The 267,177-nt window shown below is 32.2% G+C and overlaps 36 protein-coding genes, 1 long non-coding RNA gene, 4 other non-coding genes and 3 pseudogenes across 58 annotated transcripts; 22 read left to right on the top strand and 22 right to left on the bottom strand.

Moving 5' to 3' along the window:
• The first annotated feature begins 7,780 nt into the window (after nucleotides 1-7,780).
• LOC108328473 (CASP-like protein 1E1) lies at nucleotides 7,781-9,099 on the top strand. Its single transcript, XM_017562342.2, has 2 exons — nucleotides 7,781-8,163; nucleotides 8,527-9,099. The coding sequence occupies exons 1-2, from the start codon at nucleotides 7,787-7,789 to the stop codon at nucleotides 8,879-8,881; spliced, it is 732 nt and encodes a 243-aa protein (XP_017417831.1). The 5' UTR covers nucleotides 7,781-7,786; the 3' UTR covers nucleotides 8,882-9,099.
• A 6,419-nt stretch (nucleotides 9,100-15,518) lies between these two features.
• LOC108329425 (zinc finger protein CONSTANS-LIKE 13) lies at nucleotides 15,519-20,261 on the bottom strand. 3 transcript variants are annotated; one of them, XM_052873913.1, is made up of 5 exons: nucleotides 19,562-20,261; nucleotides 18,846-18,983; nucleotides 17,606-17,865; nucleotides 16,922-17,022; nucleotides 15,519-15,916 (listed from the first exon to the last, which is right to left on the bottom strand). In XM_052873913.1, the coding sequence occupies exons 1-4, from the start codon at nucleotides 20,099-20,101 to the stop codon at nucleotides 16,926-16,928; spliced, it is 1,035 nt and encodes a 344-aa protein (XP_052729873.1). In that variant the 5' UTR covers nucleotides 20,102-20,261; the 3' UTR covers nucleotides 15,519-15,916; nucleotides 16,922-16,925. The 3 variants fall into 3 exon arrangements, with proteins under 3 accessions (XP_052729873.1, XP_052729872.1, XP_017419106.1); XM_052873912.1 differs by having other exon boundaries at nucleotides 15,519-15,896; nucleotides 16,923-17,022; nucleotides 19,562-20,260; XM_017563617.2 differs by lacking the exon at nucleotides 15,519-15,916 and having other exon boundaries at nucleotides 16,588-17,022; nucleotides 19,562-20,260.
• Nucleotides 20,262-26,276: 6,015 nt separating this feature from the next.
• LOC108328845 (membrane-anchored ubiquitin-fold protein 3) lies at nucleotides 26,277-26,924 on the bottom strand. The gene is made up of 3 exons (XM_017562732.2): nucleotides 26,795-26,924; nucleotides 26,540-26,710; nucleotides 26,277-26,432 (listed from the first exon to the last, which is right to left on the bottom strand). Exons 1-3 carry the CDS (start codon nucleotides 26,922-26,924, stop codon nucleotides 26,377-26,379), a joined length of 357 nt encoding a protein of 118 aa, XP_017418221.2. The 3' UTR covers nucleotides 26,277-26,376.
• Nucleotides 26,925-31,649: 4,725 nt separating this feature from the next.
• LOC108328292 (glutaredoxin-C13) lies at nucleotides 31,650-32,425 on the bottom strand. Of its 2 annotated transcripts, none has more exons than XM_017562137.2 (2): nucleotides 32,272-32,425; nucleotides 31,650-32,186 (listed from the first exon to the last, which is right to left on the bottom strand). In XM_017562137.2, the coding sequence occupies exon 2, from the start codon at nucleotides 32,127-32,129 to the stop codon at nucleotides 31,827-31,829; it is 303 nt and encodes a 100-aa protein (XP_017417626.1). In that variant the 5' UTR covers nucleotides 32,130-32,186; nucleotides 32,272-32,425; the 3' UTR covers nucleotides 31,650-31,826. The 2 variants fall into 2 exon arrangements, with proteins under 2 accessions (XP_017417626.1, XP_017417627.1); XM_017562138.2 differs by having other exon boundaries at nucleotides 31,650-32,180; nucleotides 32,272-32,408.
• Nucleotides 32,426-34,099: 1,674 nt separating this feature from the next.
• Nucleotides 34,100-35,158, bottom strand: LOC108328627 (glutaredoxin-C11). Its single transcript, XM_017562514.2, has one exon. The coding sequence runs from the start codon at nucleotides 34,750-34,752 to the stop codon at nucleotides 34,444-34,446; it is 309 nt and encodes a 102-aa protein (XP_017418003.1). The 5' UTR covers nucleotides 34,753-35,158; the 3' UTR covers nucleotides 34,100-34,443.
• A 5,370-nt stretch (nucleotides 35,159-40,528) lies between these two features.
• Nucleotides 40,529-43,874, top strand: LOC108329789 (OVARIAN TUMOR DOMAIN-containing deubiquitinating enzyme 5). The gene is made up of 3 exons (XM_017564173.2): nucleotides 40,529-40,667; nucleotides 41,540-41,656; nucleotides 42,798-43,874. The coding sequence occupies exons 2-3, from the start codon at nucleotides 41,550-41,552 to the stop codon at nucleotides 43,663-43,665; spliced, it is 975 nt and encodes a 324-aa protein (XP_017419662.1). The 5' UTR covers nucleotides 40,529-40,667; nucleotides 41,540-41,549; the 3' UTR covers nucleotides 43,666-43,874.
• A 2,631-nt stretch (nucleotides 43,875-46,505) lies between these two features.
• Nucleotides 46,506-47,127, top strand: LOC108328807 (monothiol glutaredoxin-S6). Its single transcript, XM_017562696.2, has one exon. The coding sequence runs from the start codon at nucleotides 46,593-46,595 to the stop codon at nucleotides 46,899-46,901; it is 309 nt and encodes a 102-aa protein (XP_017418185.1). The 5' UTR covers nucleotides 46,506-46,592; the 3' UTR covers nucleotides 46,902-47,127.
• A 4,174-nt stretch (nucleotides 47,128-51,301) lies between these two features.
• On the top strand, nucleotides 51,302-52,203 carry LOC108328711 (monothiol glutaredoxin-S6). Its single transcript, XM_017562608.2, has one exon. It carries the CDS (start codon nucleotides 51,625-51,627, stop codon nucleotides 51,928-51,930), a length of 306 nt encoding a protein of 101 aa, XP_017418097.1. The 5' UTR covers nucleotides 51,302-51,624; the 3' UTR covers nucleotides 51,931-52,203.
• A 2,962-nt stretch (nucleotides 52,204-55,165) lies between these two features.
• LOC108328613 (uncharacterized) lies at nucleotides 55,166-55,801 on the bottom strand. The gene is made up of 2 exons (XM_017562495.2): nucleotides 55,644-55,801; nucleotides 55,166-55,504 (listed from the first exon to the last, which is right to left on the bottom strand). The coding sequence occupies exons 1-2, from the start codon at nucleotides 55,703-55,705 to the stop codon at nucleotides 55,312-55,314; spliced, it is 255 nt and encodes an 84-aa protein (XP_017417984.1). The 5' UTR covers nucleotides 55,706-55,801; the 3' UTR covers nucleotides 55,166-55,311.
• A 2,452-nt stretch (nucleotides 55,802-58,253) lies between these two features.
• LOC108327945 (BTB/POZ domain-containing protein At1g03010) lies at nucleotides 58,254-61,948 on the bottom strand. 2 transcript variants are annotated; one of them, XM_017561683.2, is made up of 4 exons: nucleotides 61,641-61,948; nucleotides 60,620-60,686; nucleotides 58,984-60,183; nucleotides 58,254-58,880 (listed from the first exon to the last, which is right to left on the bottom strand). In XM_017561683.2, the coding sequence occupies exons 1-4, from the start codon at nucleotides 61,730-61,732 to the stop codon at nucleotides 58,353-58,355; spliced, it is 1,887 nt and encodes a 628-aa protein (XP_017417172.1). In that variant the 5' UTR covers nucleotides 61,733-61,948; the 3' UTR covers nucleotides 58,254-58,352. The 2 variants fall into 2 exon arrangements, with proteins under 2 accessions (XP_017417172.1, XP_052729870.1); XM_052873910.1 differs by lacking the exon at nucleotides 61,641-61,948 and adding an exon at nucleotides 60,781-60,978 and having other exon boundaries at nucleotides 58,984-60,089.
• A 9,470-nt stretch (nucleotides 61,949-71,418) lies between these two features.
• LOC108326970 (peptide chain release factor APG3, chloroplastic) lies at nucleotides 71,419-76,734 on the top strand. Its single transcript, XM_017560610.2, has 15 exons — nucleotides 71,419-71,630; nucleotides 71,711-71,767; nucleotides 71,840-71,920; nucleotides 72,010-72,067; nucleotides 72,161-72,264; nucleotides 72,796-72,847; nucleotides 73,261-73,310; nucleotides 73,524-73,589; nucleotides 73,668-73,832; nucleotides 74,282-74,354; nucleotides 74,463-74,595; nucleotides 74,906-74,963; nucleotides 75,102-75,149; nucleotides 75,535-75,618; nucleotides 76,408-76,734. Exons 1-15 carry the CDS (start codon nucleotides 71,457-71,459, stop codon nucleotides 76,477-76,479), a joined length of 1,275 nt encoding a protein of 424 aa, XP_017416099.1. The 5' UTR covers nucleotides 71,419-71,456; the 3' UTR covers nucleotides 76,480-76,734.
• A 1,030-nt stretch (nucleotides 76,735-77,764) lies between these two features.
• LOC108329196 (uncharacterized) lies at nucleotides 77,765-84,299 on the top strand. 2 transcript variants are annotated; one of them, XR_008247363.1, is made up of 16 exons: nucleotides 77,765-78,169; nucleotides 78,253-78,325; nucleotides 78,433-78,454; nucleotides 78,548-78,626; nucleotides 78,757-78,789; nucleotides 78,997-79,145; nucleotides 79,324-79,480; nucleotides 79,899-80,139; nucleotides 80,300-80,541; nucleotides 81,968-82,231; nucleotides 82,321-82,431; nucleotides 82,734-82,958; nucleotides 83,043-83,246; nucleotides 83,396-83,572; nucleotides 83,651-83,959; nucleotides 84,148-84,299. XR_008247363.1 is itself a non-coding variant. In XM_017563292.2 (15 exons), the coding sequence occupies exons 1-15, from the start codon at nucleotides 77,840-77,842 to the stop codon at nucleotides 83,855-83,857; spliced, it is 2,514 nt and encodes an 837-aa protein (XP_017418781.2). In that variant the 5' UTR covers nucleotides 77,765-77,839; the 3' UTR covers nucleotides 83,858-84,299. The 2 variants fall into 2 exon arrangements, 1 of the variants encoding a protein (XP_017418781.2); XM_017563292.2 differs by having other exon boundaries at nucleotides 83,651-84,299.
• A 2,812-nt stretch (nucleotides 84,300-87,111) lies between these two features.
• On the bottom strand, nucleotides 87,112-89,032 carry LOC108327787 (60S ribosomal protein L19-1). The gene is made up of 5 exons (XM_017561493.2): nucleotides 88,870-89,032; nucleotides 88,380-88,502; nucleotides 87,596-87,909; nucleotides 87,409-87,464; nucleotides 87,112-87,320 (listed from the first exon to the last, which is right to left on the bottom strand). Exons 1-5 carry the CDS (start codon nucleotides 88,979-88,981, stop codon nucleotides 87,296-87,298), a joined length of 630 nt encoding a protein of 209 aa, XP_017416982.1. The 5' UTR covers nucleotides 88,982-89,032; the 3' UTR covers nucleotides 87,112-87,295.
• Nucleotides 89,033-89,573: 541 nt separating this feature from the next.
• Nucleotides 89,574-96,434, top strand: LOC108329455 (peroxisome biogenesis protein 6). Of its 3 annotated transcripts, XM_017563661.2 has the most exons (16): nucleotides 89,576-89,918; nucleotides 89,991-90,632; nucleotides 90,714-90,957; nucleotides 91,145-91,280; nucleotides 91,592-91,775; nucleotides 92,178-92,369; nucleotides 93,010-93,294; nucleotides 93,462-93,533; nucleotides 94,584-94,670; nucleotides 94,777-94,899; nucleotides 95,042-95,152; nucleotides 95,238-95,276; nucleotides 95,366-95,487; nucleotides 95,572-95,716; nucleotides 95,950-96,030; nucleotides 96,159-96,434. In XM_017563661.2, the coding sequence occupies exons 1-16, from the start codon at nucleotides 89,688-89,690 to the stop codon at nucleotides 96,246-96,248; spliced, it is 2,784 nt and encodes a 927-aa protein (XP_017419150.2). In that variant the 5' UTR covers nucleotides 89,576-89,687; the 3' UTR covers nucleotides 96,249-96,434. The 3 variants fall into 3 exon arrangements, 2 of the variants coding, with proteins under 2 accessions (XP_017419151.2, XP_017419150.2); XR_008247362.1 differs by lacking the exons at nucleotides 95,950-96,030; nucleotides 96,159-96,434 and having other exon boundaries at nucleotides 89,574-89,918; nucleotides 95,382-95,487; nucleotides 95,572-95,712; XM_017563662.2 differs by lacking the exons at nucleotides 95,572-95,716; nucleotides 95,950-96,030; nucleotides 96,159-96,434 and having other exon boundaries at nucleotides 89,574-89,918; nucleotides 95,382-95,540.
• A 6,047-nt stretch (nucleotides 96,435-102,481) lies between these two features.
• Nucleotides 102,482-104,286, top strand: LOC128195380 (uncharacterized). Its single transcript, XM_052872660.1, has 4 exons — nucleotides 102,482-103,009; nucleotides 103,093-103,316; nucleotides 103,412-103,669; nucleotides 103,857-104,286. The coding sequence occupies exons 1-4, from the start codon at nucleotides 102,482-102,484 to the stop codon at nucleotides 104,284-104,286; spliced, it is 1,440 nt and encodes a 479-aa protein (XP_052728620.1).
• A 3,837-nt stretch (nucleotides 104,287-108,123) lies between these two features.
• Nucleotides 108,124-120,267, top strand: LOC108328921 (cysteine-tryptophan domain-containing zinc finger protein 3). 3 transcript variants are annotated; one of them, XM_052873909.1, is made up of 14 exons: nucleotides 108,124-108,738; nucleotides 109,588-109,660; nucleotides 109,751-109,881; nucleotides 110,033-110,434; nucleotides 110,528-111,855; nucleotides 112,314-112,705; nucleotides 112,821-114,670; nucleotides 114,753-114,913; nucleotides 115,155-115,315; nucleotides 116,075-116,139; nucleotides 117,261-118,064; nucleotides 118,169-118,321; nucleotides 118,427-118,511; nucleotides 119,933-120,267. In XM_052873909.1, the coding sequence occupies exons 1-11, from the start codon at nucleotides 108,559-108,561 to the stop codon at nucleotides 117,453-117,455; spliced, it is 4,938 nt and encodes a 1,645-aa protein (XP_052729869.1). In that variant the 5' UTR covers nucleotides 108,124-108,558; the 3' UTR covers nucleotides 117,456-118,064; nucleotides 118,169-118,321; nucleotides 118,427-118,511; nucleotides 119,933-120,267. The 3 variants fall into 3 exon arrangements, with proteins under 3 accessions (XP_052729869.1, XP_017418316.2, XP_017418315.2); XM_017562826.2 differs by having other exon boundaries at nucleotides 108,129-108,738; nucleotides 116,075-116,238; XM_017562827.2 differs by lacking the exons at nucleotides 118,169-118,321; nucleotides 118,427-118,511; nucleotides 119,933-120,267 and having other exon boundaries at nucleotides 108,125-108,738; nucleotides 116,075-116,265; nucleotides 117,261-117,398.
• LOC108327640 (uncharacterized) lies at nucleotides 117,890-118,274 on the bottom strand (annotated as a pseudogene).
• Nucleotides 120,268-123,188: 2,921 nt separating the features above from the next.
• On the top strand, nucleotides 123,189-131,691 carry LOC108329097 (homeobox protein LUMINIDEPENDENS). The gene is made up of 13 exons (XM_017563125.2): nucleotides 123,189-123,604; nucleotides 123,885-123,912; nucleotides 124,019-124,149; nucleotides 124,434-124,777; nucleotides 124,867-124,960; nucleotides 125,051-125,144; nucleotides 125,828-125,954; nucleotides 126,033-126,084; nucleotides 126,167-126,210; nucleotides 126,366-126,454; nucleotides 126,963-127,388; nucleotides 129,484-130,031; nucleotides 130,507-131,691. The coding sequence occupies exons 1-13, from the start codon at nucleotides 123,431-123,433 to the stop codon at nucleotides 131,425-131,427; spliced, it is 3,072 nt and encodes a 1,023-aa protein (XP_017418614.1). The 5' UTR covers nucleotides 123,189-123,430; the 3' UTR covers nucleotides 131,428-131,691.
• Nucleotides 131,692-134,090: 2,399 nt separating this feature from the next.
• LOC128195698 (small nucleolar RNA Z155) lies at nucleotides 134,091-134,166 on the bottom strand. The gene has a single exon (XR_008247494.1). It is a non-coding gene; the product is annotated as a small nucleolar RNA Z155 (small nucleolar RNA).
• Nucleotides 134,167-134,301: 135 nt separating this feature from the next.
• Nucleotides 134,302-134,399, bottom strand: LOC128195696 (small nucleolar RNA R41). The gene has a single exon (XR_008247492.1). It is a non-coding gene; the product is annotated as a small nucleolar RNA R41 (small nucleolar RNA).
• Nucleotides 134,400-135,175: 776 nt separating this feature from the next.
• Nucleotides 135,176-137,952, bottom strand: LOC108329240 (zinc finger protein GAI-ASSOCIATED FACTOR 1). Its single transcript, XM_017563366.2, has 3 exons — nucleotides 137,386-137,952; nucleotides 136,573-137,036; nucleotides 135,176-136,254 (listed from the first exon to the last, which is right to left on the bottom strand). The coding sequence occupies exons 1-3, from the start codon at nucleotides 137,593-137,595 to the stop codon at nucleotides 135,270-135,272; spliced, it is 1,659 nt and encodes a 552-aa protein (XP_017418855.2). The 5' UTR covers nucleotides 137,596-137,952; the 3' UTR covers nucleotides 135,176-135,269.
• A 3,778-nt stretch (nucleotides 137,953-141,730) lies between these two features.
• On the bottom strand, nucleotides 141,731-147,363 carry LOC108329239 (uncharacterized). The gene is made up of 4 exons (XM_017563364.2): nucleotides 147,216-147,363; nucleotides 146,996-147,115; nucleotides 145,390-146,160; nucleotides 141,731-144,011 (listed from the first exon to the last, which is right to left on the bottom strand). Exons 3-4 carry the CDS (start codon nucleotides 146,158-146,160, stop codon nucleotides 141,885-141,887), a joined length of 2,898 nt encoding a protein of 965 aa, XP_017418853.1. The 5' UTR covers nucleotides 146,996-147,115; nucleotides 147,216-147,363; the 3' UTR covers nucleotides 141,731-141,884.
• Nucleotides 147,364-150,406: 3,043 nt separating this feature from the next.
• On the bottom strand, nucleotides 150,407-153,709 carry LOC108346865 (wee1-like protein kinase). The gene is made up of 10 exons (XM_017585920.2): nucleotides 153,392-153,709; nucleotides 153,250-153,310; nucleotides 153,101-153,164; nucleotides 152,552-152,818; nucleotides 152,343-152,410; nucleotides 152,127-152,236; nucleotides 152,009-152,049; nucleotides 151,766-151,914; nucleotides 151,182-151,535; nucleotides 150,407-150,726 (listed from the first exon to the last, which is right to left on the bottom strand). Exons 1-10 carry the CDS (start codon nucleotides 153,661-153,663, stop codon nucleotides 150,634-150,636), a joined length of 1,479 nt encoding a protein of 492 aa, XP_017441409.1. The 5' UTR covers nucleotides 153,664-153,709; the 3' UTR covers nucleotides 150,407-150,633.
• Nucleotides 153,710-159,233: 5,524 nt separating this feature from the next.
• On the bottom strand, nucleotides 159,234-160,907 carry LOC108327094 (uncharacterized). 2 transcript variants are annotated; one of them, XM_017560808.2, is made up of 6 exons: nucleotides 160,812-160,907; nucleotides 160,604-160,718; nucleotides 160,313-160,482; nucleotides 159,934-160,213; nucleotides 159,651-159,820; nucleotides 159,234-159,545 (listed from the first exon to the last, which is right to left on the bottom strand). In XM_017560808.2, the coding sequence occupies exons 1-6, from the start codon at nucleotides 160,858-160,860 to the stop codon at nucleotides 159,385-159,387; spliced, it is 945 nt and encodes a 314-aa protein (XP_017416297.1). In that variant the 5' UTR covers nucleotides 160,861-160,907; the 3' UTR covers nucleotides 159,234-159,384. The 2 variants fall into 2 exon arrangements, with proteins under 2 accessions (XP_017416297.1, XP_017416298.1); XM_017560809.2 differs by having other exon boundaries at nucleotides 159,934-160,207.
• A 1,662-nt stretch (nucleotides 160,908-162,569) lies between these two features.
• Nucleotides 162,570-162,641, top strand: TRNAD-GUC (transfer RNA aspartic acid (anticodon GUC)). Its single transcript has one exon. It is a non-coding gene; the product is annotated as a tRNA-Asp (tRNA).
• A 178-nt stretch (nucleotides 162,642-162,819) lies between these two features.
• LOC108329794 (autophagy-related protein 18a) lies at nucleotides 162,820-166,457 on the top strand. Its single transcript, XM_017564183.2, has 4 exons — nucleotides 162,820-163,808; nucleotides 164,195-164,408; nucleotides 165,665-165,791; nucleotides 166,192-166,457. The coding sequence occupies exons 1-4, from the start codon at nucleotides 162,975-162,977 to the stop codon at nucleotides 166,286-166,288; spliced, it is 1,272 nt and encodes a 423-aa protein (XP_017419672.2). The 5' UTR covers nucleotides 162,820-162,974; the 3' UTR covers nucleotides 166,289-166,457.
• Nucleotides 166,458-167,635: 1,178 nt separating this feature from the next.
• LOC108318858 (pentatricopeptide repeat-containing protein At5g43790) lies at nucleotides 167,636-169,677 on the bottom strand. Its single transcript, XM_017556228.2, has one exon. It carries the CDS (start codon nucleotides 169,145-169,147, stop codon nucleotides 167,756-167,758), a length of 1,392 nt encoding a protein of 463 aa, XP_017411717.1. The 5' UTR covers nucleotides 169,148-169,677; the 3' UTR covers nucleotides 167,636-167,755.
• Nucleotides 169,678-172,415: 2,738 nt separating this feature from the next.
• Nucleotides 172,416-172,486, bottom strand: TRNAG-CCC (transfer RNA glycine (anticodon CCC)). Its single transcript has one exon. It is a non-coding gene; the product is annotated as a tRNA-Gly (tRNA).
• A 55-nt stretch (nucleotides 172,487-172,541) lies between these two features.
• LOC108328281 (dephospho-CoA kinase) lies at nucleotides 172,542-173,606 on the top strand. 2 transcript variants are annotated; one of them, XM_017562117.2, is made up of 3 exons: nucleotides 172,542-172,700; nucleotides 172,775-172,904; nucleotides 172,988-173,606. In XM_017562117.2, exons 1-3 carry the CDS (start codon nucleotides 172,593-172,595, stop codon nucleotides 173,464-173,466), a joined length of 717 nt encoding a protein of 238 aa, XP_017417606.1. In that variant the 5' UTR covers nucleotides 172,542-172,592; the 3' UTR covers nucleotides 173,467-173,606. The 2 variants fall into 2 exon arrangements, with proteins under 2 accessions (XP_017417606.1, XP_017417607.1); XM_017562118.2 differs by having other exon boundaries at nucleotides 172,775-172,920; nucleotides 173,007-173,606.
• A 604-nt stretch (nucleotides 173,607-174,210) lies between these two features.
• On the top strand, nucleotides 174,211-176,356 carry LOC128195638 (uncharacterized). Of its 2 annotated transcripts, none has more exons than XR_008247361.1 (2): nucleotides 174,211-175,777; nucleotides 176,023-176,356. It is a non-coding gene; the product is annotated as an uncharacterized LOC128195638 (long non-coding RNA). The 2 variants fall into 2 exon arrangements; XR_008247360.1 differs by having other exon boundaries at nucleotides 176,000-176,356.
• Nucleotides 176,357-178,595: 2,239 nt separating this feature from the next.
• On the top strand, nucleotides 178,596-180,172 carry LOC108328166 (heavy metal-associated isoprenylated plant protein 36). Its single transcript, XM_017561985.2, has 3 exons — nucleotides 178,596-178,760; nucleotides 178,880-178,955; nucleotides 179,123-180,172. The coding sequence occupies exons 1-3, from the start codon at nucleotides 178,707-178,709 to the stop codon at nucleotides 179,893-179,895; spliced, it is 903 nt and encodes a 300-aa protein (XP_017417474.1). The 5' UTR covers nucleotides 178,596-178,706; the 3' UTR covers nucleotides 179,896-180,172.
• Nucleotides 180,173-187,424: 7,252 nt separating this feature from the next.
• On the bottom strand, nucleotides 187,425-189,918 carry LOC128195379 (uncharacterized; annotated as a pseudogene).
• Nucleotides 189,919-195,923: 6,005 nt separating this feature from the next.
• On the top strand, nucleotides 195,924-199,910 carry LOC108329772 (ankyrin repeat-containing protein At5g02620). 3 transcript variants are annotated; one of them, XM_052873907.1, is made up of 4 exons: nucleotides 195,924-196,361; nucleotides 196,606-197,197; nucleotides 197,668-198,077; nucleotides 198,991-199,910. In XM_052873907.1, the coding sequence occupies exons 2-4, from the start codon at nucleotides 196,849-196,851 to the stop codon at nucleotides 199,876-199,878; spliced, it is 1,647 nt and encodes a 548-aa protein (XP_052729867.1). In that variant the 5' UTR covers nucleotides 195,924-196,361; nucleotides 196,606-196,848; the 3' UTR covers nucleotides 199,879-199,910. The 3 variants fall into 3 exon arrangements, with proteins under 3 accessions (XP_052729867.1, XP_017419629.1, XP_052729868.1); XM_017564140.2 differs by having other exon boundaries at nucleotides 196,601-197,197; XM_052873908.1 differs by lacking the exon at nucleotides 195,924-196,361 and adding an exon at nucleotides 196,394-196,526 and having other exon boundaries at nucleotides 196,601-197,197.
• Nucleotides 199,911-205,168: 5,258 nt separating this feature from the next.
• Nucleotides 205,169-207,647, top strand: LOC108326834 (bifunctional protein FolD 2). The gene is made up of 5 exons (XM_017560413.2): nucleotides 205,169-205,347; nucleotides 205,457-205,640; nucleotides 205,762-205,919; nucleotides 206,580-206,792; nucleotides 207,263-207,647. Exons 1-5 carry the CDS (start codon nucleotides 205,255-205,257, stop codon nucleotides 207,497-207,499), a joined length of 885 nt encoding a protein of 294 aa, XP_017415902.1. The 5' UTR covers nucleotides 205,169-205,254; the 3' UTR covers nucleotides 207,500-207,647.
• Nucleotides 207,648-210,247: 2,600 nt separating this feature from the next.
• On the top strand, nucleotides 210,248-213,969 carry LOC108327857 (protein LOW PSII ACCUMULATION 1, chloroplastic). Of its 2 annotated transcripts, XM_017561580.2 has the most exons (9): nucleotides 210,251-210,491; nucleotides 210,609-210,712; nucleotides 211,141-211,276; nucleotides 211,641-211,872; nucleotides 212,053-212,210; nucleotides 212,726-212,914; nucleotides 213,012-213,112; nucleotides 213,306-213,402; nucleotides 213,570-213,969. In XM_017561580.2, the coding sequence occupies exons 1-9, from the start codon at nucleotides 210,270-210,272 to the stop codon at nucleotides 213,642-213,644; spliced, it is 1,314 nt and encodes a 437-aa protein (XP_017417069.1). In that variant the 5' UTR covers nucleotides 210,251-210,269; the 3' UTR covers nucleotides 213,645-213,969. The 2 variants fall into 2 exon arrangements, 1 of the variants encoding a protein (XP_017417069.1); XR_001832064.2 differs by lacking the exon at nucleotides 213,570-213,969 and having other exon boundaries at nucleotides 210,248-210,491; nucleotides 213,016-213,112.
• A 1,650-nt stretch (nucleotides 213,970-215,619) lies between these two features.
• On the top strand, nucleotides 215,620-216,243 carry LOC108327085 (rapid alkalinization factor). Its single transcript, XM_017560797.2, has one exon. It carries the CDS (start codon nucleotides 215,620-215,622, stop codon nucleotides 215,962-215,964), a length of 345 nt encoding a protein of 114 aa, XP_017416286.1. The 3' UTR covers nucleotides 215,965-216,243.
• Nucleotides 216,244-216,937: 694 nt separating this feature from the next.
• LOC108327086 (heat shock factor-binding protein) lies at nucleotides 216,938-218,791 on the bottom strand. 2 transcript variants are annotated; one of them, XM_017560798.2, is made up of 5 exons: nucleotides 218,596-218,791; nucleotides 218,284-218,337; nucleotides 218,001-218,024; nucleotides 217,839-217,914; nucleotides 216,938-217,339 (listed from the first exon to the last, which is right to left on the bottom strand). In XM_017560798.2, exons 1-5 carry the CDS (start codon nucleotides 218,596-218,598, stop codon nucleotides 217,182-217,184), a joined length of 315 nt encoding a protein of 104 aa, XP_017416287.1. In that variant the 5' UTR covers nucleotides 218,599-218,791; the 3' UTR covers nucleotides 216,938-217,181. The 2 variants fall into 2 exon arrangements, with proteins under 2 accessions (XP_017416287.1, XP_017416288.1); XM_017560799.2 differs by having other exon boundaries at nucleotides 216,938-217,336; nucleotides 217,872-217,914; nucleotides 218,596-218,752.
• A 2,235-nt stretch (nucleotides 218,792-221,026) lies between these two features.
• Nucleotides 221,027-226,153, bottom strand: LOC108329708 (dol-P-Man:Man(5)GlcNAc(2)-PP-Dol alpha-1,3-mannosyltransferase). The gene is made up of 12 exons (XM_017564053.2): nucleotides 225,914-226,153; nucleotides 225,661-225,833; nucleotides 225,503-225,571; nucleotides 225,270-225,427; nucleotides 225,121-225,187; nucleotides 224,961-225,014; nucleotides 224,630-224,718; nucleotides 223,358-223,474; nucleotides 222,343-222,482; nucleotides 222,180-222,258; nucleotides 221,582-221,638; nucleotides 221,027-221,499 (listed from the first exon to the last, which is right to left on the bottom strand). The coding sequence occupies exons 1-12, from the start codon at nucleotides 226,092-226,094 to the stop codon at nucleotides 221,331-221,333; spliced, it is 1,353 nt and encodes a 450-aa protein (XP_017419542.1). The 5' UTR covers nucleotides 226,095-226,153; the 3' UTR covers nucleotides 221,027-221,330.
• A 2,188-nt stretch (nucleotides 226,154-228,341) lies between these two features.
• On the top strand, nucleotides 228,342-229,127 carry LOC108328491 (translocator protein homolog). The gene has a single exon (XM_017562365.2). The coding sequence runs from the start codon at nucleotides 228,407-228,409 to the stop codon at nucleotides 228,974-228,976; it is 570 nt and encodes a 189-aa protein (XP_017417854.1). The 5' UTR covers nucleotides 228,342-228,406; the 3' UTR covers nucleotides 228,977-229,127.
• Nucleotides 229,128-232,147: 3,020 nt separating this feature from the next.
• On the bottom strand, nucleotides 232,148-233,675 carry LOC108328563 (xyloglucan 6-xylosyltransferase 2-like; annotated as a pseudogene).
• Nucleotides 233,676-236,317: 2,642 nt separating this feature from the next.
• LOC108327846 (thiamine pyrophosphokinase 2) lies at nucleotides 236,318-240,378 on the top strand. The gene is made up of 6 exons (XM_017561571.2): nucleotides 236,318-236,826; nucleotides 236,913-237,009; nucleotides 238,091-238,163; nucleotides 239,166-239,267; nucleotides 239,512-239,761; nucleotides 240,019-240,378. The coding sequence occupies exons 1-6, from the start codon at nucleotides 236,688-236,690 to the stop codon at nucleotides 240,135-240,137; spliced, it is 780 nt and encodes a 259-aa protein (XP_017417060.1). The 5' UTR covers nucleotides 236,318-236,687; the 3' UTR covers nucleotides 240,138-240,378.
• Nucleotides 240,379-241,471: 1,093 nt separating this feature from the next.
• Nucleotides 241,472-244,880, top strand: LOC108327892 (probable U6 snRNA-associated Sm-like protein LSm4). The gene is made up of 7 exons (XM_052873906.1): nucleotides 241,472-241,631; nucleotides 241,837-241,878; nucleotides 242,038-242,136; nucleotides 242,221-242,298; nucleotides 243,066-243,105; nucleotides 243,955-244,122; nucleotides 244,500-244,880. The coding sequence occupies exons 1-7, from the start codon at nucleotides 241,629-241,631 to the stop codon at nucleotides 244,514-244,516; spliced, it is 447 nt and encodes a 148-aa protein (XP_052729866.1). The 5' UTR covers nucleotides 241,472-241,628; the 3' UTR covers nucleotides 244,517-244,880.
• A 1,399-nt stretch (nucleotides 244,881-246,279) lies between these two features.
• Nucleotides 246,280-250,807, bottom strand: LOC108327758 (WD repeat-containing protein GTS1). The gene is made up of 8 exons (XM_017561457.2): nucleotides 250,587-250,807; nucleotides 250,252-250,459; nucleotides 250,055-250,150; nucleotides 249,895-249,969; nucleotides 248,722-248,832; nucleotides 248,191-248,282; nucleotides 247,778-247,862; nucleotides 246,280-246,919 (listed from the first exon to the last, which is right to left on the bottom strand). The coding sequence occupies exons 1-8, from the start codon at nucleotides 250,715-250,717 to the stop codon at nucleotides 246,557-246,559; spliced, it is 1,161 nt and encodes a 386-aa protein (XP_017416946.1). The 5' UTR covers nucleotides 250,718-250,807; the 3' UTR covers nucleotides 246,280-246,556.
• Nucleotides 250,808-251,905: 1,098 nt separating this feature from the next.
• LOC108326971 (uncharacterized protein OsI_027940) lies at nucleotides 251,906-254,680 on the bottom strand. Of its 2 annotated transcripts, XM_017560611.2 has the most exons (7): nucleotides 254,525-254,679; nucleotides 253,660-253,846; nucleotides 253,279-253,438; nucleotides 253,154-253,185; nucleotides 253,024-253,071; nucleotides 252,899-252,947; nucleotides 251,906-252,229 (listed from the first exon to the last, which is right to left on the bottom strand). In XM_017560611.2, the coding sequence occupies exons 1-7, from the start codon at nucleotides 254,527-254,529 to the stop codon at nucleotides 252,150-252,152; spliced, it is 561 nt and encodes a 186-aa protein (XP_017416100.1). In that variant the 5' UTR covers nucleotides 254,530-254,679; the 3' UTR covers nucleotides 251,906-252,149. The 2 variants fall into 2 exon arrangements, with proteins under 2 accessions (XP_017416100.1, XP_052729865.1); XM_052873905.1 differs by lacking the exon at nucleotides 253,024-253,071 and having other exon boundaries at nucleotides 254,525-254,680.
• Nucleotides 254,681-267,177: the final 12,497 nt, after the last annotated feature.

Raw genomic sequence — 267,177 nt, 5'->3', positions numbered from 1 at the left:
TATGCACTTCCAATTTTTTCAAAAATTTATTTTTAACTTTAATAAATACCTTATTTTACTTTTTTTCTTTTTATCTAAATTAAAAATGTTTCATTCTGCATACTTTATTTTATCCTGTATTTTCAACTTTTTCAAAAATTTATTTTTAATCTTAGTAAATATTTTTTTTCTTTTTAAAGTGATTCTACATTTCTTTAGCTTTACACATTTTTAACAAAATTTTAAAAAATATCTTTTATTTATAATTTAATAACTATTTAATTTAATTTCAAAATTTAATACTTTTTCATATTTTAATAATTATTAAAATATAATTTGTATTATTATAATAATTATATTACAAAAATTAAAATTAAAATAAAAGTAAAAAAATTAAAAATAATTATATAAAATCTGATTTAATATATATAATAATATATTAAATTATATTAAAATATTAAATTAATAAAAAAGGATTTCAAAATTTTTAAATTTCTTAATTGTTATATTTTTATTTTTATTTTTTTAATATTACTGTATAATAATATAAATTATATTTTAATAATTATTTAAATATAAAATATATTAAATAATATTAAAATTTTAAATTAAATTAAATAATTAATAAAATATAAATAAAAAACAAATTTTTGAAAAAACTTTCGTGTCGGAATCCGATAACATAGTTATCGGATACCAATATCCGCTGACTTTTTTAAAATTTTATTTTCTATTTAAAATTTAATAATAATTTAATTTTTTATATAATAATTATATTATAAAAATTAAAATAAAAGTAACAAAAATAAAAATAATTACATGAAATCTGATCTAATATATAAATTTATATTAAATTATATTAAAATAATAAAATACAATTTCGAAAATTTTAAATTTCTTAATTATTATTTATTTTTATTTTTATGTTTTTTAACATTATTACTATAATAATATAAATTATATTTTAATAGTTATTTAAATATAAAATATATTAAATAACATTAATTTTTTAAAAATATAAATTAATTTTTAAAATGAAATAATGATAAATATATACTCAACTGATAATGATAAATATAAATAAAATTGCATTCAAACGATAATGATAAATATAAATAAATCTTTAAAATGAAATAATAACATTTATAACGTGATTCTATAAAAAGATCAAAGTTGTAAAAAATTTCATAGTTTCAAAATAAAATCCTAGTTTTTTTTGGATTCAGTTTTTATTCTTAATTCTTATATATTTTTAACTTCAATGTCAACTTATTATGTTCAAAAGATATTTTCTTAATTTAATTTATATTATTTATATATATTTTTTAAATACAGTATTTTTATTAATAAAAATATTGAATTATCTTTTAGGGTTAAATATGTTTTTATTCCCTCAAATATCAAGCCATTTTGTTTTTCGTTCCTATTTCAAACTTTGTACGTTTTGATCCCTCTCTCTTTGGGGAAACCATAATTTTTTATCTTCCAAATAAACAGTGTTAAAAATCAGGTGAGGTGGATAACGTTTGGCCACGCTGGAAACTTTGAAACTCTCTCTACAACATTTAATATTTTTTAATGTAAAGTCAGTGGTCACACACTTTGAAACTCTCTCTCTATCATCGACGACTTTTGTTACCGCTAGGAAGCCATTGAAGTTTCCCTTCCTTTTCTTCTAATCATTAGGGTTTCTTTCTTCTTTTTCAATCTCTGCAACGTTCATCAGGAACGATAAAGGCACCATCACTGTCCACTCCAACCAGATTCGCCGCGGGTGACATATGGAGCCATCGGGATGTCGTCAACGCCAGCGTCTCCTTCTTCGATCGGTCCGCACCGGCTGTCGCAACTTCAAGCTTCAATCCCAAAACACAAAACAGAATATATAAGCTTCAGGCTGATTATGTGTTAGGTGAAAATCCTACGAAGATGAGCTATCTTTGTGGGCTATGGAACTCAACCCCAATTACGTACATCACAGGATCTTTTGTTCCTGCTAATGGTAAACTGATTGCAAGGATGGATTCAAGTGGTTTCACTCACCTTACCCCAATCCTAATGTAGCATTTGGAGCACTAGAGTTGGCGGTCCTTTCCTTAATGAAACATACAATGATTTCAGAAACAACTCTATGCAAACTGAACCAAGAACGTACAACAGTGCCCTCTTTGTTGCTCTCTTATCTGGTTTGGTTGCGACTTCCACTGTACCACTCTCCTTCTATAACTAGTATCATTCAAATTTGTTGTGCCATATGTAAATAACCCCTTTCTGTATTACCTTCTTAGATAGCAATAATTTTTTAGTAAACCCTTCCAACAATTTTGCTTTATTTGGCATCAACACTGTTCCAAAAAACTTTTACTTGAGTGAGATTTTTTTTTCAATTTTATTTGTAAATACTGCTCACCCAAAATACAAAATAGAATTGCTTTTGTAAACTAAATTAAAAGAAAAACAAAATTCAAGTAAGATGTTTATAAAAATTGTATTTATAAACACTACTTATCCAAATACATAATTTCTTAAAAGGATTAATTTAGAAAAAAAAAGGTTGGAAGACAAAAAAAATTGGAGTTTAAATCTCAGTAACCAATGCCATTGTTAGCCAAATTCAAAGGAACCGTGGCCACAGGCATGTAAAATGATGGGTAATCTGCTTAATAGATCATATTAGAGTGGAAAAGAATAATACCAAATGCCCCAGAAGAATTGTAGGAATAACAAACGTAAGAAGTACAGCTTCTAGCTTGCCATAGCAGAGTCCTGTTTAAAGAACACAGGATTACTTTCAAGAATCAAGAGAATGCTTCTTTTTCAATTTGATATGTAATGAGGAAAGATAAGTTAGATGACGCATTACCTTCCTTGAAGACAAGTCGCCGGCGATACCCCGAGTTAGTGGAGGTGTGTTGACGTTCGTGTGTGACCACTGACTTTGCATTAAAAAATATTAAATGTTGTAGAGAGAGAGTTTCAAAGTTTCCAGCGTGGCCAAACGTTATCCACCTCACCTGATTTTTAACGTCGTTTATTTTGGAGGATCAAAAATTATGGTTTCCCTAAGGAGAGGGATCAAAACGTACAAAGTTTGAAATAGGGACGAAAAACAAAATCGCTTGATAGTTGAGAGACTAAAAACATATTTAACCCTATTTTTTATTTAGGTTTAATCCTTTTTGACATCCCTATTTGTGTAGGAATGTCTCAGATAGGTCATCGTTTTGTAAAGTGTATCAAAATAGTCCTTAATTTTGAAAATTGAGATCAATTGAGTCCTTCCCGTTAAGTTGGCTGGACGGCGTTAAAAAAATTGATGAGTGGGATGCTGAGGTGTCCTTTAATTACGAGGTGGCATGGCATCAAAAGAGTCTTATTGACTGATTCATAACGTGACCAGTGAAGACCTGCCACATGTCAACCCCTTTCCCACCCAAAATTAGGGTTTCAGATAGGGGAAAGGAGGAAACCCAGAAACCCTAGCCGTCAGCCACCTTGAAGCCACCACCGTCAACCTTCAAATCGCCGCTATCCACCATCGCAGAAACGGGAATCGTATCAGCCACCAGAATCGCGATTCCTTCGTCCTCCACCACCAAGCGTGATTCGATCTCCTTCCTCGCAAGCTTCGTCGCAACCTCCCCCAAACCAGAGATGCAAGCCTCTCTGAATCGCGCCTTTTTTTTCGCATCTCGCAGCTGCTTCGCCAAACCTTAGCGCCACAAAACCGTCGTGAAGACGCTGCCATGATCACAACCACTAACCTTCATCACCCTCGCACCTGTCAGAGAAAACACGCAGAAACCCAATCACAAAGAAAATCAAAATCGCGCAGCTGTTCGAAAGCCATGGCGCGAATCATCTTCTCCTTCGTTCATCTCCACCTGTAACCACAATCAGACCTACAAACAAACCCAGAAACAGAAGAGAGCCATCTCCATTCGGATTGGGAGTTTGATTTCGGCGTTTAGGGTTCGAAGGATTTTTCAGATCGGATTGGGTTTTTGGATATGGAGGTCTGAGATGATGATTGGGAAAATGAATGGTGGCACGGTGATGATGACTTGTGGCTGGCGGTGCGGTGGCACGATGTTGTTTGCGGTGGTCCGGGGTTGTGCGGCGGTGATGTTGCCGACGACGCTAGGGAGAAGAGGGTAAGGAGACGCCAGGTCAACAACAACACTGTGCCACGTCAGTCATCTCAATAACCACGCATCAATTTCTTTAACGCCGTCCAGCCAACTTAACGGAAAGGTCTGAATTGATCTCAATTTTCAAAATTAAGGACCATTTTGATACACTTTAGAAAACGAGGACTATATGAGACATTCCTACACAAATAGGGATGTCGAAAAGGATTAAACCTTTTATTTACTATAAAATAAGTGTTTTATGAAACGGACGATCTTTAATTAGACAGTTGTAACATGGTTTTTTTTATTTCTTCGTATAGTTTTTGGATTAGTAATAGAAGTTTCACATATATATATATACACACTTGTTTAAGAAGAGAAAAACTTCATAGCTCTAGTTATTCCTTTCTTTTCTATTATTTATTCTTTTCATTTTTTTTTATTATGGTAAGAGTTATGATCATTAGACTTTTGGTATGATCATTCTTAATTTTCAACAGAGTAAATTTTATGAAAATGTTTGACATGAAGGTAAAAATTTATCCATGAATGTTCTAAGTTCAGACATCAAAGATCTATAAGACGTTTGAATATTATTTTTCAGACGTTATATCTTAGTAAATTCATTAAAAATTTGGAGGGGAAGGTGAAAATTTATTCATTTATCTTTTCGCGAAACCTTCTTTTCTGCTCAAACCCTTTTTGGATGAATTTTTCGGTGACCAACACATGTAATCTTTCTTTTATTTTACACAAATGCATGTTGATTAACTATTTTAGGTATAATTTTCTTTTGCTTTGACCCATTGGTTTCATGTACAAGTACTCTTTGAAGCATAGGCGTGTTCTCCTTTCTCCTTCACTAGTAGCAACAATTTATTCTGACGACGAACTCACCTTCAATATTAGTTTCGTTTTGGAATTTTGATGAACTTTCGTTTTTCATTTTTTATGGGCTATCAATGGGTTGAACTTGTTGGTATTGTTGATATTGGTACTGTTGAACTTGTTTGTTGTTCATACACCGTATACATCCAAACTTAGAATAAAATTGAGAGTATATTCAAAAGAACTCCAAATAACTTGAAAATTTGGTCAAAGCACCAAAAAATCATGAGAAGCCCCATAAAATATTTTAGATCAAAGTTCAAAGTCTAAGTATGTGAAATATTTTTACAAAGTTTGAAAAAAAAAAGGAAAAACAAAATAAATTGTCGAAAAATAAAAAAATAGTTTTTTTTAAATATAAAAGGAATAGCCAGTATTTAGACCTTTGAAATTTTTTTACTTTAAATCGATATATAATAATGTCAAATCTGCCAACTAGAGCAAAAGTTATTATCATTTAAAGATCACAAGTAAATAGTCAGAAGTATACATTGTTCATTATAACATCATTTACTATTATTGTAATATCACTGTAACATACATAGTAAGAATTGACCGGATGACAACTCTTTCTTCATTCTATGTACATACAAATTTGTGTTAGCCACATTCTCATGGTTTTTTTTAGATTTTTACTTTGATAGCTTTAGTTTATAGTTTTGATTAGTTCATATAGATTTAAAAACGTGTTAGGGATATATGAAATTCTAAAACTAGACTAAGTTAACTAGTATTCTTTTTAGGTTTGATAAAATTGTAAAAATAATTTATTTATTAAAAAAAAATAAAGGAGAGATGTCTGAAAGTACAATTTTGGACTCATTTCATGTTGAAAAATGTTAATTTTCACAATCAATTATCATATGAAAATGTCAATTTACAACGTTAATAAACGTCTCAAATGCAACTTTTTTTAAGTCAATCAACGTCTTTTTTTTTTCTTCCGACATCAATTAACTTTTTTTTCTTCCAACTTTAATCAATGTCTTGTTATGATATCAGTCTTTTGACGGACATTAAAACTCAAAAATAATAAACATTAAAACTCTTTTTTTACTCATGATAGTTTGGACAACTATGAGAGTATGTATTTGATAATAGTTTGATAAGTCATGAATTAGATAGCGGTAGGTAGGATAGTATTTTCATTTCTTTAGTCTATATATATATATATATATATATATATATATATATATATATATATGTGTGTGTGGATTTGTTCTTTCTTTCCATTATGAAGAAGAGAAAAAAACTATATAGCTCTTGTTATTGGTTTCTATTCTATTATTTCTTCTTTTGATTTCTTTTATTAAGGATTTTTTTAAAGTAGACGTATTTGAATAACAGATACGCCTGATATATATTTTGCCTTATGATATAGAATAGACAATTACATACACGTTTCGAGATTAATTATACATATATGTTAAAAGGAAATGTCTTTTTTAACAACTCTTTTTTAACAACTCTTTTTTAACACTTCTTTTTTAACAATTTTTTTGACAACATAGACGTGGTGGTTTATGATGGGTTGGTTTCAAATATTTTTCTGAAAACAAATTCAAACAGACCAATAAAGCAATGACATGTGGCCCATTGTCAAAAAATTGTTAAAATTTGTTGTTAAAATATCAGGATCCATGCTAAAAAATGTCTATAGTCACGTAAAGAAAAATATAAATGTGAAGGGTATTACACTATAATTAAAAGAAAATGATAAAAACAGGAAAAAAAACATTGATAAGATATTTGTGTGGGTGCCCTCATTTACAAGGAAAATAAGTCATGGATACTTGAAAATTTTTATATTTAAAACATATAAAAGAGAGAGAAAATATAAATACAACAACGACATAATAGGATAAAAACAAAGATAAAATCACAGAGAAAGCAACATATTATTCATCCAGTTATAAATTAGACAATTATAAAAATTGTTTTAAAAACACAATTTGTGGTAATTATTTTTGTAGAGATTTGAATATCCTTTTCAACATTTTTTTAAATATTATCCTGCTGATCTGCAATAATCATAACCTTTTGTTAGGATTTAGGTTTAATTGTTTCCTTTGTCCTCAGTTTGGTTGAATTGTGTCAAATTCATCCTCATTTTTAAAAAAGTTTCATTGTCGTCCTCACGTGGTGTAAAAGTTTCATTGTCGTCCTCACGTGGTGTAAAAGTGTCAATTGAATCCAAACATAGAAAAAATTTGTGTCAAAGTAGTCATTTTTCCTATATCTCTGTGTCTTCCTTTCATATAATCAAGTACAGATATTCATTTTACCTTATCCAATTTAAGGCTTTTCATAGCTCCAGAGAAGTGACATATGAAAGGAAGACAGAGAGATATAGGAAAAATGACTACTTTGACACAAATTTTTTCTATGTTTGGATTCAATTGACACTTTTATACCACGTCAGGACGACAATGAAACCTTTTTAAAAATGAGGATGAATTTGACACAATTCAACCAAACTGGGGACAAAGGAAGCAATTAAACCTTAGATTTAAAAGTAATAGATAACAAGAACAAAGACAAAATCTAAATCTTATCATGAATCGAAAACACACATTTGAATCTATCAGCATCTATCAAAGAAAGAAGACGTTTTGACATAAATTTTGACAGGAACATTAGAGATGCAATGGTTAGCATCAAGTTAAAGAAAAAGGTTATGAATGAATGAAAGAAACTAGAGCATTAATGTTATGACTCTCCAAGTAAACAACATATGAGTATAGTTGATGACATTAAATAGGGAGAGCCAGTACCAGCTGCTTTCAATGCATCTCCAACCTCCCCACCTTTCTCATTCATACATCGTCTCCTTATTAATATTATATCTCATAACATTCCTACAACACAAATCTTCTTCCTTTAAATTACACATTCTTACACCATTTTGCTTTTTCACAGCACCACCAGATCCAGCTATGAGCAGCCACACCAAGACCAACCTCGATGGAGTGCACTCTGATGTCAAGGTGGTCGAAAGGCCAACCAAAGAAAGATCCCACGATCTGTTCCTGCGCTTTCTTGGCCTCTCACTCACTCTTGTTGCAACCATCCTTGTTGGTGTAGACAATCAGACCAAAGTCATCTCCTACGCTGAAATGAAATTCAGAGCCACTGCTAAGTGGGAATATATATCTGCTATGGTGTAAGCTTCCCTTTTTATATGTATACCATCAACCCACTAGTTAGCTAGTTTTGATCATTTCTCTCTCTCTAAATCTAGTTAGAGATTTTGTGATTCTTGAAAGAAACACTAGTTTAGATTTTATGTGTATATACTGCTTGATCAGTAAAGAAGTGGGTACATGTTTAGATTTTAGTCAAGAGAAAACAAAATCTGAAAACAACAACTACCTTCTTTCCTTTTCATTTATACTTTGGAATGCAGAAATATGCATCAGAACTGTTCTCCAATGTGTCATGTATATATAGCTTGGATATATAGTAACTGGTTTTTTGTTTCCACTGTGATCCGAGAATATATTAATAACTGGAATGTCTGGAACAGGTTTTTTGTGGTGTCAAACGCAATAGCATGCTCATATGCAGCTGCATCATTGGTGATAACAGTGATGGCAAGAAGCAGTGGAACAAAAAAAAGCGATTTGACAGATTTGGTGATAACAGCTTTAGACCTTGTGTTGATGGCACTTTTGTTCTCAGCCAATGGTGCAGCTTGTGCAGTGGGAATCATAGCGCAGAAGGGTAACAAGCACTTGCAATGGATGAAAGTGTGCGATGTCTTTGATGCTTATTGTCGCCACATGACAGCTGCATTGGTCCTCTCCATTATTGGGTCCACCGTGTTTCTCTTACTGGTGCTGCATTCTGTTCTCAAACTCCATTACAGATCAAGAAGCTAGACATTATTCACCTTTTATATATATATATTTGTAGTGTCAATTTGTTAGCCAAGGATTTTCTTGAGTGAATCTGTTTTTGGCTTAGAGCTTGAACTTCAAAATATAGGTGCAATATTTAATTTATGATGGGTCTGGTAGTAGTTAAATTGAATTTGGTTCGTGTGTTTGTAGTGAATACATTTTAGCAGATGGTAGGTCGATTTATTTAAGAGCAGTAACAGTAAATATAGGTAGCTACTACTTTGCTTATCAATGCATGACAAAGCCATTTCACTTTGAAAAGTTAGGTAAATGCAGTAACGTGTAGCTACTCAAGATCAATATGCAACCTTCTTCACCTTCCTTCTTCAACCAAAATTAATATTTCTTATGAATAATAAAGAAGGAAATATATTTATATTTAAATAGTATACAGTTAAATATTTTCTGTTCAATCTTCATCTTTTATGGAAGTTCATTTTATACTGATATATTTACAAAAAACAATTATATAAATACAGAATTATTTGACTCCTTCATTCCATAACTCAACTAAACTGTTGTAAAACATCAATTATTTAAATTAAAAAGAAATTAACATAAATAGTCAAATGAATATAAAATTATAATTTCATAATTAGATAAAAAATATTATAATTTTAAACAAAACTCTATGATAAATTTTGGATTAATATAATTTAATCGAATTACTGAAAGGACATGTGTCTTGGTGTCCAGAACTAAAAGAACGAGATGATACACTAACTATGATTTTTTTCGTTTATATGTTATAACTTTTATAAACAACATTTAAAGTGACAGGATTCATTATTTTAGGGAGTATTATTTCTTACAAACCTATTTAAATAAAAAATAAATTTGGCATTCACCCCAAACATTTTTAAATCTTTTTGATAAAATATATAAATTTAATTGTGAATTTTTCTTATCTTTTAAAACAGACTAAGACAAAAATTAAAAATATCCAAGATAATTACTAGAACTACAAAATATATCAACAGATATTAATTTTAGTATCTTAAAATATATAGAAAAAATTAATATATTGAAAGATTCTAACACTATAATTTTAAAAAAAAAATCTAAACTTGTTCATGAATAGAAAATAGGGTAAAAATTTATTTAATCATGCTTGTCCATGACTTAAGTGTTGGATTATATTTATGATAACTATAGTTTTTGTACAAATTGAGTGAAAGTTTAGGTGTAATATCAACTATCAATATTTAATATTTTAAAAAAAATGAAGTATCAATAGTTTTGTATCTAATATTGAGCTGACATGATAAAATAAAATAGAAAGGAAGATATTGTAGTCAAATGCATAGGTTATTATTACTGGAATTCCCATAAAGAAGGGTCTTATTGAGTGAGGGCACATGGCACAATCAATATGACAGTATAATACTAAGAAATTGTCTGAAACATTATTGATTTACATGCTTTCCAAAAGTAGCCTCTATTCACTGTCTTTGGCAGGGTAGGGGTTCACCTATAATTTATAATTTATTTCACTAAATTTAAAAAATAAAAAAATAGAATAGTATGGTAAAAAGATATTCTCCTTGTTTACAATTTTTTTTAATAAATCAATTTATGTAAAGCATTTGAGTTTGAGTCCCTAATTTTTCATTTTAGTTTTTGTCATCTTATATTCTTATTTACCATTTCGGTATTTTAAAACATCTTATAAAATGTTATTTACATTACAAATGAATATATATTAGTTGAACTTATTGACAGAATATATAAATTTTAAAAAGAACAAGTAGGATTTATATAAGTTTAAATATTCTCATCATTATTTTTTAATTAAATATTTATATTCATAATTAAATAACTGATCATATTAATATTTATTTAAATATTTAAAAAAGTGAAATTATAAATTATGATTTAGTGAAAATTTTAAAATAAAAAAGTACAATTTTCCAATGCTATATAATACTAAAAATTATGATTATATAAATTTAAAATACAATACCGTATAAATAGTACGTCTCCTCTTTAATCTAGACTAATAAATAAAATAGATAATAATATTTATATAAATATCACTTTAATGGGTACATTATTTGTACATAACCAAATATTATACCAACTAAGTATTATGATAATTAGATACAATATCAATAAAATAATTGATATATGTATATAGAAATAATAATTTAAATAGACTATATCAATAATATTATCAAGACATGTCAATTAATTATATTATTTAAATATAATTTGTTAATCAATAATATTAATAAAGTATTTATTCTTTCATATATATTTCTTATTATGTTTTTTTATGTTCTTGTTGAGTTGAACAGGTGAACTTCTTTTTCTTTTTTGTTCTATATTGGTAATCAACAACATGTCATCATCTCAGAAAATTTTTACTCATTTCCGGTAAGAATATAAAATAAAAGTTCATATAATTTTTTATATAAAAAAGGATTTATCAAATTTAATTTTTAATTTGATTAAATTATTTTTTTATATTTAAAATAACAAAGTTAAAATCACATTAACCTAATTTTAGTATGAACTCTTTTAAATAAATAAAAATGATAAATAACATATTTCAAATTATTGATTATTTAATAAAAAAATAAACTATAAATTATTACCTATTTATATATTAGAAGTGTGTGATTTTTGACTTTTTTTTTTCTTTTAACGTAGTTTTCTATATTAGAGTTCATTATTAAAATTAATCACTACAACTACACAAATTGATAACTATGAACATGTTCTATATCAGAACATTGATTAGTTAATTTTGTTTTATATTAGAAGATGATAGAAATAACTACTGATTGGAATGAACTTAATTTTTTTTTAAATATGACCGTTGATCAAAGTGTTGATTTATGTCAAGGAATGATCTTTTGTAAGAATATAAATTAATATTTGTTATTGAATATCCTTTTAATATTCATATTCATCTTTTATATATTTATATATATATATATATAATGAAATGAATAAAATTTATAATCATGTATCATTTATTTATAATTTAAATTATATGTTATTATTTTCATTTCATTAATTTCTCTTTTATTTGTTATTTGTATAGAAATTTGTTACGATTGTGGACATGCATGCTCAAAATGTCTTCTTAAAAGAGAATGTAATAGTAGATTTTATTATATTTTGTACATATGATTTTTAAAATATTTTTATTTTTGTAAATTCTATGACGAGTGATATTATAACATAGGATGTATAGATTTAACAACATAATATGTATATAGTTGTTTTAGATAAACATAGTGTTACAATGAGTAGTAGAGCTGTCAATTTGATCCATGACTCCAGGGTTAGTTCTAACTCACTCTTGAAAAAAACCCCTCTTAAGAAGCCCTTCAAATTGGGGCCAAAAAAAAGCCCCAGCCCCCAAAGCCCCCTCTCAAGGGGGTTAGGGTCAGGGTTAAGGTGGATTTAGTCTCACTAAAAAAAATTTGGAAACTAAACTTCAATATTCTCATATTAACTATTAAAAGTACTAAATTTTATATTCATGTAATTGATTTCTTATTTCAAATTATCAAATAAAACTAATTAATTATAGTATAATAGAATATTTAATATTCAAAATAACCACTTTTTTAAATAATTAAAAACAATTGCAAACCACACACTTAATTTTATACAACTAAATAGTATTACAAATTTTTTTTACTAAAATATTATAAAAATGCTTTATTTTGTTGTCAATTTTAATACAATTATGTCTTATATTGCAGACACCAATTATTAAAAAATTATATATAATTAGTAATATCAAAATAACCCCAAAGAGAAATAATAACATATTAAATTGATTTAATATTTTCACCGCTTTTACGGTTCTTAAAAAGAATCACTGTTTTGTTTTCTCGACTTCTAAAATATCACTCAATCTGTTTTTAATTATTTAAAATTAAAAATAATTCAAAAATTTATTATCTAAAATTTTTGGATCAAAAATAGTATTAATATTTTATGTGTAAATTAAACTTATGTTTTATTTTGTTTTTTTCTCTTTGATAATATTTTCTCAAAATCACCATAAGATATATTATAAAAAGAAAGTTAATTTCTTAAAAATTTATAAAAAAAATGAAAATTTTAAATAGACCTAAAGTACTAAAGAATGACAAATGTTATAGTGTTTCAATTCTTTGACTAACACATTAAATAATTTATTTTTAACTTTCAATTAGAACACATAACATAAATGTATGTTTATGTTTATCTTTATGACATTTAAAATGTAAACATTTTGAGTAAGTAGTACGACGAGATTGAATCCTATGGACGAAGACAACTGCAGCCTGCACAAGGTTTATGAGTTTTTTCTTTTTACTTATTATTTATGTTATGAGCATGATTTGTCAGGTATAAAATGAAAAAGAAAATCATTTATATTTAATTTCTTTTTCAATAGCTTTCTGAGAAAATAAAGAAGTCTTATTTTTTTCAAATTAAGAGCTTCAATTAGAGAAAATCTTCTCTTAAATTTCAATTTGGATAATTATAGATAGAAAGTTAATTTCTAATTTATAACCTAAAAAAAGCGAAATTAAATATTTATATTTCAAATTTATAAAATGATCCTCTAATTATATACTTAGAGAATCTAACTCAATAAATATTATCATTTTGCTTTTGTTTCTTGATTCTAGAACTCTCGTCCTATAAAAATTTTAATTTATTTTTTATAGTAATTATTTTTGTAAGAGTTAATTATATTTTATTTTGTATTTAAAATGAACATTTTTTTTAAAAGAAAGGCCCATGAGTTGGCCCTGACCCACAGGACTTTTGAAGATATTTTGGTCCTGTGGACTTTTTCTACGAGAGGCTTTTTGGCCTTATGAATTTTTCTGATCCCAACCCACGTGGGTTAGGACCAAACCATGTAAGGAGACCAAGTTGACAAGTCTAATGAGTAGTATCAAATACAGTTTATTCGATAAGAAAATAGAGAATTGTGAACATAACCATTTTAGACCGAAAAAAGTTGGTGAAAAGCAAACATAAAAACAGAGCAAGAAAAACACTATCATAGCCTCGTGTTAGTGCACAATTTTCAGATTACTGATTGTTAATAGAAATAAATGGTCTTAACAATGTCTCCACCCACCAAAGGTATCCACAAGAATAAAGCTTCTGAATTCCATTCTATTTTTCTCTGTTGATTTTATGGTTCTCCTATAAAAAAAATTGAGAATTTTATTCTAGACAAATTAACCGTTGCCATTTTATTTTTAATATTTGGTGGAATTTAATGAGGTCCATTTACGTTGGTTTTAATTTTATTGTTGTGAACATTATTTTTCTTTTTTTATATGAAAACAATTACTGATAACAATAGTTTTTTCATAAATCATATAAATTTTAGGATAATGATACTTGAGAACATTTTTTTATAACATTTTAACATCATCAATGTGTCATTATGTGATTAATTTGTGTTTATGATTATTATTATTGATTGTGGAGTAATTTTAGACGAATCATAGAAAGACACATAGATGATATTAAAACGTAGATGATGTTAAAATATTGTTAAAAAAATGTTAAAATATCATTATCCTAAATTTTATAGTTCTTATTAATAAGTACTTTTCTCTGTAACATCTTTCTAAATAACAACACCTTCAACAAAAAGAGAATCTTCTTTTAGAACTCAAGAACCGCCATTAATTCAGAAGAAAAAAAGAACATTCATTTTACATGATTACGTAATTGAGTAATGAAACTCATTCTTTTGTTAAAAAAAAAGGCTAACTTTTTAAAATTTAAATGCGATTTAAATTTGGTATTACTGGTAAAGTTGAAGAATCTAATTTCAACGCCCATATGAAGCACTGATCCTATGTTTCCTTTAACTGAAATAAAAAAACAAGGAAAAGAAAAATCCTTTTGCTTTCTTTTTCATGTCAATGGGAAATATGTAAGGTGGCTCCATTAGTGAATGTGATTTTTTAGGTGAAAAGAAAGCATTGCGATATTCGAGAAGCGTCAGAAAGAGACTTAACTGGCTGCTAATTCTGTATGATATTTCATAGAGGAAGAAGACATGTTATATATGCAGAAGTTGCCAAGGGGACCAAAGCGTGCGGGGACCACCACGACGATTCACAGTTCATGCATGAATACAATCATAACTCAACCAATCCATCTGCAACTAATGTCTGCCTTATAGCTTATGCATATTTATCAGCATTATTTATGTTCTTTAATATTATTTCTGATTTTTACACTGGCTAACTTCGGAATTTTGATTAATCGAGACCCTTGTTCCAAGACACATTCTACAATTACCTGTTTGTTAGTGCGTACAAATTGTTTGGTAGCAGTTAGTATCAGCTCCTGAGACAACTTGGTATTCCTTTTTTCTTTGTTATGCTTAGCTAGCTAGTTCAAAGATTTAAAACCAATATAGCACATTAGTATAACCTCTTTCTTCAATGATGCTCAAGCTTCGGACTTTCCTTTCACCTCTTTTAGGAATAAACATAAAAGTATCAAGATGGATTAGATGTGAGATGACCATATCAGTGAAAACATAACAAGATTTCTTTTGTCAAAGGAAATGAAAAACAAACAAACAATTGATCGTCCAAGAATTAGCATTCCGGCATATGTTCCAAGGTATTATTCAATGATGTGTAGTATTCACGCAATTTTATTTATTTTATTTTGGTATATACACCTCACACTTTCGTAAATATCTGAGAAATGTCAACAATTAACATTCTACATCCTATATCATTATAGCATTCATAGAGTTAGAAAAGTGCTAGAAACACACCTCTACAAGGACAAAGAATGCGTCAGACAATGTGTTTTTAGCATTTCTCTAATGAGTAACAAGGAAAAACATTTGTACAAGCTTACATTTTGCTGGAACGTTAACATCATCCAAGCTACCGTGTTTCTAAAACCACAGAAGAATGCGTTAGCCCGCAAAAATAACTCCTTCTCCATGTATCTTTTCTGCTCCATATATACTTCAAATGCTAAAGATATCCGTCCAACACGATATCAATGCTTTAAGCAGACATGATATGGAAATGAAGAGACGATAGTACATTATCAGATTTATAAGATGAGATCAAAACATGCAATTTTTTTTTAAATTGCGAGGTTCCTTGAAGACAAGAACCGCATTGCATTCAATCAAATTGCCAATGGACTAAATTATGACTGAAAGTTGCATACATAACCTGGCAATATGCATGAAGAAAGAACAGATTATATCGCTTACCTAGATTATTAGAGCTAAATGCTGTTCAGCAACACATACTTCAGTATTTACCAGACAATTAGTCTGATAAATTAGACAGTTTGTGTCCTTTGCATGTGCACTTAACACTTCTATTTGCACATTTTTTTCTAAATCAGTACTTGTCAGTACTTATTGTTCTAGAACTACTTGAAAGCACATTCCGTTAAGAGAAATTTAAAAGTTTGGGAAACACTTGCAGACTGGGCTGAGTTCAGATACAGTAACATATTCCCCTTGGCAAAACAAGGAACAATGAAATTGCAGACGATACAAGGTGTTCTTGTCACAAATCCTTAGGTAGCACTTTGTCAGCTGTGTTATACCTCAGCTTTCACATTCTCAGAATATCCAAACATTAAGAAAAGTATAACTTGCTTTCACTTGCTCCCATGGAATGTTCAACACCCTTCATACCAATTTAAGGAGTCCGCAATTTACCTTAAATTTTTTCATCAATTATTTAATAATCAACATGACAAAAATCGAAGTCCACAAGAGACTCTCCAAACACGATTCAAGGCCAAAGACCCCAGTGAATTAGATTTTGGTTTACAGCAGACTGCACCTATTCGTCTACCTCAGGTGCAATCATTATGGTGCAAAGGGAATAGTAAAAAGACTAGTGCCAACTATATTGCAAGAAAATGTCTGCATATAATATCCTAGCTCTGGATCCAAGGATGCATCACTTGCAACATACAAGAGACGTGTTACATAATGTATGTGATTTGAGCTGGGAATTATAGTTATGGTGTATACCAGCCTACCATTTTAATGTTCCCGCTCCATCTTAGCAAATCGACCCTTGACTCTCACCCTGCTTTCTGCACGAACTTTTCGTGATTCATATCTTATGTGCTTGTCATATCTGTTGTTTTCCATAAAAAGTATGTCAATTTAATAATCTAAGATTTCACAAATTCATAAACCAATCAACAAGATCATAACTCACAAATGCTAGCAGTTCACAATTCATATTAATCAACAAGCCAACAACCATTTTATATAGCAAGGAGATTACAAGGCCTAGTTAATTACAGAAACACAGTACACTTCACTGTAAATGACGATAACAAAACAAATAATATGAACACTATTCCAGAAAAGTCTGAGCTGAACTCTTTCAGTTAATAAATCAACGTATTGGTGGAAATGGTCAGATAATAATGACTCATTCTTGATATCTCTCAAAGCTATATCCAACAATTATACTTGTGTCCACTGTTATAAAAGATTTGTCTAAGGATTTAAGGCGTGTATTGTGCAAAAATGGAAATGAAAATAACTTATAAAAACATATAACAATGCATGTTAGGGGTAAAAAGTTGGGAGAAGGTCTAGTGAGAATTTAACATGAGAAATTGGGCAGCTCAGCAAGCATTACAAATTAAGATATAAATACCTCTAACGTACACACACAGAGCAAGCAAAAGATGCTGTACTAGTAATACCTTCTTGTTTTCTTCTTCTGTTTATACCGTAACAATGCAGAATCTCTTTCTTGGCTAGTTAACTCACATGCACCAGCTTTGGGAGTAGTTGGTAGGGTTTCAGAGTTAAGAGAAATAGATGGATTCCCTCCCTTGTCGCCAAAGGTGTGAGTTTCCCCCACAGAAGTGGATTGTTTAACTGGAACTTCTTCAGTATAAGTTCTCAATGATGGGTCAGGAGGAACAACTTGATACATAGGCTCACTCATTTCTCTATGCCACTGAAATACATAGTCAATATGGCAGCACAATGATTTTTCCAGTTAAATAATTTCAGGAGGTATGCCATACACCATGCACAATTAAGAAGGCATCGTTGAATGGTTTAAAAGAGCAACCTAACAACCTAGCTTGCCCATAAGAGAAGAGACCAAGGCCAGGCACAGGAAATAAGAAAGCAAGATATATGTTGCTGGCGATAGATTTTGCAAGATTTATCAGAACAGCAAATCGGAATTCAAAATTAAAAGAATGCTAGTAATTTCTGTAGGGGAAACAGAGCTCAATTTCAAAATAAGTAAAAACGTATTATGTGAGATTTTTTGCAGTCAAAGTCAAAATTTAAGTGTTTTCAGAGTATGATTCATGACCCATCATTACATCACATGCAACCTAACTACCCGAAAAGTCATATTTCGGTATTATTCTCATTTTACAAGAGCAAAATACTCGTACCAGATCCAGTCAAATGTTTGACTAAATCAAGCCATCAGTCATGTTCCCATCCAAGAAATCTTACAAGAAGTTGGAGAATCCGCTAATGAAACCCTTTCAGCAATAATTCATCTAGATTTCATTCAGTATAACTACTATTTTCATCGGATCAACTGTATTCTCTTGTAACAAGGACTATTAGTGCCAATATCGTACTACCCCCCAAGGTTAATCTTGCATGAAAATTTTATGCGAATTGAACACTCACAACAATCACAGTTAACTTCCTATTTAACAAATTCAAATATATGCTCCACAAAATTCTCATATATAAATTCAATATGAAAAATAAAAAAGGTTAAAACAAGCAAACCTTATCTAGAAACACAAAAGCCCATCCCTTGTACATAAACATACATACAGGCATAACACGGTTTGAAAAAACAAATGACCCGTCATGAGGTATCAGCACCAGCATTCACTAGAAAACACAAGTACAAAACAAGTGAAGTAAAAGCTTTATCTCATGATAAGGATAGATATCAACCTCCACGTCACTTTCAAAAGCCGAGGACAGGTTTTCTGGTTGCACATATTGTTCAAGATCCAATGGCTCAGACCTGGCCAATTCCCGAAGCTGACTAAGAATCTCTTCTCTGTGTCGCCCACAAGCAGCCTTACGATTCTGAATCAATACAAATACCCTGAACAAGTCAAAAATTGTAGCAATAGACACAGTTTTTCAATGTCTACTTTGACATCCGAATCATGCACTCTCCCATAAGACAAGCACAACTAAATTAAAAAAAAAAAAAAGTTGTTAACATTTTTCACTCTTCCACCAACCAATCCCAAGTTCATAAAACAAGATCCTACCATCTTTCGAAACAAATACATTTTTCACTCTCCACTGCATTTTCTTTTTTCCAGCACCCAAACAAGGGAACAAAAGATCTCACATTTACGTGTAATAAGTCCAAAATGTTGAATAGGTAAGTTTTAAATCCAAATTCTTAGACGACATCAGACAATATGTTGATAATATCTGTCGAGTCTATTGTGTGTTGGACTAGAAGAAACTATTCACCCTCTAAACTGAAACTCTAAAATGGTAGTAGTATCTATTATTGAGTTTTCCATTATTAGGCAATTATCAAACTAGCAGCAGATCTTCAGTCCTGTGAACTTGACGAGATCGAAACTCTAAGAAAAAGTCGCTCTTTTTACAGCAATTATGCCTCCATAATTCATACATGTAAGTACCTTAGGCAGGGGAGGAACTTCCATGGCCTGAAAGCTATGAGAAGAAGCGGAAGAAGAAATCAAATCATCAAGCGTAACAACAGAAGGCGCATCCCAAACAAACAAATCCGAAAACCCTTCAATTTCACACCCGAGGAACCCATCGGCGGCACTTCCCTGAGGCGAAGAAAGCAGCGATTTTTTGCTGAGATCTCCAAACCCCACAACGGATAAAAGTTCGGAGACCGAAGGGCAACCGGTGAAGCCTTCGAGGGGCCTCCGTTGGTGAAGGGAATCGGAGAGCGACGGGTTGTGCTTCTCCCAGTCGCAGTTCTGGCAGAAAACAGAGGTGTCGGTGGAACAGAGTATGGTAGCAGGGGAATCATCGCATGCGTCGCAGAGCAGCGTCCGCGTGTGCTTCGAGAAGAGCTGGTTGGTAGAGTGAACCTCGCGGTCGCACGAGAAGCAGAGCTTGGCTGAATCGGCTCTGCAGTAGAGAACCGCCATGGAGTGACCACAGTAGTCACAGGGTCGCGCTGGCTTCGGCGCTTCAGCGGTCATGGCTACGATGCTGATGAGTTTTGTGAGTGAGGGTTTAGCGAAGAATTTGGGATTAGGTGTTGGAAGATTTGAGAAAAGAGAAACCTTTGTAGAATGGTTGAATGGATGGATGGATATTCATTGTTGGTTTTCTTGGAGATCAAGAACTACTTGATAATTCACTTTTTTTTTTTTTGAAGAAAAATTGTCCTTTTGAAATTGGATGGAATGAAATTCTGTGATTGTGACTAAACTCGAAATTAAATAATAATCATTTAATTAAGCAGGTTACTCAGTCATACTCATTGTTGAACTATATTACTTTTGTTTGATTTGTAGTGATTATTAGAATAATTAATTGCCAGTTTCCATGTAAAGAGGCTGATTGTTAATTTATTAATTGAAAATTGATTTGATAGAGATACTTTGCCAAAGAGAGTGGGACCCATACGAATTAATTTCTCAATACTTCTAGCACGGACGGTCATGATTAACAAAAAGTGTTTATATAAAAATAAAACCAAAAGATCTTTTTTCTTGTTCATCACAGATTCTTTTTATTGTCCGTTAATAATTGTTATTAACATAATCTTGTGATTGAAAGTTGGATTTTGACTAATAACAGTTGTTAAAGAACATACCAAGTCAAAGTAGTAAAAAAAAAAAACTGATTTCTCCGAAAGATTCTTGGATGCGAAACCTCACATCTGTGCAAAATAAAAATTATGATCATTAGTCATAATATTTGTTTTGGTTATACGATCGAAGTTATAAGTTTTTTTAAGTTTTATGATTCAATTATTTGTCAGCATTAGAGCTTGTCTTCACTTTTTTTTGGTTGAAAAGTTATCTATAAAGAATACTTTCATGTTAAAATTATTAAATATTCGGATCAACTCAACAATAAATATAATTAATCTATCTTTTAAATAAAATTTATATTTATAAATTTTAAAATAAACTTTAAATTAGCACACGATCCAGTTAATAATAATTATATTTTAACTTAAATTAATTATTATTAATCTTAATTATTATCTTAATTATTATTTAAAGATGATTGTTTGGTTTATATTGTTTGACTGACTGCTATAAGTTACTTATTGTACATTCCTAATTATATGAACCCTCTAGTCTAAGTTGATCGAAAAATCATAAAATAGAACATTTTTAATGAATACTTACCTTAAAAATCATAAAATAAAACCATTATATATCTAATTTTAGGTTTACTTACCTTGTATACTTTCTCACAATTTTTAAAAAGTGAAACGAATTAATTAGGTTAAAGAGCTACTCTCGTATTAGATTTCACTTCTAAAAATTATATTCATAATATATATATGTATATTATAAATTATCAAATTTTGGAAAAGATTCATTGATGTGACATATAACTACCATAATGTTTTTCTTTTCATGGTTTCTTTTTTCAAAACCCATCTTCTTAGAATTTTAACCTGAACAAACTCATTTTAAAAACAATAAATTACTTTTCAAAAAATTTAGGAATTTCTAGAGATTTCAGATCTATCATAAATTGGTGTCGGGTTATCAAGTTCAGATAGTTTTTTCGTGGAACATAGGTAAAGGTTGATATGTAATTTATAAAATTATTTTACAGTAAGTCCTTTTTAAATATTTTTTAAGAATATATTTATTCAAACAATATAAAAAATATTTGCAATTGAATAATTATTTAGAATATAATTTTATATTCTTTATTTAGCCTTGTGGTGTTAAATTTGTTATTCCGGAGATTAGTTTTATGTAAACTTATTTTTAAAAGACTAATAACTTTTGATGTAATTTTATTTATATTATAATTTAAGATTAATTTTCTGTTCTAAGCTTATTTTTTAAAATAAACTTGTTAAAATTAAAAAAAAAATATTTTTATGGGTATTTCTTAATAAAGTACCAGGAAAGTAATGAGATAAATTTCTTTGACAGGTAATTTTTTACGAAAGACGAGTTAAACTACTATGTTTGCTAATTTATTTGATAGATCATCTAGTTTAGGAAAAGCATGTAAAAATATAAGAGAATTGAGTATTGTTTATGAAAAATACAAAAAAGAAAAGTGTACTGGTGACCGATCGGCTAAGGAGAATTCAAAGCCAAAACAGGCAACCGACCGACTGTGAAATAAACACTAATCAACAAAGATAAATATCATTAATGGCCAATTAATATGTTTAACGCCTATATTAAATACGAATATACACTATTTATGAGTAATTGATAGGATATTCCACAAGAATATGGTATTAATGGACAGTTAACCGGTATATTAGCAAGTATTATTGGATCTATTGCCATATAAAATATGAATTAAGGAGTTTGATTGCTATAAGCCCTATAAATATAGGGTTAATGTCCAGGTAAAGACATCTTAATCTATTATAATAAAATATAAACCTCTTTATGAAACATATCTGACTTGAGCGTCGGAGTGTCTTGTGCAGGTCGACCACCCATCGGAGTGGATTAAATTTTCGGAGAGCATTGGACAATAAAAAAAGAGCAGAGCAAAGAAGGACGACCGACCATCGGACAAATTCAACCGAAACATTTTGGCGCCCACCGTAGGGCCGAGCGGCATCTCCCTGAAGCCACGAAGAACCAGACGTGCGCTCGGTCTCGACATCACTACTTCGGATCGGCACCAGGTTTTGCAACAAGAGTAAAAAAATTCCTAAAAGTTCTCAAAACAAAAGACATGTCTTTTATTAATGTCATGTTTAAATTCAATTTCATTTGATTTAGATTCTTGTTCTTGTCTTATGCTTTCATTATGGAATAAATTAAGCCTAGCAATGCATGCTCAGTCAGTGGTTGCTAACTTTGTTAAATTTCACTTTCCACGACGAAGTCTCTCAGGAAGAGTTTGAAGACAAAGACCGAGCGGTAAATCCCACTCGGCCGAGAGGTAAACTCCTCTCGTTGAAATTAAAGACCAAGGAGGTAAATCCCTCTTGGCCGAGAGGTAAATCCCTCTCGTTAAGATTGAAGACAAAGACCGAGCGGTAAATCTCACTCGGTCGAGAGGTAAACTCCTCTCGTTGAAATTAAAGACCAAGAGGTAAATCCCTCTCGTCAAGATTGAAGACAAAGACCGAGCAGTAAATCTCACTCGGCCGAGAGGTAAACTCCTATCGTTGAAGTTAAAGACCAAGAGGTAAATCCCTCTTGGCCGAGAGGTAAATCCCTCTTGTCAAGATTGAAGACAAAGACCGAGCGGTAAATCCCACTCGGCCGAAAGGTAAACTCCTCTCGTTGAAGTTAAAGACCAAGAGGTAAATCCCTCTTGACCGAGAGGTAAATCCCTCTCGTCAAGATTGAAGACAAAGATCGAGTGGTAAATCCCAATCGGCCGAGAGGTAAACTCTTCTCGTTGAAATTAAAGACCAAGAGGTAAATCCCTCTTGGCCGAGAGGTAAATCTCTCTCGTCAAAGCTGAAGTCAAAGACCGAGAGGAAAATCCCTCTCAATTGAGCGGTTTACACTCTCGTCAACCAGGGAGCTCTGATAAAAATGACTAAGTGTCAACTATGCAGCCAGTCAGCTATATAGTACAAATGACAAAGATTCAATACGTGAAACCGTTCGGCCCAAATAAGATACAACAACCTCCCTCAAACTCATAAGTCCTATAGTTAACCTCGGCTAAAGCCGCACGATTAACTCGGACTTGGGGGGCTTAATGTACTATACCTGGTGACCGATCGGCTAAGGAGAATCCGGAGCCAAAACAGGCAATCGACCGGTTGTGAGACAAACATTAATCAGGAAAGGTAAATATCATTAATGGCCAATTAATACGTTTAATGGCTATATTAAATGCGAATATACGCTATTTATGAGTGATTGAGTTGCACAAAATATGGTATTAATGGATAGTTAGCAGGTATATTAGCGAGTATTAATGGATTTATTGCCATATCAAATATGAATTAATGAGTTTGATTGCTATAAGCCCTATAAATATAGGGTTAATCTATATTTATAGGGCTCTTTATGAAATATAGACCTCTTCATGAAACATATCTAACTTGAGTGTCAGAGTGTCTTGTGCAGGTCAACCACCCATCGGAATGGATTACGTTTTCGAAGAGCATTTGACAATAAAAAAAAAGTAGAACAAAGAAGGACGACCGACCCTCGAACAAATTCAACCGAAACAAAAAGTAAATATTTATTTAAAAATTAGAGCGAAACAATATATCTTATTAAAGGGAGACAAGTGCCTCTTTTAAAAACAAAATAAGTGAGTGTCATTTAACAATAAATCAATAAAGCTAAATGTAATATTCTTAATAGAACAACATAAAAGATTAAAAGAAAAATAAAAAATATTTTTAGATTTCATTCTAAAATATTATGTATTCAAACCTGAAATAAAATTGTATGTGGTTTTATAAGTTATAATGCTATTTCTTTCATGATTTAGTGGAGTTCTTTTTATTTGATGAGGAGGTCGGGGAGACACAAATACTAATAAGATATGAGCCCAATCATTCAAGGGATTGACATCATTTTAATCAAAATTTTAAGGCAATGAGTTAATATCTGTTTCACCTTTATATATTGTTATACTTTCTCATTTTTATCTAATGTGAGACTTTGAATTAGGATTCCCAACACTTTGTTATTTTGTTTTCATTGTATATTAACAAGCTAATATTTAAAGGATAAAATAAATTTAGACACTACTTTAAAAGTAAAAGAAATAATTCAATTTAAGTTATTTAAATTGTATTAAACTTAACTTGATAATAAAATTGATTAGACAATGAAAAAAAAAAATAACAATAATTTGTAATTTTGTTCACAGAGTTAATTTAATTAGCTCTACAAATATTAATCAATTTTAGTTGAAACTGTATTAATATAACAACTTTACTTTAGAACATTTTAGACCAAAGTTGGTATCCTAATACAATTTTTACTAAAAGTAAACTAAAGTTATGTAATTCATAACTTCAATTTAAAATGTACTAAAATTACACGACTTCAATTTAAAAAAAAAAAACTTGTATGAAAATTGTATCATTTTAACACGACTTTCTTTAATCAAATTATGTCAATGTAACTTTAAAAATGCCTCAATAAAAAAGTTATTCATGTTTAGTAAATTTGAGTGAGTTTTAAAAAGATTACAAAATCACCTACAAGTGATCCATTAGATAAAAAAAGTTGTTCACTTTCTATTAGGTTAAACTAGTTCAAAACTAAAAAAAATCAATGTAAAAGAACTACTTGAACCACATTTTATTTCAAATATTTTAAAATGAATGAAAAATAATTATCTCAAATAATTTTAAAATATTTTATTAGTTTATTTATTATACTAACGTAAAATATAGTTATTTATATTAATTGATTAATTTTAAATCTTTAACTTTTACGGTTTCATGCTATATCAATTTTTTTATCTTTTATCCCGAGTGTATACATGCTATCGTTAATTAATATTATTATATTTTATTGAAATTTAAATCTAAATATTAGTATATATTTAATTTAAATTTTAAAGTATATTTTGGATATTAAAAATGTTATGGTTTAAAGTTAAAGAAATTCCAAGTCAATGTTTCAGTGAGTCTTTTTAGATTACAGTTATCCTAATATATTTATAGAGATCCAATAACATAGCTTTTTTAATTCTAGCTTTATATGAGGTAACTCATCTTAATTGAACCATAGGTACTATAAACCAACAACTAAACAAATAGAATTTGAAGTATTTTACTTTGTTATATGTTTTCGTATTTAGCGTGTGATTTCCATATTCATCGTGATTTTGGAATAGCAATTCATTTATCAACAATAGTCCCATTATTTTGACACTCCAAATAAACCACCATTAATGTTTAACACCCCATACAACTTAGTTATCTATCAAATTGAAGCACAAATCATAATATTCTATAATGTAAATATATAAAGTTGCTTTTGGAGAGAGATACCTTTTGTTTTCATCAACTTAGTCCAAACATACGGAAAATGATTAATGTATTAATAATGTAAAATTTGTAATATGCATATTCATGGAATAGTATTGAGCACCTTAATTTGGACTCATACAACACTTTTATAGTAGTTGTTGAGGTTACACTTTTACAATGCTAATATTTGATTCCACCATAAATGAACTGAACATTAAAATAAGCAAACAACAAGGATTTGACAAAGCCATGCATGTGTTGTAAATAAAGATAACCACAAAGATATTGGACACCAATCATCACAAGAATTGTAAACAGGAACTCTAACTTTATCTTGATGGGAAACTAAACAATAGTGCATGAACATGAATTTGTCTTTTGTTTCTCCTCATGGTTCTTTTCTGCAAGGTAATCACAAGGAAAAACACATACTTATGAATAGAAAACAAACATTATCTTTATCAATAACTCATATACTTATGAATCTATATGTCTATATTGAACAAACCTGTTTTCTTTTTAGTCGTTCGAGGTTGTACTACAACATGCATGTTAACAAAACCTCCAGGGATGTCACTGAATGTTATTCTGGAATCAGCCAGAGTTTTGTTGTTTTCCAAAATTTTACCGGCATGTATGAGTTTTAGGTCACTTACTACCTTTGGTGTAATTGTTTTACCTGTAGACATTTGAACCATTTTTATGTTAATATTCTAAGTCATCAAATCATTGTTAAATATGTTTTGTATATAAAATGAGAAACCTTGAGGCCACTCAGCAATTAGCTTTTGCTTGAGGGTAGCAATGGTTGTTGATGATGAATAGAAATTTTGTGCTATATCAGTTCCATCATATATGCGAAATTTAAGCTCAATATTTTCCCCTTCAGCCATCACAATAACCTGTGTTCACCTCTGTCACTCTTGCTTTTTTTTTTTTACCTACAATTCATTCACAAGGACACAATTTAATTTAATTCTCATTCTTCACATGAAAATTTGTCGTTATATTTAACATCGTAAGGAAAAGAAATTGAAGTCTTGGAAGGAAAGACAAGTATGATAAGCTTTTAGTGACCAAAAAATTGAAATTCTAAAACATAAACACAAAATGAAATTGAAACCAACCTGTGAACTTTGATGAAAAATTTCTTCTTATAGCAAGTTTGCGAAAATTGCACGTGAGCCAGAGTATCAATAAAACCAAGTGAAAACGTCATACGATCCAATTAATTCTCCAAACAACCTATACGAGGCATGCATCTGTATCCATATAGGAAATTTTAAGGTCAAAAAGAAAGAAAGAGATGAAATTCAAAAGAAAGAAAGAGATGAAATTCATATAGATCGCTCATGATTCACGTCAAATTTCATAAGCAAGTGATTCATACATACATAATTGTTTAATTTCCTAAAATTTGGGCCAAGTGCGACATTATATGATAATTAACATAAATTAAACCCTAAGGTGAGGGACATATAAAAATCGAATATGAACATGAAACTAACTCAATTTCGATGTAGTTTGGGTTTCTTGAAATTACAATTCGGAGAAAAGAAGAAGAAAAAGAGAGTTTAAAGAATTGACGATACCAGATCAAGAAACCATCATTGAAAGATGAGTGACAAGTGATAGTGTATTTAAAAGGGAGAGAGATTTGTCATTTGGTTTTGTTTCTTTAGTATATGTTTTTCTGAGTCTTTCTTGGATTAGATATTTATGTCGTGTGTTTAAAAAATATTTAACAATTCCTAAATAATTATCGGAGAAATCACGAAAGAAAGGTGGTCTATTTTTATTTTGTACGACCAAATCTATAGATACATTGCTTATGCACCACATTTGTTTTGCCCCGTCAACCTATTGAAGTGTTTGTTTTGCATAACTTGAGTTTAATCAGTTTTATAAAATTATCAAGGTGCAATACCTCTAAAGAAAATCAATTATGATGGTTTAAAATAAAGATTAATTACACTTTTTGGTTCTCTAAATTGTTTGAAAAATTCAAAAAGATATGTAATTTTAGTACAATTAAGTTTTATAGTTTTTAAAAATTAATCAATTAGGTTATTTATGTTAAATTGTCATTAATATAGTCTCCATCTCACATGTTCGTTTGTAGTATTTTCAATATTTATTTATTTGTTTTGTTTTAAAAAATGTTAGGTTATTATTGTGTTAAGTAATAATAGTAGTGTCATTTGTTTTTATAGTATCACGTATTAATGATAATGTCATATATCATTGTTTTGTATTCAATATAGTCTCTATATTTGTAATTTTTAGCTTTTGTATTTATAATTTTGACTCCATTTAGTTTTAATCTTTTAAAAAATTAGTAATTAATATTAATTATAACTTATATATACATCTTAAATAATTTTTAAAATTTAAACATCAAATCATTTTACCTAAATATTTGAATTAATGTTATTTTATATATTTTTACTTTCAATAAAATATCAGTATTTATAACATATTAAGTTTAACTTTGTAATTATATTTTTCACATTAAATTTATAAATAAGCAAGGAAAAATACAAATTTTAAAATTATTTCAAATATTAAAATTTAAAAATTATACTTTAAAAATTATAGATTTTTTTTTTAAAATTTTCAAACAAATTAAAAAAAAATGTAATTAAACCATAAAATAATAAAGAAACACGTGATAGTTATTGAACTAACTGTGCATATTCCAAAGACAATCGTGGATAATTAATGAGTTGAATATAACAATGTATTCAGTCAATCTTCGTACAACCACAATTACTCTACTAAATTAGCCATGTATGAATGAAAGATTACACTAGGTCAAGTTACTGACATTTGTGCAATTTATTTAATCTAACGTTAATCAATATTACTATCCCAATACTTCTTCCTCCTTTGTGATTCTTGTATTAGAATTCACCTAATGCTGCTTTTTTTCTTCTTTATTTTATGTTTATTATTAATATTGTTGCTTGATAATTTAAGCATAAAAGCACAATTGTACTATTGAAAAACCCATGGACGGACTAAGCCATCAACATACCAACCATAAGTCATTCACTTAGTTTTGGATTTATGTTGAGTCAAACCACTTAATATCAAAATGATCGCAACAAAGAAATTTCTTCCGAAGTTACCATGTTTTGTTCATTAAAATGCATGCTATGAAAAAGGATGCTCACTAAGGTTGTTGAAACAATCGTTGAGGTAACTTCGTACCTCTAAATCGTGTAACATTTTAAATTAGGACATGATAAAGGAAAACATATGGTTTTGTCACATGATTTCTGCTATAACAGGTTAGTAATAGATATAGAAATATCAATGAAAAAAAGAATTCTTTATCTTCGCCGTTTGGGCTTTATGATGCTTATCTTAAACCAAGCGAGAAGATCTTTGTTTATGTTCTATAATAACACAATCATTGTCCAATAAAAGTAAATGGTTGTGGATTGTTGTTTTGTTATTATGAAAGTAGTGGGCTTGCCAAATGTACTGTGTTGTCTACGCATTCGATTCATGCCTTGTTGAGGCTGTGTATACATTTGTAGTATGGTTTAGCTCTTTAAGGAACTACTTTACAGTCATCATTGCATTGGAATATGCCATCAGAATATAATGCTTAAAATTTATTAGCATGTATTTTATTTTCTTTATCTAGAAAAAATTCCAATTTCAACATATAAGGCACATTATAAGTAGTAGAGGTTATGGAAAGAACGCTTTTATTAGGAATAGAAGAATGAAATTGATGTATCTTTTACTTAAAACCTTTGAACATGGAGCTGACTGATCTAGAGACCAAATTGATGTCAAAGACAAAGTTCATGATTTATTCAACTGAATTTCTAAAATGATTTTTAACTGTCATAATTTAGTGAAGAATGGTAGATATGGGGATCTCGTAAAACTGGCACAGCATGGGACCAGAACAAAACATTCCCAGGTTTTCCTCCATAACTCCAAAAATTTCAATCAGTTAACTTAACTTTATATTCAAAACCTTAAAACAAGGAGTTTATGTTGTTGAATTTTCTCATATTTATTTAGAATTTATATTCACACTTGAATTCTCACTAATCTTCATGTTGGTATATCTTCTTTGAACATTTCAAACCATATATTCACTTGTACCATTGTTCATCCTGGAAAGACCATCACCGAGTAAATACAATAGCACAACTATCACAATCTGACAGTCAATCTTAATTCACGTGTAGTTGGGAAATTCAATATTACAAGACATGGTTAGGAAAGTTGATTTGATTCCTATTTCTTAAAAGCAGAAATTTTATTTACTTTTAGTCTGGTATAATTTGTATTCAGTTTAATATTCTGAATGTTGTGATAATTAAAGCTTTTGTGTTATATTTATACTTGTGTTACTTCTTCAATTCAACTCAGGAACTAGATATCTTTGATAATATATTTGGAACTGATAAGCTTAAGTTTCCTCAACAAGATACTAAGCTACGTTTTTATGCCTACGGAAGGACTTATTTTTTGCATAAATGCAGGATTAACTTCACAGCACTACCTCTTGCTGTGACTTTGGTTCAAGTTTTGGTAACTATGCAGGATCAAGCATAGAGTATGGTTTCCCATAATTCAATATTGAGTGATGATTGTGGGGGGAAAAGAAGGGAATAAAAATAAACACAGGATAAATAAAAGGTGAGGAATGTAATACCTTTCTTTATTGTGGGATAAAGTTGAAGAATCCATAGCACTATATCAGAAAAAGACGAGAATTTCCCTGTTAACTTTTAATTTTGTGGACAACGCCAAGAGATGGAAAAGTTAATGCCAGCACAATATTTTTCCTTTTTCTACATGTTGCTTCAATATTCTATTCCCCCCCCCCCCCCCCCCCCCCCCCTCAAAAACAACTTTCAAAGTTTCAAATGTTTCTTTACTTGAGTGTAACAGTTATAACACTCTGATGGTAAAAGTTTTTTATGTTTAACAGATCAGAAATCAATTTTATTTTGACTAAAGTAGACATCATATAAGGTAACAAAGTTACTATATTTGATAATTTGTAATTGGATGGCATTATGGCTGTTTATATTATTTATTCTTCTTCACTATAGAATACATGAAGTTAAGTATCATGAGAAGGATGGGCAAAATATGACAGGAAGATTGAGTTTGACCTATGTAGTGGTTGGGCAGACTGAGACAGGCAAAACCATAATGGGTTCTTTGGCTGTTAGTGTTTGGTCAATTAGCATGCAGCTTACATATCTTTCAGAGAATATTTTCTTCCTAAGATGCAGAAGGAAACACTCACTACATATTCAAAGCAAGTGACTGCAGATACTTTTCATTTTACTAGGATGACTTGAAGTTGAAGGTTATTGAATATTACTGGTGGTTGTTTGAAACAAATTGGAGAAAGAGGCACAAAAACAGGAGAGAGGAAGGTGGTCAAGCCTTTTAGATGCATTAAGGAAGAAACTTTAAGGGTATGTTCTTTACTAAACTATTGTACTGATACCCCTTGTTAACTGGTGAGATTATTAGCCTTGATTAACCCAAAATTTACCTTTTTTTTATGGGAAACAGTGCGTGGTGGAGAGTAGGGACTGTCAAAATCTTAATCAGATAGCTGGGACTGTAAGTATATAAATCAAACTTCATTAAGAATATTTATGTGATTACTTTATGGTTAATCAAATGCTAGGAACCACTTGAGACATAAAACACTAGAATATCATCAATACTATGCTCACTACTCTAATGATTCAAGCCAGCTTATTCTTCCAGCAGGTATCAGGAACTGTGTTTTGTGATTCTTTTCAAGACAAAGGCTGGCCTTTCAGCATTGGAGTGAGTGAACCTCTTAGGTGGAGGGACATGATTTCATTAGTGGATCCAATTAGCTTCCCTGCGATGAACACAGCTGGGACTGGAGCATTGCAGCCTAGCTTTAACAAAGCTTTCTCTATTTCTCTGCCTTCAGGGTCATGATCAATCTCATAAACCAGAGGATTCGCCCTGAGTTCTTGAAACAGAATGTTGACTGCATAGCAGAGGCAACAAGAGCTCTTCGTGAAAATCACCACACCATTTTCAGAGGTCAACCTCTTCACCTTGTCCATCCTGATACAATGATCAAGCACCTGGTCTTCTAAATATATATGTACAGAATTCTGTTCCTGACACAGCAAAAAAAGACATCATGTTACACAGGAAACAAATAAAAAAGGTCTAATTTTGAAGAGGTGTCATTAGATTGATTACCTTAGACTTATCAGAACTCCCAAACCATCAGACCGAATCCAAACTGAATTCGATCCAGTGGCTATATTGGGTTGGAAGTCTAAGGAGGAGATTTGGGGAATAGAAAATTATATGAAGCTTGAGGTTATTTGAAATGAGCTGATACACTAGACTATTTATAGGGACAGCTTAGGGACCGCTTTGTTTGATCAAGAGCAAAGCACGTTCTAAAGAGGTTGTGCTTTTTAGATACCCAACTTATTGTGTGATCTTATTCGGTTGTGCAAGTTGGAAGACATATTACACGTATATGCTTCAATCGGTATACTAGCTATGAGACCAAATTATATAGTACCAAGATTTTCATCAAGAAAAACAAATGAAAACAGTATCTTCCTGTCACTATGTTGATGCAATAATGCAATTTGCCTATGTCAAACGTACGTGTGTTGCTTATTACCCTTTTGCTAAACTATTAAAGAGTTTATGAACGTTAAAACGGTTCTCTCTTGTAAATAAAAGTGGAAATAAATACACTGAAGGGTGGTCAATTTATTTCTGATTCTCACAATCAACAGCTTTGAATCCTTATGCCAAAAGAATGAGAGACTTAAATGACTTTTTCGGTGGCTGCAAGATTCTTTGTGTTGCACCCACTAACTTGTGTGCGATTCTCTCTGACACTAGAGGTTCAATTTTGGGAGTTGGGAGACTCTACGTAGATGCAGCACTAACATAGTGTCTCACGTGTGTCGATGAACACACGAATGTAATGCATTGAAAACATACAAAATCAGAGAAAAAAAAACAGTTCCTTTTTTGAGAAGAATTACCAACCATTCAATCCACAAAAGAATCTATGCATCATAACTGAACAACCATCCAATTTCTTATCCGTGTGTCCGAGGCACAGTTTTGGTTTGATGAATGAGTTAGCTAAATGAAAAAACTGAGAAATAAGAACACAGGTAATTTATGATTGCGCATGTTGCTTGAATGTCACGTCGTGCTCCTACAGATAAATTATTTTAGAAATTAAATGATGCCCTTTTACGTATAGTCTTCACACGCATGAAAATCATAAAGGAAAAATACTATATGTTGCGTTGTGGATAGGGAGGAATAATAAAGGAGACACAAAAAGTGCTTGCATTACCTTTTTGTCTCGAGGGTATGAAGGCTCGCCATGCACGTTCCTTGCTTCAAACTTTTGAATATCTCTTCAACCAAACCAAAAAACCAACATATCACTGAGTGATGTTTCAACTTTATCATTGTCCCTCGCACCTGGTGCCCAAATTCAGCGGTCATGAATCAACTCCTACTTATGTCTCAACACTTGGAATAATATACTCACATCGGTTACATAAGTCACACTAAATTACTGTTCCCTTTTATTCAAGATTTAACTGTTACTTATGTTACTATTCTTTTCATCTTTCTCTCATGCTCTATTTCACAAAATTACAGATCATACAATTTATCTTTTTTCTAATTTTCTGTTATGGGCATGTTATTTTTTACAATATCTTATCATACCTTCTTTTAAGTTTCTCTCTTTTTTTCCACTAAACTAAAAATTATACAATTCTTATCAGATCTTTCTGTTATCTTTTTCTCAGTTAGTGTCAATGATATCCTTTTGTATACAAGTTTTTCGTATCAAACACTTGGAATAACAGCCATGAGATGAGGGTGTGTTCCGAATTCCTTTTGTCACCAGACTTTGATGGAATACTTTGTTTTTCATAAAAAATATAACAGTCTGCGGATTTCATTATTCCACAGCAAATTTGTCCACCATGGATTAAATTGATGACTAATTAATATGTATGCGAGAGGAACATTTTAAGGTGAAATTAGATGAATGTGTAATTGAATTGAAACACCCTTTTTCTTTCACAAGGCATTTCAAATTGAAAGTGAATCACAGAAACATTACAGTTTGCATAAACCATGTTTAGTCACTTTCACCCGCATGAAGTTTCATACTACTTTAGTAGGCATAGATTTTGTTAGCCTTTTACAAAATACCAAAAGAAAAGAAAACTATTTTTTTACAGACTTTTTTATGGTACAATTTAAAGAGGACACTGAAGAAAAAGCAGGAGTGTCCCCGAGTAAACAGTGTCTGGAAATAGCATATCCGAGTTCCTTCTACACTACTCCTTAATAAGGAACTCCTTGGTGTGGCTAAAACCAGATGGCCTTTGCATCCATGAGCAATTGTTTGAGAGAGCCATCAACATGGAGGGATATGATATCTTTGGAAGACCCCACAAATTTTCCACCTATGAACACTGCTGGGACTGAAGGATTGCAACCCATACCCCTCAAAGCCCACTCCATTTCCCTCCCATAGGAATCATTGTCAAGCTCATGAACTGCTGGGCTTGCTCCAAGCTCATAGAAAAGTTGCTTGATGCTGTGACACATGCAGCATGAACTCTTGGTGAATATAACAGCAGCCTTCTTTGATGCCAAGTCGTTAACTCTATCCATTGCAAGGAGATGAACGATCCAATATAAGAACTAGGGAGAATAGTATATATGAAACTAAAAAGTATTGAAAGATAGATGAGTGTGGGAACTAATCAAGCTAGTGTAGCAAAGGCTTTGTTGTTGTACCCTGATGAAGCTTGAGATTTAATCACCTCTTATTTATAGTAGCTGGTGAGGATAGTGGATTGAATTGTATAAGCTAGAAAAGCATAGAAGCAAATTAATTATAGTTAAATTGGATAGGAAAGAGAAAGAGAGAAAGTTCCTTCAGATATTTGTTTGGATAAGGGAGGTGCCCCTGATCATTTGGGCGATGGTGACGCTGCCAGTGCCATGAACAACTTGCATTTAGCATCAAACTGTAAACGATAATTCAAATATCTAGAGTGGCTAACCGTACGAGCAATCAATAATGCAGGAATAAGAACAATGTATAGTTTATAAAAGCCTAAAAACTCTACACCCAGCCTTCAGCATCAAACACATTATTCTAATGTTAATAATATATGAACAAAACCAATGCTGCGTTGTCACAAAATCTACCAAAAGAATGGAATCAAATAGAATTAGTAATATGCAAAGTCAGAACCCAGAAGAGGAAACCAATTCCAACTGTCATCTGCATGGTTTAAGTTAGCCATAGGCATATGATATGTTTGTGTGTATCTGTATTTATTTATTAAGGTATATAAAAACATTGAAAGGGTGTAAGACAAGAAGAAAAAGTAAAATGGTCATGTTCATGATTAAGTTTTACGTTTTACTTTAACCAAATACTATGTTTATGATGTAGTGTTTGTTAATTATATCTCTTGGACACTTACCAAGTTCTGCAAGATAAGAGTTTATCCAATTGGTTTGGACTTTTTCAGTTAGGTCCTTGGCATCAGAATCATGCAATGCAGAAACAGTGTAATGTTATTTGTATTTGGCCCTTGAGCATGGGAAGGGATTCTTGACAAATGTGGATATATTTTGATATTTGATTTCTTCAATATGATTCGATTTCCCTTTGTATAAATTACGTGGCTTCGAGCAATCATGTTAACTTTGGGAAAATCCAAAGAATTTTAGATTCTTGCACATCAAAATTTTAGTATCAAGTAGCGAAGGAGAGAGAGAATGTCAACTTGGAAGTAAGAATTGGTAGAAGGATAAGGTATAATTTCAGTGTCATGGCTTAGAGTGAAGTGGCTTCAAGATTGCTCTCAATTTATATATCTTATGCTCGGTAGTTAGGTAACTATAATATAAAACCGCCCAAATCGGTTATCCTATATTCTTTAACTGTTTCAACAGTTTCTTATGCAAAACACTGAATTATTCTATTTCTGGCACTATTCACTGAAAGATATTTACAAAAATTATACTCAATTTTCATGTATTTTTCAAAATTTACATTGCTTCTATTACCTAAAAACACATCAATTACACCATAAATATTTCTAAGGTTTGACAAAAAAAAACTTTATATTTGTACTTTTTTTTTATATTAATAATTAATTAATTAACTAAAACTATTTTAAATGTGTTTTTTAAATAATTGTGAAAGCGATATTTGACGGTTTTTATATAGTAATAAGTGAATTGGAATTGAATTAATAAATTTTTTTCTTGCAAATTGTGGTAAATGTCTCAATCGATTCTTGTAGCTCAAGATTTATGTAGAAGCCTCTACACTATATGAGCTATTACGCAAAAGATTGTGATAGAAACCCAAATAAAGTGAACTTGTGTAAAAATAATTAACAAATAAGGAGCATATATTCTTAACTTTTAATTGATTGATCACAATTTATTTCAAATTAATTTAATAATCAGCTGTGCACTTGACTAGATCATTTCCGATAAAGAAGAATATGGTTTTAAGGAGAAAATAAATCTTTTTATTCATATCTTTCACAATAATAAATATATATAACAAAATGAATTATGAGATAGAAAAAACTCAAAAACGGTTTTTTTATATATATAAATTATATTTTAGATTCTTTGTTAGTAATTTAAAAGAAGAAAACATTTAACAATTGGGGAAGAAATGTTTAGCGAGGAAATAAATAACATAATAAAAAATATTATTAAAAGAGTAAAGAGTAATTTTTAAAATCGTATAATTTGCAGTATAGAAGTATATTTAATAAATATCACGTGTAGAGAACTAGGTGTCTGCAAATACAATTTATGATGGGTTTAATAATTACTCAAACATAATCTAGTTATAATTTACCCTATCTACTACCTGGGTTGAGGCTATATTAGCTTCGATTAAGTTTTAATTTTTTTAATTTATTATTTGTTATGTGAAAATTTCGGAAAATTGAATGTGATGGCTAAAAATATTGTTAAAATATAAAAAACTTAAAGTTTAAAAATATTGAGAAATAAGTTGTGTAAGATTTCCTTTTTTTTTTAATTTATTCTACATGTGATATGTTATATGATTATACAAAATTAACTAAACTATAAACCTTAAATATTAAAGTAATTAAAATTGTTAGTATAAAAATGTGAAAAAATATTAAATAGTAGTGATGTCACTTTACACATAAAGTACAAATGCAAATATATTTAAAAACAAATATTCAATATTATAATGCAAGTACGGAGTTTGAAACTTAAATTTAATATTATATGATGAGTTGGTTTTTCTTATAGAAACTTAAATTTAATTTAAATAAGCAAAGTCTTAATTTAAATGGATACTTGGAACTACTTTTTTTTTTCTTGTACCAACTTGAAATTCAATTAAAGGGTGAATGGTTATAATATATACACACGTTTTTTTATTTGAAAACCAAAATAATTAAATATATTAGTGCAAAACCCTTTGGTTCTTAGAACACATATAATAGACTTAGATTTAATTCTTTGTATATTTTATTTTGTGTGCAAATGATGCTAGTATTCATGACGAGAGTTTAAAGATAGGAAACATTTTTGGGAATTGAAATTCCTTTCCTCTTGGAAGAGAGATATGATAAACACTTTTTTGTTTACTTGAATGGATTTTGAGAAGAGTGATTGAATGAATTTGTGAGGATTTGAAAGTAAATTATTTTTTGTTGTTTATTTGAGTGGATTTGAAGGTAAGTAAGAGTAGATTTGGAAGTAAAGTTTAATGTAGGATTTGATTGATGTGACAAATTAAAAAAATTTACTTTCAAACCCAATTTCACTTACCTTCAAATCCACTCCAATAAACAACAAAAAAAATTATCTTCAAATCCATTTAATTACTTTTTTCCAAATTCATTCAACTGAACAAAGTGTAAATATAAATTTTCATTTACTCTAATTGTTGGAAAATATACAATGTGTATATTTCATTTAAAGGTTAAACATTAAAGAAGAAATTAATGAACCAGTTATTTTTACTTTTATTTTTTGGATTATATCAAAAGGAATATATATTCCCTTCTTCTTTGATTGCTACCGAAAGGCTTTTCCAACTTTATAACTTTCATTTTATGCGTCAATTATGAAAGTAATATTATTCTAAAAATAATCGTTATATATAGAACATTGATGCCAATGTCTCTTATAGCACTATTTTAGTCTTTTATAAGATAATTATAACTAAAATTACCATAGTAAATAATATTTAATATGACAATTGTTTGATAGTTATTAAAAAATATAAAAATTATGCATTATATTTGTAATAATAATAATGGTAGTAGATACAAAGAGCAATACTAATAGCGTGTGGTAGTTGTATTTTCGGTAAAAGACATTTTTATATAGGGTGAGAAAAATTAAATATTGTAAAACATTGTTAGAAGTATGATTATGATTAGAGACAAAACTTAATATAAGGGTAGGATGGTCTATGTTTCGAACCTCGTCGTAAAATCTACAATTTCCAAAGTTTTTTTTTAAAGACACAAAAGTAAGCGTTGTTGGTGATTAAGAAATATACATTTGTTTTACATCATTTGTTTACGCTTCCAAAGTCTCTTTTAGGAGTCAAAAGTCAGCGTTGTTAGTAATTAAGAAAGATATATTTGTTCTACATTCTTTATTTACATATAATGTAAAGACAGTGATATAATACACATGTATAAAATATTACGATGCACTATAATAATTTTGTATGAAAGTTATATATTAAAATTGTGATTAATTTGATTATATTACTTTGGCCTTCAAAATCATTAATTATTATCCATCACTGTTATAAGAAAAGTTATATATTGAAAATGATAAAAGATGAGTTATGTATAGATAAATAAAAACTACTTTTTCAACATTGTTTAGTTTTAATTTAGTTCTAATCCAGGTAGACAGAGCATTAGTTCTAATCCAAGTAGACTGAGGTAAAAGAAGTTTTCGAAAAACTAAAAGTTTTTCAGTTAAAAAGTTTATAAGATCAAAACGTCTAAAAATAATTTTATGAATCAAGGACGAACAATAATTCTCTTTATAAACATGAAAATTATTATTATTTTTTAAATATATATTAGACTTTCGGTTTAAGTCTTATTTTAAATTTTAATAACTATTTCCTAATTTTTAATTAAATCGATATTCTTCATTTTCATATTCACCTTCAACTTAAGTTAGAATTTGGTCAATTTCAACATTTAAGTGAATTGATTAATAATAATTTTTGACTCAAATTAATTTATCTTAACTTTCGATTTAAATTAATTAATCTTAAATTTCGATTGAGTTAATCTATTTTAACCTTCATCATAAGTCGACTTATCTCAATTTTTAGTATAAAACATTTTATATTAACTATATTAACCTTTAGTCTAAACACAATTTAATTATTAAATTATCTCGACTTTTTGATCTAAAACAACTCATTTTTATAACCATCTATTTTAAATTTAATCTAAAATGATTTATCTTAACTTAACTTATGACTACTCTCGTATTAATTAATATTCGACTAATTTTTAATTAAAATTTAAAATATTATTTTTAAGAGTTAATTAAATTTTTTTCCAGTGAATAGAAATCGTGACCCGAGAGGTTGAGACTTTCTCTCTCTGATCTAGATACCATATACCATGATGGACTAAAATGACAGCACTGTTTACTAGTTTTTTATGCCGAATTCTGAGTAAAATGAAACTAGAAAAAAAGGAGGGAGCGAACAAAGTGTTACTGTCTCATCTTCCCCTGAAAACTTTAAAAAATTAGTAATTCTTTTTACAAGCCCGGAATAAAAACACTAATATAATATGAAATGGATTTTAGGACATAGAACTTATAAAACGATAATTTTTACACTAAGTAAAAATTCAAGTTTCTATTTAAGATAAAAGTACAATGGTGTACTTCTAATATTTTTAAATTCATACAATTGCAACTTTTGAACGTCTATACTGATAAAAGTTGTTTTCACTGTTACCCACTTCCGTATCTATCATGATTTCTCCCGCTGCACTAAATATTTTGCAATTGAAAATACTAAAAACACATATAATATTTGACTATCATATGTTTGAATGGACATAGATAACTTACAAGGAGTAGAGGTAATCTCAATTTTCTAATATTATTTAATGTTATTTATTTTTTAAATAATATTAAAAATGAGATTAAAAATCGGTATTATTAATGAATAAAAAAATGTGTAATTACTTTATATTATTTATTTATATGTAAAATAAAAATGTTGCACTAAAATAAATTTTTCCACACTATCTTATAAATCGACTGAGATTTATAAATATATTATTTTATCTACAAAATTATTTATCAATGTGTCACTATTTAAGAAATTAAGAAAAGGAAGTAAAACAAAAACATAATATCTTATATATCCAAAGATGGGCCATGCTAACCCTAAAATGTCTAGGTGAGGCAAAATGGACCAAGCCCACAATCTTCGCTTCTGGTTTGTGTTGTGTTTGCATTTGTGAGACACAAACATCATCGTCTCCGCCGTAGGCGCTAGCTAGGTAAGCATCTTCTCTTCCAACCCATTTCTCTTCCACTCCTGCACTCAATAACTCTTTTTTTTTTCATTATTTTAATTATTAATATTATTACTGTTATCAACCCATGCCACTCATAATTTTCGCTACATTTTTTCTCATATCAGTTAGCAAATTTACACAGTACCCCCTAAATGTTTGCAAAGGCTGCCATGAACTACCCTTTTTTCAAAATTTTATTGAAGCTCTAATCTTTTTCGAAGTGCGGATGTATCTAAAGAAACTATTGGGTTTAATTGCATTTTTTAGTTATAGTAGCCTTGAATGTGAAACTCAATTTTTCCTTTTTTTTTTTTTGGATTGGTCTTTGAGATTGATTGTGATTCATTAATCGGATGTAGCTCTGCTTCAATCCAGGAATTGTAAAATTCTTTTGATTGAGGTGGATTTCTCCAAGAGTGGTCGCGCCATTTGTAGTTGGAAATCCTGATTGTGTGTTCACAGATTTTGTTTTTCGAGGAAGAAACTCCCTTACCCTTTATTGTTATGAAGTTTGATTCATGAAAATCAGAAGTCTTGTAATAAACAATTTTGGGTTGGTATTTGGTGTCTAAACTCGTTTAAGGCTGTGGTAACAATGCATGCATTACTATTTTAACTAATTAACTCATATCTACTTTGAGTTGTTAATAAATGATTTGTTTTTTAGTTTTGGAAATTGTTGTTGCGGCTTAATAACTTGCACTGAAAGATCCATGTTTGCATTAGGGTTTTCGAGATCTCATTGGTGTCATTGTATATCCTTGTTATTTTATTTCTAACTAATGATTATTGGCTTGGTTATGATTTCTTATCACTGTAAAATGTTTCTACTTTTTTTTTTTTTTTAATTTTAGGGCTGCTCCAATGGAGGATACCCAAGAAATTAAGGAGCAGGCTCATGAAGAAGTGATTTCAGACAAAACATCTGAGACGAAGCCGGAGACTCGTGATGAAATTCTCTCCCGTCATAGGTGATTCACTCTTCATAAGATCAACATCTTCAGCTCTCACCTTTTTTGTGAATGTATTTAGTCTTAGTTGCTCTCTTACTCAGAGATTGACTCTAAAGCTCAACATAGATGGGTTTTACTCATTCTGGAATCTGAATTACTCAGTCATTCCATATTATTCCTGTTCCTCTTCGCAAGATAAAAGGAGTTTTATCATGTCATGGTATTCGAAATCAGTCAACTTGAAGAATTGCACGATTCTTCATCCCTGCCATGCCTGGGTGAGTTTGTCCATGCTCAGAATTGCAAACGAGCATGATTAGTGGACTCACCATGCAGGACATGAGAATTGTGACTGACATCACTGGCATGGCATTTCCCTTTTAGAAAACGTTCCTTTGCATGTTTCTTAACCCTCAACCCTAGAATACCATACCTATGAAAATGTATTTCTATAATAACATTCAAGGTGTGCTTCGTTGATTTGGAGTTTACTGTGGTACTTTGTCTCTGTTCTGAGCCAATGCTTAGAGATTTCCCAAGTTACTTGTGTTACCATTTTATACTGACTGAACTATTTGAAACATCTTCCAATGTTACTTTAGTGCAAAATGCTAAAAAAGGTTTATCTTTTATATAACATAAAAGAAAACAAAGTGGTCAAAAGTTTTAATCAGGTTCTTTAGAGTTTCAAGTAGTTCGAAGTTCTTTTTTTCCTTTTCTTTGGAGACATAAATAAAAGAACAAGGGTCACTTCATTCACTCAGGTTAGCATTTGGCTTCTCGAAAACTTGTGTCAATTGTCACTTTCCACTGGCGAAAGCTCGTGAAGTAAATAAAATAGTTATTTGGTTAAAGACTTTATGGTGTATTAGTTGAGAAAGTGCTTGAAATTGAAACTAACGTATCTGCATGGCTATACTCAGTTTGAATCACTACTGCTAGTTATATTTGCTTTGCATGGTTGAAAGCAGCTACTTTATAATGAATGTCACACTTAAGTATGGTTTGTTTTCCAAGTTCTTGAGTTATTATTTTTCATTTAATTCCTATTTATTATTAATTCATGTTTCAATATAGCAACTTGAATCGTTTTACTTGTTGGGTTCTTTTGGGTTCTCGTGCAATGTGAATTCTTCCCTAATTACTTGCTTATTTTCAGGAAAGAGATATCACAGCTGCAGAAAAAGGAAGTTGAGATGAAAAAGGCTGCAGCTAGAGGTAGCAAGGCTGAGCAGAAAGCTAAGAAGAAGCAAGTGGAGGAAGAGGTTTCTCAACTTTCTACTAAGCTGAAGGAGAATCATGCCATGGAATTGGCTGCATTAGGCTATAGCAGCGGTAATGGGAATGAAAACAGCAATTTGGACACTTTGGTTAAGGCCATTGCTGGAGTATCTGTTGCTAGTCAACCTGAACATACAAAAGTCAGCAAGGCCAAACAGAGGCGAGACAAAAGAGCTCAACAAGAAGCAGAAAGGGAACAGAGAATCCAAGCAGAGCAGACTGACATTGTAAGCGATCGAATGATTGAAAACGAGAAGTTGGAAAGGAAGTTGAAGCCTCTAGGTTTGACTGTTTGTGAAATAAAGCCTGATGGGCACTGCCTCTATAGAGCTGTTGAAGATCAGCTGGCTGTCCTCTCTGGTGGTACATCACTTTATACATACCAAGAACTTCGGGAAATGGTGGCTGCTTACATGAGAAAGCATACATCTGATTTCCTTCCATTTTTCCTGTCAGAGAATTTAATTGAGGATGATTCTAATGAATCACTTGCTGAGAAGTTTGAAAATTACTGTAAAGAAGTGGAGTCCACAGCTATATGGGGAGGGCAACTAGAGCTTGGTGCCTTGACTCACTGCTTGAAGAAGCATATTATGATATTTTCAGGATCCTTCCCCGATGTGGAGATGGGCAAAGAGTATAAATCTGATGGTGGCACTGGCTTGTCTAATTCGAGTATCATGCTTTCTTATCATAAGCATGCTTTTGGGCTAGGAGAGCATTATAATTCTGTGGTCCCAACATGATCAAATGGGGCATATAATATAATCATACGGATGCTTGTTTATCATGTTGCCTTGTATCATTTTTCTTTACAGTCAGGCATTTGGCTTTAGGTCTCTTGAAACCCTAGTTGTGATTTTGAAATGGCTATAACTGTACATTTCACAACTGTAATTCATATTTTCTGGACGATTATTTATGTTGATGATCATGTAAATGATCTGCGGCATCTACTTAATTTTGAGCGTTTTAGTAACATTTTCAGGTGTTACGAGATTTGAATAACATGGTGAACTTGTCTGAACTGGCACTTTTGTGTTGAATGAATTCACCTAGGAGCGGGGCTAGTAATAAGTAATAATGAGAGAAATTTAGAAACTTGAATTTTTTTACATAATCTTCATTGCGGGTTTGAAATCAAATTTGTATTATATAACAGATTTTATTCAATAACAGTGTTAAATCCGTTGTGTATATTATGTTATCGTCTCTGTTAGTGCTGAGTGGCTGATCGACTAGCATAGATTTGTGTATTGAACTGAGTCAAAATTGTAAATCAATCATATTTAATGTTGTTGGGTTTTCTTTACTCTGGAGAAGCTTTGGTAATGTTTGAGAGATGAGAGATAAAGAATGTGATATAAAAGGAAACATGAAGAGTTTAAAACTGTTTACCACTGAATGAATGAATTGAACATGATTTTGAGTATAATTAATTAACTAATGTTATGAAGAATTAACTGTTAATTCTCATTAATTTGAAACATAAATCTAATCAAATTACACGATTTGGAACGGAATTTCCTTCTCTGTGATCAAAACTGTTGAAAGGAATTTCGCCTTCTCTGTGATTGGAACTGAAGAATTAGATTAGAAGTTGGTACTATAGTAAAATTGCCGAAGTGGCAAAAGAATTAAAAAAAAACATTGATGTGTCAACACTGTAATGGAAGCATATATTGTTATTAATAGGTGTATATAAGAAACAAATCTTCAGAGCATTAAGTGAAATATTATCTAGACCGAAGTTTACCACGTGAAAGAAAATAAAACGCAGATTGTACACAGATAAAGATTCCACTTACAGAATCCTATGAAGTTGACATGCACATTGTACCGTTGTTATCAATACAAATTTTGATTTTACCAATCATAGATAGTTTTGGATTGCCATATAGAACTAATCACCATATTTATAATATGTTGAAACAATTAACCAAAGGAATATAAGCTCTTGGCATATAGGAAAGGATTGAAGTTGAAGCATACACATCATGGTTAGAAGTGGAGAGAGATAATATCTGAGTTCCTTAATCTGTAATCCATGACTCTGTATGCTGAAAACCGACTTCGTCCACAACTATTATATTCTTATTCCTTTTATATCTTTGTCTCTTGATCAACCACTTTTGCCATATATTCTTCTTCTCAAACCATCCACATCTAGACTCACAATAAAATATGGTTGAGGTACAAAGGATATATTTGAGTAGAGGTGTCAGGTTTGAGTTGCGGGAATAACCCATCAAAAATCAACAAAAATTATGTCTATATTCATGGAGAAAATCATGCATATGAGCCTTCTTTCTGGTTTCTCGATTAATAAATTAAATGGACCAACGGAATATCATTTGATGTTTGTGACTCCTCAAGCATTAGTGATCTTTGTTTGTTCCTCCCATTTCAAGAAGCAAGATTTTCATATACAAGTACAAGTTTTTAAGTCAGGGATCATCTTATGTAACAGTATCATGCCAACAAACTAGATGATAGACTTTTCAAAAACCACGATGATGATAATGATAAAAAGTGGATTTTGTCTAATACAATGTAAATTTTGTATTTAATTATATTCTATAAATTGACTTTATGATGTTAGACTTCCAATAACACACTGAAATGAGACAAGAAATTCATCTAAAAAACACTTACAAACTTAAATGACCAACAGTTTTTAACCATAGTTATTTTTAAAGTAAGGTAGGATTGTTGATAATGCAAGTTGGTTATCACCTAAACGAGTATAATCACAGCTGCATTGCTTGTTCCTGAGTCATAAACACAAATGCCAGGAAATTATATGCTTTTTGTTTAAACACACAAATTTCAGTGTAATCAAGGAGATGGCAGAAACAAAAACTTACCAAATGTGTGGACTTGAAAACATTAATTTAGGCCTTCTGCATATTTAATTCTGATACTTCTTTAAATTTGAATAAATGCTATATAATATAACTGCTAATGATGTGCAATTTGCATAGTGCATGGTTATATATACGACCGACATAAACATCTTGTACGGTAGTGCTGATTTCCTCGTTAATAGAAGTTGCGCATCTTGCGCTTTTAACCATTTAATTGTATTCCTAATCATTTCCAAAACCTTTAAAATTTTCTGAACTGAAAGGGTCATGAATCTTGCAATGAAAAAAGTTGCTCATACTGTTTTCTTCCATCCTTAGGCTTATAGCAGATGCTCCAAAATGAACAGACAAATACAACAAGATGAAATTGAGTTTTGTTCAGTTTTTCTATAAATAATGATGGTAACATGATCACTCATTCACGTTGCAGAATAAATAGTAGACAAAATTTAAAAATTAAAAAAAAAAGATATGCTTCATGCACGATCAAGCATGAATCTTATTCTCGAAGAAAGTTCTGGATTCATTAGATTGACCTTAACAGCTAGCTAGCCAACTTGTTATCTACAACACATGCAGTACAGTGCTAAAGGACAGTTATGGAGAATCCTCCGAATTCTCTTCTACACGATCTTATTCTTCTTATATGAAGCGACAAAAACAACACTGCCCACCACTACATTCAATTAGCTTATAAATAACCCTTCAATGAACCACATTCTCACGATTGGTTCTTCTCATTATATGCTTCCTTTTCTCTCTCTTTTCTATACATTGCATTGTGTTGAGTTTCAGTTTTTTGAAGCATGGAAATAATCACAAGCTTAGTAGCTGAAAAGCCTGTGGTGATATTCAGCAAGAGCACTTGTTGCTTGAGCCATTCCATGACATCACTGATACGTAACTTTGGGGCAAACCCTACTGTTCATGAGCTGGATGAGATGGCGAATGGCCAGCAGATTGAAAGTGCATTGCTTCAAATGGGGTGCCAACCAAGTGTTCCTGCTGTGTTCATAGGAAAACGATTCATTGGTGGCTCTAAGAAAATCATGAGCCTGCATCTCAGCAATGAACTCATACCACTGCTCAAGAATGCTGGTGCTATATGGATTTGATTTCACGAGACCAAAGTGCCCAAGATCAATGGTTAATTACGTTTTAGAGCTGAATAAAATGGTTTTGTAGTCATGATTATGTACGTGGTAATTACGTTGCTTTACTGTAGTATATATTATATACTATCAGCCCTAAACGTTCACTTGTTTCCATTTCTTAGCTTTTCTTGATATGAATACGAACGATGAAAAATGAGTAAATATATGATTATCTTCCTTATTAACATACTGTTCCTCCCATTGTACTTTTTGTTAACAGACAACACAAGAATAAAGAAGATAAATGAAGTAATTTTGTTTTTCTGCATAATCGTACGGACTATATATAGTTATACTATACTGTCATAAAAAATCATGTGTATCCTCTACAATTACAGCAGTGAACAAGATAATTTAGAAAAAAAATCATAAAGTTTTCAATAAGAAAAATAGTATAATTATGCGAGAGTTTAGATTAGGTAAATATTTGAAGAGACGTTATTATAACTCAAAGAAATGTTAAAAAGCTTGCATTAATTAATGGGAAAATGAATATCATGAAGATAAGAAAACTTAAATTGGATATTGTTTCTGGATTAGAGAATATTACCTTTGAGCGGCTTTAGGTCCCACGTTGAGAATCAAAGCATTTAAAACTTATTCTAAACTCATGAACACAACTTGTATGAGGTAGGTTTGATTTCACAGTATATATATCTGAGTCAGATTTTGCTAATTTAGGAGATTTTTGCTATCACTGGTGCAATGGAGTCATAAAGCTTGAATCAACATATCTTAACTCTTTATTTTAATTTATTTACACTATACTATATCTCTATAGAGGGAGGGTGAGAGTAGAGTCCAAGCATATATTTATATGTTCTTTTCTTATAAGGTTTTCAAAACATAAATTCATGGCTATGGATTCGTTACTGTTGCTTAATGAATAATGTCAGAGAACAAAATCTTAAAAGTGGTTGTTTAAGCTCAGCACTTGTAAAATTTTGTAATAATGTAATAATAAAAATAGTATCCCAATAAGAAAGCAAAATATAATTAAAATAAGCATTCTAAATAATTCAAAGATAAATTCCAGTTTTAATTTCTCTACTAATGTAAAATTAAAATTCATTTTTTTCTACAACTTTGATATATTTTAATTCTTAAACTTTAAAAATAATTAATATAATTTTTTAAATGTCAAATACATCTCATATTGATTACACTATTTAACACGTTTTTGTTTCAGTGTAAATTAGGAAATGCATTGACACTTCAAACAAATTTAACATAAAAAGATTACGTTCAGAAAGTTCACTATCAATATATATCAAAGATTGAAATATTGACGGATTTTAATTTTGTGTGAAAATTTAAAAATTAAAAACATATTTAATCTTAATTCAAATATTGATGGAATAAATCATGCAACTGATTAACAACTTTGATTTTGTCATTCCTTCTGTTTGATCTCACTGAATCATATGGAACATTACGAAGAAGGCAATGTGTGAAAACATGATCAGTCTTGTTTTTGTTTCTCCCATAAACACTAGGAAGAAGCATGGACAGAATATGGTATTGAAGAGAAAAGATAAGTCCCATGATTTGACAGATATGTGGTTTGTGTTCTGTCGAGATTTGAGATGCAGATAAGTATAGTCTGAGTACTTGAAAACAAAGCAAGTGACCCTTCGAGTTCCCCTTGAGCCATTTATTGAAAACCATGCAGCATACATAGTTGACGCTACACAATTCGAAACAAGAAGAAACCAAAGCAAGAGCTATTTCTACGACTTGCAGGCACGTGGAAAATTCTGTTGCTAAAAGATTATAGGAATAATAATAATCTCTATATACCAAAGTCTTACTTTCATTCTTATCTGCCCATCATAAAGTTTCAACAAAAGTAAGATCCCCATTCATGCAAACCTCAATCGATATCACATTCACCCTTCTTACGTCTTTTTTATTTTCTGCAATCAAATTACCAAGGAATCATCACTCTTCTTTCTATCCTAATATTTCCAACCCCTTCACACTGTTCCTCAAATAATGACAACATTTGCTGACATCTGTACATGACCTCCTAAGTTTCACGCATTACTATGGTAAAAAATCACACAACAACGTTATTAGGGTTTCATTGCTTTTCTAATGTTATTTTCGAATGGAGTAATTCTTATAATCTGTAATGATTATGAACAACAAATCTCCCACTATTCTCTTTATTGATGCAATTATCTTTATTAGTGTTTGAAGTATAAATTTCATCACAGTACATAATGATAATTATAATTAATGTTTCAAACGTGATTATAAAGTATAATATATACAATATTGATTAAAGATGTTGTGATAACATGCGTTAGTGTAAGGGACTGATAATTTAACAGTGCTATATTGCTTAAAAGTTATATTGATGTTTCTTTCTTTAATCTTTCATGAAATCTGTTAAAAATAAAATCATATAAAACTTCACTCATCCTTTAAATTAGTGTTCTCACTTACAATCAACTCAAACGAACATTTCAAATCCTTATACATCCGTCTTTACATACACATCTACGTGAATAGTAATATCTACGAAATCGAACACAGACTAAAACATATAATACTTGATCTAACAATGTCGACACATTTGAGTTGACTAAGATTTGATGCAGCACTAAAAATAGTAAGGTGCTAAATTAAAAAGACTATGTGGTAAGAATAAGGAGGGTGTCGAAATGTTACAAGAATTTAATTGAATAAAATATTTAGAAGATTGCTTTTTGTGCATAGGATTAGAGAACATCTTCTTAGTATATTCCTTCACCCTTTTATGGCATTACAAATTGCAAAAAGGGAAAATTCGGTGCGTTTTCTTTTCTCCAATTCCTGTAGGGTTGTAGAGTTTCATGAAATCAAAAGCCAGCCAGAGCCATCTACAGTCCCCAAAATAAATAAATAAAACTTATTTCTCTCCCAATCTTTCAAGTTTCAACTCAGCTTTCGGTTTTGGTGCGAATCTTGTGAAAACATAACAAGTTGCTACTTGTCGATTGGATAAACTCCACTCCTCTGTCATGTCAAAAGCAGAGGAAGGTAGTCAAATTATGATATATACTTATGTTAACTTTTTAACGTCTTACTTATTAACTAAATTCCATGTCCAGGTACCTCTCGCATTTAACATACCCTTGAACTTGGGTTGGATACATCCTCTGTTCCTGGCTCTGTTTTTCTGCTTCAAACAATTTTTTTCTAAGACTCACCGTCTTTACAGCATGAGTTGTTTATATAAAAGATCTTATATCTTATTTAACATAAAACTGTAAGTTTTTGTGTCTTATTTTTCTTATATATCACTCAATTTTCTCATTTTTATTTAATGTAAGACAAGCTTTTAAACTCTAACTTTTCTTCCTCTCATGCTTTCAAACATGTCTACCACAGAAGCAAGTGCATCAGAACATGCAGGGTTTCGTCTAACTTCTTTGATGATTATGATTTGACAAAATTTTATACATGATAGAAATTTCTACATATTTAGATATTAATTTGATTCGTATTAATTTGATTGTCATGATCTTGGGAGTTTTCACCAATAATAGAAACTGAACCTCATTTTTTATCTAGATTGACCTCACAGTAAATGATTTTTTTTCTCACTCTGGAACAGCAATTTTGGAATCAGTATTTAAAATTTGATGACAAATGTGTCTGATAATGGTTAGAGTTGATTTGAATGAACTTTTCTGTATCTTATTCAGATCTGTATGTTGTGATAAATATACCTTATATTAATAAAGTTTATTAAAAATTAAGATGTCTTATTAAAAAAGTTTATCAAAAATTTAGATATCTTATTGTGATATGAAAGACGGGTGATTTTAAATAAATATTTATGACAAATAAAAAAATTAATTAAGAAATATGTATTAGAATCTTTTTCATTTAACCTCCTTATGTTCTGAACATGTATAATTCTTCAATCAAGCACTAATTTAATTAAAAGGTTTTCGTAAGTCAAAAGTTAATTTAAACTAGGCCTTTATATTTCCCCTCCTGCATAGATATCTAATGATCGTGAAATTGGATGAACCAGAATGGGGTAAAAAGGAATAGAATAGAATAAAGTTATCATTTTCCCATTGTTTAAAATAATATATCATATGCAGGAGAATAATATTTTCAGGACACCTACATACTAATAAAATTTGAGAAAGGGAAACAGATAGAAACTAAAGAAATATAGGTATAGTTATACAGTGTGATAAGAAGAGAGAGAAAAGATTAAAGTGTTAATTGTTTGATCTTATAACAATATGTGTATTTTATAATGAAAAAAGAGAGGTCATGAGACTTCTGATAATAAAAAATGAGTTAATCAACTAGTAATTTCTGAACCTGGGAAATTATCATGTACATTTGCCAACATGTCATTGCCCCATTATTTCACTTTATGCATAATAATATCTCTGTATTCTTTCTCATCAATTCAAATGCAATTCACTTCTGCTGCATTAACTGTGCAGGTTTTGGGAATCCATTTATGACGCCCACAACTTTAATGTTTTTTATTCTTTTATGAGATAGGTGTTTATTCTTCCCTATATGAAACTATCCTCCCAGAATAAGCCAGGTATAAATAGACCACTTAATCTCGAGTTTTAGCAGCAGGTAAACCAAACAAACTCACACAGTCACTTAGCAGTCACTCTAGAAATCCTCCAACCAAAATTCCAATTGCAGCACGGCAATGGACTTGAAACCATTGATTGCAGCCAAGCCAGTGGTGATCTTCAGCAAGAGCAATTGTTGCATGAGCCACACAGTACAGGCTCTGATACGCAGCTTTGGTGCCAACCATGCAGTTATTGAGGTTGACAAAATGGCATGTGGCCAACAACTAGAGAGTGCACTGCTCCAGCTAGGTTGCCGCCCCAGTGTGCCTGCAGTGTTCATAGGACAAGAATTCATAGGTGGTGCTGATGAAGTATTCAAACTAAATGTTCAGAACAAGCTTGCCCAATTGCTGTTCGAGGCTAAAGCCATATTTCTCTGAAGTTGCAAACTCGAGCACCCCGTCTGATCAAATAAGAGGTTCTAATTAGTTTTTTCTAAGCTATGAGAACTAGCTCTGTGAGGCAGTTTAGTATAGAGAATCTTCTAGTTCTGGCCATACTCTTGTATTCTCAATTTTTCCTTTGTGTTCTTTTGTAGAGCAGAGCAGCACTACTCTTCTTTTGTATATTATTGCAGACCAAGGCTTTAAACACACATGGTTTGGCCATTTCATCGTGTAATTCTCACCCGTTAAAAATCTCATTTTCAGTTCTGTGGACAGAGGTTTCTTAAGAGAGATTAGTAAAAAAAAAATGTTAGATGTAATATTATGTCAAATTCAGAGATGCTATCTGTGAAATATGAGAGATTTATAACGGAAACATCACAAATAGCAGTAATCGGGTAATGATATGTGGAATATCAGAAACAGTCGGTTGATTCCCTTCATTATTTTTCTATTTCTCCTTTCTTATAACAGCTTTGATTTTCTCCTAATGTATGAGACATCATGAAATTTTCACACATCATTGTTCAAGGCTACTCAAACAAACTTTAACATTACTATATAGATTAAGGATGTAACATTTATCGGCAGTTCGATTAAAGTATTCTTTGAGTGTGAATAAACAGAGAAGTGTACAGTTGTTTGAGTTACATGAATTAAGAACTAAACAAATGTTCACACTCCTTTCACGCAATCAAATCACAGCATCTCTTAATTCGACAAGGGATATAATGTTGAAAACAACAATAAAAACCAGTTAAAGATTATTAAAAACACTATATTTGTGCTTAAATTGTTCAATTGGAAACTTCATCATCAAACTTCTTAAATCGGAATACTTTTAACAATCTTCCCATAACTTCACATTAGGTATGTTAGCTTTGGAAGAAGTTAAATTACGAAGTTTATATAAAGCTTAACTGTAAAAGTTGATTTTAATGTATGGAAGAAATGTAATTCATATTATTCATAATTTTTATATAGCGCTTAAGAAAAAGAAAATATCTAAACTAACATTACAGGAAGAAAGATTAATGAGCAGTTTATACACAGATGTCATAGAGGAGACGATATAGCCACAACTTTTTAGAAATACATATTCCATGTTTATGCATAGGATATCCTTAAAAATGAGAGACAGGTGAGAGATAAATAATAATAAAAAAATGCATGTCAATTTTGAAGCAGAAGCTGTTGTCGAGGAATCCAGAGTCCCCACTGCGATGCCAAGAACTGGCCTTGCACTGGTTTTGTGTTCTATACTAGTTCTCGAACCGCATATGCCAAGGTCCTTTTTATTTTGTTTTACGCCGGTTGGTATATGCCAACAAATAATTTAACTTCAAAAATTATGCTCCCTAAAGTATCTTTGTGGTTGTTTATATGTAGAATGTAACCTTGTTTTGGTATACATGCATATTGTTCATTAAGCAGAAATAGATTAGACATGTACATGTACACTATAAACTAGTTTTATGTGAGTAAATTAATAGGATACATATACCATTTAAAGGCTAAAATCGAGTTTTTATTTTTGCATTTGTGTGCTTTTATTACAAAATATATTATGTATGAAAGGAAAAAACAAGTGGCCAAAGGAAAATACTAAAAATTGAGTGCTTTAGCTTGATTTGATTGAGTAGCATCCAATTGTGGAAAAGCAATTTATTTATTGCATGTCTGTTTTTAAAACTTGAAGAATATATTCTTCTCTCACTACAATGCAATAACTGGTGTAGATGCTTTTGTAGAAGGTATTTTAACACTCAAATTGGAAAAAATTAGAGGATCTAGAAAACTCAGTAATGCACCTATTATTGTAGTACTACCGATTTTTAGCATCATAGACAACAACACGAACAATATATTTTAAAACACATTTGTTACAAAAAAAAAAAAAAATAACTGCGACAACTTTGATTTTAGGAAAACTCAAACTTTCACCAATAATAAAATGTGTTAAGAAATGGTTCGAGATATGTACTCTTGAACAAGTCCACTCCGTGTTATAGGCATTCTAGAGGACAAAAGACACTAGTTATGTTAGAATAAAAAAAAATGTTAAATAAAGATGTGCTAAATAGTGTCAGAGTATTTTCCCCGAGAGTTACTAAAGAAAAACCAGAAAAATATTGGGGTTCAAAAGAAGTGTTCTTCACAATGCCAGTGTATGGTTTCTTTAGCTGACAAAACCACCGAAAGCTTGCGCATGCATGTTTCAAAAGTGGGCTAGGGAAAATCCATATGATAAACAAGATAACACAAGATAATAGATTTTCTAAAAAGTTTGCCTTCTTTAAGCAATTTTAGTGCCCTTTTGACGTGTTTTATGACACCGTTTCTTATCAGAGGTTTGACTGGTTAGTGCCCTATCAGCTAAGTGGAACTTCTTTCCAGTCAAATGTAAAAAACGTAAACACTCATTTTGACAAAAAAATCAAACCCAAGTAAGGTTCAAGGCCTAAACATGATTGACGCGTAGCTCCTTCCGTGTAAAAGGTGAGTACTTATCAATTCGGTAAAAAGGGAGGTGAGTGTTAGTTAGAGTACAGAGAAAAGCATGAGGGCCAAAAACATAAACAAACAAAACTTTCTCTCGTTTTCTTGCATCTTATCTTTATCCTTAACAAATAGTAAATGCAATTCAGAAACTGGGCAACCAATAAATGAATTTGCAAAAGATAGGGATCACCAGAAAAAGGGATATTGAGACATAACTTACTTGTATTTAGTTTCTCTGGAAGCAACGGACAGCACACTTTAAAAAAGAAACAAAATAATTCCAGTCATTAATAAGAAAACCAACTGTTAATACTTCATTCTTGTCCAACATAATAGAAAATCAATTATTGATCTCCCCATCAGCTACTGTTTCTTACTTTACACTTGCTCATTGCAGATGAATCAAATCCAGCTTATTTATTTATTTCTCTATTATTCAAGAAACATAGCTTTCATAACTAACTAAAGTACCTCAAAATATACACATTTTTAATCTTCATAGAAGAGATTATGTAAAAAAAGTGACACGAAAAGACAATGCTGACACCCAACGAGCAGATTGTCAAAAGGCAAGATAAATCATTTTCTTCGCCTGCGCAGATGAAATGGAATCACTTGCAAAGTTGCAATGTGTAGCATCTCCAACAACAAAATAATGCAAGTCAATCCACACTCCACATCATCATATCATCGTAAACATAATGATTAAAAGAATATTATCGTAAACATAATTAACTATCATACCAAAGTTCAGATATTATTAAATAATTTCGTACAGATTTATAACCAAGTAACCAGCATTTACATCATCAAAGATCTCAACAAAGATCACATATCTGAACAAAAATAGCCACCAAGGGAATTAAATTTACTTCACTTGTGAATGTAATTTTTCAAAATGTGATTATTGTCTTCGAGGATTGCATTCCTTCGCCAATTGATCACTGCTTTTGAAACGGTGGAATTAGCCTTGCGAATTTCGTCAGCAGAAAACTTGTGCTCTATGATTCCCAAGGGTCCAGGCTGCAGCACCTTAATAACAGTTTCCATTTCTTGTTCAACTTGTCTGTCACAAACACAAAGGAATAAATCGACGTTAATGGAGAGGAACCCTAATAACTTTTTTAAGGGAAAAAAATGCAAAGTGATGATATTTTATATCACTAGAAAGCGAGGAATAACGGAGAAGAAGATGGGTTAGTTACCGTATTAGCGCCGAAAAGGGCAACGAGCTTCGAAACCCTGCCATGGACAACTTCACAGTCATCGTTCACACTGCACCAGATGACGGTGCAGGATCCAAATGGAAGACCGTTTAGATTGGTACGGCTATCGACTTTGCACAGAAAGGCCGGACACCGATTGGGCTTCCAAAGCTCAATATGATGGCCCAATAGGATATGGGCTTATCCGTTAAAAGAAGAAGGGTGTTTCATCCTACACCTTCATCTCATCTGCCCTTTCAAAAATTATATTTTTAATCTTTTAACACAGTACCTATAATTTTTTCAAAACTTGCGTTTTTAACTTTAATAAATATTTTTCCATTTTTTTTCTCTCTTATTAAAAACACTCTTCACAACTTTAATAATAATTTAATTTAATTTAAAATTTTAATATTATTAATATAATTTTCTGTTTTAATAATTATTAAAATATAATTTATATTATAATAATAGTTATATTAAAACATAATAATAATAAATTTGATTTAATATATTCAAATATATTAAAATAAATTAAATAATTATTAAATTTTAAATAAAAACTAAATTTTAAAAACTTGTTTAAAATCCGAAAAATAGGTTAACACTTTTACTTTTTATTTAAAATTTAATAAATATTGAATTTAAATAAAAATTATAATATTATTTATTATATTTATATTTTAATAATTATTAAAATATGATTTATATTTTTACAATAGTTTTATTAAAAAATTAAAATAATAATAATTAAAATAAGAATAATAATAATAAAAATAAAAATAATATTAAAATCAAATTAAATACATTTAAATATATTAAGTTAAATTAAAATATTAAACTAAAATTAATAATTATTAAAGTTTAAAAAAATCAAATTTAAAAAATTTTGTTAATTGGATATAGACATCCGTTATCTTACGGATATCCATGTTTTTAAAATTTTATTTTTTATTTAAATTTTAATAATTATTTAGTTTAATTTAATATTTTAATATAATTTTAATGTATTTAAATATTTTATTTAATATAATTTAATTTTATATTTGATTGTTTTTTAAATTTTGTTTTTATTTAAATTTTAATAATTATTTAATTTAATTTAATATTTTAATATAATTTAAATATATTATTTAATATATTTTTATTTTTATTATTATTTTTTTATTTTAATTATTCTATTTTTATATTTTTAATATAACTATTATTATAATATAAATTACGTTTTAATAATTATTAAAATATAAAATTATATTAAATAATTTTTGAATTTTAAGTTTAATTATTATTAAGATTGTGTGAAAAAGTTAGAGGTACAAATAAGAATAAGGATGAGATATCAAAAGATTAAAAATGTAATTTTTTGATGTACTAAGATGTGAAATATTAAAAATGTAGGATGAAACATATAATAAAAAAAAGGATAATGCTTCCTACCCATCATATTTCATTTTCCATCCCATCAAAACATTTCAGGAAAGGTTTTTCATAAAAAGAGGAGGTGATAGATTTTTAAAAGAAAAAAATTAAAACAGTTTAGGTTCAAACTTTTCATTAATTTTCGTATTTATTTGAAAATCTGAATTAAATTATCAAATTTTAAATTCAATTTAATTATTTTCGATACATTATTCATATATGCGTTAAGGAATAAAGAGATTTTACCATGTAAGAGAAATAGTAGACTTGACAGTAAATGTCAAAAAATTATAATTTATTTTTTATTTGTATTTTATCTTAATTTAATTTTAATTTCTTTTTAAATTAAAATAATTTCATTGCTTTTTAAATTGGGATCAAAATTAACTTCTATATAAAGATTATAATTATTATAACAATATTTTATTAAAATTAATATTTTTATTAAATATTTAACAATATTAAATTTATTTAAATTTATATTTTATATTAAATTTTATTCAATGTTTTTAAAAATATTTTTATATCAATAATTTCTATACAAATATTAGAGTTAGTTTAAAAATAAGAATATTATAAATTTAAATATAAAATTTTAAAATAGTTTTATAACAATTTAAAATAAATATTTTTTAAATTTCAAAACAAAATTTATTACAAACAAATTTATCATAATATTTTATTAATCATTATTTTAATTATTATTATTATTATTATTATTACTATTATTCTAAATAAATGTTACATAAGTTTTATTATTTTTCATATATAACAAAATATATTCTTATAAATATTCAACAACTCTTTTTTAAAAACTGGTCAAAACTCTAGTAATTATTACAGTTTACATGTTTTTCATTCTAGCCAATTATACGGACAGTAAAATGAATCTTCTTTTGTCTGTTTCGTGCATTTTACTCTCCTTTCTCTTTTCTCATCCCTCTGTGCATCCTAATAATTATGGTATCCTATGCCATCACACTTACATTACATTATTAATCCTTTACTCATTACAAATTCTTTAGCCTGCTAATTACCACCGAAAGAAATTTGATGTCAGAGAAACATTTCTGTCCTCAGAAAGAGTTTTTATACTAAAATTCTGATATTGAGTTTCTCAGAAGTGTAATGAAAGTACTGAACACAGTTGATAGTCAGCAACATAACTGAAAAAACTGTTGACTGGAAAAATAGACAGAAGCACGCTATGCATCACGCATTAGTAGAATGTTTTTAAGAATACTGTACATGAATTATGGCATATATGGTATATTACGTGTTTGAATAAAGTCATGAAACAGAGTGGCGTCTTCGCTTTGGAAAAGGGAAGCGAGTTTCTGAACAAGCCTTGCCACCAATTGGCTTAATGCTATTTATCCTGAACAGAGCATTGAGCTTACTGAGCTTTCTGGTGAATGATTTGAACAACTTGTTGGCAGGGTGAGACTTAACAAGCTCCTGCTTCATAGACACGTGGTCTTTCTCCAAGTCAGTGAGCCTCATTCTCATTCTTGCTACTTCAAGCTTCAGTTCTCTGTTCTCTCTTCTCACTGATGCATAGTTATCTCTCGGGGAAATGGCTCCACTCCCTGCACCGCTTCCTGAACGGTGAGGAAACTGACCGAAGAAGAATTGGTTGTGCCCTCCATTCATGGCGTTGCGAAGCCTCATTTGCTCGAAGTAAAGCACTTGAACCACCATCTGCACTGGTAGCCTTTCATTCTGTGCTGCATGGCTGCATGCTTCTTGAGACAGTTTCTGACAATCAATGGTTTTGCATAACCGGTATCTCTCAGAGTCCTTCATGTTTGGATGAACCTACATCATAACGAAACAAAATTGGTTATCACAACCAACAATAACATATTGCATAAATTTAAGTCTTTTTTGAAAGGTTAAACATGATGGGAAATATTTTCACCTTGAGGAAGATGTCAACTGCTCTATAGAGTCCATCACTTGCAACACGTGCATGATCTGGAAGTAGTTCTGCAAGTGCTGTGAATTTTGAGGGCGACAAGTTTGAGTCTAGAGCTACTTCAGCGAGATAACTGTCCAGCAATTTCGATACCTTTATAATTGAGCTTTGTTTTGGAGATCCAGGGCTGTCGTAATCATACACCATTTGGCTTTCATCAATGTAGTTATCACTGTCTTCTCCATCCTCTTGGTCCATGTTTAGATAAATAGAAAAGATCCTCAGAATTGAGTCAGTGTCATACATGGTGTTGTGGGTGTTTTGAGGTGAGTTTGTTGGGATTAAGATGTCTTCGAGAATTGCCTGGTCTAGTTGAAGACTAATTCGCCTCTCCAGATCAGATTTGCAATGAGTTGATGCAGGTGCTGCTATTGCAGCTTTCAACAAACTTGAGAGGAATCCCATTGGAACAGGGCTTTTCCTTGAGTGAGTTGGGAGTAAGCCGACTATGGTTTCAACGACGACCCTTTGTTTCTTTTGCAATTCCATGTCATGAAGACTTCCTTTCACCACTTGGGGATCTCTAACACCAATCCCCTGAAGTGAACCGTGTGCATAGTTCATCAATATCTTGCTGATCATGTCCTGTTTCAGTCCCTTTGACTTCACAACAGATACAACTCGTTGGAAGAACTCAAGACTAAGAACATTGAAAGACTTCCCCCACCAATCTGCGGGTGTTTCTGGCTCCATGGTTGGTGTGGTTTTGGAAGGGAAATTGTGATCGAGTTTTAGTAAACCAGATGTAAGCTGCTCTTTGCACGCGTTGTTTGCAATTGCATTGATTAGCTTATTGACTAGGTTTATTTCCTCTGACATTGGAAGAAGGGCCTCACAACTGTGAAGAACATACACTGTGCTTGATATGTTAGGTAGCACTGTGTCCCTAAGGTATGCTTCAACTCTGGATTCTAAGTTTTTTTCAGCAAATTCTTCTGTCATTTCAAGAAAATGAGCCGTGCAACGTAGCAAGGCAATATTTGAGAGAGTGAACTCAACATTGATTCCATAGCAAAATTTGGCAGCTAGCTCAAATGCCTCTGCTCCACCTGGCACATTTGGGAGACTTACGCGTAAAATTTTTGAATCTTTTGCTTCTAACAGCAGCTTCCGAATTCTTCCACTCCGAGAAACAAGAGGAAACTAGTGCAAAAATTGGTACACTCAGTACACGGTGGAAACGGAAAATCCTTTATTCTTCTCTTTCTCATGGTACAGCAAAATGATACTTTTCTTATTTTTCTTTCTTTTTCTGTTTTTAGACTGAGTCATACAGAGAGACAATGAAGAAACCATACCATATCAGCCCAACAAAACCATGTAGCATTATGTTCATGGTTCTGTTACCACTTACCAGTCATTAGTGCACTGGACTAAGGTTGGGCATGATGCTTACAATGCATGCATTGAAAATATTCAAGCATAAGATTGGTTATATATATTTGATAGCAAAATAAAAACAAAAGTAATAATCAACTCAGAAAATTGACAAATATTCATGAACTCTTAAGATGCTGAACCAAAGAAGACCATGAAGAATACTAAACCTCTTATCAGAATGGCAGGTAGTTTTCTTTACCTTGTGAAGTGCGAAGGCTGATGCTCCTACTTCGATGGTGAGATCACTGGAAACGTCAGATATTGGCCTGCAAAAATCAAATCTGGCTGAATCACTACATAACATAAAACCTGAAAAATCCAACATTAAGCAAAAACTACAGCTGCAGGCATACACATTACCAAAGTTAAATTATCCTCCACTAGAATGTTTGTTTGAAATTTCATATAACAATTGGAACTCAAGCCATGTGCTCTGTACAACCGAAGAGACAACTTAATCTTCCAGTGTCAAAGTTTTAGGCGTGAATGGCCCCAACTCAATAAATACAGAATTTGTGCAAGACTATAAATAGACACACCACTGCAGACACAGCATGTTTACAAGAGTTTAAAGTCAAATTGATATTTAAGAGTAAAATGGTTGTCACTGTAGTGGAACCCATGAATGCAAATCATTGAACATCTAAGATAAGAAGTAGAAAATAAATTTTGGAGCGACGGGGTTGTGATGTTAACACCTGTCCTGATCTATGTGCAGCCAAAAGGGTTTTCATTTTTCCATAGTCGGTGAGCTCCAATTACATCATCTTAGGGCCTAAAGATAATAAAAGCACGAGAATAATTGACAGACAAAATTAATTGTCGTTCACATTGCTGACAGCAGATGAGATCTGAATATTCACCATGCAGCGCCATACCGCTGTCAGGTGGGTGAAACACTACATCATGGTCAATGTTACATCTTTATCTGCCAATGTTTTAACCCATAACACCATATCCAAGAAGTGTTGTTTTCTACCATAAATTTGGATACCCGTGACTGTGTTAGATAAGAAAAATTTAGAAGGTTGAAACCTACATCAGCTACTTTTTCCATCTGTGCCTACTTTCATAGTTGAACTCGAAACCACTTACCAAGAACATGTAAGTATGAAATGAAAGAGACACTCAATTATGCAGAAGGCCCTCATTGATGAATCTAAATGCTAGACCATGTATGGTTGCAATCAACACTAATGCAGCATGAATTAAAAGATTACCATTCGGTGGCATGTCTTATGCTTGAGCTTGGACGAAAGGTCCTTTTTCCTGAAATGCTAGGCTTCAATTCGGCAACAGTTACCACTCCCATGAGGGATACTCTTCAAACAGTGATGTGACTGTGTTGTGGACGTAAACGTCTACAAGAGCATATCAGATGAATCGAAAGAAAGGAAGTGAAAGTGTGTGCGTAGACAGAGTCTTTGTTGAGCCAGGACCACTTGATGAGGCTCTTAATTTCATCTTGTGTGAGCAGAAAGTTGAAGTGAAGTGTAAGTCACATGAAGCCATGCAGGCCTAAGGGATGGAGAATATGACTTGGAAACATACTTTATAATCTTAAATGAAGGTAAACGCAGTCTGCTTGCACTTTTCGGTGAAAGGCATAAGTGGTCTTCGCTTTTCTTTTGGAAAATACATTTTTTATAATGGTTAAGAAGTTGAATTATAATTCAACTCTACACATCTAAGATTAAGATTGCATAATTTATATATTTTAAATTAATCTCATAGTTAAGGTAAGACTTCCAACACACCTTACTCAGTATATAAAATTGATTTATAAAATAGGTTTACATTCATTTATATATTTTAAATTGAATTTATCAATAATTTTTTTATATTTATTTTATATTATCTTTTCTTACTTTTTCTTGAAAAAATATAAAAATTTAATTGTCTATGATATTTTACTCTCATACTATACATCAAACGAATGAAAAAAATATGTCATTATAACATGGTTTTTGGCTTTTGAAAAGTGGCATGCTTTTATGAATCGTCATGATGACATAGTAGCTAAAGATATTCACGTAAAGAATTGCATAGAATAAGCAAGTATATTATGTGTAAAGCTTGCTAAAGTTGGATTAAAAAGGACGAGTGGGATTGCATGTTATAATGCGTTGCGGGTAGTAGCTAACTATACTACACTATTCAATCTAATGTAATCTTTAACACACTTCTTTTAATATATTTTTATTTTCATTTAAATTTTTTTTAAAACTAGAAAGTAACAAATGAAACTCGTGAAATAAGAACGAAATCTACACAAATTCTATCCGTGTTTTAAGGTTTTACGTAAAAGAATTAGAAATTATTTTTTATCTTATATGATTTTATTTATTGTTTGTTTGTTCTTCGCAATAAACAATTAACTAAATAATAACAAAACGGTAATTAATATTGTCTTACCGATAACTAAATAAAAACAAAAAGGAATGAGAATATATAACTTTGAATCAATTAAATTAATAAAAAAAAAGACATTAAAAATATGTTCTTAAAACATCTATAATTGTTTTTTTTCGAAATGTAATACTACTGTATTAACAAACTAACTATTAATTTATAAGAAATTAACAAAAATTATTAAGTATATGAGAATTCGTAGAAGAAAATTCATTTATCAAAAGTCCGTTATATTTATATTAACTGCGAGGCAAAGGAATAGTGATTTTGACGGGAAAAGACGTGTATGATTGGAGATAGCTTAGTAAATGCATTAAAAATTGCAGATGGTACTAAAAAATAAAATGGCCATATTAAAATATTTATTATATCATCAATGAAAAATTATTTAATGCATTAAAAATATTGAAGTTATTTAAGGTTTATTGTCGAATATGTTAAAAAAATATGAAAAGAACAGTTATTGGAAAGTTCCTTGAATAAACCTATATGAGCTTACAATTAGTGAACGCGACAACTGTTGGATGAATCATGATCTTAGATGCGTACATCTGGTGGTCATCATGAAACCATCCATTTCTTTTGTCCAATGTCTGAATACAGTCCATCTGGTAATCAGCAGAACAAAATAATATATTAAATTTAAGATATTTTATTAATTTGTTTTGTAATATTAGAGCACAGTTTCCTCCATTTTACGGAAACTATTTCAGGTGTTACATGAATGACACGGGTGGCAAAGGCTGACTCTTTTGTCCATGAAAACGGATTGTGTTGAATTCGTCTCTCATTTCAAAATGGGTTGAATTTTACGATCAGTATTTGAACTAATAAATATACTATTATTTGCTCATTTATTATTTTAAATATTAATTAAATGATTTTTGTAAAAAATAAAAATCACAATAACAAATATGACATTAAAATATTCAACATCAAAAGATATATATTTTATTTTCACTAATATCAAATATAATTTTAATTATATAAATATCAAATATATATATATATATATATATATATATATATATATATATATATATATATATATATATATATATATATATGTGTGTATGTATATATACCTTCAAAATCTCATGTTTTTTTCCCATTTTAGTTCTTAAAAAAGAGTTAATTCATCGTGTACTATATTTATAGGCTTCTCGTTTTTTAAGTATTTTAAGTTTTTATGTAGCTCCAATAGGGAATGAGAGAAAAAATAAAATAGTAGTAATGTTTAAAAATACTAAATTAAATACATTTAAAGAGACTGTGCATAAAAAAATAGAAGAAAAATGAAGACTAACAAAGGAATCACATTTAAAGAAAACTACGATCAATAAATATTTTTTTAAGCTAATAAATTAAATATTTTGATCTTTTTATAAAAATAATCTTTTTCTTGCTCCCCTAAAAAATAAATAAAAGTTAGTATAAAGTTATTCATACTCAATAAACTCTTGAAAAAATCCATCAGTTAGCTAACTTTATTTTGAATAATTTCGTAAAAGTATAAACAATTTAAAGATGGTGTTATTACAATTTTATGTTTCATACTGAATATGATAGTATATAAAGAAAAAAAAATCTCCAAAATTATTGTTTTTATCGTTTTGAATTTAAAATGGTATCAATTTTTTATATTAATTTAATTTATATCTCATCGTTGATTAATAGTTTTAGTAATTTTTTCTCGAAAAAGTCAACAAAATTGCAAGTGACCTTTATTAAAAGAGAGTAAACATTTTCATTAATATGTAGTTTTCTTATCAGTGTTACTATCTTTAGGATATGATTAGGAATCTATGAAGTGGTTAGCCACTACATTTTTTTCTGTTTGGTCAAATGAATTAAAAACAAAGTGTATTTTATAAAATAAAAATATTATTTCAAAAAGTTATATATTATAATTAAATTATTTGAATGACATAAATATATAATAATATCACGACTTAAATTATTAATACTTGTTGTAATTATTAATTATAATAAATAATTTAATATATTAAAATAATAATTATTTTAATTTATTTTATTAGAGATATTAACTAATCAATTCAAACTTAAAAAATATTTATATTTTGAGTTTTTAATATACATATACATACTTATATATATATATATATATATATATATATATATATATATATATATATATATATATATATATATATATATATATATATATATATATATATATATATATATATATATATATATATATATATATATATGACAAATTTTAAAAATATAAAATTAATATAAAAATAGCAGACTAGCCTACCGATTTATCTTTTGATAAGATGGGTTGAATTTTCAATTCATTTTTTTATGACAAATGAACGTGTCTTATCCTGTTTTTGGCCAACTAATAATGAGACATATACTAAATTAAGGAAGTTTAATTCATTTTGCCACCTTTAATAAAATAACAGTAACAATTAAAGTAAAGCTACGCTCAATTTCTATTTTATAATGTGATAATTCTCTCTTGTTTAATTGATAAAATAGTTTAGAAAAAATAATGAAATGTAACATAAGTGAAAAGAGACTAAACTATTATTAAACTTAAGTCAAATTTATGTAAGAAATTGAAGATTTTAAATCTAAAATTTTAAAATAATAAATTTATTTCCGATGAGAATTAATTTGTTTTAAAGAGTGAAAAATGAAGTTAATTAAACAAAAGAAAATGAATAGAAATTAGAAAAAACTTTTAATATGTATTTTAATTAATGAAATTTAAAACTATAATGTTTTGAATATGAAATTGAGAATAATTATTAAACACTTGTACTTTTTTCTTTATTAGTTTTTGTTATCTTGATTATATTTAGTTTAGTTATTCTATGTTTACAATATTTATATTTTAAATCGCAAGATGTAAAATATACTTCGACACTCAGATAAGTAATATAATAGATAGAAAGTTATATTAAAATATTAAATTTGTAATAAATATAATCACTTACTTTTTTAATTTATATTTATATTTATAAATTTTAATATATATTTATAATTAAAAAAAGTGTAATCACATTATAATATCTGTACTATACATGGGTAGTCGATCGTCCTATGAAAGGACCATTTACACCAACCGGTAATTCAATGATTGTGAGCCAAGTAAGATGGATGTCGTTAATGACCAATTAATACACTTGTTGACCATATCAGTGGAAAATATATGGTATTTATGGACAGTTAGCAGGTATATTATTAAATATTAATGGTTTGATTGTCGTATCAAATATGAATATACGACATTATTGTCATATCCAATATGAATTAATGAGCTTGATTGTCATAAGCCCTATAAATATAAATATAAAGTTAATGTTCAGGTAAAGACATCTTAATCTATTGCGATAAAATATAGACCTCTCTATGAAACATATCTGACTTGAGCGTCAGAGTGTCTTTTGCAAGTCAACAACTCATCAAAGTGGATTGCATTCTCGAAGAGGATTGAAGATCAAAAGAGAGCAGAGCAAGGAATGACGACCGACCCTCAGACCAATTCAACCGAAACATTTTGGCGCCCACCGTGGGACCGAGCGACATCCCCATGACACTACGAGGAACCAGACGTGTAGACGTGCGCTCGGCCTCGACATTGCTACTTCAGATCAATACCAGGTTTTGCAACAAGAGTACAAAATTCCATAATAATTTCTAAAGACATGTCTTTTGTTTTGAGAACTTTCACGAATGTTCAACCCTACATCCAACCTTGTCAGGTTCCAATACTTTTTATTATAATTTATAAATTATAATTTTTATTTTGTTTTACTCATATTTTTGGGAGTAAAAATATCCTCCAGAGGAAGATTCAGTCATACGTTCAACCTTATTAGGTTCTAGTGACTTTTCATTATAATTTATAAATTATAATAAAGGTTCAGTCCTACTTCAATATCCTGCACATGAAGGTTCAGTCCTACGTTCAACCTTGACATGTTCCACTTTTCATTATAATTTATAAATTATAATATATTTGTTTAACTCATATTTTTGGGAGTAAAAATATCCTCCACAGTAAGATTCAGTCATACGTTCAACAGGTTCTAGTGACTTTTCATTATAATTTATAAATTATAATATGTTTGTTTAACTCATATTTTTGTGAGTAAAAATATCCTGCACAGGAAGGTTTAGTCCTACGTTCAACCTTGACAGGTTCCACGTTTTATTATAATTTATAAATTATAATATATTTGTTTAACTCATATTTTTGTGAGTAAAAATATTCTGCACAGGAAGGTTCAGTCCTACGTTCAACCTTGACAGGTTTCACTTTTGATTATAATTTATAAATTATAATATATTTGTTTAACTCATATTTTTGTGGTTCCACTTTTCATTATAATTTATAAATTATAATATATTTGTTTAACTCATATTTTTGTGAGTAAAAATATCCTGCAAAGGAAGATTCAGTCCTACGTTCAACCTTATCAGGTTCTAGTGACTTTTTATAATATATTGAAGTGTTTACTTAACACATATTTTTGTGAGTAAAAATATCATGTGGAGGAAGGTCCAGACTTACGTTCAACCATGGTCTTCTGGTGACCAGCTCACTAGCAATCATGGGCGGCCAAGTGACAAGCTCACTTGTGTCTTCTAGTGATCTACTCACTAGCAATCCCGAGCGGCCATACGAAGACATTCAACTATGGTCTTCTAGTAACCAGCTCACTAGCAATCCTAGGCGGCTAAGTGATTAGCTCACTTGTGTCTTCTAGTGATCTACTCACTAGTAATCCCAGACGGCTATACGAAGACATTCAACTATGGTCTTCTAGTAACCAGCTCACTAGCAATCCTGAGCAGCCAAGTGATCAGCTCACTTGTGTCTTTTAGTGATCTTCTCACTAGCAATGTCGGGCGACCATACGAAGACATTCAACTATGGTCTTCTAGTGACCAGCTCATTAGCAATCTTGGGCGCCCAAGTGATCAGCTCACTTATGTCTTCTAGTGATCTACTCACTAGCAATCTCAGGCGGTCATACGAAGACATTCAACTATGGTCTTCTAGTGACCAGCTCACTAGCAATCCTGGGCGACCAAGTGATCAACTCACTTGTGTCTTCTAGCGATCTACTCACTAGCAATCCCAGGCGGCCATACGAAGACATTCAACTATGGTCTTCTAGTGACCAGCTCATTAGCAATCCTAGGCGGTCAAGTGATCAGCTCACTTGTGTCTCCTAGTGATCTACTCACTAGCAATCCCGGGCGGTCATACGAAGACATTCAACTATGGTCTTCTAGTGACCAGCTCAAACCGCTCCTACCATGACTCGACTACAAAAAGTTAAGCCCTTTCGCACTTGCAAATAGCTGCTCGGGGCTTGGGGGCCTTAATGTACTATACATGGGTAGTCGACCGTCCTAGGAGAGGACCATCTACACCAACTGGTAATTCAATGATTGTGAGCCAGGTAAGATAGATGTTGTTAATGACCAATTAATACACTTGTTGACCATATCAGTGAAAAATGTACGGTATTTATGGGCAATTAACAAGTATATTATTAAATATTAATGGTTTGATTGTCGTATCAAATATGAATATACGACACTATTGCAATATTCAATATGAATTAATGAGCTTGATTGTCATAAGCCTTATAAATATAGGGTTAATGTTCAAGTAAAGACATCTTAATCTATTACAATAAAATATAGACTTCTTTATGAAAAATATCTAACTTGAGCGTTGAAGTGTCTTTTGCAGATCAACAATTCATCAAAACGGATTACATTCTCGAAAAAGATTGAAGATCAAAAAAGAACATAATAAAAAATGACGACCGACCTACATCAATTCAACCGAAAGAATACCTGATGTATAAGAAATATCAGTAAATTTGATTAGAAATTATTATTAAAGTTGCATATAAGATCGTTCAGCCCTTTTATTGCCTTACCGGGTCGTACGAGTATATTGTACATGTAATTTTACGTTTAAAATTAAAATAAACATTTCAAATAATATCCTTGTGTGAGAGACCATACCATAAACATTTTTTGGTGCAAATCCTGGCCTTCACTTCCTCCTATATCACCGTATCCAACCTAAAAGAAAGAGAGTTGGTGAGATTGATCTGATTGATAGGAAGTTGGAGCTGGATGATAAAGAGAGACATAAGTGGAAAAAGTGATAAAAAACAAAAATATATTTTGACAGAGTGGGTTGAAAGAGGGGTGTGCATGATTAGACATCAGTGCAGTGTGGAAAGAAGATGAAGACATTATGATGTGAAGCAGCAGCATTGGACCCCACCCTTTTAATCAACACTTCTCAGGACTGGGGGCACACTCTTCACATTCCATATATGCAGGTTACCTTCTACCGTTCACCTTTTCCTTCCATTATTAGTTCACGCGGTCAACAATACATTTAGGATAGTAAAAGAAATCTGCGGTATGTAAAATCCACGTTGAGTAGTTATTATTTGTATATATTTATTATCCGTTAATAACAGATAAAGATATTTTAATATTTATTTTTAAATGGATTGGAAGTATATTACTTATTCCTTGCCTTAAAAAAATAAATAAAAAAAATTTATATAATTTTAATTAAATTAAATTAAAAATTAAATTAAATTAAATTTTATTAAAATAAATTAAATTAAAATTAAATTTTAATTTATATTTAATTTATATTATATTATATATTTTTATAATTTTGTTTTAAAAATGTATAAATATTTTTTATTTTTTTTGCGAATATTTATAGGTATTCATAATGCGAATATTCATAGATATTCATAAATTTTAAAATATTCACAAATATTTTTTAAACGGATACTTGTAAGAGTAACCGATAAAGTTTTATCATATAAGTAGAGTTGTAGATATCTATACCCGACCTGACCTATTTTCATCCTAAATAATAAAAAAAAAGGTAGTAATCAACCTTCCAAAACACAAAACTCAGGATAAAATATCACTGTTATGTTTTTTAAAATTTTTTATTTTTACTTTTAAATGTATACCCTTCATAATTGATGTTATTGATAATAAAAAATAAGATAAAAAACTGTAAATTCTAAATATCACTTATGTTATTTTTATTTTTCTTCTTGTGTTTTTTTTATTTAAAACACCTCTATGTAATGTTATTTGAAATATAAACTCAAATAGAAAACAAATTTAAAGTAAAATCTAAATAGAACTACGTAGCAAAATATTAGTATGAATAGAATAATTTTTTTCTAAAATCAAATATAAACAAGTCGACATCATTATGTAAATCATTATTGTAATATAAGCATGCGCAACGGGACTAATTAAACATTCAACTAATTTACCAAATCGGATCCTCCATCAATTATTTATTTAATCATGAATCTCAATGTCATCATTCTCAAAAAGGATAACGTTTGAATTAGAATAATAAATATTAGTTAATACATGTTTCTTTACGATTTTTTTTTCAATCTCATTATTTTAATAATGAGAATCATAGCAACAAAATCAGTAAAACATCATCAACTTATATATCTTATATTCAAAAGTATTAGTGATTTTTTAATAATAACGATTTCACTACAAAACTACCTTTTTTAGTCATTTCAAAGGCAAAGTTAAAGTCAATATATAAAAACACTATCATTAGAAACTTAGCATTTAATTGAAAAGGGAAGGAAGAAACATAATAACGAAACATTATTCCGTAAAAAAAGCAAACCATACAAAAACTAATGTAACCTAATAATTAGTAACAAACAAGTTAACCAAAGTTTGGGGTTTAAACATCCCAAAATAGGATTAATTGCATAAAAAGAAACTACAAATCCATATAGTATAATATGCCAACATCTATTTAAATTCATCGAGATGCTTCTAATGTCCTTTTAATTTGAGACATATTTAAAAACATTATTAAACTTGTCGGTAGGAGATGGGATTTTGTTCAAAGTGAGTTTATGTCTTTGACTGAACCCTTGATGAAATAATAATCACTTATGTTTTTCAGTCTGCATACAAGGTATAGTTACTTGTCCTGTTTCAATAACTATTTTTCTTGTAATAGCCTCACAAAAAAATGTTTATGTTTTATTTATTTCCTTTTTCAAAGTTTATATATATTTGTATACAAAGTATAAGATGATAGAAAAGAATAATCTAAATAAAGATAGAATAATATCAAATGTTTATGTTTTATTTATTTCCTTTTTCAAAGTTTATATATATTTGATTCTTTGAGAATATAAGGAAGTTATATTTTGAAATTTTGTAAGAAAAAAATTATAAATATATACATATATTTGTATATGTGTAAAAATGTTATTGAAATGTTTAGTACTACGTAACTCTTAACAAACGGATGTTACACTTATATACACAAAAACTAGTGTAGTTGTTTATATAGTCATATAAATCTCTTATTTTTTTCTTACAAGAAAGGTGTAAGGTAGGAAAAAAGGGTTGTCATTATGAAATTTGTGTTACTCGCACACAGATTTGTTCTGGCAATATAACAAATGTTAAGCCCAATACATTTTAGGCCTAATAAATCTGATTACAGAGCCCAACAAAAAGAACCCAACAGAATCAGTGCCTCATCTCATCCAAACACCAACGCCAACAACCACTCTGTATTAATGTACGCGCCGTTCCCTTCTCTATCCAGTCACTCTGTGGCCATGAATAGCTTAACGGCGAGTTTCACAGCTCGAATATGCGTCACGCGCCGCGACCTACTCCAAATGCGACGCCGTTCCACATTCAGCCGCGTCGCCACCAAACTCACACATCCAAGAATCGTTTGCATGGCGGTAAGTCACTAAAATAATTGAAATGCAACAACTTGCCGAATCGACTATGTATTTTTTTTCTTATTACCGTTGAACTGCAGGAACCTTATCTGATAACGAAGTTGGATTCTGCGGAGAAAACCTGGAAAGAATTATCGGTATGTATGACACTACGCGCTATTATGCTTCCATTTTCTGTGATGGATTTGGTGTCATAGATGAAATTTCAGGTCAAGCTTGCTGATCCAGACATCGTGTCTGATCCAAAGGAGTATCAGAAGCTAGCACAATCAGTGGCAGAGCTTGACGAGGTGCTACAATTTATATTACTATTTACTCATTTGCATGGAAATTAAACCTTACGTGTTGACGAAACTGTGTAATGTTATTTGTGGTGCAGGTTGTGTCCGTCTACAGGCAATTTAAGGACTGTGAGAAGCTTCTAGAAGAAACCAAAGGTTTTCTGAACTTTTCTCTCTTTGGTTAGGTACTTGAAGTTGAAGGTCGAATGATATCGATTTTTGTTTTCTTTATGAACTATTGTCGTTTAGCTTTAGCGAAGGATGCTGGAAATGATGAGGATATGGTGGAGATGATATCTTATGAAATCGACTCGTTGTCCAAGCAACTCGCTAAGCTTGAGGACCAGCTTAAGGTTTGTTTTTAACATTGTAATTGCATTGCAAGCTGCAACTTTTTTCAAGTCATATTCTGTCTTGCTTTTGACTTGTATTTTAATGTCCAAAATCTGAATTACTAAATTCTAAGTCTGTTTTATATGTTCTTTCGTGAAATTTTCTTCTAGTAATGTATTGGCTTGGGAATGCAGCATTTTCACGTGAAAGTTTGTTTTTGTTTGCTTCTTCTAGTTCAATTCCAATGCGGTAACAATCATCAATCCAAAACGTTGAATCAGTTGAAATTTCAAAACAATGAGAGGAATTGTGACTTGCTTTCATAACTCCCATAATATGTAGTCTCTTTTGTTACTGGATATGGTGACTCATGAGTTTTCATTCCTTGATTTTGAAAACATTGCTAGGAATCTCCTCTTAATATTTCTCATTATCTGTAACCACTTTTGCCGTTGGCTATCTTGAGTTTTTGAACCTCTCTTCCTACTTCTATATTTTCCCCCCATTTTTTGTATTTTGAAACTTCTTAATTTTGTCCTACATAATGATAGATGCTACTGCTTCCCAGTGATCCTCTGGATGCTAGAAACATAATGATTGAAGGTACATACTCTCTTTCTTTATATTGTCGTAGCGCAATGATTTTACTTTATGGCTTAGTTGAGTGTTTCATGCATCATGGGAGAGACTTGTGCCATAGGACGTAAAGTTAATTTATAATCTTTCTGAGTGATTTTTGCATTTTAATAATAGGAAACATAGAAATATTATTAAGAAATTTATTAACTGGATTAATAGAATTACTTTTGCTATTGTTTTTCAATTTTTCTATGCGAGGAGTGTTATTCGTTTATTTAATTTATATGCATAACATAGTGCCTAATTTGGCTTCTCCCATCATGTACACTGTAGTTGCACTCCACAATTCTGGATAGCGAAGCTTAACATATCAATACATTGTTTCTTCATGTACTTTTCTAGCTTTAAGGATTTTTTATCTTCATTCACTTCTGCAGTACGAGCAGGCACTGGTGGTGACGAGGCTGGAATTTGGGCTGGTGATCTTGTAGGTACATGGTTACGTTTGTCCTTTCCGAGTTTAATCCATGTGGAATGCTTAAAGTGCTCACACATGTAACAAATGACAAATCTATTATTGGACAATTTCTGAATTGTTTAACTGTCACTGCTACTTTTTTATTATCGTGGTTCAAACAAGGAACCATTAACGTGAAGTTCAATTATAAGCATATTCTGATGGTGTTTTGTGTTGAATCAGGTCCGAATGTATGAAAGATATAGCGAAAGGAATTCTTGGAAGTATTCTCTGGTCTCAAGCTCTGCGGTATTCCTCGTAAAAACTCAAACAGAAACACTTTCTCATTGCTTATGCAATTTGTATAATTTTTTTGCGATCTTTTAGGCAGAAAAAGGAGGATACAAAACTTACGTAATGGAGATAAAAGGAAATCGTGTTTACAGTAAATTGAAATATGAATCTGGCGTCCACCGAGTTCAACGTGTTCCTCTAACAGAAGCACAGGGCCGGGTACATACTTCTACTGCAACAGTGGCTATCATGCCAGAGGTGGAGTACATATTTATGGCTTTTAGCAATAAATTATTCATGATCCCAACGTATAGGTTTGAAAGCAATCTAAACATTTTCTAAAGTCTTTTGCACGTGGACTATTTCTAATTTGACATTTTATTCCAAAAGTTACTACTTCTGTATAGCAGTCTATCTTAATCATACAAGTATCGAGATTAAGTCTAAAGTGTGTGTGTGTGTGTGTGTATAGTTATAGATATAGAGATAGATATAGTGTTGTCTGAATTTGTTATCTATATTGTTGAAAGTAGCTTAAATTTTGTAAATATAGGATGATGCTGTACAGAATTTTTTTTCTCTAAATTCTTACGTTCTTTAATCAGTTTAATTTTTAGCATTATAATTCAGTAAGTATATGCATGCCTTCTCTTTGTTTAAGATTTAAAAACAATATCTATATCTATTGACCTGGAATATTTACTTAGGCTGATGAAGTTGAAGTCGTAATTGACCCCAAAGATATTGAACTGACGACTGCACGTTCTGGGGGCGCTGGAGGTAAATATCTAGGACCATGAGACCTTTTTAGTCAAGTAATCAATCTTTATATTCCTGGGAGCAAGAAATAAAGTCCTCCATGAAATCTCATGCAAAGATATGTTGCAGGTCAGAATGTAAACAAGGTTGAAACAGCCATTGATCTCTTCCATAAACCAACGGGAATCCGCATCTTTTGTACTGAAGAAAGAACACAGCTTAAAAACAAGAATCGTGCATTTCAGTTGCTCCGAGCAAAACTGTAAGCATCGACATTGTCATTAGCTTTTTGGTTTCTTGCCAACGTCAGAAGTCTGGTTTTAGAATAGAGTCGTGTTTATCTCTGAGATGTCTTCCACCTTTATTCCCCTTTTCCTCTTATATACATGTTCACATGATAAAATATCTCAATCTTTCTGTTCAATTATTCTTGAGGAACTAAAGGATATTATTATCAAGAAGCCAAAAACTGACCAAATACTCGAGTTGACTAGTGTAATTTTTTTAAGTGTTCTCTTTAGCCTATTTGTTTTAGTATGTTACATGTAAAATGATACAATACTCTTTAACAGATATGAGATCAAGGTAAGGGAACAACAAGAGTCATTACGAAACCAAAGGAAATCACAGGTATGCTCCTTCTTGTGCTGATATTTGAAATACTAGTGGGATATTGATTGAATTAAATTTTATATGGTGTACTTGCTATACGGGTGAGCAAACTGTTGTTGAGTTAAAATTTCTTTGCCTCGCCATCTCCAATTACAGGTCGGTACAGGTGCACGAGCAGAAAAAATTCGGACATACAATTATAAGGTACTGTCTAAATATATTTTAACATAGCTACACTCACTTATTAGTCTCTCCAATCCCCTTCCGAAATTTAATGAATTTCTATTCTTTATAATTTTATTCATGGAAAATTTTCCCTTTATAAATTATTAGTTGAACAATGCTGATACTTTTTCTTAGAAAAATAGAAGACACGTGAGAAACGAGACATAATAAACAATAAGTTATTTTGAAGATCTTTGATAATCATATTCATTGAGTGAAGTGAATAAGATTCAGCGAACTAGAATGATGCAGTTCTTGACATAATAGAGGTAGAATATAGCTGTGTTGTTAAATTTTCATTTTTTTCTTTAGGAAACTAAGGTTGCTTAGTGCCAATTTTTGACACTTAAATTTTTCCTATCAGGACAACAGGGTTACTGACCACAGATTGAAGACAAACTACGAGCTCACCTCTTTTCTTGATGGTGACATAGAAGATGCTGTTCAGGTATATTACCTAACACATGGATTGGACTTTTGCTTGTGTTTCCCAGTGTGGCTGTGTGTAGAAAATATGCTTAGAAAGTGGTGTATGTAGGGCACATGTGCACTTTGTTGAGGTGGCTTATACTTAAGGCACCAGGGGCGATATAGGAACACATTTCTTATTAATGGTTAAAATTCATTTGAAACTACGAGAGGATAACTCATTAAATAAAAAGTAGGACCCATAAAATTGTGTAATTTTCGATAGATTTCAACTAATAGTAGAAATTGTATTCAAAAGAGTGTGACAGACCGAGAGTATGTTATTAGTATTCCTCCTCTTGGTATGATTAGATTACGCAGGTTTGTATTAAGATGAAAATGGGTCTGGTAATCAAGAACTTGCAACAAGAAAATTTGAAGGGCTTCAGAGACCCCCCAAAATCATTGAAACTCTTGGATTGCAACGACATTGATTCTCTGACCGAAATTCAGTCACATTAACCAAAAAATAACTTGTTTAGACCTTAAAACACTGCAAGGGAATGGAAACTGCAGCAAAAAAAGGCAGGCAACTCACCCATGGCCTGCACTCTGCTTGGACGTTTGAAAGAATAAAATACAGTGAAAACATAATTGACAAACCGTAAAGAAGGATAAACAGTAGACTGACAAAAAGTTGCACTTTTACTACATTAAAAGGGTATACCACGCTACGCACTTTGCCATTTATGAGTTAATATGATTTAGTGAATAAAATTACTTCGCATATATCAGAGCCCTGCTTTCTTTAAACCCTTTCTTGTTGCAGTCTTGCGCTACAATGGAGCAAAAGGAACTTCTGGAAGAACTTGCTGAATCTGTAGGAGCTACGGCTGGCTGATAATCTTGCCCAAGTTATTTGAAATTTTTTGCTGTAGTACTTTTCACAATGGACGATCTATCGTATTGTTGTTCCCCTGAATGTGTCCATCATCCTAAGTTGGAGCATACGTATCAAATTGATTCAATGTGCAGTGAATAGGGAGCACTTTTTCATGTAACATTTAATTATATATAGGTTTTTACGGACATTTAATCCTATAGTTATGAGTAAAGATCTGTTTCATAATGTAAAATGGTGCAGTTAATTCTTGCATTTTGTTTTTCCTTCTCTCACGTACGATTGAAACTTGGAAGTAGCCAAGATATATATATATATATATATATATATATATATATATATATATATATATATATATATATATATATATATATATATATATATTAATGTTGAAGCAGCCTTGAAAAGCAACACGGTTTTTTAGGGTTCCATTTCTGATAAAAAAATAAAAGAGTAATATTAATTTCTGACCAGAGCTTAGTGCCTATCTAAGTTTTACGACAGCCTTTTTGGCTAATCACTACTTGGAAATCATTAGTTTCGAATAATATGTTTCTTTTTATTGTTAGGGGAAAATGAAGAACTTATTTCAGGATAGGAAACACTGCGATTTAAGAAAGCGAAAAATGATCAAAACTAGGACAAGAGAATTAAAAGTGAGGTTTTTCTGGATTATAGAAAAGAAAGTGAAACATAAATGACAAATTTGCAAATGATAAATATAATAATTTAAAAAATTATGAAATGATATATTTATTACATAATAAATCATTTTTAATAATTATTATTTTACTATATCATATTATCTACAATTAACTACGTTATATATATATATATATATATATATATATATATATATATATATATATATATATATATATATATATATATATTGTAGTTTGTCTGTGTAGAAAAAAATATTTTATTTGTATTTCTCTGTTTTTCTTTCTTATTCTATTGGAGAATCAAAATAAATAATCGACGATTCTCTTTCCTTCCACTTATGCTATCATCACTAAAAACAAACACGAGAATGAACCATCAATCAGGAAAACAAACACATCTTAAATATTCAAGAGCATTAGGATTACACATAAGATATTAATTTTTATAAGACAGCGTATTAAAGTCAAATTTTAATTCTACTTTGTTGACGTTGTATTTTTTATATCAATGTTTAATTCTTATAAACTAAAATACTACTCTATTTACAGTAACCAACAATGTAATAATAATATGCAGTCCAAATAATAATTTCTTAAGTTTATGACCGCGAAGCATGTGGACCAAAAAAACCAGGTCCAAGTGTTGATGAGGGAAGAGCTACACATAGCAACTCACCTCCCAGTCCCTCTACGATATGCAATTTCCATTCCCCAGGGAGGCAAATACTACTACTCTTGTGTTCTTTCGTTCATTCGGACATAGCATTCATTCTCACTCACTCCCAACAATCCTTTCTATGCTTCACCGCATCACCCATTCCTCTTCTCCCTCTCTTCTCCTCCTACCACGTCTTCTCTCTCACCAACCCTTCCCTTCTTCAAATTTCAAATTCCCTTTCCCACTCTCACCAAAACGTCTCACTCTCAACCTCATCCCCATGGCTTCCTCTCATTCCCTCCACAACCACATAAACCGACTCGCTTCCGAACAGAGTCCTTACCTTCTCCAACACGCGCACAACCCTGTAACTTTTCACCCTTCTCCTCTCCTTTCCACTATTATATAATTACAATTATTTACTTATTTATCTGTAATTCCCCGTTCAAGGTTGATTGGTATCCGTGGGGTGAAGAAGCCTTCGCCGAAGCGCGCAGGCGCGACGTGCCTATCTTCTTATCTAGTAATTCTCTCCCTTTCTCTATTCCGTTTTTCCTTTTGCCGATTTCGTTTGCGTAATTGACTGCGAAGCTTTGCCCGTGCTGTTCTTGACGGCGATTCTGTTCGAAGTTGGCTACAGCACTTGTCACTGGTATGTACGCGCGCGTGTTTGTGTGTGACTCACGATTCCTGTTCTTTATCTCATCTTTGAACGTTTTCGGAATCTGAAGTGTTTATTTGTAAGGTGTCACGTTATGGAGGTCGAGTCTTTCGAAGACGCAGCGGTTGCAAAGTTGTTGAACGATTGGTTTGTTAGCATTAAGGTCGTTTAATTTTTCCTTTTATTTTACTTTGAATTTTAGTTTCTCGAAAGGTTCTCTCCGTTTTCACTCTATGTTGCTTCACAGGTTGTTATGTTTTGTTCTGTCTTTCTTTAATGTCTTAATACTGCAGGTTGATCGAGAGGAACGACCAGATGTTGATAAGGTATAGAATATCGATACTTAGCTTTTCATTTAATTTATATATTTGGAAGCATGGCAGTTAAGAGCACCTACCATGATATTATATCCAAAATGGTGTTTAAGAACTTCTAAAATTCCTTTGGAATTTGAATGGTTGAGACGCTGATGGAGAGAAGTTGAGGTTTCACCAGGTAACAAGGTTTACTAAAGGATTTTCTTTTGTCTTTAGGTATACATGACGTATGTACAGGCTTTGTACGGTGGAGGAGGTTGGCCTCTGAGTGTGTTTCTTTCCCCCGACTTGAAGCCTTTAATGGGTGGAACTTACTTCCCCCCTGATGATAAGTACGGGCGACCTGGATTTAAGACTATACTAAGGTGAGAGACATTGCAAGTGTTAACTAGAATTTTCAACCTGCTTGGGCACTTCTCTGAGTAAATTTGACGGATGGCATTAAAAAATGTTTGAGTATAAAACTTCAGGTCAATTGTTTAAATTTGTATTCTGGTTTTTGAGGCTCGTATTTATATACTCTTTTCTGTTACCTTTCTCCAGAAAAGTAAAACAGGCTTGGGATAGTAAGAGGGATATGCTGATTAAGAGTGGAGCATTTGCAATTGAACAGCTTTCTGAGGCAATGTCTGCTAGTGCAGATACTGATAAACTGCCCGATGAGGTTCCGGCTGATGCATTACGTCTGTGCTCAGAGCAGGTGAGGCTTTGAGCATATGCTTTTGTCTACCATTTCAATTTTATCTGGAAACCTTCCCCTCCATTTCTTAGACATGTCTAAAGGGGAGAAAAGGAAAACGGGAAAAGAAAATAGAGCTTTCTTATACACAGTATTGTTGTCATCTGTGCTATTTCTGTATGAAAATGGAGAAATTATTAAAAACATGGCAATCTTCTTTTCTCACTCACAAAGAATGAATTTTGAGGCTGATAGCAGACAGAATAGTAAGTTTTTTATATTGTAATGACGTAGATCAAAGATATTCTTCTCTGTTTTTTTAATACTGTGAGAATGATATTATATCTGCATGCATTTGTTGGATGTTTTGTTTTAAATCCTTAATTTATGCTGAGTGTTTCAAATGTTAAATATCATTCAATCTACTGTTTCTTTGTAGCTCTCTGGGTCCTATGATCCAAAGTTTGGTGGGTTTGGATCTGCACCGAAGTTTCCTAGACCAGTTGAGATAAACTTGATGCTTTATCACTCCAAAAAGTTGGAGGAGACAGGAAAATTGGATGGGGCTAATGGAAGTCAGAAAATGGTTTTCTTTAGCTTGCAATGCATGGCAAAAGGCGGGATTCATGATCATATTGGAGGTGGCTTTCACAGATACAGCGTGGATGAGTGCTGGCACGGTAAGTTTACCTTGGACTTTGAGTAAATATTGTACATGTATATATGAGCTATTCCTGTACAATTTGATTGGGTCATTTTAATTAGGATGTGCTGTTATATCCAATGCCCCTTGATTTGAAATCTTATGATTATATTGTTGATCTGTTCATATCTTTGCAGTTCCACATTTTGAGAAGATGCTATATGATCAAGGGCAGCTTGCTAATGTTTATCTAGATGCGTTTTCTATCACTAAAGATAACTTCTATTCATATATATCACGGGGTATCCTTGACTATTTAAAGAGAGATATGATTGGTCCAGAGGGTGAAATCTTTTCAGCAGAGGATGCTGACAGTGCAGAGACTGAAGGAGCTGCAAGAAAAAAGGAAGGAGCCTTTTACATATGGGAAAGAAAAGAGGTCTTTCATTCATGTCCTGTTTGACTTTCCTTATATTTCTTTAGGAATAATTACATTGTAGGTTCCTGAAAATATACAAGTCTTTATTTTGGTACCCAAAAATAAATCGGTTCAATCAATTCATTAAAAACTTTATATATTTTAATTGGGTCCAATTAGGTTAGGAACCAGAATCGAGTATGCAGAAAACTGATTGTATTAATCACTAATTAAATCCATGTGAAGGAGAAGTAATAGACAGAAGGAGAGGAATGTGCTCCTCAGAAGAAAATGTTTGTTCAATATCATGTTTAAAGAGTAATAACCGTAGCCGACTATCTTCTCACCACTCATCCCTATGTCCCCTTCCTATCTTGGAATCTATATTATGCATAACTAGTTCTGTCAAATTGACAAACACTAAACTTTGTGCCCCACTTTTTGCTTCTCATAAACCTTCCAAATCATGGCGCCCTCTTTTGGTCCAAATCCAGCATCTGGCCTTTCAAAACCATTCAGACTATCTGTGCTCGGCTGACATAAAAGGACTTGACATGGCCTTCAAGTTGCCGACAGGACGCAATAACCCACTGATATGACAGTAAGATGAAAATCTTTAAGGAGTCAATTTAAACAATTTATTTATGTTGTGGGAATTAGTAATTGTATTTTTCCAGAGCAAAATGTGTTCATCATCACTGATAATTTGCTCAGATAAACGGATTTCATCCTTCTCTAACTACTACTCGAATTCATCCCTCTCGGTAAGTGAAGCTCCCTCCACCAGCCACCCGCCACCCGCCACTCTCACATACTTAAGAAAGCTTCTTTCTTTTATGACATTTTCTAAAGAAACTTACTCAGAAAAACTACAGTCATAACGACATCCTTTATTTCTAGTTTTCCCTATCAAGTTGAAGAAGATTTGCCCCAAGTCGTTAGTGTTTTCTTCATCATAATAAGGAAAAGGATCAGAACTTTCATTGTTTATGAAACATCATGCACAGCTGGTAGTTCAATCGTGTGGGTTAATAACTGTATTTTTCAATATTAAAATGTGTTAATCTTTATTAAGGACATTCTAACTACAAAAGTCGTTCAGGAAATATTTGCTTAAACTCGTTAGTTACGATATTCCTTTAAATTTTGTCATATATTTAATATCTTTTTTTTTAGTGGTTCTCCTTGATATTTATTGCACACTCTGGGGATAATGTTTTCTTTATTGTTTTTTATTCTTATAGATTTCTATATTGTCCATCCAAATAAAAATAGAATATTTCTAGTTGAGAATAATTAGGTATCAGATATCAGTGTCCCGATTTCCTCGTGTAATTGTCGATCCTATCTACTGGTCCGTGACATTTTGTAGTCAAATTGTTGTAATTAATGATTGGTTGGTGTATTATTTTTGGAGGTGACTTCCGACTTGGTTTGTTGTATCTAGGTTCAAGACATACTTGGAGAGCATGCTGCTCTTTTTGAGGAGCACTATTACATAAAGCAATCGGGTAACTGTGACCTGTCTGAGATGAGTGATCCTCACAATGAATTCAAAGAAAAGAATGTCCTAATTGAGAGAAAGGAACCTTCAGGACTGGCATCAAAATATGGCATGTCAGTTGAGACATATCAAGAAATTCTGGGAGAATGTAGGCGTAAGTTGTTTGAAGCAAGGTCAAGGCGTCCAAAGCCACATTTGGATGACAAGGTATTTCCCTTGAATAATTTAGGATTCACCTATTATGATATATACTTCAACGAGTTTATGTGAACTCTCAAGGGTTCCTATGCTCTTAGGTTATTGTATCTTGGAATGGATTGGCAGTCTCTTCTTTTGCCAGGTCTTCTAAGATTCTCAAGGGCGAAGCGGAAGGGTCCAAATTCTACTTTCCTGTTGTTGGCACTGAAGTAAGTTTCCCTCGTACTAATATAGCATTGATGATGAATGGCTACCAATATTTAAAAAGATGAGAAAGTCCTACTTTATATTATGGTGTCTGTGGAAGATATCTGTAAATTATCATACAGATATATAATTTTAAACTGTGGATCACAATTAAGGCTTTGGATAATGAGTAGTTTCTGAGTTAGAGGACATTGATTGTTTAAGTTATGAAGGAATAGTGGGTAAAGTTGTTGGAGGAACACAGCCAACTTGATTTTTCCTTTTGTCTTTAACTTTCTCCTCCTTTTGTTTATGTATATTTCAGCCAAAGGAGTACTTGAAAATTGCAGAAAAAGCAGCATTTTTTATTAGGAAGCATCTTTATGATGTGGAGACTCGCAGGCTATACCATAGTTTCAGACGTTCTCCATCTAAAGCTCCTGGTTTCTTGGATGACTATGCTTTTCTGATTTCAGGATTGCTGGATCTGTATGAGTTTGGTGGTGGAATTAGCTGGCTTCTATGGGCCATTGAATTGCAGGAAACCCAGGTAATATTGATTGTCTGGACACCATAGAAATTGTATTTCTTGTATACCAGGCATTGAATTGCTAATGATAGTTGTTGCTTGTAGGATGCTTTGTTTCTTGATAAGGCTGGAGGTGGATATTTCAATAATACAGGAGAAGATTCTTCAGTTCTCCTCCGTGTGAAGGAAGATCATGATGGGGCAGAACCATCTGGAAACTCGGTTTCTGCCATAAACCTTATAAGATTGGCTTCCATGGTTTCTGGAAGTAAGGCTGAGAATTATAAGCGAAATGCAGAACATCTATTGGTGCGTAACACCCTTCCGCCCTTTTCCTCCTAAAAATCGCTTCTTCTCATATATGTGCTAACAGTGGTGGGATGGGATTATTTGAGGTCTGTTTCTAGATCACTGGGTCAGTTGCAACTGACCAGAATTCTCTTGAAATGGCAATGCAGGCAGTTTTTGAGAAAAGATTGAAAGATATGGCTATGGCAGTGCCTCTAATGTGTTGTGCAGCAGACATGTTGCGTGTACCTTCTAGGAAACAAGTTGTCGTGGTTGGTGGAAGGACGTCTGAAGAATTTGAAAACATGCTTGCCGCAGCTCATGCATTATATGACCCCAACAGAACAGTAAGTACAGTTACTCCTTATATCTTTACATCTCATTCTGATTGTCGTCAATAACATTAGTGCTTGTGTTCATCACAGGTTATTCATATAGACCCCAGTAACAAAGAAGAGATGGAATTTTGGGAAGTAAATAACAACAATGTCTCTCTAATGGCAAAAAATAACTATGACGTCAACAAGGTTGTAGCTCTTGTTTGCCAAAACTTCACCTGTAGTCCCCCCTTGACTGATCCTTCTTCACTTGAAGCTTTACTCTCCAAAAAACCTTCCTCTTTGTTCACATAAACTAGTGGTTGTGATTTGGGTAAGCTCGTCAGTGAAAGCTCCCTCTTGGATCCCCTTGTCATATACAGAACTAGTTGGTTCTGACTTCTCTGTCAAATAAAGGTAGGTAACATTCTCCGTTGAGTTCAGGGATTGATGCATGCTTGGTTGCAACCCTTTTCGTTTGCCTGTGTTAAGGGGCCTCAAATTTGACATGGAATGATGGAAGTTTGTATATGTATATAAGGGTTGAAATAATTATCAAAAGCTGGGGTCTGTCAGTATATATTTACTTTTTTCTTCTCATACAGGCACAATAAAGTCACAGTGCTACGGCTAAATCCTTCATGTCTTCTTGTTCGTGTCATGTCATACAAAAACCTTTCCGATCTGAGTGTACATAGTGATGTGACACTTCTTGTTAGTAACACCATATAATGACAAGAATTTAGCTTTGAAATAAGGCATAATCTTGTGGATTGAAGTTTTGAAATATATTAAATTTGAATTGATTTTATTTTAAATCCTTTAGTTTTGTAACATTTATAATTTATATTAAGTTTTCTTTTGTTTGGACAATATTTTAAATATGTTCAAATATAAAAAATTATTACTTCAAATATTTTAAAAATGTTCAGATATAAAAAATAGCTTATATTAGAGATTGAAAATAATGACAATCAATTTTAATTTTAAAGAAATCTTTGCTGCTATATCAGCTCCAGTCTTGAATTTAATAAAGGAAAGAGAATGAAGAATTTTTGAATTTTAATTTTATAAAGTAAGTTTTGAAATTGTCTAATTTTAAACAATTAAATTACTTTTATAATTATCAGTACATGTTATTTTTTATATAAAAACTAATAAAATTATTATTTTATTATTATAAAAATAAATATAAATAATTTTATAATTTTTTTGTATATAATTTGTATTTATTTTCTTAGATTTTTATATAAATAGTTATTTTAGTTTAAAAATAATTAAATTAATAAATTTAAATAAAAGTTAGTTAAATTAAAAATATCACTTAAGAATAAAATTAGTAAAATAATTATTTTAGTTTAAAAAATATTTACATAAATAATAAAATTGGAAAAAAATGTATGAGATAATCTCTTATATAATTTTTCAATTTTCTTAAAATTCTGTCTAAAAAACTTATTTTATTATGAAGTTTTTCAATCTCTTTAAAAAATAATTATTCTCTAAAATTTGTTCTTCTAAACAAAGTAAAAACTTATTACTCTTTACCAATTTTTTTTTCCTAAACGGTTATCTATTCAAAGAATGATTTGAAAATAAGGAATCAAAGTTAATTTTGAAATATAATATAAAAGTAGTATTCATATTTTGAATTATTCTTTTGAAGCATTTATAATAAAATCTAGGTTTAATAGGTTCGGAGATCCCTATATTTGCGGGTTCGTTTCAATTGGGTCCTCTAATTTTAGAAGTGATCAATTAGGTCCCTTATTGTGAAAAATTGAATCAATTAAGGCCTCGCCGTTAGTTTCATACTAACACCGTTAAAGGGGGTGACACGTGTCAGTTCATGATTTTTTTGAATTATATTTTTATTATTTTTTTTTATTTTTTTTTTATTTTTTATTTTTTTAAAAGTAAAATTTTTAAATGCCACGTGTCAAACGGATAGTGTGCCACGTGGCAATGGCAGTGTGACATGGCACTGACAGTGCCACGTGTCATTGTCAGGCCACGTGTCATTGCATTAGTCTCAATTTGGTCCCTGTATTTTTATTATGTTGCAATTTGATCCCTATATTTTTATTTTGTCTCAATTTAGTCTTAATTTTCAAAATTAAACAATTTTTTCCCTCCTCAAATTCAAATAAAATTTAAATTGTATATAAATCTTAACAAATATTTTTATGAAAATTGATATTTTTAATAAATATTTTTAACAAGATTAAGATTAAGTTTAATTATATTTATATTTACTTATAGGTATATTTTTAATGAAAATTCACACCAGTATGTTATGTCACTGTTTTATTAAACCCTTATAGGTATATTTAAATAACATAATTAACATTTATATGATTAAGTAAATATAAATATAATTAAACTTAATCTTAATCTTGTTAAAAATATTTATTAAAAATATCAATTTTCATAAAAATATTTGTTAAGATTTATATACAATTTAAATTTTGTTTGAATTTGAGGAGGGAAAAAATTGTTTAATTTTTAAAATTAAGACTAAATTGAGACAAAATACAAATATAGGGATCAAATTGCAATATAATAAAAATACAGGGACCAAATTGAGACTAATACAATGACACGTGGCCTGACAATGACACGTGGCACTGTCAGTGCCATGTCACACTGCCATTGCCACGTGGCACACTATCCGTTTGACACGTGGCATTTAAAAATTTTACTTTTAAAAAAATAAAAATAAAAATAAAAATTAAAAATAAAAATAATAAAAATATAATTCAAAAATTCAAAAAAATCATGAACTGACACGTGTCACCCCTTTAACGGTGTTAGTATGAAACTAACGGCGAGGCCTTAATTGATTCAATTTTACACAATAAGGGACCTAATTGATCACTTCTAAAATTAGAGGACCCAATTGAAACGAACCCGCAAATATAGGGACCTCCGAACCTATTAAACCTAAAATCTATTATTATTACGAAATTATCTTTACAAAACAATTAAAAATCTATATGGAAAAGCATTTTTTAAATGAAAAAGTTGACACTTAGCAATCACATACTATAATGTCCAAGTGTATATATCAACTTATTATTTATAATTTCAAAGTGAGTAACAAGTGCTGTATTATTTGCAGGCATGAAGCTCAAGCTTAGAATTTGAACCTTATTTGAGGATATATCATTCTTTCTTTTTGTTATATGACTATTCTGTTGCCTATTGTAATATTCATACTAATTTTGTAACCTTGGATATATCACCCAAGAAATTTATATTATATTTTCGAGGCAACTTATATTGCATACTATAGGCAAGTCCTTCAAGAAAATATATTTTTATTAGTCATTTTACATGTAATACCTTAAATTGGAGTAGTAGTTCATCGCAAAACTTCTTTGTTAATAAACATTAACAATAAAAAAAATCAGAACACTTGTATGTAAATATAATTGTTATTTTAGTAGTTAGTTTTATATAAAATAATTGATTAAAACATTCAAGCACATCCTAATTTCTCTGTGGTTTGAAGTTTTTTTAAGCACAAAATAGCAGTTATGACGCGAGTAGAAGAATAACACAAGTACTTCAAAAAACTAGTGAATCTTAATACGTAAAACAGTAAAAACTGACAAAACATATAGTTTAAAGTATACAAGATAAAATGTTCTCGTACAAACAAAACTTACAAAAAAAAGTTTAGAAACATACTCCTCGTAACTATTTTTGCAGAGAAAATTTCGGGTACAGTCAAAGATTCATCAAAAATACTCACTTCTTGGATTTCTTTGGCGCTCTGCATAAAAGATATACAAGTAAGCCAAAGTTCATCAAGAACCAAAAACTACATATATAGCATAATAAGCAAAAACAGTAAGACTCACTGGGCAGGTTGGGGTGCTGGGGCACTGGGTGCTGTAGATGCCTTATCAACGGGACCCTAAACATTTAACAATGAAAATTTGTCAAAATCTTCATTTCCAACTTCAGTGAACACGCTCATGGTGCAGCAAATCGCCGATTTTAATAAAAAAAACACAAGTACATATATTCCAAGACACTGAAACTCACTTGGGCTAAGCGCTCCTCCCTCCGTGCAATTTTCCGTTCCCTGCTAGCCTTGTTCTTTGCACGCTTAGCCTCAAACTGATCAGACAAGGTCTTCTCTCTGGCCTTCTCAGCCTTAGACTTGTGAATGCTCTCCATCAAAACCCTCTTGTTTTTGAAAACATTACCTTTGACCTTCATGTACATATCATGGTACATGTGTTTGTCAATTTTCTTTGACTCCCTGTACTTGCGAAGCAACCGTCTGAGCACACGCATCCTTCTCATCCAGAGTATCTTTGTGGGAAGCCTTGCCTCCCTTGTACCCTTACGCTTACCTAATAGTATTCACATAAACATTATAAGAAGCCACCGACACTCTTCCAACCCCTCTCTCCAGAGGACAAAAGAGTAACTCCTATGCCACCCAACAATAATTAGAATAAAATAAGAATCTGTCTTCCTTCACAAACTAACAAGCAAATTCGTAATTCCCTGAATTACCAACTTAGAAAAATCCTGGCAGTTGGCGATGACCAGTGACAAGAAGACCATAACCATACGTTCTATATAAACATGTCCAACAGCCTGAAATTTCGTTTTCTATAGATAAATTTTTCAATAAACCCTTGTAAACAAATGTACTTCCCAAGTTAATGCATAAATTAAAATCATCTTTCGGAAAAAACAAACTAATAACAATCAGTTAATTCATTTTATCTTCTAGTTTTATTCTCCTGTATGTAGCTGTTAATTCTTGCTCGTTTGTAATTTATTTTACATTAAGCAAGTTACTGGGAATAATTACCATATCCAGAATGACGGCCCTTCCTCTTTGCCTCCTTCATCCTACGAGCACGTGATCGGGAGTGAATCTTGGTTGGCTTCCTAATGATAAACCCATCCTTAACCAACTTCCTGATGTTTTGCCCTGCAAAGTGAAACCTACCATATTAAGTAAAAAATACGTGTTCATATTACACGATGAAACAACTCAAGGATTTTGAAAAAATCTTAGCAAATGCTCACACGTACCAAACCCATTTCACACTGCAGATAGTAGGCACTATTTAACTTAAGAACAGTTCAAATACCGATTACATATAGAAAAATGCATACAATCTAATATTACGAGAAATATAATACTGCAAACAACAATAAACTTCGGATCGAACAATAAGTCCTCCATTTTCAACGCTTAGATAAGAAAAATAAATAATAATAAATAAAGACAATAATACTGATAAACAAGGCGAAGATATATGATGGTGATTAAGAGAAAGGGTGAGCATAATTACGAGAATTGGCCATGGAGATGTCGTTGACTTCATTGGGGTCAAGCCACACCTTTCCTCTTCCGCACTTGAGCACGCTGGCTGCAAGCCGCTTCTGCAGTTTCAGCGAAACCATGTTTCCCCTTCTCTGATGCTGCAACGGGGAGAACAAAACCCTAATTTCATTTTTTGTTGTCAGTGTATAAATACAATGTCTAAAGCCCAAATATCAAGATTGGGCTGAGCCTAATCAGACCCAGACCATTTGTTGTTTGTGGACTGTCATATGGGCCCAGCACTTTAGCTTGTTAACCTAACCTTGTGTGTGTACAAAATTAGTGTTTCTGTAATTTTGTTACATGTATTTTATTTTATTTATGTTTGTACACAATATTTGTTCTTAAGTCTTATAATGTGATATAACTATAGGCCACAATATATCTAGTTACAGGATTAAATTGAGTACGAAATCATAACTTCGTGATTTTTTTTTCAATCTTGCAATTCAATAAAAAAATATCTATAGTAAAATTATAAAAAATATTTATTTTTATATTACCTTTTTATTAATACTTTTTGTTTTAAGAATTAAAAATATTATATAATTTAGTAATACTTTTACTGGATACACATGTGCGGATATTTTTTCAGTAGTAATTTTATAAGTGAAAATAGATATGTTTGTTATCTTTCAATAATTCAAAGTTATGTTTGTTAAAATTAATTCAGTGTAATATCAGTGAGTGCAGAAACAGAGACATACACTTCACATTGAAATGAAACAATTGGTGGAAGCAGAAGAAAGAAAGACAGGAATGAGAAGTAAAGGTTTTTGATTGAAAATGGTGGAAAGAAGAAGAAAGCCTTTGATACTGTGTTCCACCAAACATGTCATCAATTCAACTGTTCCAACCGCCAATCTCTTCCACCATGATTCTTCTCCCTCCTTCTTCCGTTTTCTTGTCGGAATTCTCCGATTCTCCGACCTCACAAATCTCTCTGTCGACCACTCTTCCCTGCTTGCCGTCTCCACCCCTCTTCTCAAAACCCTCTCCATCACTTCAGGCTCACCGGTAATTCAAACCCCTTTAACTCAATTTCCCTTTTTTTTCGATTCTAGATTATTAAGTTGCAATTTTTATCAGGTTCTTGTCAAGAATGTTGGCACCAACACACAGAAAATTGCAGTGGCTGTTGCTTTGGATCCACCAGGCACCACGGCTAACACAGACTCACAGTCTTCTAGTCCTTCTTCTTCTTCTCCTCGAATAATGCTTCTTTTTCCTTCTTGTCATTTCCCTTTTAATGGTTCTGTGTTAGATGATCAAATAGCCTATGTATCGCCTCTTTTAGCCTTTAACCTTAACTTGCACGTGGCGTGCTTAAAATCCATTCTTCACCACGGGCAAGAGGCTCTGGCTTCTTATTTCGGTCCTCGAGATAAAAGGGGTGATGAGGATGCTGCTAAAATAACTGTGGATTCTGTCATCGACGTAGAATTGGAACCACTTGCTCTGCCTCCAAAGTTTGCCTCTCTTCTGAGGGTTTCTTTTGTGAAGATACCAGAATGTGGCATCCTTGAATCTATTAGATCAAGTTCACCTTTTGAATCAGAAGAGCGGCAAGACATGATCGACTTGTCATTGCAAAAGTACTTTGAAGTCGACAGGTACTTGTCCAAGGGAGATGTTTTTGGGATTAACATAAGTTGGAATTGCAATTCCCCCATTTGCGTTCCTTGTAACCAAAGATCATTAAATCAAAATGACAACCTTATCTGTTTCAAGGTACTGTGAACTCTCCCATGCTTTTGTTAAACCTTGAGAAACATGTCAGGTTGGTTGCTAGAGTGTAACTCATGTCTTCAGGTTGTTGGTATGGAACCATCAGATGAACAGTTTTTTCGTGTCAATAACACCTTAACTGCTCTTGTGCTGGTAGGGAGTTCTCCATCCGCACTCCCTCCAGATTTGTTAATTGGTGAACCTGGAGGACCGGTGCCTTTGCGAGGGGATACTGTGAACATCTTGGCTTCGACACTCACACCAACTTTCTGTCCATCAGTGCTTTCTTCCAAGTTTAGGGTGTCTGTTCTATTGTATGGTTTGGCAGGTATGTCTTATGTTCCGATGCTTTGTTCTGCAAGGAATCAGTATTTTTCTCATTGATACTTCAAATTATTTTGTGTTTTCGATCATCTTTTGACATCCTCAATTTTTGTTCATTTAAATTGTCAACTGGAAGTTTTGGAATGCATCGGCCATGCATGTTGTTTTTCCTAAATAACGTAATGATGCAGGTTGTGGGAAAAGGACTGTTGTTAGATATGTTGCTTGTCGACTTGGCTTGCATGTGGTGGAATATAACTGTCATGATCTTATGGTGTCTGATAGAACATCTGTTGCTCTAGCACAAGCTTTCAAGACAGCTCGAAGGTTATATTTTGAATACTAGCAATGATAAGAAAATATATTGCGGCAAAAACTTTGGTCCTGCTTATTTTTGTTTTGATGATGATGAAATTGCATACTTTTCTATGGGAACAGGAAGAGACGGTTCCATTAATTTATTCACCTGATTTTTTTCTTCGTAGTGGATTTTCTCCCTACCTAACAGTTATTAGATAAAGCTTTCCTTTGGCTCCTCACCTTCTCACCGATCATGTCAGGCACTGAGAAGTTTACTGTTTTGGATATGATTTCTCTCTAAGCTTCTAGTCTGGACTTACCGGATGATAATATTACAGGTACTCGCCAGCAATACTTCTTCTTCGTCATTTTGATGTATTTCGAGAATCACAATCGCCTGAGGGTTCACCATATGATCAAAGAGGAAATACATCTGAAGTTGCTGCAGTTATTAGGAAATTCACTGAGCCCGTCAGTGAACAACATGATAGTAATTCCCTGGGGAAATCAAACGTTGAATCTGTAAGATCTAACTTTGAACTCTGCTGTTGATATCATTGTTCTTTGGACTTCAACCTTTTCTGTCAATCAATTTTCCTGCACATGGCATATACTGTGTTTTGTACTGTTGCCAGTCAGATGAAAAAGTAAATCAAGTTAACATCAAAAGAAATGGAGAAATGATCACTCTTTTTTTCAGCTCTCTTACGGAGCTTGTGACAAAGAAAAGCAATAATTTCCTGAAAAATAAGTGATACCCAACATGTTCTTATATTACAGCACTCTTACATCTATTATCAATTAGCTGTCATAGGGTAAATCCAAATCAGGGCCACAAAAAACCTCAGAAACCAAAGTTGTCTTTTACTTTTTACTAGAATCTTGAATTTCAAAGAAATTTACTTTTACAGCATGTTGGTGAAGGTGGAGACGAGTGCTGAAAAGGCAAGTGGACATCAGGTCCTATTGATTGCTGCTGCTGACAGTTCAGAAGGTCTTCCATCAACTATCAGACGCTGTTTTAGCCACGAAATAAGCATGGGGCCTTTGACTGAAGAGCAAAGAGCTGAAATGCTATTACAGTCATTGCAAAGTTTTTCTGAACTCTTCTCTAATGTAAGGGTTTTTGGAACGGAGCTTCATGTTGTGTTTGTGTCAACTTTTAATTCTTTTTTCTTTGAACAAAACTTAGATCAAATTCTTTATTTACATGCCATCAAGTTCGAAAGTTAAATGACAACATATGTGTGTTACTTTTGAATTTAAACAGCATATATTGAGAATATACATTGTCGTTTCATTGTTTGATTTGAGAATTTGATGGAAAAGGTCTTATAGGAACTTGATATTATGTTTTGTCATTTGTTGGGTTAATTAATTGACTAGTAACGAAACCAGTCATGACATTTCTCTCACTAAATTTCAGAACACCGAAACAAAACTGACTTAAAACTTAATTGTAAAAGAAAACAATATCAGTAAAGAACTTCCTTTAAAGTTGAGAATGGGAGAAAGATGGTGCCATGAGATCAATTTGAAATTCTGATTTACTTCTCAATTCTCAGCCAAAAATATTAAGGAAAGTGAAAAAAACAGAGATACCAAATGTTGGAACATGCTTTTTATAATAATGTAGATTATACATCCAAATTTGTTCAAATTATTAACAAATGCTATAATTTGTGCTCCTGAATCCCTGATTAGATCATTGCCTAGGTGTGTTAGAATTGACTGATTACATTGTGGCCTTTTGCAGACTGATTCAGAAGCTTTAGTAAAAGAAATAGTTGGACAGACATCTGGTTACATGCCCAGAGATATTCGTGCTTTAATTGCTGATGCCGGTGCCAACTTATTTCCGAGAAATAATGCTAAAGTAGACAAAGACGTGTCTGATGATGTAGATAGTTTATTTAATTCCAAGATGGCAGAGGACACCAATCACGGGAAAGTTTCACATCAGATTCCTGGGAAAGAAGACTTGTTGAATGCTTTGGAGCGATCAAAGAAAAGAAATGCGTCAGCATTGGGTACTCCAAAGGTAAATTTAGTGATTGGGCTTTCATGATGATTTTCTTGTCTGCATTTAAGCAAAACAATTTTCTGTTGTACTGATGCCAACAAATGTATATCTAAGAAAACATGTGTTCTGGGGAAAAAATGTTCCTCAATGCACAGAAATTTTGAAGTGTGGATTTTCTTTTGCAGGTTCCAAACGTGAAATGGGAAGATGTTGGTGGGCTTGAAGATGTCAAAAAATCAATTCTGGATACTGTTCAGGTATGCTTCTTGTATGATATAACTATATTGATTGTTACTTTCCCCTATTTGAAGGTACAATTTCCCCCTCTTTTATGAGTTAATTTGCATAAATATATGAAGAAGAACTTTTAGGAGTATGGTGGTAAAATGAATAAAACCTCTCGTACAAGTTAAAATCACTTGTTCACCTCTACTTTTAAGCTCTCTAGTCTAGCTTCTCCAAAGATTTAGGTCATTAAGTTGATTTTAGCTAATGAGACAAGTTGTATTCATGTTACCACCTTATTTTTTACTGTCCAATACGCGTTTTCTGAGAAGTTTACATTCTTGCTCACTGTATCGGAAACAATACTGTTGCAATAACTTGAAAATATATTTGGTGTAAAAAGAAGCTTTTGGTTATCTATCCTCAACACATTAGAAGATACATTAGGTTGCCATATATCGTAAGTTGACTCAGTTAAATTACATTTTAATTTTAAGATAGGTATAAGAATAAAAGTAAAAAGGAAGTGCTTTTGTAGAGTCAAAAGTGAAAATTTGATAAGTTCTCTTGCATGCTCAACTGGGAAAGCTATTAAGCCTTCTCCTAAACAGCGATTGGATAGGCTCTTTGAACTGGAAGACCCTTCCGAACATAAAAGGTCATGGAGTTTTTCCCGGCATTAATGCTGACTCTTTTTATGGAATGGCAAATAATATGGGCTTCACTTTCAGTCTATTTTTTCCTTTTGAGAAAAGTCTTGTTGGTAATCACGATATTAAGAATTCGAGAAGTAACAATACAAACATACAATGAAGAAAGAACACATAAACAACTTGAGAAAAGAATTGTCTTTATTTTGGACAAGTCTGTTGAACAACCATAGAACTTAAGGTCAGCAGCAAACAAATGTGAAAGATTCACTTAGAGAATTACTGTAGGCACTCTAAGGATTACAAACTTCCCGTAAGTCAGTTACACAGGTACCCGTGTATGCACATGTGGCTGAACGAGATATCTTTGAAAACACTGTTTATTGTCTATTATTGATAAATGTCTAATTCATTCCGAATTTCGTGTTGTAGTTACCTCTCTTGCATAAAGATCTATTTGCATCTGGATTACGCAAGCGATCCGGTGTTCTTTTGTACGGTCCCCCTGGAACTGGCAAAGTAAGTGGTAATGTAATTGTAAATGGCAATTCTTTACCTCGGTCCTCTTCTTTTTATTTACAAAAGATTTTTAACACCACTGCCTTGCTCTTTTATCTAACAACAGACATTATTGGCAAAAGCTGTTGCTACAGAATGTTCCTTAAATTTTCTTAGTGTGAAAGGTCCTGAACTGATCAACATGTACATTGGAGAGTCTGAAAAGAATGTTCGAGACATTTTCCAGAAGGTATAGTGGTATTTCAGGGTAGTTTATCAAAAATAGTTTCTCAATTTGAATTATATCCGAGTAAGTATACTGTGTCTCTTTACTGTCAACCAGGCGGTTCTCTGAACAGAATTTGATAAATTGAAGTTCAAAATGTTCACAGGCAAGATCTGCACGTCCATGTGTCATCTTCTTTGATGAGCTTGATTCACTTGCACCAGCTCGGGGTGCTTCTGGAGATTCTGGGGGTGTTATGGACAGAGTGGTTTCTCAGGTGATTTCATATTCTGAGCAAGACCATGATGTTTGCAGTTTTCTTCCCTGGGTTTCCTAATGTAATACATTCCCCTTGTTATTAGATGCTTGCAGAGATTGACGGCTTAAGTGATTCAACACAGGTTTTTTATCTGCTTGAATATTTATTCTTGGCTAAATATTATTATCTTATTCTATTCTAACGTGTGTCTCTGTCCTGGGCTCTTAATAGGATCTGTTTATTATAGGTGCAAGTAATAGACCAGATTTGATAGACCCAGCCCTTCTGCGCCCTGGTCGATTTGATAAACTACTGTATGTTGGAGTTAACTCTGATGCATCTTACAGGGAACGGTAATCGGCCTACTTTTCCTGCTCTATGTTCTTGTGAAATATCTCATACATACTATTGTGAACCTCTGATCCCATCTTTCCTAGGGTGCTGAAAGCTCTTACCCGAAAGTTCAAATTGCATGAAGATGTCTCACTTTACTCCATTGCAAAAAAATCTCCACCAAACTTCACTGGTGCAGACATGTATGCCTTGTGTGCAGACGCTTGGTTCCATGCTGCAAAGAGAAAAGTAAGTTTGACCAGGATCACAGGACCTGCCGTTACATTGCATGAAATTTGCTTGATACTAGATCAGTTAAGGATTCTGAGATTATAGTGGAGTATCCATTTATAAAGGAAATTGCAACCTGTATTTACTGTCACAAGCAAAATGCCAGCACTAAGATTTCAGAAACTTATACAAAACTACACATAAACTACTATGTGATTAAGAGGGTCCTTAATTTCATTGCTTTCTTCTAGGTTTTGAGTGCAAATCCAGAGTCGTCCAGCAAAGACAATGAAGCAGATTCTGTTGTTGTTCAGTATGATGACTTTGTCCAGGTAACTTTCTATCCTGTTGAAAAATCTGGTGGTTCAAACTGATAAAACTAGTAGAGTTACCAAGTTATCCATGAATTGTTTTCCCTGCTGTTTATGTGTATCTATTTATTGCGGAGTGGCATTTTCAGGTCTTAGAAGAGCTGTCACCTTCCCTCTCAATAGCTGAGCTTAAGAAGTACGAACAACTGAGAGATCAGTTTGAAGGCACCTCTAGATGAATTTGATTACCATGTTGTTTCTGTTGCTGTCTATTAGGGTTCCAGTGAAGGGTACATAGTATTACTACCTGTATATTAGCTGGCCATTAGACTTTCAAGCACAGACCTAGCTCATTCCTCTATCATTTTTTAAATAATGATGATACATCATATATGTTTTAATTTAACAATATAATTTTATTAAAATGCTTCTTCTATTGGTTTCCATCATTCACATTCTCACTTTCTCTTTTTGTTTTGCTACACCTTTGCCTGACCCCACAATACCCTTCTGGCGCCCAACTCTTAAGGGCCCATCTTTCTTATCTTTCTCTTAAGATACAATATCTTATAACTATTATAATGTATTTTTTATCATAATTTTACTTTTTATTTTAATTGAAATTAACAAATGTTCCTGATATGTAGTTATAGCATTATAAAAATTGATAAACAATATTTTTATGATTTTTAATGTACACAAATTTTATAACTTCAATATAATTTATAGGAATGTTTTGGAATATACTATTTTTATTTTTATCTATTGGAATTAATGTTGTCAAAATGGGTTGTAACTCGTAAGTCAACCCGGCCCGGTTTGAGTCGGATTGGGTTTGAAAAAAATGTAATTTTTGTATGCGATTAGTTTTCAACATGACTCATTTAGAATCCGACTCACTCGAGTTGAATCCGTGGTGAGCCGGATTAGCTCACCAACCCACCTAATTTAATTTAATTATTTATTATTTTGTGTTTCAATATTATTAGTTATCATTTTTTTATTATATTGTAGATGGGGATAAAAAAAGATGTTTTAAGAGAAAAAAATATTATAGATTTATCTAATCAAGATTCTAATATTATAAATGTATAAGTGATACAAAAATTATCAATATTAAAAACTTATTTATTCGTCTTTTGTGCTTGTTTTTTGATTATGCTTGAATTGTATGATATTTTTTTTATTTTGAAAAAAAATTAGAGTGAAATTTGTTTAGATTTGAATTTAAAAAATTATAATTTTTTTAATTTTAAAAAAACATAATTAAGTGAGCCAATAAGTGATGGATTGGATCATGTTCAAATTTTTTCAGTTCGCTAATAAGTGAGTCGGATTGGATTGCCTCACTAAATGACCAACCTGTGGTGGGTCGAACCGGGTTAACCTGGGTTACCCGTTTAGACAGCTCTAAGTGAAATAACTTAGCTTTCTTTTTATTTATTAAACTTTGTTTAACTATTCTATCTACTCCAAACTAATTTCTCCACATGGTTTTCTTGTTATGTATAAAATTTTATGCATCCCGGGTCGTTGTTTATGCAACTTATTTTTAACATGCTTTCTTTAAATCTATCTTCTTATTTTTTTAATATTTTTCATTTTTATAAATATTTTAGATTGAACTAAAATTTTAAAATATATATTTTAATATTTTATATTAGTTTAAGTATTTAATTTTGCTTCAAAATATAAATATTTAATATTTCTAATTAATTTAATTATTTAATTTGTATTTAATAAATATAGATATTTATTATTCTTAATTGTTTAATTGTTATAAAAATGTCATTTTATTGTATTTTCTACAATAAAATTTTATAAAAAACGATTATTTCACTTTTTAAATTATTTCAATTTCTAATTATTTTGAGAATTCAAATATTCCTCAATAAATACAAATATTTCAATATTTGTAATTATTTTAATTGTTGAACTACATGAATTAAATTTATATGTTGATATTTAAAAAAACAATAATTTTTAATTATTAAACTTCTTTTACATTACTTATTTAATCGTCATATTATTAAAATAATTATGTTTTTATTAAAATGTTATTTTCAAAGTTTGAGATAGTGATAATTATTGCCAATGAGAGCTCTCTCTATATATAAATATAAATATTGTTATATAAACACGAGTAGTACTTAAATCTAAATAAAAAAATTATGTAAACATTTCTCTATCTTTATGTGCAAACATGTTATATATAACAGTGTTATTTTTAAGTAATTTTTTCAATTGTTAAGATGTTCCTAAACCCTTACCTTTTACTTGGTATTTAATTACTTTAACATGATTTAGAATAAAAAACAAATATAATATTTTATTAAAATAAAATAATATTGTGGTTATTTTCTTTAAGATAAAACTTTAAATGACATTTAGAAACAAACAAAATAAATAAATTATCAGCATTAGTTTCCTATTGTAATAAAATTTGCAGAGTTAATTGTATTAGTGAAATTTAATGTATGAAAAAAGTGTTAGTTAATTAATGATTGATTTTATAGCATGGACTGAGATGCACGTGTGACATATGTGGGTTTTGTAATGGTTATCCATTTATGACCGTTTACTGAATTTGTAGCGTAACATGAGATGGATGATGGCATATTCTCACCATATGCCATTGAATGGAATGATGGATACGGTTTCCATCACTTTCAGCTTAATGCGTCCAACAATTGTCAAAACCATGACATCAATCAACCATTAAATGCTTCTTCATTCACGTCATACATACATACATACTTTTCTTTTCCCTTTTTCCTTTTCATCTATCTTTATTTTTCTGTTTTTTCTTTTTTTATCCTTCTAATTTTTCCCTCTTTGGTTCATCTACACTGTTATAGTGATGTAAAATTTGTATTTAACTTTTATAAATTTATTATATCACATATTTCAAAATTTAGTTTAATTTACTTTGATATCAAAATTGTATCAAATTTATATTATAATCAATGTATTTTATATCAATAAAAATATATTTTTCTATCACTGATTTGCATGAGGCTTGCAACTAATGATAATTGATTAATCTTTGTTTAATAAAGTTGGATAATATTATTTTACTTGAGCAACACTTCCAAGTGGTGGCATGGTTAATTGTCCATTCAACCTGACCCTTTACATTGGGATTTTCACAATAATCACACACAAAATCTCAATAAACTATCTATTAAAATAACTACAAAACAAAATATTGATACAAGAAGATACACATAATCACTTAGAAGTTCATAAAGATTTAATAGCTTTTTCTTCTGTATTTATAGCAGTAATTTAATAATTTTTATTTATTTTATACTTTGATTTTTTTTTTAAATATCCTTTGAGTTTTCTCAATGTTCATTTTAGGTTATCATTTTCCATCATGTTCCAACTTTTGTTATTTTTTTTTTATCAATTTAATTAGTTTTTTTTAATGTTATTACATGTGAATATGGTATGTACACTTGTCAATGAGGTGATTTCTTTTTATTTAGTTTTTTTTTTAATTAAAAAAAATTGTTCATTAAGTCAACAACGTAGTAGTATAAATGTCATGGTCTTATATTTGATTGACTCTATGTATTTATTATTTTTATTTAATTCAGTTTTAATTTTTATTAAAATTAAATAATTTTGTATTATTTAAATTGAGATTAAATTAAATTTTTATATAAATTTTATATTAATATTCTTAACAAATTTTAATTTTATTTTTTTACCATATAAAGATTGAATTAAATATGAAATAATGAAACTCATATTACTATATAACAAAATACTAATGTGAGATGTGAACGATTTTTTTAAAATAAAAAACTATATACTAACACGTATCATGCTCACGTGTTAATTATTTAAATGAAGTTTAAAAAAAATTAAATTTACAAAAATTAAAATTTGATTGGAAAATAAAATAAAATCACATGAGAAAATTGAATAAATATACGAATGAAAATATTTGAACTTATATAAAAAAAAATACATGTTTAGTCACTATTAACGTGTTTAAAGATGATGACTGGTCTTTTTCCTTTTTTAATCTTTAAACGATACTAGCATATATCAATTCATATTTTTTAAACAATGTTGATTTAGTGAAAAGATTGTATTAAATTTTATTTAAAAATAGAGAGACTGTATTAAATAAAAAATGTAGATAAAACATTAATTTTTTTTTCAGAAATATAAGGCTAAAAATGCAATGTTATTAATAAATAGGTTTAAACCCTCCATTCGTCCTTAAGTTTGTATGAAAATCTCATTTGGGTCCTCAAGTTTTTTTCTGTCTCAATTGGGTCATATTTTTTGTAAAAGTGAGCACATTGTACCATAACCGTTAAGTGATGTGAGACGGCGTTAAATTGGTGTGAGCTGGTGCACAGAGAATGTGGTGATGTGTTTAGGGTTTCTTACGTGGACTGTTTTGTTTAAAAAAATAGTGTTGATGTGGCATAAGTACCCTTTATTCATATTAGGTATATCAGAATTAGGGATTTGAAATTGGAATTGGGGATTTAATTTGGTTGTTGCGAGACGAAGCGGAGGACGAACAAGAACTCGAATCTTGAACAAGACGAAGAGGCCAGCTAATAGTTGACGCGACTAAGGTAAGATACTTCGTTTCGTCTTTGGTTTTCTGTTTCAGTGCATAAGTGTGATTTGTGGTCTTCGACAATTGGGTTTTTGTCTTGGTCTGTATGAATTTTTATAATGCTTTGTGGTCCCCATTTTGCATGTTCAATTGTTACATTGTAGTTTACACATTGTGGTCCCGAATTTTGTTTCTTGAATTGTTTATCAGTTGTAGTGGTCCCCTGTCTATGAGTGTTTCGTTAGTGGGGATGTTACTTTGTTCCCTGTCCCCCTGTCTTTGTCGGTGTGAGTGTTTAGTTAGTGAGTGAGTGTTTCCGTAGTTGTAGCACTGTAATATTCGAAACAGTTGTTAACCCCCATAATGTACAGGTTATAAAAGGAAGTTGTTGATATGGATGAGGAACGTATTAAGGTGGTGGTCCACCATTCTGGAAATTTTGTGAGTGATGATAATGGGAACTTAAGCTTTGAAGGAGAGAGAGCAGAATGGTCTTGTGATCCAGACTTGTTTAGCTATTTTGGCATAGTAGCGTCAGTCAAAGAATTAGGTCATATGGACATCAAAGAGTTATGGTACGGTTTAGGAGGTCAGTCTGTGCACCCAGATAGGTTAGAATTATTAACTGATGATAGGGGTGTCATGCACATGTTGAACATTGCTAGGTTAAATGATGAAGTTCATCTGTATGTGGTTCATAATATGATGGAACCAGAAATAGTAGAAATGATTGATTGGGTTGGTGGTCAAGTTGATGATGAAGGTGATGTTGCAAGACAAGTGGAGGAGGTTGAGGTTGAGGTTGTTCGTGATGGTCAACTTGGAACAGAAATGGTGGAGGGTGAGGGGGATACCCATGAGGGTGATGTTGAGGTCCATACTGAAGTTGGAACAGAAATGATGGAGGGTGAGGGGGATGCCCAGGATGGTGATGGTCTGGATCATACTGCAGTAGGAAGAAAAATGGTTGAGGGTGAGGATGATGCCCATGAGGGTGAAGGTGATGGGTATGAGGGTGATGGTGAGGATCATAGTGATGTTGGTAAAAAAATGGTTGAGGGTGATGGTCAAGATCATAGTGATGGTGGTACAAAAATGGGTGAGGGTGATGGTGAGGATCATAGTGATGCCCATGAGGGTGAAGGTGATGGGTATGAGGGTGAAGGTGAGGATCATAGTGATGCCTATGAGGGTGATGGTGAGGATGTTGAGATCCATCATGTAGAGGAAGCTGAGGTACATGATGTAGATGATTTTGAGCTAGAGGATTATGAAGAGGATGATGATGTAGAAGACAGTGAGGGTGATGCACATCAGGCAGAGTCTGAGGACGAAGATGTAGATAGAAGTGAAGGCATTCTAATTGATGTCAGCGTGCATTGTGACATTGGGTCTTCTAAAGGAAATGTGGGAGAACAAGCTTCCAGTGCCTTACTTGAGTCTGAACGGTCAACAGATAATGAATTTATTCATGATATGTGTGGGTTGTCTGACAATGAGTGGTTATCAGAGGAGTTGTTTAGTGGATCAGATAGTGAGGACAATCATGCGAGGACTAAGATAAGGTTTCCCACTTTTAGTATGCCTAAAACTTTGGTGGATTATAAATGGGAAGTAGGAACCTATTTTGCTGAGAAAAATGAATTCACAGATGCCATAAGGACTTATGCACTAAGTAATGGGAGAAGTTTAAAATTTATTAAGAATGACAAGAAAAGGATTTATGTCAAGTGCTTGGGTGGAAGAGGAAATTGTAAATGATATGCGTATTGTTCCTTTAGGACTGATGTCAGTGCATGGCAACTGAGAAAAGTGTTTGATAACCACAACTGTAGTAGAGATTTCAATGTTAAGTTGATGACTTCAAAGTGGTTGAGTCAAAGGATGGAGAAAACTGTGAGAGAAAATCCTACAATGAAGGTCATGGACATTAGGGACAAAGTTACTAGGAAATGGAATGTAGGAATTTCAAGAAATATGGCGTTTAGGGCAAGAACAATGGCAAGAGATAAGGTTGAAGGATCATTCAAAGATCAATATAGAAGACTTCACGATTATGGTCATGAGCTGCTGAAAACAAATCCAGGAACAACAGTACAAATTAAAGTTGATAACAGTAATGGTGAGGTCATATTCCAAAGATTTTATGCATGCTTGAAGGCATGCAAGGATAACTTCATTTGTTGTAGACCTATTATTGGCTTGGATGGATGCTTTGTGAAAAGCAAGTATGGAGGGGAGTTACTAACAGCAGTGGGAAGAGATGGAAACGACCAAATGATGCCCATAACATATGCTATTGTTGAGGTAGAGAACAAAGACTCCTGGACTTGGTTCTTGGAGCACCTTATTGAGGACCTTGGTGGGGCAGCTGTATGTGCAGGATGCACATTTATTTCAGACCAACAAAAGGTCAGTGAATGTTCAATATGTTTTACATATAACTGAATATCTTCATTAAACAAATGTTAATTACAATATGTTGAATATGTCAGGGTCTTTTGCCAGCAATCCAGGATCTTCTACCTGGTGTAGAACAAAGATTTTGTGTTAGGCATTTATATTCAAACTTCAGAAAAAAATTTCCTGAAAAAAACCTTAAACGTCTGATGTGGCGGGCAGCAACAGCAACACACCCACAACAATGGGAGACTGAAATGAGGAATATTAGAGACATAAATTTAGACGCATTTAAATATCTGCTTGCCATCCCACCTAGGTATGCATTAAGTCTTCTAATTATTAACTCTTATAAATATTTCAATATTTGCTTGCCATGACACATACTTGACTAGTTATATTCACTTATCCCAGGTTTTGGTCAAGATCTAGATTCACCTCTAGATCACAATGTGACACTCTTGTGAACAACATGTGTGAGGGCTTTAATAGTGTGCTAGTTGATAGTAGGTCTAAGCTTATTATTAGCATGTTAGAAGACATAAGGGTTTACATAATGAAGAGATGGGCTGCCAACAGGACAAAGATCACATCATATCAAGGTTCAATCTGCCCCAAGGTTTTTAACAGATTTCAGAAGGAGTCCTGGTTAACTAGATATTGGTTACCAAGGTAACTTTTATGATGTGTGTTTCCATTCATGTTAACTTTCTTTCCATTTATAGTGATCCATCTAATTGTGTTTTGAATTGTGTATTACATATAGGTGGTCAAGAGAAAAATTATTTGAAGTGAAACATCTTTCAGAATTTGGTCAGCAATTTGTTGTGAATATTGACACCATGGACTGCACATGTAGAAAATGGGCAATTACTGGCATTCCGTGTACTCATGCCATCACTGCAATGAAATTTTTGAATATAAATGCAGAAGAATACATTGGCCACTGGTTTAGGAAGTCTACTTATGAAGAGACTTACAACACAATAATTAACCCTATCAATGGACAACATGTCTGGGATGTTACACCCTATGCAGATATATTACCACCAAAGAAGAGGACAATGTCAGGAAGGCCCAAGAAGAAACGAAGACTAGAGGAATGGGAGTTGAAGAAGAATAACAGTGAATTAAGAAAGGGTGGGCAGAGGAAAACATGTGCCATCTGCAAAGAACTTGGACACAACAGAAAAGGCTGTCCACAAAGACCTCCAACAGTAGAGGTTCCTACAGCCCAATCTTCTCAAGTCACCCAACCTCCAGCAACTATGCCTTTATCTGATGAATGATGTGATAAATGATCTAATGTACTGAACACAGTCTGTACTGATCCTAAATTTATATTTTGTAGCAAATGTATTGTTATGATGTATTTTGGATATGTAAGACAATGTTGTTATCATTTTGAACAGCTTCTGTTATCATCTAAGACAATGTTTGTGGTTATCAGAAAGTGATTACTGCCCAATTTTGTTATCACTCATCAACTTTATTGCTCATTACTTTATCATGTTTCTCATTACTCCACTTAGTCATGATTTTGCTTTATCATTATTCCACTTAAAGTAACAATACAATTAAAAGAAATTAAATGACACACATTATCACTGTAATAACTCACCAACATTAATAAAACACACATTACATATAAGCCAAGTTTCAAGTCTGATCACAGATGACACAGCATCAACCAACTTTCACCAACATTGCTAATACAATTACATTCAAAACAAATATGACAAAGATCATCCCCACTAACAATTTAAACCACTTATCTAACTTAACTAAACTTTTCTCTATACAACCCAGTCTGATCTTTGGACAATATGTTTCTTCCATTTGCAACACACTGTCTTCCATGCTCATCACACCCAGTTCTTCATTTCTTTCACTATCAGTCCTTTCTTCTACATTCAGCCATTTTGCTTCATTTCCTTCGTCAATGCACCACTTGAAGAAGTTGCAACCAACCAATTCTCCACTCCCACCCTGTTCAACACCAACACACACTCCTTCGTCAAAACCCAAATAAATAGACATAGATTTATTGTTATATCAAACTGACCTTGAAGTTAGGGCAACCCCAGAATTTTTTCCCCTTGTTTTTAGGGGTTCTCGCAATATGAAACACTGCACTGTGACCACAGAGGCATCTTGGGTTTCCATCGAAGCTCCTAACACTGCCACTACTGCGTTGCATGGCCGAACCCAAACATTTGCAAGAGGAAGATGAACGAGACATCCTTACCACCACCTCAAGAGTGCTTGCCCAAGACGTAAGACAACAGCTCTGGTTCACCAAGACGAAACACGATCCTCTCCAACACGAGAATATACTTTGGATGAGATGGGATGCCCTTAAATGTTAGGGCTTCGTAGCCTACGTGGATAAAACACAACAAACAGTCAATTTTAATGCACAATGCCACGTCCGTAAATGGAAAAATCCAGCTCACACCAATTTAACGCCGTCTCACATCACTTAACGGTTATGGTACAATGTGCTCACTTTTACAAAAAATATGACCCAATTGAGACAAAAAAAAACTTGAGGACCCAAATGAGATTTTCATACAAACTTGAGGACCAAGGGAGGGTTTAAACCTAATAAATATATGGAAATTTATAAAAAATACAAATAAAAATAAATTGTTGTTCTTTTAATCATAAAGTGCATATTTTCGTTGGATATGATGAAATCACAGGTCTGATTTTTATAAATAATTATTTTGTAATTATACCAAAAAAAATATAAAAATGAGAAATATTTTACTTTTTTTAGTATTCTCAGTACTTAATGACAAGAAGAAAAAATGTCAAACATCTCGCAAGGAATTATTCCTCCATTTGGTTAAATTTATTGTTTGATTAATTAATTATTTATCTGTTTTAGTTTTGTCTATTGTTTTCAACCAGTAAACTCACTAGGTTACAAATTTATTGATGTGGTAAAGGATAAACTCGTCAACTTACTAAAAAAAATTAATACAAAAAATAGATAGTTAAATAAATTAACATTCATATATTATATCTATATAGACTAATTTATACATTTGATTAATAGGTTACACTTTGATAACAAGACTCTAAAGTAGGTTTAAGTAAGTTTAATCAATCCAATTTAACTTAGTTGAAATATTTTATTTTTGTTATATTTATTATATTATATGATCATTTAATCAATCATAGTAAGAACGATTAACAATAGTCTAGATAATCAATTAGTGAGTCCGATCAACAGTATACCAGTCTTAGATGCAAACTATTAAGTTTAGCTGAAATATCAAACAAACAACTTAGTCATATATATACTTTGAGGAATGTCTCATAAGTAAGAGTTTGCATTCCATAACTCAAAATGTAAGTCAATAAGAAGAGAGTGTTACCAAACAAGTTGATTAGACATGTACTAGCTTGGATGACTAATCACCAACTCGGTAAGCAAGATAACGAGTTCAGTCAGTCACCAAACCGATCGATCGACCATGAATTAGACTAAATAAATTCAATTTAAAACTAATCAACTTATGAATAAAATATATTATTTTACAATTAGACCACATTAATCAAAAGTCAACAAAGAAACTTATAAATAAAAGCATGAGGTAAAAAGATAAGTTAGATGCATTTACTGTTGTTTTAATGTTTAATTATCAAACATTGAATTAACTTTGACATTAAAATGCACTTCAAACAAGACAAGAGACCTGGTGACTTCCACCTACTACTACCCTAAACATTTTCTAATTATTGAACTTTGTTATAAAACTCAAGTTACTAATTAACTATTGAACTTAAGCAGAAACACATCAATGGAATTTTTTCTCTATGGAACAATGACTATGTTTTCAAAAGTCGTTAAGAACTCTTTCAAAAGTTGGGCAGTTAAACCATACTCTGTCCATGTCATTTCTTTGCCCTTAAACTTACAAGGTGAAGGTTTCTTCAACGATGGACAAACTCAAACAGTTAGTTTTTCTTAGCAGAAAATAAGAATTAAAAACTGTTAGATGTTGCTTGACGTGTGATATATATGCACATCGCATGTATAATAATATTAACAATATATTAATATTAGTGTTGTTCATCTACATCTTAATAATAGTTTTACCTAATTTAGAAGGGGAAGCAATTTAAATACCACTTCTTCTTTTTAACTTTTAATATATTTTTTAAGAATAAAACTGTAATAAATAAAACTGAATTTAGAATCAGAATAATAACGTCTAACAAATAAAACTCAAATTCTTAAAAAGAGAAAAATAGCATTCCATTTTGTTATCTCCATCAACGAGGACAAACAGCTTTCCAATTAAGAAAGCAGGTTGGTCTTGAGTAACTTTCAAGGGTATCTTGTCAAAACTGGTAAATAGGTGTTGAAGGGAATAAAAATTAAAACCAAAGCAGCAGTAAATGAATGATTCTGTCGTAAAAATGGAAACTTAAATGTAAGAACAAGTTTATGCACCTGCTGAAGACACACCATTTCCAAAATTAACAAAATTAACGAACCCCAACGAACCAAACCATCACGATATCTATTATTCCCTTGGCGTGTTCATCATTTTTAGAGACACCATTTCCATAACTGTCAAATGTTCTCATTCGTAAAACCTCTCATTCTTTTTACGCCGTCAAATTCGCATTAATGCCCTTTAAAGAGAAAACACATGCGATCATTAATATAACAGGTAGTAAAATTTTGAAAAGTAGACGCTAGAATGTAGAATCTTTGCCAATAAAATAATGGAGTTGTTTTCATTGTCTGAACTGTCCACCAGGGTCAAAGATCACCAATTTTTCTTAAAATAAATTATGATTATGCAAAATGGTGAAGTTAATTTAATTTATTTGGTAATTTCGAATTCGAACTTAAATATGTAATTGTGTTAAAATAAAAATGTGTTTCTCTAAGTAAAGGAATGAAAATAAAAGGGGAAGTAGGAGCACGCGCCGGGCGAAGCGTTTGGGTTTGTTAGTAGTGATAGTTTTGGGACAGAGTTGGAGGGTTTGAAGCGGAAACATAAAAACGAGGGAGTGAAGGGGTAAAATGGTTTCTATCGCACTTTTTTTTCCCTTATCAACTAGTTTCTCTCTCTCTCCCACCGTGGGATTAAAATATTGTTTATAATCAAAATAAATAAAGAATTTAAGAATTTAAGAAAAATAAGAAAAATAAGAAAAAAAAAACGCGGCTGCTGTATTCACCAAAAACAGAGACACGGTGAGAGGGAGAGAGAGAGAAACTCTGTGTTGATCGATCCCAGCTAAGATTCAACGTTTCAAATAATCGAACACGGGTTTATTGGTTTTTCGATTGTCGCAGGCTGTGCTGACAATTTTGCAATAAATTTTTGTGAAATTTTGAGGCTGTGATTTCTACGCGAGCCCGCGATCGTGTAGAATTTTTCAATTACCTGCGGGGGTGATTTGTTTGGGTTGGATTTTGATTCTGAGGAATGGATCGAGGAGGAAGTGGGATTTTGATTGGGACGGAGGGTTCTCAATGCGGAGGTTTAAGTTGAAGGGTTTGATTTTTGTATTTTTTGGTATTTTTTTGGATGATTTCTGCAGAAGGTAGGGATGCTATAAAGGGGCTGGGTTTAGGGTTGGGGTTAGGGCTGGGTGCTGGGAGGAGAGAGATGGTGGAGTCTGAGCTCGAAGAGGGTGAGGCGTGCTCCTTTCAGAACCACGAGGATTATGATGCCACCGTTGATCCCGATGTTGCCCTCTCTTACATTGTAAGACCCCTTTAACTTGATTTTGCTTGCTCTGGTATTCCAAGTATAGTTTGTAGGTTTTAAAGTATGGAATTATTGCTGTTCACTTGTTTTACCTTGTTAGATCCGTGACCTGAATTTTGTTTCCGCGGTTGGCTTAAGTTGTTTAGTTGTGGGGTGTGCACTGCTGAATTGTGCTTTGCTGTGAGTTGAATAGGGTTTGACACGTGGTTAGCATAGAGAGTGTTATTGGAGATATTGAATTTTTGTGGTCTTTGTGATGTCAACTTGATGCATTGGGTTGTTGAGGAATTTTTTTATCAATCTGCTCGATCTGCCCGTGGAAATGTTGTTTAAATCAGATTGGTTATATAAAGGATTTCTTTCCTTTTTTTGGCTTCTTGTTTGATTTCTGGTCCTTTCCTTTCATGAAGAATTAAATGTTGAATTATTTATGTGCTTTTGTTTGTAAATTGATGTTTATAGTTTAGGAGTGCCCTTTACCCTTGATAGACTTGTACATAGTGTCATCCACTACGCCCCAAAGACCCGGAGAGTCGTTTGTCTATATTGTCATTCATAATTACAAGACAACATGAACTATGTGTTTTGCCGTTTCTCGATCATAAAACTCGTAAAATGCAAGTTGTGTATCGAGGAACATAGTTTGAAAATCGAGGCAACTGTGAGATGGCTACTTGGCACATTTAGAATTTTTCGTTATGTTATCATAAATTGCTGTTTGTTTCCATGTCATGAATATGTCTACATCTATTGGATTTTTTCAGTTAGATTTAGTCATGTTCCGGTTTTGATGACTGTTCTTTCTTCTCTATCGAATTTTTATATTTTAAATTTTCTTTCCCAAAGGATGAAAAAATTCAAGATGTTCTGGGACACTTTCAGAAGGATTTTGAGGGTGGGCTGTCTGCGGAAAGTCTTGGTAAGTCTTGTTAGAATCAAGACTCATCTAATGTAGGATTAAACGTTAAATGGTTACTGGATAATATCGAGAAACAATTGATCATTTCAGGGGCAAAATATGGTGGTTATGGATCATTTTTGCCCACCTATCAGCGATCTCCTGTCTGGTCTCATCCAAGGACTCCACAAAAAAATCATAGTCAAAATACACCAAAATCTCCGAATAATTTGCTGCCAGAGGTAAATTTCTTACACTACATGGGGCATATCATTATGTGACTGTGATACATTTAGTTTTAACTAAATTGATTATTATATTTGAGGTTTTATGACTTACCTTTGTATTATTTATCACTTTCAACTTATTTGAAATTAACATTGTATCTTGCAGGGTGGGCAGGGTGACGCTGTACAATGTTCCACTGGAACTCAGTCATCAAGACTTGGCCCAGGTTCTGGTAACTCTTTGAGGATGGCTGCAAACAAGGGTCTCTATCTGGAAGATGGAACCCATCAAGAAAAGTACTTGATAACCACTAATGTTGATACATCCACTTCTAAGCATGAGTCTCTAAACAAGAAATTTACTAGCACATCGGACCAGAAGCCACTGAAGGTTCGAATCAAAATGGGTCCAGATAATTTATCAACACGGAAAAATGCTGCAATATACAGTGAAATTGGTCTGGATGTGTCACCATCATCATCACTGGATGACAGTCCCTCAGAAAGTGAGGGGATTTCTCGTGATCCTCATGAAGCTCCTTTTGAATCTCCAACCATTATCCTTCAGGTGAATTATCTTTTGGCATTTTCATTATCCTTTATTATATTCATTATTGATCTTGATGAGTTTAATTGAATATTTTACGGTGTCTTGGAACAGATTATGACTGACCTCCCTCAGCTATTGTCACCACTTTCTGAAAGTATCATTGAATTAACTATAAAGGAAATGCGTGCCAGAGATAGCATTCCTGGTCTTGTTCATCTGGATGATGCAGAAAGTTTTGACATGTCACTAAATGAATCTAATAATGTGAAAGTAGATAGAAAATTGTCACGGGGGAGTGGTAGGAAAATGAAATCTCTGGAGGGTTGTGAATCCTCAATGGAAGTCAAGGGTTCTACAAAGAAGAATGGTCGGATTGATGCTGGAGTGTTGTCAAGAAAGGAACAAAGTACAGATGCATCAACTATGGAGGAGCTAGTTTCAAATACTATGAAGCTTCCACTTTTATCCAGTTCATATTCTTTCAGTGATGACTTGGTTAGGACTGATGATGGGCCGTGTGATTCTTTGAAGGAAACCCACAAAGTTATGGTGAGGGAGAAAACCTTCTCTGGTCAGGGTCAAAAGGAAGGGCTGGAGCCAACATCTACTGAGGTGAATGGTTTTTCTGAAAGGACAAAGGGAAGCTCAAGAAGAAAAGTTGTGGGAGATAAGATTCCTTTTGATGACTATATAGTGAAAGAAAATTCTCAAGGAGATAATAATTGCCACTCAATAATGGCTGAATCTAACGTTTCCAAAGTTAGGACAGCATCAAACACTGAAGAGCCTCCTAAGAAGGCTAATCAGAGAGGTAGCCTATGTGAACAAGACAGTATGGCAATACCTGTCGTGACAGAACATCCTGTTCTGGTTGGTAAGAAGAAGGCAAAGGGAAGTCATGACACCGTGGTTATGGAAAGGGAAAAAGAAAAGATTGGATCCTCATCGGCTCCTAAAACAAAAAGGAGTTCTGATGATAGTTCTGCATCAAAAAATGAGACTGAAGATGTTAGAGCACAAAAGAATCTCGGAAAGACTCGAGATACGTACAGAGATTTCTTTGGAGAATTGGAAGATGAGGAGGACAGAATCAATTCGCTGGAGACCCCATTTGAAGAAAAACCGAAGGAACCTGAGGTGGTTGAGAGGAGTGCACCTACAACTAGTTCTGGAGCAAAGGAGAGACCAAGTGCTAAGAAAGCTGATAAGCTGTTAACAGCTGAAATATACCCTAAATCAGCCACAAATATTTGGTGCACTGGAAATGCAAATGGTACTGATGCTGAGAGTGGAAAAGGGATTCCTGTAATGATACCCCCCGTTGAGATGGAAGATAATTGGGTGCAATGTGACAGATGTCATAAATGGCGTCTTCTTCCTGTTGGAACAAATCCTGATAACCTACCCGAAAAGTGGCTATGTAGTATGCTTAATTGGCTGTAAGTTCTGTTTCAGTGGCTAAATGTTTTATTGCCCATAATCAAATTATTAATGCATTGTGTGGACGAGCTTATCCACTAGCACTTATAGGAGAATAAAATAGGAAGGTAAAATACTCAAAAGTTAATATCAGCTTATGCACATTAGCTATTATAGAAACTCTCATAACTAACTTATCCGGAAGCTGAAGGGCATAAGTTGATTTTAACTCATGTAGAACTTTGACTCATTTAAGTTTCTCCAAACAGGGTCTAATGTTAACGAGTTTGTCAGTTGGAACTAGCCCTGCACTTTTAAGGTTGGGATGTGGTCTTGAATTTTGGAGGTTTAATACCCCATCAGGCCATGTATTTGAAGAAAAAAAATGTATTAAGGAAACTAAATTGCTTGTTAACCTATATGGAAACTACTTACATGGTCATAATGGATAATTAACATTGCATGCATAACTATGCAGGCCGGACATGAATCGATGTAGCTTTAGTGAGGATGAAACCACTAAAGCACTTATTGCATTATACCAAGGGCCTCCTTTTGACGGTCAAAGCAACCTGCAAAATGTCTCTGGCAGTGTTATGGTGGGAGGAGCCATGCCAACATCCCAGCATCCTAACCAGCACCAGCTAAATAATGATGTGCATGTGGCACCTGGGGGGAAGAAAAGGTTAAATTCTACAAATAAAGAAAACTTTTCTCAATCCTCATATCCTATGAAGAAAAACTTGTTGTCAACAGTGAAAAGTAGGAGTTTAAATGATGTGAACAAATCTCCTGTCATGAGTGAGGCTGATGTTCCATCAGAGAAACACAAAAATAAGCACAGGACGCAGGAGCACAGTTCTGATAGAGGTAACTTGAACTGCACATTCATTTTTGTTTGTCTTCTCAGTATTGACTAAAGTGTTGATGTTCAAAGACCTGGTAAATTTCTCTGTTATCTTCATTTCTGGAATTTTGTTCTCAGGTGATACAAAGAATACGAAGGTCAAAAGCAGGAGGGATCATGATCAAGATTTTCCTAGGCCATCCAAGAAATCTAAGACTGACAAGGCTCATTCTACCAATGAAGAGTGGGTAGAACAGAGCGGAACTACTAGGAAGGTGGGTGTTCAAAGTTCAAATAGCACTTTTCCAACTACTTCAGTTGGCAAAGATCGACCAAGACAGAAAGCCCACTCTTCTTCAAGGGACTCCAAATCAAGAAAAGACAGGATTCCAGTTTCTGCTGAAAACACAAGAGATAAAGGTCAGGGTTCGTTGGATGAGGGATCTCTGGATCTGGGGAATTGTGATTCAATTGGTAGTGTGAAAAAAAGGAAACTTAAGGGATATCAGGATGCTATAACTTACAGCCCAGGTAATCCTCGCATACAGGAGAGCAAAACTTCTGAGCATGATTTCAGCAATTCAAGGAAGGAAAAGAAGGCGAAAAGTTCAAAATCTGGAGGCAAAGAATCAAGTACCAGTAAAGGTAGTGGTAGGACTGACAAAAAAGTTAGTCATGCAAAGAACCAGAAATTCAGGCAAAACCCTGAGTGCAGTCTGTCACAGCGGAGCTTGGATGGCATGGACTGTTCAAAAAGGGACTTGGGACCTTTACAGGTTTCTGTTGCTGCCACTTCAAGCTCTTCTAAGGTTTCTGGCTCTCACAAAACCAAAGCCAGCTTCCACGAAGTGAAGGGCTCACCTGTGGAATCGGTGTCTTCATCACCCATTCGAGTTTTAAATGCAGATAAGCTTTCAATCAAGGAAATTATAGGGAAAGATGATTCACGTGATGTTGCTGCTGTGGATAGTCCAAGAAGATGCTTGAATCGTGATGATGATGGTGCAAGTGATCGATCTGGAACGGCCAGGAAGGATAAATCTTTCACCATTGCCAACAGGGCAGATTTTCAGGACAAGGGTGTTAATTTTTCTGATACGAAGCTTAAAGCTGAAACAACCAGCTATTGTACAAATGGTGGTGTTGACACCATAGTTCCAGATGGGACCTATGCAGGCAAAGAGCATATTAAACATCCAGGTGAAGACAAAATTGATGTTTATCATGCTAATATGTCTCATACAAGGAAGAATGGCATAGAATCAGGTTTGGAGGACAACAATGACGGCTGTAAGTCAGAGTCCCATGCAGATAAGGTCAAGAATTCTAGTTCTTCAAGTCAACTGAAAAATCAGTCTCCTCTAGCTGAGACAAAGCATAAGGATGGAAAAAATAAGTTGCAGGAGAAGTTTGGGATCAAGCCTGACCAAAGTGAGAATATACATGCTGTCAAGAAAGATTATGCAGAGAAAGCTGAGGCTAGGAAAAAAGAGAGTCACTTAAATCGAGGTCATGACTTTCAAGATGTTATTGTGGATGCCCTTTGCAAACAGGATGCATTTCATGCTCCCCCGCAGACTCAGTTGCCAGACTCGGATAGATCCACAAAGAGGTCTCTTTTTGAAAGAACTGGTGATCAAGAAGTGCATGGAAAAGGGAAGCTGTTGTCATCATTGCCATCTGAAGGATCTCAAGTTGAGACATTGGGCCGATGCCCACGGCCAGTTGGTTTACATAAAGGAAATGGTGATGCTGAAGTTGACCCTTCCAAAGTCGATGATGTGTCAAAGCTACCAAAAAGGCAATCGAAAAAGACTGACAATCAAAATGGAAATCAGCAAACTGGTTCAAGAAATCCCGTACTTAATGGTCACAGGTCGAAGGAGCTTGATGCCCCTAGCCCAGTTAGAAGGGATTCTTACAGCCATGCTGCTAACAATGCTGTGAAAGAAGCTAAAGATCTTAAGCATCTGGCTGATCGTCTTAAGGTTTTTACACCATCCCTTTTAGACTATTATGATTTTGCTCTTCTTGATGCCTATTTTACTAATTTTGGGTTTGATCATACAGCATTCTGGATCCACTGGTGAGAGCACTAGTCTTTACTTCCAGGCAGCCCTCAAATTTCTTCACGGAGCCTCTCTGTTAGAATCTGGCAACAGTGATAATTCTAAACACAGTGAGATGATTCAATCAAAACAAATGTATAGTAGCACTGCAAAATTGTGCGAGTAAGTCAACGATTTTCTTTATAATCATGGTTATATATGTTTTAAATATCATATTTTGTTTAAAGTACCCATTGAAATATTCTTTCCTTTACCTATTGTTTTATTAGGTTGCAAGCATGCCTTCAAACATCTTTACTGTACTTGGCATGATTATATCTTTCAGTTGATTATATCTTGTATATCATTGCCTCAAATAATTGATTTTTTTTTTATAATGCCATCCAATATATTCTTTATATAGGTTTTGTGCCCACGAATATGAGAAATCAAAAGACATGGCTTCAGCTGCACTAGCCTACAAATGCATGGAGGTAGCATATATGAGGGTAGTATATTCTTCACACACTAGTGCAAGCAGAGATCGGCATGAGTTGCACAATACACTGCAAATGATTCCTCTTGGTAATGAATTTTATTAGTTGATTTTCACTGTATTTGCATGATGCAATTTTCTTTCTTTCTGAAGTCCTCGGTTTCTTTGGATTTGTCCTATATCATACCAAATCCCATCTCCTTTTTTATCCTTTGGCAAATAAGTGTTAAATATTCTGATAGCTTTGTAAAGTATCATGTCACTCACATTCATTATAATAGATTATCTGAACATTGTCCATTTGAATTATAATAGATTATCTGAACATTGTCCATTTGACTAGCATTCTGTATGGTGTGATCATGGATACATATCCTCTTTGGTGGTTTGTAATTTCGGGGTGGGGGTAGGGAGGCACGTTTGGTAGAGTTTACGTGGAGCTTATTTGGACTTTATGAAGATGGCTTATGGCATTATAAGCTGTTTTTATTTTTTTTCAAGTTTCATGGAGAAACTTATAAAATTAAGCTCTATCCAGTCAGCTTCAAAGTCAAAATTTACTGATAAGCTCTCATGGGATGAGCTCTTAACTTTTGATAATAATTATTTTTCTTACTAAATGCACCCTTAATCCATGAATAATAGAAGGGAAAACAGAAGAAAAATAGGAAGAAGTTAGATATGGTTCATTTTGTGGATACAGACAAGTCTAAATTTTATTTTCCTTTCATCATGTTAATGAACTACTGTTTCTCTTTCTGAGGAGTGTCATTGGCATCGTAATGATGAAATTTGAGTAGATTAATCTCTGATCTCTCTTTTGTTTTGAACCTTGTTTCTTTTGTTAGGTGAGTCTCCATCGTCATCTGCCTCTGATGTTGACAATGTTAACAACTCTACAGCTGCTGACAAGGTTGTCATCATATCTAAGAGTGTCAATTCGCCCCAAGTAGCTGGAAACCATGTTATTGCTGCACGACATCGTCCTAATTTTGTGCGATTGCTCGGTTTTGTGAGTATATAGTTCTTGCTCACAGAAGTATGATCTTGGCAAAAGTCTCTCTCCCTTCCTCACATTGATTGCCTAAAACAACTTAGAGGAAACATAGTCAAGGATAAGGCATACATTAATTTTACGAAGAATAATTGAATTCTGAATTCCTTTGAATGGTTGATTATGTGAATTTGTTGGTTGTCATATTAGGAAATGCTTTCACGCGAGCTCTGAAAGATGGTTCCTAGTTAGGATCTGACAGAGTTTGCAAGATTGAATTTATCTGATCGAGGATTGTGGCATCCTGCAAAATTTAAGAGTGCTAAAATCTTAATAAAATTAGAGTATTAAAAATGCAGCATAATAAATCACAGTAAGCCTTGAACTTGACTCAAAATACCTTATAATCCGTTTCAAGCTATAACAAGGAGCAATGTAATCATACACATGATATATGTGTACATTTAATTTAGGCTTTGATGTCTAGACTAAAAAAGAGAAGTCAATTATATGTGTAGTAAAAACAAGTAAATCACTGTAGCTTAACCTATAATTATAAGGATGGCCAAAGAAATCTGCAAATAAGAAAATTGGTCAAATTCAAAGCATCCTAGTATTTTCCATTAAATCAATTGAAGGTGTGTAACTTCCTTAAAATATGAAGGGAGCCGTTCATCAAGGAGATATAGAGATTTATTTTTAAGGCTTAATCTGTTCTAAATTTTTGGTATTGTGGACTTATTTTTATAGGTTTTATGGTCGTATTTTATAGTGGACATCCTAATAAATAATCTGGTATCTAGTGTGCCATCAACACAATGTATTTGATTCCTATTCTGTTCCTTCTTCAGACTGCTAGGGCATGCTATAGATAAGATCATATGGTCTTCTGACCTGGATTGTGATTTTAGTGCTTTCAAAAGTTATTACAGCCATGCCTAACGGGAAGCCCGCACTAACAATTAAAATGCTAGCTCAAATGTTGTCTGTGTCTTATTTAGGCTGTGATATTTGGAATTAAAAACATGTACCAATTGCAGGCTCAGGATGTTACTTTTGCCATGGAAGCATCAAGGAAATCACGGAATGCTTTTGCAGCTGCTAATTCAAGCCTAGGTGTGGGCAAGAATACAGATGGTATCTCCTCTATCAAAAAGGCTCTTGATTTTAGCTTTCAAGATGTGGAGGGGTTACTTCGTTTGGTACGGGTTGCTGTGGAGGCCATTAATCGTTAAAGAAACCATTTAATTGAGAAGATGATTCTAGTCAGTTATGAACATGTGTTTCTTGGTCATGTACAAAATCTCAACTCTGACAAAAAACAGTCTGAAATTATGGAGGGCAAGGTTTATTTTGTTGGATCTCGAATCAATCTTGTCAACAGGTGAAGCTAGTACTGTCTCTATAGATATGGCTGCTGTGGACAGTGAAATGAAAGTCTCAGTTTACAGTCAGGAATTTGGTTGCTCTCTGTTGTTTACAAACATAAAATCCTTTCAATCCTCGAGACAACGTGGAGGCCCTCAGAAGCAAGGTTCTGTAATGCAGATTCTGAGCTATATTGATATTTAGAACGATGCTACTTCCAGATTATAAGATGATGATATAATAGGTGGATATGGATAGATTTAGAAGTTTGAAACTATTTGCGCTCTCTTATGTCCTTTTCTCATTCCGGAGGGTTTATTAATTTGTCAATCTGTACATGTGTAAAGTTGTAACTGCTGGAAAGAGGAAGTTGTGGATTTTGTATTACTGCAATCATGCTTCTACTAGTGGTTCTGCATTTTCTTCCCCTTTCCAATCTCTTCCCGGAAAGTAAAGTCAAAGAGAGCCAAACTAAAGTGAGCATATCTTCTTAATACGAGAACATTCGTGTTCCTGAATCCTTTTTTATTTAATTTCTCAATGGCCACTATTTTCCTGATTTGAATCTTGTCTCATGCAGGTTCTCTTGTACAATGTTGGGATTAGGGGTAGAACAATATTCTTTACTCATTTTGTTGATAGAGTACCAAGCAGAAAATAAAAAAGGAGAGATGTACAGCAAGAATTTTTTTGAAGTGGCAGGCAATTTACTGCAAATGAATTGTCAACTCAGGTATACAAATACCCATGTCTTGTAAAATTCGTTTTGTTTGCTATCCAAATGATTGCCAAAGCATGCCTAACACTTGATTGAATTACATTTCTTTTTTTCCTGAAGGGACGCAGTGGATGTAAATAAAAATTATATAGATTCAAGTCAGAAACAGGGCAAGCTGGTTGCTACATTCATGCAGAACATTCAGGTATTTTTTCATTATGTTCAATTGATCGTGTCGCTGCTAAACAAGTATTGACATGTACCACTTAAGACATTTCTATGTTAAGTGTTCCGTTTTTTATATAAACCTGGATTTTGCTTAAGTAGAGAAACTTAAATAGATGTTATATTAACTATTTTGATATGATTACGATGGAAATTTTAAATAAATTCTTTAACTGGCCTCTATTTTAAAGGTAAAATCTCCTTAATGAACATTAGGGGTTTGTTTAATGGTCAGGATAAGAAAGTGATAGGATAATAGTAAAATAAATATTAATCATATTCAATTTTGTGCTTACCACGATCAAAACTACATAACAATATGTTGCAGTGATGATGGCAGTGGTGGTCAAATTAATTACAACAATGGTGGTAGTGATGACAATTATAAAAATGAGATGGTTGCTACAATAATGGTGATGGTTATGGTAAATTGTGGTAGTAATGGGAATGATAATAACATGGTAGTGGTCGTGGTTGTTGTAATAACGATGGTGGTACAAATAGTAACGACATTATAAGTGGTGACGTTGTATTGGTAATTATTATGATGACAAATTATAATATTGGTGACAATGGTGAAAGTGTTAGCAAAAGTTTTGAGAAGAATGATGGAAGTGATGGTTGTTGTGACGAAGATGATGTACATGGGGGTGGTGGCAACAACAATAAAGGTGATGGAAGTGAGTGCTAACACTGATGAAAGCAATGTTTAGAATGATGGCAATGACAATGAGAATGGTGATGCCAAGGGTGGTGATGATTATAGTGGTCGTAATGAAGATAAGGTGGTGAGAGAATAGGAGGTTTCTGCATATCTTGCTACCTTTTAACTAGGCTGCTCCTTTGGATAAAAAATACATTGCACTAACATGATATAGGACAGTCAGTAGGATAAGAAAATCATCTTATCAGTTCACCGAACAATTTATTACAAGGTAAGATATCCCTATTGTATCTTGATCATCAAAGGGACCCCAAAGTAATAAGCATACAAATCCTTCATGTGTGTTAATCTCTCATACTAAAGGCTGATTTTTTTAGTTTGTCTAGTTTACTGTTCTGAAATGGCTAAGGATGGACAATTTGGATTATAGTCACTAGAATTTTAAAATTTTACTTTGATCGAAAGGATCTGTATCAAGATTATGAGGCGTTTCACATGTGTAGCACAGCAACTAATTACCAGAACTATAGATAAGTTTGTACAAGTCATTCAAGTTATTGATTACCCAGCTTAAGACTTTGGCTTCCTCAAAAAATCGGCTCATTATGGAATATATCCCGTTTTTTCTGTGCATGATACTGGTATTTATTTGGCTTGTGTGGTGCCATCATATAATAGTTAGCCCTATTGCACTTTGTGAGTGTTTGGTGCCAACTTAACAGTGTCTGTGGTTGCAGGTTTGAGCAACTGAGGCAAATACCAGATAGACCTGGAGTTTAGCTCGCCAAATCTGTAACTGGCCATGGTGGAGTTTTTTTCTTCATCTTTTTCCCTGCTTTTCCCTGTCTTACTGTATTCTTTAAAAAAAAAAACAGATGCTAGTATTGGGCATTTAATTTTAAATTTTGACTTTACTAACTTACCTGTTCTTATAATGTACATAGCTTTATGTTCATCTACTTTTCTTAATATTTCACCCTTCTGGTGTAGTGGCGAGTGCCATTCGGTGCGTCGTGTGTAAGTTATATGGAATATAGAATTGAAAATAGTTTAGTGGAAGATTAAGGGTGTATTTTGGCTTTTGTAGTCATGGCAGTATTTATTTAGAGTTAAAATATATTACAGATAAATTCCAGAATTGTAATAAAATTTCAATCTAATTACTCAATCATGATTATATCATAAATATTTATATTAAATTTTATTAGAAATGAATAACAATAAAAGAGTGATTGGATGCTTCATATTAATATCAAATATTAACAAATTTTATTTATATATATTTAGATTTATATTATATAGAACATGTTTGTATGTTAATAATTTGTTTTCATTCATATACTGTATTTAAATTTTAACGATTGAGGATGAATTATTATATAAGAGTCATGTATAGTTTTCAAAAAAGTCTGCTAGTGGACGAAGACCTTGAGCTAAAAAGAGAGACAAATAAGGATATTCCGTGTATAATTCTGCATATCTCGAATGTTAAACGATACAATATAAACAAAGTTTTTATTTTTAACGTAATAAAAAAATATAATTTATATAAAAATTTAAATACTATTAATTTATTTTGATCACGTTTAATCTATAATAATTGGTACATTTGTTTATTTGAAAACAAAATTAACGGTAATATATCATTACTAAGAATTTTAAACTTATAAAAAAAAACTAATATTTTGTTAACATTGTTTTTCTTATATAAACAATTATTGAAATTATTAAAAGAATTAAATATTTCACATGCAGAAAAACAAAGAATTATAAAGAGTAAATAAAAAAGAATTATAATTTTCTTGATGTTTTATTGAGAGTGTACTATCTTATAAATAACTACATTATATGAATATCAATATTTCACTGGCATAAAAACTATACAGGAAAAAAAAATTATTAATGTTCCAGTCCACAAAAGTTAAAAGTATTTATACATTTAAAAAAAAGGTGGAAAATGTATGATTTGGTAAATACAAAATTATTTATTGTACTGATACGAAATTAGTAGCAATTACTTTAAGAGTGTTGACTAAATGGTCCTAAGAAATCTAGGCATTTAGTTATACCATTGTTTATTTTGTTTTCACATTAGATTTTTATTTTTGCTTTTAATGGAGCATATGATTTTACTTAAATGCATAATTTTAAACTCACTTATTTTTTAGTTATTTTAAAATTTTGTTGTAAAAAATTGTATTGTAATATTGTAATTTAATTTAAGAAAATACTAAATTTTATATTGTTCTATCAAGCCCACCTGTTTGTTTGTTCTTTCACGTTTTTACAAGTAATTATAAAATTATACTTTTCTTTATCAAGTTGATTACATTATAATTTAAGAAGGCTTATAGTATAACAGTTTAAATCAATTTTATTAGATAACCTCACATACTATTTTAAAATCTGGAATTTAAATATAATTTAACTTTACAAAATTAATATTTACATGTTAATTATATATTGATTTATTTATATTATTGGTATTAATTTTTTGTCCATGTGTTATATAGATAAAGAAATAAAATTAACCACTCTATTTTATTAGAATTTCCATAAGATCAAATATATTCTGTTGAAACTCTAAAAGTATTTTGAACACTTCAAACTTTCGATTGCAAATGTATTCATTCTTATTAAGCTGGGTAAGAAGTATGTTTGTATAAGACACTGGTTTTTGAATTGAAAACTAATGACATTGGTTTATATTTTGAAGAAGATAATGGTTTGAGTGAAAAGAAATTATAATGACTGACTTGTTTAATGAATTACAAATGACAAATTTGTATAGGTCAAATGATGATGATTGACATTAAATATATTATAAGCGTGACATTAAAAATAAGATATATAATAAGTGTAATTTATTATAAAAAATGATTGGTTGAAAATAATTTTAATTAAATATTAAATTATAAAAGGATTGATATTATTATTAAGTACTTGTTTTCTGTTAGTACGAAATGGTAAAAGAGAAACATTTAAACAATTTGTCTGTTTTCACATGCATTTGAAAAGGGGAAATATCATATTATTAGTTAATTAACTGATAATAGCTTTTAATAATTATTACCCTTAAAGTGAATTGAATGAAACGAAAATGAAAATAAATACACAGAGAGGGCATAGAATTGAGGAGAGAAGTGTAAGACTATTGCAAATTTTGAGAAATGGTGGTTAATGGTGGAATATAAGTGTCTAATGCAGCCTTAATTCAAACAAAATTAAGGGCATTTAGATAAAATAATTAATGATAGAATAGTAAATCATCTCTCACAGATAAATTGTCACAGACAAACAACAAAATATTTGTTTTCCCCTCCGTAATAAAAATAAACCAGTAGAAAAAAATATAATATTATAGACAAAATGTATAAAATTTTGGAATAAAGACAGATTTTAGTTTCTTCAACAAATTTAGAACTACAAATACATTTATCTATTAAAAAATAAAAACACAACAAACATAAATTCCCAATATGCAACAAGAATACCATACCTAATATTAATAAATACATTGACTAACATCATCAAAAAAGAATCATAATAATTTAACAAAAACAACTCATTTCACCTTAAAGAAAGTTCTAATGTGTTTTCAAAATTAAACAAAAATATTATTTACAGAAAAAAGAAGAAGAATTTATCATGAACATTCTATATTTTATGCCATTTCCATGTCAAATTAATTACAAATTAAAATGTTTTTTATTATCTCCACACATAAAAAATTATGTTTATTTATATTTTAAAATAATAAAATGTCAGATTACTTATACATTTTTAGTTCAAATCATTAGATAATTTTTTTTATGTTTTTAATGGTACAATAAATAAAAATTATCTAATTTTCGGTACAATAAATTATTTTAGTTTTGATACAGTAAATTATTTAGTTTGTGGTACACAAATTATTTGTTTTAATTAGTTTTTAAACATAAATTCAGTATAAAATACACAAATTATATTTTTTAACATCAATGGTCATAAGCCTCAAAAATAATTCCTGAAATTCGACCGAAGTCCCGAACATGGCCTAATTCTCTCTCGTCTCATCCGACACAGCAGTACTCTATCTGACTTTCTCTCTCCAAAATTAGCTCCGAGCCAAACCCTAACCAGTTCCGTTCCGAACTGGAAACCAGAGAGAAACATTGAGATTCATTCAATCACCTTAACTTAAATGCGTGTAGCTACGCATTACGTCGAGGGAACTTCGATCTTCGTTATCAACGATGGATGCGTGGAACGAAGATTTTGCGGAGCAGGAGATTGGGAACTCCGCGGAATCGTTCCAAAAGTTTTTACTTTCGCAGAGAGATCTCTTCCACAGCCAGATCGATCAGTTTCAGGAAATCGTCGTCACGCAATGCAAACTCACCGGCGTCAACCCTCTCTCTCAAGAAATGGTGCGTTCTCAAACATTTTCATCTCTCTCTTTGGTTTGTTTAGCTTTGTTTATAATCTCATTGTTTACTTTTGGTTAATGGAAAAAGTGAAGAGCCTCTTAGTTTCGTTTCGTTTCCAGAGTTATGCTGTGTACTCGGAATCATTTGAACTCTTTGAAGCGTTCGTAGAATTAGTTGTGAACTCATTCGGGTTATAATTTTGCTTTTGTAGTAAGCGATTTTAAGGCGTCGTCGTTTAAGTGTCTGATTTTGTTCAAATTTTTGTTTGTTTTTGGTGCAGGCAGCTGGTGCTTTGTCAATAAAAATTGGTAGGTTTTTTTGGTGGTACAAGATTTATTCTTTTTTGCTGGCTTATGCACAATTCTACTCTTTGTTTCATATTGAATGTCTCTCTGACTTAATCCAAATTTGCAGGAAAAAGACCTAGGGATTTATTGAATCCAAAGGCTGTAAATTACATGCAATCAATTTTTTCGATTAAAGATTCTATTAGCAAAAAGGAGTTGCGCGAGATCAGTGCTTTATTTGGTGTCACAGCGACGCAGGTTTATATTACTCTACTTTCTGTTGAGTTTTTTCTATACGACGGTTCGTGTGCAATGATCTATGTATTTGAGATGTTGTATGGAGATATATTTTTTTTAGTGCCTTTCTTGTTTACTCATTTGTTTGTAGTTTGTTGTCCTTTCCAAGATGTCATTAGATCATTACCTATTATACATTTTGTGACAGAAGAGGGTTGTATTCACTTTTGAATTTTATGTTAAGATTACGTGTTGCTTGGTTCCTGTTTTGCGTAAATTTATGAATCTTTGTATGTTGGTTTTAGGTGCGTGACTTTTTCACTGGGCAGCGCTCAAGAGTGAGGAGACTAGTGCAGCTTTCAAAAGAGAGGGCACTAGGTTCCAATTCTTGTGAAGATCCTCACGATGATAAAATAATTCCTGATCCTGTTAGACTAATTAATCCAGCTTCCGTAAACTCTACTGTCCCATCCAATGCTGAAGAAGCATCTTGTTCAACACAGGATGCAGCCTTGCCTGACCTAGATGATTCAGATAAACATTTTGTTGATAATATTTTTAGTTTAATGCAACAAGAAGAGACATTTTCCGGGCAAGAGAGATTGATGGAGTGGATATTGACGATACAGAATTTTTCAGTATTGTTGTGGTACACAATTAGCTTTCTCAATAGCATGATAATATTGAACTATAATAATTTATATTTTCTGATTTAGTTTTTCTGCTGTATGCTTGTAGGTTTTTGAGCAGAGGGGGTGGAATAACTTTAGCTACTTGGTTGAGTAAGGCAACTGCTGAGGAGCAAACCAGTGTCCTTCTTCTTATCTTGAAGGTAAATCTAAATACGTGGTTAATATTTTGTGTTGCATTTAATTGGCACATATCTGAATACTATCTAACACTCTGGTTAATTATTTTACAGGTTCTTTGTCATTTGCCTTTACATAAAGCCATTCCCATGCACATATCAGCTATATTGCAGAGTGTAAATAAACTTCGGTTCTACAGGACATCAGGTGTGTTTATCTTTTTCTGGTTCAGTTCCCATCACACTCGACCTGTTCTGTTCCCAATACTTCCCCTTTCTTCTTGGTGTCTATTGATACTGTCCTTGGATTTACCTGGATAACATGTATTTGATGATAACTGCAACGAGCTAATATTTGATAACAGCCTAGGACATTTTCTTGAAGTAGAAAGAAACACCTTAGCACGTGGTTAGCTTGTTTAGTCATGGCAACTATTCCTATAGTGACAGCTCTGGTTCCAAGTTGTCATATACGCATGTTTCATTGTTTTTGTGTTCATATTGTGGAATGTCGATCAGGAGACCTGTGTTTGGGATTTAATATTCATTTTAAATATGAAGTCCAGGTTTTCATTCATTAGTTGTGGCTTGCTATGCTGTTAGTGATATTTGAAGGAGCAAGATAGTAGGAGGAAAGAGGAGTTGACAATTGAATCTTATTCTTCCTTTAAATGTTATCAGACAGTAAATAGCAGATAAGATATATCTTAATTTATTCTGAGATGTATAAGTCGTGTTCTGGTTGACTGATGTAACACTTCCTCCTTCTCATTTTGTTCAATGTCTGTTATTAGTGTCAAATCTTAATTTCGTACCAGTTCTGTTTGATGCCACTTATTTTAATATCTTGATAAACTTTTTGAATTATAATCTCACTGATTTCGGGATCAGACATATCAAACAGGGCAAGGATTTTGTTATCAAAGTGGAGCAAATTATTAGCGAGGAACCAAGTAATAAAGAAGCCCAATGGTGTTAGGCCTTCTAGTGATGGGCATAAAGAGTTGATTTGTCAGAGGCAAGCTTGCATTCTCTTTTCCATGAACAATTTGTTTAGACATTCTTTCTCAATTATTATGGTTTCTACTTTTTGCAGTATTGGTCAATTTGTGGGCTCTGAATCATGGCATTCCAATATTGATGTTCCTGTAAGTGTTTTCTTATATAAGTTTAAGCTAGCAACTCCTTTTCGGTTTGCATATTTCTTAGCTGCTTCTTTCTTGCTCTCAGGAAGACTTTCTTTCACTTTCAAGCGAATCTCTGGACAATTTCAGGTACTTGTAGGTTGTTCGTGATTGCTTCCATTCATCTGTTTTCATTCATTTGAATAAATCTTTCTCTTAATAGTTTTATGCCATACTTGTTTGAGATAATTGTCTTTGCTTTTGTTAGTTTTGAAAATGCTTTTTGTTTTTTCTTCCCTGTTCAGGAAAGTGGGATCTCCACAAGCTGCGAAATTGTTGCCTCCTAGCTTGGATGATTCTAATAAAAAGTCTACACTTGGTGTTATTTCATCTCGTATCCTTGTATTTGTAATAGGCTTACTAACTGGTGAAATTGGAATTAATGCCCAATTTGATCCTTGAAAGCGTTTTATCAAATTGACTTGCATACCTAATTGGTCCTCAAATAGTATATTTGATTATTGAATGATATCAGTTTGGCTATAGTGAACTATAACATTTGGACTATTTTGATGTCAAATATTATCTTTGAAGAGGACCTATATTGTGTCATAGTGTTTCAAGGACGAAAGTGGTGGGTTACTTGTGATAAATGCTAACCGCACATTATCTGACATGCTTTATTATAATACATTATTATTGGCTAAATTTTTTAGATTTATGTGTTGGTGTTGGCGCTACTTATTTACTGCGATTCTCAATAAATTTTAATCAATAATAATGCATTGAAGAGAATATTGTCAGCACCCCTCTTACTCAAAATTGCCTATGGTTCATGTCAGTTGTTGAGTCATGCGAAATGTAGGCTATATCTCTTTTCTATTCCTTAACCCCTCTAACAGAATCTAGAGAGCGCAGAAAAGTGCAATTGGTGGAACAGCCAGGCCAAAAGTCAGTTAGCAGAAGTTCACAGGTGACAAGAGCAGGGTCTGTAAGTCAAGGTCGGCCCATGTCCGCTGATGATATCCAGAAAGCAAAAATGCGTGCTTTATTTATGCAGAGTAAGTATGGGAAATCCAGTTCAAAAGAAAGTAAAGAAACAAAGATTGATAGTCTGAATAAACAACCTCAGACAATTCCTGCCAGTATTGCAGCTTGCTCTTCTAAAGTTCCTACTCCTCCCAAAATTGATGAAAACAAGAAACCTTTGTTACTTGCCTCTAAAACCAGCAATAGGCTGGAAGCTTATTCAAAACCGAAAGTGGATGTGAAGGAACCTCTCTGGGAGAAGTGCACGAGGATTCAGATACCTTGGAAAACACCAGCAGGTACATTTGCAATTCTTTTGTTGGTTTCATCAAATATATCAAATTTACGTCCTATAATATTAGGCTAGAAAATTGGGGAAACTCTCAGCCGATAAATGAATGATAAGACATATTGAGAAAATAGCATATTGACAGGACGTTGAATTAAAAAGAGGTAGATCTTAGTCAATTTCCTGCACATTTTTTTGGAAGACATAGCGGATGCTTCTTTGCTAACTTTATTGACCCTATATATAAATAAATAGAGCAAGAGTCATGGTCTAACCTTATGTTCTGTATATTGAGCAGTTGTAAATACGTCTAAATATTTAGTATTGTTCAAGAGATTAATAAAACATTGCCGTACAAATGTACAACTTGAGGTTTTTAGTTTCAATACTAACACGGATGCGTTTGAAGATTTTGGGATTTTCCTCTATTTCTAAAATTTCGGACAATGTTTCTGATTGATTTCCCCTACATCTTATCTGCACAATTGTGATAAAAGGGCGTGATACTCCTAAATCTCTTATAAAGAATGGGCTTAAAAATATGTCGTTTGAGGACTTATAATTGTCTACGACGAGCTATACTAAATATTGAGGTGATCTCAGGGACATGATCAGTTCTACAAAATGGTATTAACATGTAGATCATTGATACAATATTTTTAAAAGCAATAATTTTACAATCCGAATTTATTGTAAAAAAATTCACATGTATCGATATTAGATGCTCTCTGTTCCTTACACATGTTCCTTTACATCTTTGCCATGATTCATGGGAGGGAACAAAAGTTAAAGCATAGATGAATTGGTTTGAGCGTGGCCTGGTATAAATCCATGCTTTTGTTTTTGCTATAACGAGGAAGGCAACAAGGAAATCGGTGCTTCACTAGGATCAATGATCCTGAGATATTGATGTGTAGTAATAGTAATGATAGAAGTATATGCCATAATTCAGGCCAAAGATAAATTAAAATTAAATAATTCTCACTTAAAATACAACAGGGGTTCCAAGCCCCCGTAATTCAGTATTAGGCACAGGTGGAGACACATTTGACTTTCAAAGTTAACTTTAAGCATACACGCGAACACATTAGACTCTAAAATTTAATTTCATTATTTTCTTACATGTAATGAATAAAAATAGGAAGAAATTTTGATTGAGATAAAAAAAGGGAGCTCTTTTCCATTTGTTATTCCACGTTCAGGTTTATATATGTTTCATTTGGGGGTAGCGATATGCCTTTGTAATTTGCAATATGATCTTAGATCTGAGTGAAGCACTGTTTGTAATTCATATCTGTGGGACGAATGAGTTTGTAATTCATATTTATAAACGTAGTATAGGTTATGACTGCGGTTGCAACGTGCAAGTCTCGAGTATATATAAACTGCAACCTGCCATGATATGAATTACAGCACCGAATTAATCCAATCGGAGTGTTGATGGGCGTCTATAACTTTAATTTGGTTAGCCGCGACATATACAGGGACTGTAAACAGCAAGTATCCGTTTTCGTTTGGTGAACTCTGTGGTACTGTCTGTTGTATTTTGTCACCCAGCCTCCAATCCTTGAAAACTCATGAAGGGATCTGTGATCGTTATAATAAACGAATATGACCAGCTTGATTATCTTTTATTCCTTTTCCATTTATCATGAAAAAATTGCCATATCTGGGGCATGATTTTTGTACATTAATTTCATTAATTTGTAAATCTTGTAATGTATAAATAAAATTAGCAAATGTTGTGATGGGGCAACATTCTAGTATTACAGTTACAAGGTTATCAGGTCGTGGATTATTTCTAGTTATCACCATAGGAAAACGGCCCAGATTTTGAAATTTCAGTCACTGTTCTTGAATTTGGCTGTGGCGCTGATCGAATGTTTCAGACACAAAATTGGATGTTTGCTTGAAATAAATTTACACATGATATATTTGAGGTGCTACAAGGTGTGGCAATGAGATATATATTTTTCTTTACTTACCATTTTTATGGTTCTTCTAAGATGTAACTCAAGTAATCAACACCTTTCTCAAGTTTCTGGAACCCATTTTTCTTAGGTTTTAAATATTTCCCTTTTGGTTCCTTTTTCCTTATTTTGCAGAAGTGGAACTTAAAGATAGCTGGAGCGTTGGTGGCGGGGAAAACAGCAAAGAGGTTGATGTCCAGAGAAACAGAGACCGCAGGGAAAAGGAAACTATATATAAAACTATCCAAGAAATCCCACCTAACCCCAAGGAGCCTTGGGACCTTGAAATGGACTATGATGACACTTTGACGTTGGAAATTCCTATTGAACAGTTGCCAGATGGTGACGGTGCAGACATAACAGTTTCCCCCAATCAGGTTGCTGAGCATACTGTTCAAGGGGTGGCCTCCACTTCTTCGACAAGTGTGGCTCCTGCTGAGCCTGATTTAGAATTGCTTGCCGTACTGCTGAAAAATCCAGAGTTAGTATTTGCCTTAACTTCTGGACAAGCGGGTAGCATACCGGGTGAAGACGTAGTGAAGCTGCTTGACATGATCAAGAGAGGAGGTGCGAACTTGGGTTTAAGTGAAAATACAAATGGGAGCTATGGCACGAGTGTAAAAGCCCCGGATAAGGTGGAAGTTTCGCTCCCATCTCCAACCCCTTTAAGCGATCCAAGAACGGTGCGTGATTTGAGTTCATACTACCACTATTTGTCAAAGATCTTATCATCATTCTTGATGTCTCCTATTACAGTGCCATGCACACCCCACTTTAGCCATGTTGGCTTATACGTGTTGAGAGCGGAGAGCGTCTAACACTTTAATATAATAGCATAGGCTGGGCCAAATTGAGATAAATCAATTGATTTCTAAGTTTTTCTTGTGCTTTTTGTATGACAAGATTTTGCACGGTCAGGTCCTTGCGTGGCACCAAATAAACAGTCTATATCAAACAGCTAATTTAGGCAAAACAAGGTTCCCTACTTCCCTTGGAGTAGTTGTACTGGCATTTAGAGTAGCCCTCAATATTTTCGTACATTTTACAATTTTCAACGTGATAAAATCTTTGAAATCCTTAATATTTTCATCAATTATAAAAAAAAAAAGTATTGGTTACTGTATTAACTAATGTGCTCCCATTTTATTAACTTTTCAGAATGGATGGAGCTCAGAAGCATCAAAAAACCCCTTTTCACGGCGAAGTGTAGCATCTGATAGAATTATCCAGAACCATGCTGCAGTGACAACTACCAACTTACTAACTCAGATTCCCATGACTAGCACTACTGCACTAAGGCAACAGCCAGCAGTAGTGGTTTCATCTTCGAGGCATCTCTCAAGCACAACAGTTTCTCCATATTCACTGCATCAGGCAACTAATGTTAATCCTGAAAAGCAACAACCACTGGGGCATGTACAAATACCATCCTCAAATGTAGGTTTAACCATGAAGAAGAACTTAATCACTACCAATGCACCTTCAGTTAACTATTCTGGCACTCATTCAGCTGTAGCAATGCGGGGTAATGGCACCAATTATGTAAAACCCGTACATAGTATGAGTGTACAACACGAGGGTGTGTCTAATTCCTTCCCACAGTCATCCTTCAAGCTACCCTCACCAACGCCGTCAAATTCAGCCTCACAGCAGCAAAGACATCAACAACATATAGTCCAGGAAGCCCATTACACCGAACCTCCTTATCGTAACCCTAGCCGTTCCTACCCACCACAAACCGAAAAATCAGACCATGGGTCTGAAAGCGCGTGGAGAATTAGGCAAGATGTTCCATTCAGTTCTCAAAGAAATCCTAACAACTATAATACAATGGTTGGGGGATCCAGGCAATCTGGTTTTTGGGATAGAAATAATCAAGGAGGGGAAGATTTTGAATCATGGAGTCCTGAAAATAGTCCAACTAGAAATCCTAGGTATATGCCAGGTAGAAACTACCCAGATTCCAGAGTGAATCATGGAAGAAACCATAGACCTGAATGGTCAAGACAGAGGGGTTCTTCTGAACACTGGGACCCTGACAGGCAGGGAAATAGAAAGTGGCATGATCAGAGGCGATAAGTTTTGTGCTCAGATTGATTTGTGATTTTATCTGACTCATTAATTTTCCGGATGTATAGAATTGGATTGAATTCTGATAGCAATATATTTCTTGTTATTGGAGAGTGCAGATGGATCTTAACCACATCATCAGCATGGAATGATTGTTGGAAAAGGACGCTGTTCTACATTTGTAGTATCTAGAGTGTAATGGCTAATGAGTCTCACTTATGAATTGTAAAAAGAATATTATAAAACTAAAATTTACCCGGAAAGGATTGATTCTATTTCATTCTTTTTTCTTTAAATATTAGGCTTAGTTAATAGTTGAGCATTTTGGTGGCTCTTTCCTGCTTTTAGATAACAAGTTAAAGTGAGTTGCGTTAAATTTCATTGACTTTTTGAAAACTTACCATGAATAGTACGTAATATTATTGGAATCGGTCAATCACTGAGGACGCAAAAGAGATGGGATAAGGAAATTGATAACGCATCAAAATCCTAAATTTGATACTTGGAACTGAAAAACTGATCTAATCAATATTTATAAAGGTGACTTTTTTGGGTATATATATATAAATTTTATTTTTAATTAATTGTTATTTTAAAATAAAAAAATTATATTTTTATTTTTATCCTTTGAATAACTTAATTATTTTTAATTAAGATAATTATGTCATTATTTTATTTTAATTGAATTACTATTTATTTAAATTTATTTATTTTTTTAATTAAATTGATCATCTACAATAAAAAAGACACGTGCACACTAGTTTATTTAATTAATATACTTTTAATCATTGGTTTAAATTAATCATATTACAAATTATGGGTAGAATTTACTAATTAAGAAATGGAGATTATATTTTTAACAAAATCTAGTTAAAGTAAAAAGTGAAATGAATATTATTCAAATTCAAAAATATTGTTTAAAATATCTTTAAATTAGCTCTTAAGTTCTTAGCATAGTCAATCATCATAAAATCCGTCAGGTCAACAACATTTTTACATTTACAAATTACAATAGTGACTTGTACATTTTCTATTCGCCAATTCATCCTATAATTCTATTTCATTCTCCGTATTTTTAGCAGACACGTTTTAGTTTAAAAAACACCATACTATTATTATTTCAGAAAAAATATAGTATAAATGATGTTTTTATTACTCTTCTAATGGGAGAAGTGGCTACGGGGTGTAATTATTGATGTGAAAATAGGTTTTTATTTGTGAATCAATCTCGCTCATCATGGATTTGAATAGGATTGGATTTGAAAAAATATAACTTTTTTACTTGGATTAGTTTTTAACTCGGCTAACTTAGAATCCGGCTCACCAACCCACCTAATTTAATTTAATTGTTAGTATTTTTTTATTATATTATAAAAAAGATAAAAAAAAGATGTTTCAAGAGAAAAAAATATTATAGATTTATTTATTTGAGTCTCTAATATTATATTTGAAATTTAATAAAACGGAATTTATTTAGATTTTAATTAAATATATAATTTTAATTTTTTTTATTTTAAAAAAATAATTCATAATTGAAAAAGTTAGTGAATCAATCCGATTAAACCACCAATCCGTAATGGGTTAATTGAATTAACTTACTGAGTAATCAACCCCTACATCAAAACTAATTCAGTAACCGAGTAAAAAACATATTTAAGGAAATAACACAATTTCTGTACCATCATTACTATATTTCTAATAAAATTTCTATGACCACATATTTAAGGAAATAACACAATTTCTGTACCATCATTACAACTGTATTTCTGTGACAATAAAATTTCTATGACCATCGTTACATCATACTTTCTGCTAATACCTACTTTCAAATACAAGTTCAATTGTGTAAGGGGTGACATCATAGGAAGAGTTGGAACTGCGGCCTGAAGCAGAAAAGTGTTATTACATCGTATTTATTAAAAAAGGTATTTTTGAAAATTCAAAAATTATTCCATTATACATTATTTAATAACTTTGTCACCTTTAATTGGATAATTGTAAACAATAATTTATTTTTCCTTGTATATTTAATTGTTCATAAAATAATAAAACTATACATATTTCAATGTGATAAAATGTATTTTGACCAGTCCTATTTAATGAATTGTGTAATTTATTTTCGTAGTTTCAATAATATATTTGTAATGTTATAAATAGTACCATAAACCAATTTAGGACTGAAATTAAAATCTTTTGGTTTAGGTTAGTGGAACAATATCATTTTATATATTTTTATTAATTATTGTAATTATCTTTTTATTATTTTATTTTCAGTGTAGAGTATAGATATCAAAATAAGATTACTAAGTTAAAAATAAAATAAAATAAAATTTAAAAGGTAAATAAAAAAGAGTCACTATATACACTTTTTATTTGGTTTGAAAATCCATAACGTAAAAACCTTATCAGTAAAGTTTTATTATTAAAATAAAATTCTAAAATCCAATTAAGTAATAAATCGAAAATGATTAATACTATATCGTAATTAATATATTTTCTCTGTATTTAGAAATTTAATCCCGTAACTAAAATCTCAATTCATCATTTCCTTGTCTTAAAATATCTTATTAGTCAAAGATATATTTTAAAAAAATAAATTATGTAAAGTATTAATAAAAATACAAAACTTAAAGAATATTAATCAGCCTAGAATAAAATTCGCCTGGTTGAGCCGGAGATCAGATAATTGTAGTCTGATTGTTAAACTCGACAGTTATGAATTCCGAATATGATATCATCACTTCAACGGCTCTTTCCATACTCCTGCGTCTCTTTATCTCTTCTTTGGATTCGAAAAGTTCATAAGAATGACACAACTCGTTAAATTCTACTACCAACTAAACATTCAAAAAAAGAAAAAAAACTAAGAAAATGAGTTATAGTTAAAGGCTCAGCAGGATCCATTGGTAGTTTTGTAATCACGAAGGAACAATTTTCCATTCGCTCATAAAATAGGTAGTTTTCAACATCATAGCCTTCAAAATCAAAACACAACAAACAGAAAATAGTTAGATACCGACGCGAACACGCAGAGGAATGAGAGCGCACACCCAAGCGAAGAGTTCTATCCGAGGCGAGGAAGAAGCAGAGAAATAGAGTGTGGATGCTGAGTTTAAATAGGAAGAGTGGTCTAATTAGGGTTAGGGTTTGTGGTCGAAACGGGGATTCGTGTGTCCAATGACGAAAACATCCTCCATTACGTATGGGCCCTTTAAAGGATGACCTGGGCCTTCTTGTTATATTGGGCTAATTCTCAAGCCCATTATATGAATTGGTATCAGGAGAAAAAAGAAGGTAGGATACAATAGTAAATTAAATACATGAACAAGATTAAATATTTTGTTTTTATATTATCAACTAACTCTTTATAAATCAACATCTCTTCTTTTCTCTGTTATTCCCTCTCCCCCAATATTTCAGATATTTAATACAATTGTATATCTGATCTTAAGTTCTAATACTTATGAAACTATAAATCTCATGTCACGTAATTAATGTGTATTCCCTATTATATTTTTTACACTAATTAAGAAAGTAAATTCAAAATCATTTAATTTGACCAGTTTCATTTAAAAATAGGAAGAAAAAACTATGAACATGCAAATGGGATTTTTTTTTTCATTTTATGGGGGATGAAGAGATCAATATGACATTTTTATTTTATTTTTCATTTTGATGAAGTAACTCACTTGGGTTAGAGAGACAAGTGCAGTAAATTTATGAGTTTGGGATTAAGTTTGATTGAAATTGGGTAGATAATCTGTTTCAAATCCAGTTCTAACCATCAAAACGTTCCATACTTTGGTGACTAATTCGGTATAATCAGAAGCATACATGATAAACATCTGCTCTCAAACATCCCATATGGGTTCCTCCATAGCTGCTGAATCCTCGTGTGGAAAATGGTGATGAAAATGGTTCATGACTCTAGAAGTTGAACCACCAATGCCCAAAAAGTCATGAACAGTTGTCATGTCACTCCCTCCAAACCTTGATGGCTGCATTGGGTTACCTTCAACCACGTCTTTTCCATGGATCAAACCAGAACAATTACTAACCTCTTGTTCCACATTCTTCATCAATCCCGGATTGTGGTCACTCCCCAGAGGCATTTGGCTGAACATTCCCACATCGTTCATAGCAGACCCGGCAGTGTTGGTGTCAAAAACTTGTGAAATTTCTTGTCCTTTATGAAACAACTGATTGATGAATGCTCCTCCACCACTCACCCCAGCCATGTTGGAGAGATCAGGCTGTGGAGAGAAATGGTCGTAGGAGTTGTTATGCTGCAGCATGGCACCAGAATATGGTGGCCTAGTGGAAGAAACATGATCAGGAGCAGCAGTGCTACTAACAAAGCCTTTTTGCATCATGGGGGAGTTAATGGTATTGCTTGCAGTGGCACCCATTTGGGCTGCTTTCTGTAACAAAGCTGTTGCAGACATCTGAGCCGAGGCAGCAATTAGTCCTCCGTTTTTGTTGTCTTGCAAGTAATTGAAGCTTGATGAGGTGTTGGAACCCAGTTGGAGGCTGGAAGAAGAAGGAGACATGCTTTTTGGGCCACCAAAAAGTGCACCTGCATTGGTAGAGAACATGCCCCCTCCCATGCTCATAGACTTGAATGGTATTGGGACAAGTTCTTGGGGGAGTGATTTCAGTGGGTTCTTAGGGTCATATGCTGTGTTGGGACTAGTGTTTAGAGGCATGGTAGACATAAGATCCGGTATTTGATTCTGCAGGTTTGGTGGCATGCCACTTGTCAGACCCTGGTTCACTCTGTTGTTTTCTTCAGTTAATGCATCACAGAAAGCTCTGTGAGTGATAAAACTATCTCTCCTGCACCATGTACAGAAACTCTTAGACCTCTAAGAGGACATTTTAATAGTTTTAACTGCTCAGTTGTCTGAACAAGGTCAAAATGAAAACTTACGCAATATACTTTTTTTTGCTACTATTTTCTTATCAGAACTAGAGTTAAGAATCTCTAATACAAAGCTTTTATGTTGATCTTGAAGCATACAGATTCTTAAGAACGCCATCTAAGTTTTATCCATGATTTTAGATAACTTTATCATCTATGCAAAGTGCAAATTTCTCTTATAACCACTTCAATTCAACTGTGCCGTGTACATTGAATAAGAAAGGAGTTTGTACCTGGAAAATATGGTTCCACAGTCACATTTGTATTCCCTGGTGCCACAAGTTTTCTGGTGGGCCTTCCAATCAGACTGCACTGCGTATCTCTTAGAGCACTTGTCACATTTCCATTTCTTCTCACCGTGTTTGCGGCTATAGTGCTTTTTGATGCCAGTGAGGTCTCCTAATGCACGACCTGGGTTATGGTGCACGCATGATGGCTCAGGGCAAACATACACACGTTTCTTAACCTCAGTGCTTGTTCGTTGCCTCAGTTTCCACGGAAGATTGTGACCTCTGCGGTGCAACTGAAGGTTTTGGTCCCTCTGAAACCCTTTGTTGCAGATCTCACACACGAATCTATTTGTTGCCATCAGTGTGGTTGGTGATAAAGCAACAACTTCAGCACTGGGGTCTATTTCATAAAACATATCCATTAGCAAATAACATGATACCATGCTACTTCTGAAAACTGAGAAAGACTGAGCAGATAAAACATTACACAAGTAGTAAGGGTATGCATAGTATTAGAATCAGGAACTTTTTGCCATTTTCCATATCGCTTAATGTTTAATTTCCTTACTTTGATAGCCATAACCAGAAGTAAAAATACAAGGTTATCTAAAGTTAGTTTTTTTTAGCCAAGATTAATCTTTTCAGAAATATTTACTAAATGGTTGATGTTTTTGAATAGAGGGTTGTTTACAGAGTAGGACATGGAATCTCTCTAGAATTTGACCAGCAGAGAAACTAAAGTATACAAACACGAAAAATTGATTTGTCAGTCTGCAATTACGATCAGTAAAAAAGAGAAAAGAAAAGAAAGGAAACTGAAGTTGAGTATTTGCCTGGGGTTCCTGGAAGGTTTCTTTTCTTCTTGGTTTGTTGATTAGTGGAAGCATTGGTATTGGAAGCAGCAGATGGTCCTGAAGTAGAGTCATGAAGGTGGTTTTGAGGGTGTTGGTGTTGGGTTTCTTGATGAACTTCTTCCCCATTGTTTCCTGAGGAGAAGCTTCCTTCATCAACTGAAATATTTGACATTGGAGAGGCTAATGGAAGGTTCTGTGTGTCTTCTCTGATGTTTGTATTTTGCGTTATAGGTGATGGACCTCACTAAAAGCTGTGGCTTGTTTTTTTGGTGTATCCAAAGAAGAATCCAGTCTCCCCCTAGAGGAAGACAAAAGCTGAGAGAGTTTTTGGTTTGTGTTTAGGACTTAGAAACATGATACCAATATTGGAAGCTGGTCTTCTTTGGCCTTATATAATTATATATAATGCTTATGTCAAGACAACTATGTAAATGCCCCCGAGCTTCTCGCTATTATTCTACTTTCTTAAACACCACTTCATTTCCATTTAATTCCTTAATATTTGTTTGTCTGCAACTTAAAACTGCATCACTCTCTTCTTATTTTACAAGGAATGTTGTTCGTGATGGAGACTTTAGCCTGTTAATGTCTCTAACCGAAACAACCATACTATAAAGGCTGGTAAATTTCAGAATTTCTTAAGCTATTACTCATAAACTAAATTTTCTATCTAGATTCAAGCATATATATATATATATATATATCCATCTTTATAATATTTTTAAAATTTACCAATTTTTATAATTTAAAAAAAAAATCACCAGAATGATGCTTTTGCCGACAAAGAAATATTATGACATTTTGATCACTGTATTTAGCAATGTGTTTAACCACGACTGTCATGTTAGTGTTTTAAAAACATGAATTAACTTGCACCCAAAAGGAGAGAAAATCAGTTTCATGCTTCTTACCCTACCAAGAAGTATCTTCATATAAAAAAGTAGCTACAAATGACATAATAGAGGGTTGCTACCGAGTTAACCAAGATTCAAGCTTAAGAGCAACGACAATAACAAAGAGTATCCTATGACCTCCTAAATATTCCATTGTCCACTTGCAAAATGTGAATAGAAAAAAAGAAGTTAATTAGAGATATTTTCAAGATTAGCTATTAAATTTTAATTTCAGTTGAAGATCGTTCTTCTAAATCTCAACTAAGCGTGACAAATGTTGTAGCAAGGTTTTATGAGATTGATTAATTAAGATATTGTGTAGATAGGTTTCTCAAGTAATAGTAGATAGAAAGGTAACTATTTAAGGCAATAAAAAGTTTATTTTTTAACAATTGCTTGAAGCAGTCATAATCATAGAAATTTTTTACACTTTTTTATGTTGAATTTTACAGCTTAATGTAAAAGGAGAAGAAAAGAAAGAGACAAAAACTAGAATATGAAGGATGAACTAAGCTTCAAATTTTGAGTCAATTATATTTTTAGTCATTCGAATGCCAAATTCTCTTTTCCGTATGAAACTAATATATAAAAACGACGAAAAAGACACCGAAGAAATTATCGATGCAGAGGTCGATACAATTCACGATGCATGCATACTTACAACAACACAACGACAAAAGCTTCCCAACATTTACGTAAGCTATATATTTATGTCACACATTTCTTTATTATCTTAAAGAAAGACCAACACCACCATGTTATTTTATTCACCTTCTTTATCCAAATCAAACTAAATTTAAGTAATACATAGGTTGAAAAATATAACTAAAAAAATAAATTTTACAAAGATAATCAGTTAATTTGTTTGAAAGAAGGTAAATTTTGACAGAAGAATTGAATACTTTAGTGATATGTATGATAAGAAAAATAAACTATTTTGGATAGTAATTTGTTGATAATAAATAATCGATGTGGTTGCTAAGGGACATGGACAAAGGAGCTGTATAGATAAAACCAACATGGGAGACAACTGTGAATAATTCTTTGGTATGAGGATGTCTCATAGTTTTCTGACAGTTTGTTTATGTTTTATCCAAGGATAGGTAACACATAAAAGTAATATTGTTGATATGGACATGCATTGATTAGGTTAATAACTATTAATTTTTTTCATATTTTAGTATTTAGTCGTTCATCAAGCTGCGTGGAGTTTTCTGAGTTGGGAAATTGATGTGAATGATTTTCTATTTTATCTAGGCTAGAATAACATGACACAATTACGAATCATTCTTACACAAGAATGCCTCATATTTGTAAATTAGTCAATTAATAATTCAGGATACATTTAAGATAGGTCATACACAATTGATATACTCAATAATAAAGTCTGTATATTCAAGATATTTTAATATTTTAAATTTTAGTAAATTAATTTTTCTAAAGAAATGCGAACATGATACTACCATCTCCTCATATCTATTAAAAAATAAACTATTTTTTAATACATGTCATTTTAATAATACAACCTTTCATCTCTTTGTTAAAAAAATTCACCGTCTTTTTACTTTAATAAATTAAATTATATGGAACTCAAACAAAAAATAATTTATATATATATAGAGAGAGAGAGAGAGAGAGACATTTAATATTATACTTTTCTATTATTTCTTAAAAAAACAATTCACAACAAATATTTTAATAGTTTAATCAACTGTGTATTTTCTGTTTATATTTGAATATAAAAGTTATCTTCTAATTAATATTTAATTATTATTTTAATTAAACATTATGAATCACTTTAAATTTGGTTGTATACTTTTATATTATTAGTCCCAAAATATATTTAAAAAATAATAAAAGTATTTGAATTAACTGTTAACTTTATATAGTTATCAATTATGATATATATATATATATATATATATATATATATATATATATATATATATATTATTTGCATATATTGAATAATTAATTTTAATTAAATTATTAAATATAATACATTTACTGAACTTAACAAATGTAATGCTAGTATTTGCATATTAAATGAATACATTACTTTAAGTCTATTATTAAAAAATTAGTATCTAAGAAGAAAATAAATTTGTGTATACACTAAAACATGCTGTAATTTGCTTTAAATATTAATTTATTAAATATATTTTGAAATTTAATTCAAATATATGTACGAATATGATTTATACGAATATACATGTGTATGTATAGTAAATTAAAAATGTTTTAGCATACATTTCAGTTGAAAATTATTTTAAAATCTTATAAGAATATTTTTTTTAACAATATTAAGTCAAATAGACTAAAGTAATATTCATCACGCCAGAAAATATAATAATCACTATTTTTAAGAAAGAAAAACAATATTTATATTTTGATTAACTTAAAAAGACGGTGGTATTAGTATAGTGATGGTATTTTTCATTAAATTAAATTACACATTTTAGCATGAAAAAATATAACAGTGAACCAGTGGCATCTTATCTCATGACTGTAATTTTTTCTAAGTTTCCTTTTTTATTTTTGTAAAACTATACTTGTGGGTAGTAATAAGTTAAATAAGTTTTTTTTTTTATTTAACATGAAATGTATTTTTTTCTTACTTTTTTATGTATTGAAGAGACATGTGAATTCAAGCTGTCAATTACAACGACAATACAACCATGCTTTCAGTTTGGTACCTAAAATAAGCAACACACACCCAGTTTCTTTATTCATAGAGTTCATACCATTTAAGGAGTTTAACTTTGACATAAATGTAATGAAGAAGATACAGAAAATAAAAACTTAGTTGTATTTTGAGTTTCTTGATTATCATTGAAATTCAATTTTGTTATTTTCTGTGTGTGTGTGAATTTTAGTTTATTGATTAACTATTGATATTTAATATTTAGCACAGATATTGATGTGATCACTTTTTATATTTAATTAAATATTTAACATAGGTGTTCACATAATACTAATTATTGGCCTCTCACACTAAACAAAGTAGGTTTAAATCTGGTCATTGCACATTGAAGACACAAATAAATATCACAAAACTCTGAAAAGACATGTTGCTTGGTATTAAAGATTCACATTATAACAACCAGTTTGTTTTATCTTGGGATTCCTCTAATAAATACCTTGTGTTTCTTTTCATAAAAAACTTTACCAATAATTTCTTTTAACGATTTTTTTCTATTAAAACTCATAGATGAGAAAACGAAAAAAATATTTGAACTCTATCCCAAACTAAAATTAACTAAGCAAAAATATATACTTTTTAGAAAAAAGTGATATAAAGATAAAAACTGGCCCTTACATCCATTTTGATCCTTAGAGCTTTCCCATCAATAATCCATCTTCAAATCATTGGTCAAATCAGTAACATTCTTGAAAAAAGATAAAGAGAATAAGTGAATATGGACAGATGACTTTGATCTTCATGTATATTTATGATTTATGGATACATTTGAAACAATGAAATTATAAGCAGTTTAGAGTGAAGACTAGAAATATTTATGAAATGGATGGCCCCTGAAGAAGAAGTTAGCCTAACCTTTTACACAAATTACGGAGGGCCCCTATTAAGATCGATGCCATAACTATATGCCTGGATAATATTCTCCTCCTCTGCTCTTGTGTCCACCATAGAATCCTCAATGCCATCATCACAGGTGCCACTAACAATTGTGTCGCTACTTACACGAACACACTTGGACTTTGGATTATTGTCTGAACATTCTGTGTTCTTTCTTTTCCTCTTTGAGTTGATAAATCTGTACTCAAGTGCTTCCAATGCTTTTGTGGTCAACGGTCGGTTCCTAGTGCTCTGACGACGGTTGACAAGGATAGACTGCTGCTCGTTGTTTCCATCAGGAAACTCCTGTGTGGCATTGAATTGTGTTATCTCAGATGGAGAAGATGATGCATTTGCAAATTGATTGTCATTTTGCACTGTTACCCCAGAGGATGGTATTTCCATTTCAAGTCCTAAATCAGGGGCAACTTGAGGAAAATTCAAGTCAATCAACATCCTGGTTTCAGAATTTTCTGCAGACTCTTCTCTAACCAGGCGGTTCTCGCTGACACTACCTTCATGGCTAATGTTCGACGGACTGCCTTTAGCCAGATAATTTGGTAAAGACAAATTTCCAGAACCCATAGAAAAAACCATGTCCTCAGATGCTTCTTGCAGATTTGATGGTGAGATTGGTTCATTTAAATCAAAGTTTCTATCCACAGAAGTACTTTTAGTGCAGTGACTATTTTCTTGATGGTTACAAGCTCTTAACTTCTGCATTGCCGTGATGCAGGGAATTGTGCAATCGGTTGTCATCTTTTGTGTATGGGAATGCTCATTGATCTCCCTTAAATGCTCACCATTATGCAAATCAGAATGAAATCTATGATATTTTCCGTCTTTATTGATGCTGAGGGCCTCAGGAACGCAAGTACAATTTGATGAGTCTATACACAACCCCTTATAAGAGAATTCTTCAATAGGGTTGGAGGAATTACCTTGTTCAACCTGACCTTGAATAGGATAGAAAGAGTTAGCTTGTTTAAATTGATCTTCAACAGAGCTTGATGCATGAGCTTGTTCAATCCGATCTTTTATAGGGCCTGAAGCGTGAGCTTGTTCAACCCGATCGTCAATAAGGCTTGAAGCATGAGCTTGTTCAACCCGATCATCAATAAGGCTTGAAGCATGAGCTTGTTCAACTCGATCTTTAATAGGGCTCAAAGCATGAGCTTGTTCAACCCGGTCTTCAATATGGCTTGAAGCATGAGCTTGTTCGACCCATTCATCAATAGAGCTTGACACATGAGATTTTTCAACCTGGTTTTCAATAGCACTTGAAGCATTATCTTGCTCAACATGACCCTTGATAGCATTCAAAGCTCTATATTGTCGAACCTGATCTTTTGATTCGTAAGATGTATCTTTCTCAGATTCACTAGAGCAGCTTGAGATGGTAGATATATTTGTAGTTTCAGAAGGTAAGCTTCTCATCTGTATGACATTACGTTGATTCATATCATGAACCATGCTGGTATCTACAATTGTAAATTTCCTGACATCTTGATTGCACTTTGAACGATGAGATTGAAGGTACTGAGCTTGTTCCCCACATGACACCCCCTCCAGGTCTCGTTTGTCAGGAGTTTTTTCCCTATCTACACTGCACTCAGTTGCTTGACTTTCAGTCTCAAGAAGTCCAGGGTCAGATGCTACTTTATTCAACACATCACTTATAGAATCAAAGTAGTGGTTACCTTTTACCAGTTTCCTTCTTGAAAATTTCTTAATATCCGGTACAAGAAAAACCAAAGACTGCTTTGATCCAGAAACATCTTTAGGCTGTTCAGAATGCCAGCCTTTTGCTAAAAGACGAGGCCAAACAGCTTCCCAGAAGAGATCACTGGATCGAGCTTTACTCAACCTAAAATCTCCTGTGAGAAACTTGATTATATCTGCAGATGTAAGAGAGGAGCAAGCTTTGCCAATTGGTATTTCAGGGCGAACAGAGAAGATGTGATTCGTCTTTGTTGGCTCAACAGCAGTGCCAGTGAGATCTTGCTTCCCTTTTCCAATACCTACTGCAGCTATAAGCAAGTCAATGCCAACTGCATCCTTTAAAGAAAACACATATTCTTCAAAAGGCATCTTTCCCTCCCCAAAATTCCTTGAAATCTGCAGTAACATAACAGGAACTCAGGAGACGTTGTTCTATGGTAAGAAAATACATGAGTTTGTAGAAATACAAGTTTAGCAGCGTATGCATAATAGCTATGTGAACTATTTTTTGAGAAATGGCCATTTAAGGCGCTAAAATGCTTGGTAGGCAATGTCCCACTATGCAAAAACTAGGAGAACATAAATTATCACAACACATGCGACCTCAGAATGTGAAGAAAAACATTTGTTGTAATTCACTCTGGTGAATCTTTTCCAAATTGAGATTAATAGACTTATCTCAGCAACAGATGTCGGGGAAAAAGTTCACAATCTTTTTAACTTCAAAAAAGAACCACTCAATGACGTGTAAGCAAATCCTGTTTTTAACTCATTGCTAGACAGTTCAATTTTTCAATGAAAGGAATCTTGCATTTCTGCTAATTATGAGATGTAGTAGTCTTGAAAATAAAGTAGACAGCCCTAAATACCTATCACTAAGCATTTACTACTAAAGGACTTAGTTTAATGGGATAATAATATAAGAAACATGCTTGAGAACTGAGATATTGTTATAAGGTCAAGCACATATTTTCTATGGCAATAGAAACATTGTAATTTAAGGTCAATCTCTTAAAAACAACAGAATGACTATGACAACTTGTAACCTGAAACTTAAATGTTGCAAACTCAACCTTAATACCATAATCAAATTATTTAATGCAGAGAGGATCAACAAAGGAAAAATTGACAAATAAAAGAGAATGGGAAGGGCCTGATTATCGGGCCATTATCCATACATTACCTAATTTTGCATTATGACACCCGTTTGCTGGTGTCTAGTTTTTCTCTAAATTCTTGTTCGATTAGTTACCGTGCCTATTCATGTACAGATTTTATGACCAATGTAAGAGCCAATAACTGCTGAAATCTCTTTTATATACCATTGGTACTTGACAACAAGCACCATGATAATTCACATATATGCAGAAACACTTCATGAAAGGGTGGTACTTATTTTAAATCAGTTTCATTAGCTCCAAGTTCACTTAATACCACTTGATACCAAATTATTTCACAAGATAGACAGAATGTCCAGCACAATTTTCCACAGGCTAGCATAAAAATTTAACTTCCAAACAAAATCATCATCAAATTAATACAGCTTTTAAACAAATATATAAAAGTCAGCCACACTGACAAGGATTTATTTCAATAACTATCTATTATCATTATAATGCAAACACAGTCTGCAATTTCAATGACAATAAATCTCTATCAGTTTGAATTTCTTAAAGAACATTAGTCAGCTAGGATAACATTTATATGGTAATACCCTTTCACCCAACTTTGTACGACAGTGATTGGCATACACCGAAATATATCAGAGGCTTACCTCAAGCAATCTAGTGTGACACTCCCTTGGCAAGTACGAAAATAATCTTGACAGCAATTCTTGTTGCCTCCATCCTGTGAATATTTTCCGGCCATATATACAGCGCTTAGTTCTCAACTTTCGGCACTCTGCCCATCTACAATATTCTTTAGACTTAAAAAACTTTCCGTAATACAAAGACAATATGTCTCCCATACTTTTACTCCCAACAAATCTCTTCAAAAAATTAAGCTTCTTCCCAAAGACATAGAGGCCAAGAAGAAAACTGCTATATTCAGTATTTGTCCAAGATTGATCGTCCAACAATCCAGGGAGAAGATACTTCCCTCTCATCTTATCCTTCTCAGCACTTTTAGAAGATGGTTCAAAATTTGAGAACCCTCCTATATGTATCTCTTCACCTCGTGAAGCAGCGTAAAGTTCCACTTTAGTTTCCGAACATTCATTCTCGGAAATAGCTGGCCCCACTTCGCTTCTGATAGATCCTAAACTCCCGTAACCAGAACTACTTTCAAATTCGCAATGTCCCCACTTAAGAGGAATGGGAAGCCCTAGTGAAATACACTCTTGCAAGTTGACCGTGATTTCTGAATCTCTTGTCTTCTTTACAAGCAGAGAACGATAAGGTGCTGAAATCAATGGAGGAATTTCCGCTTGATATTCCTCCCCAACGCGAGGCTGCACTTCTGGATCTCCAAATTTGTCTTCAAATCCTTCAGCATATCTACCTTCACCGTCTTCTTTGTAGTCATCAAAGCAACGAGAATCCATCTGCAATACCGGATTGTAAGTTGAATAAATAACTACCACATAATACGCTTTCTCTATTGCAAAATAGCAATTTCTTTCTCGTCGTGATGAGCAATAAAGTTAGGAGAACAACATCATAATAAAGCATCAAGACAAAGAAGTTAAACCATTCACACACTAACCGAGGCAACAATACTATATGTTAAACCTTCGTACATTAAACACAAAATTAAAATTAAAAAAAAAACAAGAATACATTTTATTGTCAGATAAGAAATTCCATTAATATTTTTACTACATCATATATAATTCCATAATTTTCGTATAAGTTCATTAATGGCTCGCTGGAATGAAACAACAATCTTTTGAACAATAAAAAAATATATGAAAATCAGTGCAAAGAAAACCACTCAAATACTCCCAATATCCAAACAAGCACAACGGGCATTAGATATATCCAAATCCAATTTCAATACCCAGATCAACACATGACCTGATTGACTATCGATTAAACACTAGAAAAATAGAGAATTAAGAATCTACAAAATTGAAAAAACCCGAATACCAAGTAAATAACTTGCAGTTTCTCTTTTTCCTTTTAAAAAAGAAAAAAAAAACGACCTTGACAATCATACGAAGCAAACAATCGGAGCGAAGTAAAAATTATTGCAGCAATCGCAATGGGGCTGTTAACATAATTCAACGGCAGAGGCATCAAAAAATATAAAGAGAAGCAAATAACGGAATAGAATCTATGAGAGCAGTAGAAAATCATTGAAAAAGGCAGTGAAAACACGGAGAAAGAGAAATGCTCAACATGCAAAGTAATGATTGGAAATAAACGAGGAAATGTAACCTTGAGGAAATAGGCTTGAAGGTTGATGACCCACGTGCAAAAATCGACCTGGGGAAATGGGTCTCGGAATAAACCTCGATTTTCAACGTGTTTCTTGTTTCCTTGGTACCTTGGTAAGAACTGATAAGAACAATAACAGTAATAAGAAGAGATTTTGAAGAGAGAATTAGAAGCAGTAGAAACATGGTAAGAAGAATCCTAGTAGAATCACATCACTCACATAGCTCTTTTTTCATGACAGCAAACCAGCGTCCGTAACTAGAGAGAGGGAGAGAGAAAGAGAGAGAAGAAGAAGAATAATAAAGAATGGAAAATTTCCGAGGTTAAACTATGAAATCAAGAAAAGTTTCTTCCACTATTATCAGATCCTACCTTAATATATTGTTCAAAAATATATTATTTTCATCAACTATTAACTCACGCAATTTAAATACCAATAAGATAAGATGCAATAAACCTATTTAATACTTTGTTGAACTTTTCAAAATATAATATAATTTTTTATTTCTGGTTATAATATATATATATATATATATATATATATATATATATATATATATAAACTATACAAAAAAGATAAGATTTACTTCAATTGTGTATATGTTAAATGTTATCATAATATTTAGTCGTCTAAATTTTTATAGCATTATATTAATAATTATTTTACATTTTTATTATGGTTTAATTGAAATACACTTTTACCTTGAATAGTAAATTATTATGTATAGTAAAACTGAAAGTTTTGCAATAGAATATTTAATTTAAATACATTTTTGGTATATAATACGTCTTTTACATTATTTATGATTGTGGATTATAATAAATTTGTTTGCTTTTATAATATCTACTTTAAAAATTATATTTAAGTGATTTTTAATTGTTTGATTGTATAGAGTTTCTTTTGTTTACTGTAAATGGTTGAGTATTAAATATTTAATCATTACTCCTTTTAATACCATTTATGTTTTTTTAGTTAATTATAAATAAGTTTATATACCACAAAAATAAAATTTTGGTATATATATATATATATATATATATATATATATATATATATATATATATATATATATATATATATATATATATATATATATATATATATATATTATCTTCCCCTACCTCTATTTATTTCAGTTTGTTTAACCAATTTTACTAGAAACTCAAAATTAAGTTATCTAAATTATTATCTAAACATATTTTTTTATTTATAATAAAAATATTAACCTTTATAATAAATATTTTTATTAAAATATCTAATGTATTAACTGTATCAAAAAAATTATACCAACGGCACATAAAATACCCGTATTGTATTATTTAGTTTCAAATAACCTACTTTTATGAATTACATTTTTATTATAATCCTCTCTTCTGTTGCATTTTCGCGAGATTTTAAAACTTAAAATTAAATTTAATTATATAATTAAATACTTATCTATTAATACGATACAGGTGTAAAATTTAATATTTGCGTCATGCTATATTAATATATTTACTAAAAAAAATTGATATATGATTAACAATCAAATTGTATTTTATTACATAAAAAATAATATTTGAGAAAAGAAATAAACTTAAGTAGTGATTTGTTTTAAACTTGTTGTAACGGAATTTAAGCCACTTCGATAATTTAAACCTGTTTGATTAAAAGTAAAAATCAGGACTTTTATTTTTGATGAAATTACAAAAACAGTTTTCTTTATGAGTTCTTACATTCTATCAGTAAGTTGGATATACGAGATTTCGTGTATACGTGTTTCGATACCATGGGATCCACATGAGGTGCATATGCAGAAAGATAAATCAATAAAAGAAAGAATTTCAATTTGATTTGAAAAGGGAAAAAAATCAGCAAGAGAACAAAAACAACTTAAATAATTAAAATATTTTATTTATCAAATAACAAAAAATTGAATGGAATGTAATATATTTGATTTTCTTTTCTCCGAGGCTAAACTTCCTTATTGAAACAAAACAAACAAAAAAAATTATAATTAGAAGAGTTAGATAGAGTATCATGAAAATAAAAAAGGAAAATAAAGGATAAAATAGTTTTTTAAATAATAAAAGATAAAAAAATAGATATGTTAAATGTAAGCAAAAATATGTTATAAATGAATAGAGATATTATTAATATGATTTTTAAGGTAGAAAATGTATCTAAGTGATGGATTTTCTTGAAAATTAAATGATTAAATGATGGAGAAGTGAAGATGGTTGGTTGGGGAAATTTAGTAAAAGAAACATTTGGTGGAGAAGTTGAACGAGAACTCTCTACCTATACAAATGAAATTTCGTTAAATTTTCACAAATGGGAATGTAAAATAAATAATTCAATGTTAGTGTGGAAAGTTTAGTCCCTACTAATGACCAAGTCAATATTCATTATTAATTTCAAATGCTTTTCTCGAGTGATTTGTTAATTGGGATCAATACATAAAAAATAATAATTTCTCACTGATATTATAACCAAAAAATAACACTTCACATTATTCAAAAACTAAAAAAAAAAATAGTATGATCAGTTTCCTTATAATTAGCTAAAATTGTCCTCAATATTTATGAATTACTTCGGTTCTTTAGTCCTATTTTAAGCTACGTAACATTTCTACCTTTGTAAAATACACTAAATTGTTAAATTCAAAGTATCATAATTTCATTTATTCTATATAAATTCAGGTTCGATTTGGGTGAAAAGATGAAATTAACTTGGTAATATTTACACCTCCCAGATTTTCCACCCGTCAAATTAGGAAAAAGAAAACTTATATGCACAAATATTGCTGCTGCTTTTCGGTCAAATTTGACTATTTTTAGCTATTTACATATGATTGAATTATATATTATTTAGATGAATTTAAATATAATTGGATACTAAAGATATTTTTATAAATATACATGTTACGTGCGAAATATTTTAAAGTTTTGTTTATTAAGAAGATAGTGGGTATATCATGATAATACTTATAATCTATAAATACTAATTATATTTACATTCTTTAAGAATCAAATCATTGAAATAAAATTAGTAATAGAACTATTAAAATTAAAAAGACTAACTTGAAGTTTAACTTTATGGATTTATATATACTTTTTAAAACTTATAAATTAAAATTGTTTTTAAACCAATTTTATTTAAATTTACTTGCAATTGCATTCAGTGAGACTTAATATATGTATACTCTTATTTTATTGTATAGTTTTATCTAGATTATACTTTAAAACGAGCTTTTATTTTTAAGAATTACTTTTAAATATCCTATTTAAATTACAAAAATATATAAAATATCAAAAGATATCCATAAAAAAACCTGGAATATATGTCAAACAAATTCTCTAAAAATAACAAAGCAGATGCGCACGACTTCAGTTCTCATAACAGCAGGAATAACAAAAGACAATTGCATGTCAAAGTAAGGTTTTTATTTGCCAATTGTCATTTGCACATCAGTAGTACAATCCAATGAATCATTAGACCATTAAATTTACAATTTTTGCTCCATTCTCGAGAAAAGTTTGGTGCATATATATATATATATATATCCGAAAAAGATATTTCACAAAATTGGCCATGAAACAATCAGGACCGATCATGTATGATCCAACCCAAAAGCAAAAATAATTCGTGGTTAACTTCACGCAATTCTTTGAATCTTCTTACAAAAAATTGGGTTTTCTACCAATTCTCTAGCAGAAGGCCGCTTAACCGGATCAGGGTCCATCATGACCTAAATCACCAAAACAAGCATGTTAAAATTACAAATTTAAACAATGTTATTTAGGACAAGAAAACTGGAAATGAAGATAAATATCAAAAGAACAAACAATACATAGATATTGGACACAAATATTATCACAATTATTTTCGTGCAAATGAACAATCTTCCAAATTTAAATGAAGTAGTAACTGGATGACGCAACGATAAATACTGAAGCTTTAGAGTAGAACTTAAACTTCACCAGATTATAGAAGTACTGGTAGTAAAGCAAATGTATGATAATGGAAATAAAATTCATTTTACGTGTGTGAATGCCTAGTTTCTTGACCAAAGTAAACCACAACCCAAAAACTATATTTTCTATCACTCTTGCAAGAAATTCACCGTGTTGAAAGATGACAAAACCATTGGAAGGAGTGAATTGTTAACAGTTTACCGGACATTAAACCAAAATAATGTATTACCTTGAGCAAGTTTTGAAGATGCAAGGAATGACCAGGCAAGAGGGGAAACTTGCCTTCCTTGAGGTTAAAATATTGACATCCTGATTCTGGCAAAGGCAATCTGCGGATTAGTTCATAAATAGAAGCTCCCAAGGAGAAGATATCAACCTTGTCTAGATAATCATAATTTTCATTAAGAATTTCCTGGGGCATATAACGTGCGTCACCCTCTTCAATTGGGAGGCTACTATCAAGAAGAGTCGCACATCCAAAATCACCGAGTTTATAAACACCACTCTTCACATAAATATTATTGGGTTTCACATCTAGATGAGCCATTCCCTTCTCGTGAATAAATCGCAGAGCATTGGCAACCTGGCAATGTCATAACAAATCGAATAAAAAATATGCATAAGCACAACGGATTGGGAGAAACTTGTGTATGACTCTACCAGAATAAAAATCTAAGAGAGACAGTGAGTGGACTTTCATCATAGTAAATAGAAGGTAGTTCGTGCGAGACATCCGGCTTTCATAACTCCTACATGCCGTGTAATGAAGCATAACAGCAAGGCCCATTAAAAATGGTCGCGAAAGAAGTTCACCTGAAATAAGGCATCTAACACTTGTGCTTCTGTAAATGCCTCTGGGCATTTTCTTATAGATAAGCTGTGATCACATAACTCCATCTGAATGTACAGCTGTTCATTTTCAAACCATGAAGAATAGTAGCCCACGATGTTCTGATGCAAACCTGAAGAACCAAAAGGTTAATGAAATAAAGAAAGCAAACTCGACACAACCCACTATGCAGAATAAAACAAGAGGTGGAACTATGAGTTACAAACCTAGGGCCGCCAAAGCTTGAACTTCCATCAAAGCTTTTGTCCTGCAATGTAGGACGATTATAGTAAGCGACCGGACCTGTGAAAAAAATAAGAACATCCAATAGTTCGAAGATTGTACCTTTCTGTTTCAAGGCGTAACGGTCTGATGCTCCGTTTAACAGCATACAAACATCCATCTAGTCGTTTTAATACTTTGAAAACATGACTAAAGTTCCCTCCACCAATTTGCTGAAAATGAAAGGATAAGTTATACCTAAGTTATCGAACCAGAGAAGCTAAAACCAATTCAAGCAATCCATAGAAGTTAACATTTTCCTTTCAAAAAACACACTACCTCAATTTCATGAAAGTCAGCACGATAGCGTGAAAGCCCGTCACCACCACTGATTGCAGGGAAGAGGCCTTCAATTTCACCATTGTGTAGTTAGCAATTTACAATAATTGTGAAAACAAAAATACCAAAAGGTATAATATCGTGCAGGTAGCAAAAGCTTGGCTACGATAATTGAAAAGAAGTAGCGAAGGAACTAACTAGAATCATACCTGCACATTTCAATCTTTGGTTTCCAAAAGAATCAATCTCCTTTTCTGTAACATCTTTTAAAAATGGGTTCCTAAAGCAAGGAGGAGGCATAACCCGGAAACGCAATGCAATTGCAGATTGGGACACGTAATTCTGACCCTTTGGTTTAGCAGCTGCTATTGTTTTCTCCAAAGCAAATTCGTCGTCAACAGAATCCTTTCCCAGTTCCACAGCTGGCTGATGGTCACCAGAAAAGGTGGGGCTGAGAGGTTGAACCGACATAACATCTAAGAAAAGTATACATATTAGATGTTTTTAATGAGAGGTTGAACCGACTATGAGAAAACAAGAAACAAAAGTATAATAAACAATGAAACCTTTGCAACTCGCTTGGCATGCAAGTCATTCGTGTCAAGACTAATATACATACATATGAAAGATTAGGCTGAGAAAATGAGACAGTACATGGATTTCTAATCTCAGACTCTTCGTAAAAAATCCGAATGCCGAAAACATAAAACTCGGTAATAGATTGTCAAAAAAACACAATAAAATGCGACGGATCTTACCTGGTCGACATCTCTTACTCTTCGTAGTGTTAAGCTTCTCAGGCGATTTGGGGCATGGTGTATCCTGCGAAACAGAAACCCTAATAAGCTCCAATTTCTTTTCAACGCAACGGCAAGAACAACGACATCGTCAATTTGAAATACATTACCATATCGCAATCAAAGCCATTCAAAGTATGCTGATTGTCCGGAGTGATGTAATCCGGAGTGCTACCAGGAACAAAAAAGGAACCGCGTGAGCGAAAGAGGAAACGAAATCGCAAAATTCGATAGGGATAATAAGATAAGTACCAGAAGAAGTCCTGGCTGAGAATACAGTATCTGTCGTCGGCGAAGGAATCGTCGGTGAGCGGAACGCGCGATGAAGACGTGTTGGGAGGTTCGGAATGCAGAAGGTTCTGGAAGCAAGAAACATCGGAAGAAGTGGTAGAAGATGGTTGGTTGAGAGGAATGAGGGAGACTTGACCTAGCTGAAGCTGCAAGTGCCTGGTGGTGCTGTTAGTCAACGCGCCCTTCATCTTCCTACTCTGCTTCTTTCCAATCTTGTGGCTTTTCCCCTTCATCTTCGTCTTCCACCACCACGATCACGATCAATCACACAGTTTTAGCTTACTTCAGTAAAAAACACAGTTATATTATATAAAATGATAGTGAAATTTGTGGAAAATAAATAAATTAAAAATAAGCTAGTGGAGTACGGAGTGGCAGAGGAATTCAAAATCGCGCGGGTTATTTTCAATTTTTAGGGTGTTCCGTGTGGGGAAGTCTACTTGGGCAATTTTGTTAAGTGGATCTTGGCTGTTGATTGAGGAAGAAGGGGTCTGATGAACGGTGAGATTTTGACTTTGATAAGGGAACTGGTTTAGATTGCGCGTACTGTATTGGCGTGCTGCGTAAGCTGATTGATTGAAGTTGAAGTGGGATGAGAGAGAATAAGATGTGATGGTGAAACGCGTGTGCATTGTATCCATGTGGAAAACCGTACCTTTCTGGAATAGGTAAGGATTTGCCGTACTAATGATTAATAATTAATTTATTGAGCGAAATCAAGAAAAAATAAATAAATAAGGAAATACAGGCACTATGGAAAAGAAAAGTTCAACAAATACGTATATTTTAATAAAATGAAATATAGATCTAAATTGAAAGAAAAAAATGTGTATTATTAATTATTAACTTATATATGTTTGATCAAAAATGAATAGAACGTATCTTTAATTTTTTTATTACGTGTTAAGAATAAAGTATAAAAATATGATTATACAAGTACGAGATAGAAACAAGTATTGCGTTTGCTTACTGATTTTTAATCATAAATGGTTGAATCTAAATAATAATTATCTTATTGAAGACTTAGTATATAGTGAATTGTGATTATGATATATTAAGATTTAAAGATATTTATTTATTGTCCGTGCATTATTAAATGAAAATACATTATAGGCTGCTAAAAATGGATATAATTAAGTCAAAGTTAGAATATATTAAAAAATAGCATTTTTTTTATGAAAACATATTAATATTTACATTATAGAATAAAAAAATGAAATATTTTAATTGTAGACAGGCATTCAACATTTCATAAAAATAAAGGCATTTAAGATTTCCTTTTCACAAAAGAATATGGAGCTCATCGTTCACCATAAAAATATGTCTATATTCTTTTTGCTACATTTAGAAGTTTCTAGTTATGTTTAAAAAAAAAAAGGAATATGAAGGAATTTGTATGATTATGCTTAATAAACAACATCAATTAACACAACAATATATAAAATTTTAATTACAATTATCCAAAACATAACTATATAACAAAAAAAAAATTAACTATATTAATCAAACTAAAACATATGTTCTTTTAGGCTTTGTTCTTTTGGGTGTATTTGGGGAGATGATTTGAATGGATTTCAGTGGATTTAAGAGTAATTTTTTAGTTGTTTTTTTGAGTGGATTTGTGGGTAATTAAGAGTGGATTTGGAAGTAAAGTTAATGAGAATTAGTATAGGATTTGATTGATGTGATAGATTTTAAAAATTAGTTTAATTGGTAGAAATTAAAGATTACCAAAATGCCTCTAGTTATAAAAGTAATATAAAATGTTATTTATTAATGTTATATTTAATTGTAAAATTGTTTATAAAGAGACAAAAATTATAAATAATTTATAAAATTAATGTTTAAAAATTAAAAAAATTATAATGTTATAAAATAAATTAATTTTAAAATGTAGTATTTGCTTGTAATATAATTTGCTACGAAATGGTATCAATTTATTTGCTACACCAACCACATCATCATCTATATCTTCACTCTCCAAATATGATAAATCTATATATTCTTCCATCTAGATTTACTTAAACATATATACATAGTATAATTAAAATCATGCATTGATATATTGAATAACCATAATTCATATATACATTAATATATTCAACTAATCAAAAGAATTAAACAAACATTATAAACCTAGCATAATCACAACATAATATATAACCATACAATATTGATCAGTTTGAAATAAATTGATGAGTTTATTCATCGGAGAGGGGAACTGGTAACGACGAAACTGTTAAAAAAAAAATAGACTATGCCAGTAATGTAAAGCAGAAATAAAAAAGAAGTATGGAGAAAGGTGAACTAAATTGCATGACTTTTTAATATTGTTTCCGTTTATAAATTCAAATTATGGAAAGTAGGAGTTGTCAATTTTGAATGCCTAAAATGAGGAGGGTGAGGAAGAATAATTTGATTTGGTATATAGTAATAAAAATAAAAGAAGAAAAGAGAGAGAGAGACAGGGAAAGGAAAATTTACCGCATTAACCGCAGTCTTAACGGTCTTCATGTCTTGAAGGGAGAAAGAAGCAGTAGCAATTTTGCGGGGCCAGAGCTCAACGTCGGCGCCTCTGGTGATCGAGGATCTAGGGTCACGAACCCAGAAACACCTGAGGATAAAGTCGAGGACAAAGAGGAAAGAAAACCAGAGAGTGGCGAGGAGATTCCAAAAATTGAAGGGAGGGTAAGAGGTATTTGAAGGAGAAGGTCGTCTTCAACAACTTCACCAGCTAACCAAGCCCCCAGTTTTGCTTCGCAAAACCTGCAACAAAATGAAAATGTTAGGGGTGATGATATACAGCGAACTCCTTCCACTGCCATGTCCGGATCACTTCTCCGCCTCCTTCATGCAGTGCTTCATGGACCTCTGGATGTGCATCAACCTTCTGACCACAACACTCAACACCAACCATGTTATATATCAAATCACCCACCGGACGAAGCATGGAAGAACGATCAAGCTTGGTGGAGCACAATAACGCAGCCTGTAACCGAATTCGCCTCTTCACCACGCTTAACCAGAAAACGCGTAACCGATTACAGCATCCAGTAATCGAATACACCACCCACCATTCATATACATTTGTAGCGTAACCGATTACGCAGTCCCCGTAACCGAATACATTGATTCAAATTTTTTTCTAATAACTGTAACCGGATACAGCGTCTGCAACCACATCTGGAATCGATTAACCCATCTCAGAATCGTATGTTATTTTTCCCTTTTCTCTCTGCTGGTATTATCAAATGTATTAAGGGCAAAAGTGAAATTTTATTCACAATCAGCGCAAATCGTCGCATATATGCGAGTGACCATATACAAACGTATCCCGCAAATCCACTGTAATCCATCCTTGCAAATCGGCAGAAGCGAACACGAGTATATGTACAAATTCGTCTTCGGTAATCACTGGCAACAGTAAAATCCATAGAAACAAACACACGCTTAGCGTCCAAAGCCTACTTCAAAAAAGTTCTTGTCTCTCTGTTTGCATCCATCTTATGATCATTTCAAAACATATATCAAACACAACAGAAGAAAGATAAGCTAATACTATAAAAGAAATATATTCATGCAATTATGAACAATATAACTCATTTCCAAGTCAAATTAAATTTCAATATACAATGATTTCTAGATTCGACCAATCCAGATCTATGTTAGACTATGACAAGTTTTTTGTACTTGTAGTGGTGAAACAGTTATCTCACCCCACGCTACTAAACAAGACTAATTCGTCTACCACCTATGCACAAATAATACCATACCATAGACAAAATCTCCTACTACTCCTCACCACATAATCCCCTTGTCTATATGAGATGGAGTGATTATTAGAGCGTCACGATAATTTATAAAATTGAGTCCTTACATCAATACATCACTCTACTTTAAACCACCCTAAAAAATTTCCCATGAAATTCCCCTTTCACAACATGCATCCCATTAGCACAAACTTTTCATACATAATATATATCACAAGATCATTTATAGTAAGATTTAAGTACCAACCAACCATAAGAGAAATCACAAAAACAAAATAATTTCACATAAAAAAAGAGTATGTAAAGACCCTGACGTTGAGCAACACATCCTTACCGTTGAACGTCATTCTTTGCGCAAAATTGGCGCATGAGCGCCACTCTATTGTAGCCGAGTGCCAAAGCTCTCGGCTTTCTGGCGCGCAGGCACTGCTGACTGTCGCTGAATGCCACACCAGAAGTGTAAAAACCTATAAATTAGCTTTTGATTGCCCTCATACCTATCCAAATGATAAAAATGGCATCATAGACACTCAAAATGATTTAAAAACAGGTTTATAACTTAAATTAGATACCACTTTGATTATTTTATCAGGAATCAGGATTCAACCAATCAACCTATAACTAAAAACTCATGTATTTCATTTCTCTTGCTATAAACCAGGTTCCTAATACTCTAAGTTGCCAACTAAATCATGAATGACCTCCAAATAAACGCCAAACAACAACTTTGCTAATAAGATCATTCCTCCCGATTTCACCTGTCAAAACCCGATATTTATTGACTAAGACTGATTCCTATACCAACCTATTGCCAAAAACCAAAAACTCGAAAACTCATATTTAAGATTTTACACACCCCAAATTTAGGTAAACTAAAAGCTACACAAGTTTTAAATTGCCCAAGAACAAACCTTAAACTTCAAATTTTCCCATTCAAGCATTGTTTCAAATTTTGCCAATCAAAATCTCCTCTTTAATCCAAAACCAACCACAACAAGCCTTACCTATTCACTAATCTTAAAACAACATCATCTTTCCACTAAATTATACCACACAACAACATCCTCAAGTGACTCAAACAAGTATAAACCAAACAAAATCATTCATACCAACATTGATCAACGACAAACATCAATCAACAAGCATATCATCATTTAATTACTAAATTTGCATATATAAATAATCCATTTACTAGAACCAATACATGTTATCAACGTCTCATCAAATTAACATCAAATTCCATACATTTGAACTATAAATACGAACTTAAAGAAAATAACTATATCAAAATAAAATATAATAGTTAGTTTCCTTTTCTGGGTAGGAAAACTTATACAACTCTAAAAGTAACTACTCCTGCCTCAGCTCATACCACTCTATCTGTACCGACAGACCATAGCATCATGATTATGGTAAGTTCTTAAGACCACTAATCGACAAAGAACTAGAAAAATGGATTGAGTGACACATGCATTCGATCTATTTGCAAGTGTCTCAAAATGAAAGTAAAAAATAGAAATTGATTTACTCTATACGAAAAACTGGTCGAATGAAGGGGAAAAATTCATTGCAATGATCACCTATGTATCTCCTTATTATTAAAAAAATATCTGAGAGGTTAAAAATCTCAGAGAGAAGAGAAGAAGTATAGAAAAATAAGTTTATTAAAATAATAAATATTTTTAATAATGAAACATGTTTAACAAATTCTATTTATATTATTAAATTATTTTAATATTTAAATAATATGTCTCGTTATTTTAAATCATCTATCAATTCTAATTACTCTATCACATACACACTTCTTTCTCTCTCACACACACATACATATATATATTTTTTATAAATATTTTATTTTTATAATATATATATATATATATATATATATATATATATATATATATATATATATATATATATATATATATATATATATATATATATATACACGTCGAATGAATATAAATGTGTGATTTAATCGATATCCTTTAAAAGCTTTTAGCTAGCTGCACTCATTTAAATAACACAGAATATAAAAAAATATAATGTACTTTGTGGATCCACAGAACATTCGTTGAGAATGGTTGAATAAACAATTCATTGCTGAGTTCAGTTTTTCTATCTTATTAGATGTTCTATTGCCATGAACCAGAGGGGTTCTGGAATTTGTTTTAGACTCATGAATCAATCAGTTCGGGGCACCATTTCGCCAAGAATCGTCAATTCAGCTTCAAAGATGCAAGTATCGTCCACCAAAAATCCAGAATTTGGATCTTGAAGTTTAGCTAAGGCCAGGAGTTGTCTGGAACCCCACCCTGAACTGGAGTTCGAGAACTTACGACAAGCTGCAAGAAAAACCAAGACCAAGTTAGAGGAATATTGGGCTTTATCTGAATTTGCATAAACAAATATAAATCACTTATTTGTCGATCATGTTTATATAGCCTCGCCTTTGGATTGAAGATGATGACTGTCATCAATTTTCTGGTTCTTAGCACGGACGATGTTCTCCACAACGAGTTTAGTGTTGGCCGGTAGAGTTGAGACATCCAACACTAAAAATAATGATACACTGTTGCCCTTTCCCTCCCCCATTCCATTTGGGTATAAGCGCAGCTTCCTAGGATAAAAGAAAAAAGAAAAACAAAATTTGCCAAAAACAACACACACATTTGGTCTCAAGTTACATATACTGCATGTCGAGAAAGTTGATAGCATATTTTTGTGTAGTACCATTTGTAGTTTCCTCCGACAAATGTTGCAGACTCGTACTTGTCTAATGTTGATTTTGAAAAGTCACTAAATTTCCAAGTATAAGAACAGCGGACAGGTACTCGAAACATTGATAAACAATCGCCTCTGTTGGTGCTCTTGACAATGAAAACCTCGACTCCAAACACGCATGTATCGTCCATCAGATATCCGTTTGAAGAGTCGTAAAACGTGCTTCTGTCAATGAATTTTGCGACACCCCACCCAGTTTTCAGCACATGGAAACGCCTTACATCTGTTTCTGCATGAGTTTCAATTTGTTAACATCTTGTTAAGTTCAAATGTTAAAAGACTTCACCAAACAAATTAAAGATTGAAATATACTCAGCTCCAACTGTACCTTGAGTTATATGGTATTCATCGTCGATAAAATTATATGCAGAAAAGTTTACAATGGCATTGATCTCCCAATCAAGAGGCAACGAGCTTGTGTCTACGAGCACCAGATCAATAGAAACATGATCTTTACCACCCTCTTTTTCGTTCCCATCTGGGTAAATTGACAGGCTCCTGCATGCACGTTCATTTGAGCATCAAGTTTGTACAGAAAGTATGAAAATATACAGAATTTGTAAAAATGGTGCATTATCTGTTTGAAAGGGATTATTCTGAAAAAGAACATGCATTGTACCATTTATAACCTCCTGCTTCAAATTCTTCCGAGGTGCACTTTTTAACCGAAGCATTGGACAGCCATGAGAAGGAGTTGATTTTAAACGTGTAATGACTTGGTGGGGCTTTTCTTCCTTAGAGATATATAGCCAAAAAAACTTAGTCAAATTTTGAGAACAGAATAGAAGTATCAATATATGTGAAATATGGGAAAAGAAAAGAGACACCTTTCATGGTTTTGTCAGAACATGACTTGTCAATGGTTTTGATATCCATGATTGTTGCAGACAATATATACAATGGTAAAGACTAAGGAAGCTTATAAATAGGGGTTTCTAATAATTAAGTTTCTTGTGCAGGTGCATGTTTTATTTGGTTGAATGTAATTTCTTCAGAGCTGCAACAAGAAAAGGATTGTTTGCTATGTATGCCTTTGGTTTATACCTAGGGTGATACTTATGTTACACAACATTTTCAAATGCAATACAATAGGAATCCGTCACCTGAACAAATGCACGCTAGCACAATACTTTTCCTTGTTGCATCAGAAACCCTCTTATTATGATTTTTTTCACCATGTTAATCATCAACATTGATATCTTCACAGTAACAGAAATAAAATAAAATAAAAGTATACTGATTCAAAATATATAATAGTTTGATTTTCCATATGATATCAATATGTACTCTCCTAAGAAATTCTGTTTAGTAATATAATAACACTAAAGGATCCAATGTGTTATGAACATCTAAAGAAGACTGTAGTTTATTTCTATTTACTTGTTACACGATAATTTTCACACTTGTATAACTTTTCAGTCAAATAACTACTATAAAATAATTTAATATCAATTTATTTTTAATCTTTTTCAACACTAACAGTAAAGATCCTTAATATTAATAAATAATAATTGTTTTTATTTCAAATTTATTGAGATAGCATTGTCTGGATCAATTTTAGCACTTCAAATATTATCTTTTTTGGAATTTAAAACTCTTGTTTTATTTTTTAAGACTTGGTTTATTTCCAAAGATAAATTTGAAGATAAAGTGAAGATTTAAAGACAGAAATTGTTAATGATTTTACGAATGTAAGATAAAAAAAAATTATATATTAAAATTTAATATTATATTTTTCCCTTATAATTAAAGTTAATATAAAATAATTTATTTAGTTAAAAAATTAACTTGAAGTTAATAGAATCCATAATCTATTCCAAAGCATCTCGGTTTCCAGCTTTCCAAAATTGATTCCATGAGGCAATAATTGATTATCTTGAGTAAAAAGTCACGATTCCAAAAATTTGACAATCCAACCAAATGCTTATCTCTCTTAAAACACCATTCTCATCAAACTCTACCTTCACGATACGGATTACGATTTACTTAAAGTATTTAATAAACATTATATTACAATTATACCATAAAAATTCAATTTGTCATTTATTTGGCAAAAATGTTGAATTGTAGTAGTGTATAAGGGATGTTGCGTGCTAAACCACACATACATGAACTAAATCTTCGGTTGATTACATTAGGCAGACCAATCATACATGTATAGATAATACATATTTTCAACTTACTTAAAACTGTTTATTACATAAAATAACTTTTAAATAATATAAATGTAGTTTTTATAAATTATTACAGAAATGTAAATAATTTAATCCTAGAGTAAATGAAATAAAATTCGCCAAATTCTAATATGCTCAAAATTATTGTACTAGATAGGCAACATACGAAAATGGACATTAAATTTACATAAGAACTTTGTAAAATTTTAAGACGATGGGCTGAATTTTCGAAAAGTTACAAAACATATCAAGTCGTTGTAGTATAGTGGTAAGTATTCCCGGCCAGTCAACCGGGTGACCCGGGTTCGATTCTCGGCAACGGCGTACCGTTTCTTTTCTTTTTCAGGTTTACATTACGGGATTCAATACTTTAAGATATTTGATATTTAAAATTCTTTGAACATTCATCCAGTCGTTGTAGTATAGTGGTGAGTATTCCCGCCTGTCACGCGGGTGACCCGGGTTCGATCCCCGGCAACGGCGTGACCTTTTTTTAAGGTACTCGGGTGACCCGAGTTCGACCCGTCGGTGGCGGGTGTTTTATATTTTTTGAGATGCACATAAAGTTGACCCGACCCGGTTTCCATCCAACCAAATTGATTTTGTCTTTGAGTTTCAAGTAGCGGGTTCCGTTATTAACGCACAAGATTACAACTAAAAGATAAAGAAATATCTGTTAATATTAAGTAAGTAGTACTCTGAAAGTAGTGAGTAGGGTAATCTTGCGTGCTTAGCGGGAGAAGGAAGCTGAGAATATTTCAGTTTTTTAATCCTTTGATTTGAAACAAATCGATCACTCTCTTCTTTCATTCTTCAATGGCTACGCTTTCAGCATGCGCTTCACCTCCATGGCCAAATCCTGATCAAACCACCTCTCCCAGTTCAAATCCAAACCCTAATTTCCTTCCCGAACAGTCCCAAACACTCGACTTCGAATCCCTCGTGCCTCCGCAACCGAAATCGCCAAAGCGCTACCGCTCCCCCGCCGCATCGCCGCCGGGATTCTCCTCGGCGGCGCCCCCAACGGTGCTCCACCTCGCCTTCAACCAGGACCAGGCTTGCTTCTCTGCCGCCACTGACAACGGTTTCCGCATCTACAATTGCAACCCCTTCAGCGAGCAATTCCGCCGCGAGTTTGACGGCGGCGGAATCGGTCACGTCGCGATGCTCTTCCGCTGCAACATAATCGCCCTCGTCGGCGGCGGACCCAATCCCCATTACCCGCCCAACAAGGTCATGATCTGGGACGACCATGAGGGCTGCTGCATCGGTGATTTATCCCCCCGTGCCGCGGTTCGCAGCGTCCGGCTCCGCCGCGATCGGATTATCGTCGCTGTCGAGCAGAGGATTTTGGTCTACAACTTCCAGGACCTCAATCTCTTGCACCAGATTGAGACCTATCCCAACCCTAAGGGTCTCTGCGCGGTTTCGCAACTGTCTGATTCGTTCGTTCTCGCATGCCTTGGATTGCAGAAGGGTCAGATTCGCGTTGAGCACTATTCGCAAAAGAAGACAAAGTTCATATCTGCGCATGACTCCAGAATTACTTGTTTCGCTCTCACACTTGATGGGCAGTTAATTGCCACCGCCAGCTCAAAGGGCACGCTGATTCGAATTTTCGACACGGTTCAGGGCACACTTCTTCAGGAAGTATGTTGTGTTTTGTTGGTTTTCTCCTCTCAATTGTTTTTGTTTTCATTACTCGTTCGATCTTTCAACCTGTACAATCTTTATGATTTAACCTCTTCACTTAATGAACGAGCCCTACTGTGGTCCCTACAACGAGTAATTTCCATAGAATATGCTGGTATAGAATCAAGTGAGTGATTAAATCGGGATATTATAACGTCTGCGTTTAGTTTGGGAATTGGGTTACTTTGTAATTCATATTTTTTTGCATGGGTTGGTAAAGTTATAAGGTTAGGTAGTAAATGTCTATATTAGTTTATTTTCTCTGCTTTCATGCTTTAGTGTACTATGTGATAACTTCAAATAATTTGTGGTTCTCTTATAAATTTTTTGGGTGTCACATTTAGGTGAGAAGGGGTGCAAATGTTGCTGAGATCTATAGTTTGGCATTCTCTTCTACTGCACGGTGGCTAGCAGTCTCAAGTGACAAGGGTACTGTCCATGTATTCAGCCTTAAGGTTAATTCTAGCATCTCCGAGGAAGAAAAACCTCAAAATCCATCCAATTCAGATACTGCCATTACCCCTTCTAACTCATCTCGCTCCTTCATCAAATTTAAAGGTGAATTCTTTTACGAGAGTATTTCTTTTCATTTTATATCTTATATGTTGTACTTGTGAAATTATTATTTTCCTTCTAAAATGATTTTTACCTTTTTTATGGGTAATCCCATTTTGTTGTGCGGGTGACGGTTGAATTGGTAACATTGATTATGGTTGTGTTTTTCAAACAAGAAGATATTAATGGATGATAGAGCCTCATGATTGCTTGTATGCTTGCTTTTCTAGTGCTGTGGTGAAATTGATTTCATTTATGTAATGCTTGAATATTTAAGTAAAATTTACCGAAAATGTTTAAGAAATAAATTAATTCCAGTGAACATTTGTAATAATGGTAAAAGAAAAATAACTATATTTACATGAAATTGGTGGGGCATTAATTTTATATAAATGTTCTATTGAAAGGATTGCTTACAATAATAAGGAGCAAAATCAATATTTAATAATAGAAAATATTTGATAAGATATTTCCCTATCAAATCATATCACATGTTGAATATCAAATCTTTAATGTAAAATTCAAATAATAACATGTTGAATATCAGATTTTGCTAATATAAGTGATTTTTACTAATCCATTTAGGAATACTTCTCTAAATTTTTTGGGACTCTGAAAAGTTGGATCCAAAGCAAAAATAGTTTTTAAACTTATTAAGACAATATTTAATCCTTATATAGTTGAATTTTGGCTTCAAAAGTTCCTGTCCCCTCAACCTGCCCCAGAAACCTATACTTAAGGGCTGGTACATTTGCCATTCAATTTCTAGTCTGGTTAGCAAAGGTGGCTTTTAGAATTGGGGTAATTTGTTTACACCTGTCGTGAATGGAATATTATAAAATGACACTCCCTGCTTTTCTTTCTAAGGTAAGGCAATGTTTCCCCTGGTGATCCATTTTCACCCTATTTTCAATGTTAATTTTCAGAACACATTAACACTGTTTTTGGGATCAAGGATGTTTTATTTTAATTGTCACGTCAAAAGTACTACCCGTGTGGCATGTGGTGCCATGATCTGTTTAACCATTAAAATATTTTCGTTGTAATTGTAGTTTCAGCAGTTGTTCATCCGTATAGCTGGGCTACCTGCCTGTCACCAAATTTGTTAAAATTCTTCATTTTCATAATATTTATTTAGACCGAACACTGTCTATGAAGTGTGTTGTGGTTTCAGAATTTTTATATAATTTATTATGTCGGCTAGAGTGTGTTGATCAATTCCACTTGCCTTGTTGATTTGTCTTACTTTGCACTTGCAGGAGTGTTACCCAAGTATTTCAATTCTGAGTGGTCGGTTGCTCAGTTTCGCTTACAAGAGGGCTCTCACTACATAGTTGCATTTGGTCACGAAAAGAATACAGTCATAATTCTTGGCATTGATGGAAGGTATGATTTTGAAAAATGACAATACTGTTCCCCTGTTGATAGCTATTCTGTTTATCTTAGACGTGGCAGATTCTGCCCTGTAACTTAATCATGTTATTCAGTAGAGTTCCGGACTCTGAAGTACCGAGTTGATGTTGTGAAGAAATAACATTGTTTTGAATTAGAGAACTTTTAGTTTGTCATTACTAAGATAGGATGAAAGCTAATGGCGGCCAAATTTAATTTAACTCTAATTCAATTATGAAGATAGCTGAATCACCTGGTCTTCAGGTGTTTCATTTACCAATAGTTATGCTTTGTATCTAAAATGCTTGTTTATTGGAACTTTTCGTATCCCAGCAGAAGATGGACGCATATGTATGATGTTTTAATGAATTGCAGTTGATTTGGTTTTATGCAGCTTCTATAGATGCCAATTTGATCCAGTACATGGAGGGGAGATGACTCAGCTGGAATATCATAACTTTTTAAAGCCAGCAACAGAAACAACCATGTGAGACGCCGATGGAAGAGTTTCCGCTTTGCTTAGTTAGGGTAAATAGATGTATAGTGAATTACACTGATCCATTACTATTATTACTAACTCAGTTTTACCTCGGTGCTTCCAATGCAATAATGTAATTATATAGTTTTGCAATTTTTAAATAATAAATAGTTATGGTAAAATGTGCAGTATCTTATTATGTGTTGTTGTGTATAACTGTTGTATAATACGGCAGTCAAACGGCAATGAAATATTTAATTTAGTTTCTTAAATATTAAAGTGCTCTCGATAATTCTGTCATAAAAGATGAGATTCTTAATATAAGTCCACATTTACATTATTAGTTAAATGTTGGAGTGAAACTTTTCTCGCTCTCTTAAATGATTAGAGTTTTTAGGAATTGTCTCCATTTGATCCGTAAAAGTAGACTGGACCAGCCTACTTTACATAAAAAATGCAGATTAATATTTTTTTACTGTTCTGTATAACATTCAGTTCGAAGATTCTTTTAAGAAATTATTTGTTTTTATAACTTTTTCTTTAAAATACATTAGGAAGGATATTAATAATTTTAATTTAATTTTATTAAATGAATAGAAATAATAATTTTCATAAGTCTAATTTTCAAAATAAACAATATTTACAATTTCATAAGTACAAATATGTTAGAAATTTTATAAGAGATATATATATATATAACTAAAATAGTGATGGAAACTAAATTTTAAGTGACAAAAGTTGTTAAACATAACTGAATATTGATGAAGACTATTCCAAAAACAAATTTAATTAATGATAAATTAACATAATACGGGATTATGCACGTGTATATATATATATATATATTATTGTTTATTTTAGTCATTTTTATGTGAATTATATATATATATATCCAAATTCCCAAGAAACTACTCAGAAATGAAAGGAATAAGAATGAATGACTTGATGAATTGCTCAAAAATCTATGCCCTGTATAATGTTAGTTATAGTGATGGGGTTTTGTAAACTTATTCTGGCTCATCGACCATAAATGGCTGGCAATTTTCAGCTCAACAGCAGTAGGCCCTAAACAAGAATGCTGACCATATGTGCTTACTTCCCCTATGAAGTATATGCTTTCGACAGAAACATGGTTGGTCATTTTCTACCATCCTTGAACATCACAGACCAGTAATGTAGCCAAAATTACAGTACCAGCATCCTTAATCACTGACAAACAAGAAATACATGTTGAAGCACGGTGGGCCAAAACAGAAGTAATAACTGACTTGGAATTCTGTATGTTCAGAAATGACAAGTATTCCATCTTAAGTTGGATAAAAATGATAATAGACCAACATAGCTACTAAAAACCTCGCTCTTAAAAGCATGTGGCAAGAAGTTTGATTTCCTGGTTTGTTTGTATAGAAGTATCTCAAGGGGTTTGTCCTTGACACCAGACAGGAATATACCTTATGTTCAACACGACAATACTTAGTTACTACGCCAAAAATTCGTTTACATGTCTTTGGTGTTCTACCTCCAGAGAACTACATCCCAAGTCCTTAGTCAGTTGTCTGTCCTTCATCACCCCTCTCACTTTCTCAACATCCCCCCATCTGCCCATTGCAGCATACATATTCGAGAGATGAACGTAATAGGTAGAGTTCTCCTGATCCAATTCAATGAGCTTTTCAGCAGCCAGCAGGCCCAACTCCAAGTCACCCTGAACTTTAGAACCAAATAACAGCGATCCCCACATAGCTTTGGTGGGTCCAAAAGGCATGCGTCCCATGAACTCAACAGCTTCATGCAAACGCCCAGAACGCGCCAACACGTCAACCATACAAGCATAGTGTTTAACATTAGCGCAAAACCCATACCTCCCATCAACCAACAAACCAAAAATCTCCCTACCCTTGTCCACCAAACCCGAGTGACTGCACGCAGATAAAACCGCCAACAAAGTCACTTCATCCGCTCTAACACCCTCCTTCTTCATTCTGTTAAACCACCGAATCGCCTCTTGTCCACTCTTAGCCAAAGCTAACCCTTTTACAACAGCATTCCAAGTAAACACATTTTTTTCCTTCATACTCCAGAACACACTCAACCCATCCTCAACTCTCCCACATTTCCCATACATGTCAACCAAAGCCGTCCCCAGTATGACATCCAATTCCCAATCCCCCCTTTTTACAGCCCCATGTATCCACGCCCCCATTTCAACATTACCAGAGTGAGCGCAAGCATGCAAGGCGTTGATCATGGTGACCCTATTAGGCACAAAACCGGCATACTGCATTTGTTCAAACACAACCAAGGCATCATCATAGTTCCCAACGTTGTTGAACCCGGCGATCAACACGCTCCAGGAAACGACGTCTCTCTGAAGCATTTCATCGAACAGGCTGCGGCAGAACCCCACTTGGCGGCTCGTGGCGTAGACGTCGAGGAGGGCATTGGCAACGAAGAGGTCTTGGTGGTGGCCGAGTTTGAGGACGTGGGTGTGGACGCAGCGGGCTTGGGTGACGTGGCGGGCGTCGGAGAGGGCCTTGAAGAGAGGTGGGAAAGTGAAGTTGTTGGGGAGAACGTTGTTGCGGCGCATGTGGGCGTAGATTAAGAGAGGGGTGTGTGGGGTTTGGGATTGGGAGAAGACTCTGATGAGGGTGTTGAAGATGTAAACATGGGGAGAAGGGAGGAGGGTGGTGAAGAGAAGAAGAGCGGAGTTTATAAGGCCGTGTGAATAGCACGCGCCGATGAAGTGCTCTGCGATTGTGGTGTTTGGATAGAGGTTACGGCGGATGAGTTGAGCATTTATCTGCCGAACTTGCTTCTGACTGTCACAAAAGTTCTGAAGAAGAAAAATCACACTCCTCACCCTGTCGTTCATCTCACTCTCACAACCCAATTCATGGTTAAAATTACCAGGGAAAGAAGGTTCTATAAATTTTTATGCTTAATTCTTATAATTACGCAAAATGTTTAAATAAAAAAAAGTGCACATCCGGGGAATTGAACACCGGCCAGTACTGTGGGGAGGGTACTATGATACCACTACACCAAATGGGAAGGCTCATTTCTCTTCTTCTCGTTTTCTCTTGTCATTTCTCCTCTCTTCTCTTTCTGCTACTTCCCCTTTTCTCCATTCTCGTTCTTTATTTTTCTTTTTTTCGCAAATTTGAAATCATAGGGAGTAAGGGAGAAGAGCAGCGTGTGAGAGAACACTAATGCTCAGGAGAGAAACAGATTTAGGAATTTTGAGACTAGGGTTTACGGTGAGTTATAGGAGAGAAAGTTCGAGGGAAGAGATTTAATTCAGAGGCTACGAGCGTTGAGTTTGGTGGAACTTATAAAAGGGGACAAATTGTGTGAAGAAAGGAGCAATTTTAGGTATGAAAAGCTAAACGGAAATGTGTCTGTTCGATGAATTTATCTTTGATTCTTGTTTCGTGAACTTCGTAATAGTTGAATATATAATATTTATGTTGAGTTTGTAGAATATAATGCTTAAATATTTTAAACTTCTTGAATTGAAATTGAGTTTGTAATTATTTCGTTTTGATTGGGAATTTGATGCCGAGAACATAGTTGTGAATGCTTTATTTACGAAATTGGGTTCTGGAAATTTTATTGTGATGATATTCAATAGGGAAGCAAATGAGTGGACTCTGTGTTGTTTGATTAGGAAAAAAAATAATAGGTAAACGTTGGGGTTGTAAGAAATTAACTTTGAGTGTTAAATAATTAAAAGGAATAAATTATGGAAATTAAAAAGGTATAATGTATATATGTTAATATTAAGATACGAATGTTTGCTCTATCTAACTTTTGTTGAAACGTGGAGTGGCATGGCAATATATTTGAATTGATTGTGATTAGGAACAAATCATGATTCGGTGATGAAGAATGGGTGAATGCTGCTTATGTATTAGGATTGAGAAATTATGACGTTCGTGCTTATATAGTTTGAATTAGTATGGCCAGGTTCACTATTAAAATCATGTCATCCTGTGAAAAATTCTGCTAATATTTTTCTAACCCTTTATGATGGTTACTACTACTGAGAGATGGTGATATCAGATATCCATATATATAGGTGATTTTCCCAGAGACTTTAATCTCTTCACCAAACTTTTGAGGCTTAACTATATAGTGGGTGTAGTCTGCAGTGTTTATGGATGAAATTTCTGCAGAGTCCTTGCCAAGTCTATTTTTCTAATACCTTTGTTTTTCCATCCAAAATATTTAATTACCTTTGTTAAATTATAAAATATAAAAATAACATCAAGTAAAGGATGGAGAAAGGAAATATACTTTTCTACACCAAATATGAAAATGACCTCATTGAGGGTAGAGACTTTTATTTTAGGTACATCTTGCATTTTGATCATCAATACTTAATTCTAGGCTACGTTAGGAATTAGGATCATCAAGATCAACCAAAGTGTTTCTTTTAATTAGTTTTATCATCCCAGATCTTACTCCCCTTATCTTTATCTCAACCAGTTTTAAAATATATAGAGTCAGATTTTAGACCTCCTGCGATCTTAATAAGGCTTATTAAAACTAACCCTTGTGCTTGTGTCTTTTTCCAACTTTGTCTGACAAAAGCGTGAATGTAAATGCCCTGTATACAAGTTGGGAGGTACAGTACCAAGTTTATGTACTGTGAAACTGAGACTACAATTGTCATAGTAACATGTGTTGTCATAGTAATTGTCCTTATTGAGGTCATCTTATTGGAAGATTGATCATACTAATACACAATAACCAGGACTGCACTCATAGTTATGTAGCACAATTGGTAAAATATGTAGTAATCATGTTCCTGCATGAGTTCTGCATGTGTCATACTTTATGCAGTTATGGAAATTGTTTCGGATGTGAGGGGCTGTGTCGTCCAATGTCTCCACGTCCTCCTCTGTTTGTATTCCGTATGTTTGGTTCTCCGTTTTCGCTTCCGATTTCCTTCTCTGTGCGCGGGTGGGAGACCTGCGAAAGGTTCTCCGATGCCAAAGTCAGTTTGAGAGCAATGGCTTTTCTATCGAACAGTAATAAATGTGCAGTAAATACAACCTATCTACCACTCACCTTGGATCTGGATTTATAGTTTTCGCTATGGGTTTGGGATTAGTGAAAATTTAATCACGACCTAAATTCAGCCCAATAGCTTTTAACCACTACTTAACTTAAACTTAGTTAATTAACGATGTGACCGGCCGATCTCGCGAGGCTTGGCCTTATGACCGGCCGACCCATACAGTAACCCGGCTGGTTAGCGGTACGACCGGCCGGCTTCATGTGAGTTGCTTTTCCCACGGGTGGCAAGCGGTAAGGTTGCGTGATCATGGACGTACGGGCGTCTGGCCTACCGTGCCCAACCCTTCCTGATAGTAAGCAGAAAGGTGGTTTCTTGGGTCCAATGTGATTACGTGGACGTCCGGCCTGTTTGACGTCCAGTCTCTACTGATACAGAAATGATAGAGTGAACCGATTGGTAGTTTTCAGTATGGGAATCTGATCACTGGTTTCTTACTTTCTTCAACATTTATGAGTAATATCTATATGACGTATCTGATTTATACTACAGTCAAGGTTTTTTAAGGAACGAAAAAAATGAACTTTCTCAATCATGGCTGTTTTTCGAGACAAAGTTACTCTTCAAAACTTTCTCCCTTATTTAGTTTATTTGTATATGTTCGAGAGTGTTGTGCTACTTCAATTTTCACCAATAATTTAAGGGTTGATATTTACCTTTTCAATGAAGTCGATGGTTTTGCTGTCCGTTATCTTTCTTCCCTGCTGATCCGTGACATGAAATACTGCATTTCATTAGTCGAACAAGTTAGCTGCTGAACATCTGATTTGGGAAGAGAAGGCTTGGACACATGTTAGCATGACTATTGATATTGGATAGAAGTATGAGTTCTGCAGGTTTAAAAGCATGACACATTTAGCATCTAAAACTTATATACGCAACTACACACAAGGATTCTAGTGTGAATAGAGATAAAGATGACATCCATTTAGTCTTTGAACTTCTTTAATAAAAGATTTTTTTTGGCCCTAATTCATACTTAAAATTACCAGGAAAAGAAGGTTCTATAAATTTTTATGCTTAATTCTTATAATTAAGCAAAATGTTTAAATAAAAGAATTGCGCATCCGGGGAATCGAACCCCGGTCAGTACCGTGGGAGGGTACTATGATACCACTACACCAGATGCGCTTGTTTGCTTCATTGTTGAACAAAATGATATTTATTATATAGTAATGTTTAAAACTTAAAGTAATTTGTATTGTGTTGATTTTCGGAGTTGAGATTGATCGAGGGAATGAGGATCGTTGGGCTCACTGGTGGAATAGCGTCTGGGAAGAGCACCGTTTCGAATCTGTTCAAGTCGCATGGTGTTCCCGTTGTAGATGCTGATGTCGTTGCTCGTGTAAGTTCCTCTTCTCTGTTTTTGATTTTGGAAAAAGAATACAATGATCTGTGATTGTTTATTGGAATTTGCAGGAGGTGTTAAGGAAAGGGAGTGGTGGATGGAAGAAAGTGGTTGCGGCTTTCGGGGACGAAATTCTTCTCGAAAATGGAGAAGTGAATAGACCCAGGCTTGGCCAAATTGTTTTCTCCGACCCGGATAAGCGTCAATTTTTGAACCTGTATTTTCAATTTTCGTCTTGTTTGGTTCCATTTGAGTGTATTTTTGAATTATTGTTTTGAATTTAGGGTCATTGCAATGTTTTAGATTATTGGCTCCTTACATTGCGCGTGGGATATTTTGGGAGGTTTTGAAGCTATGGGCGAAGGGTTACAAGGTCATTGTTCTTGATGTGCCTTTGTTATTTGAAGCCAAGATGGACAAGTTCACGAAGCCCGTTATTGTTGTTTGGGTTGATCCCGAGACGCAGATTCAACGGCTCTTGGCCAGAGACAAGTCAGCGGAGGAGGAGGATGCTCGGAATAGGATCAATGCTCAAATGCCATTGGATGTGAAAAGGGGTAAAGCAGATATAGTTATAGATAACACTGGTTCGTTTGATGACTTGAGTCAGCATTTTCAGAAAGTTTATGTTGAGGTCTCAAAGCCATTGACATGGGCTGAGTTTTGGCGCTCCAGACAAGGAGTGTTCACCATTCTTGCTTCTGTCACCTCAGGTGTTGTTCTATTTATCAAGGCATTCGACAACCATACCAACACTTTATAGCTACTTGTGTTCTACACGTTATTTGTTAATACATTATATGTATCCCTTTAAAACCCAAAACCTATGAGTTCTTTTCTGTAATGCTGCTGTTCAAAGATGAATAATTTAAATTTGAATATTCAGCTTAAAATTTTAAATAACTGGGAGATGAACCATTGTGTTATATCTCTTGTGTCTTGTTTTGTTTCTTTTTTGTTGTTGTTGGTTCGAAATGAGTATTATTGTTTGGTCATGAAGGCTTCTGAATTTTAAATATGTATTATGTTTGATAAGCGTCTGTCTCTGAACGCTTTGGTTCTCTGCCGAGTGTTGAAAATAGAGATGGAAACTTGTCTATGTTCTGTCTATTTAAACAGGTTCTGCTTTCATTTCTTGACCTCTTAGGATGAGAATTTTTCTGGCTTCATTATTTTGGCATCGACCTTGAGGGGAAATCATTAGTGGTGAATTGCAATTTTTTTAGATTTGCTGGTTAGATTTTATGCTGTGATTGGTTTTGACACTAAATAAATCTCAGTCTAGGAAGTCCAAACATGGTAAAGATGATGCCGTTTAGCCTCAAATTTTGAAGAATGTTTCTTTCACCTCAAACTATCTCCTCAAAACACCAAGTTCCTGATTAAGGTCACTGTTTAGACGACCAAGATTGCTGCGGAGATGTTTAGAAAGTACTCTTTCTTCGAGGACTTTCTTGGTGACAAGGCTCTCGTAAGCCACGTTGAGGTTCCTTAGAGGAGGTACTACCCTCTTGGATAATTATGCTGTTTTCATCTTCAGCCACGGACATTGTATCTTTGAGATCAAAAACATTCCTAAGCAGTAAATTTTTCTCCTCAAGCATCTGACTTTTTTCTTTTATTTGTTCTTTGCAAATCTATCAATTCTGCATGCGGAGCCGCCACTTAGACTTAGGTGCACTGTCTCGTTTTTCTCCATTTTCCACTTCAGTCCTCACTTGCCTCATATTCTCTAGAAGTTCAACGTTCTCTTTCTGCAAAATTTCATTCTTCTAGCTCATGGTCTCAATCTCTTGTTCCATGATCTTTTTCTTTGACACTTTTTTTTCACCCAAGAACTTTTCTCAGATCGATGTTGCAGAAGGACCTACTGCTTTTCCTCTTGGCTTTTCACACAAGAACTTTTCAAGCCCTCAATGTTGTCTAAAATGTGCAGTGTTGGTATTCCTCTTGCTTCATTATCAAGCCCCACACACTTGATGAATATCCACTTTAAGCTTTCTAATTTCTTGTAATAAAAACTCTTCTTCCATCAGTTGCATAAAGTTTTCAATCTCCAACTCAGATAACTGTGTTAAAAAATCAAGATTTGGTACACTTCCTACTGTGACTACATCATAACTTTGATAAGGATTACTGCTTTTTTTCATTGGTCGATGGATTAAAGGTGAGATAGGAAATATTGATAATGGAAATCATATTTCACTTTTCCAAAAGCCTGTCAAAACCATTACCTAACATAAAGTGGAAGGTAACCTAGTGTCCATTATGATATCATGCTACATGTTGTATTGACAAGGATGTTTTTGTTCTTACATTGAATATCACGACTATATTCTTTACCAAAAGACTGCGTAGCGTCTAATATTCTATTTCTAATGATTAATGGTTTGAAATGGGTCTCCCACACTTAAGTGATAATCCATTGCCTGCTTTTACTAATTTTTACTTGAGGCACTACTTTCTATTTTGCATTTTGCTGTCACCTTTTCTCTCTAGGATGAGTTCAATGACACACATGCATACACCAGATAGATTTTGGACTGCGACTTGGGATTCATCTTTTAATTAGTTGTGTTTAGAATTGTAATGTAAATTATTGATTTTCCCTTTGCCATGGGAGATATCATTTAATATTTTCCATTCCTTACCTCTGAGGGAGTAGTTGTTTTGCATCTCCGACCTTTACTATTCAACCTTTCCACCGGTTGACTTTTCTTTTCATCCAAGGGGCAAGAATAACTATATGGCATCATATGGTATCGGTTACCCCCTTCTTGTTCTTGGTCTAATTTCTTTAGTGAAATCTGCCACGGAGACTGGCGATTTATGTCTAAAGTCTATACAAATTGATTATATCAAAATTAATAAATAATGTGACATTACTGTTTAAATTATAATAACTTCTTAGTATATTAATTCAGGCTACCATCTAATGAAAATGATATTAACATCTTTATTGATTTTATACACAAGAGTTGATTGGTTCCTTGGACAGAAGTACATTTTCTCCTTAACGTTTTGTGCAGTCTGCCGGGATCTAGAGGAAGACGACATACCTGTTGCTCTACGTGGTAAGATTTTGGCTTGAAAATCCGAAATTTTCTCTGGCTGTATTTTGACCATTTGACCGATTCCAAATTAACATTTTGGCAAAGTGTTATTTAAGAATATAACAGAGTTTCTAGTCACTTTTTGGACTAATTGGACAAATTATTCAATTTATCTGTTTACATGTGCATTTAATAATCTGTTAGATGTCTCATCTTATGTAACCATGCTTAATTATTTGTTAGCTTGCTTGAAATTGTTCTGAAAGAATGAATTCACTGGGAGTGGATTGGGGAAGTTGTTGGCTATGATTAAATGTCTGAATGGCTAGCAATTCACCTGAGTGGCCGCCGATGATCAAGGTTCCATGTTGAAAACAGTTCTTCCAGAAATTTGGAGTTTTGGTTTATTGCTTTTGCCACAAATCACGATGGTAAGAGTCAGCACAATCACAACCATCTGTTGCATAGCAAATTCTTCTGGTCTTTGATAGCAATGCTTGTTTGTGTGGGGTCACTATCCTTTATATCGATTAAAAGTATAATAGAAAAATGTTTCTTTGACTTTTTGAGCAAATAATGAAATTTTGATATTTAATTCTATATTATTTATCTTTATTTCTTTGCTCTGTATCCATACTGAAATAAGCATAAAGTTAATGGAAGAAGGAAGAAAACCCTGGTACTGTGTTGCTATAAGTAATTATTATGCGTTGAATCTATGAGACGTATAAGCCTAAGAGTAGGAAACATTGATAAATGGAGCCTGAAACTGAGAATGGGGTGGTAGAAATTATTGGATGGTATTTAAAACTTTTATTCAGATTCTCTAACGAATGGCCATGCTCTGAACAAGACGTACACTTTCCTGATTGCCTTCTTCAACAGTTCATGCCTTTAAAATATTTTCTCAAAAGTAATTATTCTTATATGATCTTTCTAAGGTGTAAAATAATTATATGTCTAGAAAGTAGAATTGTTAATAAAAATCCAAGAGAAATTCACTTATAGAAAATTATATGATTTGGTAACATTATAAAATGTACGAGTATAAATATGACTAAAATAATTGATTGAATGCTTTATCTATTATCAATTTATATATAAGGACATTTGAAACTCTTGAATAAAGGCAAAGAAAATAGAATGTATTATTAAGTATTTCAAGTGTTCTAAGATAAGATAGTTGAAAGAGAAAGATTTTACATAAATTATCTTTAGTCTTGATTCTTACACAAACTGTTATTATGTATCAGAATAAATTTTCAAGTTGAGATATAAGTAGAAGGAAAATTCATCTCTCATTCGACTTTAAGACCTCATTTTTATTATTTGTTACGATTTTGTTTTTAAAAAACGTATTGATTATAAAATAAATTGTGTAATAATGTTGTCAACATAGTAGTTATAGTTGAAACTACTTTGACAACTGCTAGTAATGACCTGCATTGATTCATAGTATATTTAAATAAGTTTATGAGTCTAATTCACATAAAATAAAAATATCATATAACAAAATAAAACTTATATATTTATTGTCTTAAAAAAAAATTTAATCATGTGAATCTTTTATAGGTAGGATGAGATAATAATGTTATATCTTTTCAGAGAACAAGTTCCAAATAATTTCGATCACTTAGTTACATAAATCATTACAAAAGTTTGAGTTAAAATTTGTTATCTTATGTTAACTTTGCTTATGAAGTTGATAAAAAAAAAAAAACTAAGATAGCCCTAGTGAGTAATCTTGGTTAAGGGTGTGGTTAGCTTAGCTATGTGAAGCTTCTAGCATGGAGACAATGAGTGGTGGACCCGTTATCGTGTGGGTTGCAGTCCCAGTGAGCTCTGCTTTTGGGATCAGAAAATGAGCGGTACTAAAAGTGATGAAGCCCTTTAAACCGTCTGATATGACAGATAAGACGTAAAAAAAATGATGCAAAGGACCACCTACACTACACCACACTACATCTGTTTTACATACTCTGCTCCTTACAACTTCAAACGTATAATAAACCAACCCAACTTATCACAACCTTAATCCCATCATAAAATATTCCACAACTTGAATTTTTGCCTCCTTTGACGCCACTTTTCCCACATGAAAACATGATATACCTGTACTGAACAATATCCTCCTTCTGCATCACGTGACAAAATCACGTGACTTTGCTGATGTGTCATCACCATAATGCTTATCTCTGCCTGTGTTAAAGGTGACATGGCTTCCGCACCAAATGAAATGAGTGCTCTGATTCCTTTTTTTTTGTAATAAATAAATGAGTGTTTGATAGTGTTATTTTTTCAACATTTCTATCATTGAGTAAATTTTCGCATTAGATTAGATTCACTGAATAAACAATGGCCAGTGCCAATCAATGACATCACTGTAACATTTAACCCAAAAATTATCAGTATATCAATTACAATGTCTCGGTTACCACATAATACATTAAAGTTCTGTATGTTGAAAATACTCATGACCAATTTATAATTTATAATATACAAGAGATGGAAATTTTATTTTATAAAATTGAATTAAATTTAAAATTTACTTTTTAATATTATATTAGAAATCGATTATAATTTATTCTACCGAAATTTATATAAACATATTATTTTTATTCGGTATCATAACATTGTTAAACTACTGATTAATGTTTAGTTATACTTATACGTTCAAATCTTAAAGAAAAAAATTGCAATATTTAATCTAATTTGAATTAATCAGATGTCTAATATAATGTTTTAAAGGCTAAGAAAAAGATAAATGTGAAAATAATGTGATAAGAATGTTTGAGTGTGAAAGACTTTCCCTGAAGGATGATTTATTTAAGTCCCCCCTGCTGCATGTTCCTTACTTCCTTTGGGCACCAACAAACACATAGACACATCCACTTAGATCAACTTTCCTCATCCCTTGATTTCCACTCCACCAAGGTACCAAACCTACCAAATGGCAGCAAAGCCTGCAGAAGAACCTCCTCATGGAGAAACTCTCAAGTACCAGGTGATTCATCATTTTCTCTTTTGAGTTTGCATGTGCATATCCAGTTATTTCTCTCTATCTATCACTTTTTCTTCTCATCAACTTCATCCAAATTTCCAATTTCTCCATTCATTTTACAGACGTGGGTTCTCAAAGTATTGATCCACTGCGAAGGCTGCAAAAAGAGAGTCAAGAAAATTCTTCAAGGAATTGATGGTATCTTTAATACTTCTTTTGTACATACAGCATCCCTTTTATTATATAGATATATCTCATCTTCAAACTTTGTAGGTCTTGATGATATAATGATTATCTTAACATGGAAGTAACTAATGATGTGTTGGAAGAAAAGAAATACTGATTATATGTTTATAATGGTATAGGGGTTTATAAAACAGAGGTGGATTCTCTGCAGCACAAGGTTACGGTCACTGGTAACGTGGACGCCGAGACTCTCATCAAGAGGCTTTCAAGATCAGGGAGGCTAGTGGAGCTTTGGCCAGAGAAACCAGCTGAGAAGAAAGATAATAAAAAGTCGGGAAAATCCAGTAAGGGTGGTGATATCAACAAGGAGAAGGAAAACCAAAAGAATGGTGAACCAGGTGCTGATGCTGGTTCAAACGAGGGTTCTAAAGATGGTGCCGGTGTTGGTGAAGATTCCGAGAAAGAAGAACACAGTGATGAATGTGAGGAGGGAGGTGGTGGTGGTGGTGGTGGTGGTGGTGGTGAAGGTGGCAAAAAGAAGAAAAAGAAAAAGAAGAAGAAGAACAACGGGGAAAACGGTGGTTCTGCATCTGTTCCTCCTAAGAATGGAGAAATTAGTAAAGTTGATGCATCGGTGGCTTCAAATTTGGGGACTTCAATGGCTGCGAAGGATCTTGTTAACCCTCCAATTCAGCATGCCTACCCTTATCCACATGTGTATTATTCACCTCCTCCTGCTCCTCCAGCTTATGGATTAAGCTATAACACAGCATATCCTATCTCAAGTGCTTCATATTATGTCGGGGCACCCATCATGCCCATGCATGCTTACGCCACTCCATACTCTAGACTGCCACCACCTCCTCCACCGTCTGATCCGATCAAGCACTATGGTGCAGATGATGATGATGAGGATGAGTACGGAGGTGGTGGATATTGCTCCATCATGTGACAGTGAAGTACTTTCTATAACTAGTGTTATTTATTACTTATCAGTGATAAAACTAGTTTAAATTTTGTAACATGTTCAACCAAATTAGAAATTAACTACGGTGTTCAATGCTTTGTCTCTGCTTCCTTTTTCTTTAACCTTGTTAAGAGTACAGCTTTTGTGGTTTCCTTGTAATGCTCTGCAATTTGTAGGTCCTGAAATCTTCATTTCCCTCTCTATCATATGTGTAAAGTATCTTTATAAGTAGCAGCTTTTCTTTTTCTCTTTTCATGTTTCATTGCTGGCTAGTTACATGCTGGTAAATGGTTTTGCTAATTCTCATGCATGTTAATAAATAATTACTTCATATAATGCTTCATCCACTTCTGCAAAGCGATTCTCTACTTGGTTAAAACTGTTTATCTTTTGCTTTATCGTATTTTGGCCTTTTGGAGGTATATATGGTAGTAGCATCGCACTTCCAAGGGATCTAAAGCTTGTTTCTATAGTTGTTGCCACGGCTTCTACTTTTTCCTCCTTTCTCTCAATATAGGGAACATGCTCAGCACCCGATCAATTAAGATAAAAGAAAAAAAAATATCTTTTTCACAACTAAATTTTTTATATTCATTTCATACTATTTTTTTTTACTTTTTATTTTCCCCTTTCTTCAAAAAAAATACAAATATTTACATTTTTATAACTATCTTATTCTTATATTATGTGTCAAATAAATGTAAAAATATGTCATGGTATCATTACTCTAAAATAAAACACCTCTATTTTTTTATTCACAATAATCTAATAGAGTAAAAAAAATCTTACATTATATAAAAATAACAAAGTTAAACATTATACATATATAAAAAAATTATTATCTTAAGATCAATAAAAACAATTAAAATTCAAATATGAGTCGAAGTCCCACATTAAAATTTTAGGTAAAAAATGATGTTAATTCTTTATGTGATTGAGTTCATATCTCATTGGTATCATGTCTTTCCAACTAAGATATACTTAGCAACAATAATATAATCATGTCATATATGTATATAATGTTTTTAACCTTACATTTTGTTCACTTGAATGAATTTGGAGGAGAGTGATTGAATGGATTTGAAGGTAACTTTTTTGTTATTTATTTGAATGGATTTAGAGGTAAGTGAGAGTGGATTTAGAATAAATTTTTTTAATTTGTCACATCAATCAAATCCTACACTAATTCTCATAAACTTTATTTCCAAATCCACTCTCACTTACTTCCAAATCCACTCAAATAAACAACAAAATTTACCTTCAAATCCTCTCAAATCCATTCAATCACTCTCTCTCAAATTCATTCGAATGAACAAAGCCTTAAAAAAGAAAATTCCCATCAAATTTCTGGCCTTTTTCTTTTTCTATCCTAGGGAAAAATGCATGTTTTGGGTGTTTCACTTGTGCAGGTTTTGCTTAGGTTTGGAGAGATGAGAATAGGCTTCAGTTAAGCAAAAAATCAATACTGTTGAAGCTGGCTATTGTTCTCCAATTTGTTACTTAACCAATAAGGAAAGTATCACATTAAGAAAAGTGGCACTCTTTTGTCTCATCATCCATTCATTAATCTCAATTTGTGCTGGCTGGACCCAATTGAGTTAGATAAATTACTATCAGTGAGTATAAAAGTACCTTTTTTACACCTAATTCTCTCAATTTGCGTAATAATACTATAAATTAAGCAGCGTTTGAGTTATTTAGGTGAATACGTTAAACAGTTACTTTATGTGATTCTCAAGATTCAAGCTAATTACTGTAATCAAAAGTAGAATATTCACAAGATTATACCTCTTCTTTCACACTGATCGCATAGTCATGTCAGAAAAAGTTTGAGAGTTTATATAACATTTTTGTGCTGTCAAAGTATCACCATATATAAGCATCCAAAATAAGTTTGATAATCTGCAACCCCACAATCCCTTCCAGAAAGCCCCACGAAGCTAATTGTGTGATTGATTGTAATTGAGACTAATTATTGTGTCAAAGAAAGAAAAGTTAATATTAGCATAGTATGATATGAAATTATGCACATTAAACGACAAATTTACAAGAGTTCACTGTTTTAAACACTGTCGTTTTTTGATGGATCTTCTGGATTATTAATTACCAGAATTTAGGACAAAGCATATCCAAAAGTTCTGTTCTGTGTAGACTTTAGGTGCAAAGACGGAGGAGTGACATGATTTATAGGTCCATGGTTGAGTTTATCGAGAAAGAAATTCTCTGTGAATTACTAATTATATAAAGAATTGATATTATTTTTTACTCAAAATTTTAATATAATAGATTAATGAGTTATATATTGTTTTATTTTTTCATTTCTATCAAATGTGTTACTTAGAGTCACTTGAATTTTCAACGCTCTTTTACCTGAATATAGAAAATTTCCATTTTTGTAAAAATGGTTTTCTAATACTGTTAAGATGTATTCAATAATCCCATTATTTTTTCAACTTTTTACAGTATCTTTTAAATTCCAAAGCGGTTGAATTGTATATTATCTTAATGAACTTGTAACCACACTCGTGCATTAATAAAACAAATGTGAAAGTTTGAAGAGAATAATACTATTTTTTGACTCTTTTGTATACTTGATTTACATGTACAGAAGAAAAGACTGTTATCTGATAATAAACATGCGTGAAGGATAAATGATTATAATTTGGTTGTAGTAAATCATAATTTATAACTATATATAAAAACTTGTCTAGTCTTGAATATGAGAAAAAAAAATACTAATCATGCTAATTAAAAAAGTTAGTTAACAACATTAATTGCACTAACTTTATGTTAAAAGTAATCACTTTTCTTAAGTTATCTTTTCTTCAAATTTGATAAAAAAAAAGGGGGGATCATTGAAGATAAAACCTCAATTATTTGTATTTGAAATTAATATTAGCACAACATTTTGCTTATATTTATGATCAGATAAAATATTACATGAAATGTTTGTTTTTATTTGTGTTGTTTATTAGTCAGTGTTATAAATTTAAGGATTGAATAGAAATGAAAAAGTTAAATATTATATAATAAATAAGATTTATAAATCTATTCTTTTAAGACTTTTTTTTAAAAGTGATATTAATATAGTTGGACTCTAATAATTTCTTCCTAAAAAATCTTTTCTAGAAAAAAACCATCAAATTTTAATTTTATTTTAGTATCATAGAATGACATTAAATCTTTATAAATTAAAACAATTTGATAAAGAACAAAACAAACAATTTATATGATAGTGTCAGCAAATATGTCCTAATGAAAACAACTTATGAAATATATATATATATATATATATATATATATATATATATATATATATATATATATATATATATATATATATATATATGAAAAGAGAAGAGAAAGAAAATCACAGTATTTTAACGATGATAAAAGTAAATCTAAGAATTCAAAAGATATTGAAAAATTTATAGTTTAGTTTTAAGCTTTCCTAATAAGTCTTTCATATTTGATATTTGTGTATAAAATTTAGTTTAGAGAGATACAAAACAGTCTAACACAAACTTACTTAGAAAACACTTAAAGTTCAAAATCACTTCATTATGATAATCGATATTAACTAAAATGGTAATTAATTATTCAAACAATTTCAGATTTTCGGAAAAGTTTTTTTTGATAATCGATTATCACATAAAATAAATATTTTTTTTAGAAAAATTTCTTTGATAATCAATTATCACTTAAAATAATTGATTATCAGTGACAGATACAAACATACTCTTCAGTTTTTTAACCTAATTTTTAAAAATAAGAGTTTATATATTTTACTTAAACTTAGTTTCAAAAATAACTTTTCATTTCAGAGGTTTAGAGTTGTGTTGCCAAAGAAACTCTTCGTGTTTTGTGAAAAGAGATTTTGTAAGATCTAGTGAGAGTAGAGTAAGAACTTTCACGAAGTGTGTCTTAAGTGATTGAGTGTTGTTGTTAGAAAAAGTTGTCATCCTTTGTGTCTTTTAAATGAGATGTTTTCATTTATTGTGTGATTCAATAAACTTAGAAAAAGTTGTCATCCTTTGTGTCTTTTAAATGAGATGTTTTCATTTATTGTGTGATTCAATAAACGTGTTATTCATCTTTGTGATGGTAAATTATGATTATTTTTATTGATTTGTTAATTCCTTCTCAGATATATTAATAATTGTAAGGTCTTTTAATCCGAACTAGTATAAAATTATATGTGCAAATATCTTTTTTTTTTATATTCTTTGTCTTTATTATTATTATTTAAAAGGAATAACTTATAAATTGAACAGTCAATTTATAAAAAGGAAAAAATTTTAAAAAGCACAATTTTATTAAAAAAACTAATTTACCATCTCTTAATTTTTTATTCATATGCTAATATTTCACTACCCGATTCTAACAAACTAAAATCATTTGCAACATAAAACTTTAAGGTTTAATGCCTATGAATATTTATTTTTCTTATATGTCAGTTAACTTTTTTATTTCTATTTAATATAAAATTTTAAAGTCATACGTATTTGGATTTTTAAGAATATTCTTCACATGAGCTTTTACCAAAATAAGACGTACTTGTCATTGATTAGCATAAAGACAAATTTGAATCTAATACTAATATTAATTATTATGGCTATAATAAACTGAGATAATGATTATATTTGATATATGAGTTATCAATATAAAAGACTTAACATGATTTCTAACATAAAAATTTAATATTCAATGTTTATGGGTTTTTAATTTTTATATATCACTTAATTTTTTTATTTTTATTTAATATAAGACTATCAATTTTAAGATTCCTTAAAAAAAATAGAAATTGTTAACATTGATATGTTAGAGTGTCATAACTAACAATTTAATAAACTTGTGAAATTTCTTGAAATATTCAAAGAACTTCTGAAAATGTTGAGCAATTTGATAAAGATAAGCTCCTCCAATCACTCGATGTTGATGGTAGAAAATTACATTTGTTCTTTTGAGGTTTGAGAAAAACCCTGTGAATTGTGGGATGCATTGATTGCTATGTGTTCTCTTGAGAAAAGGTGCAACGACAGAGTCACATAATTGCCACTTTCTTTTAATAAAGATTTTGAAAAAATTTAAACAATAGAATGAGAAAACCATTGATAGTAATGACCTCTTGATTGGTGGTCAGTCGCTATTTGTTTGGCATGCTTCTTTCTACTTGAAGACTGGTTTATAATAATTGTTGGTTGAACATAAACGATAAATGTTCGAAAGGACAACAAAAAAAGGTAGTGCTGAGAATAAAAGTTACGTGTGACGGGACGAGATATGTCGGACAATTTATCAGAAAGGAAAACTTTAAAGCCCTTTCATCAAATCTCTTAATTCTAAAGGTATACTTGTTTTTAGCTTTAATTGATTTGAAGGTTTCTATTTATCTAGATTTGTGTTAATTAGGTCTATATATTTGGAAGTAGTTCAATTAGATTTTTATTTATGAAAAATTGAATTAATAAAATTCGTGTCGTTAAATTCTTTGGATGACATTAAAAGTGTTGCTGGTGGCAGGTGAGATGGCATTTGATAAGGACGTGACATATAAAAATGATTTTTAATTTTAAAAAAGAGTGTGAATAAAGCAATTACTCTTGAAAATTAGATTGGAAAAGACGATGGAAAAGAAAACAGAGAGATAAATCGAAAGGGTAGCGTGGAAGAAAAGGATTGTGCAGTTTTGGTTAGGGTTTTGAGGAAAATTTGGAAAAGGAATGAACAGAGAGTTGAAAAAGGAGGGAATGAGGTTTATAGGTAGGTTGAGAAACAACATGCATTGCAGACACCATACAACCATTGCGTTTTCTCTTTCCCTTTCTTGATTTTCTCTTGTTGGTTGGGTCGGTGCAGTACAGAAACTATCATAAAACAAATTTATTCTTTTTTTTTCTGTTTACAAGGCAGAACTCTTTCCTATTATCTATCAAAACCTTCAAATCCATTAGATTCAACCTCTGAATTCATCCTTCCAATTCCCAAATTTCCTTTTGGTCATGCAAGTCCTGACCTAGCCATCAGAACCTTGGTAGCCACCGCGTAGCACCTCCACCAAATCTTGCAAAACAGAAAAATCAAACCAGTCCCAATCCATTGCAACCATGGAAAAACACGAACCCTAATCGCGGACAATCCCAAATCGCCATCTTCCACCATCACCATTCATGTTCTGGGAAGTAACCATCATCCACGAACCAATTGTCGTCGCTCACCACCATCAACAACCATCACCGCCGTTGGTCGAGGGGTCCTTTTCGGTGCGACACGCCATAGCTTCCGGCCTTGAGCTTTCCAACCTGGTCATCCAATGAACCATCTTCTGCTTGGATCGTGATCGGTGCAAATGAGTGGTTCATCGGAGTTGTTCTTAACCCACAAACCTTATTTTCTCCAATTTCGCACACACCCAATATGTAATCCTAATACCTTTTAATTTGATTTCCAGAAATAACATTAACGTTATCTTTTTTCATTACATTTACCATATTTAAAAAAAAAAATTAAATTAAAAATCAATTAAGTCCACGTAATGACGTCTTTATGTGTCACGTGGTTATGAAATTTCACCTCATCATGCCATCAAACAATACATTTAACGCCGTCCACAAAATTTAACGGTAGAGACTTTATTAATTCAATTTTACATAAAAAGGGACTCAATTTAACTACAAATAGGAACTTCCAAACAATTAAACCTTGTTTTTATTAAGAAACAAAAACTAACCTTGTTTTTATTAAGAAACAAAAACTAACGTATATTTTATAGATCAAAGGATAGGATCTAATATCCTAATAGTAGAAGTAAGTTAACTCATATATTTATACAATTTCAATTACATATGTCTACGTAGTTAGTGAATTCAAATATATAAAATTACTAATTATATTGTGACAAAAAAAAAGAGACCACATCAAATAATTTTAACAAAAATGTTATTAAACCTTTTAATTTTTATTCAATATTATATTAAAACGTTTGAATTTTTAATACTGTAATAAAACTACCTATATTTCTTAAAAATGTTTTTAGGATGCGAAGATAACTAATTTTATTGCAAGGACTATAGGAAATGATTAAAAAGGTTTGGTAAAAATATTCTATTGGAGAAGGAAGTCCTTGAAAAAATTACTTGAAACGTATTAAAATCTTTATTATATATATATAATTGTTTTTATCAAAACTGTAAAAAGAATTATCAAAATATCAACATACTTCTGAAAATTGTAAAACAAAAAAAATAAACTTAATTTAGTAAAATTGTTTTTCTTGATCTTAAAAAAAATCATCCTAATTCAACATTCCTAGACTTATTTATATAATTTAAATATCTTGATTGATTACCATGCAACTTTTTTTAAGAAAATCTTTCGAAATCCTAATCCAAATTTATGTTTTATGAAAAGATTGCCATTAGACTATAATATATATGGAATAATTTCATATTAAATTATATTTTGTAAACATTGATTTTATATTTAGTTATATGACTCAAAAATTAATTTATATTAACTTATAAAACAAAAACGAAGTGAATACATCCTATCAATTTCAAAATTGAGACTACATACATCGTAGACCCATCTCAAACTTTCCCTCAAACTTCCCAGTGAAGAAGAACAGACAAACCACAAGCGCAGGGAATGAATAGTACACCCTACAAAACATTACTCACCACAAAAATTTACATTGCGCTTCTGTTTGAACCTTCTGCACAGGAAAAGCAACCATTAGCATAAAGCAAGAAATTCTGTAGAATTTTACCACCAACTTCGATCAAACTGTGATGAAATTGTGAAGAACGTTTTGGTGCTTCAAGGCCACAACAGCCATCCACGCGGACCAACAGTGGGATTTAACTAGTTCTTCCAAGGCTTTTTCAGTTGACTACTCTCCGAATGCATCCCATTCTGCAGCTGAATATTTTTTTCTCACTGGTGTCTGGTGTATGATGGACAGGTATGAAGCCTCCTTCTGTGTTTTTGGTGGCGTCCTGGTGAAACCTGGAAGTGTAACTGTTTAGCATGTCAATCAGCACTCATTTCAATGTGTTTTTTATCACTGGGGAGAAAAAAGTTGTCCAAAGATGATACTTCCACAGTAAAAGTAAGGATACGAGAAATCGAGCAAACCTGCTGCAGAAGATTTGCAGGGCGACAAGGTAGGGCTTTTCAGTTGTGGCTGAAAAAGTAGAGAGTCCTCTTTATTTTGCATCTTGTTGTACATGTGTTCATCTTGTGAATCACCAAAAGCTGACGAGTCACGGACCTGGGATCTCCTTCTGCTTTTCTTGGCTGATTTAAATAAAGGCCCACAGAAATTTTACAAAGTAAAATACAAACTGAAAATCAAAGAACATGGTTATCTTGCAAATCTGAGTCTAAATTCCACGTTCATAGAAATTTAGGAGAAAGTAAAATACTATATAACGATAAAAGGTTGTGGATGATAAAATACAACAGTGTATAAAGACGAAAGGTTTTGATAGAAAGTGATGTAAATTCTTTATATAATTAATCTGATATCTATATAGATGTTTGTATCTCCCGTGATCCTCTCCTTGGCAAAGGTACTCTAATGGTAAAAAACAAAAATAGAAACTATAAACACGGTTTAACCTTACTTCCACTACCGTTATTGAAACAACTTGAATCACCGTTGACCAATTTGATATTACACTTTCACACTAAACTGAAACCACTGCCTAATAGTGCTAATTTTATACTAACAAATGAATAATATCTCTTAATATATAAAATGAATTTGTACATACAATTAAGAAATAGGAAAGAAAATCCTCGTCTAAAATTTAAGGAAAGTTGACTAACCTGCGCAAATGACTAAGGAATCTCATCTTATGCATCCTCTCCAACAAGGACACGAGTGATCCACAAAATAATGCCAATGTTCCAATTTATATAGTCGTGTGCTTATCTTAAGCATCAACAACAAAATAGGAATGTTGGTGGAGATAAAATAAATAAACATACCTGAAGAATCATAATCACAGGCAAAATCCTTATAGCCCACTCAACAAATTGAGCAGTGCTTGTGTCCACTGATCCATCTTCAGTCAAGACAAGCTTGTGGACCACCCAGAACCACAACCAGCTCCAACTACTGCAACGAAAGTCAGCAGAAATATTGCCAACTGCTGTTGACATAGCTTAAGTTAAAGGTTGAAAGATCCTCATATTTGACAATTTATACATTGGAAAAATATAACTAACTACCCAACATATAACATCTTCTACATCCAGTGTCTCTTTTATTTTCATTAGTTTTTCTCTTCTGAATGAGAGATAAAAATGAGATCAATATAACTTGAAATTTTAGCAAGAGAAGAGGAATCTTACTTGGAAGAAATGGGAAAAGATTGCATACCATGGGTTCATAAATTTGGACATCTAAGATCAATATACAAAATGATCGAAAATTAATAACGATGTTACTCAAAATACAAGTGATATATATACTTAAATGAAGAAAAACATTGTGGGTTATCATACTATTGTACATTAGGCCATACTCTCTGATAATGTATGTTATTCCAATTGCCATTGCAGTGCAATAATGAAATGCCAATGACTTGCTTATGAAGGACGCCAGGCTCATCAGAATAATGCCCAGCGTTAATGATACAATACGATATGCAAAAAATTCTGCAAAGGGAGTCTGGATGTTACTGTCCTTAAAACGAGATCAACAGAACTTCAAGAAACTGCAACTCATGGTCATTCATAACATACACAACATATACATTAGGATTTATTTTCCGCCTCTTTCTAAAGTACATTTTGAATAGAGGAAAAAAAAAACCATTTCCCCACAAATAAGGTGAAATAAACTTACACATAAGAACACTTACATTCTATGACAGAAACCTCAAAATTTTCCAGTGTGGAACCACTAGTCCTTATGTCTAAGATCTTGTGGTCAAAAGGAAACATTGATCGAGTCCCATAACCCTTTGCAACCTTCTCCCACTGGCTATGCGGGCACATCCCAGCTACAAGAGAGACATTCCTGAACATACAGAAATGTCTTAAATCAATAACACTAATTACTTTTCCAATTCAACTTCGACAGAGGACAAGTAGTTGTAAAGCAAAGTGATAGTCCATGCATGACCAAATGCACAATGCATAAAATGAATGATTGTCATCATGTTCACTCAGTAATACAATAACTACATTCAATCCCACAAATGAAATAAGTATTTGTCATGATATGTGCTCTTCTTTTGCTTTTCTATCTTGTTTTTCGCACATTTTAACTGTACTGGATTGTCTTCTATTAAATGATTAATTCATTACTGAATAGAAGCACGTAATTTTTCTTGTTAATAAAAATTCTGCATATTGACAGCCTAAAGAAATTGGTATAACATCTCATCAATATGTCAAGGAGTTGGCAGAATCTATTAACATAAAGGTTTCACAGGAGATGTTTGATAGCATAGTTCGTGAAGCAGTTGAAGAAATTGGAGTGTCTGCCTCATCCCTTGTAAGTTTAATAATTCCTACTTCAAGATATCAGTGACGACACAATATACATAGTGAACTTCAAAGCCACCTAATATGCTAGCTTTCAGACGAAGCCCCTTGTAGCATGATGAAATGATGATAGTGACATAGCTACATATTTAGCACTAAATGCTTAGTGATATTTCTTCCTCTGGTTTATAATGGGATCTGTTGGAACAAAAATACCTGATATTTTATTCCCAGTAGCTAGTCTATATATGTTACTAACGAAGAGCATTGTTCTCTTGAAGATTTTATGGTTTTGATTATGCTACAAGAAGAAGTTCAAAAATTTGTGTTGCATTTATTTAAAAGTATTTCTGTAGAATAAATTAATAGGAATAATTTTGTTGATGTAAATACTTACAAGTTTTCCATTTTTGAGAAATTTTGCACGTATAATCGATTATTTCGTGTAATAATCGATTATCACGGGTTTAATTAAAGAAGAGTTGTTCGCGCAAATAATCAATTATTTTTCAGGATAATCAATTATCACTTTTTAAAAATTCCATAACGGACACAGATAATTGATTATCACTTATGATAATCGATTATTACTGGCAGTTGGGATATGTCTTTTCAGTTTCTGACCCTGCACGGGCTTATAATAGAGGTTTTCACAACTCTTACAAGATAACTTTTCATTTGACAGTATTAGAGTTGCGCTTAGTATGTCTAAATGTCTAAGGTCAAAGCAGTTCTCTTCAAGTTGATTAAGCAGATACTTCCGTTCGTTTGTCGAAGAAAAATATTTTCTGTTCTTTTAATTACTATTTAAAGTGATTAACGATTGGAAAAAATTAATCACTATTTAAAGTGATTAACGATTGGATGTACAATCTTCTAATTCGAATCAGAAAACAAAATTTGTGTTGATTTTCTTTAGCTCTATTTCTTTAACACTTAAACTTTTTGATAAAAGTCTTAAAAGAAAATCAAGATTTTAAAAATAACTATTAACACGCTTTCCACTCTTTAAAACCCTTTTCGCTGCCCGAGACACTGGTTTCAATAGTCTATTGTTTCTAAATTTAAGGCCTATATTTACAACCATCATTTTTTTTTTAGGCATGACTCTAATTTTTAATCTCAGGTTGAAGTAGAAAACATGACTTCTAGGATGGCGGGCTGTCATCGAGGTGGATTTGCTCTCTATAAACTGATGGTTGACAACAGAAAGATTACTTGATGGAAGTTTGTCGCGCTCACAGTTTTCAAGCATGGTGTTGCAAATTGTACTACATGTCTTAAAAAACATTATCATACAAAATTTTCCTACTATCATTTAATATTCAATAAATGAGAGAAACTGAACTCTTCACACGCCCTTATAATACAAAAAGAACATCATTAAATTTAACAACTAAATAACAATATCTAATAAAAATAACAAGACAGAACATACTTGTTCTGTCTTGCTGCTGTGTTCCCTCCTGGTCAGTTGGTGCTTTTTACATTCATTTCATTATTTCAAAGATTCCATTTCCATCAAGAACATCAACACTAAAATAGTCATAAAACAGATAGTTGATTTTCTTTGGATGCTTTGTGAACCATGTGATGACACTATAGATGTAAGCTTCTTTTTATGAAATTTTGTAAGAGACACCAGAAAAAACTTGCACTACTAAGTAATTAATAGGATTTATATAAGAAATTAAAACATCGTCGTTAACTTAAAATGAGTCTTTTTATTTATATATTATTCATCTGATTTATTTTTATCGATCTTTGAATTTTTAGGTTTTTTCATTTGATTCTTTTTTATGTTTCATTGACTTTTTGTTTAAATGTATGGGTAGTCTTTAAAAATGTATAGTTTTATTAAATTTTATAATCCTTATATTTAACAAAACTAACGTAGTTTTGTTTGTGCTAAAGATTGGACCGTGATTCACGTTTTTATGTTATTGAAATGCAGTTCCCATAGAAATTTGCATTTCAAATGTCAACGTTAATAATTTTTATGTTGAAGTTTTTCAAAGAGAAATCGATGACCGAGAGCAAAAGTGGCTAACTTCATCACTGAAAATGACAGACTATTTGATTCATATAATTAATTATGTAAAAAGGTAAAATTTTAAAACACAAATACTTTCTTTATCTTAGTACAAATTATTTTTTGATAATATTTAGAAACGTTTAATTACATAGTATAATTTGTCAAAGAGTATATTTGATATTTTTGTAGTATTTTTTTTTCAAAATGTATTGTTTTACTTGATAAATTTCATTGAAAAATAAAAACAATCTTATGAAATTACTTAAAAGGAAAAATACATGTGAGAAGGCCGAACAAATCTCAATTTTACCGTATTAGTTTATCAATGCAACCACCAACAATCGCGCACACAAATCAAGTTTTAAATCTCATTGTTAAAAATATTTAAGACTAAAGATTTTAAACTTAGGCCTTTCAGTGACTCGGGAAGATGACAAATTTTTTATTAAAGTTATTTAGTTAGTTTGAGGAGAGAATGAAGAATTCTTCTAATGTTACAACAGAAATAATAAATTATTGGATATTATTATTATTGTAAATTAGTTTTAAAAACATGTAATTCGTGTCATTATATTTTTTCAAAAAAATAATAACTTATAAAATGGTAGTGGATAATTCATAGTATGTACTCTGGATAATTTATATACATTTTTAAGATATTTTTTTATCATTTTATAAGGATAAAATATAAATACGATATGTGTATTCTATAATAGAAAATTTAAATTTACAAAATAAACATTACAAACAACTCAAACAAAAGTCAAAAAGAAAAAAACGTAATAATTCAATATAACTCTATTAGAGCATTAATAGATTTTAATTCACATTCCCGGACCATTGTTAATTAATTTTTTTGGTAATCATGCACCGTTGTTGTTAATATTTTTAGAGATAAATAATAAAAAAAGAAGTGTTACTATGCTTAAAATAAATTATAAAAGAAGACGAAGTAAAATCAAATAACAAGAACTTGAAAAAAAGTAATAAAACTAAAAACTTTAAGGTCTTATATATTTTTGAGATAAAAAAGTTAAATATAATTTAAATATTTTTGAGGTTGAATTCCATCATCCATTAACTTGTCACACTAACCTAATAGTTGAAATTACATTAAGCTCATTTTAGCATGTTATCTAAATTTATATATTTTAAATTCTACTTAATTTTTAAAAAGTTGTGTGATTTATGTAACATTTGGAAAGTATAGTTATATCAATTTTTGTTTAAATTATCTGGTGGTGTCGCAATCAATTTGGTATAAGATGAAAGTGCATGCATCTTGGTTACTTTTGGTTGGAGTGTGTCAAAATCAAAATTAATGACATGACATTAGAAAGCAAAGTTTATCTGTGCGTTTGTAAACTAAAGAGTATATATTGACTGTGAATAAGTTCAGAATATAATATATATATTTATTGTAAATGAACATCCTTTGTTTACATTATTGATCTAGTTTTAAGATAATGTGACACAAAATATTATTATTATTGATTTATTAAGACGCAATTAATGTAACAATGGTTACTGTTAAAAAGTTTAGGTTTGCATTAATGACCATTAAGAGATAAATTAATTGGTCAGATTCCTTTAAACCCTATAAATAAGGGTTTAATTTGGAGGTAAACTCACTTTGACTCATTATTAAATTACTAAAGACCTACAGAGAAAAATTTTGACTTAAGAGTCAGAGTGTCTTCTGCAGGTAATCGGTTACCAAAGCATGGAGTAGAGAGACGTTCGACCGAGACAAGACTTTCAGACAAGCAGTTATCCTTGTCCCATTTTCAACAGAAACACGTATTAAGTTTTTGTAATTAAACATGTTCAGTATATATTATATTACTATCATTAAGAGGTCCGATCGATTAGAAATACGGATTATTATATAATTTAATAAAATATAATTAAATACTAACTAAGACAAGATAAATGGATCATTAGATTTAAATGGAAATCTATCAAAATAAAAATTCACACATAATAAATTATATTATGAATAATAAAATCATTAAGATATTTTATTTACATTATTTTTAGTTACGCATTTAATATGAGATTTGAAACTAACTTAAATTTTGAAATGTTTTCTACTAACACAACCTCCTCCATTAATCTTATAGAGAAAATGAACATTTTGGAGAGAAAATGTTGTAAAAGTTTCTAGAGTTGAAATCTTTATCGGATATCTCTTCCACTTTATAAAAACAATATAAATAAAATATAATATTTAATTTATTATTTTATAAAGTTAAATTAAACTAAAATTAATTTATTAAAATTATATTTTAAAAATGTCTAGAATAATATTTTAAAAATGTCTAGAATAATATGCGATTTGTTGGAGTAGTAATTTTTTTTAATGAAGACTACAAGTATTTTTATAATAAACAAATATTTCATAGATAATAATGTAACCTTCACAATGTTACGTGACTAACCTTTTTTTTGTTCTTATAATTGAATCTAGTCTTAATAGAGTAGCGTATATTTTACTTGGATCACCCATTAATTGTTACATAATCATTTGTTGGTGTTTACTTCAGAAATAAATGAATATAATTATTGACAATGAATTTTACAAGCTTACAGTTTAAAATTTAGAAGAAAAAAAAAGTATTTTAGTTCTCTAACTTTTTTCCATTTAAGTCCAATTTAATCTTTTTAAATATATATTTTTTATTTCATAAAAAAAATAGTTTTTAAGTGAAAAGAACATTTCAGGTTACTATAAATTATTAGGAAAAGTCATCTTTAAAAAGTAATCGAAAAAGGTTATCTTAAAAGATTAATATGAAAAGTTAACATACTATAATATAGCAAACTTTTATGATAGAAACTGAAGAGGGTAACCAAATACGATAGGAAAAATTTAATGATTAAAATTGAGAAAAAAGAGTATTAATGATTAAATTAAAACTCAATTAATTTTTTTTAAAAAGGGTAAAGTAGCACTAATTAATTTGCCAAAATTAAAAACTTTAATAATGATTTGTGGTTTAGACTCCAGTTAATCATTTATGGAACAAATTACACTATGCTTTCTTAAGAATTAAGAATATTATACGCAATTTGTTTCTATTTTATGTAATTAACACAGATTCTTTGTATTCATACAGTAACATTCGAATAAAGAAAGCAATTTTTTATTATGCCGAATATTTTAGACAAACTTTTAAAAAAAATTTATATTAGTTATTTATATTTTTAACTTATTTGTGAATTAATCTTAACTCCTTTAGTTGAATTGATAAAAAAAAAAATTCTTCAGCCAAAGTGAAAAAAAAATAAAAAAAAAATAGATTGTGGTAGCTTATAAGAAGAAGAAAGTGGATAATTTTATTGAGGACACAAATTAGCGATGGAAAAGTCAACTGGGAAAAACTATAGCGCGTGAAGAAAAAGCTCGGTGCACTCGCGGATGTGGGAATTCAAATGCGCGTGGTTCTGTTAATTCCGTTTTCGTTCATTGGACTCTTTCGATTTTGGTCTCGTGCATCTCTTTCACCACATTAGCCACCGCCGTTGTTGTTTGCCACTCTTTTTCCTTTTTAATTCTTCTGTTCTCAACTTTTTTTCCATCAAACAGTTTCATTTTTTTATTCCCATCATTTCATTCATATCATTCGCAACGCTTTCTCCTTCTTCCATCGTCACTACTATGTTAAGTTTAAGCTATCTCTACCTCTGATTTATATTCGTGTAAAGTTGTTGCTTACATGTGACTTTCGTCTCTTATGTCTTAATCATTGCCATCTATTGCCTACGCCTTCTAAATATTCATCTCCTTCAACCCCATCACTTTCTCCATCTTCTTTTTTACTCTGTCTCCAAAGTTGGTTTCTTTACATTACAGCGTGTCCAACCAAAGCTACCCACAAATCTCAATGCTTTCTATGAAGCCCAACACAACCAGGTGAGACTGAGAAGCTTCCTTCACACTCACCCTTGATTATTATTGTTTGTATACTTTTTCTTTCATCAAATTTGCACCTTTTGTATTGTTTCTTATGAAACTGCACTCACCAACTTTCTCTCAAGCATGAAGAAAATGCAATAAGAAAAGGCATAGCTTGATGCTGTGGGTATTTTGTTTGTTTTTTTTTTTTTTAACTTTTTAAGTTTTAACTCAGTTTTTTTTTTCTGGGTGATCAGTGCAGTGATTCTGGAGGCTTGCAGGAGGATAGAAAGTTTCTGATGTTTTGAGTTTTGTTTTTGAGTATTGATTTGGATGATCCTCTCCTTTGAGTTGCTTCAAGGAGAGAGAATTGTTTGGGATGAAAGATGCAAGTGTTGATCTGGGTTTTTGCTGGAAGGAAGAAAAGAAGGTTCTAAATTCTGATATATAGTAGTTGGAGTCAAAACTGAGAGATTGATTAGGGTGGTGTGTGAATCCAAATCCAATGGAGTCACCAACTGTGCAGCCGCAAGCTGTATCAGCAAGCACGCCAAGGAAAAAAATGACAAAACAATTGACAGGTAAAAGGGATGATACCCCTTTGCATTCTGCAGCAAGAGCAGGGAATCTGAGCGTTCTGAAAGACACGGTTAGTGGCACTGAAGGGGGTGAACTTCGTGCTTTGTTGACAAAGCAGAACCATGCTGGAGAAACGGTGCTTTATGTTGCTGCTGAATATGGTTATGTTGATATGGTTAGGGAGATGATTCAATATTATGATCTTGCTGGTGCTGGAATTAAGGCAAGAAATGGTTTTGATGCACTCCACATTGCTGCCAAACAAGGCGATTTAGGTATGCCTTCAATATGACTTTATATGCTTGCTCTTTTGTGGTGTGTGATATTCGGAGGGAATCTCAATTGTGTTTCTTTTGAGATTCCTTGAATATTTTGTCAACGGCTCATCCTGGATTGTAACCCACCTTGTAATCACTACTCGATAGGTGTAAATTTTGGATACCCTTTTGTTCTACAATCTAGGACTATTTAAGCCAACCAATACTAATTCTTAGATGTACCAATGCTAACAATAACTAGGACATTTTTTATGAATCCAAAATCTGAATCAGTTTATTGGATTGCAGTTTAGGCCTCTGGGGTAAAATAACGGGTTGTTTCATTGAATCATTGATTGAGACTCTTTGTATCTGTTATCTAAGAAGAATTTGAATCTCTCTTCTACCTGTGGATGTTGGTCACTTTCGTCTTTTCTCAGTTTTTCTTTATTATTTTCGTACATGGTTAACAATTTTCCCTGTCGCAGATATTGTGAAGATCCTAATGGAGGCTCATTCTGAGTTGTCAATGACAGTGGATCCATCCAACACCACAGCCCTGCACACTGCTGCATTACAAGGGCACATTGAGATTGTAAAATTTCTATTGGAAGCAGGTAGTAGTCTGGCAACTATTGCTAGAAGTAATGGAAAAACGGCTTTGCATTCTGCAGCAAGAAATGGACATGTAGAGGTTGTGGAAGCACTTCTGGAGAAGGAGCCTGCAGTTGCAACGCGGACTGATAAGAAGGGACAGACAGCACTTCACATGGCAGTGAAGGGACAGAATCTTGAGGTGGTGGAGGAGTTGATAAAAGCTGATCCCTCAACAGTAAACATGGTTGATAACAAGGGTAACACGCCATTGCATATAGCAACCAGGAAGGGCAGAGCTCAGGTAAATTAGAAAACATGCCTTTCACAATGAAGCTAATATTTACATAAAAACTTCATATGCAAGGTTATGATTATAAGAAATGGATTGTGATTTAGATCATGCATGTGGATAAATGTGTTCTTTTTTCCCATGTGGTATCCCGCAGTGAGAACAAGAATAGCATTTGGGTTGATAGTGCTCTGTTAGGAATTCATGTTAGCAGTCAACTTGAATGATATTTTCCTGATCACAGAAGTTGTTTCATCCTTTCGTTCTTTTAATTCAAAACGAGTTCATAATGTTTACTACAATTTGAACACGATGGAAGTGATAATCCAGAATAATTGGGTAATCATTCTGCAAAAGTCATCTTGACTCATACTTTTGATACCTATTATGCACTTGTTCCTGGGACAGATGAAAGATGAAGCAAAAGATTTGGCTATCATTTGGTTGAAATTTACTTTATGACTGATGTTATGATATTCACTACACTGTTCAAGTTCAGATCTTTACCTAAGACCTAGGTCTCATGGTAGAATTCTTTTGAAGATTTTGGCCCTTGGCTTCTACTTTCTAAAGGTGTGAAATTATATCTGGTTTTAGCATGCTTGGCCTTCGAAAATAATGAAAGAAATACAAGGGAATTTTGAGAACATGATCTTATTTTCATGCTTAGTTTTTTGAGTTAGTAAGATATTGTCCACTTTGAGCTAAGCTCTCACAGACTTGCTTTTGATACCACTCCAAAAGACCTCTTACTAAAGGATGTATCTTATGTGTATATAAAAACTCATGTGTATTTCATATTTTATCCGATGTGGGACTTTGTTTGTACTCAATAGGAATCAGTCTTGATCCAGAAGAAAGTTAATTTTAATAGTTTTTATTGGATTAATGATAGTGTCTGAACTGTTGATTTCTGTATGTGCAGATTGTTAAGTTGCTTCTTGGACAGACAGGAACAGATTCCTTAGCAGTTAACAAGTCTGGCGAAACTGCACTAGACACTGCTGAAAAAACTGGGAACTCTGAAGTTAAAGACATTCTATTGGAAAACGGTGTTCGAAGTGCCAAAGCCTTAAAGACTCAGCCAGCAACAGCCACAGCCCGTGAGTTGAAACAAACTGTGAGTGACATAAAACATGAAGTCCACGACCAGTTGGAACACACCCGCCAAACCAGAAGAAGTGTTCAAGGCATAGCCAAACGTATCAACAAATTACATGCTGAAGGACTCAACAATGCAATAAACTCCACCACTGTGGTTGCAGTCCTCATTGCCACAGTTGCCTTTGCAGCTATTTTCACAGTCCCTGGCCAATTTGCTGATGATCCAAAAGACATTCCTCCAGGTTCGGGAATGACGATTGGTGAAGCAAACATAGCCCCACAAGCTGCATTTCTCATTTTCTTTGTCTTTGATTCCATTGCCCTCTTCATTTCTCTGGCTGTGGTGGTGGTGCAGACCTCGGTTGTGATCATAGAAAACAAGGCAAAGAAGCAGATGATGGCCATCATTAACAAGCTGATGTGGTTGGCTTGTGTGCTAATTTCTGTGGCCTTCTTAGCACTGTCATTTGTAGTGGTGGGGAAGGATGAGAAGTGGCTTGCAATTGGAGTCACTATCATAGGGACAACTATAATGGCCACAACTTTGGGCACCATGTGTTACTGGGTTATTAGGCATCGCATTGAGGCCTCAAATTTAAGGAGCATTCGGAAATCCTCAATGGGAAGCAGGTCAAGGTCTTTTTCGGTATCAGTTATGTCAGATTCTGAGCTACTAAACAATGAGCACAAGATACTTTATGCCATATAGAATCACTAATAAAGCTTTGGTTGCTCTTTTCATTTACTCTCTTCTTTCCTCAGCTCATGGATTTATATCCAAATACTTCCCTGATTATCTACTCTCTTTCTCCCTTCTCTTACTGCAACACAATTCCCTAAAAACTTCACTTTACTTTTACATGATGATTCCAATTTCTCATAAACATATAACCAGCTTAATATGTGAACCCAGATTTCTTAAATAAGATTCTCGGAGGTGATTAATCAGGTTTTTAACACAAGTTACAAACAATATTTGGTCAACAAATAATTAATCTCTTAAGTTTATATGGCTGATTAATGAATGTTAAGTTATTTATTATTACCCAATATAAAAGTCATGTAAAGTTGTCAGTGTCAAGATAAAAAGAAAACATAATTTTTCTTTCCATTCATTTAACCAGGGGAGACAGTTTTCTGGTGTCTTTATACATTGCAACAAAAAATAAGAAGCAAAACGACAAGATAAAAAAAAAAAAACTGTCCCAATAATTGTCATAGTGGACATGTTTAATTTGTTCTGCTATGTGACAAAATCTATGAAGACATCTAAAAGACTTAAACAATGGTTGGTCAGTGAAATCTATGGTTGTTATTGGTCTAATGAATGCTTTGGAATGTGAAGTTCTTATTTGCTGGAATGAATGAATGACGTGATGAAGACCGTTTAGGTTGAATAAGTTGTATTTTTGTTTCTCTTGTTCAATATTTTTTTCTGCTATCAACACTCTTTTTGTCAGACATTGAAAACAGTTTAACTGAAACGGTTATATTTGAAGAGAATTTGATGGTGAATACAAGATATATGAAAAAACAATTATATAGTATAATTTAATTATAAATTATCGTGTATAAATTTGTTTAACTTTTACCATAACCATTTTAAAATTTATATCAACCATGATTTTTAATTAGTTAAATAATGTATATATTTTTTTATGTAGATAAGATACAACCATTAGACTTTTAATAGTTATATATTGTTAATGTAAAAGTTTTGGAACTTTTAACCAAATAAAATCATAATTAATACACATTTTTAAGGTAATTTTTATTAAAGCCAATAACCTTGTTATCGTGATAATTTTCATTATTTTTTTAGATGAGATGGCAAAAAGATTTATAAATAGTACTTTCTCATCTGAATGAACTTCTTTACTCATCAACTAGTTATGAGTCTGTTCTTTTTTTCAGATGAGACTTTATAAAAAAATAGCTATGTACTTTTAGTAAAACAAATTTTATATTATCAACCGATTATAAATTATAATTGACGTAATTACCATTAAATTTAGCATGCTTATCATAGATGCGATTTGTAATTGAATGAAAATGTAAAATTATTTTACTCTGTAAGTGGATGCTTATTTTCATATAATCAGTTTATTTACCAATTCTAGCTTTTATGGACCTAGCCTATCCATCAGTTTAAAGCCCGTGGACCCTTTTTACCTAGGGTTCTTTCTTCTTGCACATCCCTTTTTCCTTCCTACACCTCCAAAGCATTGACGAAATGACACAATTATCTCTTTCTTCCCCTCCCGTGTCCAACCCCTTCAATGCTCCCGACGAGGACTCCACTGCTACATGCCAAATTGAGGAGGAAATTACAATTTTAAAATTATTAAAAAGTAGTTTCTAGTAGAAACCGTAAATTAAAATGTTGACTAGATGAGTTGTAGTGCTATTTCACCAAATTACAAATACAAAAATAAGAAATTATTAAAAATGTATGATGATCAGAAGTATAGTAAATAATATATGGATTCATAGTATTAAACATTTGTATTTTAGCTTAATATAAGGATATTTTTTTCTAATTTATAATAATTATCTCAAAAATCATATTAGTACGGTTAACCAGTGTTTTTACCATACAAAACCATCAACAATGTCCCTTACTAAACCCAACTACACAAAATCAACATGTATCCATTACTTTTTGAACCAACCATCAATTTATACATTTCATATATACATGTACTCTTCTTTTTTTTTCAACTTGTCTTTCCTGTTTTCCTTGGGATAAAGTGTGGAAGTCTTTAAAATAGTTGTTGTATGGGGCCACATTCATAAGTGGTTTCTCGACATTTTTCTACAACTCATCTAAATAATTCATGCTCTTTTGTTTTCACTTATTCCATACATAGAAAGTGACACATCTTCATGCTCATTCATCTTATTCACCACCAGTCACCATTTTTCCTGTAATTTTGTTGTTCTTCTCAACATATTATTCATGCGGTATACTTTAATTCTTATTAGATCATAAGATTGCTCTTATTATACATGTTAAAATAATTTTTGTGAGAATAAAATCACAAATTATATGATATAGATGTATATGATTGTTTAAATGAAGTATGGAATGTATATATAGGCATGTATAAAATTGAAAAAAAAAAGTATAAAAAGACAAAATAATGAGAATAACTGCATAAGAATATTATACAGTAACCCTTCTTCCTTTTTCAAAAGTCACGAAAAAAAATGTCGCCAATTAAACGAAGGAATAAAAGCCACCCAGAAAAAGCTGGAATGGTCTCTATCATGAAAAGGACAAAAGAGTAAGCAATTACAACGATTAAATATACCATAAAGATAAAATGAAAATAGTTTAAGGTAGTTCAAATTTTGTTTACTAATCACAACATATATAGAAAGTGCATTTAAAATTGAAAAAAGAAAAATAACTCTAAATTATTTAATTGAAAACGTTAAGAGAACAAGTCTCTAAGTTAAATAATCTATTTTTTAGTGTATTGAATTGAAATAGAAGAGATTTAAATAGATGTTTAATCAATATTTACGATTTTATTAAAAATATAAAATTTTAGGAATATATGTTAAAATAAAAAAATAATTAAAAATATTTACGTTTATGAAAATTTTAAAATTCAATTAAAAGGTCAGATATATTTTTTGTCTTCAAATTATTTTTAAAAATTATATTCTATCTCTAAATTATATATATATATATATATATATATATATATATATATATATATATATATATATATATTACTTTATAAAAATATTAAAATTCCGTAAATAATATAATATAACATCTATTTCTTGAGAAGAGTTTTTTACATTAATTTCATAAAATCCATATATACATAATTTAATTTAAAGATTAAAAAAAATTGTAAACGTTGATTAAATTATTTGAACACGTCACTATAAAAATTATAGAAAAAATAAAAAATGTAAGCATGTACTAGATTTTTTTTGATAAAATTTTAATTCAAATTACTTAATTTTATAAGAAAAAAATGGTTAAGAAAATATTGTAATTAAATATAAGATGTGACACAATTATCTTATCTATAGCCCATCTGTCACCCAACATAAGGAATCTTGCGACCCACATGAAGAAAAGTAGCCCATGCTAGCTACCATTTCCTCTATATAACTCTCCATTGCTCCGCCCTCTAAGTTCTACTACAAAGGGTTACCTTAGTTAATTATCCACCATGAAACCTCACGTTTCTGGTGAAACCTGTCTGGCCAAGGACTCTGGAAGATCCGCCGTCGGAGAGAAGCTCCACCAGCTTTCTAAGGCAATCTCCACCGATGCCTCCAACCATCGGAGTAGGCTTCTCAAGCGCAATCAGAGGTTCAGCCTTCAACCAGAAGACCCCATAAGAACCCTAATGTTCTTGGCCTCTTGGAGTCACACATAGACTTTCCACAAAACTTAATAACAAATCACTCTGCCAAAATTCATTCATCTTGTTACATAAGTCAATATATAGGCATAAAAATCTTACAAGTTTTCTTGGCATGATATACACAACAGATGTATATGTATATATGGCAGCAACTTAAGGACAAAAACACTGCATATATATACATACGTACATACACATATATATATATATATATATATATATATATATATATATATATATAAATATATGTATGGGTGCTGCATCTGTGTACACCCAAAAGAAAAAATCTGTATATTTATATGTATGTATGCGCGGGGCTATATCAGAGCTGTAAAATTTGTGTGTTATAATCAGATATCTCTTTTATGTTTGTGTGTTTATGGTTCAGTTTGTGCAGTGCCTGAAACACTTGCAGCTGCTTTCTGCCATATTGGAATTGGAATTGTGGATGATGACAGCTATCAATATATTCCTGAATTCATCTGAAGAATATTTTGGAACAATTTGAGTGTTAAGATTAGATCGGCTATTCGATCTTATCTTTTATAAATGTTTTTCTTATTCTTTCAGATTTTTTTGGTGCTGTCAGAAAAGTGTATAACTATATATAATATAAATCCTCCTCGCTTCTATATTTTAAAAACTTACATTTAATGTTTTTTTAAGTTAAAATATTATGTATAAAATAATCGATTATACATAATTAAATAAATGAAATATGGTTTTGCTGACTCTAATATTCATATTTTTTTCTTACAAAATGTATTAAACTTACTGCTTTTTTTTTTTAAATATGTTAAACTCCTTTAAATAAGTGACTTATGTGGTAAACAAAGTTAGAAATCAATTATCAAAATTATCAGTTATGAGTGTAGTATACATTCGATTAAGTGCATACTTGTTTAAATCCGTGTTTGAAAAAGAAAAATTTTCAAGGTTTCGAATGATTTTTTCATAAATTCTATATTACCGAAATGCCGATTAAATTACCTCAACAAAGCAATAATCTTTGAAATTTAACTATCATTTAAACATAAATCTTGATTTTTATTCTAGAATGTTATTTTTTATAATCAAATGAATTGTTTTTTCAATAAATATAGAAATTATTATATGACATATTTAATAAATTCTAATATTTCATAATTATATATGATATCTAATATTTCATAATGACTTTTAATATTTCATAACTTCGTATAATGTTAGTATTAAATTTTCTAGATGAAAAAAATATAACTTAAGTGAGTATATACTTTATCTACAAACTGGTATTTCTTATTTACATACTTATTATTATTTTTATAACTTTATAACAATATCCTAGATACGTATGCATTCCTTAAAATTTATTAAGGATATGTAGAGTTATATTGTTATATAAATTGGAAAGACTCATGTAAGATTTTAGGAAAGTATGTGGAGTCTCAAATCAATAACTCTAAGAATACAATTAAGCTTAATCTTTTACAATACATTTAAGTGTAAACTAAAAGAAGAAAGTTGCAGTATAAAATTATGTTCATTAGCAAATAATTATAAATTTAGGTATTTATTAATAAATTTTACACGTGTATGTGCTTTGTTATAACATTGCATGAAACGACTAGTCGTCCAGATGATTCACGTTCAGACAATCCCAAGTGATAAGAGTAATAGCATACACATTTCTCTCATCCTTCACCGATCAAATGGCCACCGTAATCGACGGCAAGGTCGTTGCGCAAACCATCCGATCTGAAATCGCCGACGAGGTGCGCCTCCTCGCTCAAAAATACGGCAAGGTAAGCCCTTATTTTCGTTTCACCGAAACTGGATATTACAAACAAGAATTGTGATTTTTTCCAACATGTAAATATTCGCGATTGTGTATTTGTGTGTGAAATGTTGCAGGTTCCAGGATTAGCAGTGGTGATAGTAGGGAGCAGGAAGGATTCACAAAGCTATGTGGGAATGAAGAGAAAGGCGTGCGCTGAATTGGGAATCAAATCCTTCGATGTGGACCTTCCAGAGCAAATATCTCAAGCTGAGCTAATAAAGCAAGTTCATGAGTTGAATGATAACACTGATGTTCATGGTTAGTGTAAATCCATACATTTTTCAGTTCGTGCCTCTGTTATTTTATATGTCGATTGTACTTTCTGTTTTGGGCCTTTTTTTGTTTTTTGCTATGAGTGTAGGTTTGCTTATATATGCAGGAATTTTGGTTCAGCTTCCGTTGCCTAAGCACATAAATGAAGAGAAAGTTCTGTCTGAAATTAGCCTTGAGAAGGATGTGGATGGCTTTCATCCGTTGAACATTGGCAAGCTTGCAATGAAAGGCAGAGACCCCCTGTTCCTTCCATGCACTCCCAAGGCAAAATTCTCTTCAATCTGAAACATTTTGGATTACACTCAACAATTGAATGAATTTCGCATGTCTTTTTTCTTTCTTTTTAATGTAGTTTTCTTCTTACAAATCACTAAGAAAGACGATTTTGGAGCTTGGCTGCTTAGGTTAGGAGAGGGGAAAATGCTACTACTATAGCAAAATAACTTTTTACTTAAAAACAACTAACTAACTTGCTAGTCACTAATGTCTTCCTCTATTTTTTTCATTTAGGTATACCTTCTATTTACTGAAATTTGTTGGTTTTGGTATTTTTTTTTTCATCTTTGTTTTCTAGATCATAATTTTTGCATGCGAAGTAGCTTTAGTTACTGTTGTTTGATATGACGATTTTATCCTTTGTTGTTCTAGAGAAGTGATAAACTTGGGCCAAGAGTGATGTATGTATGAAAATATTTTAACTCTGTCGTCAATCTTTAGAACAACAGGATTGGATCTATTCTTCTTATTCCCATTTTTCAAGGCTTCTTACATTGTTAGCAAACTCTGTGAACCTCACTACACTAAACCTGTGGGAGGGTTGCTCTATTTTTTTGTGTTGATTTAAATCTTACTTATCACAATTGTTTACTGAAAAGTTATCTTTCAAACACTCTCAAAATCTGATTTATATTTTTGTTTGTACAGGCATGCCTTGAACTATTACAACGAAGTGGTGTAACAATAAAGGGAAAAAAGGCAGTTGTGGTTGGCAGAAGCAACATAGTTGGATTACCAGCTTCATTGCTGCTTTTGAAAGCAGATGCTACAGTTACTATTGTACATTCACACACAAGTCAACCAGAAAATATCATACGTGAAGCGGATATTGTTATTGCAGCAGCTGGACAGCCAAAGATGGTAATTATTAAAATATATTTTCCTTTATTTACATCTCTATTCTATGTCCTTATGCAATAGTTGTGGAATGTGGAGTTTCAAATTTTAACCCTTGGAACGTGGATTTCTTATTCTAAACTGCTATGGATAACAATAGCTATCAAATAAATTAAGTAGCTTATTTTAAGTTTCTCTTGTGCAGCCCCTTGTCCTTAGTACTCATCCGGATCTGTTAGATGTGCATTGACTTTCAAATACAACTGATAACTGGTGCTGTTTAATGGCATTTTTGAAACTTAAGTTGATCTTTCTATCATGACATTATCATTGGTATAAACTATGTTTGCATCAAAAGTACCACAAAAGCTTTTGTTAATTTTGTGCTTCTTCAAGTTATTATTGCCAATCTTTTGATTTTTTTTTTTGAAATCCCATGTATTAGTTGTTGTCACCAATCTTCTTCCTAATGGAAAGTTCGCTAATGTTATTAGATCAAAGGAAGTTGGATCAAACCTGGAGCGGCAGTCATAGATGTTGGAACAAATGCTGTTGATGACCCAACGAGGAAGTCTGGTTACAGGCTTGTTGGAGATGTAGATTTTGAGGAAGCTTCTAAAACTGCAGGTTGGATTACTCCTGTTCCTGGTGGTGTAGGTCCAATGACGGTCACAATGTTGTTGAAGAATACTTTGGAGGGAGCTAAGCGTTATATTGAGCAAAGTAATTGATCTTTTTTGACTTTGAATAAGGCATTTCCTCTTAGTTGAAATTTCTTTGAGAATACTCAAAGTGTGGTTTAAGGTTGACCTATGTATTGTATTTTGTAACACAAGGATCGGTCTTCAAAATGGAAAAGTGGGATTGGTTCAAGCAAAACTATATATTTGCCTTTTCAATATCTTCCGTTTCCTCCCGTGTCTGTCCCTCTGGCTTATATCCCCGACTGTGCTCACATTGTACAATTTTTCAGAAGAAAAACTTTTGATGTGGGTATTGAGCATGTTTTAGTTTCTTTAGTACAATTCTCTAAGCTTATTATTGAGAAGGATTCCCACACAGCCATTAAGTCGGTCAGTAATGGCTGCCATATTCATAACTCTTGTTACCACCTGGTAAGGACCATCTATGGGTTACTCGTGCTCATCCTATCACATATGGTACTTCTAATGATTCACGGAGCAAAATTTTTTACTTCTCTCCGGATATTCTTGGTCTTCCTCTGTTGTATGATGCTGCTGGCACTGTTTTTAGGCAGTAGTTGTTTTTTGTTTCTGTTTTTCATAATTTAGGCGATTCTTTTAATGATCGTATATAAGATTCATTTTTATTAATCAATTACTGAACAAAGTTAATTTCTACTACTATTACCTGTAACACTTTATTAACCACCATTCACCTATAACATGGTTAACCACTTGGAGTGGCAGAGTTAACCACTATGAATTATTCTGGAAAGCCATTATTAGATATATGCAGCTGCAAAAGAAAATAAAAAGGATGCAGGATTTCTAAGCGTACCTTCCTTATGCCATAATTTATAGCTTAATAATTTTGACTGGTTAACTTCTTATCATTCCCTAATTTACCCACCCACCTTGACAAGCTTGGATAGAACATAGAAATCTAACATGTCATTCAAATTCTCTTTTTCATTGTGATAGAGTTAACCACTTTGGATTAATCTGCAAAGCCGTTAGATATATACAGCTGCAAAAGAAAATAAAAAGGATGGAAGATTTCCAATTGACCTTACACCATAGTTTATGGCTTAATAATTTTGCCTTGTCTGGTTAATTTCTTATCTTTCCCTGATTGACCTACGCACCTTCTCAAACTTGGGTAGAACATAGAGATCTAATTTTCAACATGTCATTCAACTTATCTTCTTCATTGTAATAGACTGATCTCTGTAAAATGTGTTTGAAAACTTGTTTACCAGTCAAAAAATCACATTCTTAATGTCAAAACATAAAATCAAACTATTAATGTCAGTTTAAGGTGAAAAACCTTGTTTCAATCCATTTGACTTTAAAAAAAAATGCTGTTCCAGTCTTTCACAATCTGTCGTTTCTTACCATTATTTCTTAAGAACTAAGCTTCCAACTGCACAAAAAAAGTGGACAAACTGTCATAAGTCTGTGGATTTAGTAAATCTAATTTCTCATTTGAACATTGGCAACTGTCTTTAAGATAGCGACGTGCCATCTGAATTTGGGACCATTAGTAATCATGGATTACATGAAATACTACATCTGTAATTATCCACAAGAGAAGAATTTGTATCTGTATGTAATCAAGCTATGACAATTGTACCTTAAACGCTATTTGCATATCACAGTTCATCTACTATTTTTGTTATAAATGCTTTATGAATGTGTCTAAAAAGACACAAGTCTGGTTTTGTTGTACTTATATAATACAGTATAGTAATCAACTTCAAAATTACTTGGTACAAGCATATTTTTGTATACTACATCATATTTTTATAAAACAATTTATGATGAGGGTCAATACAAATTTTTAGATAATTTTAATATATAATAATCAAATAGTTCAATTATTTTTTAGAAATAGTTATTTTTATATTTTAAAACTATATATATACATATATATATATATATATATATATATAATTTTAGGTTTAATTTAATTTTAAAAATTGTTTTATTGAAAATTTTATCTTACCATGATATGACAGTTAGTTTCGTTTCTAATTTATCGGTTGACATTCTTCCATTATTTTTAACATTTTTAAGTTTTTCGATCAAATAATTCCTTCTTTATTTAGAAGCAAAATGATTGATAAATTAAAAATAAATAAAAATTTATTAGAGAATTAAAGATCAAAAAGTAAAAAATAAGCTTAATATCTTCAATTAACAAAATGATGTCTTGTACTTGGATAAAATAAATATTTTGAGTCTTAATTAAATAAAAATATTCAGTAAAGACAGTTAAAATTATGTAAATTTGCGATATATTTAAAAGTTAATTAAACCTTGCTTTTATCAAATCTTCTATTCCAATAACTTCTCTCTTCCCAAGCTTTGAAACTCAGTCACAGTTAAAAGACTAACTTAATCATTTAGCTTCCATTGATGAACTTTTGACAGGAATAATTTAGGAATTGAAAATAATTCTTTTTTCAATCCTACGAAACGATGATTAATACAAACAGCATTTTAGATAGAATAATCTTGAGAATAAATATGAAATAAATTATTTGCAAACTAAAATTAATTTATACCTTACCTATCATTAAATTAACTTAAACATAGAAAATTTGAGCAGTTTAGAGAGTTTGATGTTCAAATTTAGCGGAAAGAGATGCCGTGAAATGGAACGACGTCGTTCAGATCAAAATAAGGAAGCTCCTTACCATAAGATCCTCACCGTCCGTTTCTAGAATTGGACAAAACTGAAGGTTCAGATTATGGCATGTTTGGATAACACGTTAATAGCAGCAACACTTAAGAAAACTAGATATGAAACTCGTCAATGGCTGTGGTTGCAGTGCAGCAATTCCTGTGCTTCGCAGAATCAAATTGGAGGAATATAGCAAGGCCATGCATTCCCTCTCACACTACGATTCTTCTACATTCACGCAAAAAAATTCAATTTTCTCTGATTTCATGCTCTTCATCACAGACACCAGAAGTTGATACTCAAACAGCTGAATCCTGCGTCAATTTGGGTCTCGAGCTCTTCTCCAAAGGACGGGTATTGTTATTGTCTTCAATTTTTTCTTCCACTCTCCTTATTCTTCAACAGCAGAACCGTGTAGTTTTAAGTGGGACCTTAAAAACTCTATACTTTTTCTTAATTGATTTTTTACAGGTTAAAGATGCTTTAACCCAGTTTGAAACTGCACTTTCCTTGAACCCTAATCCAGTGGAGGCCCAAGCTGCCTACTACAACAAAGCTTGCTGCCATGCATACAGGTATAGTATTTTTTTTAGAATGGATCACACAATTTTCAGTTGTTAATTGGTGATTTCAACGGTTTAATAGAACTTGTTAGTGATTCTATAAGGCAGTAGTGGTTCTTATTCAATCAGATTGAATCCACTACTTGAGTCTTGGAACTCGTATGTTGTGAAATGTTAAGGCACGGTATCTACTTGCCATCACTGCCTTTGCTGACTTTTAATTCCTAATCCTCGGGAGTTCCTAGGCTTTTAGCAACGAGACGACTAAGCAAATGGGCATCTCTAAAATTGTTGAATTTCTTCTATTCCTTGTATTTTCTTGATGTAATAAACCACATGAGAAAAACCAAGCAATTTAAAAAGGGTATTGATTAGCTAATACTTCTATTTTTATCTTTACATTATAATCTAGATGTTGTTTGGTTATTATTTTCTTGAAGGGGAGAAGGAAAGAAAGCAGCTGATTGTCTCCGCACTGCTTTGAAGGAATACAACCTGAAATTTGGTACCATACTCAATGATCCTGATTTGGCCTCCTTCAGAGCTTTGCCTGAATTCAAGGAACTACAAGAAGAGGTTTCTAGTCTGATATCTTATGCTTTATTATAACTGTTAATGACCGAGTTTCCTAAAAGTTTAAGGTGTTTAATGAAGGCTCATGAATGGCTTAGTATGTCTCCAGTGGTGGTCTCTCTGAAGATTATTTTATTCTGTAAAAACATTGATAAAATGAAATCTCTCTTATGTTTCCTGCTCTTGCCTCCATTGCTACAAACAGCTTGAAATAAGAAAGGATATCATTGAGAGCGATAATATGATAGTCATGAGTGAAAATCATTTGAAAAGAACTTTTGTTCCTCATTGTAATCCTGTCTAATTGAATGTTAAATATTTGAAGTTTTTAAGAATGATTCATATTACTGTTCTGCCATGCAATCAGGCTAGGCTTGGCGGGGAGGATATTGGCTACAGTTTTCGGCGAGATCTAAAACTTATTAGTGAAGTTCAAGCACCATTTCGTGGGGTTAGGAGATTCTTTTATATAGCGCTGACAGCAGCTGCAGGAATATCATTGTTTTTTACTGTGCCCAGGCTAATTCGTGCAATTAGTGGTGGTGATGGTGCTCCTGATCTCTTGGCAACTTCTGGGAATGCTGCCATTAATATTGGAGGTGAATAGTGATATATTTAACTTGCTAAAAAACAATTCTGGATCAATTTATATTTACTAAATTTAGTGCGTCACTTTCTCTTTCTCTGATTCTGTTTTCTTTCAAGATAATTGCGGGTTGTGATGATACCTTTGACATTGCTTCATTAAATGACTAAGCACTGGAATCAGCAATGTGCAGGTATTGTTGTTCTTGTGGCATTGTTCTTTTGGGACAATAAAAAAGAGGAGGAACAACTTGCACAAATATCTCGAGATGAGACACTATCAAGGTTGCCTTTGCGGCTTTCAACTAATCGAGTAGTTGAACTTGTGCAGCTACGGGATACAGTTAGACCAGTTAGTATCTATGTTTTTTTTCTCTCTCTCTAGTCTCTACCACGTATGGGACTTTTTCCTTTTGCTCTAGTATTTAAATGCTTATTTTTATCTCTGAGTAATAAATAATTATGATGATTATTTGGAATTTATTGGAGAGACAACGTTGTCAGTGTTTCTTCTTCTGTTGTTTATCTTGTTTGGAGTTCATTTTTTATACAAGTTACGATAATATCAAAGGCTTTTACCATTCATTGACATTATCTCCTTTCTTAATTATAATACTCGGCTTCTGAAGTGGTACTTTAATCTTGAAATTCATACATAAATGAGAGGCACTGATAACTTGACACCACTTATCCCGTTTATCTCCTCTATGTAATTATGCCCACTAGGACTAGTGACAGACTAATTTGATTATCAAGTTATGACTATTTGCTCTTTCTTTTGTAACCGATATATTTTTTTCTCTTTATTTTTGTTCTTCTCCTCTTCAGGATGAATCCTCCATGCTCTAACTAAAGTTTTGGTTTTAGGTTATATTAGCAGGAAAAAAGGAAACAGTGTCTCAGGCTATGCAAAGAGCCGAGAGATTTCGCACGGAGCTCCTTAGACGTGGTGTTCTGGTTGTTCCTGTTATATGGGGAGAAGGTCGGGAAACAAAAATTGAGAAAAAAGGATTTGGTCTGCAGCCAAAAGCTGCTGAATCTCTTCCATCTATTGGGGTAAGACTTGATATAACCTTGTATTTAATATATCTTGCTATTCATCCCGAGTTTTATTTCTTTGGTGAGATGATACTAATCCAAAAAACTTTGCTAGGAAGATTTTGAGAAGCGAGCACAATCCATAACTGCAAAATCGAAGTTGAAATCTGAAATTAGGTTCAAGGCTGAGGTTGTGTCTCCTGCAGAATGGGAAAGGTAATTATGCTCTGATTTGTTGTCTATCAGCTATCATTGTAATATATATTTTCATTAAATGAGGGGAGGAAATTAGCCTCAACATAGATTTCAAAGGGTGGATGGATTGATGTCAACTAAGAAGTGCATGATATAGATCGGTGGAGAGAGAGAAAGAGAAGTTTTTCTAATAGTTGTATTCTAACTTAACTAGGTGGATAAGAGATCAGCAGAAATCTGAAGGAGTTTCACTCGGTGAAGATGTGTACATAATACTAAGGTTAGATGGAAGAGTTCGAAGATCAGGGAAAGTAAGTTCCATTTCACAGTAAACATGCAATGCTTTTCTCCACATTATTGTGGAATTGTCCTTTATTAGTTTGCTGGCTGTCATGAAAAACTGATCACGGTTAGACTTGGCTCACTACCCCTGATGCCATTACCAGTAACATTCTAATGAGTGCTAATGCATTTACAGGGTATGCCTGATTGGCAGCAAATTGTAAAGGAGCTACCACCAATGGAAGCATTTTTAAGCAAGCTGGAAAGATGAGAATTTAGAGGGTGCAAATTTGTATTATTCTTTTTCCCGTCTCATGTGTCACCATAATCCTGGTATCACCGTCGTTGGTAATGTTCCACAGCAAAATTTTTCTTCACCGTTGAACTAAATATTATCCATTCCTCCACGATCACTACAGACAATTGCAAAGTAAATGTTACGAAGGAATATTAATATTGATAGAATATTTTGCCGACAATTCATTCTTGTAGTTTATTCGTAAAAGGGTAGTGTTGTACTCGAGTGAAGTTGTGTAATTTTAGACTACACAGAATACAGATTGATAAGTGAATGCATCTGAATTTAACTACAGCTAGTTAACCTGGTTTATAATCATGCTGTTTGAAAATAACACTATCTTTACATGTATTAAGTAATAGTTTTAAAATAAACCAATAGTTTGCATTAAGGACTAGGAGTATTACATAACCATACAATCTCTCCAACATATTTGATATTTGATGTAACAGTAATGGAATGCATAAAAGTGGATAGAGTAGGGTTAAGTTTTTGAAAGATGTGGGTGCTGGTGAGTGACATGACATTGCGACAAGAGTTGACATATGTTGTTATCCTAATATATTCTGCCTTGGTCGGATCTTTAGATGTCAATACTTTTCAACTAATCAACTAAGAAAAAGTTTCAATTCAACACTCCATTTTAGGGTGAATAGGTATGTAGATTAGTGAGGATAAAATATGTAACAATTAATGTGATAAAAAATCATTGTTGGTATGTTTATAAAATAATCAATTATTGTAAAAGTTAACAAAATTATCATGCGTAATATAAAATTATTTTACAAGACTTATTTAAACGGGGTAAACTTCCAAAATTTACACCTTTTGCTCGTAAAATTGAAACCCAAGATTTTATTTAAGGAGGATCAAATTTTTATTACTTGAAGCAACTTGTGTTGGTGTGCATATATGTATTAATTTATTTTATAAATAGTTTTGAAATTTTCCAGAAAATTTTTTAAAGCAAATATTCTGGAAAAAATAATTAATGGCTATAACATTAAATGGCAATTGTGAAACAATGGAGCTAATTAAACTATATATTTTGTCTGTTAGGATAAGCACGATTGCTTGCTTTCATCAGAAGCTGTTTTTTAATGTGAATTAGCGAACGGAATTTGGCAGGTAAAATGACTTATAGTGGCCTATCGTGAGCAACATTATTTCAAACCCAACATCAATTTTGAAGGCCTCAGACTCCACAAAATATTCAATTAGCCATATGCGTAAACCATACATCTTAGGCCCAACTTTAGACATTTCAAAGTTAATTAGTTAATGCTTTGAATCTAAACCTAGTAGCATTGATGCCCCTTCATTCTTAATATCGTTTTCTTGGTAGGTTTTGAATGGTTTATTCATCGTCTACCCAACTTTTTCTTCTTAGCAATTGAAACACATTTGAACTTCCAAATCACTAGAATACTATAAACTGAGTTCCTTATTTGTAGATTCTAGATCATTACCATTATTATTAGAGAGTTAAATATATTCTTAGTATCCTTAGACGTAAAATTAGAATTCTTACATGTCATAAACTTTAATATATTTTAATTTTCAAATTTTAAAATAATTAAATAAATTAGTCCTTTAAGACAACAAAAATCTATAATGCAATTTAAATATACTTTTTTATTTTAAAAGTTTGAAAATCAAAATATATTAAAGTTTTTGAGATAGACAAAATTCTAATTTTTCATTAAAATTTATTGCTAAACATATTTAACTCATTGTTACATTATATTCTAACATTAAATTATTTTTAATGTCATAAAAAGAAAAAGTGACATTTAACAGTTCTTTGTTATAAAACTGAAATCCTTCTGATACAAGTTTACCCGCTCCTACTCTCCTAGTAAAGCTTCTATAAAAGGATGGAATAGAATGAATGGAAGACTTAGAACTCTAGAGAAGAATAAGAACACCATCTCTTCACTTCAAAACAATGTCAAGTGCTTCTTTTCTCTTGGCCATGTTCTTGGTGGCTATGTTCATCGTTCCCTCCATAGTAGGGGCAATAGTTGAGCAGCGTGTAAGGTGGGTGCCTAAGACAACAGCACCATGCCAAGGCTCCATAGAAGAGTGCATGGAAGAGGGTGAGTTTGGAATGGACTCAGAGTCCCACCGGCGCATTCTAGCGACCTCACAGTATATAAGCTACAAGGCGCTGCAACGTAACACTGTGCCATGCTCAAGAAGGGGTGCTTCCTACTACAACTGCAAGCCAGGTGCAGAGGCTAATCCATACACCCGTGGCTGCCCCTCCATCACCCGCTGCCGTAATTCTTAGAAAAATTACAACTTTCTGCATGTTTGAGTTAATGTTCTTCAGACTCAACTATGTTTGCAAAAGGGTTGGAAGTGTATTGGAATAACTGTCACAACAATTTGAATGAACAGCAACTCAAACATGCACTTATTTTCATTTTCTTACTCCTCTGCCTTCTAGTTATGATCACCTGGCTTGTTATGTTTTACTTTGAAAGCTGTTTTAGTCTCTATTTCTGTAATTTTATGTAAATTAATCTTCACTGGTGTGGCTACTGTTAATATATTTGTGTTTTTTTTATTGCTTACTCCACCTCAAACATGAGTTTCCACCGGAGAAGGTGCAAAGGGTGCTAGAAACATGTTTATTATATACAATGTTTGCATTCATAGTTAAACATAAGCTATGAGGTTTTTAAGCAATAAAAAAGTCGCCTATTCAGACGGTGGTGCGTTTTAAATACAGATTTGCAGATCTCAAAATCTTTATTTTTATTTCAAATGAACATAAACAGCTAGGTAACTATCGGGAACTGTAAGTAAACAGTAGTCAGAGCAAATAAATTTGCCTGTGTCAACTTTGCCAATCAATAAGAATTTTCAGCATTACTCCAATTAGCTGGGACTCTACTTGCTTTAATGCGCACTAACTGAACCTTGTGCGAATAGAGTTTTGATACCATACATCTGCTAGATCAACTCTTCTTTCAAGAATCCAGAAATAGTTAAGATTAAACTAATTTAATCTTTGTGCAGTTACATTATCAGCTGATTAAAAATCACGTAACCTTTTAAACAATCTATTTCAAAATTCAACAATTTATTATGCACAATGAAAGTATAAATGACACTTAAATTCTTAAATATATCTACTTTACTTTGATCTGAAATCAACAATGGTAAGCTTTAGGCTAGTGTTGGAACATGCTTCATGAGACTAGATTTGAGTAAAAGTTCTCAGCACTATTACAGCAAAAATAGAATGGGGGCAGGACTCAGGAGGAACATAAAGTAATCAAGCAATTTAAAGTATAGGAAATATCCTCCACAAACACATGGCACCCTATCTAGCACATTCCAATTAGAAAGACACAAGAAATCAACGACGGGGCTTTGCTTTTTACTAGTTTGAACATAAATTTTAGCTACCAAAGAGAAAGTTCGCTAGATACAGTGTCACAGAATCCTGAACTATGACAAGATACAAAATAAAACAATGCAGTCGAACACAAATGTAACTCAAGCAGAACCTTCTTCTTTGTTCGACTCTTCTTCCTTTGGCTTAGCACGGGCAACAGGGGCCACAGGTGATGGAGTGCTCTCCACTCCCATCTCTGCTCTTAGATCATTGATGCTTTCTTCCAACTCATTTATACGGTTTCCCATCTCATCAAGTGCTTGACGTTAAGAAAAACATTACTTAAGCAATTTTTATAACGGGCAAGTCGGCAATAATTATAAATTATAATTATGTAAGGTGATACAATTGGCATCATTGTCCATTCTGACTTAGCCAGCATATATATGACACCACTCAATCACAAATGTACATAAGTTGCTTAAGTCACATCGCAAATTGTACACATTCTTGAGTTCATAAAGAAAAGGATTATGCAGCTGTGAGAAGAAACAATTTACCACCATGATGTATGTTATGAGTTTGAATTTGATTAGCATTTTATAATATAACAGGGTTGTCTATGAATTATAAAGACTAATTCAAAACACAAACAGTTCAGAAAGCATTCCTTGCAAGCTTGTCTATAGAGAATGTAAGTTAGCACCCCGACACCACCTAAGATCAATTGTCATTTGTCTACTTTGAATCATCTTATTTCTTGGGAAAAACCACTATTATGAATTACATTTTCTGAAATTGATTTCTTTAAACCTTACCATTCAATATTATCATAAGAATAAAAAGGATATTCTTTGTAATTATGGAGTCAGACATTGTCTGGAACCTTATTTGCTGGAAACAAAATTCTTGTTAGGAGCAGTGAAATATATACTGAAAATCAGCATTGCAGGTCAACGAGCCTAGAGTACACAACTCACCATCTGTTGAAGAAGATTTTGCACCTAAAGAGAGAAAAAGGAGAAATAAAGGTCAAAATTTAACAGTCAATAGCAGCAATTCATATTCCCACTCTCATCGTGGACTTTGGTCCAGACCCAATATGCAGAATGAAATGGTTATAAACATTAAACTAGTAATCTAAAATCGTTTTCTCAAATGTTATAAGCAACGACCAGTTACTAGCACTATTGGCATTCACATAAACACATAAATGAAACATAAAACACAACGATTAACTCTTGAAGACGCTTAACAACTTACAAAAGCTGTCATATCAGCAGTGCTTTGCTTTGGGTCTTCAGAATCATGTCCGTCCTGTCATGAAAAGGGAAGTACTGATAAAAAAAGATCCTAAAATAACAAAATGAAATAAAATTGAAATGCAATGCAATGGACTGCAATACATCCAGTACCACCACAAAAAAAAAAATCCCTAATTGAGCCATACAAACTGAATCGGTTATTGAAATTGAAAACCCTAGTTTCTTAAATATTAAAATTGATACTCCTGTATGAGAAACCAAGCTACTAATGTAATGATAACAGAGGGAAATTAGGAAGGGAGAGCCTAACCATGCTATGATTAAAATTACACTTCCAACTCCTTCAACTGCTTTCAAAAAAATAAGTCCAGAGCTACACTCTGCTCCAATTCTTCATTACTTAACTACACACTAAACAGTGCAATCACTCCCTTTCTCTTCACCTTTATAACACTTATTTCAAAATTTATATTTGAAATCATTTCTACTTAGATTTTTTTTTTGTATATTATCCTCTTTCTAATTTCTCCTTTCCTAAAGAGTCTGCCTTTGTTTTATTTGAATTCATTCACTGATAAACAAATATGCTTATTTACAATACTTTACCTTTAAAATAACATTTCAATGGGCCATTTGGTCATCTTAAGAAGAAAAGCTAAAGGAAAAATATATTCTTAACATTGTTTTTCAAAGTATACCCCCCACTTAACAAATTCCTTTTATTAATATAACAACAAAATCTTTAAAATTTATATTTATTAATGTTTATTACTATTACTAATAGAAACGTGTAATATGTCCAGCTTTTCTAGATGATAAAAATAAGTATATGAATACATAATAATTATTATAAATATTATAATAAAATTAAGTAAAAATGTTACTAAAATTTATATTAAAATTATAAAAGCTTGTAACAATAACAAGTACTTATAAACAAATATTTTATTAGTTTTATGTTATAATTATGTAATAGAAAGACTTGTGGGATTTCATTAAAATAAAAAGTAAAATTACAATAACATATGTATATAAAAAGTAATTAGAAAATATAAATTTCAATTAAAATATAATAATTTTAATTATAAATTAAACACTTTCAACTTTTATTAGATAATCAAAACTAAAAAGTTTGTTAATAAATTTAGAAAAATACAAAGAATAGACTGGTAAAAGACCGTAGAAGAAAAACTCGGTTACAATATCTAATTGATATTATTATTATTAATTGTTATTATTAATTGTTATAGATTACAGAAAAAAAATTGGTTAATGAGTATAAAGATGCAATGGATAAAACATGTACACTAAAAAAGACAGTTGTTAAATTAAAAAATAAAAAAGTATAGATATGTAACTACCAAAGATGAAGAATGTTCTCAACCGAACACTGGAAATTATTCATTTCTTAATTCAAGTTATCAAATATATATATATATATACCGGGTTTTAGTGGACAAAAATATCCTTATATATCATGGATTCTAAGTTTTAAGGTTAAGGGTATTTTAATAATTTTCATTCTCAAAATTAAAAAAAAAAAAAAAATAAACCCCCAAACTCTTACTCACCTCTCTCATTCCTCTCAACCCTTTCTTTTTCATCTTTTTCACTCCAATCTTTTCTCTGTCATCCCTACTGTAGCCTTAATTGAAAAAATCAAAAATTTCTCTCAACCTTTTCTCTTTCATCTTTCTCACTCCAATCTTTTTTCTGTCATCCCTACTGTGGCCCCAATTGAAAAAATCAAAAATCAAAAACACTTGCCGTTAAACCATCTTACAAAAAATTATTTTATAATGAGTTTTCATCTTATAATTTTTGTCTTATCTGATTTTATCCAATTTTCACAAGCATAAAAGAATTGGAAATTGACCTGGAAAAAATCAGAAATACTCGTTGTTAAACAATTTCTTACAAAAAATGATTTTATAATGAGTTTTTATTTTATGATTTTTGTCTTATCTAATTTTATCTAATTTTCACAAGCATAATGACATCAAAGGAATTGGTAATTGGCCTTGAAAAAAATCAGAAACACTCATTGTTAAACAATTTCTTACAAAAAATGACTTTATAATGAGTTTTCATTTTATAATTTTTGTCGTATATAATTTTATCTAATTTTCAGAAGCATAATGACATCCAAAAGAATTGGTAATTGGCCTGGAGGAGTTTTTTAGAGATGATGATTCTGCATATGATGAAATTAGAGAGGTTAGTGAAGATGGTGAAATTGAAGAGATCTTGAATGAACCTTTGCCTGAAGGTGAATATGTCAATGACTCAACTCTTTACAAAGGCAAATTGTTTAAAGGCAAATGTTTTTTATTTTTTCAATTGGAACTACAGTAGCGATGATAGAGAAAAGGTTGGAGTGAAAAAGATGAAAGAGAAAAGGTTGAGAGAAATTTTTGATTTTTTCAATTGGGGCTACAGTAGGGATGACAGAGAAAAGATTGGAGTGAAAAAGATGAAAGAGAAAGGGTTGAGAGGAATGAGAGAGGTGAGTAAGGGTTTGGGGGTTTCTTTTTTTTTTTTTTTTAGTTTTGAGAATGAAAATTTTTAAAATACCCTTAACCTTTAAACTTAGAATCCATGATATATAAAGATATTTTTGTCTACTAAAACCCGGTACACATTGCTAAAACGTACCAACTGAAAAACAGGCGTACGCGCGTTAGCAAACCCCTATATATATATATATATATATATATAAAGATTTCCTTGATACTGATTCGTTTAAGCTATTAAAGGACAATAATTCCATTTTAGATACACTATCACTTGCAAGTACAAAACTTTGGTTCGGTAGTGAGCAAAGGAATTGGACAAATAAAATTCATAAAAACATGGGCATATCTAATAGGGAATTCTGGCTCCTATACTCTGTTTTACATCCTCAAGTTAGTAGTCCTTGGGCTGCTCCAAGATACATCATCACAAACATCTACATCAAAGGGGAAGCAGTGATAAGGGAGAATCATTTTGTCCAATTCATCCTTTATCCACCACAAAAATAGACGGAGAGGAACCTTTGAACTTCTATTTGTTTTTCCCAGAGGATGGCTTATACTGTTCATAAGGGTACTCAGGTGGAGCAGACCACAAACTCCAGAGAATAATTAAGTGAAGACACAGAAGTAATGCTGAAGAAAGACTATTCGAAGGATAGATATTCCAGCACAGCTCCACTCCCACGAACAAAATCAAACTGCTTGTGGATGCCAAGTACAGAAATAGATTATTTATTAATTCAATACAATATAAAACCATGGGAAGTGGGTCAAACCTACCGCAACAACGTTGGGTAATGCGTTCTCCACAACAAGTAAGGTAAACTATAGAAGTACCTGTACCATAACAAATAGCGAGAATTACCACCAGGGGTTATTTTAGAATGCAAAACCACAAACATGAACAACTGTTTTGTGGTTTACATTAATACCTGTCTACCAAAATTTGTTAGAGATGATTGAACACAAAGAAGGTAAATAATTTCAGAGAGAGATATGTTCATTTGTAAATAAGAGGATTTTACCCATGACATATCTACAAGGACAATACTAAATGAAATATCCGCACAGATGGAAATTAGGAAAACCTGGCCAATAAATTTAAATCGAAAGCTAATGTCTATTCACCAAAAGAAAATAACAAAACATAACACAATCATCTACCAGATGAAGATGAGTGAAAAAGTATTTCTAAATGAGAATGTCCTCACTACAATAGGAACACGGAGCTCAGAGGTCATGGATGCATCTTCTATCATCTTAATAAATTATGCAGGTGGGTTTTTCGCTTTCCTTTCTTTAAACTATCTTGATGAGTAAGAATAAATTAAGCAGAGAGGTAGTGGTTGTATAATTAACAGAAACCCAGCAGACTTACCAAGAATAGAACTGATAATGCAATGACCGAGCACATACAATGCCAATGAAGTTCCCAACAAACATAGTTGTCACAATATCTGAGTAAAAGTAAAAAGTTAGCATCACTTATCACAAAAAGGGGAAGAAATGTTCTTAAATCCTACAAGAGACTGATGACTAACGTTCTTTATTAAGGATCTGGAGGGATGATGAACCGCTCTTGCCAACCTTCTTAGAAAAAGAGGAAGAGAAGAAAACCGCAAACCTCATTCTCATAAAGACATATCTGGAATGCAGAAAGTTGCAAAGTCCCCCTTCATGTCTGTAAAACTAAATAAGTCAACATGTAATCCAGCTGCATCAATATTTCAATCCAAGTATACATCACAGTTCTTATGTATCCCAATTATGATGTCCACAGTATAGACAATAATATACACTGTTCACACCACCACCACCACTAATGACAACAATAACAATACAAGTCATTTCCCCCTAGATGAGACTCACTTCATAATCAGACAATGCTATTGTGTAATGTCAAATACCAGGTCATTGTTTTAGATCCAAGTCAATCTTAAGCTATCCTCTATCTAATCAACTCTATTCATTCGAGTCTATCATCTCCCAACATGGCCAAACCATCTTAGATACATTCCTACCATTTTCCCCTGAATAACAGTTACTCCTACTTTCTCTCTAATTCATTCATGCATCGTCTTATCTATTCTAGTCGTAAGTATACTCATCAACACAGCATTCTCATCTCTGCAAGACTATGACATCTATTTATGATTTTGTTGACACGTCACTGTCCAACATTTGGTACCACAAAATAAAAAGGATTGCCGGTTCTCATTATTTATTGGTCAAACAGAAGAAAAAGAACTTATTAAATCTATGACTTGACAAGATATATTAAGTTTTCTTTTCCAAATTACAAATACAACCCCCTACTATATAGGTTAATAGCAAAAAACCTTCAAAACTCACCTCCCTGAATTTAAAAGATTGTGCAGCTAGAATGAACTGAACCCCTCACGTATGTGCATAAAGCATCTGTAAGTTTGAAGTTCAAGAAGTCTTACTGAGTTTTAAACCAAGGAGGGCTTTTCAGCAATTAACCTATAGTTGAAGGGGGTTCCTAGCATTTTCTGTATTGAAAAAATTAAAAGAAAAATAAACCTTTATACATACTTGCACCAACTATAATGCGCAAATGAAGCAAGTAATATGAGGTGAGCAGCCAACAAAAAGACCGCAAATCCCTTGGACACAAATACTGGCTCAGGGATGAATTTGAAGTTAACAGACCTGATAACATAAATTGAAATAATACATCAGGAAACATCTAACTGAGACCACATAAGAAAGGGTAAAATACAGTTTCTCAAAATTAAAGATACTATAAACTGAATACATCAACTTCAGTATACTACTCCGACCCCCTTTGAGCTTTAAATTGAAATGAAATAGGTGGTGTCCCAGTTAAGTTAAATGGTACATGTAATACCATTAGCCGGAATTAAAACTCCTTACTGACCAAAACCCAGATCTGAAAAATTCTATTTTTCGTACCGTTGAAAGTCTCACATCGACTAGAGATAAGACCAATTTAGAATATATAAATGGGTGCACACCTCACTTTACAAGCCGGTTTTATAGGCTTGAGTTAGACTTAAAGTCCACTTCTTAACATGATATCAGAGCCAGGTTCGAGCCTATCTAGCGATATTTGTTGTTCTCATGCTCGAGATGTATATATCTCGACGTGAGGGGGGTGTTGGTGAGGGAGGTGTTGGAAGTTCCATATCGATTAGAGATAAAGCCAATTTAGAATATATAAGTGGGTATATACCTCACCTTCAAACCGGTTTGGTGGAATTGAGTTAGGCTTAAAGTCCACTTCTTAACAAGTACGATGCTAAATTAGCTTCCAACCAGGCTTTCACAAGGGAGTATAGTGTGTTGCTCACATAGAAGCAGATTTTTCACTTAGGTCAAAACATTAAGGAAAGCTTTAGTATAACGTTTACATTTTCTTTTTGTGTGAATCGCTTTACAAATAAAGAACAATAATATATAAATGAGGAGATGGATGAATGCAGGCATTATCACATGAATATATCAAAGTTATAGACATAGGCATGTCTTACGAATTATATTTTAGGCACTAGTCACAAGTTCAACCTGAAAAACGTAAGCAGCGTATCTAATCACCCCCAATATAAGATACCGTATCTTCAGCAGCTTATTAGTTTATGTTCCTTAGTGCCAGAATGTGTCAGATGATCGTTGCAGAAAATAAAACTTTAGATACTATTATCTGCAATATTGCCTGTCTACCACACATCATCGCTTTGACCACAGGAAAAAAGGGTTTCAGATTATACTAAAAGCTAAATTTGTTTTCGGAATCATGGTTATCATATCAAGCAAACATAAAGGGCACACTTAAAAAATAGGTACCAGAAATGGATGAAGACACGACCAAGATTGAAGGCGCTCGATATGTACGCAACTGGATATGAAACCAGGAAAGGAAGCCCCAGTAATATCTACGGCAGAAGTTAACCATACTAGAGTTAACTGGCCTTACCAAAATTGGACATTGCACACTCTAGAGAATCAAACAAGCTTGAGGCCCGAGAGAAACTCACCTGCTAATACGGAAAGATTATTTTAAAACAAAAAATAGCCAACCATCAGACACCCAATTTATGCATTCTATAAATAACAAGGCGTGCAATTATTGTCTTACAAATTATAAATATACAAAGGAAAATGAAATGCAAGGGACCTGAACAGCTGCTGCCCAAGCTAATGCCAATAACACGCCACTGAAATCCATAGCCTGCATGTGCGTGAAGAAAGCGGGATACATGAGCATTACGATGTAAGTAGACAAAGAAAAAGATGTCAACATACCCTGACTATAAATATTGCACGTATATACGTACCTTCAGCATGAGGACCAGTAAAGGTGGAGCATAAAGAAGCACGTTCATCTTTACAGAAACAGCTCCACTAACAGATAATTGCCAGAAGCTCCGTAAACATTTTATCCTTACAACAACAAAAAACGTAACTATAGCATGAGAGCATTTACCTAAACACAATCAACCCAAGATTCCACCTTCGGTGCACAAGTAAGAGTAATGCAGCATGAAGAAGTGTCATGGCCACACAGTCATTAAACAGACGAAGCACGAAGATGGAATGAACTCTCTTGGATAGAGAAAGCAAGCAAAGGGCCCACCAAGGAACCTGATAGAAAATTGAGTTTACAAAAGCAGTGAGAATGGATATCAGCAATTAGTCAGAGAAAATTTGTATCCTTACCACATCAGTTTTGACATAGATGGCGAGAACGATTGCTAAGTTAATGATGTACAATACACCAAACAGAATCTGCAACGAGAAAAGAGAAAGACATGATGAATTACTTGGTTTATTGAAAATTAAGTAGAATGAGAAATAGAAGAATTTGAATGCGTGACCTGAGCAGGGTAAACTTGTCCTTGGGTAAGATACTGAAATGCAGAGTAAATGTAGAGAAAGCCAGCAGGGTAGACGAGAGGACCAGTGTCGCCTTTGAGGTTGCGGAAGTCTCTCTCCCCTTCGAGAAATCCGCTAACCTGTGACATGTAAGCGTCCCAATCTATCTTCGTATCTGAAAGCATAAAACGCCGTCGTATATCAATTGCGATGAATTGAACTTTTGAAGGGGAGGGTGTGGAAACTGAAACTTACAAGGTACAAACGCGATTATGAGTGTGACGAGGAGGGCGTCAGCGAAGAGAAGAGCCAGTGAGAAGGGTATCTTGGGGTTTTGGAGCAAAGCGGTTTTTCCTTCCGATCTCGGAGGTGGTGGCGACGGCGCCACCGATTCAACGCCCATGGTTTCTCTGTTTTTCAACCTTCTGCCACCCATCTCCGTTTTATTATTCTTCCACGATCAACGCCCTCACTTTCTCTTTCTCTAATTTTTATTTCTGGGCTTCGTCTCATGGGCTCACCAGATTTCAACTCCTAAAAGAACAAAAAGGCCTTCTTCTTGCACCCCACATTTTCTCTTCCTGCAACCCGACATTTAACTCTGATGTCCATTATAAACCTAAATATCATATATATAAATTATTAAATTAATTAGGTAAGCAGTCTTGTTTATTGTTGCCGCTATTATATTTACTTCTCCCAGCACTCCAACTCCAAGTCATTTTCATGAGACACTCTTTAAGGACTTTTTCTTTTTCAGTCTTCTTTTTTTTTCTTTTAATGGTCTTCTTCTTCAACAAATTTTGTCTTCAGATTTCGTCTTCGTTCATTCTTTTAAATAAAAAGATATGTATTTACTGTTCTTCTTCATTTACACTATTATTTTTCAAGTTTTTCGATGAAAATCAGACAGATTTGGCAATTATTTATCATTATTCGTTCATATACCTAATTTCGAAATTTAGATTATATAAATTGTCACTAAAATCCGACAAACAAACAGATTTAGTAAGCATTGGATTTCTTGGAAATCCTGTTGAGTTTTTTTTTTTTTAATTTGATGTGTTGAGTTTTTGTTATTAATTTTTATAATTTTAGTTATTTGTTGTGTTCTATTTTTTTTTAAGTTTAGTTATTTAATGTGTTATAATTTTTTTATTTTTTAAAAGTTTAATTATTTGATATTTTGTTTTTAATATTTGTTGAAATTTATTTCTTAAAAATATAAGAAGAACACGGAATGATAGCTTCCTCGAATAAAGAGAACATCGAACTAAATAACATTGTTTCAATATATATCCAACAACAAATTGCTTTCCTTTGATAAATGCTCATAGGGAAAAAAATTGGGATGTAGGAAAAAAATGTAGGCTTTGTTCTTTTGTAGTGATTTGGAGGAGATGATTTGAATGGATTTGAGGGTAATTTTTTTGTTGTTTTTTTGAGTGAATTTGTGGATAATTGAGAGTGGATTTGGAAGTAAAGTTTGTGAGAATTAGTGTAGGATTTGATTGATGTGAGAGATTTAAAAAATTAGTTTAATTGATAGAAATTAAAGATTACCAAAATATCCCTAGTTATTAAAGTAATATAAAATATTACCAAAATACTCCTAATTATTAAAGTAATATAAAATGTTATTTGTTAATGTTATATTTAATTGTAAAAATGTTTATAAGAAGAAAAAAATTAAAATTCATTATTAAAATGTAAAAAAATATTAATTTAGTAAATTGAAATAATAATAATAATTATAATTATTATTATTATTATTATTATCATTATTAATATTATTATTATTATTATTATTATTTAAATAATGCTACAAAATTTGAATACACTAGTCTGGATTTGAATATGTGCTGTCCGAATACAAGATGTGGGTTTAAAATTTGATTACTCATACTGAATTACTCCATTATCAAATGGAAGGAGAATAAACATTTAAATTACTCATAAATCACCATAAATCCTTGCACATCTGTGATGATTCAAAAAGTGATATATCCCGTGCTTTTCCCTTCTTTCAAATCTTTGCAAACGAACATGACTTTGCTTCCCAATCCATCTCACAAATCATGCTGAACAGTATATTCTTCACAAACGAACACAACTGTAAAGTGTAACAAAAAGTCCCAAACAAAAAGTCAAGTCCACAAATTTCTCTTTACTTTTTTAATTAATAATATGTTATTCATAAAAAATTTAATCCCTGACATAAAAATTCTTAAAAAATGCATATCATCGTTGAAAACTAATCAAATTATATTACGTAACCCAAATTTTGAAAATTTGAATTGTTTTCATGACAACTTCATAAAAAATACATATCAAATAAAAAACACATGCGTAGATATCGCATTGCACAGAAGTTAATACAGGCTATTCTGTCATTAAATTACGATGAGGTGGCAGTGAGCTGCTTAGATTTGGTGAAAAATTATGTTTGTTATGTATGTCGGCAAAATCAATTGAGATGAACACGTGTAAAATAGAAGCTGCTTCTCAAGTCAGTTCTTTTCTGAGATGGGCACGTGTAGTTTGGGAGTGCTTCCACATATGCATAGAGATCCACACATTTTCTCTCTCATGCACACGCGCCCGAACATCTGCATCCACTCCATCACATCTATCCACGTGTCACTCCACCACACAATCCATGTCCTTTCCTTAAAAACTATCACGCACCGAGAAAGTTTCACGAACACCAACCCTCTGTTCTCTTCCTTTCTTCCTCACTCTTCTTCCATGGCTTCCAATGACCTCAAACATCGACTCACACCGCATCCAGACACCGCCGCCAACGACAACGGGATGATCGGAGACAAACGCCAGAAACGAAAGATGATGGCCAAACGCGGCCTAAAGTCACTCGCCATAGCTGTTACCCTACCGTTCTTGCTCACCGTCTTATCAGCATGCATAGGCTCCTCCATCACCGCTGATGATTCTCTCTCAACCAGAAGACCCTTCTGGTTCCCACCCTCCTGGGCCGTGCACTTCACCTGCCCCGCCATAAGCTTGTTGATGGGTATGGCCGCCTGGATGGTCTGGGCAGAAGGAGGTTTCCACCGAAACCGCATGGCTCTGTTGTTTTACTTCACTCAAATCCTTTTCGCGGTGCTCTGGGATCCCCTTGTGTTTGCTGCTGGGGCCACACGGCTCAGCCTGATGCTCTGTTTAGGGTTGTTCGTGAGCCAGTACGGGTGCATGCTTGTGTTTCGCTCCGTCAATCCCATTGCTGCTGATTTGATAAAGCCTTCTCTGGCATGGGTTGCTTTTCTATCTATTGTAAATATTAAGCTCCTTTTTATCTGAACGCATACATGCATATTTATATACCCCACTGCTACTACCAATGAAGATGAAGCCAACAGTGTTACGTAGAATTGTTGTGTAAACAGTCGCCTGAATCGCCTACTGGACATATGCGTGTTGTAAATAACATTTTCCTAGTATTTTTGTTGCACTCCATTTTCCTTTTTATTTTCAGTATGTTGTTCGAATGTGATTGGTGTGTGCTAAATTTGTAAATTTGTCGTTTTGCTTTTTCAAAATTTAACGTTTCTCCAACTCTAGTTGCCAGGGATGTCAACATATACAAATTTCTTTACTTTCTATCCAAGACCAACCTACAATAGCATCTCTAACATTTCAGCTTAAAGATATTTTGCAAAATCAAGAAAAAAAAAATGATGGGATTTAGAACGTATACGCACGTACTTTTGTCCCGTCCTGTAACCTTATTCCAGAGGTAAAAACATATGTCTACAATTCTTACACATGTATACGAATTAGCTACTTCGCTAATAAGCAAGATGGCACGATTTGATCCATTAGATACTAAAATTGCTTTGTTCATAGTTCAGAGTACCATAAACCACACCTACTCGAACACGAGGAACGAAGCGTTAAAATAAGAACTTATAAACAGATGAATATGATATTTTCTCAAGGGCATTGAGGGAAGAAGATGGCTGTAAAGTGTTATTTCATATAAATAATAGTAACAAAGCAACTTTTGGATCTAGTTTGGGCTAGAATTTTATTCATGTAACAATCGAACCTGATTTCTCACTTAGGTTACCTGCTGGCCTTGCTTTTGTCAAGGCACAAAGTTAATACTAATGATAATGCAAATCAAATGATAAAATGGAACTTTTCCAAGAAACTTAACCTCTTTGCACGCCTTCATTACCAAGTTCTTGGTTTTTCAAAAGTTCCTGGTTTTGTAGCAAATGCCTTGTCTCAACATTATTTTCTTAAGATTTCTACCAAATTTCATTCAACAGTCTACAATTGAGAGAACGAGAATGATATCTTATATGAAACAGTTTCTAAAAAGAAGAAACATGACAAAATTTCGCATTCTCAGTCAGAGTTACAGTCCCTGTTAGGTACGTACGTCGCAAGCAATTTTCATAATTATAATGTCTGTTAGGTGCTTAGGTCGCAAACAATTTCCATAATTAATGTTGTAAAAGCTAAAAAATATATGACTCAGAAAAAGCAAATGATTATAACGCATACAGATTAGATCATAATTAACATACAGGCAGAATGCAATATTCAGTAATGATGCAGAAAAAATATTATTTTTCCTACCTCTAAATCTAGAATTTGTCATAAATCACAAGTAACCTTGTAAATGTGTTTGGGCAGTGAGTCCATTTGCTATCCCAGATTTTGCCTAGTCCTTATTTGTTTGATCATTTCAGACTGAACACATTAACTGTAACAGTGGAGAAGGAGACTACTAGTTGTACCACCAGATTTTCAGATATAACTCAACTATTAATTTACAAAGGATTTGTCTTCATCCTCATCCCTTTTTTAGAATTTCGTAGAAACTACGTTAATTTTTTTTTTCCACTGAAGAGTCTAGCTGTTGCACACATAAAAAAATAAAGCCTTAATGAAATGGTGCTAATTTTTTTTTCTGTTTAATATTGTTCTAAAGGATGTAATTTATGTTCAATTTAGTCCTTTTTGCATACGACTTTTAAATAGTTAACGGCGCACTATCCAGCTGTGCAATAAATGACACATCACCCTTGACACGTCATCACCATCTTCGCACCTCCATCATCTTCTCCATTCAGCAACCACCCAAAAACACCACCCATGGCCACCTACCAGCACTTTCATTGGCGCCACTCGTGCATCCAACAACAACCACCACGAAACCCATTATCGCGAATCAAATAACCCAAAACAAAAAAACAGGGAAGAACCCTCATCCCCAACAAAGAAGAACCCCCATTCCAAGTTCAGAAATCCTAACATTCTCAAACTCTCATCCCCCACTTTGCAAAACCCAAAACCCAAAACCCAGACCTGTAGGGAAGAATAGAATCCCTAACCACTCGCAAAACAGAGAAGAACCAAGAATTCTCCAAATCAATTTTGAAACGAAAATCATATATTCCAATTTACAAAAACCAAATAACACAACAAAAACTCCCCAAATCGAAACCCTCAATCGCGAGTCCTATTGCCGTGAAACCGCCTGAGAATGGTGGGCTTCTCGCATCACGATTACGTCGGAGATTAAACCTTTGCGGAGGCGCCGCCGCTGCAACCCTCACCGCGCCGCAAGAAAGGAGTTTGTTCTAGTTTCTGCGAAACTCCGACAGACCCACTATGGTCAATTGGACCATCGCAAGCTTCAATTTTCCTCTAAGCCTTTTCCCCTTTCATTCAGAAACCCTAAATTTTTGGGTGGGGAAGGGTCTGTCACGTGGCAAGGCATGTCAGCAGTTAAATGACATTCACTTATTGCATAGTTGGACAGTCTGCCGTTAACTATTTAAACGCCGTTGCACAAAAGGACTAAATTGAACATAAATTACATTTTTTAGGACAACATTGAATAGAAAAAAAAAGTTAAGACTATTTTAAATAAAGCTCACAAAAATTAGAACCAAAAAAATTGGTATTAAGGAAAAAAATAAATTAGATGAAAATAACTTTTGTTTTAAATAAAGAGTCAACGTAAGTAAAAAAAGCGGCATCCATAAAATAGCATTTTAAAATATTGACTTGCTTGAATTTTTACGTAGATTTTTCCACAAGAGAAAATCTTATTTAATTTAAATAAACTTATTGCAGACAATAAATTTATTTTTAATATCTTAAAAATTACAACTTTAAAAACTAAAATTTGACATTTACATTCTAACTATCAAGATTGGTGGTGTCTCGATTTCTTTTAGTATAAGTCGATCACGTCAGTAAAACTGCATATTAAAGTAAGAATTAAGAGAGTAAATGAGTTTAAGTGAAGGAGCTTGGTGTATGCTTCTAAAAATATAAACTTTTGGCTATTGTTATTTGTCTTTTATCGAACTGGTTAATAAAGAATAATATTCGAGCTTTGAATGTTGATTGAGTTGTTGAACTTTATATATTGTAACAAATATCTGATTTTAGTTTTATAAGATATTGATAAATTTACCTATTAAGTAGGGGTGGTGCATAGAAAATATCGGTCATACAAAAAGAGTATCGGATTTTTGCACTAACATGCACCCTGATGACGAGTTTTCTGACTATTTAACCTCGTACAAAAAGAGTGAAACTGACCTAGAAGATGATACATCAACTGTTTTAAATGTTTGGATGAAGCAACCCAACTTCATCCTTGTCTTCAAGGGGATTGCTAGTCTCCTCCCGTATTCTCTTGACTTCTTTACTAGCCAACGACTTATGCGTAAATCCATAAATCTGCAAAATCTGATTATCCCCAAAATTGAAGGCCCTATCCATCTGCTTCAAGCACCTCTCAACAGGGTAATCCCCAAACTTCCCACAAGGCTTGCACCCCACAAAATGAGTCACCAATGGCCACCTATGATCCCCGAGACCAGGATGGTAATTCTCAATCATTTCCTCGTACTTATCAACCAAAATCCCCCAATAACCATGCAAGTAATAATCGTTCTCGAGATAAACTTTATCACCCCATTTGTCTCTATCCTTAGCCAGCAGATAAACCATGGCAGATTGATCATCAGCTTCGAAAACAGGTCTATCCTTGAGCTCACGCGTCAGCACTTTCCCAGCCTCATCCCTAACCCTCCCTTTAGGCCCCATTGGAGCCCAAGCATCGAGAATATCCAAAGACCACTGGCAATTTCTCAGCAGAAAACTCCCAGTGTTCAGCCCAATCCAATTCTTTTCATCATAAACCATTTTATCCCACCCATGCATCACCAAGTTATGGTCTTTATACCTCTCCCACGGCACCTCAAACGCCATGTCCGTGAACATGGCATCACTATCCATCCACCATATAAACTCCAGCTCAGGGTGAGACAAAAGAAGCTTCCGAATCAAAGGAAGTTTGGTCCAGAACCCTGCCATCTCAGCGTCAAGGAGAGCCATGTTGTAAAACACCTCAATCCCATGCAAACGACAATAGTCAATTTTGTTCTTAATTGACTTCAACAAGTAATGATCCCCAACGGGATTCTCGCAGGGTTTCGGCGATGACCCAGTTACCAGAAGAACACGAGGCTTGTTGGGCCGAACGAAATTTGATAAATTGGGGTTATTGCGAAGCCAGCGAGATCGTTGCTGGTCCCAGGTCGATATTTTGGGGCCGAGACGATACGGCTCTTCCGGGTTCAATTTCTCGCGGTTCACGTCTTCTGGTTCGTCGACCAATATGGTGTTGATGTCAAAGGCATTGTAGTCGGTGATGGAATTGGAATCGTTGGACGTCGTGGATTGAAGCTCACCAAGGTGGCGATCGTTCTCAGGGAGCTTGCGGGAGTAGAAACGGTTGCGAATGTCGATGAAGTCCTGCTCCGGCGTGCCGAATTTTCCAGCACCGATGGTGCCGCGCAGGACAACGATGGTGAGGAGCAGACAGAGGATGGTGACCTTGCAATGCCTGAGAGCTCTCTGGAATTTTCGCGCCCTTTGAGCTCCCAAACACTTTTGTAACATGTTAATGCAAAAAGATAAATTCAGAATGGAAAATGAATGCAATTTGAAAACCAGAAACAGATATGGACACACCAATTTCGGATCATCCGCAATTGTAGTGGTGAATCCAGAAACGCGCAACCTCAGGACAAGTCAATAATAAATAAATAAATAAAGGAAGGAAGAAAATATAACCTTTAGATAAAGGCGGTATATTCTCTTTTTGAAGAACAATAATTATTTTTTAAAATGGAATGATTGAAAATATTTTCCATGTCTATTATTATTCAAATTAAAAAATAACTATGGTAAAAATCAATATTCTCGTTATTAAATAGCATTATAGAAAAAAAAAGTGACTGTATTTTTTTTTTCTGGGGCAAATTGGATTTCATAATTGTTGAATAATTGGTGGTCAAGAGGCCTTAAATAAATCGAGTCGAGACCTAAGACCACAACTTTATTATTGTTTTAAAGACTATGATTATAGATAAATTTAATATTTAACATGTCTATGAGTGTGACACAGTAAAAATTTTAATTATCGAATAAAATTATAAAAAAATATAAAATTGTGTAAATAACTTTTTTTTATAATTTTTTGTTTCGGCGGATAACTAAAATATTTCTGTGTGTTATGAGTCATAATATCACCTAAATAAAAATGAAAACAATTAAAATTCATCTTCCTTTTTACAGCTGAATAACACCTATTCACTGAATTGAGTTTTAATAAAAATAAAATTTAAACTTAATTAAAAATATTTAAAATTAAATAAAATTTCTATTGCATTTTTACCTTTTTTTTAATAATTTATGTCTTTTTTATTGATATGTATATATTGTAAAAAATAATGTTATTATAAAAAGTCAAATTTAGAATTTGTGTTATCATCCTCTTATTAATTATAATAAATAACGTGGTCTCACGTTGTAGTCTTACATTTTATTATTTGTATTGTTTTTTTAATATCCTTTTGTTGTTAATTATTTTACATGAATAAAAATATTTGACTTTCAAACTCAAGCATGCAATTTCTTAAACTCTTCATTTACTCTCTAATTAATTTTTTTTATTCTTTTTAGTCCTAAATGTTTGTTTCATTTGAGAGCTGTGTCTTGTTAAACAAATTTCATTATCTTTTAAATGTTTGACTATTTTGATATTTGAATAATATTTTTCTATCTTATTTTATGTGATTTCATTCAATTATAAAATTTAGAGTATACATTTGATATTTTTAAAAATATTTTTATTTATTATTTATTGTTAACATATATAACTGTTTTAATGATTTTTATATAAATATTTTAATATTTAGTTCACTTTTTTATGTATAATTTTTCACTACAATTATATAAAAATATATTTCATTTATTATATAGATTTTGTGTAATATTGTATATAGTTGTTTTGCCTTTGTTCAATTGGTATATATGTACTTTGATTTAAAATTTATATAATTCTATTTTTTTAAATATTATATATTGAATAAACAATAATACATTATTTTAATATTAAATATTTACTAATATTTATTAGTTTTACAAAAAAAATAATTAATTAAGAATATAACATTAAAAAACAAACATTAGTATCGGGTTATTCAATACAAATATGAATGAAACAAAAATTCTTTACTCGTTATATAAGATGATAATGAACTTTTACTTGAAATCAAATACTCAAACTTTTCATGTGTATCATATTGCTATCCTTACTTACGATTTATAATTTGTGTGTGTGTGTTTTTCTGTTTTAACCATAATTTTTGTTTTAAACACTGTAAAAACAATCATATACCATGAAAGATATTTTTTATTTATAGTAACTCTTCGAGTGAAATAACCACGATAGAGAAGAAGAATAATGGTATATTCAAAATCAAACAAAAGAAATGCTTGTGTGCTACCATTTATTTATTGCTCAAGCTATTATTCTCGAATATAAAACAATACTATACTATTAATTTACAAAAGGATTTGTCTTTATTTCCCCTTTCTTTCAGAATTTAGTAGAAACTACGTTAACTTTTTTTTTTTCACGATACACATAAAAAATAATTTAGATGAAAATAACCCTTTTTTTAAAACAAAGGAGAGTCAACAAAAATAAAAGACGGCGTCCATAAAATAGCGTTTTAAAAAATTGAATTGCTAGAATTTTTACACAAAATTGTCCACAAGAGGAAATTTTATTTAATTTCAATAAACTTATTACAGGCAATAAATTTATTTATAATATCTTAAAAATTACAATTTAAAAACTAAACTTTAACATTTTCCTTTTAATTATCAATATCAGTGATGTTTCAATTTCTTTTAGTATATAAGTCGATGCCGATACCAAAATTATACATTAAAGTACGAATTAAGAAAGTAAATGAGTTTAAGTGAACAAGCTTGGTGTATGCTCTTAAAATATTAACTTTTGGTTATTGTTATTTATTTATTTTTAATATCGGTATAGTTTTATTTTTGTAATACATAAAAGAATAGGAATAATCACAAAAGAGCAAAAATGTATTTAAGTCTAAAATAAAAGGAAAAAGTTAAAAGAAAATATCTGCAACTGATTGGGAAAGATATTAAAGTGAATTCTTGAAAGAATGGTATAAAAAAGGTAAATAAATTGACAGAATAATTACCCAAAATATGAACTGATAAATTTGTATAGGAAGCATTGACTGAAAAGACGTGGAACTATGAAAGGGTGAAAATTGGCATGTGGCACAAAACTGGAACTTTCGCGTATGGTAATCGCGTTCCCACGTCTGTTCCACTGCACACCAAAATTGAATTGAATCGAATCCAATCGCTGGGGTTGTAACTGTAATTTCATCGCGCGTATATGGCAGACGAGGTTTATTAGAGTTTGGTTACAGTTGGGATTTTATTTTATCAGATCCAAGCACATTCAATGGGAATAGAAAGCAGCGAATGATTGAATAAAGGGAGAAGAAGCAAGTGCATCAATATAATATTATCACCATCGTTATTGAAACAAAAAACGGAATACTAAAGTGAGGTATCCTGTGAAAAGTTTGGGAGCATAACAGACATCTCGCCTCCCAAAAGAAGCATCCTGTGAAAAAATATGGATTTGATGTGTCATTGTTCGAATTTTCTTCTTTCGCCGGAGAACCCCAACGCGGCGTGTTCTCTTTCTCTGAACTACGCTCTCGTTATTCTCAATCAGAGTCTTCCGAGATTTGCTCCTCTGCTCTGGGACCACGGTATTCTCCCTGCACCCTTTCATCTGTTTTTTTCTTTCTTTATTGTGTTGGTTGTTGATTGTTGATTCATGCATTGATGGGTACAGCTCATGTGCGAGTGTGCGCCGATGGAGGTGCCAATAGGGTGTATGATGAAATGCCTCTTTTCTTCCCGCATCAACAACCTTCCCATGTTCGCTCCAGGTTCCTATTTTTTCATTTAAATTTTAAATTTTGATTATTTTTTTTTCCCTAAGGTTTTGTTTGTTTCTCTCTTTAGCTTAGTTCCGTTTGTGTGACTTTGTGCTTGTGGTTGTGGTGTTTCTCGCAATTGGGGTGCTGAATGAAAAGTTCTAACTTTCCTATTATCACTTTTGAGTTCTCTCATTCAGTGGTCCAGGACAAGTTCACAAAAGGCTGGTTCTGGTTATGAAATGATGTTTTTTTTTTATTCTTTTACATGATGGGAATTTCTTAACGCTTGTGATTTCTGAGTTCGATGTCTTTCTTGAAAGTTTCAAGCTGCTGTGATTTTCTTTACTTCTATTTTACGTATTTGTGGTGGGGCTGGGTTTTTTAAAGTTCTTAGTGGCTTTGAGTGAGACTGAGTGGATCAGAAAATGAGATAGCCAAATAGGATTTTGTGAGTTCGTGCAGGCTACATCAATTGGATTCTGTTAATCCTTTTTTGCCGTTGTTGTACTAAATAAATCAGTCCATGTTCCCATCATTATGATTGATCATGATGAATCTGCTCAAACAATGTTATGTCACTCTTATCTCTGGTCCTGGGTGACAGATAGTGCTTACCAGTGCCTTGTTTGTTTCTGCTTGTCGTGGAATTCCCATGTATCGCATTTGATGTTATCTTATTAGAGATTAAAGATATTCTACCATGATATATTTCCTTACTTTTATTTTCACTTATACGTATCTGGCTGGAATTATCATGGGGTATTTGTGAGAAGTCATCCTTCTTCTGAGTTGTAGTCAACGATATCTTCCGCTTAATTGATCTAACTTTTCTTATAGCATGCTTCTTTGTACATTTTTGCATCTCGGATTGATTTCAATGGTGTAAGCTCTCCAAACGATCTTTATTTCCGTTTCTAGTCTATGCAGTATAATTGTTGGAGAACTTGGTTAGACTGCAAACCGTGTCACATTTATTGTTTTCAGTACTATTGTCAGTGTTTTGCTATTGTTAATTTCTGGTAGCATGTTTTGGCATCTTCAGTATATGTTTGCAGATTTCCTTTTGTCTAACTTGCTAGGTTTCTTTCAGGTACAAGCCTGATGCAATTAAAGGAGACATGGATTCAATACGGAAAGAAGTACTTGACTTCTATGCAAAACTGGTATTTCCCTCTTTACCTATGGTTATGGTTATGGTTTTTTGTGCATTAAGCCATCAATTTGGTCCTCGAATTTTTATTTTATCTCCTACTTAGTCCTTAAAGTATTAAAAATATAATAAGTGGTCCCCAAAGTTATGTGACATTTTTCCTGTTGTTCAGTCTGGTAACGAAACTGTTTCGAAGTCCCTTAATTATAAGGCTAGACGGTTTTAAACGTGAATAAATAATTGTTACAATTATTCTTAGTCCCAAATTTACCATCTCAAATTCCAATCACAGAACGCAGACAATGTCTGGTATGGTGAGAGTAAAATTAGCATAAAAGTAGAGTTAAAAAATTATCATAATAACAATAGACTAGTTTGCTGAAGAATCAACCTTACATGTTCACTTTACTTTCTACAATATTTCAGGGGTCTTCCCTTTGTCGTACACAGTTATTTTGTTTTCAATAGTCCGAATTGTGACCTTCGACAACTAAAATTTGCATTCTTAACAATTACTGGAATCAATTGCGTTTCAAGATATTTACTGATATGCATCTCTTGTTAAATAATTGATGATAGGAAATTGAACAACTTCTTGTTTTCATCAGACAAAATGTTACAAGTTTAAGACACTAACGTTATGTGTTGCTTCTAATTCTAAAGGATAAAATTGATGTTTTTTTTTAAGAGAGATCAAATAGATACACGCCTGAAACAAAGGGACAAGTTCTACACATGTTTTAAACAGTCCAATCTAGCAGCACTTAAAGGACTTCAAAATAGTTTCATTAACAGCAGGACTAACTGGAGGATGTTAAAATGATACTTCGAGGACCAAATTTTTTTTCTTGCGACTAAGCTTGCGCTTGTGCAAGCAATAGAGAAAATGAATTCAAAAGGAAACTTTATTGTTCACACCGAAGTACCATTTTTTATTCCTATGTTACTGTTATATTTACATCTTGAATCTTGCATAAATTATGGCAAGGGTCTTATGCTAGTTTTCTTCCTGCAGGGAACTAAGATAATTGATGAGTCGCATGATCAGGACACCACAGATTTACACAAATGTGTCATATACATACGTGACCTCAGCCCAAAGATTGATGGATCAGAGGTGAGTTAAATACTTGGTTATATTATTTATTTTCTGATTTTCTAATTTCAGCCGCACTGGGGATTGAACTCATGGACTAAGATAATTTTGGAATAATTGAAATGAACAAGTCTTGTGCCATATTTGCTCTAATTCCCTTTTGGCAGTAAGGAATTGTTATCATGCTATGTGTATTTAGTTGTACTGCTGAAATTAACTCAACTTGGCAATAACTCTTTCACCTTTCATCTTAATGCAATGGCAGCAATGCATTCTAGTTGCTGGAGCACTTGGTGGGAGATTCGACCATGAGATTGGAAATATTAATGTTCTGTGTCGATTTCCCAACACACGGATTATCCTTCTATCTGATGATTGCCTCATTCATCTTCTTCCAAAGAATCGGTATCATAAAATCTTTATTCAATCTTCTGTTGAGGGTCCCCATTGTGGACTCATTCCAATTGGGATGCCGTCTGGAAGCTCTACAACCACAGGACTCAAATGGGACCTCAGTAAGTAATGCTTTTAGTTCTTTAATAATAATGTTAGGTGATTACTGTAAATATATTAGTCTGTAATGAAACTGTACTTCTTGAGTCTCTGCTTGAGTAGGATGGTAACAGAGTGAATATGATGCTTTAGTGTGATGGAGGCATCGATATTTCTTATAATAAAAATCTTCAACTTCCATTTCCTTTTTCAATCACCCAATTCTGATATTGTTTATAAATGTCATCTGATGATGAACTTTTTATTTTGTTTATCTCAGATGAGACGGCAATGAGATTTGGAGGTTTAATAAGCACATCGAATATTGTAAAAGGAGAAATAGTTACAGTACAGTCTGATTCAGATCTTCTTTGGACTATTTCTATCAAGAAGCCTTAGGTTTTATATGTTGCTTAGTGCAGTGATTTTTCAGATCATAAGTATTAATATGGGTCCTATTCTATTAAAGGTCACAGCTTCAGCTGACCTTTCTTTATGTTCCATTCTTTCAACTTACTGTATGAATTACGGGAGGACAAAAGGGAAATAGGGAATTATTCTTTAATGTAGGAACTTCTATTCCTAGTGACTATGCTTGGAAATTCAGTTTTCAAAGAGGTTACCTACATTCGTTGGTTCAGTTGTATGGTAACATTGTATGTTGATTTATTATCCGTAAATGAAACAGCAGAAAAAGATGGCAAATATTGATAGAGAAAAAAAATACTGTTTATACTATTGCTTACGATCTATTCAATTGCCTAAACAGACTTTTAATTGGCACTCTGAACTGCTTAATACGCGTCAATGGAGTTCTTAGGTTGCTTTTATTATTTTAAAAGTTAATAAAAGTTCATATGTATTTCTGGATCGTACAATGATTTATCAGAACATAGATGGGAGATGAGTTTGAACTCAGTGTATGTGATTACATGTGATTAGTAGATAATATTATGATAACAGAATTTTTATTAACAATCATGCTGTTTGTTACGAAACATGAAACACAAGTAAATGTGGCAATTTTAAAAATAAACATTAACTAAATATTTACTTTTGAAGAAAGACTAAACATTTTAATATATCAAAGAAAATACTAGTACTGTGATTTTGACAAAAGTTCAGTCCTAATAAATATTTATTAGTTTCAATATTTTGAAATATTTTAAAATGTATTTTAAGTTTCTTAAGTTATTTTTTACACACTAGAGTCCAACTTTGCTTAATATTCTCAAAGTAACGAATAAAATTGTGAATTTCTATAAAGGTTTTTCTTTGTTCTCCAATTAAGGATTAACAGATTTTTTTTTTAATTTTATAATAGTTATATATATATAGTAATTTTTAAATGGTTGATTATAAAAATATTTATAGTTGTAATGTATTAAAATTAAACTCTTGCTTGTGTTTTCTTAAAATAAAAATTATTTATTTTAGTACATATTCAAAAATTGAAAAAAATAATCTTTAGAAAAAGGTATATCATATCATATGCTCAATATTGATACGCACAGGATTATTTTTCATCTTATTTTACTTTAAAGATATGTTTAAATAATAAGTAAATTAAGTATGCATTGAATAAATTCGTATTACAGATATAATATTTTTTCAATCAAAATGAATTTATTTAATAACTTAGTTATAAAACTTAAGTAATAAACTTTAAAAAAAAATTGCTAGTATTATTACTCAAATATACTTTCATAAATCTTCCTAATTTTGTTACCTTGGTCAAATACACTCTCCCTTTGGACAAAAAGATTGAACACGTTTTGTAGAGAGAGAGAGTGTGTGTGTGTTCTTTCCCTTCTCTCTTCTATTCTTTTCCGCCCTCGTTTTTCTTCGAACGCACAGTTTCAATCATCCACCACACTGCTCATCAACGACATGGTAAGCACCTCATTTTCTCCAACCCAGTTCTTTGAAAGCGCTAACTTTAACATTTTAAATCGGAAACAAACCTCACTAGGATTCAACATCCCCCAACTCGTCGTATAATCTGAAGCTCTAGGGTAACCGTTACTGTTATTTAACCTTACATTATACTGTATATGATTTGACCTTTTTACCCCCATTTTGTGTAAACTCCTTGCAGCTTCCTCTCTCCCTTCTCAAAACTGCCCAAGGCCACCCAATGGTAACTCACTTGTTCATCATGTTCCGTTTTTTTTTTGTACCAAGTGGTTCCTCATTATGATGATGATTATGTTTCGTTTGATTTCTATTATTTTTATTATTATGATATGATGATTATTATGATGATGATGGTGATGTTGATGTTATGACTGTGTAACAGTTGGTAGAACTGAAAAATGGAGAGACTTATAACGGCCATTTGGTTAATTGCGATACATGGATGAACATCCATCTCCGAGAAGTCATTTGCACGTCTAAAGTAATGTTGTTTTTATCGATCCCTTGTAATTTGACTTTGGTTGAAATGTTTGTTCATAGATTTTGATTGAAACTGGCAATGTAGGATGGAGATAGATTTTGGAGGATGCCTGAATGCTACATACGAGGCAATACAATCAAGTACCTTCGAGTTCCTGATGAGGTGTGTAGCGGAGATTTTCTTTTTTATTATTCCAGCAAAAGCTAAAGAGATGCTTAAGCTAGAAACATTCAATGTATGTTATCCTCCTTTAGTGTTTATATTTATAGACTTGGGAAGAATTATTATCCACCCTATTATTAGGGGTAGTGGATCTCATCAAGTAGATGAAACAAAAACTCGGGTTTGTTATTCTAAATGGGTTTCACTGGGTACTGAGACCCGAATATAACTTGAATATAGCCAACTACTCACCTTAAGACCGAGATCTGCTCTCCCAGACTGTCCAATTGTGAAAAAGAAACTTTTAAAAAATGGGTTGAGAAGAAGGTGAAGCTTTGTCAATTGTAGAGTTGCTAGTTACCTTGTGATCTGATGGTCATAGAAAAAAGCCCGATCCTTGCGTGCTTAAGGGAACTGAAATAATTGCAGTCAAATCTGCATGCATTCACTCAGTCATTGTGGTTAACTGTTTGATGACAATAGGATGGTTCAGATTTTAAACGTTTTATCTCTGATTCATCGAAATAAAATATGAACCCGCTGATGAAGGTTCCAAATTGCTGAATACTGAGTTTGGAACTTTGACTGTAGACAATCTAAATCTGCTTTTAAAGCTGCACTCATCCCAATCACCCTTTAACCTTGCAGTGGTGGAGAATTGTGCATTGGGCCCATTTCAGGAAATAGAATTAAGAGTTTTTGTTTAGTGATATATGAGCAGCACATACATATATTCTTCTAATTTTTATTTTGTGTTATTACTTTAGGTTATTGACAAAGTTCAAGAAGAAACCAAAACCCGAGCAGGTAAGCATTGTTTTGGCATCTAGCTGGTTTGTGAATTTAAGTAGAATTAAATTGTGGATGTGAGTTTGAAAATTGTATTGAAGTGAACATGATGAGGACCCTCAAATCATATTCTTTGAGAGTTTCAGTAAATAGATAGTGTCGGGCCATGAGAATTTAGGTTCCTCAATCGTTAGTAGGTCCTTTGAAATAGAAATCTGGCAACTCCCATTTTCGTCCGGGTAGATAAAATTTATTTCCGAAAATTCAAAAATAGAAAAATTGGCAATGTTGTGTTTCTCATATTTGTTGGAATGCTGAACTATCTTTCATATTGTTGTCATGGCGATTTTGCTCAATTGCATCATGTTTTCATCTATGAAATGCAAGTATACAGGGTCTCAAATCTAAAACAAGTCCTAAAAGGTATTGTGAAAGAAAAAGAGCGAAAAGAAAAAGAAAAAATAAAGTGCCGCGTTTTGAGTAATTTGTTTTATTGCAAATCATCAAATTCATGACCTTTCCAAACTCTTGTTTTTAAATTCTCTTTTTAAGTTCGCCTCCCGTTGCAATTTCGGTATTTTGACCTCTGGGCTATGAATCCACGAACATATGATGAATATGATAGTTGGTTGTTCAGTATCTTGTAAGTTAACCAGGTGATTTTTTTTTTGGAGACATTGAAAGATTCCAATGCTTCTCATAATTCATGTATATACATATGTGTGTGTCTGTGTGTGTGTTTTCAATATCAATGAATTAATATTGTCTATTTGAAAGTGTTAATTTAGCTGTGTATACCTGCCTCTCATACTGCCTTCTGGTTATTGAAAAATCTAGATATTCTCTGATTAATATCTTCTTTTTCAGATCGTAAACCACCTGGTGTGGGGCGTGGGAGGGGAAGAGGCAGAGAAGAAGGTGCTGGTGGACGTCAATCAAAAGGAATTGGGCGTGGTCTTGATGATGGTGGTACCAAGGGAGCTGGAGGAGGTCGAGGCAAGGGTGGCCCTAGCGGAAAGCCTGGTGGAAATAGAGGTAAATCACGGTCCTCTTTGCTTGTATTACCCTTTCTTCAATCATTTGTAGATTCTCTCCTATACTTCACCATGCCATGATTTAAAGAGTTTCATACTAGTTTTTCTTCTTTTCACCTAAATTAGATGAACTCCTAATAAGCATGATAATTCTGATGTGTAAAAGTGTTATTATTGGTTTAAATAGGTTTTGGTAACTCCAAAATTGATCTGCAGTTAAATTGGTACCTTCATATTTTTTAGTGGTTTGATACCACTAATTAATAAATGTTAATTTGGTCCTAGCAGTAACTTTAGTAGTCTTAAATTATCGGTATTGATTTGTAATCATCATAATCAAATATTGGCCAATGTATGTGTTTCTTTTGGTGCATACAGGGCGAGGTAGAGGGTGATTCTGACTGGTGGAATGAACTACTTCAGATGGACCAGTTGCAACCTCACTGCTCGTGTTTCCTTGTGCATACTTGAATTTTAGCTTCCAACGTTTTTCTTGTGTTTATAATCACAAAAATGTCAAGAGTGCTATTCTGTTACTCGAAGGGCCTCCACCTTTTTAATACTTTCCCACCAGCCATCGTGCCCTTCCCCCTTTCTTTCCCTCCAATGAAAAGTAGTGATGGAGCAATGTGTTGAATAGAATTTGATATATTTAGAGATGTTACTATGAGAATTTTACATGAAACTTTTTGGGGCCTTCACTTGAACTCATGTTCCAGTAAATGGAGTGACGAAATGATATTATTCCTCATCCCAATATTTGCTGCCCAATAACTATTATTACTATTTGGAGCATTATGTCGAATGGTCCCTTTTTTCTAATCTATTTGAGTCAACTGGAATTATGTTTGGATGAATTTCTCATAACTGCTGCCCATTTCTTCAGTATCTCTGCATTTTAAAAGAAATGAAACAGCTAATTCCGCTACTAAAGAGATTGCGTGTCATTGTCAGGAATGTATCAAAATTTCCAAATAAACTTGACTTTTGGGAAACATTTGTGTAATTGATTACATTCTCTTTGTTCAGATTACAGGTTTGTTAACAATAGTGTGTATCAACAGTTTGTTATAAACTGTTGGGAATGTATCAAAATTTCCAAATAAACTTGACTTTTGGGAAACATTTGTGTAATTGATTACATTCTCTTTGTTCAGATTACAGGTTTGTTAACAATAGTGTGTATCAACAGTTTGTTATAAATTAAAATTTTATATGAAGAAAAGGAGATTTTTAATTTGCAATGTACATGTAGAAATGTATATTCGAATATGTTGTTTTTTAGAGTTATATTGTTGAAATGAAATTTATTTGGATATTATTGAAAGTATTTCTACTTGAAATTGTTATTGAATAACTATGCAAAAGAAATGAACTTTCAGAAGTAATTCATGAATAACTTTCAACTGAAATCAAAAATAGGTAAAAATAAGTTTCCAAAGATAACCAAATATAATAACAATACGTAACACATTGAATTTAACCAAGCACAGATGTATAGAGAATGAAAGAACCTAGTTAATATTTTCAAAATGCAGGCTGTTATGTGGTGATATTAGTAAAGAGGACAATAATAGCTACCTAACAGATTTTTATTTGGAGTAAGAGTTTTTTTGTCTTTCTTTTAATTGTTTGTATGTGAGTGATTTGCATTTATATGGATATCTGCTTTCATGTGTATTTTAATGGTCAAGGATGAATTTCTCCTAATTTAGATTATAACATTATTGGTGAAAAGAGTTGTTTTTAGGAGGTTTAAGATTCTTGTGTGAAAACATATTGTTGGAGTTTGATGGAGTCGGTAGATTTTTAGGTAAGAAAAGTTATCTTTAATAATCTTATAACATATAAATAGGTTTGGAGTGTTTGTTTAGTTGAAAAGGTTTTCGGATGATGATTAGAATGTTGCATATGTATGAAATTTAAATTGATATCATATTTTGGTTAAAGTTTTGTTTGTGTTGAATTGGAGTATAGTGAAGTTTGAGAGAATAAATTAATTTGCAAGTTGATGAAATTGTGATATGTGTTGATCATGGGTTTTGAGCAATGAAGGTTTTTTATTAAGTATTTGGAATTTGTTATATTTTGAATTTCTGAAGGTTTGTATGCTGTCATTTGTTAGGTAAACTTAACCATATCATCAAAGCAATCTAAGTAAACAAAAACAACTTTAAAAATATAACATAATACTCCATACCAATACAAGATTACAAAATGGATAAAGTGATCTGTGCATTTTGGAAAAACAAAAAGGGCAACGTACAAATATTACATGCAGTTGAGGACATATCTGACAACAAATACATAATTTTTATAAAAATCCAAGGCATTTCAACTCAAATTGAGGTGAAAATAGAAGTAACTGTTGGCTAATGAAACAAAAATTGCTCCTTCAGTATCGAACTGAGAGTTAATGGCTGGGAATATTCTTGCTAGTAGGGTTGATGACGATTTTTCTTGCGAGCTTTTTCTGGCCTCATAATCAATGTGCTTGAAATCCAAGATCGATTTGATTCAGAGGAATCATCAGATAGCCAACAACATAGCCGACCATCTTCTCCACCAGACCATCCAAAAATGCCTTGGCTAGGACTGTTAGAATGAATTTTTGACATTGGTAAAACACTCCTAATAACACCTGTGTGCCCACCTTCAAGAATTGCTTCTGCACCTCCAATTGTTGCCACTCCTTTGTAATTTACAGGAAAGTAGCCCATAGTACCACCATTAGTGCCACCAATCACCCATAGTTTTTCAGATTCTCTGTAGTAGTGGCAATCGATGAAATAATCAACCTGCCAAGGAAAGTATATTTTGTGGGCTAAGACTTATATGACATAATATAAAATTTGTCTTCCAAAGTAAACTTTAAACCTAATTTAATCTTACCAAATCAACTTATAAGGTAAGATTTATATTCACTTGTATATTTCAAATTCATTTATTTCTAGTTAATGTATGATCTCCGACACACCCCTCATGCTCAGACATACATATTTCAAGTATGAGATATAATATTAATGAGTGGTCCGAAAATGACCTAATAGTAGTGGAACGATAGACCTAAGAAATACAAAATCTTACTAGAATAAACTTTGAATGACTCTAATACCATTTTAATAAATGAATTTTAACTTAACTTAAGATTACAAAACTATCTTATAGAGTGAAGTTTGGACATTCGTTTTATCTTTACTCAACATAGAATCTCCAACAATTTATTTGTTGAGCAATATAAAAGTTTTACTTTAAACTTGGAAGATCATTTATTCAGCCTGCTCAGCTAATCTAATGCATCCTTCTCTTCAGCATGAAATTTAAAGACATGTAAATACACACAAAAACTTTTGCTTCTCCAGGAATTTTCCTAAAAGCAGGGATGTCAGTTCAATTAAAAAGACTTCACATAGCTCAAAAGTAGCAGATGCAAAGGCAAGGAAAAGTGTGAAGGATCCTTTAAGAGAATTATAACACTTTCAAATATGTACTAGTTACCAGCCCTGCCCTTCTTTCTTTTCTTCGTTTCTATCTATGTGAAGCAATGATATATTATCATATGCATACACGATGCTTACACATCACATCACATTTTTTTTTTATATGAAGACTGTTTTCATGCACCATATTCGTATAAAAGTATAGGAGGAACTCACATGGTCCAAATTCCAACTTTCAGAAGCTAAAGTACGTGCATCTGAGAAGTTTCCTTCATTTCTACCATCTTTCCAGTTCCAGATACTAGGTAACAGAAGAAAGAAATATTAGAACTAACTGTTTTAAATGAGGAAAGTGTTCGTACTTAGTATACACATAAAAATTCATATAACACATTATGAGCATACGAATGTAATTATTAGCATAAACACTATAAGTTCTATCCGAACGCACACTACTACTCTGTGATTGTGACAGTTGCTCATTCTGTGTATGAACTTACCTTTCTCCAGTAACAGTAACAAAATTGAAAGTGCAGAATACAACCATAGCAGGCAGAAATAGAGCATGGGTAAGCTTTGAATAACTAATAGGACTTAAGAAAAACACAAGTAATGGAGATTCACTGTACCCTAGGGTTTCAATATGTGTTAAACACCAAAGCTTCTGGTAACTCTCTCCAAAAATCCCCACCTTTGCAATTGAAGTCCCCATATTAATCACCTACATTGTTGTACAAAAAAAATATATAATTTTGCATAAAAAACTTTTTGTTGCTCAAACATACAAAGACTCAAAAACTTATTGCAAAATATATATCTGGATAGATGGATAAGACAAATACAAACGGATATGTATTTATCTGGAATTATGGATACATAGATAAGGAAATACTCAGTTAAAGGGTGGGATGATAAAATTTTTTGCAGAAAAGAGAAAAATAAGTTGCAAAAAAAGAAAATAAAAAATATAGAAGGTCCGCTCAATCTATACAAGTTGGAATAGGTATTCTCTTGAAATAGAATACCCAATAGTAGAAAACCAAGGAAACCTAAATACAATCCACTTCAAGAGGGCTTAGCTGTCTTTAATACCTTAATTAAGAATCAAATGCTTTACAAGAATTAACAACTGGGGAAACTGAATTGAAATCCAGACTTACTGACTCTAGATGATCATCATCATTGATATCTCCAGTGGTATCAAACGTGCAGATCAACCCATCTACTGAAGCAGAAATAAGCTTTCCTTGTTCGTTGGGGACAAAATGAACCTGGCACAAATTGCAGATTTTAGTCAAATCAAACATAAACCCATGTATCACACTGAATTGAATAATTAAAAAATCAATTTCATCTTATTTACTAAAAAAATGAAAGTTAGCATAGCACTTGCTAGAGCTTTATTTTTTATAATGAAACGAATTGGTACTCTCTTCAACTTGCGAGGAAAACGTTCTGCATAACATATTTTCCTTGCTTCATTCTATAACAGGTTACCGTGAACCCTAAACAAGAAATATAACCGCATTAATTATGGTGAAGTAGGGTTAAGGAAGATGGGGGTATGCGGTAAAGAAACAAGTTATAACTATACCTTTGTTCACTTGAATGGATTTGGGAGAGAGTAATTGAGCGGATTTGAAGATAAATTTTTTTGTAGTTTATTTGAGTGAATTTGGAGGTAAGTGAGAATGAATTTGGAAACAACGTTTATGAAAATTAGTGTAGGATTTGATTGATGTGACAAATTAAAAAAATTTACTTCCAAATTCACCCTGACCTAACTCCAAATCCACTCAAATAAACAACAACAAAAATTATTTTCAAATCCTCTTAAATCCATTCAATCACTCTTCCTCAAATCCATTCAAGTGAACAAAGCCTAATAGAAACCGTCAAGATATAAAATATTTGAAGCCTACTTCTTACTAATATAAATTCCATGAAGACTTCTGCATGAAAATAGAAATTAAGTCTAACCTAGAAAATGAGGAATCAAGTACACTGTTTCATAAATCTACAAAGGACCATTCACCAATAATTTCTTCAAATCTAGAAAAAATTCTAGTTTTTTCTATATAGAAATATTTGGAGTTCCTTGGCTGTAGTTCTTAATTACCCTACCCTTTTTATAAGATATTGGAATTATAATAATTGAATCAATTGCTGCGTTTCTCTTTCTCACAACAAAATTTTTCAGGCAGGGCATATCACCAAACAAAAAGTCCTTTTTCCACAGGATTATAATTTTCAGATAATTCAAGTATATCAAGTTTCCGACTAAAATATAAATTGTTGTCACATGTAATTCAAGCAATTTGAACAGAACAAACCTGAGTGACATCATCTACATGAGAGTCTTCCAGGCATGCAATTTGCTTCATATTTCTCCAATCCCAGAACAGTATCTGAGCAAACTCAAACTTTAGGACACATAAAAAACAACAGTAGTTTAAATCATGTATCATAGAAAATCCACAATCAAACGCAAACCTGCGATTTACACCCGGCGGCAACTAAATTCCCACTAGTTCCTCCAAGACAGAAGCTGAAAACCTCCTGCGAAGAACCCGCATTGATGCAAGAAACCTACAATTGTCCATTTCAGTCCAACACACTCAAGCATCAGATTACTTGTACACATGAAAAACTTAGAATAAAAGAAAAAAAAAGAAACAAAACAAATCTACCTGCTGAAATGTGCGTGTGTCCCAAGCTCTAATAGTGCCGTCAGAAGAGCACGAACACAAAACTTGGTGGTGTGAAGGACCCGAAAATAAAATCTGGTTGATGGTTGCGGTGTGACCCTTGCACTCTCCGAAATATTGACCCGCCATAGGTGAATATAGTTTCACTGCGCTCGTTGACAGTGAAACCGCCATTGCACTCCAATCATCCCTTTTATTAACAAAAAAATTGGAACCCATGTCACGTTTGAGAATTAAGAAGGAAACTTTACTACTTTCCATCGAGTTTGAGCATGAATTCAACGAGCTTAAACGGGGAAGAAAAAGAAGGTACGTACTTTGGGACAATTTGGAAAACATAGTCATCGCCGAAGTTGGTTTGAATAGAGTTTTTAAGGCCGAATCGTTTTACGTTGGTGGAATTGGGTGAAGGTTGCTCCTCAACATCCATGGCCGCACTGCTCTCCATTTAAGTTGTGTCTGTTATAGAGTTGCAGAGGTACATCAACAATATTGCCTTCTTCATAAAAGCCTGGGTTTAGGGTTGAACGGTACACCTAATTTATTTGTTTTTTTTTCAAGGTAAATAATTTACTCAAAAATTACTAAAAATATTCATTCATAGTTTTATATTATATAGGATGTTTTTGTGTCTCCTTATATTATTACTCATCCAAAATACTCATATGATATAGTTTAAATATTTTATAAATATAACCAAATCGAATTATTAACTAACTCAAATATTTACGATATGAATTATAACATAATTGAATGATTTTATCAAGATTTTCTTTTGTTACGTAATAATTCCTCCTCACACCTAAGTATAGAAGATTATTGTTCTACTTGTCTAAATATTAGATTAACGTTCGTAAATTCACATCCATTCCACGGTCATTCATGTTACAATCGTCACCACCTTTGCATAGGTCTGTACCAAAACGTTATACTTTTCGGTAAAAATATCTTTATTTTATTTTGTAATCATTAGAAATTAGATGTTAAAATAATTTTTAAATGATTAATTGGAAAAATAAGATTAAATTTTAAATAATTTTAACCAACACTAATAGAACCAAAATAAACTATATTGTATGAATCAGGCATGTTCTTATAGTTTTTATTTCTATATTAATTATAATAAACTTTTTTCACAAAACACAACTAACTAATAAGCTATTAAATCCTATTTTTAAGTGCATATAATCGTTGAAGATTCTAAAATTTTTAAAGAAATGCGTATTATAAAATTAAAAAATTTAAGAATAATTTTCAAAATGGTTTTTTAATAACAGAACTGATCCTACCAGTTATTCCACAAAAATTATATCAACAAAATCTAAAATTAAATTCATAACAAATCAACAGAAGTTAAACTTCAATTTAAATTCGAAAAACAAAATTGAACAGCTCGCATATTTTACAGGCCAAAATTTACCCGCTAAGCAAACTACACATAACCTGTAAAAGCTACTCGGTCACAACTGCAATAAATAAGGTCCAATCTGATAAAAGATTAAGTTCGTACTGAGCTACATTATTTTTATTTTAAAACCGCATCGTCTTTTAAAAGCAAAATTTTATTAAGAAATATATTTTCAAACACAGCAAATTAGCAGTTACGCCAGAATCATCATCCACGCAAACAAAAAAATGAACATAAAAATATGCAAATCCCGATATCATGCATGAAAATAAATCTCAATTATACAATATCCTAAGTCAACTAGGAGCATTTTTCTGATAAATAATAATACTTGCTAAATGTTTAGCCACCACGGGTGAGACATAAATGTCTCATACTTAAAAACAACTACCAATCAATGGTACAGAAAGAAATTTTCACTCAGAATTTTCATAAAGCGTCTTCTAAGGTAGCGTCATGAACAGAAACGACATCATGTGCTTGGAGCAGCCTCTTTTGTCTCCGTCGATGCCTCGCCAGCATCGGCTTCAACAGGCTTCGACACTTCTTGCTCTGTAGAGTCGGCAAACAAATATATTTCAGTTACAATGTAAATTAAGCATTGAATAAACAAGGGTCAAAAAATCTATATGCGCATATTTGTAATTCAACATATATACATAAAATGTCCATGAGCATTAACTCATTGAAAATAAATCTCTTATTCAGCTTTATCTCTTAGCTCCGTAATTTATAAGCTACTTAAGAACCAATACAAAGATAACTTCACAGGAATTAACTACCACAGAACTGCACATTTCAATCACAAAGCACTGACACCTCCCGATCAACTTCAATTCACTGTTTCAGTTCTAGAATGCTGCACTATGAAATTAGCACTCTCCACCCAACTCTATCATCATGCACATCATATCCACCAAAAATAGATGGAAACAAAAATCGTTATAAGTATCATATAATATTTAACATAACCTACAGCTCCCTTTAAAGCCATTAAGCTGCAAAAACTGCCACTCAGTTTTTCCAAGTGTTCCTAATTCCTATAAAAACCATTTACATAGTCATACACAACGCTGTAATTAAACATGGAAAAAACTCAGAAGTCAGAACAACTTGCTTAAACTACATTATAACACAATAAATTGCACGTGCTTCATAATGTATGGCCAAGTATCGCGTAGAAACGAAAAATGTCAATCACAAATTAGCACACACGCGTACCTTCATCATCACTCTCATCAATATCATCCATTGCATCACCACCAAATTTCTGCACCATTCATATTTAATCAAAACATATAATATAACATCAATAAAAAAGTAAATCAACTGAACGTATTACGTACAGAGAAATCCATCCCTCCCATTCCATCAGCACCCATTCCTCCAAATTTCTGCATAAAAATAGTGAGGATATTAAATAATATAATCAAGAAAATATTTTGAAGAGAATAATCAAATGAACACATTGCATACCGAGAAATCCATTCCTCCCAAGTCCGGTTCACCTGATAACACAATGAACAGAATTAATTAGACTATGCATAAAAGTATACTGTGATCTGCAAGACATTAAATATTTTAGTACAAGCCATGAATACCACTGCCATCTTCCTCATCCTCATCCACCCATTTATCCCAGTCTACTTTCACATAATGTGGAGTCTTGCCTTCTCCACGCAGTAACCTTTTCCACCATCCATTTTCTGCCTTCTGCACTACACAGAATATGCTTCGCACTCCTACATTAATTTTGCTCTCCTGAAAGAAGAAAATGGAGAACGAATCAAAGCCGTGGATTTGTAAGTGGAGGATGACAAAATACAAGTATGAGCATTACAACATCCATTAAATGGTATATAGGGCAATAAATTTGTCGAAGAGATGTTATTGTTCATTTCACATGAAAAGGTGCAAATAAACATTCCTGAAGATGCCCCAATGATATAGCGGCATAGCAAAAATTAGCACCGTCTTCTCACCTCTACATTAACCTTCTCAAAGAGCTCCAGTTTTAGCTCATACTGATAGTCTTCAGTGCCAGCGCTGCCAGAGAAGGTAAAAACGCCTTCAGGAGTAAGATCCACTTTAGCATTTTTTGAATCAGCCAATTGCACCGTGATATAGACCTTGTCAACTCTCTGAGCCCACTTAACCTCGGGATGACGACTGCATCACTCAGTGCATTTATAAACAAGTAATGAAGAACAATTAGATAGGATCCAGATATGGCATTGGAAGGCAATAAATACTAGACGGTAAAAAATCGAACTGCTGAAAATTATTATCACTGAATTCGCAAAAAATTGACTAATCACAAATCACTTTGACGAAAACTTAATAGTCATATGCAACATACGAATCGTTCACGGGAACACAATGAAGAACAAGACATTAAATGATAGAAAAATGAGAACCAACATGCAATTTTTTTCATAATAAACAAGACAAATCAAAACCTAATAATACCATCGCCGTACCCGAATCACCAAATACAATCTGGGAAATAAAATATGTATCATACACCAACTTTTTCAATTGGCTCTAGATTTTGAAAATTCCCCCTTATAGTTTAGGTTTACTAAAATTTTAATTAAAACAGTATTTGTGTTGCAGCTAAAAAGTGTGAAAACTCTCCATTCTCCAGGATCACAAGTCGGTAAGAACTCCACAAAACAAAACAAGAGTAGCAAACAATTTGATCGATAACAACCCCCAATTATAGAAGAAAACAAAGTCCAAGAGAATGAAGAAAATAGTTTAATGATATGTCAAAATAAACAAAACGTGATAACAGGTTCTAAAGGGATAAATATCAAAGGAAGATGCAGGGTTAATGGTTTGTACCTCATATTTGGTATTGGATTGGAATGAAGAAAAAGAGAGAAAGGTTATTTTGTAAAACCCTAGTTTCTTCTTTGGTGAGTGAATGAGAAACCCCAGAGTAACCCTGTTACAACTGCTCCTTTTGAAGAAATGGTATTTATATGCCGTAAAATACGACACTTCTAGTACCTTCCTGAACTCGCAATCGCATATTGGCCCAACCCAATTTCCCTCTCGGCCCAATCTGTTGCCCATATTAAGGACCAAATAACCTCTTTGTTTCTCGGATTCTTTCTTTCTGGTCTTTTTTAAGATTTTGAAAATATCTATTTGTTCTTCTTTTTTTCTATTCGTCTGCACCTCTCTCTCATGTCCTTTCTCTTTTGTTTTTTTTATCTATTTATTAAAAATTATATTTTAAATAGTATAATTTAAATGTTTTTTCTTAAATATATAATTCAGTATACAAAATTTATATTTTGAATTGCGAAAAACGTCTTTAAATTATACAGGTAAAACAAGTGTTATTTTTCTATGATAAAAAAATTATTATTATTATAATTATAAAAATAAAAAAAAATAGATTTTACAATTTATTATAAATAATTATTTTAATTTTGAAAAATGATTATTTAAAAGATAAAATTGATAAAGTAATTATTTTAATTTAAAATATGACTATTTTAAAAAAAATGAAAAAGAATAATGTATATCAAGAGAAAATCCTTTGTATAATAATATAAATATTTCTAAATAAAAAATAAAAAATATAAAGTAAAAAGTAAAAAGTTATGAAAGCAGTCCATTTCTCATTTCTTCCATTCACCAATTGAATGTAAAGTGATGAGCACGAGAGCTTGTTCCTTTTCAATATATCTCTTATGACTATGGTGAAATTATATGACTATAAACATTGCCTAAAAGTCAAGCTATAAGAAAATGAAGACAAATCAAAGCTTCATCTTTTTTGGTAGGTCATTTCAGAATTTCCATTACAGTGCAAGTAACTAAAATATTAATTTGGAAGAAAATATCTTTAGAATATGTTTCTCTTCGAATTGTTTTGTTAGTTAGAAGAAAGAGTTAAATTAAATTTATTTCATTTATTTTCTTCATCAAAATACTATTATCACTTTAGCCAGTTCCAGACTTTCACCCCAATAACTTACAGTAAATTTTGTATCAAATACGTATAATGTTAATTTATAATATATTGGATTTGATTCTTATATTTGATGGTCTTTGTTGAGAAATTTACATAAATAAAAATAACATCAAAGTGTAACATACAAATAAATACAAGTTCAAACAATTTCTGTTTTACTAAAATCAAATTTATAATTTTAAGTTTAGTTTAAATTTTATTACTTAATGTAAAATTTATATTGTAAAAAATCCCTCTTCTATTTCGTATTTTAATTGAATTTTTATTTTTCTAAATATCTCCAACTTCACTTTTAGACCAAATATATATATGTAAACTTAGAGCAATACCATGATGAACCAAAAAGTCTTCCGCTCATATTGTTAACAACATATAATTACTATTTTCATTTAGAGTATTTAACCAACCAGGCAACTAGGGTTGGGCAGAGTTAACTTAAAAAACTTAAACTATAGTTTATCTTTACTTTTTTATACTTAAAAAACTTAAACTATTTTTACTAAAAACTTATTAAACTGGTTACTAGTTCAGTTTAAAAATATTGAACTTATTTTATATGCAGTACAGTTAACTACAATTTAAGTTTTCTTTTTGCTTTCTCAACCACGGACCTCGTTTGCTTTATGCCTCCTCGTGCGTTAATTTGTTTGTCAAAGGCTCACTCGTTGTCGAAGGTTGCAGCTGTTGAAGGCTGCCGCCGTTGAAGGCTGCCGCCATTGAAGGCCATCGCCGTTGAAGGTTCGTTGGTTTGCTGTCGTCGTTGTTGTTGTCAAAGGCTTTGTCGAAATCGCTACTACGGCGGCAACGAATTCATTGACCAAATTGAACCCCACAACCGCATCATGGGGCTGGATCTGCCCTCTGGCGGTCACCTCACCCACGAGTACTACACCTCCGGCATAAGAGCTTGCGTAGTCCCAGGGCGGGCATGATCTTCTACCGGAAGGGTCCGAAGCCGCCCAAGAAGGGGTAGCCAGAAAATGTCGTTTATGAATTCGAGAACAAAATCAACTTCGTCGTTTTCCCTTCTCTCCATGGTGGTCCTCACAACCACTGGGGGCCTCACCGTGGCACTGAAACAGGTTGCGACGCCTGGGTTTAAGGCCGACGCCAAGCAGGTGAAGGTCAACGCCGATGCACTCGGCAAGTTCTTGATGGGGAAAGGGTACATGCTCGTCACCGATGGAACGGAGAACCATCTTGTCTTTGCTACTTGATAGTAAGAGTGTCTTTGCCACTTAACAGTAAGAGACCAGCGTCTTTGCAATAGTTAACTGAACTATTGTAGTGTAACTGAACCAAAAACTAGTTCAGTTCAGCTTTTTTAAACCATTTTTTAGTTTAATTTAGTTTACTTAAACTATGTTATAGTTAACTATAATTGTTTATAGTTAAGTGCAGTACAATACTCTTTGCCTACCCCTACAGGCAACCATATGCTTCGTTCCGCATTGAACGCCGGACTGTTCGTTAAAGATAAAAGTATATTAAACCCATAAAAAGTTTTACCATAAACAACTTATATCCATTAGGCAAATATAGGAAGTTCGATCAAAATTTGTTTCTCTAGTGTACCAAAAGCAAACATGACATTATTCTGGACATAAAGTCCCATAGTATAGTATATATCTACCAAAATATAATAAAAAATTTTAGCAACTACTTATATAACAATATTAAATAATGTATAACCAAAATAAAATATACACCAATTATAGGATTATCTTCTTCATATTATTAAGTTAGGTTTCTATATAATGTGAAGACCTAGAAAATGGTATTTTAGAAGTGGTAGTAGGTTAAAAATAGTGAGACTCAGATATTTTAATATTAAATGGTTTTAATATAAAATGTTTTGTTATAAACAAGTTTCATTATTTTAAAACACAACATCTCTTTATAAACCACTTTTTTAAAGTCATTTGCCTTCTCTCTAAGGGTTCTTACACCATGTTCACCTGTTTGAAGATCAGAAGTCGTCTGTGTGATCCTCGCGGTGAGATCTTCAAGTCTACCCGATCAATTTCTCAAAAGGAGTAAGTTAGTTTTCTACTATTTTCTCTAGTTTCACATTCTTCAATGCATGTGGAGTTTTGCATGTATGGTTTGAGTTTTCTCTTAGGTTCTCTACTAATCAATGGTTCTAACGACATCCCCTGATCATGTTTGGTCTCTTTGAGCTGAGGGAGCAGAGTATGGTTCTCTAAGAGCTGGTTGAAGTTTCTAAAAGATAAGGGAAGTTAGTTTAATTAAATTTTACTTGGTAGACATATTGTAATTCATGAGTTTATGATAATGATGTGTTTAAAATGTACTATTAAATTGCATTGTGAATTCTAGTATGTTAAGTTGTTGGAATTGTTATGAAATGATATGAAAATGTGTGAAAATTGATGTGTAATTGTTATGCTAAGGTTAAAAGTGATTCTTATGAGTTATAAATGTATTTTGGTTGTATTATATGTTGATTAAACTGGTGAAGATTGTTGAATAGTACTAAGTAAAGGTATGAAGTGAGTTTTTATCTAAAATTAGAGGTTTGAAAGGTGAATTTCTAAATTTTTGATCTAAAGTTAGAATTGGTAGTTTAGAACAATTTATGTGGTCCTTAATAAATTGTTTATAATGAGAATTAGCTAGTATGTGATGAAGGAAGGAATGCTAGTTACTATGGTGAAGTCAAGGTGGCATTTAAAAGGTATTTTGGAGGTTCTAATAGGTAAAGAGATAATGGAAATGAATATGGTATAAAACTGAATGTTTAAGTTTGTCGATGGAGTGATTTACAATTGTTTTGGAGTTGTGAGAATGCTATGAAACTGATATAATAGTGTTTGATGGTTCATAGGTGAAGTTGGACTTGGTTTTGACTAGATGCAGGGGTTTTGACAGGTGAAATTTGGAATTAGATGTTTTGGGCTAATTGTGATGGTTGAAAGTCTCTTATCAAGTCCATTAGGACTTGTTCAAGCTATTTATTGCAGAATTTGAGTGTTTCAAAGGATAGAATTGAGTTTGGTATGATTTAAGGTAGTAAGTTGGATTGGAGTAGTCATTTTGAGTTAGGTATCAGATTTAAGATGTTTTAGGGTGTTTAGAAGGTCCTAAGAATCTTTCAAAGTTGGAGGAGAAGTGTGCAAAGTGATCCAAAAAAAAGAATATGGTTTTTTTCTAGTGCTTAGGCTCCCCTTTCAGGGCATTGGGTGCCAAGAAACAAGAGTTAAGGTGTAAGATCCTTGAAAATATTTGTAAGTTAAATGCTAAAAAAAAATAAAAAATGATGAATAGTAAATTGTGAATAGTAAAAAGTGAATAAAAAAAAATAAATAAATAAATAATATTTGGAAAGGATAAGTGTTCCACGTAGCTTTGAGATCAGAATTCATCAAATTGCAAATAAAAAATTATTTTTGTAATAGTAAAATGAATAAAAAAATGAATAGTTAAAATGAATAGTAAAAAATGAATAGTAAATTTTTTTGCTATAAATAGCCAAGGGGGGAAGGTTGAAAATTTACACCAAAGAACTTAGAAAATTTTTGAGAGAAGAGAGTTGGAAGAATTTCTAATTTCAAAGGGGATATTCTGGAAGTTTTCAGAGAGCGAGGAGATTAAGTCTGTAATAGAGGTAAGGGGAGCTAACTTTGAGTATTTCTTTTTGTATTATCTTGAGTCTTGAATATGCTATATTTTTCTTTTGTCTGATTTTAAATCTTGAATATGGAGTATTTTGTTTCTGTATGATCTTTTATTTTAAATGAGAGTATGCTTTTGTGTTGATATCCAAGTGTGATAGTTGTAAAATGTGATGTTGATTATGTTATGTCATTTGTATGTTATTAGTGGTTTATTTTTGTATTTTGGAAGGATTAGAAATTGTCTAACCTGCTCTGCCAGATTCAATTTCTTGTTTCCCCAAACATTTTATTGTTTTCCTTATTTATTTTTATTGTATTTTGGAAGGATTAGAAATTGTCTAACCGGCTCTGCCAGATTCAATTTCTTGTTTCCCCAAACATTTTATTGTTTTTCTTATTTATTTTTATTGTATTTTGGAAGGATTAGAAATTGTCTAACCGGCTCTGCCAGATTCAATTTCTTGATTCCCCAAACTTTTTATTTCTTTCCTTACTTATTTTTATTACATTTTTGGAAGGATTAGAAGTTGTCTAACCGGCTCTGCCAGATTCAACTTCTTGTTTCCCCAAACTATTTATTGCTTTACTTATTTATTTTATTGCATTTTTGGAAGGATTATAAGTTGTCTAACCGGCTCTGCCAGATTCAGCTTCTTATTTCCCCAGACATGTATTGTTCTTGTTATTTAATTATATTGTATTGTTGGATGGATTAGAAGTTGTCTAACCGGCTCTGCCAGATTCAACTTCTTGTTTCCCCATGAATTTTTATATTAAGATTATTTTTATGATTGTCAAATATTGTATTCTTCTATGACCATTTATAGTAATATTTTATTATTGTTAATTGTTTATAATTATCTTGTATGAATTCTATTATGGATGTTTATTGTGATGAATTTATTGAATGAGTTTGTTGGCTGAAATTGATCTTGTTGGAAGGTTTGGAGTAAGGGTTCTGTAATAGCTTGTATATGGGTATTAAATATAATATACAGATACTGTTTGAGGTTGTTGAGAGAGGAAGTAAAATATTAAAATTAGGCATCTTAGATTTAGAGCATAAGAAAACAAGGTAGATAAATTAAATAAATAAATTGTTAATTATTGAGGGCCTCCCTTTGTTGGTAGGATAGAGGAACCTTAAAAACCTAAGTTGGCACATCCCTGATCATAGAGCAGCCCTGGCCTGGTCCAGTCAGTTGTGACTAGTCATATGTGCTGGCGTCGAAGGTGAGTTTGATGCGTTCAGACATCTGGGTCCTCTCCGGTGACCAATTGGGGTAAAGAAAGATCTCTAATAGGATGAAAATAAAATAAAATAAGTAAATTGTAGATGCATAAAGTTATCATGGTAAAAACTTCATATATATTTTATTTATCGTTACATTGAGCTCAGACTTTAATATGTAGTTGCTAAGATATGTTGAAATGTTTTGGCTGATCTATGAATCTTTGATTGGTGAAAATATGTTGAGTTATACTCGTTATGGTCAAAATGAGTTTATAATATGAAGTATGATATCTGGCAATATGTTTAATTTATTGACACCAAAATAGGTTATTGTCAAATTATGATTAGAGAATGAACACGATTGAGTTATGTGGAGAAGAGGTTATGAATTGTTGATTTGATGAAATGTTGGAGTGGATAAGAGGGTATGAAATGTTGATTTGATGAAATGTTGGAGTGGATATAAGAAATCATTGCTTATGAAATGATGTTTCCTACGGGAAGTAGTATGTTCGGTTTATACCATGAGAGCTTGATATGAGCAAAGTAACACCTGAGGTTTATGAAAGCAGGCAGCAAGTGGTCTGACCATAAGGCTTTGACATAAATATGTGGTTCATAAGTTTTATAGAAGCAGGCAGAGAGAGGTCTGACCATAAGGCTTCAGAGAGTAAAACATAGTATACAAGTGAGGCTTAAGGAAGTAGGCAGAGAGCGGTCTGACCATAAGGCTTCGTGAGTAAGCATGGTAAAATTGTAAGGTTTATGAAATTGAGGAAGATGATTTTGATAATGATGAATTAATGACATCGGGGTAATGATATTTTAGTAATTGTAGAAATACATGATTGAACTATTTTTATTACAAGTTTAATGATTGATATGATATGGTTGGCTTACCCTTATTTGTTTGTGCTATGATCATATAACTCATGTTATATGTGAATAGATAATGTTGCAGATGCGGTTGAAAAAGCTTAGAGATGAGAGAGATGCGGGGAAAAACTTTCAGGGATATTTTGTAAAAAGAATAAATTTGTATTGAAAAAATTATGTTGTGTAAAACTTATAAGTTGAAATTTCGAATTTATGTTAAGTGGTGAAGACTATGTTGTTTGAAGTTTGTAAGTTTGGTATTGTACTTTGGGAGAATTGAAATAAAGTTGGATTGTTTATAGAAGACATCAAGTTAATTTAGTCTCTACTAACAGTAATACCCTTTAATATATTAGGGTATTACATAAGGCGTTGAGCGCTAGTCCTAAGGCACCTGAGCGTCAATCAAGGGATTTGTTTGACATGTTTTGGTTGTTTGTGTTCATTATATGGATGATTTATAGTTCGTTGGTGAATGTTAAGAGGATTCATGTATTGTATGTGTAAGACCCTAAAAAATTGTGATAATTAGGAAATAACGTGGTTATGAAACTTGGACATTATTGTTTGATGATTAGTGTTTGATGATTAATTTTTTTCTAAAATTATAATTATTATGTTTATTATTTAATGTTATTATTGATTAAGTGGACATATGATTGGTATATTGTTATGTGAATGATTTGTGTGGTGTGTTGTTATCAAAATGAGTTGTTGAATTGATGATAGGAGGGTGATTTAGGATTGAAGAGATGTGGGACAAATTCTAGAAAGAAATAGAGTTAAGGTAAACTTTTGGTTTTAATTATATATTGGGTCCAACTGCAAAAGAGTAATTTTACCCTCATTAAATGTGTAGAAATTAAGTTATGGAGGTGTAGAAATGAAAGGAAAGGAAGATAAATCTAAAATTAAAAGATTTAGTGATTGTTGATATTATTTTAATTAAAAAGATAAAGATAGAATAAGAAGATAAAAAAAAGAGAAAGGGAAAACTAGGTTGCATAATAGTTGCAGAAACCTTAGAGATTGATAGTGTTTTAGAGTGTAGACAAAGTCCTAGGATTCGACAAGGTATGAGGAAGCTACCTTTGTTTCTTAATTATTGTATGTTATATGTGCTCTTAGTTATTTTGATTAATAATCCCTGTTGATATATGTTTATATGATTATGACTATGGTTGTATGTTGTTCTTGTTTAGCAAGGATTTATGTATGCATAGGTATAGGGTTTATATAATATTTTGCTTGGGTTTTAACTATGAATGTATGTATGGTTGTTGGGTTATCCCAACGAAGGCTTTGATGCTAAAGGAGAATAAAGTTACGAGGCTTGGGGTTTTCCATGCAAATGTATGTGTAAGGGTGTGGTAGTAATCATATGCATTATAATTGTGTTGTTTGAGTTATAATATGTATAACAATTGAATTTGGATGATTCAAGTGTTGTAATGTATGCGTTTGAGTATGTTTACAAGGGTATGTGATGCTTGAATGCATGAATGATGTTTTGGGGGAGTTCTCTCGTGATTTAGGGTTGTTGCATGTGTGTTTGCATACTTGAATTATGTCCAGGATGTATTTAGTTTTCGCAGATAATCAATCATCACTAATGATAATCGATTATTGCGTGTTGATACTGAGTCTGGTTGTGGGAATAATCGATTATTACTTCTGATAATCGATTATCCCTTCTTACACGATGTTTTTGGGTGATTTTCATTGAGATAATCGATTATCACAGTGTATTTTTGTGAAAAATGATGAATTTAATGAAGAATGAACGTGATTCAAGCCTAGAAAGCAATGGAACGTGTTGGTACTCAATAATGGACATGTTTATGTCAGTTTTAACTTGTGATTGTGCATTGGAGCATGAATAAGTGTTGGGATGTATTGGAGTATGCGATTAATGAGCATGAAAGTGGAGGATAAATCTACTAGTTGTACCTTGTAAATCCTCGTACTATCTGTGAATATGTGCTTCCTTTTACCTTGTGTGCATTAAAAGAGTTATTCGGGTATTGAGCCTTCCTTATGTGGAAGTGAAAGTGTCTTCCTTATCCTTATGTGTCAGGATTACATGGGATGTTACATATAACATGTTTTAATTTTTTATCATTATTTAAATGTTAAGGAAGTTTGCCTTGTATTTTATTAAATATTAAATATAAATTTGTCTTTGGTATCTAATATTTTTTTATAAAAGAAGTAAAATTTAAATAAAATTAAACTTAGTAATATAGATACCAATGGTTAACAAAATCCTTAAATAGAACTCTTTATTCATAAATTGTAAAGACCATACATTAAAAATCATATAAAAAATTAAAATCCATATCCAGCGAAAGTCGGAAAATATTTGTGCAATAAACACTTTAAGAAGTGTGGTTTATTGGTTCATACCAACTGGACTGCATTGGTGGTGTCTAAGAAATAAAATATTAAATTTAACTTTTAGTGGGTTTCATCACTTTTTGTCTTATTTTTAGTTTTCCTATTCAATATAAGCCAAATGACAAAGCAAATCTCAATATTTATTCATTTTTAGGTAGATTCCCCACTTTGTTTTTTTTTTCCTTTTTTATTTTTCTATGACAAATTTAGAAAACTATTTTTTTTTAGTTATCTCTTTTGGTTTTATCTTGAAACAAAGGGTGCGTGAAGGTAAGGAAGACTGAATTTTTTTATATAAAGTGAGAGAAAAAAAATCAAAACTATTTGGAAGCAGATAGAGAAGAGTTATTCATTTCATTTAATAGCTATTTTTTTTTAAATTTGATTATTAAAATTTTGTTAGTGGTTTATAACAATTAAAATGAGATTAAAATTTATTATTAATTTTGTATATTTTCTTAAAAAAATTATCAATATTAATGAAAACGCATATACTATACACACGTGTGTGTTTTTTTATCATAAAAAAAGAATGATAAAATTATTATTATTATTGTATACATGCATATAAATAATTTTTATTGTAAATAAATTTTATTTGTAGGTAATTTATAATTATAAATAATTATTTTAATTTTAAGAAAATAATAGTTAAGCATATAGAATGAAATTACATTGAATTATTGTCTTAATTTATATTTTATATCATGGTAACTGTAACATTTCATTTTAATAGTATGTCACTAGTAAAAAAGACATCATATATAAGTGGTTAAAATGACTGATAACTCAAGAAAAATATCTAAGGTTATTACAATTATCTCATATTTAATTATAACACTAAATATAAATATATTCAAAGATCTTATATTACTAAGAATTGCATTACATTGAAACCAAAAGCGTAATATAGTTTTACAAAACATCTAATACACACAAAAAAATTAAACATATCATCTTATACTTCTACATCTCCCTCACCCTGCATCAAATCAATTGGAACATTTTCATCTGTTCACATCATTAAGGTGATCATCACAAACAAGGGAAACAAACAATAAAAAAAATGATAAACTAATATACCAAAATGCTTGATATAAACATTTATAACGTACCAATTTATCCACATCACATGTCAAACATCCCACAGATTCACACACTTAAATAACAATTGATACTAAACTCAATTATTCGGATACATGCCTTTGACACAGGTTTCACTGTAGGCGTGATAGTATGTATGTTTTGCTAAGTCATAAACAAAGGGGTTATCACCTTACTACTCACAAGATTAATCCCCTTCGCGTCTAGAACTTAACCAGTGCCTATAGACTAAGACTTATACGACTTTCACCACATAACTCATTCTACTTTATTTGAGTCTGAATAGTCATTAGAATTAAGGATACATCATCGTTGAATCCCCCAATGTCAATGCACACACTATATTTACCACATCACATAATTTCTCATTGAAATTCTCTCAACAACATCAATAACATCTCAAATCATATTTTTCATCCATAAAAACAACATCATTCATATAAACATGCATATGATCATATTATAAAAACCCACAAAGCATTACCAATTCATAATAAACATACATATCATCCATAATAAACCGCTTCAAACAACAAATAATGTAAACAAGATCACATAAAACCACATTAAAGCTCAATGCAAAACTCCTCGCAATAGGGAGCGCTCAACGCCAATTATGGTGCTCAGCGCCAATTATGGTGCTCAGCGCCAATTATGGTGCTTAGCGCCAAAACTTTCGCATTTTCTCTCGCTCATCGCAACGAACCTATCGCTCAGCGAAAAACATTAAAATGGTTCAAGACCTACAATGGTAACTAGTGCTCGGTGGAATAAAACCATCATTCAATACTAAACCTTTCGCAAAAATGGTCACTCAACGATGAAAGGGTAATGCTCAACAGTCTTTAGTGAAAATGTTTCCAGACCTTCACATCCAAGCCTACGCTCAACACCACACTAGTACAGCTTAACGCCATATTAGAAACATAGACATTTAATTTTATGATTTGGGAGACCAAAGACCTATTGAGATGATCAATTTGGTATTCTTGACTCAATGCTTGATTAAAATAGGTTTAAATGTCACCGTGTATACCAATTTGCTTAAATGGACAAATTCCTCAATTTCTCAACTCAATAACAAACAAACAAATTGAAGCAAAAGACAACCATCTCAACACATCTTTAACATTTTTAATTATCATACGTGTTAACAAAAAAATATCTAAAAAAGTTCTTTGTATGCTTACCTTTATTTTTTTCAAATATAAAAGATTTGGATAACAAGAATTTAACTATTTTTTAGTATACTTTTATACTCACAAATCTGTTACATTTTTAATTATTATTGTATTGAAGATAATACTTTAAGCAAAATTTAACTAATTATAAGATATTTATAAATTGAATTACATTTTAAAAATAAAATAATAAACTAAATCTAAACAAAAATATTAAAAACTAAAATAATCTTAGTTATTTGAATACAACCTTTGTAATACATTAAAAAAACTATAAGTTAAATTAAAATGATTGTCTGTAAACTAATTGATATGGTCAGCCATACCTTAATTTTAATTATTCATTAGAGTAAAGTCAAATGAATACAGCAAATATATATATTTTTCAATCTTTTCTTGTCAAAATAATGAAAGAAGTTTTGACATGTCAACCCACTGAGAAAATTTGCAGTTAATTGCACATTTGTATTAAAAGAAAATTATATTTTCACTACAATTTCTTTATAATAAAATGTTAGGTTAACTATTTTGTATTTTGCTGTTGGCAGGTTCCAAAATTTCCTTTTTCATAAAACTACTTTAATAAAGTTAAAATTAAATTAAATTTTCACTAAACTTAAATCACAAATTTAAGTTTTACCAGACTTTTCTTTCTTGTTATCAAATATGTTGTTAAGTTTGATGAGAGAAGAAACAGAAAAAACGTAACGGCTCATTTTCTAAAAAATTCCGTGAAGTATAGTTCCGTATAGTTCCAAAGAGCACGCAGAAGAAACTGGACACACTATGTTTTGTTTGATTGTGTTGACTAGGGTAAAATAAATAATTTTAATGAAAGAGAAATAAAATAGTAAGATTATATAGAATTGTGATTTGAAATAAAATGAAAAAATATACAAGATTCACACTTTGTTATTTTCTTGGTTTAAGTAATTCATCATCTGAAACTTCTATAATTATGAATGAGATATAATTAAATTAATCGTAAGGGCATTCACAATATACGATTATTTATTTCAATCTTATAAGTGTTACAATATTATATAAAATGAAAGCTTAACTTTATTCTATAAGTCTTA

This window comes from Vigna angularis, chromosome 2 (genome assembly GCF_016808095.1).
Source record: "Vigna angularis cultivar LongXiaoDou No.4 chromosome 2, ASM1680809v1, whole genome shotgun sequence".
NCBI lineage: Eukaryota > Viridiplantae > Streptophyta > Magnoliopsida > Fabales > Fabaceae > Vigna > Vigna angularis.
The sequence above is the reverse complement of the archived record's forward strand: the minus strand, read 5'-3'. Positions and strand labels throughout refer to the sequence as shown.

Bases quoted from the DNA above. Each gene is read 5' to 3' on its own strand.
- LOC108328473 (XM_017562342.2), top strand. From the start codon at position 7,787: ATGCATCTCCAACCTCCCCACCTTTCTCATTCATACATCGTCTCCTTA. The intron at 8,164-8,526 runs GTAAGCTTCCCT...TGTCTGGAACAG, and splicing joins GAATATATATCTGCTATGGT to GTTTTTTGTGGTGTCAAACG.
- LOC108329425 (XM_052873913.1), bottom strand. From the start codon at position 20,101: ATGACCGCTGAAGCGCCGAAGCCAGCGCGACCCTGTGACTACTGTGGT. The intron at 17,866-18,845 runs GTTGATATCTAT...TATGTATTTCAG, and splicing joins CTTTTGAAAGTGACGTGGAG to TGGCATAGAGAAATGAGTGA. The intron at 17,023-17,605 runs GTATTACTAGTA...GGAAAACAACAG, and splicing joins CAGAAGAAGAAAACAAGAAG to ATATGACAAGCACATAAGAT.
- LOC108328845 (XM_017562732.2), bottom strand. From the start codon at position 26,924: ATGGCTGAAGGGGAAAATATTGAGCTTAAATTTCGCATATATGATGGA. The intron at 26,711-26,794 runs GTTTCTCATTTT...AAATGTCTACAG, and splicing joins AATTGCTGAGTGGCCTCAAG to GTAAAACAATTACACCAAAG. The intron at 26,433-26,539 runs GTTTGTTCAATA...ATTACCTTGCAG, and splicing joins AACGACTAAAAAGAAAACAG to AAAAGAACCATGAGGAGAAA.
- LOC108328292 (XM_017562137.2), bottom strand. From the start codon at position 32,129: ATGGACAAGGTGAAGAGGTTGACCTCTGAAAATGGTGTGGTGATTTTC.
- LOC108328627 (XM_017562514.2), bottom strand. From the start codon at position 34,752: ATGGATAGAGTTAACGACTTGGCATCAAAGAAGGCTGCTGTTATATTC.
- LOC108329789 (XM_017564173.2), top strand. From the start codon at position 41,550: ATGGAGGATACCCAAGAAATTAAGGAGCAGGCTCATGAAGAAGTGATT. The intron at 41,657-42,797 runs GTGATTCACTCT...GCTTATTTTCAG, and splicing joins GAAATTCTCTCCCGTCATAG to GAAAGAGATATCACAGCTGC.
- LOC108328807 (XM_017562696.2), top strand. From the start codon at position 46,593: ATGGAAATAATCACAAGCTTAGTAGCTGAAAAGCCTGTGGTGATATTC.
- LOC108328711 (XM_017562608.2), top strand. From the start codon at position 51,625: ATGGACTTGAAACCATTGATTGCAGCCAAGCCAGTGGTGATCTTCAGC.
- LOC108328613 (XM_017562495.2), bottom strand. From the start codon at position 55,705: ATGACTGTGAAGTTGTCCATGGCAGGGTTTCGAAGCTCGTTGCCCTTT. The intron at 55,505-55,643 runs GTAACTAACCCA...TGTTTGTGACAG, and splicing joins CCCTTTTCGGCGCTAATACG to ACAAGTTGAACAAGAAATGG.
- LOC108327945 (XM_017561683.2), bottom strand. From the start codon at position 61,732: ATGGGAGTGGTAACTGTTGCCGAATTGAAGCCTAGCATTTCAGGAAAA. The intron at 60,687-61,640 runs GTAATCTTTTAA...TGATTTTTGCAG, and splicing joins ATAAGACATGCCACCGAATG to GCCAATATCTGACGTTTCCA. The intron at 60,184-60,619 runs GTAAAGAAAACT...TTTTTGCACTAG, and splicing joins CAGCCTTCGCACTTCACAAG to TTTCCTCTTGTTTCTCGGAG.
- LOC108326970 (XM_017560610.2), top strand. From the start codon at position 71,457: ATGTACGCGCCGTTCCCTTCTCTATCCAGTCACTCTGTGGCCATGAAT. The intron at 74,596-74,905 runs GTAAGCATCGAC...ACTCTTTAACAG, and splicing joins CAGTTGCTCCGAGCAAAACT to ATATGAGATCAAGGTAAGGG. The intron at 74,964-75,101 runs GTATGCTCCTTC...CTCCAATTACAG, and splicing joins GAAACCAAAGGAAATCACAG to GTCGGTACAGGTGCACGAGC.
- LOC108329196 (XM_017563292.2), top strand. From the start codon at position 77,840: ATGCAATTTCCATTCCCCAGGGAGGCAAATACTACTACTCTTGTGTTC. The intron at 78,170-78,252 runs GTAACTTTTCAC...TCCCCGTTCAAG, and splicing joins TCCAACACGCGCACAACCCT to GTTGATTGGTATCCGTGGGG. The intron at 82,959-83,042 runs GTAATATTGATT...TGTTGCTTGTAG, and splicing joins TTGAATTGCAGGAAACCCAG to GATGCTTTGTTTCTTGATAA.
- LOC108327787 (XM_017561493.2), bottom strand. From the start codon at position 88,981: ATGGTTTCGCTGAAACTGCAGAAGCGGCTTGCAGCCAGCGTGCTCAAG. The intron at 87,910-88,379 runs GTAATTATTCCC...GAATACTATTAG, and splicing joins GGGCCGTCATTCTGGATATG to GTAAGCGTAAGGGTACAAGG. The intron at 87,465-87,595 runs GTGAGTTTCAGT...TTAAATGTTTAG, and splicing joins GGGAGGAGCGCTTAGCCCAA to GGTCCCGTTGATAAGGCATC.
- LOC108329455 (XM_017563661.2), top strand. From the start codon at position 89,688: ATGGTGGAAAGAAGAAGAAAGCCTTTGATACTGTGTTCCACCAAACAT. The intron at 89,919-89,990 runs GTAATTCAAACC...AATTTTTATCAG, and splicing joins CCATCACTTCAGGCTCACCG to GTTCTTGTCAAGAATGTTGG. The intron at 96,031-96,158 runs GTAACTTTCTAT...TGGCATTTTCAG, and splicing joins AGTATGATGACTTTGTCCAG to GTCTTAGAAGAGCTGTCACC.
- LOC128195380 (XM_052872660.1), top strand. From the start codon at position 102,482: ATGGAGAAAACTGTGAGAGAAAATCCTACAATGAAGGTCATGGACATT. The intron at 103,010-103,092 runs GTCAGTGAATGT...TGAATATGTCAG, and splicing joins TTATTTCAGACCAACAAAAG to GGTCTTTTGCCAGCAATCCA. The intron at 103,670-103,856 runs GTAACTTTTATG...CTGCACATGTAG, and splicing joins ACTAGATATTGGTTACCAAG to AAAATGGGCAATTACTGGCA.
- LOC108328921 (XM_017562826.2), top strand. From the start codon at position 108,559: ATGATTTCTGCAGAAGGTAGGGATGCTATAAAGGGGCTGGGTTTAGGG. The intron at 109,661-109,750 runs GTAAGTCTTGTT...TGATCATTTCAG, and splicing joins GCTGTCTGCGGAAAGTCTTG to GGGCAAAATATGGTGGTTAT. The intron at 114,914-115,154 runs GTAAGTCAACGA...TTCTTTATATAG, and splicing joins AGCACTGCAAAATTGTGCGA to GTTTTGTGCCCACGAATATG.
- LOC108329097 (XM_017563125.2), top strand. From the start codon at position 123,431: ATGGATGCGTGGAACGAAGATTTTGCGGAGCAGGAGATTGGGAACTCC. The intron at 124,961-125,050 runs GTAAATCTAAAT...ATTATTTTACAG, and splicing joins TCCTTCTTCTTATCTTGAAG to GTTCTTTGTCATTTGCCTTT. The intron at 126,455-126,962 runs GTATCCTTGTAT...CCCCTCTAACAG, and splicing joins ACTTGGTGTTATTTCATCTC to AATCTAGAGAGCGCAGAAAA.
- LOC108329240 (XM_017563366.2), bottom strand. From the start codon at position 137,595: ATGTCAAATATTTCAGTTGATGAAGGAAGCTTCTCCTCAGGAAACAAT. The intron at 137,037-137,385 runs GTTTCCTTTCTT...TTATCTGCTCAG, and splicing joins CAGGCAAATACTCAACTTCA to TCTTTCTCAGTTTTCAGAAG. The intron at 136,255-136,572 runs GTACAAACTCCT...TACATGGTGCAG, and splicing joins TGTGGAACCATATTTTCCAG to GAGAGATAGTTTTATCACTC.
- LOC108329239 (XM_017563364.2), bottom strand. From the start codon at position 146,160: ATGGATTCTCGTTGCTTTGATGACTACAAAGAAGACGGTGAAGGTAGA. The intron at 144,012-145,389 runs GTAAGCCTCTGA...ATGTTACTGCAG, and splicing joins GTCACACTAGATTGCTTGAG to ATTTCAAGGAATTTTGGGGA.
- LOC108346865 (XM_017585920.2), bottom strand. From the start codon at position 153,663: ATGAAGGGGAAAAGCCACAAGATTGGAAAGAAGCAGAGTAGGAAGATG. The intron at 153,165-153,249 runs GTAATGTATTTC...TCTGTTTCGCAG, and splicing joins ATGGCTTTGATTGCGATATG to GATACACCATGCCCCAAATC. The intron at 150,727-151,181 runs GTAATACATTAT...TTGGTGATTTAG, and splicing joins ATCTTCAAAACTTGCTCAAG to GTCATGATGGACCCTGATCC.
- LOC108327094 (XM_017560808.2), bottom strand. From the start codon at position 160,860: ATGGATATCAAAACCATTGACAAGTCATGTTCTGACAAAACCATGAAA. The intron at 160,214-160,312 runs GTACAGTTGGAG...AAACTCATGCAG, and splicing joins TGAATACCATATAACTCAAG to AAACAGATGTAAGGCGTTTC. The intron at 159,546-159,650 runs GCGAGGCTATAT...TTTTTCTTGCAG, and splicing joins TCATCATCTTCAATCCAAAG to CTTGTCGTAAGTTCTCGAAC.
- LOC108329794 (XM_017564183.2), top strand. From the start codon at position 162,975: ATGGCTACGCTTTCAGCATGCGCTTCACCTCCATGGCCAAATCCTGAT. The intron at 163,809-164,194 runs GTATGTTGTGTT...TGTCACATTTAG, and splicing joins AGGGCACACTTCTTCAGGAA to GTGAGAAGGGGTGCAAATGT. The intron at 165,792-166,191 runs GTATGATTTTGA...GGTTTTATGCAG, and splicing joins ATTCTTGGCATTGATGGAAG to CTTCTATAGATGCCAATTTG.
- LOC108318858 (XM_017556228.2), bottom strand. From the start codon at position 169,147: ATGAACGACAGGGTGAGGAGTGTGATTTTTCTTCTTCAGAACTTTTGT.
- LOC108328281 (XM_017562117.2), top strand. From the start codon at position 172,593: ATGAGGATCGTTGGGCTCACTGGTGGAATAGCGTCTGGGAAGAGCACC. The intron at 172,701-172,774 runs GTAAGTTCCTCT...TGGAATTTGCAG, and splicing joins ATGCTGATGTCGTTGCTCGT to GAGGTGTTAAGGAAAGGGAG. The intron at 172,905-172,987 runs GTCAATTTTTGA...TTTTGAATTTAG, and splicing joins TTTCTCCGACCCGGATAAGC to GGTCATTGCAATGTTTTAGA.
- LOC108328166 (XM_017561985.2), top strand. From the start codon at position 178,707: ATGGCAGCAAAGCCTGCAGAAGAACCTCCTCATGGAGAAACTCTCAAG. The intron at 178,761-178,879 runs GTGATTCATCAT...TTCATTTTACAG, and splicing joins GAGAAACTCTCAAGTACCAG to ACGTGGGTTCTCAAAGTATT. The intron at 178,956-179,122 runs GTATCTTTAATA...ATAATGGTATAG, and splicing joins AATTCTTCAAGGAATTGATG to GGGTTTATAAAACAGAGGTG.
- LOC108329772 (XM_052873907.1), top strand. From the start codon at position 196,849: ATGGAGTCACCAACTGTGCAGCCGCAAGCTGTATCAGCAAGCACGCCA. The intron at 197,198-197,667 runs GTATGCCTTCAA...TCCCTGTCGCAG, and splicing joins TGCCAAACAAGGCGATTTAG to ATATTGTGAAGATCCTAATG. The intron at 198,078-198,990 runs GTAAATTAGAAA...CTGTATGTGCAG, and splicing joins CCAGGAAGGGCAGAGCTCAG to ATTGTTAAGTTGCTTCTTGG.
- LOC108326834 (XM_017560413.2), top strand. From the start codon at position 205,255: ATGGCCACCGTAATCGACGGCAAGGTCGTTGCGCAAACCATCCGATCT. The intron at 205,348-205,456 runs GTAAGCCCTTAT...GAAATGTTGCAG, and splicing joins TCGCTCAAAAATACGGCAAG to GTTCCAGGATTAGCAGTGGT. The intron at 205,641-205,761 runs GTTAGTGTAAAT...TTATATATGCAG, and splicing joins TGATAACACTGATGTTCATG to GAATTTTGGTTCAGCTTCCG.
- LOC108327857 (XM_017561580.2), top strand. From the start codon at position 210,270: ATGGCTGTGGTTGCAGTGCAGCAATTCCTGTGCTTCGCAGAATCAAAT. The intron at 210,713-211,140 runs GTATAGTATTTT...ATTTTCTTGAAG, and splicing joins GCTTGCTGCCATGCATACAG to GGGAGAAGGAAAGAAAGCAG. The intron at 213,113-213,305 runs GTAATTATGCTC...TAACTTAACTAG, and splicing joins TCTCCTGCAGAATGGGAAAG to GTGGATAAGAGATCAGCAGA.
- LOC108327085 (XM_017560797.2), top strand. From the start codon at position 215,620: ATGTCAAGTGCTTCTTTTCTCTTGGCCATGTTCTTGGTGGCTATGTTC.
- LOC108327086 (XM_017560798.2), bottom strand. The intron at 217,915-218,000 runs GTGAGTTGTGTA...TTTTGTTTCCAG, and splicing joins AAAATCTTCTTCAACAGATG to CAAATAAGGTTCCAGACAAT. The intron at 217,340-217,838 runs GTAAGGTTTAAA...CTTAACGTCAAG, and splicing joins TCTTATGATAATATTGAATG to CACTTGATGAGATGGGAAAC.
- LOC108329708 (XM_017564053.2), bottom strand. From the start codon at position 226,094: ATGGGTGGCAGAAGGTTGAAAAACAGAGAAACCATGGGCGTTGAATCG. The intron at 223,475-224,629 runs GTACCTATTTTT...TTATGTTATCAG, and splicing joins CGTGTCTTCATCCATTTCTG to GTCTGTTAACTTCAAATTCA. The intron at 222,483-223,357 runs GTATGTATAAAG...TTAGTTTTACAG, and splicing joins GCGCATTATAGTTGGTGCAA to ACATGAAGGGGGACTTTGCA.
- LOC108328491 (XM_017562365.2), top strand. From the start codon at position 228,407: ATGGCTTCCAATGACCTCAAACATCGACTCACACCGCATCCAGACACC.
- LOC108327846 (XM_017561571.2), top strand. From the start codon at position 236,688: ATGGATTTGATGTGTCATTGTTCGAATTTTCTTCTTTCGCCGGAGAAC. The intron at 237,010-238,090 runs GTTCCTATTTTT...GGTTTCTTTCAG, and splicing joins CCTTCCCATGTTCGCTCCAG to GTACAAGCCTGATGCAATTA. The intron at 238,164-239,165 runs GTATTTCCCTCT...TTCTTCCTGCAG, and splicing joins TTGACTTCTATGCAAAACTG to GGAACTAAGATAATTGATGA.
- LOC108327892 (XM_052873906.1), top strand. The intron at 241,879-242,037 runs GTAACTCACTTG...ACTGTGTAACAG, and splicing joins CTGCCCAAGGCCACCCAATG to TTGGTAGAACTGAAAAATGG. The intron at 242,299-243,065 runs GTGTGTAGCGGA...TTATTACTTTAG, and splicing joins ACCTTCGAGTTCCTGATGAG to GTTATTGACAAAGTTCAAGA.
- LOC108327758 (XM_017561457.2), bottom strand. From the start codon at position 250,717: ATGGAGAGCAGTGCGGCCATGGATGTTGAGGAGCAACCTTCACCCAAT. The intron at 250,460-250,586 runs GTACGTACCTTC...TGTTAATAAAAG, and splicing joins GTTTTCCAAATTGTCCCAAA to GGATGATTGGAGTGCAATGG. The intron at 248,283-248,721 runs GTAAGTCTGGAT...ACAACAATGTAG, and splicing joins ATGATGATCATCTAGAGTCA to GTGATTAATATGGGGACTTC.
- LOC108326971 (XM_017560611.2), bottom strand. The intron at 253,439-253,659 runs GTGAGAAGACGG...TTCTTCTTTCAG, and splicing joins TTGAGAAGGTTAATGTAGAG to GAGAGCAAAATTAATGTAGG. The intron at 253,072-253,153 runs GTATGCAATGTG...ATTTTTATGCAG, and splicing joins TGGGAGGAATGGATTTCTCG to AAATTTGGAGGAATGGGTGC.